The following is a 288,358-nucleotide window of genomic DNA, read 5'->3' as shown; positions in this document are numbered from 1 at the left end:
ATGCCAAAGAAGAACATATCAGAGGAGCAAACAGAGGAGCAAATGGAGAAAACAGAGCTATCGGAGAGCGTATCGGAGGAGCAAAGAGCAGACAGAGCCATCGGAGGAGAAAACAGAGTGGATCTCAGGAGGAGTCTTATCGGGAGTAATGCATGCCAAAGAGTCTTATCGGGAATAATGTATGTCAGCATAAAGAAGAGCGGAAGAGTTAAAAGGAGCGGAGCTGTATATAATATATGTATATGCGAAATACACTATCGGGCACTATCGGAGCAAAGTATGGCAAAGAATGCCAAAGAATACACTATCGGGAGAAATATAGTGTATATGCATGCAAATACACTATCGGAGGCGCAAACACACACACATATATATAGGCCAAATACACTATCAGAGGCGAAAACATATATATATATAGGCTATATACACTATCGGCGGCAAAAACATATATATATAGGCTATATACAATATCGGCGGCAAAAGCATAGCTATATTGGAATACACTATTGGAGCGGAGAAAGATATATATATCAGCGTATAGAGGTGGGGTATATATATATATCGCCGATATGATATTCGGCGGTTTGGCTATGTGCCACTACCCAAAACCCCCGATTGCGATATATAGGTGCGAACCCAACGAGACATATCTGTCCGGGTGTATAAACAGGTGAAGTCCGCCAAGGGTGTCGAAGCATGGTTTTAAGTGTATTTCATATATGCAAGCCTTAAGCCTCGCCACGTTAAACCATGTGAATTACGACATATATATATATATATATATATATCTAACGGACCTGCTGCACATTATGAAACGTTTTATTGTATATCACATCCGCCTATTGGACCTCGCAAAGTGTCGATTGCGATAAAGCATGTGGACCCATTTAAACATTACAACATGACTTAATTGTATGTCGCATCCACCATATCGCAAGAGCTTAAGGCCTTGGCGCTTCGAAAGCGCCGATTGCGATATATGTTGCGAACCCAATGGTCCAATTGTAACACAGCTCAATACAATGTTGTGTCCAGCAGGGCCATCGGCGATGTTATGGGCTCAACCTATACAGGACCACGATAAGCTGCGACTGCCAATTGCGATTACACTGCGGACCCGATACAGGTATTAATGCGGGCGTAATAAATTTGAAGTCTGCCCTTTAGAGTTTCGGTCGGATTTTCATAATTTTCCTGTGTATTTCAGTAATTGTATTGCGTGGGGTTTTTAGGCCAAAAGGCTTATGATAATGGTTTCGATAGTTCAGGAGGCCTGAACGAAAGCTGATTGCGATTGCGATTGGGACGTGGCATGTCCATTAAACAATAAAGTCCTGTGTATGCCTTTTATCATTGAAAAAAGGGGCTCTGTTACAGTTTTAACATGCAGCAGTTTTTCTCTGGGTATTTGGTCCTCGTCGTTAAATCAATGTGTCCCAGGAGTGTTGGTGAGCACGAAGAGACAGAGGAAGCTACAACGACCGAAAAGCCAGGAAGCTAAAGGGTAAGCCAGCGCAGAGGAAACCGAAAAGCAAAATCAATGAAGAAGAGGGAAGCCAAAGGACAAGCCAGCGCAGAGGGAGCTGAAGCGAGCGTTGAGGAAGCCAAAGAGCCAGCGGAAAGAGGAAACCAACAGTCAGAAGCATCAAGAATGTACAAAACAGGAAAAACAGAGAACAAGGAGTGAGGAAAATTGTTGAAACAATTGGAGGGACAGAGGCAGCGAGAGGGTCCAGCAGAATAGAAAAGGGCCGAAGGACCAACAGGACAGGAGACAGTCGAAGGGGAGAAGTAATCAGCAGAGAAGCAGTCATGCTGAAACATTTACTGTGGCAGTAAGGACAGATGCTTGAACAGAAAGTTGGTTCTTATGCAAAGTTTAGTGCAGCTATAGTGGACTCACTAAAGCTATGTGGAGACATTATCAGAGGTCATCTATTGGAGACTCTATGTTGACAGTATGAAGAGTTGCAAAGGCTCTTCCATAAGAAGACTAGTTGTCATTGATGTTGTAGCATGGAGACTACAATGAAGCTATAAATAGATAGAACCCAAAAGAGAAGAGTTCTGAGAGCATAACATTACTATCAAACATGCCTTGACAAGATTTGGTTGGAACCCTTGGGGTTGGTGCCTCAGAAGTAAGAAGGATTGGAGACCTTGGGGCTGATGCCTCAGAAGTAAGAAGGATTGAAGTCTTTGGGAGTTGGTGCTCCTAAGTCCAAGATTGGTGCCTTGGAGAAATAGAGTTGGAGCTTTGGAGGTTGGAGCCTCACAAAAGTCCAATTTGGTGCTTGGAAACTAATTGCAACCACTTATATATTGTATTTATTTCATTGCACTATTTGTGTTAATAAAAGCATTTATTTCAGCTATCTATTTCTGTGTTCCATATATATATGTTTTGGTGATAAAAAGAACAATTAAAAGAAACATTGATTCACCCCCTTTCTCAGTATTTCTAACATTCTCAACATAAGAATACTTAACTTTCGTATCATTGAGATTACGACTCAAATAATAGATCGGATGTTCAATCCCTTCTTCTTTTTGGACTAAAACCATAGCAATGGTTGTATCTGCGGCGATGAGATACAGGAAATAGTCGTTCTGATAATTAGGGGAATCTATTAATGACGCTCGGATCAGGGTATGTTTGAGAGCATCAAAGGAAGCTTGCACAACCTAGTCCCAATGGAAGGGAATTCCCTTTTTCAAAAGACGAGTGAATCCTTTAGCTATTTCGGCATAGTTGGGAATGAATCTCCTTAAAAAGTTAGCCTTCCCTTGGAGTCTCTATAACTGAAGTAAATTTGAAGGTGGGGGCCGATCAAGAATTTCCTTAACCTTTAAGGGGTCGAGTCGAATTCCTTCTTTAGACACTATGAAACCAAGAAAATGACCAGAACCAACACAAAACACACATTTATGTAGATTGAGTCGAATTTTGTAGCGTTGGCACGGTAAAAAGATCGCTCTCAAATGTTGCAAGTGATCAACCCATTTTCATGAATGAGAAGGTAAGTCATCTAGATACGGTTGAACGATGTGTTTGATTTTGTGGAAGGCATAATTCATTGCCCTTTGAAAAGCACCTCAAGCGTCAACATAGCAGAAGGTGACTGAGTCATATCTTCTACTATCTTATAATTTTGCGTTGCTCGAGCTCGAGGGTTAAATGTAGATTTATGGACAACTCCCTTATGCAGTTTTATTGTTAACTCTGGTGCAATAGGTGGTGGAATGGAGTTATACGAAGTCAAAGTATTAGGTTGATCTGTAACCTAGTTATTCGACGACGACGGTGGATTACCATAATATTTACTTCGTGTAGTCACCAAAACGTCAGTCTTAGGCTTAGTGGCAGATAGCATAAGCACTTGTGAAGTGGAAACATGATATGTAGCAACAAAATGAGTCTTTGGGTTTGGAAAAGTATCTGTCAACACAGCAAATGTACTAGAAGTCTTAAGAAGTTTTGAGACTTCAGAGCGGTGAGGACAGTCTCACGTAAAGTGCTCATCATTACAAATTAAACATGGGTAATGAGGTTTCCTAGCCGGAGAAGAGGAATCAGATGATTTCTCTTGAGGGGGAGAATTTTGTTTCTTTTTGGCTTTCCCCTTTTTCTTGCTTCCAGATTTCTTTTCATTTTTATCTTTGTCAAATGACACAGCATTTATTTTGAAAGCAAGTGTATTATTAGGTGCATTAGAAGTTTGATTTGAAATAGCAAGTGTTTGAATAGATGGTCTACTTTTTGTTTGAGTGCTTGAAGAACCTATCACACCGTCACCGGCATGAGATTCCTTACTGGATGGAGGCGGTGGAACAGTAAAAGTTTGTCTAGGTGCATTTGGAGTCTTATCATAGAGCGTGCCAGACTAGGTGTAAATTAAGTCTAAGTATTGGGCTCGAACAATTACTTTCTCTTCAGTAACAACTCCTCCTTTAGCCACATCCTCGGTGATAGATGGCAATAAGGATTTAATAAGCCACTTAGCTAAAAGCTAATCAAGAACAAAATTTTTTACCATTCGACAACGATGATGCCACTCATGAATATGATCAAAAATGTGAGTAGCAGTGGTCTGTTTAAAGTTGGTCAACAATTCCGTTCCAGTTTCATATCTGATGGGTAACTGGAAGTGGGTTAAAAATGTAGTGGCTAAGGATGTGAATTTGTCAAATGAAGCTCGTGGTAATTCAATATACCACTTTGCAGTCGGACCAGTGAGTGTTCGCTGGAAAAGATGTAGTCTTACTGAATCATCATTTAGGGAGTTGGATGAACACCATAAATGAAAATTCATAACATGATTGGATGGATCTTCTCTAGGGTTTCCATTGAACTTAGGAATATCAAAAGGCAATTTATGTGGAATCACCGGCCACCAAGGTGCATAAAGAATGGGATCATTGGTAAGTCGATTTAAATCTGGTAATTCAAATGTTCCGACAAAAGGTAATTGCCAGTTTATTATATATATTTATGTTTTATATTAACAATAATTACTAAATAATTTAAATAAATAAGTTAATTATCTCCTTAAACTAACCACTATAAGTATTTTATTAACAACCTAATATCATAAATTTAATATGTTTATATATATATATATATATATATATATATATATATATATATATATATATATATATATAATATATATATATATTATATATATATATATATATATATATAATATATATATATATAATTATTAAAATTAATTAATTAATTTTTTAAAAACTAACCATTAAAAATATTTTAGGTTTAATATTAAAAATAATAATAATATTAAATTAATGAATAGTAATTTGACCTGGGTCCGTATGTCAAAATTAGTCATTGGTCGATTTAGTCGTTGGAGTCTTTGCTCAGACTATTTAACATGCTAAGCTGGATCTATTTCTTCAACTTGTCCTGACGATGAACCACACTGGTTGGTTCGAAACGTGTCGACAAAGGTCTTTCCTCATGTGATTTTCGCCGAAGCTCTACTTACAACTATTATGGATCACAGAAGCCTCAATTCAATAAGATGGAATTGCTTTGGAAATAGGCCTTTGCATACCAGCATAAGGAATCTGTTGTTGGTAACCTTGAGAGGGGTAGGTTTGTTGAGAATATCCAGTATAAGGTGGTTTTTGGGCACCAGGATAAATTTGTTGTTGACCACACCTAGCATAGGCTTGTTGACCAAGTCCACGATAAGTTTGGTACTGTTGGAATTGTTGTTGTTGATATTGTGGCTACCACAGTTTTTGATGTAACAGTTTCTTCCCACCAATGTAAGTTTGACCAAGTTGTGAATAAACTAGACCAGTATAAGTCTAATTCATCCCAGTTAATGGTAAATTGGCATGAGGTTTTTGGATTCCAGACACAAACGGTCATTGTAAAATAACCTGAGAAGACTAAGTTTGTAGACCTGAAACTTGAGGGTAAGAGGTTGAAGGACCACCTTGCAAAGTTTGAGATTTAATCAACTGAGCTTGTGACTATGGTAAAGTCTTAACAACATGCATAGTAGGTATGGATGAAACAGGTTGCATTGGTTATGATGGATACATAAGCCTTGGCTAAACGGGCATTGTAGGCTGCCATTGAAAAACAACCATTCCAGAATAAGTTGGACCTAAAGATGACGGTATATTTCCATATGATTTCCCCGCAGAAAATGGAGGATAATAAGATTGGGCATATTGTTCTCCATATGCAGGTAATCCAGGGTAAAGTGGATACATTGGACGGTAACTAGATGGACCAGCTTGATATTGACTCGATGGATCGAACCAAGTAAAATTCTTGTGGATGACATGGGTGAAGACCATGGACTAGAAGAAACACCGTAGTTAGTTCCAAATAATGATTGGTAACCCAGTGGGATGGACGTAACACCATATAGATGTGACACAGGTGTTGTGGTAAATATCGAAGAGGTAGCGACAGTAGATGTTGTCACAACTATAACATATGATACAGTCTGGGATGTTATTTCAGCGATAGTCAAATGACCCAATAAATATCCTAATGAATCTATGGGAGTTTGAAAGTAAACAGGATCAAAAGGAGCAGTTAACTAAGGATAAAAATAAAGCCTTGGTCCAAAACGATTGAGAGTTCTGGATGAAGTTTCTTCTTCAGATTCCTCTTCAATAGCAATCAAACCAGGTGGAAGGATTTCACCGTCAGTTCTGTAATAAATTTCTGGTTTTTTACTCTGCAGTAAAGGAGAAGTCTCAACCGTTACAGATGTCTGAGGATAAAACGGTCGATCATCTTCCAGTACGGGAACAAATTCTGATTGTTCAACTTCAAGATCTAAGTGTTTTGGTAAAATAACAACATGTTCAAGATGAATTTCTTGAACAAATTCTGGTTCAGAAGTAACTTCTGGTTGAACTGTGATAGGTTCAGGATCAACTTCCGGTTGAACAGATTCAAGTTCAAAAGTAATTTCTTGTTGAAAAAATTTGGGTTGAGGATCAAATTCTTGTTGAACAACTTTACTTACCATTTCACTAAGTTTACTTTTAGTGTCCTCAGGTAATTGTAAAGGTTCCAATTCAGTAGCAAATAAACCAATAATAGTAGGAGTAACTGGGATCACAGTACTTACAGGTATAGGTGACTCTAGTAAATCTGATGAAGTACCAAAAGTTTGTGATGTATTGGACTCAATTAAACGAGACCGCTTTTGTCGACTAGGTGTAGCTTTAGGCAGTAAAGGCGGTTTACTCGCTGTCCTCTATGAACGACAAGGTAAAGGTTGATTTTCCTTCACAATTGATGATTGATTTTATTACAAAAGAAATAAACATAAAGAGGGTAATCTAGGCAAAAGGATTACCAAGTAACTATGAACTGAAATATACTTCCTTAATAAACCAAGGATTTAACATACGTGCAGGCAATCTCTCCGAATGTTGTTTTTGGTGTATCACAATATACAAGGCAGCTAACTCAGTTACCTATGGATGGATAGCAACCTAATGTAGTCCTCCCAAATTTACCTGAAAGTACGTGGAGGCCAAATCCGTGTTAGCATTGTATAATGCGAAACTGCACAGTGAGAACATTCCTTTATACTTTTCGTACTATAACACTACCCTATATACCCAAAAGTATGTGGATGAGCTATGATATACTTACGTATGTGGAATGAGGTATCACACTCAGAATGTATTGCAGACCATTAGTGACAACTGCTATGTTTAACGACGTCGGAACACGTCTCTAGCCTAGACCTCTAAATGTTATGCGTTAAGTTACAATGCTCCATTAGGTTAATTGAGATAAATTTTAGTTGATATTGTTTAAAATTTTGTCTTTCAGGTTCACCGTGTGATGTTTCTAAAACTCCTAGAATGCAACTATGATGAGAAACATTCTTTTCATTTGATTTAAACAATGAAAATTGTAACTAAAAGGGATAGAGCAATCAGAATCTTTAAACAAAGAGCATAGAGCACATCTAATGCAACTTTCCCTATACCATACTTACAAGCACACACAAACTTCTAAATGCATTATGCATGTCTTCATTTTCATTCCTTTAATGTTTAGATGAACATAAGGAAACTAAATTCACAAACGATCAATCAATGCTTTTCACAAGAAACGAAGACTTTACGACAGTTTATTTTTCAAAGAAATGAAGACTTTACGACAATTCTTTTTCAAAAAAGACTAATCGATGTAAGCTAACTTTGAAAATGAATTGATAATGATAAAGAAATCTCTTAAGAAACACTAAACAATGAAGGTCAAAGTAGGGGTAAGAGAAGAAATGCAAATTGATTTCAGAGCCATAGAAAACATTGATCTTTCAGCAAACAACATAAGCAAATTTGGAAAAAAACCAAGAAAAAGATGGGTTTTTTGGCTTGACAGGGATTAGCGCAGCCCTGAGTGGGAGACAATGTGCTGTAGAGCACTGTCTCTAAGCTAAGGCTACTCTATAGCGCACTGTGTCAAGACCAACACTACACTAATACCAGAGAGCCCAATCAGGAGACATTTAAGCACACTTTTTGACTAAAAAAAGCTTCAAGATGACTGAAAAGAGATCAATGAATTCAAGTAAAGTCTATTAGGATGTAATATGATAAGGGTAAACTACCAGGAATGATGGTTTTTCCCTAGTGGAGTCACAAATTTGTTATACGAAATTTATACCTATAGATAAGTACATCTTCCATAAGTGGGTAGTTACACTTAGAACAACAAAATTAAATATGTCTAACCTTTTCCTACAATAGATAAAGATAAAGGAACCTACTTGTGATCCTTTGCTTCCTTTGATCTCCTTTGAGTTTCTCCCATCGCTCCCGCTCAAACTAAATTCGCTCAATTAGTACCTGCCAACATAAACAGAAGATGACAACAATCAAAGCATATGATCTATCTACTATAAATAAATGGAATCGATAACATTTGAACATGCATTCATCATAGATGTAGACAAAAGTATTAGAAAAGGAACAAACAACTTTATTGATTGATAGAAGGAGGAGTTACACCCAATGTGGTTTGATCTCGTGTCACTCATCCAGCTTAGTCCAAACCCTCATCACACCAATAGTACATCTATCTAGAAACATAACATTACTTGACAATGATTTCAAGTCTCAAACCAACATTATTTCAGTACAATATCCAAATTCCAACAATTGATCACTATGATGAGTGGTCAATTTATAGGGAAATGCAAGGTGGTTTTGTCATAAATAGGGTATTGAATAGTTTTCCATAATTGGAGTTAATTTACAAGGAGAAAGGGATGAGAGTATAGAGGGTTGAATGATCCTAGCCTATCCAAAAACGAGCTCATAGGATGAGATAAGAGTTGGGCATCTTTCTAGAATGCTCTAGAATCAAGGAATATTCCCATAATACTGTGTCAATTTTTCTCATTCTCGCCCAGCGCAAGTCAAAGTGGGCCTAAGTGCACTGCATTGCAAGTCTGAATGGGCCTACCTACTATAAAGCGTAGTTTCCCTTGACCAAGGCTTCCCTAGTGTTCCTATAATACTAGTGATTACCCCATTACTATTGTAGTTGTATCCATTATTAATATTGTCGTGCCCCTATTGTCTCCATATTGTTATTACTGTGCCCCATAACATTACTTGATAATGATTTCAAGTCTCAAAGCAACAGTATTTCAGTACAATATCCAAATTCCAGCCCCTGATCACTATGATGAGTGGTCAATTTATAGGGAAATGCAAGTGGTTATGTCATAAATAGGGTATTGAATAGTTTTCCATAATTGGAGTTAGTTTCCATGGAGAAATGGATGAGAGGATAGAGGGTTGAATGATCCTAGCTATCCAAAAACGAGCTCATAGGATGAGATAAGAGTTGGACACCTTTCTAGAATGCTCTAGAATCAAGGAATATTCCCATAATCCTATGTCAATTTCGCTCATTCTCGCCCAGCGCAGGTCAAAGTGGACCTAAGTGCACTACAGTGCAGGTCCGAATGGGCCTACCTACTATGTAGCACAATTTCCCCTAACCAAGGTTGTGTTGAGTCCCTATAAAACTAGTGATTAGCCCATTAATATTGTAGTTGCATCCCTTATTAATATTGTTGTGCCCCTATTGTCCCCATATTGTTATTATTGTGTCCCATAGAATCCCTCTATTGTCATTTTTGTGCCTTTATATTATTATTGTTAGGTCGGCTTGGTTATATTGTGACCCCTTATACTCCTATATATAGAAAGGAGGTTTTGTCATTTGAATCATCAAAGAATTGTTCATTTGTGTAATGTAAAGGAGGTTTCCCCCTCGAAGAGGCTGAATTCTAAGGCATTGATCTATCTTTTCTATCCTTTTGTGAGCTGGTTTCATAACATTTGGGATCAGAGCTTTGGATTCTAGGGTTTCGCTGCTCCAAACAAGTCATTGTGGCATTTTCACTATAACTTTTTTCTGCGACATTTCAGATGCTAAAACAAAAACCCATTTGGGTTGAAATCGTTCTAAACCTCGGGTCCGTAATTCAGATATTTTTGCGCTATATTTGCGGAGATATGATATGAGGAAGTTGGCCTTTTTGCAAACTCTCGAATTACATTCCAAACAGGTGACCTGGGGAAAATAGTCATAACTTTTGTTTTGAGCATCAGATTGAAATTTCTTAAGAAGTTACAAAAAGAGGACAGACTATAGTTTCCTATGTATATTTTCAAATCCTAAGGTCAAAACAGTGACACGTGGAACTTCATACAAGTTTGCTCTTCTAAAAATGTATATAATCAGGTAATCTTGGGAGATTGTGTATAACTCTTTCTTGGAGAATCTAAATTCGATCAGGTTGGTGGCATTGGAAATAGGATGTAGAGGGCTACTACAAGTCACAATTTCAGAACTGGAAGATCTGAAACTACAGAGATACATCAAATGCAATATCGAGCTCCTACAAAGTGAAAAAAGGTGTGTAGATTTTTTAACTTTTTGCTTAAGCTTGGTTTGAAAAATTAGTTTGAAGAAATTCAAAGGGCATAGTGAAGCATTATTATCGGTATCTGATGCCCCGAGGAAATAAAATGCAAACACCTAGTAAGCAACCTGAAAGCTCTAGCATGACTCATGAAGAAGAGGAAAAAATGCAACATGATATATCAAAATTACGAGACCAAGTGCAACAAATGTCACTCGCACAAAAAGTAATAAAATCTAAGATGGATGGTTCAAAGAAATATGTAGAAGCTAAAATGAATGACGTGGAAGCTAAGATGGACAATTTGAAGATAGATTTGAAGACAGGCATGGAATATTTGAAGACAGATTTGACAAAGTTTATACAAGAAATGCTTACTAATGGAGAAAGGGTAGTAAAGGAAACTCATGATGAGAACAAAAAAAATGTTAATCATGATTTCATAAACTCTAACATTGGATCGAAGAACCACCAAATTCCAAAAATCGATATGAGGAAGTTTGATGGCAAGGATCCTGCAACATGGATACTACAGATGGAGCAATTTTTCGATCTCCATAATGTGCAGAACACACAAAAGGTATGTATTGCAACTTTATATTTGGAACCAAATTAGTTTTTATGGTATCGATGGCTTTGCTCTCGCAAAAAAATTGTCACTTGGGCAATTTTTACGGAAGAAATGACAGCAAATTATGAGGATACAAAAAGCAACAATTTTTTTAGCCATTTGATAAGTCTCAAACAAAAGGGTTCAATGATGGATCACATTGAGGACTTCCAAAAATTGAACATAAGGGTAAAAGATATTCTAGAGGAGCATAGGATTGATGTGTTCATAGGGTCTTTAAAGGATAATATCCAACATGAGGTTCACCTTTGGGAATCTAATTCATTGGAGAAGGCATTCAAGGTTAGCAAGAAAAATGGAAAGAAAAATTATGGCAACCAGGAAGCCTACCACTCACAACTATAAAGATGGAAGTGTTGTTGCCCCTAGCCTTCCACAACCTATAAGGTTGACACCACAAAAATTGGAAGAAAAAAGAGCAAAAGGGCTTTGTTACAGTTGTGATAGCAAATACACTAAAGGTCATAAGTGTGCTGAGAAAAAATTATTCTACATAGATTGTGAAGAGGAGGAGAAAAGGAAAAAGAAATGTCAAAAGAAGAGGATATACTCCAGGAACAGACCCTAGATAAAGAAGTAATGAATCCAACCATATCTTGTAATGCATTGGGTGGAATTACCACTCCTCAAACTATCAAGATAGAAGGACATATCAAGAAGAAAAAGGTAATAGTGTTGATTGATTCAGGAGGTACCCACAATTTTATTCATTTTAAGATAGCAAAAGAATTGAATTGCTTCCTATATCCAGCACCAGAGTGTCAAGTGATGGTTGCAAGTGGAGGAACCATAAATTGCTCTGGAAAGTGCCATAATATCAAGCTATCCATGGAATAATATGTATTGAATAGCCCAATGCTTTCCATTCCAATGGGAGGTGCTGATGTTGTACTAGGAGTCCAATGGCTACAATCCTTGGGTACAATAGCTTTTAATTTTCAAGGACTTTTCATGAAATTTTCTGCGGAAGGAAAGGAAGTTGAATTAAGGGGTATTTCCGAGAAACCAAGAAAGATAATTATCTCTAACAGTATGAAAAAGCTTCAAAAAAAGGAACAACGAGGTGTAATTGCACAATTATGTTCGCTAGATGTTTCCACATCGAAATAATCTATTTCTCCATATCTCTAAAAAGCCTTGGACAATCATTCCAAGGTATTTGAGACTCCCAAAGGTCTCCCACCTATTTCTGATCATGATCATGCCATTCATTTGATTCTAGGAAGTGTTCCTCCAAACATCAGGCCGTACAGATATCCCTATGCCCAAAAGAGTGAAATTGAACATATGGTTGCAGAAATGCTAGAGGCTGGTATAATTCAACCTAGTCAAAGTTCTTTCTCTGCTTCAGTAGTATTGGTGCACAAGAAGGATGGATCATGGTGCATGTGTCCGGATTATAGGGAGCTCAACAAGCTCACTATTAAAGATAAGTTTCCCATTCCTGTCATTGATGAATTATGGATGAATTGCATGGATCAATTTACTTCACCAAGTTGGATCTTCGTTCAGGATATCATCAAATCAGAATAAAGACTGAAGACATTCTGAAAATAGAATTTAGAACTCATGAGGGTCATTATGAATTTTTGGTCATTCCTTTTGGCCTTACCAATGCACCTTCAACATTTCAAGGTTTGATGAATTCCATTTTCAAACCCTTCCTTAGAAAATTTGTGTTAGTATTTTTTGATGATATACTAATCTACAACAAGTAGTGGAAGGATCATGTTAAACATGTTGATATGGTGCTACAAATATTGGAGAAGAAACAATTATATGCAAAAAGATCCAAATGTTTCTTTGGAGTACAAGAAGTGGAATATCTGGGTCATATTGTATCTCATGAAGGAGTTAAGGTAGACCTTAGCAAAATTAAATCCATTAAGGAATGGAAAATCCCCACATCCATAAAACATATGCGAGGATTTCTCGGGTTGACAGGGTATTATCATAAGTTTGTTAAGAATTATGGGAGAATAGCAGCACCTCTAACAACATTATTGAAGAAAGATGCATTTTCATGGACTCTAGAAGCAACAAAGGCCTTCGAACATCTTAAAGAGGCAATGTGCCAAGCACCAGTCTTAGCTACACTAGACTTCATAAAAACCTTTATTGTGGAATGTGATGCTTCAAGAAATGGAATTGGTGTTGTTTTAATGCAAGATGAAAGACTCGTTGCTTTTGAAAGTCGTCCAATCAAGGGAAAGTTTTTACACAAAGCTATTTATGAGAAGGAAATATTGGCAATACTACATGCACTTAAGAAATGGCGACCCTACCTAATGGGAAGACACTTCAAGGTAAAAACGGATCATGATAGCCTTAAATACTTTTTAGAACAAAGATTATCCTTTGAAGAGCAAAAAAATGGGTCACAAAGATGTTGGGTTATGACTTTGAAATCATCTACAAAAAATAGAAGAAAAATGTTGTGGTAGATGCACTCTCAAGAAAGGATGAGGATGTGGAAGCATTGTTGTGAGCCATTTTTATTATCCAACTAGATTGGATAAATGAAGCAAGGGAGGAACGGAAGAATGACGAAGAATTGTGGGCACTTATTCAAAAGTTACAACAAGATTCCAGTACATCTGATACATTTAGCTCGAAAAATTATTCGTTATGGTAGAAAGATTGTTTATACCTCTGTAAGAATTCCCAACTCAAACAAAATATTCTTATGGAATTGCACACTTCTCCCTTAGGAGGGCACTCAGGATTTTTAAAAACTTACCACAAGGTTAAGAAGGAATTTTTTTGGGATGGCCTTAAATCAGATATTCAAAAGTTTGTGGCGAAATGTTTGGTTTGCCAACAAAATAAAGTTGAAACAATTAAGACCCCAAGTCTATTAAAACATTTATCCATTCCAAGCCAACGTTAGGAGGAGGTTTCAATGGATTTTATCACAGGTTTACCAAGTCTGAGGGAAAGAGTGTCATCATGGTGGTAGTTTTCAAACTTACCAAGTATGCACACTTTTGTGCATTATCACATCCATTTAAATCTAGTACAGTTTCTACTGCATTTATGGAAACAATTCAAAAGCTACATGGAAACCCAAAGATTATTGTAAGTGACAGAGATCCCATTTTCACTGGAAATTTTTGGACAGAATTATTTTCTTGTCTTGGTACTCAGTTAACTCATAGCTCATCTTATCATCCTCAATTTGATGGACAAACTAAGATAGTAAACAAATGTTTGGAAGGATATCTTCGTTTCTTTGTATCTGATAAACGGACACAATGGGTCAAATGGTTGCTTCTAGCTGAATGGTGGTATAACACTTCCTACCATACTACAACAAAAATGACCCCATTTATGGCACTTTATGGATATCAGCCACCATCCATCACATCATTTTTAAGAGAAAATTCTAAGGTTCAAGCAGTGGAACATCACATCGAGCATCAACAACAAGTTCTCCAACTCTTAAAGGATAACCTCATGTTGGCGCAAAATAGAATGAAACAACAGGTAGATCAACATCGCAACAAAAGAATTTTTGATGTAGGTGACTGGGTATTCCTACGGCTACAACCATATAAACAAATGTCCCTCAAGCAAGCTAAGAAGGATAATAAATTATCACCAAAGTATTATGGTCCATGCAAGGTGTTGCAAAAGATTGTTACTATGGCATAAAAATTGGAGCTTCCTGCAGCTTCTCGAGTGCACCCAGTTTTCCATGTTTCATGCTTAAAGAAGATTATAGGCGACAAGCTCCCAGTTCAAAAAATATTTCCAGAACTTGACGAGGAAGGAAAAATTATATTGGAGCCGGAAGCAGTCACAAAAACAAGAACTTGACAGCTACGAAATCGATCAATTTCGGAGCATCTCATCAAGTGGAAGAACTTATCCACTGAAGATGCCAAATGGGAGGACGAGAATTTTATACAAAAGAATCCAGAACTACTCAAGCGTTAAGGACAACACTTTTTTTTAACGATAGGGGCATGTTAGGTCCCTATAATACTAGTGATTACCCCGTTACTATTGTAGTTGTATCCCTTATTAATATTGTTGTGCCCCTATTGTCCCCATATTGTTATTATTGTGCCCCATAGAATCCCTCTATTGTTATTTTTGTGCCTTTATATTATTATTGTTAGGTCGACTTGGTTATATTGTGACCCCTTAGACTCCTATATATAGAAGGAGGTTTTGTCATTTGAATCATCGAAGAATTGTTCATTTGTGTAATGTAAAGGAGGTTTCCCCCTCGAAGAGGCTAAATTCTAAGGCGTTGATCTATATTTTCTATCTTTTTGTGAGCTGGTTTCATAACATAATTGGAGTTAGTTTCCATGGAGAAAGGGTTGAGAGGATAGAGGGTTGAATGATCCTAGCCTATCCAAATACGAGCACATTGGATGAGATAAGAGTTGGGCATCTTTCTAGAATGCTCTAGAATCAAGGAATATTCCCATAATCCTATGTCAATTTCGCTCATTCTCGCCCAGCGCAGGTCAAAGTGGGCCTAAGTGCACTGCAGTGCAGGTCTGAATGGGCCTACCTACTATGCAGCGCAGTTTCCCCTGACCAAGGTTGCGCTAGTGCCTTAAGGAGGCATTTCTGCAGGGTTTCACACTAGGAAACTTTCATGGATGAAAGCATTCAATTTGATGACTTGTCTAGGGCATGTAGAAACTGAATTAGGGTTTGATGAGCCCTAATAATACTGATTTGATCGTTGGGAGTAATGTGCCCAAATAGACCTGTAACACTTTCACACGCCCAACTCTTGATGTCTCCTCAAGCACACTTTCTAATATAAGCTAAGCACACTTCATAGTGAAAATGTTGCACACTCTTTTTCACCACTCTTTGTGAAGCCCTTGCTAAAAATGATTACGCGGTCCTTGGCAATAGTGATTTCACAACCCTTTCCAACAATTATTGTGCAATTCCCAGTAACAGTGTAAGGGCATCCTTTATAGATATTCAGTGTGCACTCCTTGTTGACAGTAAGAGCATACTTCTTCAAGTCAACATTGTTACACCTCTTAGTGGAAGTGAAATCACTCTTGACTCTTAATTTCCCAACACCCATTGAGCACAATCAAGAATCCTAGCCCTAATTGCATGTTTTATCTCCCTATATAAAGAGTCTAGCCCATAGCGCATCTCACATTCATCTTTCGCTTTTGAGCTTTGATCACGAGGATAATTCTCTCACTCATGGTTACAAGTGTGAGGTCATCTGGGTGAGCTTCTCATGTGTTTCTTTTTCTTCCTTTAATCTTCTCATGTTCCGCTTTTGCTTGCTTTCCCATATCTTTTTAATCTTATCTTGGCACACTTTCTAGAGGAATCTCTAGTGCACTCTCTTGCACTAGTTGTTGTTATCTTTCATACGAATGTGTGATAGGCATCTCCCATGACACTGATTTCATTCAATGCTTGTGTCATAAAGGCTTGCATCTTAACTATTGCATTTGGAGCTAAGTTTTGTTTTGTTATAATTTCAATGTATACATGTTGGTTTTGGTTATTGTGCATATTATTTTCATAAGCTTGATTTTTAATATGTGTGTGATCATGTTCAGGATCTTTTTGAATTCTCTTACTCTCTCTCTCACCCTACTGATCTAACATTTTTTCAACTTTGGATTTCTTCCTTGTCCTCGCATCATGTGCAAGTTATGAACACCTTTAATCTACATCCAATTGATGAGCACATTATGCACTTCCAAGCCTCAACTATGAGCCTCTTGCTGCGTACACTTTCCCTCTACGGCCTTCTTAAGGACAACTCCCTTCACATTTCACATTAAGCATCCTTAGAGCATAATCACTCAACCATTACTTCTTACACTTTTCCAAAGCCTTGATCAACCCTACCTTTTGTTTCATATTGATCAATCATAGTTGACAGTTAGTTATCCTTTTATCCCCTTCCAGTTGCAACCTACACAATACTAAGGCCTCCCTCCCTTCATTGTGCATTTAGAATTCCTAGGGGCATAGTGACCCAACTTCTTGTTACTTACACTTCCCCTCTATGCAATGTCTTAATTAGTCTTGCCTTCATTATGCATTTCATGCTCCCATTGAACAACAGGGTCATATATTATCCCTTGCAGTGGAAACCTGTGAAATACCTAAAGTCTCCTCCTCAATAATTGTGCATTTATCATCCTCAGTAATAAAGCATGTCACCCTTGCCTCCTAGACCTGCTTACTCCGAAAATCATTTCCTCTCTCTCTTTACATTGTGAAATGTGCATTTCCAATTCATGGACCTCAATCCCCTACCTCCACACTCTACGCTCAACACCCAATAAGGACCCCCTCTCAATCCTTGAACATTGTCCCATCACAATTAGTGTTAGGTCCCTATACTACTCGTGTATACCCTTATTGTTATCAGTGCAACCCCCTTACTGTATGTTGTGCCCATGTAGTCCCCATATTATTATTATCGTGCCCCATAGAAGCCCATTATTTTTATTGTTTTTCCCTTACAATATTATTGTTATGTAGGCTCTGATTATATTTTGACCCCTTAGGCTCATATATATAGAAAGGAGGTTTTGTCATTTATATCATCCAAGAAATGGTCATTTGTATAATGTAAAGGAGGTTTCTCACTCAAATAGGATAATTTTGAAGTCGTTTATCTATCTATTCTTCTATTTTGTGAGTTGGTTTCATAACATTTGCTATCAAAGTTTTGGATTCTATGGTTTCGCTGCTAAAAATAGACCATCGTGGAATTTGTGCTATAAATTTTCTTCTACAAAGTTTCAAAAGCTGAAATTTTTATCACGAGGATCTGAAATCCTAATGAAATTCGTGTAAAAATTTCAATTCTTGGTTCGTTATATTTTCTGATATATGATCCAATGAAGTTATGGTTTCGGCATGATCCAAAATTAAGTCTCAAATAGGTGACCTTGGGAAAATCATCATATCTTCCTCTACGAGCATTAGATATAAATTTCATAAAAAGTGGCCGAAGGAGAAAAAACTTTAGTATCATGTGTACCATTTTCAAAGTCGAAGGTTGAAATAGTGACACCTGACACTCTATACAAGCTCGCTCTACTGAACCGATCTATTATTAGGTCATTGTGGGATATTGGAAATAACTTTACCTTGAAGAATCCAAATTTTGTCTGAATTGTGGAATTGGAAAGAAGACTCAGAGGGCTACCAGAGGACCGAATTTCAGACCTTGGAGATTTGAATTTCTAGAGATACAACGTATTCAACATAGAGCTCCTACAAATCAAGACAAATATGTGTATTTTTTTGGTAATTTGCATAAGTTTTCTTTGAAAAATAAGTTTGAAATAATTTGAGGGGAATAGTGAATCATAAATTTCATTGTCTGATTTGAAAATGACTCAAAGAAATAAAATGGAAACACCTAGTAAGAAACCATAAAGCTCTACTATGACTCATGAAGAAGAGGAAGAAATACAACGTGATATATCAAAAGTATGAGTCCAAGTGCAACAAATTTCACTCGCACAAAGAGTAACCAAAAATGAAATGGAAGAAAAGATGGAAACTAATATGGATGGCTTGAATAATGGTTTAAAATAGTACATGGAAGTATTTAAAGATGGCATGGAAGAAAAAATGTAAGGCAATATGGAATATTTGAAGAATGGTTTAAAAGCAGACATGGAAGGTTTGAAGGAAGGCTTGACAAAGTTGCTACAAGAAATGTTTCCTAATGGCGAAAAGGTATTAGATGAAACTCATGATGAGAACTAAAGGAATGTTAATCATGATTTCATAGACGCTAACCTTGGATTGAAGACCCACCATATTCCAAATATCGATATGAGGAAGTTTGATGGTAAGGATCCGATAACATGTATACTACAAATGGAGTAATATTTTGATCTCCATAATGTGCAACGCACACAAAAGGTATGCATTGCATATTTATACTTAGAATCAAATCAAATTGTATGGTACCAATGGCTTTGTTCTCGTAAACATTTTTCACTTGGTTAATTTTTATGGAGGAAATGATAGCACATTATGATGATACAAAGAGCAACACCTTCTTTAGCCAATTGATAAATCTCAAACAAAAGGGTTCAATGGAAGAGCACATTGAGGAGTTCCAAAAATTGAATATTAGGGTAAATGATATTTTAGATGAGCATAGGATTGATGTATTCATAGGTACTTTAAAGGATAACATCCAACATGATGTTCACCTTTTGGAACCTGATTCATTGGACAAGTCATTCAGGGTGGCTAGAAAAGTGGAAAGAAAAATTATGGAAACAAGGAAGTTTACCACTCAAAACTATAAATATGGAAGTGTTGTTGCTCCTAGCCTTCCACAACCCACAAGTTTGGCACCACAACAATTGAAGGAAAAAATAGCAAAAGGGATTTGTTACAGTTGTGATAGAAAATACACTAAAGGTCACAAGTGTGCTAAGAAGAAATTATTTTACATAGATTGTAAAGAGGAGGAAGAAAAGGATCAAGAAATGTCCAAAGAAGAGGATATACACCAGGAACCAACCTCAGAGAAAGAAGAAATGAATTTGACCATATCTTGTAATGCATTGGCAGGAATTACCACTCCTCAGACTCTTAAGATAGAAGGACATATCAAGAAGAAAAAGTTAATAGTATTGATTGATTCGGGTGTTGGGTTGTGGAATTGGTATGCTTCTTCCCTTTGTTTATTTAGTTAACAATTAGTTTTCATGTTCTTTAAGTTCATATTGTAATAATTTGGAAGTTAGAAGCTCTAGAAAGTAGCTAATGGTATCTTAATATTCTACCTTGCCAATGAGTCAATTTGAATACTTAAGATATCATGAATTCACAATTTGGGTCAATTTATGTACAGGAAATATTTTATGGATGATTGTTTTTCCCTTAGATTATTGAAGAGAAACCAAATTGTGGAAGAATGGTTGGGCTAATCATGACATGTTGATCAAAAATTTGTGCCTGTGTGCATGGGATAGTCAAAGAGAGGATACAATATGTTAGCTCAGAAATATGATGGAGATTTTATAGTTTAATTAAGCAATCATCATAATATTCCGATTCTCAGGATAGCTATACTATTCTAGCATTAGAAATACATTGTAATATATAAATTCAATTAAACTCCAGTAAAGACTGATGATTTTGATTATTCTCACTAATTGTCAAAGCTGACTAAACAACAAATTGTCTTAAGGTTTTTACACACCTTTTTGTAATTCTCTTTTGATATCAATGAAAGCTTAGATGGTTCACTTTTAATCCAGTGCATTGAATTTTTTCCAAGACGGTTAACTTCTAGACACTTGGGCCCAGTCCTGGAACGATCACTGTCTTCTTTATATCATTATTTTGTATTGCTTGTTGCTTGAATGATTTGTTGTTCCTTCTATGAATTCTCAGATTTACGATTCAGTTGCGTGAACGCTCAAATTTACTATTCATTTAGGTGAATCCTCATATTTTACTATTCAGTCGTTTTCATATTCATACTTACTTCTTAATTGAGTGAATTTACATTTTCCATGATTTAAAGTTAACATTTACAAGTATTTAGAGCACTTAGTGATTAGAGAGAATTTCCTTTAAAAAAGTATTATACTTTATTCTTGAGTTTCGCAGTGGAGTGGGGATTGTTGGTTTTATAGAATTTAATACCTTTTTATGATTTCCATGGAAACCGTGGAAATTTAGTCACAAAATCACTACAAATTATCATACATCACAATAGGAAAATATCTCATATTAACATGTGAAAATGCCAACCAAGTTATGACTTCCACACACCACATGGTCATAGATTGCGCTGAACCAAATCTCTCTTTCATCCAATCACCCTCATGCCATATTCTAAACATGAATGTGGGATCTCATGGGTTAAACTAAAAAAAAACAAACCAAGGCTTCCAAAGGCCAAACCACCTCAACCATCAACCAAAGTGATTTCACCTATACAGCCCATAAATCACTAACATCAACCATATCAATCTCCACCCAAGTTGTCCAGGGCTCCAGGAACTAGTAACTCAACCCACCAAGGGCTCCAAATCATTTGTCCCAACCGAAGCTACAAGAACTAGTAACTCAACCCACCAAGGGCTCCAAAGCGTTTGTCCCAACCTACGGCTCTAGGAACTAGTAACTCAACCCAAATTGTTCCAAGGCTTCCAGAGTGTTTGTTCGAACCCACAACCATAGGGAACCTAAGAACCAATCAAAAAAAAAAGTGGGAAACCCACAACACCATGGATATTCAGGAAACAGAAAGGCAAGGATGAAACCACTATTAATCCAAGCAAATATCCATGCCAATTACAACACATAACCAAGGAATCACTTGCATATACCATGCATCCATAAATCAGCAAGGAATTCACACATGCAACCTGTTACCTGCAAATTATACCTGATGTAGTTTTTGATCCAACTGTTCCCTTGCACTCCCTTTATTTCCTTTGTTTTCCTTCTCCAATCCAAGTGAATACTATAGTGATCCAAGCATGATCCAAGAATTCTCTAAGAGTGCAAGAGTATGAAAGAATGAGAGAATGAAATGAGAGAGCCAAAAAATGAACTGACAAAATCTAGAACGAGCAAAATCTACGAATTAATTCTCTGATGCCTGTTATTATTCATGTTTCATTTTCCTTAATTTTTCCTCTAATTTCCCTTGCATGCAAACTGGTGTCTCTTCACCTTCATTTCTCCTATTTTCATAATTAAATGTCAATTATTGTCTCTTTTCCTTTGTCAATATCTTTGTCAATTTCCATAGTCATTAATAATCCACAAGTGATCCCCACTAAAGTGTTTTTCCCAACATTCATCTTGAAATATGTGTCTCGTGACCTTCGTCTTATTTTATTTACATCGAAAATCAACCAGGGGTGGTTAGAGGAGCAATTTAAATACCAAATTCCATTGTATGTCTTTAAGTTTTAAAGTCTCAAATGTGAGAGGATGGCTCCATGATGTTCAAGAAGGTCAAAGTTATCCAATGACACGATGATGCAAAAGGAGCCCATGTAGCTACTATTACTATGATCTCCAATAGAGAAAAAAAAACAGTTGATGTTGGGCACATCTCCCTAGTTGATAGGGAGCTTGGATATATTCCTTTTGTGTGTGGAATAATGTTTATATCCTCCCTAGTTGAGAGTGAGTGATGGTGGATATGATTCTATACTGCATGTGTCATGCACTAGGTCAAAACTAATAGTCGTATGTTTAGTGAAGGCCATGAGGAGAGCATGGGGACCGAAGGATTGAGTAAGCATATAATACTGGTACTCCTTAAGGATAAATGTTCCTAGAAGTTTGACATTGGTGATGAAAAAATTTCACTAATATGTAAACCATAAGATTGAGGCATCGACCAGATCATAATGATGAGTTGTTGTACTTTAGGCTAATTAGCTTGTGTGATGTACTTAGGGTTGGTATATTGACAGCTACCCTAGATGATATCTAGATCCCTGTTAGGGTTGGTGTCTTGGTAGGTAATCTAGATGACACCTAGATCCCTATTGAGTTGGTGTATTGGCAGGTGTCCTAGATGACACCTGGATCCTTGTTGGGTTGGTGTCTTGGAAGGTAACCTAGATGAAACCTAGTTCCCTATTGTGTTGGCACCTTAGCAGGTAGCCTAGATGGTACTAGATCCCTTAATGGGTTGATACCTTGGAAGTTATCCTAGACGGTATCAAGATCTCTAGCATTATATATGTTGATTTTGATACTCTTATTAGAACATTTCAACTTGAGGTCATCCTTGTACTGGTTGTGCAATGTAACTAGTTTTGGTCTTCATAATTGTACCATTATGTATTTATGTAGAAAGAAAAAGAAGAAAAAAAAATCAAAGCATGGGCTTCATGCTCAAAAAAAAAATATTATTATTTTTAGATAAAGCATGTTCTTCATGCTTCTAGGATTTGTGAGTCAAAGAGTCAAATTCCTATTTGGATCTATTGTAAAGAAAAAGAGAAAATCATTTCTAATATGTAATTTTGAGTCAAATCCCCTCTAGATGCCAAGTCAGCGTACATGACAAGTTGGCTCTAACCCAATGGACATGTTTGTTCACACCATTCTAGATAGTATAAATAGAAGATGATATCAGCTCATCTGGACACACACTTGGATATTTTTTGGTCTGAAAATTCGAAAAATAAGAAAGATGAAGTGGAGGGACGAATTCTAAAATGAAAAAAGAGTTTCTTCTTGAGATAAGATATATGGAAATTCTTCCTTGTTACTTCTCTTGTTGTTGATATCTTGATGATGAATTTTTTGAGCAAAAAGGAAGGTTTAACTTGGCATCTAGAGGTGGAAGTTATTTTTTGGTCATAGGTCTTGGATGTCTCACCTTGATCTGATTTATAAGAAGAAATTTTGACTAGGTTTTCCCCTAGGAAAAGGGTTTTGCCCGAGCTGAGAGCCTATATTATATGTTTTTTTTTATTTTGTGATCTTCATGTTTATGCTATAGTAATTGTTTGATGAAATAAATCAAAATAAATATTAATAGGAATCTAACTAATTCACAATCAGTTACTATGAAGGAGAAATCTAATGTAAAATGGATAAGCCTCTCAATTTCTGAACATGGTATCAAAGTTAAGGTTTGCTTATGGAGGCTTGAACATCACATTGTTGTTGGCATCTTTGTAGAAGATCATCATCTTAATTTTTAAACATCGAAAGGGAGGGAAGACTTGTAGCAAAAAAAAAAATCTCTACGATAACCCTAGAATATGATCTTGTGAATAAACTCAATTTTGACATTAAGGCTAACCCAGTAATTTTGCTAAAGTTGAAACAATGACTCGCTTTCTCTAAAAGTTGTATTTAACTAAGGTTTGTGTTGCCTTCTAAGGAATCACACTCTCGTATATATTACAAGATTAATTATAATTTATGGATCTGGCATCACAATGTCACGGTGACATTAGTTATATTCTTATCTCATCACATGACAAAGTTGTTATGTCTTGCTAGAATTCCTAATGGCTCGGATCCTTCGTTCTATATTATAATGTGGTTTAGACCTACCTAGTTATCTGTGGAATTTCCATGATTTGATATTTCCTGTGGTTACGAATAACATGAAGAAAATCCTACTATCTCGTATATCGCTATGGAAGGATTATGGTTCACATCCATAAACTTTTTAGCTCGAGAGAGTTGTATAACTCGAAATGACTTGTGATGACTTGAAAGCACCTCATGGCTCGATTATCTATTTTCTTGAGGATCTTTTTTTTCTTGCCCGCATTCAGTTACAGGAGACTAGGCTATACTCTGTGATTAAATCCTCATCATCTGTGAACTCGTATTCATGTTCTATGATGACTCTCGCATTCTCTTATTGATCCATTAACTAAGGATCACATTTGATATAGCTCGCTCATTACAAGGTTCGACATCCTCTCGGCATCATTGAAACAAATTAAATAACTCATTTTATTTGTTCGCATTGAATAATTCAATGGTATCACATATTTGTAACCTGATACATACATTAATATTGCACCTATCTATGGCATCATGGTTGAGCCTGCATTTTGATGCCTAAAACCATCCAAATTTTCCTCCCTTACACCTATTTTTTCCTTGAAATTCCATAATTATTCCTCTAAGTACACCTTGAGCTATGCTTTGTTGACCTTCTAGTGTACATGAGGTATAAATACTTTTTAATCATAGTTTTATGATTTATTAGTAGCTAGAATAATTATTTTGTTGCTTTAAGTATCTAATTGGACTATGATGAATTTTATTAGACAATGATCTCAGTGATGACCAACCTCCATCAAATACTCTAGCTAGCAGCATTCTTGTATCACATAGTCGTTGTCAGTTACCTACACTCATTCGTTGTCTGGTACGTACAACACAAATCGCTTCTGGTACCTGCACCACAAATCGCTCGTCTGCTATCTGTAACAGAGCACTGGAACATTCTGGTACCATGACTGTTGGAGATCCCGTACCTGCACTGATCAAATTAAGCATGCGGTTTTCACTCAGACATATTCTTATATATTTTAAGTGATATGTTAATAGTGTAATGATATGTTTTTATTTTTATGAAACCATGGACATAAAGACCAAGAAAACCTTCTCGAAGATATGCAGTCGATCTCTTTGCATCTCAGGATGTTTCCCTATTTAAATAGGGCCTCAAGATGGTGAAGGAGATGATCTGAGGGTAGTTGATTGAGTAATAGAAATAAAGATTTCATGTTGTGTTTGTGTATGTAATATTTAGTTATGTTGTTAAATATTTTCAAGAACAATTTGTAATTTCAATTTTCGAAGGCTAATGCAAATATATTTGTTATGATATTGTGTATTTTATCTTAGTAGTCTATAACTTCTTATAAGCCGCCAGTGGGTCTTGGAAAGGGCCCACCAATTTCATCCCAGTAAGCTTCTTATCTTTTTATTTTGTAGTTAGCATTTCATTCAGTAATCGGGTGCTCTAAGTTGTAGTTTTCTTTAATTTCTGTAGAAATTTAATCAATTATTTACTCTGTTTTGCAAAAAATTTCCTTGCTCATAGGTCTAGCTATGTGTGGTTTGAGATTATAGGTTGAAGGATCGATCCAATGCTGCAAGAGTGATTAGATAAGCATAGAAGTGTGAGCTTTTAAGATTGTTAACATTTAAAGTTTTAGTTGTGTGTGTGGAATTCATATGTCTTAGATTTATTTTTCATAATAAAGAGGTTGCTTAATTGATAAGATAGAATTGTGAATTTTATTTTGCGAATTTGAAGGTTGTGTAGATTAAACAGTAGAAGTACAGAGCATGCCCTTATTCATATTTCATTGAACTGTTTCATTTCTGATAGCAAATAAAATTCCCGAACTAGTATTATAGTACACAGTTTCTTGTACCTGTACTAAATAGTTTTTTGTACCTGTACTTCATGATTTCATGTACTTGTACTTCATGATTTCATGTACCTGTACTAAATGATTTACGATACCAATAGAAACTACAGTAGTTAATGCGTGAAAGTGTCTCCATTATCAGTAATGATTGGATTTCTTTTAAATTTTGAAAATTAAGATTGGTATGAGTTAAGTTACTGCCTTTTCCACTATAGTTGACACTTAGATAGATTACCTATTGCTGGCACATATAGTGTATCAATTCTACTGATTACGATTCCCTGGTTGATAATTTAATTTGTGGCAATATATCATTCATATAATTTCCCCAACATTTATGGCGTCATTTCTGGGGAGCTATAAATGGTAATATGTAATGTTTTGGTGGTTTTTGAGTGATATTAAGGACAACCTAAGGGCGGAGCGAAGATGGTAAGACATAAGTGAAGAGCCACACGTTCACTATGGTGGGGTTTCTCCAAAGTCTGGTTGTCTCTAATTGATTCTCTAGTTTATTTTTCATATGCATAGAATTAAAGGTAGGATCTAAAGCCTCATTTTTCTTCTTTTTTTCTTTGCAAGTGTGTTTTCCTTTAGATTGATTCATGGAAATAAGAGAAGCCTAACTTGGGTCAACAGATAACTTGGTGACAGCATGGTCTTAGTAGCATGGTGGCACTTCGAGTACATGATAAGTTTGCTTTCCTTTGTTCCAAGTGTGTTTTCTTCTTGTTTATTTAGGATTTTTAATAAGAATTATATCCACTAATCTATGAGCATGACAGGGATTAAAAACCAGCAAAGCAATAGTAAAGTATGATCAAGAGTTTAGAAGAACTATCTCAAATTCTAGCAGCAACTGGGATATCTACTTCTCAGAAAGAACAAATCTTAAGAGCAATCAAGAACTTACCTACCTCTCCAGAAGTGATAGAAGAACAACAAATCCATGAATCATAGGAAGATCTTCACCCTTGCAATATTGTTGAAGAAACTAAAGAATCATGGACCACATCCAATGGAGAGCAACCATTAGAACCTGAGATTGAAGAATTTTCGACATGCCTATCTACATATCCTCTAAGCACACAAGAGGATAATCATCTAATGCTAGAAGATCTGCATGGCACGGTAAAGGAGGATATGCCAAATGAGCCAAATAAGGAGGTAAACCAAGAGAATTTTGATTTTGCTAAAAGTTGGTTTCAAGCAATTGTAAGGCCATACCACTCCTTCACTCTTTCTTACTTCTTGACATCATCATTAAAATAGTTGGTTCTTCATACTCAGGTATGCATTGAAGATTATATTCTAAATTTCAGTATAAATATTTTTATCCTATACTTGAGGAGAGCGATTTATTTTTCTCAAGTAGAGTAGGATAATAAATAAATAAATAAATGTTGCATATAGTAGTTAGTTTAGTTATAACATATAGTGCAACATATTTCTCATTTGTTTTCAATAAGTAGGGATGTTAATAGCTAAAAAGTAATTAGTTGAAAATGGGAGATCTATGTTCCCATTGCATATTTATGTTGGGGTCTCTTTCAATTGCATATTTTAATGAGGATTGTCGCACAGTCTTATTTCCAACTGCATCATGGTTCAACTATTACTTTTCTTTCCCACTTATTATTTCTTTTCGGTCAGATATGTTTCTAGTTTTTCTTTTAAATAAAGCACACTATGACTATTATGTTTGGAATTGTAGGTAAAGTTAGAAAGGATTTCATAGCAACATCATCTAGTATTTCATATCAATTGTTTAGTACCATATTTCATCTAACTAGTATCGAGAATTTTGATACCAATTTGTTATTTTGCAAGAAAAAACAAGATTCAAGGATATTGTTCATTTGAGATGATTAAATACTGGAAGAATATTTTCAAAAGTGGAAAAGACATTTTCATTAATAAAATGGAATACTTAGGGGAGTATTTGATGACATCTTTCTTTTTTCCTTAAGTTATTAAAAAGGATGCATTTATGCTTTATCTGTTTTAAGACTGTTATTTTACAAAGATGATATAAGCAATAATTTTCATAAAATTTGAAAAGAATGATAATTCCAAACTATTCATAGCTAATATACCTTTTCTTTATTTCAAATTTCATTTCTCTTATTCATATAGATTTCTTATTATCAATACAAAACAGTTGCTCAAAATATAGTTACCAATGCATACTAAGGGGATTAAAACAAAGTTAAGAGGTCCATATAATGATACCGATGAGAAAGAAACTTTAATACTATAACTATAACACCAAAGCATAATCTTTAAGCATCTTTATTAAGACTTGCAAGAGAGTTGATGAAGTCTTTGTTCATAGTGGAACACTACTTTAAAAGCATGAAAACTATGATTAGTAGGACTTTCGGTGTCTTTTGGTTATTCTTTGGTAACCTCATCCATCTCACATTAAAAATGGCTCATTCATGCTATGTCCTTTGAGTACCTATGAGTACCTTATGCATCCAAGACATTGTGTAGGTAATCAAAGTCACTCTGAAATGTATCATCTTATGCCTTTAAGGGCTTTCTGAAGCCACCCCCCCAACTACCAATTTCAAAAGCAATGTTCATAATCTAAACCTAAAATGGTAGGAAACATGGGACTAGAGCCTTCAGTGTAAAATACGTTTAAGAGGTTAACTCGTCGAGGCTATAGGCGCCTTCTAGCAGCAGGCATTGAACTGTGATACCACTATGAAAACCCATCGGGGCTATGGACGTTCGTGGAAAATGGGGAATTTTGCCTAAAGAAGTTTCAACCAAACCAAGGCTTTTGTCTACATGTATGATGACTACTTTATAGTGATACAATAAAAAGGAAGCATGTGTGGATGAAGTCAAGGGTAAAAAACCAACTCCATAAATTTACTACTAAAGAATGGCCTTAAGGTAACCTTGAGTCCTCTATCATTGGTTTTTCTTACTATATCTAAGATTTAATTGTCCTAAAACTGGGACCTATGATCACAAAGAACTAATAAAACTCAATTGAAAAGCTTATATGTAATACTTGGATGACTATAAGACTTTGGAATTTGGTTTGTAATAACTGATTTTTCATCGGTTCATCATTTGTTGTGATCATAAAAATCATCCTACCTACAAATAAGGAGAGCTCCTTAGATTTATAAAAGTTTTCTTGAGCATAAAATTGTTAAAGATTGATAAAATCATATGTAATGAGTGATTTGAAATTAATTTTATGTTTGGTGTTAGTTCAACATCATTTTAATAAATCTGACATGAATTATTTTTGTTCAGTATTCATTGGATTAGTTTCATTATTTTTCTTTTCAAGTCCCTTTTGTACTAGATCCATCTCAGCAGCCCTCTTGTTATGAAACCAGCTCACAAAAAGATAGAAAAGATAGATCAATGACTTCAAGTTCAGTCTCTTCGAGGGGGAAACGTCCTTTACATTACACGAATGAAAAATTCTTGGATGATACAAATGACAAAACCTCCTATCTATATACAGGAGTCTAAGGGGTCACAATATAATCAAAACCAACATAACAATAATAATATAAGGGCACGACAATAACAATAGTGGGCTTCTATGGGGCACAATAATAACAATATGGGGACAATAAGGGCACAACAATAATAGTAAGGGCTACAATGACAATAGTAATTGGGGAATCACTAGTATTATAGGGACCTAACACCTCCTCATTTCTTCAGTACCTCGCCTTGTTTGAATGAGGACAAGCAAAATCTTAGGCATGGGGGAGTGGTTGTTGGGGTCTTTCAACATCTTTATTTCATTCTCTTCATATTCCTTCAGCATATTAGATTGGCACTCATCAACTTTGGCTCTTCCATATCATTCTAGACTCTTAGCCTTACTCTATCTCACATTCAGCTTCATATAACTTCCAATGCAGTCTACTTCTCATAGGTCTACCAAGGGAAATAGTGACTGATTAGGGAATTCAATTTATCTCCAAGTTGGTCAAAACTATTACAGAGCTTGGGACATGATCAACATATTGTCCTCTTTATGCACCACTTCTGTTGCAGTTTAAAAATATTTTCATACCTCTGTGATTCACATAGTTTGCAGACAACAACAGTTGTTTTGTTATGGTACCTGACAACCAATTCCTGCACCAACAACTTGTAGTACGGGAATAAAAAATAATAAGTATTCCTCTCATCTGCAGTATGAATACATGAGGTCTTAGTTATTTTTGAGTTGGCAGAGGTCAAAACATTCACAGCAAAAGGTCAGAACACTTTGGACATCAGGTGAGATGAGTCCCAAGGAAAATTTTAAGGATGGAAAATTTTCCTGAAGTTTAAAAACATTGGTGAATCTTACTAATCCCTAATATGAAAACCATAAAATGTTTATTGATATATTTGTAAAATTATTCAACTTTATAATGATTTTATATATATTCTCTATATAATGTTGGCGATTTTTAAGGTAAAATAATTTTATATTCTAACATTTGGGCAAATCGTCTTTGATAAAAATTGGAAATTAGTGAATCGTTTTTGTGGAAAAAGCATGGAAAATTAGCCCACTGGGCGAACATTAGCCCCTAAAATTTTCCATCACTGAGATCTCCAATTATGAAAGGACAAGAAAATCCAAGCATCCAGTACTAGTATTGCAAACTGCACATCAAAATAATTTTGTAATCATTCTCTCTGGACTTAATAAAAATATCATCATCAATTAGAAAATGAGTAAACTATATGTATTCTTACTAATTAAGAGTCATTTAAATTATGAATTAAAATGTTTTAATTTCATGTACATTATCCTTACACCTAACTTTGTCTATCATTGACCTACCATGTTTTTCCCTTTTCCTAATTATGATGATGGTTAGTTAATCATTATCTTATCAATCATTTAGAATTATCCACTTCTCCCCTCATGATTGGTTGCACACATTATGAATGAATATGCATATAGTCGTTTGATTACTTTCTACCTTATCACTCATATCTACAGCCTATTACCCTATCACTCCATCAACACTATCTATGGCCCATTACCCTATCACTCTATCAACATTATCTATGGATTATTATCGTATGCCAAAATCGACATATAAAGTATCATTACTCTACATTCTTCTATTTTCCATAATCATTTGACTATAGGAAGTCCTAGATGACACTTGTTTCCTTTTTCTCCTCATGTCGACCATATTTATCAGCCCTTTTTGAAACCACACCCATTGTGTCTATGTCTAGTACCCATTTTCTAGAACTAAACCTCGATTCCATTTCTAAAGCTCTGTTTTGAAGACGGCTATGGGGGTTGACCGGCATGAGCAAGTTTTCCAGCTCTATAAAGAGATGCAAGAATATCAAGCTTGTAAAATCAAATATGAACAAGTTGGATGGATTGTTTTTCTGGAGAAATTCAGTGGGTTCCAGAATGAAGTGTCTCGAGTATTCGCTCAGAATTTTGACGGGAAAACGATCAAGTTGGGAAGCTTTGAGATGGTAGTGGATGAGGACTCAATTTCTGAAGCAACAGGGTTATCCCAAAGTGGAGAGAAATACTTCAAGGGAATGCCATTCGACCAGCAGCTGTGGCAACCATTTCTAGTGACAGATTACTCAATTTTGAATCGATCAAAAGGAATTCCAAGGAGTAGGATTAAGAACAAATTTTGGACCATGATCACCAGTCTGCAAAATTTTCTAACATACAAAGGTAGATATTCCTTCACCTTTTTATATTATCTTATATTATTACTGCATTTCGAAGGAGGCCCTAAAGTCAATTTTCCATTTTTCTTATGGAAAATTTTACAAAAGATGTCAAAAGGGGTTAATTCCATGGTTGAAAAGCCAGAAACCAGTTTATACCATCATGGGCTCATCAAATTGTTAATTGTCCATGAGCTATAGAAGAGAAAGAGAATTTGGAAGAATTTTCTTACTAAATATTTCTTTTCAGTAAACCCTTGTCAAAACTCCAAGGGATATCACCTGAAACCTATGACTAGTGAGGCAGGGGAGAGTAGCAAGAAACCTAGAAAAAGGGACAAAAAGGCAAAGAGTAAAGACTCTGAACAAGGAACTATCACACCTTTTGTCACACCTAATGAGCCTCAAGAGTCAAAAGAGGAGCCCACATTGAAACCAAAGAAGAACCCTAAGAAAAAGGTTAAGACACAGAGGGATATTCCAGTCACCGAAGACAACAGTGCAGAAGTACCTGTGACAGGCATACCAGAGCCCATAGAAGAATAACCTAGTTGCGTGGAGAAAGTACAAACTTTGGTAAAAAGGAATTGGTTAGATAAGAAATGTCTTGAAGAGTCTGTTCCTGAGAATAGTAAACCTCCAAGCACCAACCGAAGAGTTACATGAGGCATGTTGAAGTAGGTCCCCTCTATTAAGGAAACATCAAAGAAGATAGGGGATATCCATGCATCCTCACGAGTATACAATGCTCCCTTTGAAGTCACCAGCGAGACAGAGGAGTTAGTTACAGAAACCCTAAGGGACTTGATAGAAGAACAATTAGCTGCAAAGAAACTCAAAAGACAAGAATCTCAGTCCTCAAGTCTATGTCAACCTCAGGTGAAGGTAAAAAGGCTTCAAAAGGAAATTGAAAAACTAAACCAAGAGGTGTTGAAGTGTAAAATATTGGATGGCCACATCAAGAGAGAGAATTCCCTCCTCAAAGAGCAAAACCAGAAACTGCAAGATGAGAAATTAGAGTTGACTGAGAAGTTGAATAGGGTCCTCCAATTGATCAAATATACCAGAGTTATTAAGAACGAAATTAAGATGGAGACAACTAGGCTAGACCTCTCAGCCTAATCCATTGATATGTAAACCAGACAACGACATAAACAATTTTTCAGTTTTGGATTTTGCAGTTTTGAATGGAGGAATGTTATGCATGCATTTTGATGCATGAAACCATCCAATTTTTCCTCCCTTACACCTATTTTTGCCTTGAAAATCCACAATTATTCCTCTAAGTGCACCTTGAACTATGCTTTGTTGACCTTCTAGTGTACATGAGGTATAAATACTTTTTAATCATAGTTTTATGAGTTCTTATTAGCTGAAATAATTAACTTGTTTCTCTAAGTATCTAATTGGACTATGATGAATTTTATTAGACAAGGATCTCGGTGATGACCAGCCTCCATCAAATACTCCGACTGGAAGCAATCCTTTACCACATAATCGTTGTCTAGTACTTGCACTCATTCATTGTTTGGTACGTACACCACAGATCGTTTCTGGTACCTACATCAGAAATCGCTCATCTTGTACCTATAACAGAGTACTAAAACATTTTGGTACCATGACTTTTGGAGATCATGTACCTGCACTGATCAAATTAAGCATGTGGTTTTTTACTAGGACATCTTCTTATATATTTTAAGTGATATGTTAAGATTGTAATGATATGTTTTTATTTTTATGAAAACATGGACGTAAAGACCAAGAAAGCATTCTCGAAGATATGCATTCAATCTCTTTGCATCTCAGGTTGTTTCTGTATTTAAAGAGGGCTTGAAGATGGAGAAAGGGATCATCTAAGGGTAGTTGATTGAGTAATAGAAACAAAGAGTTCATGTTGTGTATGTGTATGTAATCTTAAGTTATGTTGTTAAATATTTGAAGAATAGTTTGTAATTTCAATTTTCGAAGACTAATGCAAATATAGTTGTTATGATATTGTGTATTTTATCTTAGTAGTCTGTAATTTCTTATAATCTGTCGGTTGGTCTTGGCAAGGGCCCACCAACATCATCCCAGTGAGCTTATTCTTTTTTTATTTTGTAGTTATCATTTCATTCAATAATCGTGTGCTCTAAGTTGTAGTTGTCTTTAATTTCTGTACAAATTTAATCAATTATTTACTCTGTTTTGCAAAAATTTTCCGTACTCATTCTAGTATAAAATTAATTGTTTCTCATAGGTCTAGTTATGTGTGGTTTGAGATCATAGGTTGAAGGATCAATCCAACGCTGCCAGAGTGATTAAATAGGCATAGAAGTGTGATCTTTTAAGATTTTTAACATTTCAAGTTTTAGCTCTGTGTGTGGAATTCATATGTCTTAGATTTATTTTCCATAAGAAAGAGGTTGTTTAATTAATAAGATAGAGTTGTGAATGTTATTTTGCAAATTTCAATACTGTGTAGATTAAAGAATAGTAGTAGATAGCATACCCTTATTCAGATTTCATTGGATTGTTTCATTTCAGATAGCAAACACGATTCCCAAACTAGTATTATAGTACACACTTTCCTGTATTGAATGTTTTTCTATACCTATACTAAATTATTTTCAATACCAGTAGAAACTACAACAGTTAATGTGTGAAAGTGTGTGCATTATTAGTAACGATAGGCTTTCTCTTAAATTTTGAAAATTAAGATTGGTATGAGTTAAGTTAATGTCTTTTCCACTATATTTGACACTCAGATAAATTACTTGTTGCTGGCACATATAGTGTATCAACTCTATTAATTACGATTCCTGGGTTGATAATTTAATTTGTGGTGGTATATCATTCATATCATTGCTCCAACAATCGCAATATTATATGCAAGTGGTAGTGGGTCGTAAATTATGAATATATTGCATTGGTTCAACATTGTGGTATGACTGGCATTGACACGCTTTAACTGTGGCGAAGTAACATCATTTATATACAATGAAAAGGATATATGACCACAACTCGAACCTGTATGAATATTTGTGCACATCACTTAACTATATAATGGGATTGTGCGTTTTTAAGACTCACGTTATTTTTACAACTCGATCTCAATCTTTGAAGCTCGCATTCGTAAATTGTACAGGTTCAGTAGCTCGAATTAATAATCAATGGCATGACATCGTTATGTATCAAAGACATCACAATATTTGGCATAGACCTGTACAGTGACATCATGTGAATATTGTGACATGAAACCTATGAATCAGGACATCATATACTTTGTGGCATCAATGGTATAGCAACACTTAACAGTGACCTTGCAAAGTTGCAGCTCAGAAGTCTGTGACATATGGAAAAGAAAGACTAAGACTACAAATTGCAGATAATGAGAAGTCCATATTGTGGGAAACACCAGTATGAGAAGCTACGATGTTATCTTCATTCCAAATTCATAAACAGAGGATATATCAAGGAAGTCAACCTACTAATAAATTTGACAAAGCAAAAGGAATTGTTATTTTAACATACTACAATAGCTCGTGTCAACATTTCTTGAAAAACTCATTATACTATCCAATGGCTCATTTGGTTTCATTTACAACATTGTTAACAAAGAGAACAATGATCTTGGTTAGAAACAAATTAGAAATATGTCTATGATAGTAACCTTATTACAGAAAGAAACAATAATGGAGAACGGAAGCGACAAGTATCTTGGGATAAATATCAAAGCCAACTAAGAAAGACTCTATTGAAGAACTCTCGAAAACATCAAGGAGCAAGTCAACTTCTAAGGTAAAATTTGTTGGGGGGCGTATAATTACTAAATGGATTTCTTGTTTGTGTAAAATATAAAGGGTCTATAATGTTGTGTTGAATTTTAAGCTTTTGTGGTTATTTCTTGGAAAATTATGACCCAGATTATCCACAGTACTTTATTCATTAGATCGAAGTTTCGAATCCCAAAGGGGATCCATCATCAGGATAGAAAATGAGTACGACATTTCAAACCCCGAAGGGGATCTATCATCAAGATAGAAAATGAGTCTATTACTCATTTTCTATCCTGATGTTGGATCCCCTTTGGGGTTCAAAACATCGATCTAATGAACAAAGTACTATAGATAATCCCGGTCATAATGCTCTATAATGTTGTTAGGGTCTTTAAAAGATTCTTTACTTTTTCATTTTTGATAAGTTTTAAGGACTATATGACTTTTAAGGTTTGTAATCATGTAGGGTTTTTGTACCCTAGATTGAATTAACCTTAGAAGTATAGGATTAAGCTAGAAAACCTTTACCCTAATCAAGTTGTTACCTCTAAAAAAAACCCTACCTTTTGGGATTGAGATCTAGGGTTTATAGATTTTACATTTTTGAAGTTTCTTGGTATCTAGGGTTCGTAATCCCCTGATGGGACTTGAATTTGAAAACCCTAGAATAGTGAAAACCCCAAATTTAATTATGTGTTCCCTCTTATGAAGCCCTAGCTCCTAATTTCTTAGCATTATAGATAGAATCTAGGATATGTGGTAAAACACTAGAGTGAACCTAGGGCTTGAATGTCAGAACCCTAGGTGTAGAAGTTTTCACTCAAAGTAAAAACCCTAATAAGGGATGGCCATGGGATATCTAGGGTTTGTAATCAAAACCTTAGATGCGCACATTTTTAAGTCATAATAACCCTATATTGATAAAATTACCATCATGCACTTGTAAATGTATAGTTTGCTCAGTTGTACTTGTCGATGAAATTGCAGGTACATAATGGAGGCTTTCAAAATTCTGAAAGCAAAGATGAAAGAACAGAAGAAATCAAATCTTGTGTTTGACGATGACTTCATAATATGCATGAGAGAAGAAGGGAGCTACAAAACCTTGATGATATTGATGTTTACGATTGAAAACTGAAGTCAAACTTTTTTGCCATGTGAAGATAAAGCAAAGGAATGATGACTTCAGAGGGAGCTTTTTGAAAGGTTTGTGTATTTTAAGAGAGCAATTTAACTCCCAAGTTTCACTGTATGTCTTTAAGTTTTAAGGTTCCAAGTATGAGAGAATGACTCCATGATGTTCATGAAGGTCAAAATTCTCCAATGACATGGCGATGGAAAAGGAGCCCATGTAGCTACTACTACTATGATCTCCACTGGAAAAACAAAGAAGTTGATGTTCGACACATCTCCCTAGTTGAGTGGGAGCTTGGATATATTCCCTTTGTGTGTAAATGGACATGTATATCCTCCCTAGATGAGAGGGAGTGATGATGGACATGATTTCTACTTCATGTGTCATGCACTAGGCCAGGATTAACAACCATACGTCTAGTGAAGACCACGAGGAGATAATGGGGACCGAAGGATTTGATAAGAATCTAAAACTGGTACCCCTTGAGGATAAATGTTCCTAGAAGTTTGACCTTGGTGATGACAAATCTGTACTAATTTGTATAGCATAAGATTGAGGCTCTAACTAGATCACGATGATGAGTTTTTGTACCTTAGGCTAATTAGCCCATATGACGGTACTTAATGTTGGTATCTTGGCAGGTAGCCTAGATGATACATAAATCCCTGTTAGGGTTGGTGTCTTGGCAGGTAGCCTAGATGACACCTGGATCCCTGTTGACTTGGTGTCTTGGCAAGCAGCCTAGATAACACCTGGATCCTTGTTGAGTTGGTGCCTTGGCAAGTAGCCTAGATAAAAAATGGATCCTTGTTGGGTTGGTGTCTTGGTAGGTAGCCTAAATGACACCTAGATCCCTGTTGTGTTGGTACCTTGGCAGGTAGCCTAGATGGTACCTAGATCCCTTAATGGGTTGATAACTTGGCAGTTATCCTAGATGATATCGATATCACTAGCATTAGATATGTTGATTGTGATACTCTTCTTAGAACATTTCAACTTGAGGTCATCCTTGTACCAGTTGTGCAATTATGAATACCTCCCTAGTTAAGAGGGAGCATTGAAAGATGTAACTAGTTTTGGTCTTCATAATTGTTCCATTATGTATTTTATGTAAAAAACAAAAAAATAAAAATAAAAATTGTTTTTCAAAGCATGGATTTCATGCTGAAAATAATTTTCTTATTATTATTTTTATATCAAGCATGTTCTTCATGTTTCTAGGATTTGTGAGTCAAAGAGTCAAATTCATATTTGGACCTATTGCAAAGAAAAATAGAAAATAATTTTTAATATGTAATTTTGAGTCAAAATCCCCTCTAGATGCTAAGTTGGCATACATGACAAGTCAACCCTGCCCCAATGGACATGTTTGTTCGCACCCTTCTAGAAATTATAAATAGAAGATGATATGAGCTCATTTGGACACACACTTGGATATGTTTTAGTCTGAAATTTTGTAAAAGAAGAAAGATGGAGTGGAGGGACGAAGTCTGCAATGAAAAAAGAGTTTCTTCTTGAGATAAAATTTGGAAATTCAGTCTTGGTACTTCTCTTGTTGTTGGTATCTTGATGATGAAATTGTTGAGCAAAAAGAAAGGTTTTACTTGGCATCTACATGTGGAAGTTCTTATGTGGTCATGGGTCTTGGATGTGTCACTTTGATTTGACTTATAAGAAGATATTTTGACTGGGTTTTCCCCTAGGAAAGGGGTTTTTCCATGGCTGCGAGCCTGTATTATGTGTTCTTTTGATTTTGTGATCTTCATGTTTATGCTATAGTAATTTTTTGATTAAATAAATTAGAGTAAATATTAATGAGAAGCCAACAAATTCACAAGAAGTTCCTATGAAAGAGAAATCTAGTGTAAAATTGATAAGCCTCACAATTTATCAACAATAGACAAGGGAGGCAACTCTCGACAGGGGTCGCTTTGGCCATGGGAGGCTTTGATTTGGCCTTGTGGGAGTTGTATTATAGAGGATTGGGGTCTAGTGGACTTGTAGGATTCCCTCATGTTGCTGCAATTAGGGTGGCAGCATCAACGAGCATAACGAGTGTTGTAACATTGTTCTGCAATTTTACATTTATATGTCAAAAAAAAAGGAAAAAAGAAAAATAAATAAATAAATGAAAAGGGATAATAAAAAATAAAAATAAAAGTAAAAAAAATCGGCGATGCACATTTAAATGTAGTTATCAAATTCGAAAATATTAAATTTGTTGCTAAGTTAAAACTTAGGATAATTGATTTTTATGTTTTTATCGCATTTTATAAAGTTAGGATACGAAAAAATAATATTTTCACATGCAAATAAAGTCTGTGCTGGAAGCAAGGGCTTTGATTCACTCTGCTGAGATCAACGGAAGATGAACCTTTTCGCCCCTCGCACTCCCAACAGTTAACATTCAGGGGGGCGCCAAAAGCGGTCTCGACCCAAATGCTAATGCATACGTGGCAAATGTTGAAGGATTTCAGGGGGTCACCTCCCAATACCACAAACCACTGACACCCCCCCTGAAATATAATCTCTGCTCCCGCTAACGACTATATCCTCCGCCAACCATCTCTCGCCAAGTGTCATTCCCTCCACCACATATCATTCGCTACATAACCGTTACCTCCTACCACTCGACTCTTGCCACTCATCCTACCACATCATCATCCTACCACGTCACCTATCTGTTAGCGTTCAAAATCTCCCGCGATATCTTATGAACGTTACAATATTTATTCCCGCCATATACCCGTTTTTTTAACTAAACCCCCTGTCCAAAGACGTTTGATTGGCCATTATGTGCCTGATTTTCCTAATTATATAAAACCCTGTAATGTCAATTATTAGGTTCCTTTCCTAGATATCTGATTCTACAGAACGAAGAACTCTTTGCCGCCAACTGTCAACGTTCAAAAGAAATTCTAAAGAGAAAGAGAACCAATTTCTCCTCTAGACTCTAACAATCCAGATGCAGAGTTAATTGTTTTTAAAAGAAAGAAGAAAGATCACAAGGCTACTCAAAAATCAGATTGTCCAATTAATCCTTTGTTTAGATCTCAAATAATAACTATTCAGGATGAAACTGTAGATGAAGAAAACATAGAGCAGCCAGCCACAATAATCTTATCAGGGACACGTATTACTCCTTCTACTCAAGTAGAAGAAACAGTACAATCAACTATTGTTGAAGAAAATGTCCAATCTCCAGTATCCACCAATTCACAGGTTTCTACTCAGTAAAGTATCTTTCCAGATACAGGGAAATAAAGTTTAAGAAAGAAGCATTGGACGCTTCTACTTACTTTGAGTTTTGGAAACAAATAACAAGGACTCATCATAGACTACTTTTTGCATTTGATGAAGAGAAAGGACAGTTCTAGATGTCTTTCATGGAACCACTAGTGCCAGCTCCCAAGAGTGTTGAAGACTATAAAGCCTCCATATTTTCCATTGACACTAAGAAAATACATGAAATAGATCAGATTGATCTACATAGGCAGACAGGGGAGCTCCTCTTTTCATCACTCACCAACTCAACCATGATTGTTTCTAAGTTACAGTCATCCTTAATTAATATGAACTCTCAATTAAAGATTGAAAATTTGTCCTCATTTGCAAAGGATAATAGAATCAAATCTCTAGAGGATTTGGTCATAAAGCTAGGACATGATCCTAAAGATGTTAAAGCAACAGAAGAGTTAATCAAGAATAAAGAAGCAGATATTCAGGCATTGAGAAAACAACTAAAGCTACCCTCCATAGAGCATCCTCAAGCTAAAGAGGTTGCAAATATAGAGCTGGAAAAAGAGAAACTTTTTACTATAGTAGTGGAGCAAAATGCATAGATACAGAAGATGGAGCAGGATATGGAACATTGTTGAAAGAAAAACAACAATGGGAAGCAGCAGGAGTATCTACATCAGCTGCAGGTACAAAGGCAAAAACTTCAGTGAGGACTACAGTTTCAGAGTCCACATAAGAGCTTACTAGAGCTCTGGATGAATTGTCAACTGTTCAGTTAGAAAAGGATATATTATCAGTAAAATTGGATAAGATGGAGGAAAATAAACTCAAAACTGACAATGCATATTTGTGAGAATTGCAAAAAAATTATAGACTTATGCAGCAAGTGCAGAAATATGAAGATCAATCCTTTGTAATCCAAATGTTAGCTGAGGCTAAAAACAGTATTTGGCAGAATATAAATGCCAATATAATAGATATGTGGCCTTCCATACAAATTATTTTTGAACAGGAGAAAATTGTACATAGAGTCAAGGCAGCCATAGAAAACACAAAGGTGGATTTGGAACACAGGCCAGAGGAAGCACAAAAGATCATCAAGCAACTGAATTCCAAAACCAATGAGGAACTTGAAGACCTCAATATTCTAGAAAGAACAACAATAGTCATGGAGGTCAAGAGGGTCTTGATAAAGAAGAATTTGATGATACCATTAGAAAACAAATGCAAGGATCTTGAATTGCATATCAAGAGATTCAACAGGAGATTCACTGTGTTGCAAGAGAAGGCCTTCCCTACACTTAGAAATTCTAATGGAAATTTTATCCCATTAGAAAACTATCAAGAGCAGATGTGTAACATAGGTGATGATGCTTCCAAATTTGCAAAATCCAAAGGTGTTATTAGTGGTGAAGCTTTCATATAGGGAATCCAATTTGATTTGAATATCCAGCACGAAGTCCACCATTTTGTAAATAAATATATTTTTTACACTTACACTGAAGTGGATGAAAGATTCAGGAATATGGTTGGATTTTCTATCCCAAGTGAAAAATGGTGGGATCGGCTACTAGAATTAGTCGAATGAAGTGTAAATGCAGTTCATGATTTTCAGTATGAAAGGAACAACATTTCCAGCAAAGCAGCAATAGTACCACCATATTATCAGATAGCCTCAACAATGCAGGATTTTCTAGCAGATTTTCCTATTTTTCCTCTATATTTAGAAATATTTGTGTTTGTTAAAACATATATTATTTTGTAAACTTATTTTAGTTTGGAATCTGATCTCAGATGTAATATTTTCTATAAGTACTTAGAAATAAGACTTAGAAAGGGTTGAACCCTTGGGATAAGCTATCGAGCAGAATTGTATTCATCTGAACTTTTTCTGATATTAATGAAAGGATTTTGAATTTGCCTCAAAGTAGCTTGTGTTCTTGTGAGTTATTCGTTGTTATTTCATTTCATATTGTAAATTTCTGCATATATTTAATTTTGAATGGATAAATCTGGGTAAGATAGGGTTGAGTGTCAACCTGTCTGAAATCCCCTGTGAAGTTATAATATATTAAAGAGACTAGTTTATTCCACTGTTTATATGAGATAATTCCTCTACATCTTAAAAGTATCACTTCTTCATCAATTTAAATATATTTTTGTTGGGTTGTAAACATTGGTCACATGCATATTTTCCATATGGTTAATTAAATACTCTATCTGGATATTTGATAGACCATAGATTCTCTTATTTATACCTTACACGTCTATTTTAAACTAAATTTTTTTCAAGGGGTGGAGAACCAGTCCTTTTATTATATCACTATTAATTAAGATTTAGCACCTGTTTGAATTAGTTTAAAACATTGGTCATCCAAACATTTAAAAAACCAACAAAATAGTTTAGATGCTCAGGCGTAATTCCTAACCTATAATTATCTGCGAAGGTACAACATCAGACTGATGCCGTTGTCGGGGAATGAAATTCTTGAATTATTTTCCCTGGGACAACAATTAAAGCTTACCTTTAGCAGTGAAAAAGGTTAGTAGGTTAAAATCATTCATGTGGCGATTCCACAAAAATATACTGGCTTCACGTAGACACACTAGGTCTCTCTCAAACCCACAACTTTATTCTCCACTATCAAATCTTGAGAGACTGGAAAGAAATGCCTTTGTAAGACAGAGATTAGAAGCCTCTACTTCTGCTTCTGTCATTCATCCATCTGAAATTGTTTCTGAAACTAATCCTTTTAGACATGTTCCAATTCCTCCTGAACTATTAGATCTACCACCAAAAGTGTTAGAACTGCTATCTAAAGGAGTTGATTTGCAGTCAACTCTCGTCGTTTATCAATTATAATCTTACCATATTCCTGAACCTATTTTAGAATCTCCTAGATCAGAAACAGAACTAGGTCTAGATTTACCATAATTAAAGCCTAGTGATTTTATTTCTTAAGTAGTTCACACTTACCCATTTACTTATGTTAGCTTTTAGGATATATTTTTTGTTTACAAATATCCTTTTTTTGATAATGAAGGGAAGTTTTGTCTTGAAGAACAGAAATAAGTTATACAAACACCAAGAAAAATAAAAACTTCTATAAATTCTTCTAGCTTAACTTTACCCCCTACAACTCCCAAAAGCTCAATTCCATCCCCTTCATCGTCTTCATCTTCTCAAAGCTCATCCTCACCTTACTCATCTTCATCTAATCAAATGGTTGGTATTTGACCCATCATTCAGGCTCGTTATGTAGCCTTAGTTATTCCCAATCAATTAAATAATTTCCCAGATGGATATCTGAAGCACTTACCTAGATTCAATGGTGAAACTAATTTGTCTGTTGAAGACCATCTGACATATTTTTTAGACTTTGATGATAACATGAATATGTCTACATGAGATTGTTTGTTCAATCTCTTGAAGGCAATGTTAGGATTTGGTTCAAACAATTACGAGCCAATTCAATCCCTTCTCGGAATGAATTAGTTACTATTTTTAAAAACCAATGGGGTGTTAAAAAGGATCCAGTTTACTATCTAACTGAGTTTGATGACCTTAACAGAAATCTTGGTGAACCTATCACTGATTTTATAAAACGATTTAATAAAATTTACAATAAAATGCCACCAGATTGCAAACCATCAATAGTTGCTGCCAAAGTCAGGTTTTCTAAAGGACTTGCTGATGACTTTGCAATTATGCTTAGGGAAAGAACTTATATAACCCTAGAAGACATGCAGACCAATGCTATTGAGGTTGAGGCATATAGATCAACCTTAGCTAAACTCAAAGAAAACGCTGAAAAAGATGAAAGGAAAATGAAATCTAGGGAGGAAGGAGGTTCTTCTTCTAAAAACAAAATTGATGAAATCACTTCCTTACTTAGAAATATTTCAAATAGGATTTCAAAAATTGAAACATAGCCTAGTCTAGTTGAACAAACATCAAATAGACCTTAGGCTCGGTATAGAAGACCTTTTCAACCCCAGATTTTGCAAAGAACCAACCCTTATCAACAAATTCAACAATCGTCGATGATTGATGATCAAGAACCCGAGGAAAATGGACCATTAGTTACTAATGACATAAATTATTTCGATGATCAATCACAACAGAATGCTATAATTCCAGTTTCCCATGATCAAGCTTTAATCCAAAACCAAGAAACTTCACAGGTTTCTAAATATCAAGCCTTTTCAGAGTTTCTAATAACTGAATTAAACAAAAGGTATGACTTAAGGCCTAGACCAGGCCCTGGTAGCCCATCGAAGAATGTTACAATCAATGAGCCTCCAGTAAAAACTGTTGAAACCAAAACAACTGTAATTCAGCCATTAACTCAAGCCAATGAACATAATACTTTTGAAAAAATTGTCCCAACAGTTTTCAATGTAGAAAAAGAATTAGAGAGAGTCAAAATCCCTATTCCATTGTCTGAACTCTCTAAAAACCCAGGATATAAAAACCAAGTATCAAAGTGGATCCAATCTTCAAGTATAGATGTTGAGGGGGACGTGATCAATTTACAGGATGAAAAACCTTCAGTGGTTTTTGGTCCTAGTTCTGACATGATTGATGAGAACGTTCCTCCCTTCTATCTTACTCCCAAAGTTCATGATTTTCTTCTATATAACTGTATGTTAGACTTAGGGGCCTCTCAAAATTTGATTCCCAAAGAAATCATGGATCAATTGCAATTACAAATTACCAGACCTTACCATCATTTGTATAGTTTTGACTCCAAGAAAGTTCCTTGTCTTGGACTGATAAAAGACCTAGTTGTAACTTTAACACAAATCCCTTTGAAAAGTGTAGTATTAGACATTGTAGTCACGGATATCCCTCCCAAATTTGGAATGATGTTATCAAGATCATGTTGTGCCAAATTAGGGGGAAATTTGCAGATGGTCATATCCTATGCTACTATTCCTGTATATGGGGGTGAACAACTCAAGTTATACAGAGAAGTGAGATTCATTAACAGTGTTTGTAGGCTTGATCAAGCAATAAATTATCTGATTTATGTTGTTGATCAGGATTTTGGATGCTTCACATTGTCATCAAATGATCTCCAAAATTCTCAACTTAGCATTGAACATATTGTGAACAAACTTAAATGTATAAAAAACTTGTGTGTGGAAGTTATACTTTGATGGGGCTTTTTCTAAATATGGGGTTGGAGCAGGAATTGTATTCATCTCACCAGATAAAGAAAACATAACCCAATCCTTTAAGTTAGACTTCGATGTTACTAATAATGTATCAGAATATGAAGCCCTACTTTTAGGCCTTGAGTTGGCTAAAAGTTCGAAAGTTCTAAATTTGAGTGTTTTCAGTGACTCGGAATTAATTGTTAAACAAGTAAGAAATCTATGCCAAGAAAAACATCCTAGGCTTAGATCTTACTGAAATGAGGTATGGGATTCCATAGAAAACTATTTCCAAGCTTTCAACATCACATCAATCCCAAGAGATGAGAACATTTATGCAAAATCTTTAGCAGTTTATGCAAGATCCTTTAAAACTCATGATCCAAAGCAACTCCAATATCAAATTCAAGCAAAATATAGGCCTTCAATCACTGATAATCTTAAACACTAGCAATTTTTTGAAGATGATGAAAAATTGAAGAGTTTCCTGCAGGCAATTGATGATTTTTCAGCCTTGCAAATTGAGGAAGAACAAATTATTGATCATGAATCAACTCATGAAAATGAATCCTCACAATTGGATAACAAGATAGTTGATCATAATATCCTCCAATTGCCAAGCAACTTCATTCCCAAGGGTCTAATCCCTCTTGAAAGACTTTTTTATCATAATGATGTTTTAAAAACTTCGTTATTAAATACACCACAAGAGGATGTAGAAGATTGTAACATTGGAACTAATGAAGAAATTAAAAATGTGAAAATTTCAGCATCCTTACCCAAGGACATAAAAGACAAGTATATCAATCTTTTGAAACATTATAAAGATGTCTTTGTATGGTCCTATGATGAGCTCAAAACTTATGATACAAATATTATTGAGCATAAGATCCCTTTAAAACCATAAGCCAAACCACTCCAACATAAACTAAGAAGAATAAATCAAATCTTGCTTCCGACTATAGAGAAAGAATTAAATAAATTGTTGGATGCAAAAAATATTGTTCTCTGAGATTTTCTGAATGGATTGCAAATTTAGTTACTGTAAGAAAAAAGAATGGTGAAATTAGAATTTTTGTGGACTTTAGAAATATGAATAAAACATCCTTAAAAGACAATTATCCATTGCCTAAAATGGATCAATTACTGCAAAGAGTTTCAGGTTCTAATAGAATTTCCATGCTAGATGGTTTCTCTAGATATAACCAAATTTTGGGGTACTTTTATGTATGCCAGAATGCCATTTGTTTTAACCAATGAAGGGGCAACATTTCAAAGAGCTATGGATTTAGCGTTTGTTGGAAAAATCAATAAGTTTATTGTTATTTATTTGGATGATCTAACAGTGTTTTTAAACTCTGATGAAAAGCACTTAAAGAACTTGAGAAATGTTTTTGACAGGGGAAAAAAATTCGAAATCTCACTCAACCCAGAGAAATCTATGTTCGCCATTAAAGAGGGGAAGTTACTTGGCCATGTCATCTCAAAAGAAGGAGTGGTAATTGATCCAAAACGAGTTTCAGCCATTGAGGTAATTGGTCTCCCTAGAAATAAAAAGAAATTCAAGTTTTTTTAGGAAAGATTATTTTTCTAAGGATATTTATACCAAACTATGTTGAAATTGTTAAAGATATTACTGACATGTTGAACAAATATCATGATTTTAATGGGAAGTGCATGCTAGATATGAATTTACACAAATCAAAAATGTTATTTCTAAAGCCCCAGTACTAGCCGGTCCTGATTATACAAAAACTTTCAGCATTTTCTCTTTTGCCTCTGATACCACTTTAGCTGTTGTTTTACTGCAAAATAATGATAACCAAGATGAACAGCCAATTGCCTTCTTTAGTAAATTTATGAGAGATGTGGAGCTCAAATATGAAATTATTGAAAACCAAACCTATGTCCTTTTACAACCTTTAAAAGCTTTTAGAACTTATGTCCTTCATTCCCATATTATTGCCTATGTCCCAAACAATGTTGTCAAAACCATTTTGACTCAACCTAATATAGATAGTAGGAGAGGGAGATAGATAGCTAAAATTATTGAATTTGATCTAGACAACAAATCCATTGAGTTGGTAAAAGGACAGGGTTTAGCAAATTTGTTGACTAAATCTAACTGCAAAGTTCTGGGAATAAACACTATCATGCAGGTATCAGGAGAGAAGAATCCACAAGAACCTTCCTCTAGTTTAGGAGAGAAGAATCCACAAGAACCTTACCCTAGTTCAGGAGAGAAGAATCCATAAGAACCTTACCCTATTTCAGGAGAGAAGAATCCACAAGAACCTTCTTCTACAGACTTAGCTCCTCTTCCACTTCACATTGAGGAAAAGTTCCTGTTATCTTAATGGTATGCTGATATTGTAAACTTTCTTCGTGATTTTGAATATCCTCCTGGTTTCACAAAAAATCAATGAAAAGCTCTTAGATTAAAGGCCATGAAGTATTATATTATCAATGCTAACTTGTATTGGAAAGATCCTTTAAATATCTTACTTATATGCCTAACTGAGAGTGAAACAAAAGTAGTTACATATCAGTTTCATGAAGGAATATGTGGGGGTCATTATGCTTGGAGAGCAATAGCACACAATATTTTGAAAGTAGGTTTATATTGGCCAAAGTTGTTTTCACGGGTTGGAGCAAAGGTTAGAAGATGCATTCCATGTTAGATTTTTGTTGGTAAACAAAAATTAACAGCACTCCCCCTTGTATTAGTTTTGATTCAGACACCTTTCCTACAGTGGGGACTAGATTTTATTGGAGAGATACATCCGTCATCCAGCAATCAGCACAGATGGATCTTAACTACCACAGATTAATTTACAAAGTGGGTAGAAGTTGTACCGGTCAAAAATGCTACAAATATTGTTATCGTTAAATTTATTGAGGAAAACACATTATCTAGATTTGGTTGTCCTCAACATATAGTTACAGATAATGCACAAACATTGAGTAGTGTTAAAATGATAGAATTTTGCTAGAAATATCAAATCCTATTGCATTATTCTACTCCATACTACCTTCAAGGGAATGGATTGGCAGAGTCATCCAATAAGAGATTAGTAAAGGTGATCAAAAAAGTACTTGTAGATCATAAGATAAATTGGGACAGTCATCTTAAGAATGCAGTTTGGGCCAACAGAATTTCACCCAAAAGATCAATAAGTAAATCCCCTTTTCAGCTTGTTTATGGCACTAAGGTTATTCTTCCTACACAGTTAACTTTCCCTGTCATGAAATTTTTACAAGAGACAAGTGAAGAACCTAATGATTTTTCTAGAAGAATTAATCAGATTATAGAATTGAATGAAGATAGAGATGAAGTTCAGTACAAGCTTTGTCAATACCAAAACAAGATCAAAACTTTGTTTGATAGGGAAGCCAGAGAAAGAGATTTTAGAGAAGTAGAGTTAGTTTTGAAATGGGATTCCCGAAGAGAAGAAAAGGGAAAATATGGTAAATTTGATGATCTCTGGCTAGGGCCATTCAACATTGCAGAGGTTAAAGGAAACAATACATTCATTCTGCAGAAATTGGAAGGATCATACCCTACATTGTTTGTCAATGGATAGTATCTAAAGCACTGTATTCAGTATTAAAAGTTGATTACAACCATAATCCATTGTACATTTCTGGTTGTATTTACATTTTCGTGGCAAGTGTTATTTTCATAGCAAAGACTCCATAGCTCAAGGAGAAGGCACATGGATCTACATGTTCTCTACATCTCACAAGGAAATGGAGTCCCTAGATGGAGCCGATGTTGTAACATTGTTCTGCAATTTTACATTTCTATGTAAAAAAAAATAAAAGAAAGAAAGGAAAAATGAAAAATAAATAAAGAAAAAGAAAAGAAAGAAAAAATGAAAAGGGATAAAAAAAAATGAAAATATTGAGAAAAAAAAAATGAAATCCCTATAAATCAAATAAAATAAATAAAAATCAATGGTGCACATTTAAATGTCGCTATCAGATTCATAAATATTAAATTTGTTGCTAAATTAAAATTTAGGAGAATTGATTTTAATGTTTTTATCGCATTTTTTAAAGTTAGGATACAACAAAACAATCTTGTCGCATGCAAATAAAGTCTACGTTGGAAGCAACGGCTTTGATTCACTCCACCGAGATCAATGGTAGATGAACCTACCCCCCCCCCCTCCCATGCTCCCGATGGTTAACATGAGGGGGGCCGCCCGAAAAGCGGTCTCTGGCCAAACTGCCAAAGCATATGTGGCGAACGTTGAAGGATTTCATGGGTTCACCTCCCAATACCACAAACCACTAACAACCCCGCCCCTGAAATACCACCTCTTCTCTCACTAACGACAATATCCCCCACCAACTGTCATTCCCTCCATCACATATCTTCTACCGCATAATTGTTACCTCCTACCACGCGACTCTTGCCACTCGTCTTGCCACATCATCATCCTACCACGTCACCTATCCGTTACCGTTTGAAATCTCCCGCGAGATCTTATGAACATTACAACATTTATTCTCACCATATACCCATTTTTGTTAATTAAACCCCTGCTCCAAAGATGTTTGATTTGTCGTTACGCACCCGATTTGCCTGATTATATGAAACCCCGTAATGCAAATTATTAAGTTCCTTTGCTAGCTATCTGATTCTACAGAATGAAGAACTCTCTGCCACCAATTATCAACGTTCAAAAACAATTCTCCCAGCGTACAATCGATAGTTTTCGTGGGTAACTCTACGCTTAAAAGTTCTTCTATTTGAAGCTTTCTTCTATCAGAGTTTTCCTTCCAAATATTCCTAACATTTTCCTTCTGTACCAGATTCTCATCTTCAACAATGTCGAACCGAAAGGGAAAGGGAAAGGCCACAGAGAACAATCCCCTTCTTCCTCGAGTCCCGGATTTTGACAAATCCCCTCTAGTAGACACCCAGCATAAAATCGCAGAAACCATTTCAAAATTTGACCTTTATGAGCTACACAATTGGGCTAAGCAAAATTATCTGGACAAGAGTGATGAATTAAACATCTAGGAATCCTTTCTCCCACAGTTTGTCTTCCCCCATACTCATTTCTTCCCAGAATTCTTTGTCTGGTGTCATTTTAGGTATTTACCTAGTCAAAGGGTCGTCATTTCCCAAAATAATGAAATTATCTTCTCTATTTCTCCTTAAAGCATCTGTCAGGCCCTACAAATCAAATATGAGCCTTCCCATCACCCTTTTTCTGCTGAAATCCTAATGGAATTATATAACAAACTCACTTTCCCTCAGAGAGCCCAGATATTTGAATATTTCCTTCCTGAGAATGTTGAGCTGCCTAGGACTAGTCCCCCATATCCAGCTTCTATCTTTCCTGAGATGTCCAAGCAGGTCATTTCCATGGTAACTCAACTGCTTGGATATTATATTAATCAGTGGGTAGATGAGATAATATTAGGATTTATGTCCACATTTGCAGTTGGTAAACAACCCTCTCTACTTTTCAACTATAGTCATTTTTTATCCAATGAAATCCATGAACAGTTGGTTAATTACAAAGTAGAAGGTTTCTACAAATACCAGTTAGTCCTAGTTTATCTTATGTCATATTACCAAGAATATAAATTCAAATTACCTTTACAGAAAACTGATAGCGAACGTAATCCTTGGTCAGTAATTCACTAGACTTCTCTGGTTAGAAATAACTCAGAGGAGTATTCCTATACCAATTTTGTTGATAAATTCTTGTATGCCTCACTATGTTTGTTAAGAAGTGATGACATTCCCAGGATCTCTCCTGAGATTAAGAAATTACTACAGTTATCAAAGCAAACCAAAGTGGGAGACTTGTATTTATACCAGAACTACACCGAAATCAGAGTCTATGGATCAGAATTGCCTCCATACGGATTGTCAGTTTTTGTACCTATCAAGCTTTTTGGAGTATAGCAAGCAGATGTTAAACATGGATGAAGTGCACTTTGTTGCCAACAAGAAGAAGGCACAGTTTAAACTCAAACCACACTTAGGACCATACATCATTAATACCAGAGTTGTTGCAAAAGAAATAGATGCAATCTTAAGCTAAATTAAGTTCAAGCTCAGCTTCTCCTGGTCATATGATCCTCGGGGTATTATTTCTAAGCTCACATTAAAGAAGAAAAACATCCATTATGCATACACACCAAGGCCTGAGATTGAGAAATATTTCAATCAGGAAGAATGGATAGAAGGTATTTTACAGGAAGCCGAAGAACGACTGGTTACTCAGTCATCCATGCAAATACCCATTTCTAAAGAGAAGGAGAAGAAAAGAGAAAGAGAACCAATGTCTCCTACAGACTCTGACAATCCAGATGCAGAGTTCATTGTTTTTAAAAGAAATAAGAAAGATCACAAGACTACTCAAAAATCAGATTCTCTAATTAATCCTCTGTTTAGATCTCAAATAATAACTATTCGGGATGAAACTGCAGATGAAGAAAACACAAAGTGGCCAGCCACAGTAATCTTATCAAGGACACCTATTACTCCTACTCAAGTAGAAGAAACGATACAATCAACTACTGCTGAATAAAATTTCCAATCTCCAGTCTCCACCAGTTCACAGGTTTCTACTCAGCAAAGTATCTTTTCCAGATGCAAGGAAATAAAGTTGAAGAATGAAGCACTCAAGGCTTCTACTTACTCTGAGTTTTGGAAACAAACAACAATGAATCAGCATAGACTACTTTCTACATTTGATGCATAGAAAGGACAGTTCCAGATGGCTTTCATGGACTAGTGCCAGCTTGTTATCGGAATAATACACCCTAGGGTATGGGTTGAGCACCCCAACAAAGCAGAGGGCATACACCAACAAGAAGCAAACAAATAAGTGGCCTTAATACTTAAACTATTGAAGTAGGAAGAAGAATTATTACCCGAAGGTCTTATGTTTGAGGTCATTCCCGTAGGGTCCAAACCCTCTGCTTCCTCCAATGCTTCAAAACTTGCAACTCATTCAAGAAAATCATATACACCAGCAGTAGTTGAAAGCATGTTCATGATATAAGTGTTAGATCATATAAGCATATAAGTATAAAACATGAAATCATACATCAGTTAGATTAAAACATGAATTAAATAATTAAGATCTTAACATCAGGAACAAGACATGGCTTCTTTATTGATGACTGCAAAAGAATGTGGAAGAATACAACCTGATTCATCCATGGCTCCAAGTGAAACCTTCCTCCAGATCTGTCCAGCCCAAGCCTCAACAATCCTCTTTCAAACACATACACATGGATTCCATATAAAGGAGATGGACATCACAATGAGGAAACAGGGGTTTCCTATAGCTGGGAGTGCAAGAGGCACAAGGATAAATCAGACTTGATCAGGGACAAGTTGGATATAATATCAATATCCTATCTTTCTCTCCCTTACGCCTTTCCCATGAGGTGTATTTATATGACCTCAAAAAAGTTTTTTCAATTGGGAAACAGTTAGGCCACGAGATCCTGTAGGTAGGCTTCCTGTGTAACCTATAAACCCCACCCAAAAAATAGGGATTTTATATTTTTTCACATTTTAAATCATATACGCGTTTTGGGTATAGGTGAACCCACGTTTGCACACGCTTTTTGCATGGAAGAGTCGCATATGGAATTTAAAATAATATTTTTTAATATTTGGACGAAGTATGAAGGGAAAGAGTTGCCAAAGTCGATGACTGAGGGCATCAAGTATACAAAGGTCGTAAATGATGCTATAACATAGCTCCCAGGAGTGTTGAAGACTATAAAGCCTCCATCTTTTCCATTGACACTAAGAAAATACATGAAATAGATCATATTGATCTACATAAGTAGACAGGGGAGCTCATCTTTTCATCACTCACCAGCTCAGCTATGATTGTTTCTATGTTACAATCATCCTTAAATAATATGAACTCTCAATTAAAGATTAAAAAAATGTCCTCATTTGCAAAGGATAATAGAATCAAATCTCTAGAGGATTTGGTCATAAAGCTATGACATGATCCTAAAGATGTTAAAGTAGCAAAAGAGTTAATCAAGAATAAAGAAGCAAATATCCATGCATTGAGAAAAAAAGTAAATTTTCCCTCCACAAAGCATCCTCAAGCTAAAGAGGTTACAAATATAGAGTTGGAAAAAGAGAAACTTTTTACAATAGTAGTGGAGCAGAAATTATCATTAAAATTGACCAAGATGGAGGAAAATAAACTCAAAACTGACAATGCATATTTGTCAGAATTGCAGAAAAATTATGGACTCATGCAGCAAGTGCAAAAATATGAAGATCAATCCTTTGTAATCCAAATGTTAGCTTAAGCTAAAAACAGTATTTCGCAGAATATAAATGCTAATATAACAGATATGCAGCCTTCCATACAAATTATTTTTGAACAGGAGGAACTTGTACATAGAATCAAGGAAGCCATAGAAAACGCAAAGGTGGATATGGAACACAGGCCAGAGGAAGCAAAAAATATCATCAAGCTACTGAATTCCAAAACCAACAAGGAAATTGAAGACCTCAATATTCTAGACAATACAACAACATTCATGGCGGTCAAGAGGGTCATGACAAAGAAGAATCAGATGATACAATTAGAAAACAAATGCAAGGATATTGAATTGCATATCAAGATATTCAACAGGAGGTTCACTGTGTTGCAGGAGAAGGGCTTGCCTACACTCAGAAATTATAATGGTAAATTGATCCCATTAGAAAACTATCAAGAACAATTGTGTAACATAGGTGTTGATGCCTCCAAATTTTCAAAATCCAAAGGTGTTATCAGTGGTGAAGCCTTCATACATGGAATCCAATTTGATTTGAATATCCAATGCAAAGTGTGCCACATTTTTGTAAATAAATCTACTTTTGACACTTACACTGACGTGGATGAAAGATTCAGGAATATGGTTGGATTTTCTATCCCAAGTGAAGAAAGGTGGGACAGGCTACTAGAATTGGTCGAATGAAGTGTAAATGCAGTTCAGGATTTTCAGTATGAAAGGAACAGCATTTCCAATAAAGCAACAACAGTTGTCTCTAGATTCCTACATAGCCTCAACAGCACAGCATTTTCCAGTAAATTTTCTTATTTTTCCTCTATATTTAGAAATATCTGAGTTTGTTAAAACAGATATTATTTTGTAAACATATTTTAGTTTGGAATTATCTTCGAAGGTACAACATCAAACTGGCGCCATTGTCGGGGAACAAAATTCTTAAATTATTTTCCCTGGGAAAACGATTAAAGCTTACCTTTTAATGGTGAATAAAAGGTTAGTAGGTTAAAATCATTCACCTAGCAATTCCAAAAAAATAAATTGGCTTCACGTAGACACACTAGGTCTCTCTCAGACCCACAACTTTATTCTCCACTATCAAATCTTGAGAGATTGGTAAGAATTGCCTCTGCAAGACAAAGACTAGAAGCCTCTACTTCTGCTTCTGTAATTCATCCATCTGAAATTGTTTCTGAAACTGATCCTTTTAGACATGTTCCAATTCCTCCTGAACTATCAGATCTACCACAAAAAGTGTTAGAATTTTTATCTAAAGGAGTTGATTTTCAGTCAGCTCTCGTTTTTTATCAATTAGAATCTTACCAGATTCCTTAACCTCTTTCAGAATCTCCTAAATCAGAAACAGAACTAGGTCTAGATTTACCAGAATTAAAGCCTAGTGATTTTATTTCTTCAGTAGTTCACACTTACCCATCTACTTCTGTTAGCTTTGAGGACAGCTTTTCTATTTACACAGATCCTTTGTTTGATAATGAAGGAAATTTTGGTCATGAAGAACAGAAATTAGTTATACAAACACCAAGAAAAATAAAAACTTCCATAAATTCTTCTAGCTTATCTTCACCCCCTACAACTCTCAAAAGCTCAACTTCATCCCCTTCATCATCATCATCATCTTCTTAAAGCTCATCCTCATCTTCCTCATCTTCATCTAATCAAATGGTTGGTATTCGACCCATCATTCAGGCTCGTTATGCAGCCTTAGTTATTCCCAATCCGTTAAATAATTTCCCAGATGGATATCTGAAGCACTTACCTAGATTCAATGGTGAAACCGATTTTTCTGCTGAAGACCATCTGGAAATTTTTTTAGACTTTGTTGATAACATGAATATGTATACATGAGATTGTTTATTGAATCTCTTGAAGGAAATGTTAGGATTCGGTTCAGAAAATTACGAGCCAATTCAATTCCTTCTTGGAATGAATTAGTTGATATTTTTAAAAACCAATGGGGCGTTAAAAAGGATCCAGTTTACTATCTAACTGAGTTTGATGACCTTAAAAGAAACCCTAGTGAACCTGTGGCTAATTTTATTAAACGTTTTAATAAAATTTACAATAAGATGCCACCAGATTGTAAACCACCAATAGTTGCTGCCAAAGTTAGGTTTTCTAAAGGATTTGATGATGACTTTGCAGTTATGCTTAGGGAAAGAATTTTTGTAACCCTAACAGACATGCAGACCAAAGCTATTGAGGTTGAGGAAAATGGATTAGCCTCAGCTAAACTCAAAGCAAAGGATAAAAAAGATGAAAAGAAAATGAAAGCTAGGGAAGAAGCAGATTCTTCTAAAAACAAAATTGAGGATCACAAAATTGATGAAATCACTTCCTTACTTAGAAATATTTCAAATAGGATTTCAAAAATTGAAACAAAACCTAGAGTAGTTCAACAAGCATCAAATAGACCTCATGCTTAGTATAAAAGACCTTTTCAACCCCAGATTTTGCAAAGACCCGACCCTGATCAACAAATTCAACCACTATTGATGATTGATGATCAAGAACCCGAAGAAATTGGACAATTAGTTACTAATGACATAAATTATTTCAATGATCAATCACAACAGAATGTTATAATTACAGTTTCTCATGATCAAGCTTTAATCCAAAATCAAAAAACTTCACAGGTTTCTAAATATCAAGCCTTTTCAGAGTTTGTACTAGTTGAATTAAACAAAAGGTATGACTTAAGGCCTAGACCAGGCCCTGATAGACGAGGCAAGAATGTTATAATCAATGAGCCTCCAGTAAAAATTGTTGAAACCAAAACAATTGTAATTCAGCCATTAACTCAAGCCAATGAACATAATACCTTTGAAAAAATTGTCCCAACAGTTTTAAATGTAGAAAAAGAATTAGAGAGATTCAAAATCCCTATTCCACTGCTTGAACTATCTAAAAACCCAGGATATAAAAACCAAGTATCAAAGTGGATCCAATCTTCAAGTATCGATGTTGAGGGGGACGTGATCAGTTTACAGGATCAAAAACCTTCGATGGTTTTTGGTCCTAGTTCTGACATGGTTGATGAGAGCGGTCCTCCCTTCTATCTTACTCTCAAAGTTCATCATTTTCTTCTATACAACTGTATGTTAGACTCAAGGGCCTCTGACAATTTGATTCCCAAACTAATTATAGATCAATTGAAATTACAAATTACCAGACCTTACCATGATTTGTTTACTTTTGACTCCAAGAAAGTTTCTTGTCTTGCACTAATAAAAGACCTAGTTGTAACTTTAGCACAAATCCCTGTAAAAAGTGTAGTACTAGACATTGTAGTCACAGATATCCCTCCCAAATTTGGAATGTTGTTATCAAGATCATGTTGTGCCAAATTAGGGGGAAATTTGTAGATGGACATGTCCTATGCTACTATTCCTGTATATGGGGGTGAACACCTTAGGTTATATAGAGAGGTAAGATTCATTAACACTGTTTGTAGGGTTGATCAAGAAATAAATCATCTGATTTATGTTGTTGATCAAGATTTTGGATGCTTCACATTGTCATCAAATGATCTCCAAAATTCTCAACTTAGCATTGAACATATTGTGAACAAACCTAAATGTATAAAAACTGATGTGTGGAAGTTATACTTTGATGGGGCTTTTTCTAAAGATGGGGTTGGAGTAGGAATTGTATTAATTTCTCCAGATAAAGAAAACATAACCCAATCCTTTAAGTTAGACTTTGATGTTACTAATAATGTAGCAGAATATGAAGCCCTACTTTTAGGCCTTGAGTTGGCTAAAAGTCTGAAAGTTCTAAATTTGAGTGTTTTCAGTGACTCTGAATTAATTGTCAAACAAGTAAGAAATTTATGCCAAGTAAAACATATTCGGCTTAGATCTTACTGAAATGAGGTATGGGATTCCATATAAAACTATTTCCAAGCTTTCAACGTCACCTCAATCCCAAGAAATGAGAACATTTTAGCAAACTCTTTAGTAGTTTCTGCAAGCTCCTTTAAAACTCTTGATCTAATGCAACTCCAATATCAAATTCAGGTAAAATATAGACCTTCAATCCCTCATAATATTAAGCACTAACAAGTATTTGAAAGTGATGAACAATTGAAGAATTTCCTGTGGGCAATTAATGATTTTTCAACCTTTCAAATTGAGGAAGAACAAATTATTGATCATGAATCAACTCACAAAAATGGATCCTCACAATTGGATAACAAGATAGTTAATCATAATATCCTCGAATTGCTAAGTAACTACATTCCCAAGGGTCTATTCCCTCTTGAAAGACCTTTTTATCATAATGATGTTTTAAAAACTTCGTTATTAAATACACCACAAGAGGATGTAGAAGACTGTAACATTGGAACTAATGAAGAAATGAAAAATGTGAAAATTTCTGCATCCTTACCCAAGGACATAAAAGACAAGTATATCAACCTTTTGAAAAATTATAAAGATGTCTTTGCATGGTCCTATGATGAGCTCAAAACTTATGACACAAATATTATTGAGCATAAGATCCCTTTAAAACCAGAAGCCAAACCATTCCAACATAAATTAAGAAGAATAAATCCAATCTTGCTTCCAACAATAGAGAAAGAATTAAAGGAATTGCTGGATGCAAAAATTATTGTTCCTCTGAGATTTTCTGAATAGATTGCAAATTTAGTTCCTGTAAGAAAAAAGAATGGTGAAATTAGACTTTGTGTGGACTTTAGAAATCTGAATAAATCATCCTTAAAAGACAATTATCCATTGCCTAAAATGGATCAATTACTGCAAAGAGTTTCAGGTTCTAATAGAATTTCCATGCTAGATGGTTTCTCTAGATATAACCAAATTTTGGTAGCTCTAGAAGACAGAGAGAAAACAGCATTCACCACTCCCTGGGGTACTTTTATGTATGCCAGAATGCCATTTGGTTTGACCAATGCAGGGGCAACATTTAAAAGAGTTATGGATTTATCTTTTGTTGGAAAAACCAATAAGTTTATTGTTATTTATCTAGATGATCTAACTGTGTTTTCAAACTCTGATGAAAATCACTTAAAGCACTTGAGAAAGGTTTTTGACAGGTGCAGAAAATTCAGAATCTCACTCAACCCAAAGAAATCTTTGTTCGCCATTAAAGAAGGGAATTTACTTGGACACATCATCTCAAAAGGAGTGGTAATCAATCCAAAATGAGTTTCAGCCATTGAGGTAATTGGTCTCCCTATAAATAAAAAAGAGATTCAAGTTTTTTTAGGAAAGATTAATTTTCTAAGTTGATTTATAACAAACTATGTTGAAATTGCTAAAGATATCACTGTCATGTTAAACAAAGATCATGATTTTAAATGGACAGTGTATGCTAGATATGGATTTACACAAATCAAAAAGGATATTTCTGAAGCCCCGGTACTAGTCACCCTGATTATACAAAAACTTTCAACATTTTCTCTTTTGCCTTTAATACCACTTTAATTGTTGTTTTACTGCAAAAGAATGGTAACCAAGATGAATAGCCAATTGCCTTCTTTAGTAAAGTTATGAGAGATGCAAAGCTCAAATATGACATTATTGGAAAACAAGCCTATGCCCTTGTACAACCTCTAAAAGTTGTCAGAACTTATGTCCTCCATTCCCATATTATTTCCTATGTCCCAAACAATGTTGTCAAAACCATTTTGACTCAACCTGATACAGATGGTAGGAGAGGGAGATGGATAGCTAAAATTCTTGAATTTGACCTAGACATCAAATCCACTAAGCTGGTAAAAGGACAGGGTTTAGCCAAGTTGTTGGTTGAATCTAACTGCAAAGTTCTGGGAATAAACACTATCATACAGGGATCAGGAGAGAAGAATCCACAAGAACCTTCCTGTAATTTAGGAGAGAAGAATCCATAAGAACTTTCGTCTTCTACAGAATCACCTCCTCTTCCACTTCACATTGAGGAAAAGTTCATGTTATGTGAATGGTATGTTGATATTGTAACTTTCTTCGTGATTTTGAATGTCCTCCTGGTTTCACAAAAAATCAATGTAGATTTCTTATATTAAAGGCTATGAATTATTGTATTATCAATGATAACTTGTATTGGAAGGATCCTTTAAATAACTTACTTCTATGTCTAACTGAGAGTGAAACAGAAAGAGTTATAGATCAGATTCATGAAGGAATATGTGGGGGTCATTATGCTTGGAGAGCAACAACACACAAGATTTTGAGAGCAGGTTTCTATTGGCCAAAGTTGTTTTCATAGGTTAGAGAAAAGGTCAGAAGTTGCATTCCATGTCAATTTTTTGTTGGTAAACGAGATTAGCAGCACTCCTCCTTGTTCTAGTTTTGATTCAGACACCTTTCCTACAATGGGGACTAGATCTTATTGGAGAGATACATCCAGCATCTAACAATCAGCATAGATGGATCTTAACTGCCACGGATTACTTTACAAAGTGGGTAGAATCTATCTCGGTCAAAAATGCTATAGATATTGTTGTCATTAAATTTATTGAGGAAAACATATTATCTAGATTTGGTTGTCCTCAACAGATAGTTACAGATAATGCACAAGCATTTAGTAGTGTTAAAATAATAGAATTTTGCAGAAATATCAGATCTTATTGCATGATTGTACTTCATACTACCCTCAAGGGAATGGATTGGCAGCTCTGTTTCAGCACATTGGCAACTCCATAGAAATTTCCTTCTCTTTTGTACTTGCATCATTTCTATTCTAGATAAAAGAGAGTAAAGCAGCCTCATCTTCTCGCTAGGTTTTCTCTCATAAGGGTATCTCAGAGCTTATTAGGACGTTCATTATGGTTTGTGAGTGATGTATTTACCTATTCTTTATTTTTCGCATATTATCTAATTGCATGCATAAAGAAAACATTAATAAGAAATTTGGAATTTAAAAGATCATTCATAGTATAAATTTCAGTTTATTTTAATAGATCTGTTGTGACGGACTATCTAGTGGAATATCCATGACAAGTTATAGATCATATTGGCATCTAAGCAAGTTTATGTGGATATCAGAGGGGAAGTTGTAGGGGATCAAATCAGTTTAACGATAAATTCATAAAACCCCAGCAATGGACGATGAATTTCTTTATGATAACTCTCCAGATCTAGAAAATCAAAGGTTCACATGGTTGAAAACGCGTCGCAGATAAAAATCATAATGTGAACCTACTCATGGTGGCCCTAACCAATAAGCTCGCATTAGAGAAAAACTAAAGTCAAAAATGGACCTCCTAAGGAAAAAGTACAATAAAAATTCACTTTATGAGAACCAATCACATTTTAAAAGATGACATCATCCCCAATGGTTGAGGTGGCATTGCCTGAGTTAAGGTATTTACTTGTCACATTCTCAATGGTAGATAAAAACTCATGGTTAACCATGGTAGTATTCTAAGTACTTTTAAAGTCATAAAGTAAAGTACTCCTATAAAGGTTATTTCACATTTTTTGAATAAAATATTATTATTGTCATTCATATTTTTTTTTAAAACAATGCATATCCCTATACAATCTTCATGTCTTTACATATTTTCCAATAAATATTATATTTGTATATTTTCATATATTTAATTTTAAATTATATATTAATCTCATTTTATCTAATATTACAATTTCAAATTAATTATAAGTTTATATATATATATATATATATATATATGAAATCAATATAAATAAAAATAAAACCTTGTAATTTTAGGATAAATCAAATCTATGAATAATATTATTATAATATTAATAGCAATACAAACATATTAAAATTAAATAAAAATATATATATTAGATTTGTATGATTTAATAATCTAAATGTAATATAAAGTATATTATATTCATTTCTATATTATATATCATTTTTTGTTATGTTATAAATCAAATCAATTCAATATGTAATATAAAATTAATACATAAAATAATACATATTATATTATATGATTTGATTTTCATATAGTATGTTAATTACATGTTATTATATAATTTATTTGTATAATTTAAATAATATAAATTTTAATTAATAGTATGTTACAATTAAGAATTTATGAATTTATATCTATAATTTATTTAAAAATATTTAAGTACAAAGGACAAATGCATTAGTTGTTCAATGATAGTGACTTTTTCATAAAAATCTCATTTTTATTTATAGTGAGATCAATACAATTTTTTTCAATTGAATTTAACCATGGTTACATGGATTGTGGTGCAAAAAGTGAATTGCATATTCATAAATATTATTTTATTGGTTTAACTATTATTTTATTATTTCCTTAGGATGTCCATTTTAGACCTCAAAATTCCCCTAATAAGTTGATAAAAGAAGGCGAGAATTCCAACTCAAAGGTCAAATGTGAGGGAAAACCGAAGAATCGGAAAAGAAAAAAACCATAAGAGTCCAAGAAACCCACAAAGGAATATTATGTTGGCATTATGGCTAATGTGTTGTCCTTGATGGCAACCTACTTAATGAAGATGAATACAAATTGGTACAAATGACATAGAGGCTATGAACAAAGAATTTACAATTCATAGGTGAAGTTTGAGAAAGTATACGTGAATCCTGTGAAGAAGGGTCATGTGCATATGTGGGTCTTGTGAGTCAAAGTCACGTACAGAATCCAAACCATGGTAATTTGGATATCAGGGGTATTTACCATGGTATTGGCCCATAGTAATTGGAATAACAACGGTTATTTGATCCCATCAAATAATACTTACGATATTATCAAGGTATTTACCTGAGGTATTGGCTAAGGCAACTGCTATATAAGGAGATGGATATCAAGGTGTTGGGAGTGAAAGTATATGATGTATCTATGTGTGATTTGATCTGGACGGGTGTGCACTAGGGAGAAAGGAGATGGTTCAGATCTGATAGATCTGAAAATCTTATAAAGACTAATGATAATACTTGCTTGATCTTTTGTGCTTGTAATGTTAGATTTGTAGCTATGATGATGGTTTGACCTAAATATAGTGATGTGTGTCGATATTTGAGTTTAATAGATGATGTGAATTTGCAGCGAAGGTTTGATTCAATAATTCAAGATCTGCGCACCTGTTTGTCTTTGATTTGTCACGTATATACGCAAGTCTGGTTCAGTAAAGTAGCATATAAATTATGTAATAATTTACTCAATATATTGAAATATATGTGTGGGTTTCATGCATGGTAGTTGCATACATACGTTGATACGTTTTATGGAAGTCTTGTATATATCCTAGGGCTTTGCAGTGTAGCTTGATGATGACATTTGATGCGTTTTACTTTATTTGTTGTTGTTTGTCAGTGATGTCTCTATCTTGATTATCTGTTTCTCACAGTGTTGATTGGGTTGAATGTGGAATGGAATATTGATTGAAAATGATGCTACAGTTTGGTGATATGTGATTAGCTCAATGAATGGTTTTGTACTTTATTCAGTGGCTGGTTCAGTGTTACACTAATTCAGTTTGACAGTATTTTCAGTTGTCAATGATTTAAGATCTGTATGCAGGTTTTATGTAGAGGAAGCGTGTATATACGCGGTTTCTATTAAGAACAATCGCGTACGTAATTTGATGTTTATTTGTTCTGGTTGGGTTCCGCATTCAGGGGTTTGATACTTCAGAAATTCAGTTGGTTTACAGTGCTTCAATGATTTCAAATCCAATGTTTCAGTTTGTCATGTTGGTTTGGGTTATTTTTGGTGTGGGTTCAATACGAAAATTTGATGAAAGGTGGTCTACAAATTGTTTGATGATTGTTTGATAGATGGATCTAGTCTAAAATATTATGAAAAGTGATCCACAATGAGCTGAGGGTTACATGTTTCAAAAAGGGTGTAATATCTCTCTTTCGGTAGAAGTCGGTAAATGAGTTTAAGAGGTTGTGGCTCCCATCCAATGGGTGTTGGAGAAATAGTGGAGGTTGTAGCCTCCTACAGGTGGGTGCTTATGTATTGGTAAGAGTCTACATCAATACAAAAATGTAATGAATAAATTCTTTACATAATAAGAAAGAAGATAGAGATAGCGACAGCGATGGTTTTCTCCTGCATTGGGTTTCCACCTAAAATCCTGGTGTTCTATGTGTGTTGCTTATATGTTGTTATTTTTCTATTCTTTACTTCATACTAAAAGCTTATTTTTTTATTGATGCAATGGTTAAAAATGATCATCTGATGGAACACATGAAAAATTAGCATACTAGAAATATGTTGTTTTCATTATCTGAAGTTGTGTACATATGCAGGTTGCTTTAAGAACAGTAATGTCCATAATTCTGTTTATAAAATTGAAAGTTAAAATATTGATTCACCCCCCAACCCTCAATATTTTTCTCAACAATTGGAATCAGAGCAGGTCCCTCAAAAGAAGCTTGATCGCTTAAAGGGATATCTATCAATATGGGCAGTCAAGAGGGAGTATATTCTATCAGGCCACATTTATTTAATGGAACTAACGTTGTATTTCGGAAAATCAGAATGAGAGCATATTTGCAAGCACTAGGATTTTACATATGGGCAATTGTAGAACGTGGATATCAATACTCGACCTCCATTCCCACAAATGATGCAGGGAAGAAACAATATGATATCAATGAAAATGTTGTAAATTTTATCTTGGGAAATTTGGCTGAATTTGAGTTTGTGAAATTCATGCAGTTGAATGCCACAAATACAATATGGGACAAGCTTATTCAAAGCTATGAAAGCGAAACTAAGATAAAAAGTTCTAAGCTTCAAACTTATAGAATTCAGTGTGAGATTTTTAGAATGCATGATGATGAGAATATTGCAAGATTTTTCCTGAGAAGATGATATTGTTAACTCAATGAAAAATCTTAGTGACGAAATAAAGGATACCACTGTTGTTGAAAATATTTTGAGATCACTAACCCCAAAGTTCGATTCCAAAGTCTCTGCCATTGAAGAAATGCATGATTTGAAGAATCTCACTATTGAACATGATGCCAGCCTAAGCCGACAATATCCACATTATGCAAATAAAATTGCATGTCACTGGTCCCAAGCCTTAATCATTTAGTCCATGGTGAAAACCTTCACAAATACAGGTTTAAGGCCCCTTAATTAAATCTCATGCAGAATGATTTAATAACTAACCACAGTCTGACCCTTAATTAATCCTTTTGAGTGGAACCTTATAACTCAACCCTTCAACCTTCATAACAACTTTGGTTAACTTTTATTACCTGCTCCTATCAACCCAAACCATGTCTAGGACTTTAGTTAAACCGACTTACCCCAAGGTACATTTAATTCCTTTATTTCTATTATAACTCTAGTATAATAGAAATACACATAACTTTACCTTTCCGTCGATCCACAATCTTTGCACATTTTCTGGCGCTCACCTTTATCGTGTTCAATCTCCACCGTTGATTTCACTCCATCAGATCAACGGATGTCGCGTTGTATCGCCACTTAAACCCATTCATCTGTCGGAACTCAAATGAACTTAACCTACGTTGATAACATATCGAGCCCGCTTATTTTTCCAAGCCTTATCGACTTCAATCTCTGTCGTTGATCTCACCCTTCAATCCGATGGTTGATGATTCACCCGATCAACAAAACTAATCGGCAATCCTCCACTATTTGATCAAGGCACACTTGATCCAACGGTCAGCAACGATATCGGACAGGGATCTTGCGCGATGTTTACCCACCCTTACGAAGCCGATAAGGAATATAAATCCTTGATCTATAAATGTTTGGGTCCGTTTTTGAAATTAAAGTTCGATCACTTTATGACCCGATATTCGTTGGATATAAGAGACCATCAAATCTACGGCTTGCGGGTCTTCAACTAGCACATAGATTAAAAACGGCTTAACCCCCGCAGTTGACTATGACCTAAGAGTTTGAATATGAGATCGACGGCTAGGAGTGAGTTTGGGGCTTCAGCCACGATCAAGAGATCCGTACACTCCTACTCCCCACAGTTGTTGATCACCGTAGATTTGTCGATCTAACGATCCAGATCTATTCCTCCGCCATTAATATCTATCGATATAAACGATCTGACGGCTCTTGTGCACATTTACTTCCTTCCTTTGTGCCTTTACTTTCTTCGCCTTTACGTGGTTTCTCAAATTTCTCTATGGTTTCAAGTTCCTCCAGGGTTTCTCATCTTCGATTATTCTGCAACACAACTCCCTCTTGATTTAACTCCGCATACTCATAACACATTCGCTCTTGAATCTCGACTGTGATCCTTCGAATGGATTCAAGCGATCCAATACGATCCTTCATATCACTTCTTCTCTGTGTTCTACTCGAACTCCACCTGCAACCTCTGTTACACAGAATTTACTCTAGTTCACACACAGATTATAACTAAATTACTCCATACACACACATAAACTCAGAATCGAGTTGTTTGTATTAATAAACAGGTATTTACACAAGAACTCTCTCCTTGGCCTGATCTTCAATATCAGTGGCCTCTGTTTTCCTAACTGCACGTAGGCTTACAATCAAACCTCTAATTCACAACCTCTAACTATCTAACTTGACTAACTTGACTAGCTTTTCCTCTACCTTTTTGGCTTACATTTATACAAAAGGATTCTATAATCGATTCTTGGTTTAGATCCATAAAATTTTCAACGAAATCCTAAAATCTCATCTTTATCCCTAAGGACCCTTTTTAATCCACAAATCATGAAACCAACTCCTAATCTAATATTTACAACTGATTCTCAAATCTCTCAGCTATCCTAAGTTTCTCATGTTCTCCAACATCCGAGAACATTTACAAATATGCCTCACAATACTTAATTAATTCATATTCTCATTAAAATCACTCAAAATCCTAAGTAATTACATTAATTTTAACACTTAGGAAACCAACTTCCTTAAAACACAAGGCCCCCCTATGTCTACTAAAATACAATGATTCTTTTGAGTTGAATACTCCTGCATCAGACTCCCAAAGTAGAAAACATTCATGATCTCTGATCATGTGTCTTCATATGTTGATAGAAAACCTCCAGGGTCCCAAACTTTAGTTTGTAGTTGTCTGAATGCTCTGCACCTTTGCTGTTGTTGTATGTCTGTTGTCTTCTGTTTCATCTTCCTCTTCTTGTCAATCAGGTTCAAGTTCTAATTGATCATGCTTCCTGCTTCTGTCAATCTCCTCCATATGGATTGTTTCATCATGAACTGCCATAATTCTTGAATCTCTATTTCCAGCACATCCTTGGGTTGTTGTTGTTGTTCACTAACTCTTCAAACTGTTGTTCTTCTCTTTGAAGTTGTCGAATTCTTACTCTTACCCTTAAATTTTCTCCTATGCTTACTTTTTCTCTCATTTTTACTACCTCCCTTTCATCCTTACCCTCTTTCATGATTATCTCTTTCTGCATTGAATCCTGACTTTCCAGCATTCTCTTCAGCAGTTGAACATCTCTGTCCAATGGATTAAATTCTTCCACAGAATCCTCTTCTACCGTCTTTTCTTGACTACTCATCTGTGCCAAATTTCCTCCAGCATCTACAACTAAACCTGCACTCAAAAAACAATTATTAAAATCAAAAACATAAGGCCTCAGTGTCTCTTCTTCCTTTGGCAACAATTCAGTATGCTGCTCTGATTTATCCTCTTCTATCATCACATCAGTATGCTGATTCAACCTCTTTAAAGAATTCTCTAAAGTACTCTCAAGACTATCAGTTAGTCTCCCCTCCACATCATCTGCTCTAATGATGTCTTTCTGCTCTTGTCCACTGTAGTGAACTCCTTCCTCTACAATCACACTATCATACTCTGAATTTCCCAGTAAATACTCCAGCAATTCAATTTCTCTGTGACACTTCATAAGTATTTCATCATTACTTGTGATTCCTGCATTTATACAGAAATTATCAATTTGAAAATTACAAGGTTCAACAGTCCGTTGCTTCACATATCAGTTCTTCAGACTGAATTTCATCTCCTTTCACAAGAAATTTTTCCTGTGTTGTCACAGCTTCAAACATCAATGTATTACTAAATTCTTTCTGCTGCAATAATTCACTGCTTTTCTCATTCAAGAGACATTCTCCATCATTCTTTACTTCAGAATTTTTATCTTCTTAAAGACACTCTTCCATACTTTTGACAGCGTCAAAATATTGCTCATCCTCTACAAAACCTGTAATCACATCAAAATTACTAGATTCAACAATATAAGGGTTTACATTCTCCTGTTGGCCTGCATTTGTCCAACAATTCAAAAAATCATCAATAATTCCTTCTTCTTCACTCAAAACTTTACTCTCCTCTACTTCACAAATGGAAACTTTCATTTCCAACTCAGCTTCTCTAAGTTTTTCCGTCAGCCACTTTACTTGCTTCTGTTGTAGCCTTCTCTGCAACTTAGACCACTTCACTGGCTTCTTCTTTAATACCCAACCTAGTCTTTGGTTTTCCTCAAGTATCATCCTTAATACATTGAGTTGTTATTTCATCTCAACAATCTTTTTGTCAATTTCCTCTTGACTCATTCTCTTACCATTTGCCTTGGCATCCTCCTTCACTTTTCTTCTGTTGTGGTTTTCTTCAGAACCTCTACTATGACTATCAATAGTCATTTTCTCCTTCTCTATCTTCATGAGCTCCTTAATCACTTACTATGAGCTACATTAAAGCCTCTGCAACAATAAGTCCTCCCTGTTGCCACTTACCTCACCAAGCTTTCCTCTGTACTTGGTCTTTTGGCAAGCACTTGGTTCTCTATCTCTGGAACCTCTTTTGAGCACTTCTCTCTACTCCTTCTAAGCTTCAATTCATCTGCATCTTCTAAGAACACAATTGTCCTCTTGTATTTCAATCACAATGAAATACTTGGTTCTGGCCACCTCTTCTTTCACTTAGAACGTATTGTCAGCTTCCTTCATTACTTAGAAATTCTACCCACATCCTCTGTGGAATTGCCTTTGTGAGCTACAACAATACCTCTGCAGTAACAAGTCTCCTTCTTGTTACATATGCCTCACTAAGCTTCTCTCCTCTGAGCTTAGTCTTTTGACATCTCTCTAGTTCTCTCCTCAGGAACCAATTAAGCACTCCTTGCTCTAGGTTGTTGCAATCTTCTCACCTTCTTATGTTGCTATTTGTGCATCAATATAAAGACCACACACTCTCCAATCTTCAAATCAAATTAAAATAAAAGCATATCATCTCACCTTCAAGATCTCTGCATGATCTTGTTCTACCATTCACCTGCAATTTGAATGGGTTTTCCTCTGTTTACTTGCATCTGCAAGTTCTGCTACACATTATCTCTGTGTGCCTATTGTTTGTCAGATAAAAATTTGATCCCCCTTGCCTGCTTTCATCACCATTCACCTGTATACACACCTTCAAAACATAATTCTGTTCTAAATTTTCTCAAAGAAATTTTCACACAGAATTTTTGTGTTGTTCTGATACCAAACTTTTCAACCACAATTCTGCTCTGATACCAAATTGATGCCAGCCTAAGCCGACAATATCCACATTATGCAAATAAAATTCCATGTCACTGGTCCCAGGCGTTAATCACCTGGTCCATGGTGAAAACCTTCACAAATAAAGGTTTAAGGCCCCTTATTTAAATCTCATGCGGAACGATTTAATAACTAACCACAGTCTGACCATTAATTAATCATTTTGAGTGGAAACTTATAACTCAACCTTTCAACCTTCATAACAACTTTGGTTAATTTGTATTACCCACTCCTATCAACCCAAACCATGTCTAGGACTTTGGTTAAACCAACTTAACCCAAGGTACATTTAATTCCTTTATTTCTATTATAACTCTAGTATAATAGAAATATACATAACTTTACCTTTCCGCCGATCCATAGCCTATGCACATTTTCGGACGCTCACCTTTATCGTGTTCAATCTCCACCGTTCATTTCACTACATCAGATCAACAGTTGCCACGTCGTATCGCCACTTAAACCCATTCATCCGTCGGAACTCAAATGAACTTAACCTGCGTTGATAACATATCGGGTCCGTTTTTTTTCCAAGCCTTATCGGCTTCAATCTCCGTCGTTGATCTCACCCTTCAATCTGACGGCTGATGATTCACCCGATCAACAAAACTAATCGGCGATCCTCCACCGTTTGATCAAGGCAAACTTGATCCAACGGTCAGCAGCGATATTGGACGGGGATCTTGCACGACGTTTACCCACCCTTATGAAGCCGATAAGGAATATAAATCCTTGATCTATAAATGTTCGGGTCCATTTTTGAAATTAAAGTTCGATCACTTTATGACCTGATATTCGTTGGATATAACAGGCCATCAAATCTACGGCTTGCGGGTCTTCAACTAGCACACGGATTAAAAATGGCTTAACCCCCGCAGTTGATTGTGACCTAAGAGTTTGAATATGAGATCAATGGCTAGGAGTGTGTGCGGGGCTTCAGCCACGATCAAGAGATACGTACACTCCTACTCCCCGCAGTTGCTGATCACCGTCGATCTAACAGATCTGTTGATCTAACGATCCAGATCTATTCCTCCGCCATTCTTCTTCTGTCATTAATATCTGTCGATCTAAACGATCTGACGGCTCCTATGCACGTTTACTTCCTTCTTTCATGCCTTTACTTTCTTCGCCTTTACGTGGTTTCTCAAAGTTCTCTGTGGTTTCAGGTTCCTCTAGGGTTTCTCGTCTTTGATTGTTCTGCAACACAACTCCCTCTTGATTTAACTCCGCGTACTCATAACACAGTCACTCCTAAATCTTGATTGTGATCCTTCGAATGGATTCAAGCGATCCAATACGATCCTTCATATCACTTCTTCTCTGTGTTCTACTCGAACTCCACCTGCAACCTCTGTTAAACATAATTTACGCTAGTTCACACACAGATTATAACTAAATTACTCCATACACACACATAAACTCATAATTGAGTTGTTTGTATTATTAAACAGATGTTTACAAAGGAACTCTCTCCTTGGCCTGATCTTCAGTATCAGTGGTCTTTGTTTTCCTAACTACCCGTAGGCTTACAATCAAACCTCTAATTCACAACCTCTAACTATCTAACTTGACTAACTTTTCCTCTGCCTTTTTGGCTTACATTTATACAAAAGGATTCTATAACCAATTCCTGGTTTAGATCCATAAACTTTTCAATAAAATCCTAAAATCTCATCTTTATCCCTAAGGATCCTCTTTAATCCACAAATCATGAAACTAACTCCTAATCTAAGATTTACAACTGATTCTCAAATCTCTCAACTATCCTAAATCTCTCATGTTCTCCAACATTCGAGAACATTTACAAATATGCCTCACAATACTTAATTAATTCCTATTCTCACTAAAATCACTCAAAAACCTAAGTAATTACATTAATTTTAACATTTCGGAAACCAACTTCCTTAAAACACAAGACCCCGCTATGTCTACTAAAATACAATGATTCTTCTGACCTGAATACCCCTGCATCAGAACAACTCCATGGGATCTTGACGGTTTTTGAGATGAGAAAAGGGGGTACATTAGGTATTAGGGAAGCAGCATTCAAATCCACAAACAAAGGGAAATAACAGGAAGAACCTAAAGAGAAAGGTTACATTTCAGATGAAGAAGAAGCGAATTTTGTGAAGAACATTCAAGTAGGTTCTGGCAAGTTCACAGGTAAGCTTCATTTTAAATGTTTTACCTATTGAAGAGTAGGTCACTATGCTGCTAAGTGTCCCTATAAAGAAAATCATGGAAAAGGAAATAATGTTTCAAAGAATAATGTTAAAAGAGGTTTTATTAGCAAGCAAAGTTTTTATACTCGTGAAGATAGTGAATGTTCTTCCAATAATGAGGATGATGAATCAGATCAAGATTATCAATTACTTATGGCATTCGATGTTAGGTCCCTATACTACCAGTGTAACCCCTTATTGTTATTAGTACAACCCAATTATTATATTGTTGTGCCCATGTACTCCCCATATTGTTATTATTGTGCCCTTACATTATTATTTTTATGTCGGCTCTAATTATATTATGACCCCTTAGATTCCTATATATAGAAAGGAGGTATTTTCATTTGAATCATCTAAGAATTTTTTATTTGTGTAATGTAAAGGAGGTTTCCCCCTCGAAGAGTCTTATTTCTAAGGCGTTGATCTATCCTTCCTATCTTTTTATGCGCTGGTTTCATAACATTTGGTATCAGAGCTTTGGATTCTAGGGTTTCGTTGCTTCAAACTGGTCATTGTGCAATTTTCGCTATAACTTTTTTTCTGCGACGTTTCAAAAGCTAAAAAAAAAAACCATTTGAGAATAAATTTCAGATTTTGTCTCGCTATATTTTCGGCGATATGAGCTAAGGAAGTTAGGGTTTGTGCAAGCTCCAAAATTTCACCTAAAACAAGTCATCGTGGAAGTTTCGCTATAACTTGTGCACTACGAAGTTTCAAAAGCTAAAAAAAAACCCATTTGAGAAGAAAGTGGTCTGAAACTCGGGTCCGAATTTAAAATCTTGTTTCGCTATATTTTTGGATATATGATCCGAGGAAGTTAGGGTTTTTGTAGACTCCCAAATTACATCTTAAACAAGTGACCTTGGGAAAACTGTCATAACTTTCTCTCTGAGCATCAGATTGAAATTTCTTAAGTTACAGAAAGAGGACAAACTGTAGTTTCATGCTTATATTTTTCAGATCCGAAGGTCAAAACAGTGACACGTGGAACTTCATACAAGTTCGCTCTTCTAAAAAGGTATATAATCAGGTCATCTTGGGAGATTGTGCATAACTCTTTCTTGGAGAATCCAATTTCGATCATACTGGTGCCATTGGAAAGAGGACGTAGAGAGCTACTACAGGTCACGATTTCAAAACTGGAAAATCTGAAATTACAGAGTTACAGTTGTTTCAATATCGAGCTCATAAAATCAAGAAAAGGCAATATGAGGAAGTTTGATGGCAAGGATCCGATAAATTGGATACTACAGATGGAGCAATATTTTGATCTACATGAGGTCCAACTATTACAAAAGGTACGTATTGCATCTTCATATTTAGAACCAGATCAATTCTTATGGTATAAAGGGTTGTGTTCTCGTAAAGCACTTATCACTTGGTCAATTTTCACGGAAAAAATGATAGCACATTATGAGGATACAAAGAGTAACACCTTCTTTAGCCAATTGATAAATCTCAAACAAAAGGGTTCAATGACAGAGCACATTGAGGATCTCAAAAAATTGAATATAAGGGTAAATGATATTCCAAAGAAGAAAATGATTGATGTCTTCATAGGGACTTTAAAGGATAACATTCAACATGAGGTTCGTCTTCTAGAACCTGATTCATTGGAGAAGAAATTCAAGTTGGCAAGAAAAATTGAAAGCGGAATTATGAATACAAGGAATCCTACCACTCACAACTACAAATATGGAAGTGTTTTTTCTTCTAGCCTTCCACAACCTACAAGTTTTACACAACAACAATCCGAAGAAAAAAAGAGAAAAAGAACTTTTTTACATTTGTGATAGCAAATACACTAAAGGTCATAAGTGTGCTGAGAAGAAATTATTTTACATAGATTGTGAAGAGGAGGAAGAAAATGATCAAGAAACATGAAAAGAAGAGGATATACACTAGGAACCAACCCCAGAGAAAGAATAAATGAATCTGAACATATTTTGTAAAGCAATGGAAAGAATTACCACTCCTCAAACTCTCAAGGTTGAAGGACATATCAAGAAGAAAAAGGTTCAAGAAGTGAAAGATCACATTGAAAAAGAAGAAATGAATCCGACCATATCTTGTAATGCATTGGCCAGAATTACCACTCCTCAAACTATAAAGATAGAAGAACATATCAAGAAGAAAAAGGTAATAGTGTTGATTGATTCGGGCAGTACACATAATTTTATTCATTGTAAGATAACCAAGGAATTGAATTGCTTCCTATATCCAGCACCAGAATGTCAAGTGATGGTTGCAAGTGGGGGAACCATAAATTTCTCTGGAAAGTGCCATAATATCAAGTTATCCATGGGAGAATATGTATGGAATAGCCCAATGCTTTCCATTCCAATGGGTGGTATTGAAGTTGTACTAGGAGTCCAATGGCTACAATCCCTGGGTACAATAGTTTTTAATTTTCAAGAACTTTTCATGAAATTTTCTTTGGAAGGAAAGGAAGTTGAATTAAGGGGTATCACAGGGAAACCAGGAAATATAATCAGCTCTAACATACTAACAAAGCTTCTAGAGAAAGAATAATGAGGCGTAATTGCACAATTATGTTCGCTCAAGGTTCCCACATCGAAATCATCTATTTCCCCAGATCTCCAAAAAGTCTTGGAAAATCATTCCAAGGTACTGGAGACTCCCAAAGGCCTCCCACCTATTCGTGATCATGATCATTCTATTCATTTCATTCTAGGAAGTGTTCCTCCAAACATCAGGCCTTACAAATATCCCTATGCCCAAAAGAGTGAAATTGAACATATGGTTGAAGGAATGCTAGAGGCTAATATAATTCAACCTAATCAAAGTTCTTTCTCTACTCCACTAGTATTGATGCACAAGAAGGATGACTCATGGCACGTGTCTGGATTATAGGGAGCTCAACAAGCTCACTATTAAAGATAAATTTTCCATTCCTATAATTGATGAATTATTGGATCAATTTCATGGATCAATTTACTTCACCAAGTTGGATCTTCGTTCAGGATATCATCAAATCAGAATGAAGACTGAAGACATTCTGAAAACAGCATTTAGAACTCATGATGGTCATTATGAATTTTTGAGCATGCCTTTTGGCCTTACCAATGCACCTTTACATTTCAAGGTTTGATGAATTCCATTTTCAAACCCTTCCTTAGAAAATTTGTGCTAGTATTTTTTGATGATATACTAATCTACAGCAAGTCTTGGAAAGATCATGTTCAACATGTTGACATGGTGCTCAAACTATTGGAGGAGAAACAATTATATGCAAAAATCTCCAAAGGTTTCTTTGGAGTACAAGAGGTGGAATATCTGGGTCATATTGTATCTCATGAAGGTGTTAAGGTAGACCCTAACAAAATTAAATCCATTAAGGAATGGAAAATCCCCACATCCATAAAGCATCTGCGAGGATTTCTCGGGTTGACAGAGTATTATCGCAAGTTTGTTAAGAATTATGGGAGAATAGAAGCACATCTAACAACATTATTGAAGAAAGATGCATTTTCATGGACTCCAGAAGCAACAAAGGCCTTCGAACATCTGAAAGAGGCAATGTGCCAAGCACTGGTCTTAGCTACACCAGACTTCACAAAAACCTTTATTATGGAATTTGATGCTTCAGGAAATGGAATTGGTGTTGTTTTAATGCAAGATGAAAGACCCATTGCTTTTGAAAGTCATCCAATCAAAGGAAAGTATTTACACAAAGCTATTTATGAGAAGGAAATGTTGGCAATACTACATGCACTTAAGAAATGGGGACCCTACCTAATGGGAAGACACTTCAAGTTAAAAACAGATCATGATAATCTTAAATACTTTTTAGAACAAATATTATCCTCTGGAGAGCAACAAAAATGGGTCACAAAGATGTTGGGTTATGACTTTGAAATCATCTAAAAAAATGGAATCAAAATGTTATGGCAGATACACTCTCAAGAAATGATGAGGATGTGGAAGCATTGTTTTTTTCTATTTCTATTATCCAACCAGATTGGATAAACGAAGCAAGGGATGAATGGAAGAAGGACAAAGAAGTGTGGCCACTCATTCAAAAGTTGCAGAAGATCCCAGTTCAAACAATATTGCCAGAACTTGACGAGGAAGGAAAAATCATATTGGAGACTGGAGCAGTCACGGAAACAACAACCCAAAAGCTATGAAATCGATCAATTTTAGAGTATCTCATCAAGTGGAAGAACTTACTCACTGAAGATTCCACATGGGAGGACAAGAATTTTATACATAAGCATCAAGAACTACTTTTTGAAGAAAGGGGGCATGTTAGGTCCCTATACTACTAGTGTAACCCCTTATTGTTATTAGTACAACCCACTTATTATATTTTTGTGCCCATGTACTCCCCATATTGTTATTATTGTTCCCCATAGAAGCCCACTATTGTTATTATTGTGCCCTTACATTATTATTTTTATGTTGGCTCTGATTATATTATGACCCCTTAGACTCCTATATATAGAAAAGAGGTCTTGTCATTTGAATCATCTAAGAATTGTTCATTTGTGTAATGTAAAGGAGGTTGCCCCCTCGAAGAAGCTTATTTCTAAGGTGTTGATCTATCTTTTCTATCTTTTTGTGAGCTAGTTTCATAAAATTTGAAGACCAATGTGTAAATAAGTCTGATGATGATGAATTTATGGACGTTCTAGAAAACACCCCTGTTGAAGAATTAATTAAGCAAAAGATATGTCTAGAAGAGGCTAAATTAATAAAAGAAACTTTGAAGAAACAAGTCCAAGAAAGGGAGAAGCATTGTGAAACTTTAGAACTTGAAATTGTAGATCTAAGAAATGAACTTGAGAAAATGAAAGCTCTAAATCTTAGATTTGGTAAAGGATCTGAAACTTTAGAAGAAATCATTAAAGCTCGGCATTCTCCTCTAATCAAGACAGGTTTTGCATACGATCCAAAACAAAAGGGTGAAACATCATAACCAATAAAATATCTTGAAATTGGTACAAAAAGCTACGTCAATGCAGGAAAAGGAAGTAATCATCAGAATTACAAGGTTGAGCAAAAGAATGAAGGGTCAAACCATTCTCAAGAAAAATTGTCTTTCCATGAACAAAGGGAAAGTTATTCAAAAAGGTATTACACTCTTAGATACTCTTACTTCAATGGTCAATGTTTCACTTGTCACAACTTTGGTCACAAAGCAGTTCATTGTGTTGCTTATAAAATGATTATGACTAGAGAAGAAAGGAAACAACATAATGGAAACAGGAAAAAGAAGTCTTCTTATATTGCTTTCCCTCCTCTTCAAAATGAATTTGAATGTTCTATTCACAATAACTTGGGTCAGGAAGAAACAAAATGTATAAGCATGATGAATCATCTTATCAACATAAGCAGAAGATAGAGCCTCCTGTTAGGATATTCCGCACATAGGAAATAGCTAAGTATATCTTGGTCTAGTGTAGAGTTAGGTAAAGTGTGTTTCTTTACTATGTACTTTTGTAACTTACAATCCAACGGTCACGATATGTAGTGATCCAACGGTTCATTCTCTCCTCGGTATTACCGACACTTGATCTGTGGCTTAACACCCGATTGGTCCATGATCTCTATTTAAAGAGCATGGAGGGTCATTTGTAGGGTAACCATTCATGAGAAAAGCTTATGTAAATTTTCATTCTTTTATTAATAAATTGTCTGAAATGGCCGCGTTGGCTCAAGCCGTGGACTGTCTCCCTCTTTGAGGGTTTTAACCATGTGAAGAATGCTGGTGTATTGATTTGTGATCTATTTGTGAGTTGTGTCCTTTGGTGTTCTGTCTGAGGAACTTACCTTGTAAATTCCTACAGCTCCCAAGGCATGGAAAAAGAAAATTACTTCTTTTGAAAATTTTGGTCTAACATTGTATGCAAGAGATTAAGAGAATCTACGGTACATTGACAGCAGGTGTTCAAAGCATATGACAAGTGACAGAGATAAGTTTGTTTATTTTAATGAAATTAAGAAAGAAAAGAATGTAACCTTTGGTAATAACTCAATGTTGCAATTAAAGGGAAAGGATCTATGCTTTAAAAAAAAAAAGATCAAGGCTAAGAATCTATTAATTGTTGATGGACTAAGACATAACTTATTGAGTGTTAATCAAATGTGTGATCAAGGGAATGAAGTTATTTTCAAAACAAAGAATTGTGTGGTAAGAAATTTGGATATAGGTAAGATCATAATAAAGGGAACTAAAACTCTAGGCAATGTTTATATCCTAGAAGGCGACAAAGAGCATTGTTTTTTAAGCAAATCTGAAGAAAATTGGTTTTGGCACAAAAGGTTGGGGCACCTCATCTTTTCTCAATTAAACAAATCAAGTAAGATAGGAGCAGTTCGTGATTTTCCCAACATTTCTCCACCTGAGAATAGCATTTGCAAATCATGTCATTTTGGTAAGAAATCCAAAGTTTAGTTTAAAGCTAAAGAAGGTACTTCTAGTAAACCCCTTGAACTTGTTCACACAGATTCATGTGAACCTATGAGAAAGAAGTCTCATCGTGGTGAACAATACTTCATATTATTTATCAACAGCTTTACAAGAATGTGTTGGGTTGGTTTAAAGTATAAAGATAAGGCATTTGAAAATTTTAAAATATTCAAAGCTTTGGTAGAAAATGAAATGGATCTAAAAATCAAATGTCTTAGATTTGATAGAGGAGGAGAGTTTATATTAGATGAATTTTCAACTTTTGTGAACAGCATGGCATCAAAAGATAGTTTTCCATAGCTAAAACTCCTCAACAAAATGGAGTGGGAGAAAGAACGAATAGAACAGTTCAACAAATGGCACATGTCATGCTTGATGAGTCAGGAACACCTCACACCTTTCAGGGAGAAGTAGTACATACATCAGTGGATATACTTAACAAAGCCCATGTTCGAGTAAACAATGATAAATCTCCATATGAAATATGGTTTGGTAAGGTTGCAAGTATCAAACACTTAATAATTTTCGGAAGCAAATGCTTTATAAAGAAAAATGATGATAAGCTCGGAAAATTTGAATCTAGAGTTGATGAAAGAATCCTCCATAGATTCTCATCTAGAAGAAAAGGACATAAATGTTACAATAAAATTCTTTAAAAGATTGTTGAAAGTATAGATGTTGTGATTGATGAAGCATCCACATGTACCAAAAAGGAAGCACAAGCAGATGATGAACCTCTCCCTACTCAAATCCAAGAAGTTGTAGGAGAAGAAGAAAGAGAAACATCAGAAGAAGGAAATGAAAATATAGGTATGTCAAAAAAGACTCCATCAAGGTATGTTCAGAAAAATCATCCTGAATCTCAAATTCTAGGTGATAAGGAAGCAAGAATACAAACTAGAAGAACTTTTGTTGGAACATCTAGTCACTTAGCCTTATTATCCACAATTAAACCTCAAAATGTGAATCAAGCAAGCAAAGATGAATTTTGAGTTAAGGTTATGCATGAAGAAATTGATCAAATAGAAAATAACCATACATGGGAATTGGTACCAAGGCCTCATGATAAAAATGTAATTGGGACAAAGTGGGTGTTCAAGAACAAACTAAATGAAAATGGAGAAGTAATTTGAAACAAAGCAAGACTTGTTTGCAAAGGGTATGCTTAACAGGAAGGGAAAGACTTTGAAGAAACATTTTCACCTGTAGCTCGACTAGAAGCCAGAAAAATGTTTCTTGCATTTTCCAGCTTTTGTAACTTTAAAGTATATCAAATGGATGTTAAATATGCATTTTTAAATGGGGACCTAGAAGAAGAAGTTTATATTGAACAACCTGAAGGATTCATACTTGGAAATGATAAAAATCCTATTTGCAAACTTAAGAAGGCATTATATAGGTTAAAACAGGCTCCTCATGCATGGTATTCTCGTCTTGACATGTATCTTCAACAACAAGGATTCAAGAAAGGATCTGCAAACAGTGATTTATATATCAAACTCGACAAAGACAAACTTTTGGTAATATTGGTCTACATTGATGACATCATATTCGGAAGCAATATTGAATCTATGAGCCAAGGGTTTGCTTCAGCTATTCAACAGGAATTTGAAATGTCCTTACTTGGTGAGCTAATATACTTTCTTGGTCTTCAAATTCATCAAATTAAAGATAGTATTTTTCTATCTCAAACCAAGTATCTCAAGAAGATTATGAAGAAGTATGGGATGGAAGACTGTAAACCAGTGTTCACTCTAATGGAAACAGGATGCAATCTCAGTCAAAATTGACTCTCCTGTAGTTAATCAACCTGAATACAGATCTATGATTGGCAGCTTGTTTTATCTTACTGGTACAAGACCAAACATTATACATGTTGTTGGTATAGTTGGACAATTCCAAGAAAATCCCAAGGAAACTCATCTCAAAGTAGTTAAGAGGATCTGCAAGGCACTCAAGACTTTGGACTATGGTATCCTCAAAACTTTGACTTTTCACTTCGTGCTTACACAGATGCAGACTAGGCAGGTAATGTTGATGATCGCAAAAGCACTAGTGGAGGAGCATTCTATTTGGAACCTCGCTTAGTTTCTTGGTTCAGTAAGAAACAAAGCTTTATCGCCTTATCAACTGCTGAAGCAGAATATGTTGTTCTTGCATCTTGTTGTACCCAACTTCTATGGATGATCCAAACTTTGCAGGACATTCAAGTCACTTGTCATCAACATGTACCTATTCTATGTGACAACACTAGTGCCATAAGTATCTCTAAAAATCATTTCATGCACTCCAAAACGAAGCACATTCCCATCAAATACCATTTTCTTAGAGAGCAAGTAGTTGAACAAAAAGTTAAATTGGAGTATGTTCCTTCAAAGGAACAAATTGCAGATATATTTACCAAGCCTCTTCCACGTGATTCCTTTGAATATCTCAGACATAAATTAAGAATGATTCCTACCTCTTCACTCAGTTTACGCTAACAGGTGTGTCATGTTCAGGGGGACTTGTGACTGTAAACTCCTATAGTTTACTTTCTCTGCGTGAATGGTAAGACAGTCGCGTATATACGTGGTTTTTGAGTTATACAGTCATGTATGCATCTCAGTAATGGAAAAAGGAGCGACGCAAATTCAGGGGTAGGTTCCTATATGACTTCATCATTTCATTATTGGTATTTTGGTTCTAACATTAGTTTGTTGCAGTGAGTTGGTTCAGGGGGAGCATTTGCTATAGTTCATTGTTAGCATTATGATTTGTTGAGCTTTTGCTAGTTGCATGATACATTTATGATGAGTACATATCATTATTGATATATGGTTGTTACTGTTGTAGCTACTGAAGTTTCTCTGAAGATGTTAATGATGTTGGTTGTTTGCACATATACTATTGTTGATGCCTATGGTCTCTGATATTATTTCTACATTGTCATTACTCATTAGGGGAATTTTGAGATCTAAAATGGGCCTCCTAAGGAAATTATAAAACAATAGTGGAAATAATAAAATAATATTAGATTACGTCATCAAATTTTAGAGGGAAAAAAGAAAAAACTATTTTTTCAACTCATATTTTCAACTTATCTCCCTATGGATCTACTCAAATTTCGAGCAACAACACTCGTTGGATGCAGAATTTGATTCTTCATCCAAGGAGTACCCATATTTCATACTTTCGATGGTCCCCACTTTACGAAAGTGAAAAATACATGAAAAATGTGATTACAATCACGTTTTTTCATGTATTTTTCGTGTAGCAAGGTCCATCAAAAGTATGCAACATGGGAACTCCTTGGATGTTGAATTAAATTTTGCATCCAATGAGTACCCCTGCTCGAAATTTGAGTAAAATTTGAGGGATATAAGTTGAAAATACGAGTTGAAAAAAGTAGTTTTATTATTTTACTATTTTTTAATCTTTTGATTTTTTTACTCCAAAAATGGTGAATCATCCCTTATGGTTGACATCATCAACTTGAATGCTATTGGTTCTTATAAAGTTTATTTTGGTTGTACATTTTTCTTAGAAGGCCCATTTTAGACCTCAAAATTCCCCTAATGATGATGATGAGGATGTGCGTACTATTGATGTCGCTGCAATCATGTAAAGCTCATGAAAAGACCATGTTGTAAATCATTGTAAAATTCAATCATGTGCGGGCTATTGGGATCAAGTCATGTTATGTGTATAATCCCATTATGTTGGGACATCGATATAAAATTTTGGTCCAATATGTAAAACCCATATGTTGGGTAATTGATGTCATCATGAGGGCATAGTGTCGTTGGTCAAAAGGAAGGTCATTTTTGGTCGAGTCATAAAGTCTTGTACTATATTGAATGTATTTAGAAGTCTTAGAATATGCTCAAGGGGAGCATGGTCAATATGCAGATTTCATGATTCAGATTCAACAGGTCATACCTACAACATTAAGCCTGGGTCAGCGCTTTTCCCTTAATGTCAAAGGGGGAGAGAAGTTTTTTGTTTGGAGAGAGATATTTGGAAAGAAGTCGTGATGTTTGTAGGTATGTTTACAAGGGTGTTTGCAGATATTTACATATGGTGACCAAACACCAAAGTGGTTGTCATCAAGTCCAAAGGTGGAGATTCTTGGCATTATGGCTAACGTGTTGTCCTTAATGAAACCTACTTAATAAATATGAATGCAGATTGGTACAAATGCTACAAAGGATATGAGTAGAGAATTGACAGTTCAGAGGTGAATTTTGGAGAAAGCATATGCAAATCCTATGAAGAAGGGTCGCATACATACATGGGTCCTATGAGTCAAAGTTGCGTACAGAATCCGAACCATGGTAATCTGGATACCAGGGGTCTTTACCATGGTATTGGCCTATAGTAATTGGAGCGACAACAATTATTTGATCTCATCAAAGAATACTAATGATATTACCAAGGTATTTACCTGAGGTATTGGCTAAGGAAAATACTATATAAGGAGATGGAGATCAAGGTGTTGGGAGTGCAAGTATATGATCTATCTATGTGTGATTTGATCTAGAACGAGTGTGCACCAAGGAGCAAGGAGATGGTTCAGATCTGATAGATCTGAAAGTGTTGTGAAGACTAATGATAATACTTGCTTGATCTATTTATGCTTGTAATGTTAGATTTGTAGCTATGATGATGGTTTGACCTAAATATAGTGATGTGTCGAGATTTGGGTTTAACAAATGTTGTGAATTGTAGTGAAGGTTTGATTCAGTAATTCAAGATTTGTACGTTTGTTTGCTTCTGATTTGTCACGTACATACACAGGTTTGGTTCAGTAAAGTAGCGTATAAATTTTGCAATAATTTACTCAATATATTGAAATATATACGCAGGTGTCATGCATGGTAATCACATACATACGCTAATATGTTTTAAGGAAGTCGCTTATATATACTAGGGTTTTGCATTGTGGCTTGATGATGACATTTTATGAGTTCCACTATGTTTGTCGTTGTCTGTCAATGATGTCTCTATTTTGATGATCTGCGTCTGACATTGTTGATTGGGTTGAATGTGGAATGGAATATTGATTGATAATGATGCTACAGTTTGGTGATCTGTGATTAGTTGATTGAATAGTTTAATACTTGATTCAGTGGTTGGTTCAGTATTACAGTAATTCAGTTTGATGGTATTTCCAGTTGTCAGTGATTTAAGATTTGTACACAACTTTTATGTAGGGGAAGCATGTATATACACAGGTTCTAATAAGAACATGTGCATATTTTGATGTTTATTTGTTCTAGTTGGATTCTGCATATAGTGATTTGATTCTTCATAAATCAATTGGTTTATAGTGCTTCAGTGATTTCAGAGTCAGTATTTCAAATTGTCATGTCGGTTTGGGTTATTGTTGGTGTGGGTCCAGTATGAACATTTGATGAAAGGTGGCCTGCAAATTGTTTGATGATTGTTTGACATATGGATCCAGTCTGAAATATCCTGAAAGGTGGTCCACAAGGAGTTGAGGAGTTTTCAGAAAGAAGGTAAGAGCTTTCTTCCGGTAAAGTCGATAAATGAGTTTAGGGGGTTGTGGCTCCCTTCTAGTTCGTGTTGGAGAATGAGTGGAGGTTGTAGCTTGCTGCAGGTGGATTTTTGTGTATTGGTAAGAGTTTGCATCAGTACAAAAACGTAATGAGAAAATTATTTATATAATAAGAAAGAAGACAGAGACAGCAGTGTAGGGACCGGTGGTTTTCTCCCACAATGGGTTTCCACCTAAAATCCTAGTGTTTTGTGCGTGTTGCTTATATGCTGTGATTTTTTTGTTCTTTGTTGCATACTGAAAGGTTATTTATTTACTGATGCAATGGTTAAAAATGATCATCTGATGAAATACGTGAAAAATTAGTATACTAGATATACGTTGTTTTCATTATCTGAAGTCGCGTACATACGCAGGTTACTTTAAGAACAGTAGCGTATAGAATTATGTTTAAAAATTGAAAGTTAAAACATTGATTCATCCCCCACTCCCCCCAATATAGTTCCCAACACATTCAGGTTCAAATGTCGTGAAACATTCACAGTGTTTCTTCCAGATGGAAGGGAAGGTGGACATAAAATCGTATCAAGGAAAGATAGATGTTTCGAAATTAAATCATTGGTTGTCGTAGTTAGAGGATTATTTTAGTGTTCATCATATGGAGGAGGAACATAAAATTTCATTTGCTTGTTTGAAATTAGAGAGCCATGCCTTGACCAGTTGGGAAAGCCACACGGAAACCCTTAGGCTAGAGGGGAATCCTCCAAGAACTAAGTGGAAGGATTTTAAAACTCTCATAAAGTCTAAATTCTACTTTATTGGATATGTAAAGGACCAGTAAATCTGGTGGAATTACTTCGGGTAAAGATAGGGGGCAAAGAATACATGTGTACAACACAGAATTCAATAAAATATAAATAATATTATGTATCTCTCCCAAAAACCCGAATCTACTCATCAAATATTTAGGGGCTCTATACAACCATTTGCAAAAGCAAATGATGATGTTCAAACCCAGAATGGTGGATGAGACTTGAGTATAGAAAGTACTTGGAAAAATAAGTTGAAAGAAAGAATAATCAAGTGGTTCAAAGCAAAAGGAAACCCAGGAGCTTCCATGAAGCCAAAGAAGTGGAAAGGGGGGAAGGACAATAAGACAACAGCCAGAGCACACCAATGCAAATATCCTAGCAACAACTACCACATTAATGGTCATACAAAGGAGAAGTGTTGAAAGTTACATCCAAAGCTCAACTCAAAGCACTAAAAGGACATGATGAAAAAATTCTCATATCCACATATTTGAGTAATCAGGTTGAAAGAAACATGAACGTGGATGACAAGATTGTCTACACATCAACCAAAGTAGCCTTCAGCAACAAGAAGAGAAGAAGATGACCAAATTTTTCCATATAAATTACAGATCGAAAAGGCAAAGATTGATTCTCTATTGAACTCAACTTCATGGGAAAGCTCATGCCAATGAATCTTGTCGACAGACTTGGACTGGAGGTTCACGACTATCCTAGCCCATATCCATTGGGATGGGTCAATAAGGAGGCAAAGATAAAAGTAACCAAATAATGTAAAATTAAATTTGTTATCAATGCTAAATTTATTAATAAAATAGAATTGGATGTTGTTCCATTGTATGTATGTGGAATTATTTTTGGGAGTCTCTATATGTACATGTGAAATGCAATATTCATGCGGAGAACCAACTAGTACTACCTCATCAAGGAAGGAAAATCCTTTATCATCAATGCGCACAAGGGAAAGTCAAAAATTCCACTGGTCAGTGCCAACCAAGCTAAGAAATTGACCAACTCTAGCAAGAAGTATGTTTTATTATTCTTAAAAGAAAAACAATCTATAGAAGAGCCAATAAGAGCAAAGCATCCCTAAAGGGATGCACTAAGTAACAAATGCAACAATTGGAAGAGTTGTCATAGGCATATAGGGGAGTGTTCTAGAAGCCTAAAGGGCTACCACCCAAAAAGGAAGTGAAGCACATGATCCAATTGTTGCCAACCTCTCCATAGTCAAATGTCGAGCTATACAAGAATTTTGTTCTAAAAGCAAGCAAGGTGAAGTAGTTACAATAGTTGTTAGAGCATGGTGTTATTCAACCAAGTATCTCATCATGTGTGTACCCATCATAATTGTGCCAAAGAGGGATGGGACTTGGCGAATGTACATTGATTACAGGGTGTTAAACAAAATTATGCTCAAGAATAGCTACCCCATGCCCAGAATAGATGATCTATTAGACCAGCGACATCAAGCAAAATACATCCCCAAGCTAGATTTAAAATTAGGATATCACCAAATTCGAGTTAGAGAAGAATATACTTGAAAACCACCTTTAAAACCAAACAAGGTTTGTATGAGTGATTAATCATGCCATTTGGTCTATGCAATGCACCAACGACGTTCTTCATAATAGTGAATAATAAACTACACCCAAATCTAGAGTCATTTTTATTGTTTATTTAGATGATACACTGGTATACAATGCTACCTAGGAGGAGCACATCTTAGATTTGATGCAGTTGCTAGAGACATTGAAGAAGCACCAAGTGTTGGCAAATTTTAATAAGTGTGAGTTTACACAGCAGTGTTTGGTGTATTTAGGTTATGTGATTGATGGAGGGGAACTCAAGATAGGTCTTACCAAAATGGAGGGTATTATAAAGTGGTTGGTGCCTAGAAATGTTTTTAAGGTCAAGAGCTTTGTTGCGGTAACATAGTACCTGAGGAAATTCCTATCTTCATTTCCAACAATAGTGGCACCACTCCACTCCATAACGACAATTGGCACAAGTTTCTAGTGGTGTAAGGGTCAGTAGAAGACCTTCAAAGAATTAAAGAAGTAATCAGTCAAGTATTAGTTCTCGTGTTACCAAACTTGCAGCAACCCTTCAAAGTGGAGACAAATGTGAGTGAGTATGATATGGAAGCAGTCTTGATGCAGGGAGGAAGCCCTAGATGTTACCATTTTGAGGTGTTTTATGGTGCGGTTCTCAACTACCCTACCTACGACAATAAGCTCTACACCCTAGTGTAGGTTGTCAAAAATTGGAAACACTATTTGATGGGAAAGAAGACAATTATCCCCACATATCACTAGTCGCTACATTACCTATAAGCCCAAAGTTACAATAAACCAAGCATTACAAGTGGATGGGGTTTTTATAGTATTTCCATTTAGTGATCAAGTATAAGAAGGGCAACAAAAACAAGTTAAATGACGTGATTTTGAGAACATCCACATCAAAAATCATAGCTTTAGGAACTCTTATGCATGTACAGCCTTTCGCCCATGATGCATACAGAGAGACATATACAGAGAATGACGACTTCAGGGAGATGTATCAATAGCTATAGGTCAATAATCGTGGATGATGGTGACAGCGTAGTTGACTACCATCTATATAACATGTTACTCTTCAATATGGACAAGTTATGTGTTCTTAAGGGTGAGTGACTACAATTGATTAAAGAGGCCCACAGCTCCAAGGTTGCAAGGCATTTTGGTTTCGGAAAGCAATTGTAATTTGTAAAGGTATGTGTACTGGCCCAAGATGCAAGAAGATGCAACTAGGGTCATTAGAGGATGTATACTTTGTTGTACTAACAAGCCTAGTAACAGAAAAACATGGCCCATATCATCCCTTACATGTACCCACTCATCTTTGGGAAAGCATTTCCATGGATTTTCTAGGAGGTTTACTAACTACCAGGAAAGGATATGACTACATATTTGTGGTAGTTGACAAGTTCAGCAAGATGTGTGTGTTCATGCCCTATAAAAGACTATCAAGGGGAGAGAAGCGACAAACTTATTCTTTGACCAAGTCTGGGTGCATTTTGGCATACTAGTGAACATCGTATCAAATAGAGACACCGGATTTTTCAATGCATTTTGGACTACGTTGTGGGAGAATACGGACACAAAATTGAAGAAGATGGGAAAACGGAAGTAGTCAACAAGGCTTTTGTACAACTTTTGTGGGTTATAGTCATAAGCATTTGAAGATCTGAAATGAAAATTTGGTCTATAAACAACACTCCTACAACAAAGAAGTTCACACTTCAATTGGTAAGTCACCATTTGAGACTTATTTGGAAATTTGCCACCTTCACCTCTGGATGTAGAGTATGAACAATAAGGAGGAGTGAGAGAGGATATCACAAGGGACGTTTTAAGAGTAGAAAAAATTGTTGAGAAGATCAGGCAAATCCATTTATAGGTATAGGAGACAATGAAGAAGTCATAAGAAAAACACAAGGCCAGGCATGATCAACATAGAATAGAGAATTTGTTCAAAGTGATAGATAGAGTATGGTTATAGTTGAACAAGGAGAGGCTATATGGTCCTAGTAACTAAATCAAGCTTTGTGATATGCTCCTTTTGAGATACTGAAAAAGGTGGCAGACAATGCCTAGAGACTCAATGTACCCACGTACATGTGCAATTACTCAATGGTGAATGTAGAAAATATAATACTCTATGAGCCTTCCTTGTTAGATCAGGAAGAGAAGCAGGTCCTACCTTCCATAGAGGATTTAGCACCAGATGTTCAAGCTAAGTTGATAGAAGGTACAATTTTGCAAAAAATGTCCATAACTACAAGACAGGGGCAACATGCCATTTGGTCAGTTGGAGTTGAAAGGACAACTTCCAAGGAAAGTTAAATGATACTCCAAGGCATCCAAGGCAGGGTTGCGAGGGAGTGCCACCTCCCCCCATGCCCCTACTCCCAATTCGTGCTTCGAGCAGGAGCGACTCTATGGCGGCTCGGGAGCACTCCCGAAGTCACTCTTGTACGCTCCGAGAGCATTTTTTCAGAGGGGGAGAGCTCAGGGAGCGATCGCTCCCAAGCGCTCCCCCTCTAAAAAAACACTCCCGTCTGGCGGGAAAAAAGGCTACGACCGAGAAGGAGGGCGACGCTAGCGGCGGAGAGGAGAGAGGGAAAGGGAGGGAAAGGGGAGAGGAGAGAGGAAAGGGAGGGAGAGGGGGAATAAATAGACACTCTCCCCTCCCATTATTCACTTCAGCCATTAAGAGCTTGAGCAAGAGAGTTTGGAGCAAGAGAGCGCTTGAACTTTGAAGCTTAGAGAGAGGAGCTTGAGGAGCTTGCAAGGGGAGATTGGAGCTTGGGGTTGAAGGCCAAAGAGGTAGGATCTACACTCTAATCTAGCATTTTTTTTATGTTCATTGCTAAATAAATAAATAAATAATTTCTCTATTTCCCCTTCCCATTCCTTCAGATTCAAAACTTCAAATTTCAAACATCATGGTTATATGGCTTGGCATTTTCTTCTTCTTGGTTCTTTTTTTGGTTATTATGGTGTTGGGGCCTAAAAGGAGGAGGGTTGAGCATGAAAAAGAGGAAGAAGCGTGTTATAGTGGATTTGATGAAAACCCTGGAGAGGGGTACCTTGGTGAGGAGGAAGAGAGTGAACATGATTCAGCCCAAAAAACTAAACAAGACCAAACCCCATTTTGGAAATATGTTTCTAGCCCTGAAGCACGGAAAGCTGGTGGAACCACTAAATTTGACTGCCCCCATTGCAACAAAACTTACATAGGTTCATACGCCCGTGCCAAAAAGCACTTCTGTGGGAAAAGAGCATGGGATGAAGATAAAGTAATAGGAATCAAAACTTGTACAAGTGTGTCAGAGACAAATAGAGCCAAATACACAAGGGAAGAGGAAGAAGCCCAATACAAATCTAAAAAATCAAAGGGTTTCCTTGAACCAAGCTCACAATCACATCAACATGCACAAAAAACTCCTTCAGCATCCTCCCATGGCAGTGGATATGGAGGCACAGGGTCACCAAACATCTCTTTAAGGCGTAGAACCATATCAGATTTCCTTGATGAAGGGTGTAGGAATGATGTGGATTCAAAAGTTTACCGATTTCTCTATGCATGTGGAATACCATTCAATGTTCTTCACTCACCTTATTGGCATGAAATGGTTTCTGCCATGAATGATGCCCCTAAAGGATACAAGAGCCCTGGGTATGATAAGGCTAGAACCATTGGACTTGATCATGGAAAAGCAAAAATATCGCATTCTTTGAGTAGAATGACAAATTCTTAGCTTGAGCATGGGGTGTCCATTGTATCTTATGGATGGACAAATGTAAAAGGCAAGCCATTGATAAGTGTTCTTGTTGTGTCTGTTAGTGGTGCCATCTTTCTTTCAGCATATGATTACTCGTACAAGTTCAATGATGCAGGAGCATTCACCCAAGGGAAAATCATTGTAAATAGTAGACATAGGGGGTCATGTATTTTTAGGAAATAGTTTTCCTAAGTCTCAAGTTAATGTAATCTTTCGGCTTAAAGTGATTTAATTAGAGGAAGTTGTAAATGCTCTCAAATAAATGAGAACATGAGTGGTTAATAAAGATAAAGAGTTAAAAGTCAAATATAACTCTTTAAGCAGTTTCATGATTCTAGGAGCGAGAGAGAGTTTTTAGGCATTAAATGGAGAATATAAGTGGACATAGAGGATAGAGTACATCTAGGAGTCGGTTTAGTAGATATAGGAGTCGAACTAGGATCATTTCAACGGAACTGTCTGGCATATATGTAAGCCTACGGGTAGAGTCAAAAGGAGAAAGGCCACTGATATTGAAGAACAGGCCCATGAGGGACAGAGAGTCTCGACATGTATAAATTGTTCATATTTATATAAACAGAAGTCTATTCCGGACTGTGTGAATGTGTGAAATTATCTTGAATGATTGAATTACATATAAATGGTGAATTCGTAGGTTCTGTAACTATGATTGCAGGCAGAATTCTAGTGAAGAACACGCAGAGAGAGGAGATCGATTCAGAAGAATCGTAATGGACCATCGAGTCCAATTGAAGCAGCAAAGCAGAGCTTTGGAGAGACAGTGAAGTTGAGAGTTCGAAGACTTAAGATCAATTTAGAGTGGCACAGCAGAAACAATGAAGGATCGGAACCTTTAGAAGAACCGAACCACAAAGAGAATATTGAAGGAAATGGTGGAAAAAACACAAGTAAAGAGATAGCGAGTAAAGCATCAGCGCTCAGGATCCGTTAGATCTGTGGGATCAACGGCCCAAATCTTATTGCATCGGCAGAAACCATTGGGACGAGGATTGGAATGGGCCTTTGAATAGAGCGATTGTGATATTGCGATTGAGCGACAGCCATCGGATCTGACGTCAGATCGACGGTCCAGATCTGATCGCTCATCGCATATCAGAGAAACCAACGTCTAAGCGACTGTGGAATATTTAAGGGGCGATAGGCCGATAGTGATTAAGCAGTAATTGACAATCGGAGATCGGGCCTTAATATAGTGCCGCACTGTGGAGCGACTAAAGGAAGCGGACCCAATGACAAATATAGTCGCGGGTTTAATGAATTTGAAGTCCGCTATTTGCGTTCGGGTGGAGTTTTCCTTTGTAAACAAAAAGGGTATGAATTAAGCGTCGATAGTGTATTTCCCGATCCTAAAGGGAAATCACATATCGGAAAGTAGAGGATATATATGTATGCGTGACCAAGGAAAAAATGTGAAGGCCGATTGCGATGAGGTTTAACCTCGAGAACCGTGACAAGGTTGTATGGTAGGCGAAAAGGTATGTTTGAAGTTAATTCCTTTGTTAATGGGTTTTATAAGGAAAAGCGTTGATGAAAGGTTTTATGTGTAAATATATACATTAACCAATGTTTAAAAGGGATGGTTGTATATATATGAATTATGGGTTATATAAAGATTCTGAAGGGTTTCTTAAGTCCTGATAAGAAGGATTTAGAAGAAAGACTTTAATCAAAGTCTTATACAAAGACCTAAGGGTTGATATAGTCCTGATAGGAGGTTTAGGCGGGGTGATTGGGTTCCAATATAAAGGAACCAAGATAAAAGGGCCTTAACCATGTAGGAATGAAGATTTGACTCCATTGCAGAGTCAAATACCTAGGACATTTGTGTTTATGCATTTTTATGCATATTGTGGGTATGTGTGGGGGTAACCCTGCACCATTAGTGGTATCAGAGCAGATTTGAATCAGATCAGAATTGAAATCAGAGCGGGGAAAGATTTCTGCGAAAGGGAGTTTGCACACAGAAGAAGGTAATGTGCATAAATTAATGGATTAATGATAGAGAATACAGCAGAAGACTGTAAGGAGAACTTTTGAAGTTCTTGGAAGACTGTAGTAGTTCCAGCAGAGGCTTGGAATAGACAGGAACAGAGGATTTCTTGAAGGAAAGAGAAAGCAAGATTGCTTAATGCAAGTTCTGAAGGAAAGAGGACTTGGAGACAAAACAGAGAACAATCCATGGTGGAATGGTGAAACAAGATCATGTTGAGATCTTGAAGGTGAGGTAATGTGTTCTGTTTTAAATTGAGAATGTGTGTTTTTATACTAATGCACAGGTGGCAGCAAGAGAAGCTATGAGAGGAGAACTAGATGTGTTCTTGAAGACAAAGTAAGGAAAACACTCTAAAGGAAAGTGGCAGTGAACCTGAAGAATCCAACAAGAGATTGGACAGAGAGGACAGCTGAAGTGTTCTCAAGAGAGAATGAGAAATTGTAGAAGCCTAGAAGGAGCAAAGGTGTTGCTCAAGAGGAGGTTCCAGATAGAGGATCGTGCTTACCAAAAGACTAAGTGAGCAGAGCTTAGTAAGGTAAGATTGCAGCCAAGAGGACTAGCTGTTGCAGAGACTTGTTGCAAATGAGTGAGGAGCTCATGAAGTAAGAGGAGAAGAAGATGACTACTGATAGTCATAGCAGAGGTTCAGAGAGAAACCACAGCAGGAGAAAGATGAAGAAAGAGAATGCCAAAGCAAATGGCAAGAGGATGAGTCAAGAGGAAATTGACCAGGAGATTGCAGAGTTAAAAGAACAACTCAATGCATTAAGGAGAATACTTGAAGAAGACCAGAGACTAGGTTGGGTCTTGAGGAAGAAGCCAGTAAAATGGCAAGAAATACAGAGAAGGCTACAGCAAAAGCAAGTGAAGTGGCTAATGGAAAAACTCAAGGAAGTTGAGTTGGAAATGGAAGAGTCCATTTGTGAACCAGAACAAGGAGAAATTCTAGGAGAAAATGAAGATGAAGACTTGAACACTGAAACTTCAAGTGAGGCCAAAGGGTCACATGGTTTTAAATCTGACAGTTTGTGTATGTTTACAGATAAAACATCTAAGGAATGACAATTTGTTGATATTTTCATGAAGAAGAAAGAAGACCAGCAGAATCTAAATTATGTTTTGGAATAAAATGAGATAGATAGGTCTCATATACAATTGGAGAAAGATATCAATCAACCAAGTGAAGAGCTTGAGGAGATTGAAGAGGAGACCATCGAAGAATTTCTTAATCATATGAAGGATTTAGAACAGCAAGGAGATATGATGGTTAACCATCAAGTGAGACCACAGAGTCTTATATTTTTAAAACTGATAATTTGTGTATGATGGCAAATATTGCAAGAGAAAATCAGCCTTTTGAAGATATCTTCAAAGGAGATGAAGATCTAGAAGCAAAAGGTGACAAAGAAAAGTTCTCAGAAGAGAGAATTTGACTCCATACAGAAGAAAAGGTCTATGGATGACTCTAAAGAAGTTGTCATGGAGATGAGGAATCAGTATCTTATTCTGATAAAGAATGAATAAATATTGTCTCAGAGAGGTAATCAAATGAGTTTGATTAATGTTATTGATGGAAAACAAATGCAGGAGAATGTTAATGCAGATGGTGAGACAAGAATAACTCTAGGAGAAGAGTTACAAGGGGACATCAAGGCAAAATGTACTGAAGAAGAAGGACATCTACTAAAAGATGTTAAGGAAGAAGAAGTCTATGCAAAAGACTTAGCTAAGGGAGAAAGGACATCTGATGATCTATCCATAACAAAGGAAGGTATGGAGAACTGTGTGAAATTTCCAAAATCTACTCCAATTGAAATTATTGAGTTATATAGGAAATTAGATTTTCAAAGAAGGGAGTTGGAAAGACAGAGAATGGATGTTCAAGATAGATTGCTGAAAAGGGAAGACAAAAGAATTGTCATGAATGACAGTCATAAGGAAAAGGAGATGGGTATGAGAGTTCAGCAGACTGACACTACCAAGGAAGGAGTTCACTACAGTGGACAAGGGCAGGAAAACATCATTAGGACAGATGGTGTGGAAGAGAGACTAATGGGCAGTCTCATGAGTTCTTTTGAGAATTCAAAACAGCATACTGATGCGCTGACAGAGGGAAAGAAACAGAGCAGCAAACTGAATTGTTGCCAAAGGAAGATAAGGCACAACAGCGTTATGTTTCTTATTTTAACAAGTTTTTTGTGAACGCAGGTTTAGTTGCAGATGCTGGGGAAAATTTGGCACAGATGAGCAGCCAAATGAAGACGAAAGAAGAAAATTCTATAGAAGAATCCAATCAATGGAACAAAGATGTTAAATTGCTGGAGAGAGTGTTGGACAGTCATGGTTCAATCATGAAAGAGGGTAAGGATGATAGGGAGGCAGCAAGCAAAGCAAGAGTCAGCATAGCAAGTAAAGCAAGAGTCAACATAGAAGTCATAGCAAGCAAAGTAGAAGTCAGCAAAGCAACCAAAGCAAAAGTTGGAGCAAGAATAACAAAACAAGAAGAAGAACAACAGATTGAAGAACTAGTGGACAGCAGCAACAACCTGAAACAAAAAGGAGGCAGAAATATGAAGCAGAATATGAATCAGTCCAAAGATGTACTGGAGACAGAGATTGAAGAAATGTGGGAGCTGATGATAAAGCAATCCAAATGGAGGAAAATGGTAGCAGCAGCAAGCAAGATCAATCAGAACTTGAACCTGATTGACAAGAAGAAGAAGATGGAGCAAAAGACAGTAGAAGAACAGCAGCAACAAGCGAACAAAGCATGTGGACAGTTACAGAGCAAAGTGTGGGATCCAAGAAGACTAAGATCAGAAGACACATGATCAGGAGATCATGAATACTTTCTACTTTGGGAGTCTGATGCAAGAGCATTCACCTAAGGGAAAATCATTGTAAATAGTAGACATAGGGGGTCATGTATTTTTAGGAAATAGTTTTCCTAATTCTCAAGTTAATGTAATATTTAGGCTTAAAGCGATTTAATTAGAGGAAGTTGTAAATGCTCTCAAATAAATGAGAACATGAGTGGTTAATAAAGATAAAGAGTTAAAAGTCAAATATAACTCTTTAAGCAGTTTCATGATTCTAAGAGCGAGAGAGAGATTTTAGGCATTAAATAGATAATAAAAGTAGACATAGAGGATAGAGTACATCTAGGAGTCAGTTCAATAGATATAGGAGTCGAACCAGGATCAATTCAACGGAACTGTTTGGCATATATGTAAGCCTACGAGCAAAGTCAAAAGGAAGAAGGCCACTAATATTGAAGAACAGGCCCATGAGAGACAGAGAGTCTCGACATGTATAAATTGTTCATATTTATATAAACAGAAGTCTATTCCGGACTGTGTGAATGCGTGAAATTATCTTGAATGATTGAATTACATATAAATGGTGAATTCATAGGTTTTGTAACTATGATTGTAGGCAGAATTCTGGTGAAGAACACACAGAGAGAGGAGATCGATTCAGAAGAATCGTAATGGACCATCAAGTCCAATTGAAGCAGCAGAGCAAAGCTCTGGAGAGACAGCGAAGTTGAGAGTTCGAAGACTTAAGCTCAATTTAGAGTGGCGCAGCAGAAACAGTGAAGGATCAGAACCTTCAGAAGAACCGAACCACAAAGAGAATATTGAAGGAAATGGTGGAAAAAACACAAGTAAAGAGATAGCGAGGAGTAAAGCATCAGCGCTCAGGAGCCATTAGATCTATGGGATCAACGGCCCAAATCTTATCGCATCGACAAAAACCATTGGGACAAGGACTGGAATGGGCCTTTGAATAGAGCGATTGTGATATTGCGATTGAGCGACAGCCATCGGATCTAACGTCAGATCGACGGTCCAGATCTAATCCCTCATCGCATATCGGAGAAACCAAGGTCTAAGCGATTGTGGAATAGTTAAGGGGCGATACGCCGATAGCGATTAAGCGCTAATCAGCGATCGGAGATATCGTCTAATCAGAGATCGGGCCTTAATATAGTGCCCCACTGTGGAGCGACTAAAGGAAGCGGACCCGACGATAAATATAGTCGCGGGTTTAATGAATTTGAAGTCCGCTATTTGCATTCGGGCGGAGTTTTCCTTTGTAAACGAAAAGGGTATGAATTAAGCGTCGATAGTGTATTTCTGATCCTAAAGGGAAATCACATATCAAAAAGCGGAGGATATATATGTATGTGTGACTAAGGAAAGAATGTGAAGGCCGATTGTGATGAGGTTTAACCTCGGGAACCGTGACAAGGTTGTACGGTAGGCGAAAAGGTATGTCTGAAGTTAATTCCTTTGTTAATGGGTTTTATAAGGAAGAGTGTCGATGAAAGGTTTTATGTGTAAATATATACATTAACCAATGTTTAAAGGGGGATGGTTGTATATATATGAATTATGGGTTATATAAAGGTTCTGAAGGGTTTCTTAAGTCTCGATAAGAAGGATTTAGAAGAAAGACTTTAATCAAAGTCTTATACAAAGACCTAAGGGTTGATATAGTCCCGATAGGAGGTTTAGGCGGGGTGATTGGGTTCCGATATAAAAGAATCAAGATAAAAGGGCCTTAACCATGTAAGAATGAAGATTTGACTCCATTGCAAAGTCAAATACCTGGGACAGTTGTGTTTATGCATTTTTATGCATATTGTGGGTATGTGCGGGGGTGGCCCTGCATCATTCAAGACCAGCATCAACATTGCAAAACCATTACTTGAAACAATTGAATGTATTGGGCCATACAATGTCATCCAAGTAATCACTAATAATGTTGCTAATTGTAAGGCAGCGAGAGCTATTATTGAGGATAAATACCCCAACATATTTTGGTTTGGGTGTTTGGTTCACACAATGAACCTTTTGATGCATGATATTATTAAGAACAAAAACCAATAATACAAATGGATTGGTGATTTGTACAAGAGAGGCAAACAAATGGTAAAATTTATTACAGATCATAGCAATACCCATGGGTTTTTCCGCAATCACTCAAGATTGGAGTTGTTGAAGATTGTGAACACTAGATTTGCTAGCTATTACCTCACCTTCAGGCACCTTTTGAAGGTAAGAGAGTCATTGGCTAGCATGGTATCAAGTCCACACTCGCAAGTATTAAATTAAAGGGCTACAAATGCAGCTGACAAGCAAGGTTTTGAACAGGTGGAGGAGACCACTCTTGATGGTCAGTTTTGGGCACATGTGAGGCACATATTGGAATTCACCAAGGCCATTTATCACATGATTTGTTTTGCAGATACAGATAAACAAGTGATTGGGGAGGTGTATGAGCAGATGGATACAATGTTGGGGCAAATAAAAGATATTGTTCAGAAAGATGATCCCAACATGTATACATTGATTCACAATTGTGCGTACACGGTGGAATAAACTTAATGTTCCACTACATGCCTTGGCATATAACCTTATGCCAAAATACTACTCTCCATCTTGGTTAAGCCAACCTGCACCTGGGGGTGGGGTTAGGGTCAAACCCCATACATATCCAGAGGTATTTACAGAATATATGGAAGCATTAGACAAGTTGGTACCTGACGGGGAGGAGCGTGCTAATATGCGTCTTGAATTAGGCAAATACTTCAATTTCACTAGTTTGTTTGGTTCTTTGCATGCAATGGAAGATAGAGACAGATTTGATGCTCTCACATGGTGGGAAGCATATGTCGGCATGGGAACTTTGCCAAAATTGGAAAAAAATGTTCTCTCACAGGTTGTAAAGACTTCTACTGTAGAGAGGTGTTGGAGCACCTATAGCATCGTACATAATGTGAGAAGAAACAGACTAAATGAAAATCGAGCAAAAAGCTTGGTTTATGTTCACTACAACTTGAGGTTGTTGAGTCATTATTGTGATCAGGCTTATGAGGATCCAACATATAAAATTTGGGACAACCACCCAGAGGACAATAATTTGGAGAATGGCACTATACATTTTGAAGAACTGGAAGCAGAACTTATGAGAGATGAAGATGAAGCAACAACCATGCCACCCCCACCATCTAGTAGCAGTGCTCGAGTTCCAAGTCTTGTTCCTTTGTTGTCGTCGCCTCCATGTACATCCACGCGTGGAGGGCATTTGCCTTCTGGTTCTGGTTGTGGGACTTTATGGGAGGAGACTCCTAGAAGACCACCATGACCTGCTCAAAAGTTAGACATTATTTGTGGCGGCAAGAGGAAGTTGTAGATGATAGAATTACTTGTCTTTTCTAGTTTCTAGTAGTTTTAACTTTTAATAATTGTTGACTCTTTCATATTTATTATGATATTTTTTGTAAACAATACACGACAATTTAAGTTTTGAGTTTGAAGTTGGCAAATATAACTCATTGGGAATGATTTATGAATATGATGCTTCGTGAAAAGATTAAAGTTGTTTCATTTCATGTTAGATATTATTTGTTGTCATGGTTACACTTAGCTTACAAGTACAACTTTGGTGATCAATTATGTTATGAAACTAGCTCACAAAAAAATAGAAAAGATAGATCAACGCCTTAGAAATAAGCCTCTTCGAGGGGGCAACCTCCTTTACATTACACAAATGAACAATTCTTGGATGATACAAATGACAAAACCTCATTTCTATATATAGGAGTCTAAGCAGTCATAATATAACCAAAGGCGACATAAGAATAATAATGTAAGGGCACAATAATAACAATAGTGGGCTTATATGGGGCACAATAATAACAATATGGGGACTACATGGGTACAACAATATAATAAGGGGGTTGTACTAATAACAATAAGGGGTTACACTAGTAGTATAGGGGCCTAACATGCCCCTCCTTCAAAAAGTGTTGCCCTCAACGCTTGAGTAGTTCTTGATGCTTCTATATTAAATTCTTGTCCTCCAATGTGGAATCTTCAGCGGGTAAGTTCTTCCACTTGATGAGATACTCTGAAATTGATCGATTTCGTAGCTTTCGGCTTCTTGCTTCTGTGATTGCTCCAGGGTCCAATATGATTTTTCCTTCCTCTTCAAGTTCTGGCAATATTGTTTGAATTGGGATCTTCTGTAACTTTTGAATGAGTGGCCACACTTCTTCTTCCTTCTTCCATTCATCCCTTACTTCGTTTATCAAATCTGGTTGGATAATAGAAATAGCACAAAACAATGCTTCCACATCCTCATCCTTTCTTGAGAGTGCATCTGCAACAAAATTTTTCTTCCCTTTGATGAGATACTCTGAAATTGATCGATTTCGCAGTTGTCGGGTTCTTGATCCATGGCTTGAAACTTTAATATTGATGAATCATAAGACTCAATATGTTGTATGTTACTAACTTGTGGACGTGGTTGATGAAGATTATAACTTCTAGATGATTCTTGTTATATGGTTCAACCTATGTTTTTTATAACTGATTCATCATTCTACATGTTTTTGTTGACATATCGGCATCAAAATATTATATATATATAAACGCTCCCAAACCGAAAACTTTTGAAAATGTCGCTCCCGCTCCCACTCTCCATTTTCACTCCTGCTCCAAGAAGGTAGAGGAAAAAAATTCTCACCTCATCCTTTAAAAGCTTTTGGGGACCAAAAGTCTCCCAAAATGGGCATCATCCACATTGGACCATTATATTATTTATCATCCATGTCGATGCTTTTGCAGTGGAAAATTTGGAGGAATCAACATACATGGCTGCCAGCAAGTCCCAATTTGGCAAAATGGGGTTTGAAACCTTCTGGAAGCACTTTGAGGCATTAAATGAAGTTCTTTGGGGACCAAAATCTCATTTGTGTTAGACCTCCTGACGTTGGTCTACACACAAAGACCCTTACAACGATGCAAGAAAGAGTATGCAAAAGTTATGCCACCCAAAAACTTCTTGTTTTGTCGACCATGCTTCAAGATTATGCAACGTCATCCCCCGTTACTTCATGGAAAGGGGGCTAGCCACATGAGGACTACGAAGAAGATCTAAAAAGGTTGAGTTGTAACTCATGTTGAAGGTTGAATTGGTCAAATCTAACCCCTAATTAGTTATCAAGTTGTGTTATAATCAAGCCACTATGAGGAAAATAAGTTCCCTCAATTTGCTTTCATTGTGTTCCATAGTAGAATAGAGTAGCTAAGTGTGGATAGAGGGAGTGCATAACAGAGGAGGTTTGTTTTGTGCCATCCTACGAGCCACAAGTGTCAGGAAACTCTATAGAGAATTTCCTCCCATTTGTACTTGCATCATTTGCATCCCAAATAAAAGAGAGCAAAGCAACCTCACCTTCCAACTCAATTTTCTCCCGTAAGGGTCTCCCAAAGCATATTTTGGTGTTCATTCTTATTTGTGAGTGATTGTATTTACTTGTTCTCTATTTTCAGCATATTATCTATTACATACATAAACAACAAAACAATAATAACAAACCTGAAATCTAAAAGAAATTAACCCTTCATGGTATAGATTTCAGAGTATTTTAATAGATTTGTTGTGGCAAATTGTCCAGTTGATTATCCACGAGTTTACAGATCAACCGAACCATGGATAATATTGCACCATTGTCTCCCCTGAGCCAGCCATACTCAAACAACCAACCACCCAATGTAAGAGTGTGGCATCATCCACTCAAGCCAACACTCGATAGTCCATTAAGGTTGTGTATCCGGCAGTAACAGGGATCCACGCACCTTCAATGCACTAATCAACAAAATTGCAATAGCTTGATTAATACACAACTCGCTATATTGTAGATGGTGTCATCCTCCACTAAAGCCAATTATGCAACACCTCATCAATCATCCATCCTATACTCAATAAGACATCCTTGGTCCCCCTAGCCTATGCTCTAGTACACCATCCTAACCATCTCATGGCTGCTACCCACGAGTCAGTCACCAAGGTACCAAAGCATATAGACTTGCTACACAACTTGCCAAGTACGCCCATCATGCCACTTGTCACTTACATCCATAGGGTTGATACATCTACCATGTAGATGACTTTTAATATTTATTTCCTTTATCACTTTCAAAACATAATTTGTTAGAAACACACTTACATCATTCATCAATAGGAAATAAAAATAATAAAATCCCCAGATATCTTCCATGCATATGCATTATTTATTTCAATGACAATTTTTAATCAGTAAAACTAGTTCACGCACTCCATTTGCAGAAGAAAATAGAACACTGACCTGTGCCATGTGGATTTACATCGCCGTTCATAGATAACTGATTATTATTTAGATGAAAAAGTTTGTGAGCCACTCAATTAAGTCATGATGGATGGACTAAGCAAAAAACACTTCGCTTGTATTTGTCTTAAATCAAGTCCTTGCAGAAAATTTTACATATGCACTCTTCTACATGCAGAATCCAGATATACGGTCAGAAAGTATTACAAGATGCTTTCTTAAAATTATCAAGCACCCAGCACCTAGCAAGAGGTGGGATGCCATGTTGCACTGTTCTAGAAAATGCTATCCCTGGCCCAACTTAGCGGCCATGTCAGTCCCATTATTTCACAGGAAGAAACACCACATTCCTTGTAAGGGATTTAACTGTTGGAGGCGGAATATCACCACCCTCTCTTGAACAACCAATCAAGCCCTCCGTGGTGTAGATATACCATTAATGATGTGCATTAAATATATAAAAAGCTTTTCCCATGGTTTGCATCATTGCTGGAGCCCATTCTTTAAACAGTACAAGGAGTTACTCGTTGAAAATAAAAGATGCATGCCAGAGAATCAACACAATTATAGCAACTAAACCCTGCCAAGAAACATTCAAGAATATGTGTACTTGTGCCACTAATTAGTCGTCTTGAAAATTTGAATTTTGTGATTATCTCCTCGTATCTAACCCTACAACGCTTATATTGTTGGTTGTACTGGGTGCTTTGCAGTACATCAACTGCTGTTGTAGAATATTGACAAGTTCATTTAATTCATGTATCTTCTTTTCTTGAGTCAAGATAATCTGAATCACAAACGTACAAATTGAATCATAAGTCACATTTTCCAAAATTAATCGTATCATTAAACTGACATTTTGACAACAGAATGGATCAATTTTTCTGATTTATTCCATGGCATATGTTAGCTTCAAAAAGGCAAAGTAGTTTCCATCCATTGCACTGAGCCTATTTGTGTTATACAAAAATCTATAGATGATTCAAAAAGAGGCTTGACAAAAAAAGAAATTCAAGTGACACTTACTAATACAAGCCAAGTAGTTTGTTACTGAAAGCAAATGTGCATTACCAAACAGAACGGGCAAATCTGTGTCCTTTAAAAGGAGAAATGTCTGTACATTACATGTGCCAAAGGAATAATTAGTTGACTGGTTTAGAAATGGTGATTGTTATAATAGATTGAGCTATATTTCATTTGTCATCATATGTCAAATAGTCATGGCTTGCTCTAATAACTTTCATTAGTATTATTTACTCACTATAATAATCCCATTTTTGCCCACACAGTTATTTATTTATTTATAATTATCGTATTTATTTAGAAATTTATACAAGCATTTCCTACTTGAGATGCTTCAACCCGAAAGGATAGCTATAGATGATGTTTTTTCTTGCATTTAACAAAAAAACTTGAAAGGGTAAGCCCAACAAGGATAATGAACTATTGATAATAAAAGGTTAGGTTAATGTATAATCGAGAAGGAAAAACATGCAAAGAAGATTCCCCTTAAGTAACGGGATGATTTCCTCTTCCATCTCTTTGAATAGTGGTATAAATATACAAAAAGATTCCTCCTTGATTAGCGAATAGTGATGAAAAAAATAATTTCTTTTTTAAAGCACGGAGATCTATCTTTCAATTCCTTCCAAATTCTCATTATCTTATGATCTTCCACATAGTTTTTGAAGGTGTTAACCGTGATTCATTAGCTGGCTAAGTTGGATAGACTTCCTTAATATTTGGTTAACAGTTAACAATTGACATGAAGCAACAAGATGGCACTGGCAGCATTATACGTGTTTCTTCTGCCCAACAATTGGACCTAGTCAACTGACTATCTAACAGCTAAAGATTCACTGTCTTAGATTACAACAAACCTGAAGTAACAGCAATCCCCTGATTTACAAGTTAAATGCACACTAAAGTTGTCGTGAATCAATATAAATCACTTTGTATAAATCAATGTTGCGATAATCACAATCAGGATTAAATCAGCAAGGGTCCAGAAAAAGAAAAAGTCGTAAAAATCGGGATAAATCGGTAAAAATTGGCAAAAAAGTGCAAAATAAAAACAAAAAACATGATTTTGGGGGGTCAAACTCGATTTTTTCATTTTGAAAAAGTCGCCGATTTAATCATTTCAAGGAAAAACTTCGCGATTAAATCGTGATTTTCGCAACACAAAATGAAATTTATGGAAGCATTGTAACAAAGCCTTGCCTTCTATTATTCTGCAAGCATTATTTCTAAATGGAATAACGTCTGTCAAACAATGTTTATCTACAAAACAATGTGTGTCATCATATCCTTGGTCGAGAAGTTATTAAAGCCTAATGTGATTAAAGTCAAACCAAGGAGGCTGCTTGCATGTTCCATATGCTAGGTCTGAAGCAGAATCTACTATCAGTCAACAAGATCACAGACATTAGGTTTATTATGAAGTTTCATAGTAAGTATTTTGCCTGATGAACGTGCCTCAACCTATCGACAAGTCCCAATCAGTGTTTTAAAAACCGGCCGGCTCGAACAAGAAACCGGTCAAACCGACCAGTTCATAGGCTGACCAGGTCAAACCGGTACAAAAACCGGTTTTATACCTCCTCTTCACCTGAAATTCATAAAAATAGGTCCTAACCGGCTGGTTTAGGATGGAACCAGCCAGTTTATGGTCAAACCGGCCAATTCTGTCCTAAACTGGTCGGTTCACTACTAAGGCCGCAGCGGACCCACACGGCGTCAATTAGGAAGTTTCCTGGATGTTTTGGAGGGAAAGTAAGTGTTGTTTGCCTCCAAAAACACCCTCTCCAACCCTTTAAAAGGAGCTCACCCCCCTCACTTGCCTCACACATCTCATTTGGAGTTTTTGTGAATTTGATTGGGAGCTTGGAGAGTGTTGAGTTTTTGTTGTAGTGGAACAACAGAGGGTTTGAGCTAAATAGTAGTCATCATGCCTCCAAAAGCCAAGGATACTGCATGGGCTCATTGTGATATGATTGATGGCAAAATGATCTGCAAATATTGCCAAAAAACTATTGAAGGAAAGGGTATTAACAGGTTCAAGCAATACTTGGTTGGGATAGGAGGCCAAGTAAAGCCATGTGGAGCACCAAATGAAGTAATAGGGCATATTAGGGCAGAATACCTTCAGAAGTTTGAGACTCAAGTCACTGAACCAATAGAGAAGTTTGTGACTCAAGCAGTTACAAAGTTTGTGAGTCAAGACTCAACCAACTGAGTTTGATCATGATGAGAAGTTTCAAGTGATAATGCTGATCACTAATGGCATATACGTAGACTTGTAGCAGGCTAGTGGCCCCATAGTTTGTAAGCTTTGTTTTTAACTCTAGAGGCCATTTAGAGCTCATTGATTATATATTTTGTTGCTGATATGTATTGCACTTGGTGCCATTTTGATATATTCACCTTTGCATGGTATATATATAAGCAAACTTTGCATATTTTGTGTCTATTGGTTTGGAATCATGGTTTTAAATCTTAAAAATATTTTTTTCATTAAAAATAATTATTTCATGTGTTTTTTTAAATCGGTTCATTGAGATCTAACCAATCCAGGTTTGACTGGCTCTGGTTTGAAACGCGGTTTATTAGCTGGGCCAGTCCGGTCACTGGTTCCGGTTTTTAAAACTACCTTCAAGGCTTCAAGTCCCTTTCATTCCATACATTCAAGTCCCATAAAAGAGTCAACACATTCACGCACATTAAGAAATACGTCTGAACAAAATACCCACCCTTGCTTGACTGATGAGGCACTATCTCTTCCTGATCACCCAGTCAAAAAGAAATGAAAGCACCCACCAATGTTATCAGAACAGGTCAGAACCAGCCGGTCTAACCAATGGGAGGGAAAAACCGATTCGGACCAGTGAACCGGACTGTTTTTGGCTGGTTCAGTACCAAACTGGCTTTTTTCAATGAACCAGCCGGTTCAGTTTTCATTGAACTAGCGAGTTCAGTACTGAACTGGCCTGCCCTGTACAATGTTATCAAGGACCCTTTGAATGCATTTTTTTTACGTAATGATTTATGACTGGGAAGCCTAGTTTTTTACCATAACTACTAGTGCCTAGTATTCAAGCCTATAGGCCTAATATTTCTATGCAATTCATGGTAATGTTAAATTCTTAAAAACAAGAAAAATGTCATTTTTACTTAAATTTTTAACATTACCATGAATTGACTCAAGATGTTTGAGAGTGGTTCCGACCTCATTGGATTTCATATCGAGAAAACAAAATTTTAGATCCCACTCAATGTCCAGCAGAGTTACAGTTTTTTAGGATTTCAGGATTGAGTGATTGCAATGTTTCCATTGTATGGAACTAGCATTTAATCAAGAGCACCAATCCCTCTATGTACCTTGATGTTAGTGGCATTGATTGTTGAACTCCATTGTCATGATCCTACTAAAAATGTACTTTTGAATTGACATACTAAGCATTTTCTATCTCATTTTAATGCTTAGAGGGTGATATTTATGACAAATATCCCAATATAGACAAAGATTTTGATGATATGTAAGTATTTGTTATAGCATGATTTTTTTTGGATGTTAGAGGCCATCTAGGGCATGTTTGTTGATGTATTTTCGATTCAGATGTAGATTACACTCGGTATTATTTTGTTATGTGCACCCTTACGTGCTATATAAACGAGAACTTTTGTTTAGCTGTGTATAAATGGTTTGGATTCACATGGATGAACATGAATATATACGTTTTTCTTTAAAATTTGAATATTTATGTGCTTTTGGTTGACCAGTTTTTTGGTATAGTTTTTTCACCGGCTCTGACCAGTTTTTTGGTCCAGTTTTTTCACCGACTTTGACCGGATCCAGGTCCAGTTTTGATAACATTGGCACCCACACAACAAAGATCCTATATATATTCTTTGGTTAAGTGTTCACTCCTCGACACATTCTTTCCTTCTCGTTTGTTTGCTTGAAAAATCACATGAAGCAATGGAGAGCCCCCCTTTCTCTCTTTCATGGACACATGAAGGTACAGAAAAAGAAGAAAGAGCACATGGTTAAAGGAGTGTGTGTCATGCATTCTACAAGTTGTGTTGCCCATCAATGATATTTGCAAACATTGCTGAAGACTCAAACTTTGAAGTCAACATCAAGGTTGAGGTTGGATTGATAAATCCAAGGCCAATGTCAACAGAAGAGAAAGTAGTAGCCAATGTGGTGAAAGTAGGGGTCACCATCATCACCTACTGACATTGACAACCTAGACCTCTGTTGTTTCAAGAGATTTAGGAAATGTGTTGGAAGGAGACGATCAGATGAATGAGTAGCAGTACCCTTGATGCAAACTCAAAATTGAGGTATTGCGAGAGTTGTTTGCAGGGAAAGTAGCATGGGAATACTTTTGATTCCTTTTATTAATGAGCGAAAACGGCATTAACAAAAAGTGGTGCAAAAAGGAGGAAGTATATATTTTGTTGCTTTCTCTAAAGAATAATTCCAAGGCCATGGAAATTTTAAGGAGTCCATGGCTTGAGTCAAAAAGTAGATAAGCTTAACATTGAAAGTTTTGAGTGCTAGTGATGGGGAATCTTGTTCAAACAAGTTTGAATTATTCTATAAGAAAGAAAGCATTTTTTGAAGTCAGTGCCATACAAACCACAACAAAATGTTGCAAAGAGGAAAAACAAGATTGTAGGAAAAAGGCTAGGGTGCATGTTGCCACAAGAAGGCTTCGATGACTAGTTTTGTAGTAGTTGTGCCAGGAGCAAGGTACCTCAGCAAGCAATCACTGACAACAAACCTTAAAGGAACCACCCTAGAAGAAGCTTGGCTAGGTAAGAAAACATTTGTGGCTCATCTAAAAGTGTTTAGATGTAATCCATACATGTTGGTCTTGTTATCCCTCCTTTAGCAAGGGTACATATATGCACAGATTCATTTTTGGCGGTGCCATTGTAAGCCCAAGGAATGCAAGTGTAAGGCCTTGCAAAAGCCTTGTGGGTTGATGATTATGTGAGTGTGTGTCCTAAATCCATAATGGTGGACAGTTATGGCCTATCCTCTTAGCTTCATCTTCATGGTGCTTGGTTTTATGATATTGTTAACATTCCCTTCAATGGGCAGTAACTCCCTGCCTTGATGGGCATTCTTATGTCTTGGGGTGGTATGCAGGCATTATGGAGGTGGACCTATTAGGACTCATGACTTATGGGAACTCAATGTCAAGCCCTATAAAGGTGATGGCTTATTGTACTTTCCCTTTCATTTTCCATTTAATCCTAGTGCACCTATTTGTTCCCCACTAGATTGTCTTATTGACTTTATAGGCATTCCTTGGAATTGGTATCATCCTCTTGTCACAGTGCTTCAACATGGTAGTTTTACATTTTCCAACAGTTCCCAGTTCTTCGGGTAGCTTACAAAACCCAACACAGGTTCTTGGGGTCAAAAGTCAACAAAGGCTTAGATTACTCAACAAAATTCCCTCTTGCCATGCCACATGCAATTTTTCAAAAATGATGAACCGGAATGAAGTTATGCTCAGTCAAAGGGGATCGTCCTACTTTTTTGGCATGTGTGGACTTTTGAGAAGCTTTTGAAAGTCAAATCTTGGTCAAATGGGTCAAGTGAGCAATCAAAAGGCATCTACAAATTGCTTGCAAGAAAATCCATATTCCAAATTTTCATATCAATGAGGGCATTCGATATCTACAGTTGGCATCACTTTTCTAGGGGGTCAACCATACGTGTTGAGGCCAGGACAGCTTTCCAAGCTATTTCAAAGAAACCTTGGACAAGGTCATGGGTGGGAAAAGTCAAGTTAAAGTGAGAGACAAGTTATCAAAGAAACTAGAAAACGTATATCTTTCAAGCATATGAACCAAGTTGACTTCATCACAAGGAACAATGAGTCTTCTAATGCAAGACATTAAAGGTTTGAAGGCAAATAAAGGAACATTGAACCTGAAGTGGACAAAATGTAGTCGTTAAAGTTTGAGTGAGCCTCTTCTCCAAGAAAAGAACCTTTCTTCAAGTCAAATCACCCCCCTCTTATGTTTGACTTTAGCTTTTGGAGTTTTATGACCTATTCTTGAGCTTGGAAAGTCATTCCCATGCTTCATGGAAGTGCCTTAAATTGTGGTATGGATATGGGCCTTCCTTTAAGGCATATTTGAAGGATATTAAGCATTATTTGAACTTTTATTGGAGTTGTTTTTTAGGGTGCCACCCCTTTGGAGAATTTTGTCACCTCCTTTGAGGGTTTTAAGCAATGTAAAAGACATTTTATTTTTGACTTAGTCTCAAAGTATATTGTGGATGACAAGTCACCCTTTATGGGGAGCAAAAGGAGGATAGATGTTGAGAGTTCTATAAATTTAGAGCTCTCCCTCCTCAGCAAACAATGTTGTGAAAAATGTCAAAAATCGTAAAGGCAGAAATATTTTCTTATATTGATAATTACTTGAAAAGCCTTTGTGTTCTTATTAACTTTCTTATGTTCTTTTATATTTGTTTCATCAAGCAATCATCAAATCAAAAGCATAAAGATCAGGGTCACCAGATATAGGCTCTCAGTCAAGGCTAAAACCCCACTCTAGGGGAACAAGTCAAACTCTTCCACTAGCAATATTCAAGATGAAATAAACCAAGACCCTAGACCAAAGACCTTCCTCCCCCACCAAGTTAACCTTCCAATGTGATTCTGCAACTTTCAATAGTCTCTTCTTGTCCAACAACAACAATCCAGAGATTTTGGCCCCAACGACTCCAAAATTTCGGCCTCCCAGCAACAGCAAAATTTTGGCATCCTGCAACACTCCAGAGCTTCGTCTGTGTGGGATAGGAGAGAGAAATTTCGACTTTCTTGACCTTGAAAGAAACTTCCTTCTTATTCGCTAGCCTTTTCCTCTTTGGACCTTGAATTTTGCACTTTTCCAGCTTCCTATAACTGCGGATCGAACTTATTGATTTATGCTCCAAATGAGGTCTTGTTGTTGCCTTATATAGGTGTTTCTACCCCTTAGTTAGGCCAACTTGTCCTTTGAGGCCGACTTGGTGGAGGAGGCCTAGAAGACCTAAAATACAGCGAAATAAATTTATTTCTTGATTGATAAAGCCCAAGAAGGGTCTATTACATCATGACATGAACAAGAACACTTGACATAAACCCTAGAAGCTCGCAATGGAGGCTTTGACCTATAAACAGTTGACCCGAGCATGAAACCCGAGCATTAATAAGTCAATTTCTCAATAATATAAAATTATTTTTCTTTCTTTTGATAAATAAATTACATCATGACTCAAATACAATTATGAAGACCGACACTAGTTACATTCTTCAACACTCCCTCTTAACTAGGGAGGTATTCATAATTACATATATACAGAGGTACATGGAAGATCTCAAAATGATATGCTCTATGAAGAGTCATAGCACACTTAGTGTTGCGGACTAGATACCTGACCACGGTATTCTATCCAGGCGGGACTAAGATGGACTCGCAAACTTTCAGCCACTCTAGGTACCATCAGGCTTACTAGCTCTACCATCAACCCCGAGATCTAGGTGCGTGTCCAAGGTTGGAGCTCCATGACCAATGCCACTCTCCCTCTTCGAGATCTAGACATCAACACATAGGTAGACTAGATGTCCTCCCAAGCATCTTGACATAAGATGCTTCATCTCTCTCAATTAACTAAACCAAATATATCCATCAATTCAAACATGCTTCAAACATTTAATCTTTAATGGAGAGATCTTGCACAATCACAACCCCAACTAGTAATAAACTTTCAAATGTATACAAGTAAACACAAAACTTTGGGGTCCACAATTATTTTGATGTTGCTTATAAACAAATCTTGGCAGAAGCTTTCTTCTTTCCAATTCTTCGGTAGCACCAAATATAGCCTCAGTACTTTTCTAGACTTTTGTAGATTTATTTGTACTACTTTCATTCATTCTCCAACTTCATTCTTTCTTCAAGGTATTATCATGTGCCCTCCCTCTTAACTACGGAGATATACCCTTTTCTTTCATCCAAGTTGCCTCTCAATTTGGGGAGATCAATCAGCTTCATTCATCGGAGAAACTTCAACCTTTCAATACTTCATGGTCTTATGATCAACTTCATCGTCATCATTCGTATGGTTTCCTTTTATTTATCATGCATAATAATACTAGCAGATCATCTTACTTGTGAAGATATTCAACATCCTGAAGATTACATACCTGTAAATCTTCAACAGCAAGTACAATCGAGTATAAGTATACAGAAGCATGAAGTCAACTATATCAAAATCATATCAATATAATGGAAGCATCAAGACATTCAATTTCTAGACATTAGATACCTTAACCTAGTTGGGTTCATAATCAGCAAAGGTTACATCCTTTTATACTTTAGACTTTAACAACTTGCTAGGATTTGTTAGAAACCCTAGACTTCATTTCTGAAACACAAAGCCTTAGATATCAGCTAGTCAATCAAATAATAATTCAATCACAGTCTTATGCATCTAGGACTTCAATATTACTATCAGAATGATAGACTCTACTAGAATTTATTGCAAACCCTAGATTTTCATCATTATATCAACAATATCATCATGTCCTAAAATATCAATCTCTACTAGGGTTTTGTTCAATACCCTAGATCAACAATACTAGCATATGCATATCTAGGGTTTCATCAACTTATCAAAACTTACTTCGGTACACCCTAGACACAAACATCAATACATCAAAGTTAGATATACAACACTTTTAATCAAGCTAGGGTTTTGATTATATGGAAGAATACACCCCTAGAGTTTCATTCCTAGGACCAAGGGTCTTGCTTATAGATATACAACACTTTTAATCAAGCTATGGTTTCGATTATATGGAAGAATACACCCCTAGAGTTTCATTCCTAGGACCAAGGGTCTTGCTTATAGACCCTAATTCACCAAATCCTAATAATCTAGGGTTTCGACTTATGAGCAGCAAACCCTAACTTATCAGAATCTTGTCGATCTAAGGTTTCAGTTTATAACAAGGATAACAACAGCAAACCTTAAAAGACTGGGACTTTGCCACAACATTACCAAAACCCTAAACTTTAAAAGAATGGAATTTTCTTTATTGGTTCTTTACTAACAACCCTAAGAGGACTAGGCTTTCAACGCCATTGTTAACATACCCTAAGCAAGGATAGAATTTCATTGTACAAACCCTAAGTAGACTAAGGTTTCATCAACATGCCCTTAGCATCAAGAGGCTAGGGTTTTACAGTGAACCCTAAAGGTTAGGGTTTTATAAGAATAATCAAAATGATAATATAACGAGGGTGGATTCAATCTAATGATTAATCACCCTAATAAGAATCTTATAAGATTCAAAATCCTAGACATAACGATGTCAGTGATGTAAACCAAATTTTAAAACAAAAAAAATATACCTTTTACATGAAGAGAACTTTATAACAAAGCTTATATTCTAAGACATACCTCTGAGTTGTTCCTTAACAAACCTTGTAGGATAACATTTCTTAAAGCGCTTCATTTGCAACAGAACGAACTTCATACTTCAAGTTGATCCTTTGAAGGCCATGACCCTTGTGTAATCTGTAGTTTTTCTTTACCAAGGAAAATATAAAAAGGTTATTAGCATATGATACAAACAAATCTTGATATGGGAGGGAAACCAAACAAAAAAGAGGAGACAAGAAAGAAGATACTTATCTTTGGTAAATTGGTGAGGGCTCCCTCTTAATCCAATCTTGAGGGATACCTACAAATTAGAAAATAATTCAAAAAAAAAAATCTAACTAGACATGTTAGACCTACAAACTTTAGAAATCAAAACATGAATGAAGCAAATAGATCTTTGACTTCAGATTCTTCATTCTTGCTTCTCTTTGGTGGGGCTTCATTAATAATGTTCGCTTTATCTCTTTCTCTCTTCTTGTTCCTTGGGTTCTCAAGACACTGGTTTTTGTAGTGACCCATCTTGTGACAATTATATCATTCAACTTTGGATAGGTCAACTTTCTTCCTTGGTCCTTTGAACTTCTTGAAGGTTCCTTTATTTTTGTGATGAGCAGAATAGACATTAGAGGTGTTTTCTTCTTCATCATCCTTTTTGTTGTTTACTAGTAGTATTTTGGCTTCTTCTTGACTGCAAGCATTCCACATTTGTTCGAATGGAGTATCCTTCCAGCTATTAATTCTTGATGCAAAGTTACTCCAAGATTTTGGTAGTCCTAAAAGAGCAGCAATTACAAGCTCCTTTTTTGGTACAACTTCATCTATTGCTTGCAGTTCATCTCTGATTCTAGATATCCTTATGAAGTAGGATGATACAAAATCGTCTTTTGTCATCCTTACAGTTCTTAATTCATTCTTGAGGCTTGTATTTGACCAATGATCTTAATAGTGAATAATTTTGAAAGGGCTTCATACATTTCCTTAGCAGAGTCTATGTTGGATATGTATGGAATTAAGTTGTCCTTTACTCCATCTACTATAAGATTCATGGCCAATATTTCGATTCCTATGAACTTCTCATTTCCTGCATCATCTGTAGGCTATTTGATTTTTCCTTAAACAAGATCCAAGACTTTATGCTTAGCGAGGATAAGATCTATCCTCTTTTTCCATGCCCTGTAGTTGGAGGCTCCTTCTAGCTTGTTTTTTCGCTTCATTGAAGTTGACATAGTTCCTGTAGGTAATAGGTTTCTTTTCTTAAATAATCCCTTTCATTTGATGACCTTTCTTTGATCCCCTTCTCTTTAGTAGATCTACAAGTTGCCTTTTTCTTCCTTCTTCACCTTACCTTTGATACCATATTAGAAAATCATAAACGCAGAAAGAGTTTCTTATATTGATAATTACTTGAGAAGTTTTTGTGTTCTTATTAACTTTATTATGTTCTTTTATCTTTGTTTCATCCAGTGTTTTACAACTCGGACTCGGACTCGGACTCGGCCGAGGATCGACTCCGACTCGGACTCCGACTCGGTAAGCACTCGGCCGGCTCGATTTCAATGACTCGGTCGTTGTAAAAAATACATTAAATATTTATTTTTTTTATAAAAAAACATAATTTTAAATATTTTAAACATAATTTTAAAGATTTTCATTCAAGTTTCCAAACACACAACATTATAATATACATGGAAGACAACATATGATCAAAGTAGGCTCATGAACCAATCCATTATATCAAAATGGTACGGTGGTACCCAATGGCAATAGTAAATACATAGTCAACTGTAGTCTGTCATACATGATCAAAGACTCAAGAGTCAAAACAAAATACAAATAACCAAGGAGGCTAGTAGCTACTGCCAGAGGAGCCAAGATCATCTCGACCAATCTCTGGATCATCATCATCAGAGTCAGACAAGGGGCCCCATGGCTCCTCCTCATCATCATCGTCTCCAACTGCAACTGTAGAAGTGGTGCCAGTACCACTAGGCTGTGCAGCAGATGCAAGCTGAGATAGAGTACAAATGCGGCTGCGCTTCTGTCGTGGCTGAGCAGAGGAAGGCGAAGCACCTACAACTGGAGTCCTACTAGCTGGCTGTGAGACTGAGGCTGGTGGATCGGGATCTGCATTCAACTGAACAGGCTGCAGTGCATGTTCAACATCAAGTTGATCAATCTCAAGATCCTCATCAGGATCAAACTCTGGTAGACGACTCTCCACTACCCAATCTGATGTTGGATCAATGTCTTCCAACACAATGGGATCTGAATCAGGTCTTTTGTTCAGCAATTGGTTCCGTCTGAGCCGAAGGTTGTATTGGACAAAAACTAAATCATTCAACCGTTTTTGCTCCAAACGGTTTCTCTTCTTTGTGTGAATCCTCTCAAAGACAGACCAATTGCGCTCACACCCAGATGCACTGCAAGTTTGACTCAAAATACGAATTGCAAACCTTTGCAATTCAGGGCACTGGCCACCAAAGGCCTCCCACCATTGTGCTGCAAAAAACATAGGAGTGTAATGAATTATGAGTTAGATGAAGGCTGAAGCTCAACAAAATTACAAATTATATCTAACTTTCAAATTATAAATGATTTAACAAACTTTAATAAAAAAAGTAAAACCATTAAGAAATTGAAAATTGAAATTTTTGTTTACCTGGCTCATCTGCTTCTCTTGCAATCTTTGCTAGGTTCTTCCCAAAGGTACTTGTTGCATTGCTGAAGGATGTGACCTGCTGATGTATCAGCAGCTGATCAGACTCCGATGGGACCATGCGCTCAATGCAATCAACCAGTCCATCTCTGACCTCCCCCCTCAAAGCTCCTGACTCCTTAGCTTTATAATGATACCGTGGGTTCAAAAAATACCCAGCTGCATGTATAGGGCGATGGAGTTGATTGTTCCATCTTTCATCAATGATTGCCCAAATGGGCCCATACTTTGCCACTCTATCCTTGTATGCTGTCTTTATTTGCTCCTTTGCTTGATCCATAGCCTCATAAATGAAGCCCATAGCCAACCTTTCCCCATCCACCAACCGCAACACCTTAACTAGTGGCTCAGCAAGCTTCACAATCTCTGCTGCCTTTCTCCAAAAAGTTTCATCATGGACTTTCCTTTTCAATTCTCTGCCTTCTGGTTTGTTAGACCAACTGCTTTGATTCCAATCATCACTGGAAAACATCTTTTGCAAGTTTCTATGTTGGGAAAGCATAGATTGCAATGTCAAAAAATGTGTAGCAAATCTAGTGATGGCAGGCCTAATAATATCCTTGCCTCCAGTGTGTTTCCTCATGAGACTCAAAACCAGTGTATGATTGTAGATCAATTTTGTTATGCTTTTGGCATTATCTACAGTGTTTCTGACCCAATCTAATTTTCCAATATCCTCAAGCATGAGGTCTATGCAATGTGCAGCGCATGGGGTCCAAAAGATGGTCTTGTGTTTTTCCTCTAACAGTCTACCAGCAAGAACATAGTTAGAGGCATTGTCTGTGATGATTTGAACAACATTAGCCACCCCCACATCCTCAATAACCTCATCCAATAGCTGAAACAACAAGTGGCCATCTTTTACCTTATCAGATGCATCAACTGATTTTAAAAACATGGTTCCCTGTGGGCAGAAGACAAGAAAGTTTATGATGGTACGGTTTCTTTGATCAGTCCATCCATCTGACATGATGGTACACCCTGTTCTTGCCCATGATTCCTTGAAATCTTGCAAATACTCATTAATTGATTTAATTTCTTTCTGCAAACGAAACCCCCTTAGCTCTTGCATAGTAGGGCCTTTGAAGCCTTTTCCAGCAGCATGTATGGCCTCAAACATAGGCTCATAATATGGTGAACGAGCAACATTAAAGGGGATATCAGCATCATACCACCATCTAGCTATGTAGTCACAAGCAGTCTCCCTCAATTCTTTCTTCCAATGGTCATCTAAAGTGAGCTGAGCAAGACCTTTACTAATACTAACTTCAGGACCATGTGCATCTGATGGAGAGGAGCCTGAGTGAGTGAAAAAACTTTTGATAGTCCCATCACCCTTCATTCTACCCTTTCCCTTATCTTGAACAGAAGCAAATGAGGGAGGAACATAACGGAAAGGGTTTGATGCATCAGTTTGAGGGATAGAGGAAGAACCCTCAAACTCATAGTGGGGGTTGGCAGCCATCATTCTTTGTATCTCCCTCTTCCTCCCAATTTCAGCCTGTATCTCTTTTTGCCTAGTCTTTTCTTCTTTAAATTTTTCAAAGCTTTCCAGCAAATTCTTTCTAATCTCCCCAATTTGATCAGAGGGACATGCAGTAATATTGCCTTTAATCCCTGCCAAGTGTTGTTTCAACCTATGAATCCCCCCAGGACCTGACTTAATTTTCCTATGGCAAAACTTGCAACACATCTCACTATCAACCATTTCAACATATGCCCAACCAGGATCTTTTGCTCTAGGTGCCATTTTTTGACTAGGAAAACAATCTGAAAATGAAAAAAAAAAAAAAAAAAAAAAATTGATTCAATGTTCATTTATTTGACTAAAAACACTCTCTAAGTTATCTTGATATGCACCTAAAATTTACTAAGTAAAAACAGATTTATAGAGGTGGAAAAAAATACCTCCAGGCACAAACTGCCTCCTCAAGCTTGCTCCAAGAATCAGCTCCTCAATGCTGCTCCAAATGGCTGCCCAAGAAGCTCCTCACTCTAGCTACAATGTTCCTCCAAGACTCCTCACTGCTGCTCCAAAACAAGCTCAAGAACTGCTCACTAACTCTCAAAGAAGACTCTCACTCAAATGCATAAGACTGTTGTGAGTGAAATGAGAGCATTTGGCTGTCTTAAATAGAGTTTGGGAGGGGGAAATGGACCCCAAAAGCATTTAACAATATTCCATTACCCTTTGGAATCCACAAACCCTACTTAACTTTACCAAATATCAGCAAAAAAATGAATATTTTTTATAAAAACCGCTGCCCAGCCGTCCTTTCCATGACTCGGCCGAGTCAATACGAACCCGGCCGGGTTGACCGAGTCATAGCTGACTCGGTCAGCCGAGCCGGGTCATGGGCCGGGTCATTGAGCTGGCTATTGAAACGGTCCGAAACGGCCGTTTCGGTTTCAACTCGGCCGTTTCGTAAAACACTGGTTTCATCAAACAATCATCAAATCAGAAACATAAATATCAGGGACACTAGATATAGGCTCTCAGCCATGGCTAAAACCCCACTCTAGGGTAAAACCCATTCAAACTCTTTCACTAGCAATATTCAAGATGAGATAGACCAAGCCCTTAGACCTTCCTCCTCCACCAAGTCAACCTTCCAATGTGATTTTGCAACTTTCAATAGTCTCTTCTTATCCAACAGCAATAGCCTAGCAATAATCCATAAATTTGGGCCCCAATTACTGCAGAATTTCAACCTCAGCTACTCCAAGTCAAGGTTACTTAGGAAGCGGGAATGGGGAGCGACATTTTCCAAAGCTCCCGATTTGGGAGCGAATCGAGAGCGTATTTTTATATATTTTGATGCATATATGTCAACAAAAGCATGCAAAATGATGAATTAGTTATAAAAAGCATAAAAACATGGATTAAACCATATAACATCAATTATCTAGTAGTTACAATCTTCATCAACAACAGGTCCACAATTTACAGTTTTGATTTATATAGCATGTAAGGGTGAACATAACTAAAATAGCATAGAGTGCAATCCATCTCTGAACCGAAAATACATCAAAAAACAGGCTCTAGATGGCCTTTGCATCCAAACAAATCATACTACAACAAATACCTACATATCATCAAAATCATTGCCTATCTTGGGATCTTTGCCATTAATATCACCCTCTAAGCATTAACATAAGATAGAAAAAACATACCATGTCAAGTCAAGATTTTGTTTGAGTGATGGGTACATTTTTACTAGGGTCATGATAGAGGAGTTCGACAACCAATGTCACTAACATCAAGGTACATAGAGGGATCGATGCTCTTGATTAAATACGAGTTCCATACCCTAGTACATGACAAAATCCAATGGAAACATTGCAATACTCCCAATCCTAAAATTCTGAAAAAGTGATAAGTCTGCTGGATTTTGAGTGAGACTTGAAAATCTACTTTCTCCATATGAAATCCAATGAGGTCGGAACCACTCTCAAACATCCTGAGTCATTTCATGGTAATGTTAAAAATTTAAGTAAAAGTATGGAAATGAAAGATAAAGGAGAATGTCACTTTTACTTTAAGAATTTAACATTACCATGAATCACATATCAATAATACGGCCATAAGCTTGATCATTAGGCTGCCCCACTCAAAAATTCTTGTACCTTTGAAAAAACTTGTGTTTGGAATGTTCTTGCAATAAAAATTTGCAAAAAATGTCACAGAGCGAAAAATTTTTTAGGGAGTGCACTTCGGGAGCGGGTTCGACAGGGGGAAGTCGCTCCCCCGCAACCATGCTCCAGGTACTCCAGAATTTCAGCCTCCTGCAACACTCCAAAACTTCGCACGTGTGGGATAGGAGAGAGAAATTTCAACTTTCTTGACCTTGAAAGAGACTTTCTTCTTCTTCGCTAACCTTTTCATCTTTTGCCCTTGAATTTCGCATTTTTCTAGCATCCTGCAACTTCAGATTGAACTTGTTGATTTATGCTCCAAATGAGGTCGAGTTGTTGCATTTATATAGGTGTTTTTGCCCCTGAGTTAGGTTGACTTGTCCTTCTTTGAGGCCAACTTTGATCTGAATTGGATCATTATATTGTTTGTCATCCATCTCGATGCATTTGGAGTGGAAAAAATGGAGGAATCATCTCACAGGACCGTTTTTACCGGTGGGACCTAGTTTGGCGAAATGGGGTCTAGAACCTTCTGGGAGTGTTTTGAGGCATCAAACGACGTTTTTTGGGGTAAAACTTTGTCACTTAAGCACTGCCCCTTTTCATGCTATTCTACACACAAAAAGATTTCAAACGGTGCAAGAATCACGTCAATCGGAGCCCGTATGAAAAAGTTATGCCACTCAGAAGTTGACCTTCCTATTTTCACACCTATAGTTCGGGAGGATGCCACGTCAACCCTCATTATTCATGGAAAAGGGGCTAGTCACATGTTTGTGATGTAAAAGACTCTAGAAGAGTCTATTTTGTAACTCTAGTTAAGAGTTGATATAGTCAAACTTAACCACTAGTAGGCTATCGGGCTGTGTTATAACCGGGCCACTAGGAGGAAGAGGCATTCCATTCTTTCGAGAGCATTTGTTCCATAGATGAGCAAAGATAGCCAGGAGAGATAAGAGGTTAGGCACACAGAGGATTTGTGCATTGTAGCAGCCCACGGGCCACAGACATTACTTCTTTGTATCTGCAGCCATATTTCCAGACAAAGAGAGAGTGAAGCAGCCTCACCTTCCAGCTGGGTTTTCTCCCTAAAGGGTTTCCCAGAGAGCATATCTTGTGTATTATGTGTGTGTGAAACTATTTTGTCGTTCTCTACTTTCTTGCTTGATTTATTTTTACATGCATGCACTAATTACAGTTAATTTTACAGATCTAGAAATCAAATAAAATTGTAATAGTGTAGAATCTCATATTTTTAATATAATATTATCAGATCTATTGTGACGAACTGTCCAGTGGAATATCCACAACAGTTTATGGATCATTTGGTATCAGAGCAGGTTTCTTTGGGTATTTTGTGGAGATTGCAAGGATCTAGATCGGTGAGGCCGAAAATCGTAAAACCCTAATCATGGGCGACGAATCTGTAAACGAACCTCGTGATCCTACAGAGGTGAGGTTTTCGCGGCTCGAAGAACAAGTCGCGGATATAAACCACAATGTAAACCTCCTCATGGCGGCCCTAAGCAATAAGTTGGGGATATTTGGAGAAGAAGGGGGTTTGAATGCAGAGGACAAATCAAAAGGGGGATCGGGAGATCAGGAAGACGCAGATAACCAGCCAAAGAAAGAACCCGGAAAAGATCAACCCAGTTCGAGTGTCGTGAACCAATCCTTGTTTAAAGTGGAAGCAAAAGTCAATATCAAGCCATACCACGGCAAGATCGACGCTCTGAAGCTGAACCACTGGTTGCAACAACTGGAAGTTTATTTCAGTGTCCATCAGATCGAGGAAGGGCAAAAGATCTCATTCACGCGGCTGAAATTGGAGGGCCATGCACTGACTTGGTGGGAGAGCCACACGGAAACCCTGAGGTTGGAGGGAGAACCTCCAGTGACTAAGTGGGAGGATTTCAAAACCCTCATTAAGTCACAGTTTTATCCCATTGGGTACGTGGAAGACCAGTGGATCCGATGGCATTACTTCAGGCAAAAGTCAGGCCAAAGTGTGCAGGAGTACACCACAGAATTCAGAAAGATGGCTATAATGTTGGGTATCTCTCCAAAGAACCCAGATGTACTCCTCAAGTATTTGGGGGGTCTGCACCACCATCTGCGTGAGCAAGTGATGTTGTTCAAGCCCAAAACGGTGGACGAGGCTTGTGTACAGGCACAGTACCTGGAGAACATAGGCTTGAAAAGAGCGCAATCAAGTGGATTGAAGCAGAAGGAGCAACAAGAAACTTCTAAGGAGTGGAAGAAGAAGCAAAAAGGGGGAAAAGATAAAAATACGGCTGCTACAGCACACCATTGCAAAGATCCTAGCAACCACTGCAACATTGATGGACATACAGAGGAGTGTTGGAAGTTGCATCCAAAGCTAAACCCGAAGAACAAGAAGAAAGATAATAAGAGGAAGAATCTCATGGCCACTGATTCGAGCAACCAAGTTGAAAGTAGCTCAAACGTGGATGAGAAGATCATCTATACATCAATACAGAAGAAGGTGAATCTGAGTACCCTTCAGCCACAGGGAGAGAAAGAAATGACCAAACTCTTCCATGTAAAGATACAAGTCAAGAAGACGAAGATTGATGCTCCGTTTGACTCAGGATCGCAGGCAAATCTCATTGCAACAGATCTAGTCAAGAAGTTAGGGCTGGAAGTTCGTGATCATCCAAACCCATATCCACTGGGATAGGTACATAAGGATGTAGAGCTGAAGGTAAGAAAACAGTGTAAAATTAGATTTGCTATCAGTGTTAATTTTATTGATGAAGTAGATCTGGATGTGATTCCCCTTGATGTATGTGGAATCATGTTTGGGATTCCATACATGTACATGCGTGATGCAATATTCATGAGAGCTAACCAGTACCGGCTCATTAAGGATGGAAAATCATTCATCATCAACACGCACAAAGGCAAGTCGAAAATTTCACTGGTAAGTGCCAACCAAGCCAAGAAATTGATCAGTTCCAGCAAGAAGTATGTTTTATTGTTTTTAAGACAAAATCAATCTATAGAGTCAATAAGAGGCAAGGCATCCCTAGAGGGGTGTACTAAGAAACAAAAACAGCAATTGGAGGAGTTGTTACAGGCATACAAGGACGTGTTCCGAGAGCCTAAAGGGTTACCCCCTAAGAGAGAAGTGGAGCATGAGATCCAGCTATTGCCAGACTCCCCATTGCCAAATATTGGGCTGTACAGGAAGTCTGTTATAGAAGTAAGTGAGGTGAAGAAACAGTTGCAACAGCTGCTGGAACAGGGTGTCATTCGACCGAGTACATCACCATGTGGGTCACCCATCATCATTGTGCCAAAGAAGGATGGGACTTGGCGGATGTGTATAGATTACAGGGCGTTGAATAAAATCACGCTCAAGAATAGATACCCCTTGTCCAGGATAGACAATCTACTAGATCAGTTGTAGAAAGCAAAGTATTTCACCAAGTTAGACTTGAAGTCTGAATATCACCAGGTTCGTGTCAAAGAAGAATATACATGGAAGACCGCCTTCAAAACCAGGCAAGGTTTGTATGAGTGGTTAGTTATGCCATTTGGCCTATGTAATGCACCAGCTACATTTATGAGATTAATGAATGATGTACTGCGCCCTTTTATAGATTCATTTGTTATTGTCTATTTGGATGATATACTGGTATATAGTGCTACCTGGGAGGAGCATATTTCACATTTGACGCAGGTGTTGGAAACATTGAAGAAGCACCAGCTGCTAGCAAATCTCAAGAAGTGCGAGTTTGCGCAGCAATCCTTGGTGTATTTGGGATATGTGATTGGTGGAGGAGAATTGAAGATAGATCCTTCCAAGATGGAGGCCATCATGAAATGGCCGGTGCCTACTAATGTTACTGAGGTTAGGAGTTTCATTGGGGCAGCACAGTACCTGAGGAAATTCATAGCCTCGTTTTCAGCGGTAGCAGCACTACTCCACGCCATAACAGCAAGTGGCAAGAGTTTCTAGTGGGGAAAAGGTCAGCAAAAGGCTTTCAATGAGTTAAAGAAGAAGATCAGTGAAGCACCAGTTCTGGCATTACCAAACTTGCAGCGGCCCTTTGAAGTGGAGACAGATGCGAGTGGGTATGCTATGGGAGTTGTCTTGATGCAGGGAGGAAGGCCTGTATGTTACCATTCTGAAGTTTTTCATGGGGCAGTGCTTAACTACCCTACCTACGATAAGGAGCTCTACACCATGGTGCAAGCTGTGAAGAAGTGGAAACACTATCTGATGGGAAAGGAGACAATAATCCACACAGATCACCAACCGTTACAGTACTTGCAAGCCTAGAGTAAGCTACAACAGACCAGGCATTACAAGTGGATGTGGCTTTTACAGCAGTTTCATTTGGTGATCAAGTATAAGAAGGGCAGCACAAACAAGTTGGCCAATATGCTTTCAAGGCCACCCATATCAAAGATTACATCTTTGGGGACTCATATGCACATGGAGCCATTCACCCTTGATGCATACATGGAATCATATTCAGAAGATGACGACTTCAAGGAGGTGTATCAGCAATTACAGAGTCAGAGTCATGTGCACGATGGCGACAGCACCCTTGACTACCATCTCCGGGATGGGTTACTCTACAGGATGGATAAGTTATGTGTTCCTAAAGGTGAGCGTTTGTAGCGGATTAGAGAGGCTCACACCTCCAAGGCTGCAAGGCACTTTGGGATAGGGAAGACCATGGCTAACTTGCAGAGGTATGTGTATTGGCCCAAGATGCAAGAGCAGCTAGCTAGGTTCATAAGAGGATGTATGCTTTGTTGTACCAGCAAACCTAGCAACAGGAAACAGGGTTTGTATCATCCCTTACCTGTACCTACTCGTCCTTGGGAAAGCATTTCCATGGACTTTATGGGAGGTTTACCGACAACCACGAAGGAACATGTCTCCCTGTTTGTGGTAGTTGACAAGTTCAGCAAAATGTGTGTTCTGATGCCATGTAAAAAGACCATCAGCGGACAAGAAGAAGCAAATTTGTTCTTTGGACAGGTCTGGGTACACTTTGGGATACCAAGCAGCATCATTTTAGACAGGGATACAAGATTTCTCAGTGCATTCTGGACTACATTGTGGGAGAAGATGGAAATGAAGTTAAAGAGATCTACAACATTCCATCCACAAACAAATGGGCAGACTGAAGTAGTAATAGGACTTTGGTGCAATTTTTGAGGCGTTACAACCAGAAGCATCCGAAGACTTGGGATGAAAATCTGGGATATGTACAACATTCTTATAATAGAGCAGTCCACACTTCTACAGGAAAGTCCCCATTTGAGACTTGTTTTGGATGTTTTGGATATCTTCCACCTTCACCTTTGGATATTGCATATGGACAACAAGGAGGAGGGAAGATCTTACAGGAGATGCTTTGAGGGCTAAAATTTTTATAGAGAAGATCAAGCAGATCCATCTACAAGTACAGGAAACACTACAAAAGTCACAGGTGAAGTATAAGGCCAGGCATGATCAGCACAGAACAGAGAAATCATTCAAGGTGAGAGACAGAGTATGGCTACAGTTGAACAAGGAGAGGCTACAGGGGCCTAGTAAGAAAATCAAGGCTCTAAGTTATGGTCCCTTTGAGATACTGAAAAAGGTGGGTGATAATGCCTATCGACTCAGTTTACCACCATATATGTGCATTTACTCAGTTGTAAATGTGGAGAATTTGAAACTCTATGAGCCTTCCATTCTAGATCAGGAAGAGGAACAGGTGCTACCTTCTGTGGAGGATTTGGCACCAGACTCTCAAGCAGAGTTGACAGAAGATATAGTTTTGTAGAAGAGGTCCAGAAATACAAGACAAGGGCAACAAGACCTTTGGCAGATTGGGTTGAAGGGACAACTTCCAGGCAAAGCTAAATGGTACACCAGAGAGAAGGTGAAGGAAAAATATCGTCACCTCATTCAGTAAAAGCTTTTGGGGACCAGAAGCCTCCCAAAATGGGGAGGTGTGATCCGAATTGGATCATTATATTGTTTGTCATCCATCTCGATGCATTTGGAGTAGAAAAAGCAGAGGAATCAGCGCATGGGACCATTTTTACAGCCGGGACCTAGTTTGGCGAAACGGGGTCTGGAACCTTCCGGGAGCGTTGAGGCATCAAACGATGTTTTTTGGGGTAAAACTGTGATGCATAAGCGCAACACTTTTTCATGTTATTCTACACATAGAAAGCTTTCCAACAGCGCAATAATCGTGTCAATCGGAGTCTGAATGCAAAAGTTATGCCACTCAAAAGTTACCTTCCTATTTTCACACCTAGAGTTTGGGAGGATGCCACGCCAACCCCATTATTCATGGAAAAGGGGCTAGTCATGTGTTTATGATGTAAAAGACTCTAGAAGAGACTATTTTGTAACTCTAGATAAGAGTTGATGTAGTCAAACTTAACCACTAGTAGGCTATCGAGCTGTGTTATAACCAGGCCACTAGAAGAAAGAGGCATTCCATTTTCTTTCAAGAGCATTTGTTCCATAGATGAGCAAAAATAGCCAGGAGAGATAAGAGGTAGAGCGCACAGAGAGGATTTGTGCACTGTAGCAACCCACAGGCCACAAACATTACTTCTTTGTATCTGCAACCATATTTCTAGACAGAGAAAGAGAGCGAAGCGACCTCACCTTCCAGCTAGGTTTTCTCCTGAAAGGGTTTCCCAGAGAGCATATCTTGTGTATTATGTGTGTGAACCTATTTTGTCGTTCTCTACTTTTCTGCTTGATTTATTTTTACATGCATGCACTAATTACAGTTAATTTTACAGATCTATAAATCAAATAAAACTGTAATAGTGTAGAATATCAAATTTTTAATATAATATTATCAGATCTGTTGTGACACATGGTCCAGTGGAATATCCACGGCAGTTTACGGATCAAACTTGGTGGAGGAGGCTTAGAAGACCTAAAATACAACAAAGTAAATTTATTTCTTGATTGATAAAGCCCAAAAAGGGTCTATTACATCATGACATGAACAAGGACACTTGACATAAACCCTAGAAGCCTGCAATGGAGGCTTTCACATATAAACAATTGACCCAAGCATGAAACCCATGCTTTAACAAGTCAATTTATCATAAATAAAATTTTGTTTTTCTCTCTTTTGATAATTACATTACATCGTGACTCGAATACAATTATGAAGACCGACACTAGTTACATTCTTCAACAAAAAATGTGTGATCATTAATGCCATAACAAGAACTTTATTTGCTGCAAACATATTGTTTACAATTTGGGGATTGGTTTTTCTATTCTCTCTCTTCTTGGCTCTTGTAAAGACTATTATGCTTTCATGAGATATTTTGCAGGTCTTGGTCTAAATTATACAAAGTTATTGAATTGGTCCACTAAGGAGCTACATAGTCACGTGGAGAAGGAATGGAACTTAAGACGCTAGGCCTCACCTTCTTCTTCTTGAACTAGGGTTATCAAAATCTTATTTTTGTACAAGCCCTTATTGGGGATTCCTCCTCAAAGGATCAGATCTCTCCTAGCTTCATAGTTAATCCATTGGTTAGAGGTACTCCACAAAGGGAATCACTCATAATTGAATCTGAGCATCAAAAAATGTCTTAGAAAAGAGTGGGGGCGACTAGTGCAAGCACTCCAAACTCACTACTTCTCCAAATAATAAAGAGTTGATTTAGGGAGGATTATAATCACAATCTAGAACCGAAAGAGGTGATTAGAAGGGCACAAGGAAAGCCTCATCTTCACCTCATCAAATTTTAAAATTGAAAATCTTTTTTCAAAATTCCTTGTCTATTATTATTTAAAAATTAAAAAATAATAAAAACAAAGAAAATTTCAATGGCTTGTGCTTACATTTTCATCATTTAGCTACCTTTGGCACTTTGATTTTGCTACAAAGACTTATCTAATTGGCCCAAGAAAGGTATAATGGCTTGTTATGTACAAAAAAAGCTAAATTTCATCAAAATAAGTTGTTGTCCAAGATTTGCAGGTCTACAACAGCAAATTACAACCACCTGTAACAAGTAAGACAAGCTCTTTTCAAGGGGATTTGGCATCCAAAGGTATATACCTTTAATCTTCTTCATTTTTCTTACTTCCAAAACCTATTTAATCATTATGTGAAGTAGAAAATCCATCCCAACTTCCCAAGCTTGCTGGGATAAAAAATCTACAAAAAATCCTAAGTTTCCATAAACATTGCCCTAGCCTCCCATATACGTCGTTTGGCTTTTTAGATCCTAGAATGGGTACAAAACTGCTTTGAAACATCCTAAATACGTTTCAACCCCGTTTCAGTTTTTCAAAAACGGCTAGTCAAGAACTTGAAATGTTTCGAAGAGGTTTTTTGGGAAAACAATATGTTTCGTAAAAAAGTTGATACGTATAACTGTGTTTGGAAACAAATCCGACAAAAATGAAATACGTTTCACAATTTGGAAACAGATCCTTGCTTTAATTATTCGGATCCCTTAATTTGCTAACAAGAACAGATTTTAACTTTAGGTTAATTTTTTTATGTTTATGTTTTACATTTCGTTTCCACCGTCGAGCCGCTGAGACTGCCGAGTGCGCCATTGCTCATTGTTGTCACTGAGACTCCCTAGTGCGCCATTGCTCATTGTTGTCACTGAGACTCCCTAGTGCGCCATTGCGCATTGTTGCTGTTGTGACCCGTCACCACTGCCTGCCACTTGGAGTTGGAGCCTGGAGGCGTCGTTACAATCGCCTGTCGCTTGGAGGAGCCATCACCACCGCTTGCCGCATGGAGTAGCCATCACCACCACCTGTCGCCTGGAGTTGGAGCCTGGAGGATTGTCACCACCGCCTACCCCCTGGAGTTGGAGCCTGGAGGAGATGACACCGAGTAGGAGGAGCTGACAAATAGCACTTGGGTTCTCGAAGTATTTGTAAATTGTGAGTGCCCTGTCCGTCATGCGTTGGAGACTATCTGTCATTAGTCACCGCCGCTAGTTGGAGGTGTCGACGCCCAAGTGAGTTAAAATATACATCAATCTATAGACCATTATTAAATTGTGAGCAGGATTGTAATTTGTAGGTGTGTTTAGTGCTTAAAGTACGGGTTCCTCTTAGAGAAATCACACTTTTGATAATTGATTATGACCAGTATTAGGACCAAAGTAACCTCAACAAACCAGCATTGAAGTACAATTGTAATAAACTATCTCTTATGGCATTAGGAGCACATTCAAATCTATTATTAAATCTTTAAGAGCGACAAGTATGAGCATGAAATTTGAATATTTGAGAAAGAATATTTATTTTAGATCTGAAGTGTGAGAAACCAAATCTTCTAATCACAGAAATAGTCCACTGTCCGGCTAGATAAATGAACAAAACATTCAAGGAATAGGTACCCAGAGCCTTAGAAGGAAATGAAAATATCATTAAATTATCCTACATGCAAGTGGTGTTGAGGTTTTTATAATTTGTTATCAGGCACAAATTTATGCTTATGAATCTGCCATAGGAAAATGTCGCAACTTTCATAAAAAAGAATGTTGTCAACAATAAATGATAGTATATAATCACCCCAAGGAAAAGTGTTAGCACAGGTCTAGACTCTAAACAAATAGTTAATAAATTACCCACTTAATGTGTTTGCCTAAAGGCTAAACCTTTTTTATTGTGAATTTACACCAGTCATTAAACATTTCATCTGGAATAAGACTATAGTCTCAAAGCAATCCCCACAAGTTATTTCTCAGTTGATTAAAATTCTCCATTTAAATTTTAAACTTGACACAAATTCTTCAACAGTTATAAATTATTGTGTGCTAAAGCCTAAATGTGAATCTTCTATGTAGAATTGTAGATTGATTATCCAACTACTTTTTATTATAAGTTTGTTTAATATTTTCTTTAATGTGTTTTGATAATAATTGTTCTTTAAACTTTTTCAAGGCTTGTTTTGAAATACATAAAACATATTTGTCAATTTTATTTTGCAATTTCATTTACATCCTCATCATCATGGCAACTTCAAGTTCATCCATTTCCACAGTAACCACTTTGGAAACATGTAACTATTGTTGGGAAGATCCAAGGAGGGGAATTATTGGCATGGGTTAGTGAGTGTAAAAAGGAGTATAAGGGATCATACATTCGGGTTAAAGCATATTTACTTGGGTTAAAAGGAAATGGGGTTCAAATATGCCTTAGCCCAACTAAAGAGAATGGGACAAATAGAAATGGTTTGAGGCAAAACCTGCAAAATATCAGAAAGAACAAGATGAGGCAGATGCTAAAGCAAATGAGGCAAATTTCACCTTTCAATTCAAACAACCAACAAGGTTGGGAGCGTCTTCATCAAAGTGGTTCAAAGTGGTTTAATTTGGGACCGCTTGGAAGGAGTTTTAATAATGATCCTCAAGAGACGACAGATGCAACGATGGGTCAATGCATTTATGCAAATGGCCTTCCCTTTAACCTTGTGTGATCTCCTTACTAGGCAAAGATGATAAAAGCAGTGAATGAAGCCCCAAAAGGGTACAAGAGCCCTAGATATAAGAAGATCCGCACTACAATGTTGTGTTGAGAAGTTAGATTTGGAGGCTAAATTCGGCCACATTCGTAATTCATGGAGCATGCTCAGAGCCCAAAGGGGGCAATGTTTTTGAAGGCAGATGATTGTGAAGTGTAGCTGAAAGATTCCCAATTCATTGCTGACATATTGATTGAAGCAATTGAAATGGTGGGGCCAAAAAATGTTGTCCAGGTAATAACTAACAATGCATCGGTGTGTAGATCAGCAGACCTAATTATTTAAGGCAAATATCAGCACATCTTTTGGACCCCTTGTGTTGTACATTTCTTGAACCTCATGTTGAGCAAGATGGGGAAGCAAATTGAGTGGATTCAAGTTATTTTGAGGAGGCAAAAGAAATTCAAGCCTTTATCACAAACCACTACATATCCCAAGGCATATACTTTAAAGTTTATTTCATAAATTCTAAATGACTAACCACTCCAAAACAAGGCTGCGTGGAGGCTTGAGGCGCTGCCATATGCCCAGAACAGCAGCATAGTGAAGCAGCACTTTACTTTGCTTAGGCTGCAATTAAATGAGGCAATTTGTGTGGGTTTATAAGGCTTGTTGCAATGTGCACATGCCCTAACCAAGAACAGTAGTACAACAGTGTTGCAGCAGCAATTGTGTCATGTGTTGGGTCAAAGTTTTGACCAGTTTGGAACAGTTTATTGAGCAGCCTGTGGGAGCCAAGTTGGAGGCTTGATTGGGTGATCGAGAGCCTCCATAGGTGCAGATCTTGCAGTGATTCGATTGGGTGCCATTGATCTGGTGGAGGGCAACGTGTTGGCTACCCAAAGTAGCCCTAGACAAGCAATATTGAAGTGACAAAGAGAGCTGAAGATTGGGTGAAGTTTGGAGCCTTATGAGTAGCTCTTTGATGAACGAAAGAGGCTAATAGAAGGCAGATTGGAGCTCAGGTATTGGCCAGCCTAGAGGGCAGATTGGATCAACCCATGTACATGCACAAGAAGTGACTTGCAGTAGTGTTAGGTGGCAGCCCTCCTGGAGTCTCTATGTGTTGTCCTTTGAAGGACTAAGGGGCAGCTAGAGAGCAGTACGGAAGCGAAGGATCGACAGGACAAGATTCGACATAGAGTCTATGCAACATGTTTGTCATTGTATCTTGTATACCATAGACTGTTGTACTATTCAGATTTGATTTAATATAACGAAGATTGGGTTGTACAATATTTGTTAAAAATTGCGTATACTTGTGCATATGTGATTTACTGCTTTATATTTTCCGTTGTACAAAGTAGTCCCTATTAAGATTCTTGGTTTGGTAGTGTTGAATATTTTGAGATTCTAACCTAGACCCAAGATCGTGAAAATTCAATATGGAATCAGAGCATGTCTGAGCTACTTTGAAAGTCAGTGAATCAGAGTTGTGCACAGCGAAGTACAACTTAAGAGGGAGTTGGTCACATTGTAGGTGACAATGTCGAAGTTGCAGGCTGGTATCCGGTATGAGGACAAGTTGGAGGGGTTGTCCAACTATAGTCCATGGAAGGAAAGGATCAAGTTGGTCTTGCAGGTCAACAGGATCTAGGAGTTCGCCGAGAAAGCCATCAAGAAGCCAACTGACCCGAAGGAGCTAGAAGTGTACGAGGATTTGGATACGAGGGCGAGATTGATCATCCTTGATGGTGTGAAGGATGCCCTAATACCTCATTTGTCCGGGAAGAACACCGCACATGAGATGTGGATGGCTCTTCAGAATTTGTTCCAGAATAAGAACAAGAACCAGGTATTGGTATTGGAGGATAAGTTGAAGTCCACCAAGATGATAAAGGGTGAAGGCGTGACTTCGTATCTAACGAGATTGTCTCAGGTCAAAGATGAGCTTGTTGTCGTCAATGTGACTATTTCAGATGGAGATATGGTGAGGATTGCCTTGAAAGGGTTCACTGAGGAATGGAAGCCCTTCATCAAAGGGATTGTTTCCAAAGAGAAATTGCTAGACTGGAATAGGTTGTGGGATGACTTCATTCAGGAAGAGTTGCAAGACGAGGATCTTCATCCAAAGAAGAAGACTTTCAATGATGACATGGCACTTGCAGCGTGAATGAAGGGTAAGCAGAAGGACTTGAGTAAGGTCAAGTGTTTCAACTGTGGCAAGATGGGTCACTTTTCGTCGAGATGTCCGATGAATAAGAAGCGAGATGACGAGAAGAAGAAAGGAAAGTAGGTCGCCAGTGTTGCCACTTTTGCTGAGATAGATGATCTTCCCAGGAGGAGGACTTTGCTATGATTTCTCATTTCACTCAGGGTACTATTGATGAGGATGGATGGTTAGTGGACAGAGATGCGACGAAACATATGATAGGGTCACATGAGGTTCTTGAGACTCTAGTTGAATGGGACTCGAAATTGCTCATGGCGTTGAGCGACAAGAATCAGGAGGAGATCTGAGGATCGGGAGTTGTGCCATTCAAGATGGAGACAGTACGAGTGATGCGGGTCCAAGATGTATTGTTTGTACCAGGACTCTGGTATAGTGTGATTTATGTCTCAATGATCGAGAAGAAGGGGTTTGAGGTCTAGTTCCAAGATGGGAAGGCAAGACTTAGACCTAGAGGCTCTAGCTCCACTGGTATCGTGCTTGGAGTTAGAGAGCATGGTCTATATAGGTTGACGGGTAAGCCTATGGGTCATAAGAAGCAGGTGGAGCAGGTGAAGGTTCCAGAGAAGCAGGCTTCAGAGGAGCAGGGATAGGTTCCTGAGAAGAAGGTCCAGGTTCCTGAGAAGAAGGTCCAGGTTCCTGAGACTCGGAGGGATTCGAGTTCGAGAGGGAGCTTGCAGGTTCAGAAGGAGACTTTGCAGCCCAAGAAGAGCGAGTGATCAGTGGGGAACAAGAGTGCTCCTACAACTGCCAAGAAGGAATCATGGAAGGATTGGAAAGCGACACATGAAAAGAAGAAGTAGGGTGCTTCCAGTAGTGACAGTGACACTTCCGAGAGAGGCGTAGTTCACAGAACAGGGATTGTTGCAATTGTGAGCGCCAAGAGTTGGGCAAGTGTTGCGAGTAGTGATGATGATGATGAGTTACTTCATAGTCTTGGAAGTACCTCCCTCGCTAAGAGGGAGTGTTAAAAATTGAGTAGCTTAGAAGCTACTCCAAGCCCTAGGGTTCAGGGATTGGAGGACAAAGCGCCACAAGAGTCACTTGTGGGCTTGGAACCCAAGGTATGGGGTTTTGCACCCATCAGGATTTGGGCCAAAACCATGAGCACATTTCGACATGTGATGGATGAGGATGATAGCTCTCGGCAAGACGAATCTAACGCAACGAGAATCATCCGATTCTGAGTTGTAGAAATGGAGATATGAATTTTTGAAGGTCATGAGTGGGGTTGCACCCTAAGTGTCAAGGTCGGCTTGTGTCAAATAAGCCTCTTGACAAGTTGGACAGCCCAAGAATGACGTTGGAGGAGCCCTTCTATTGGTGTATAAATAGAAGGTGTTGGAGGACACTTTAGGCATCCATTGTGCAACACATAACTTGAAGACAAGCTCGTTGAAGAGATAGATCCCTATTTTGGCTGCAGCTAGGAGGAAGGAACAGCGAGGGTAGAGGGATTATCTTTAGGGCTTGTTCAAGGTGACCGAGGTGTTGTTGGAGGCCGAGGAGCTTGGCAAGAAGGCCGAGCTAGCTGTAGGTGCATGCGGGTTTGTTTGAGGGTCAAACAAAAGCAAGGCAAGGCTATTTTGGAGGGTTGTTAGGGTATCCCAGAGGACTGTGGCAGGCCGCAGGCCTAACCACTCCTAAACAGGGCTGCATGGAGGCTTGAGGGGCTGCCATATGCCCAGAACAGCAGCATATGGAGCCAACACTTTACCTTGCCTAGGATGCAGCTAAAAGGAGGTTGTTTGTGTGGGTTTATAAGGGTTGTTGCAGCATGCACATGCCCTAACCAAGAGCAGCAATACAACAATGTTGCAGCAGCAATTGTGTTGTGTGTTGGGTCAAAGTTTTGACTAGTTTGGATCAATTTATTGAGCAGCCTGTGGGAGCCAAGTTTGAGGCTTGATTGGGTGATCGAGAGCCTCCATAGGTGCAGATCTAGCAGTGATTGGATTGGGTGCCATTGGTCTAGTGGAGGGCAGCGTGTTGGCTACACAAAGTAGCCCTAGACAGGCAATCTTGAAGTGACGAAGAGAGATGAAGATTGGGTGAAGTTTGGAGCCTTAAGAGTAGCTCTTTTATGGACGAAAGAGACTACTAGAAGGCAGATTGGAGCTCAGGTATTGGCCAGCCTAGAGAGCAAATTGGATCAGCCCGTGTACATGCAGCGGAAGTGACTTGCAGCAATGTTAGGTGGCAGCCCTCCTGGAGTCTCTATGTGTTGTCCTTTGAAGGACTAACGGACAGCTAGAGAGCAGTATGTTAGCGAAGGACGGGCAGGACAAGATACGACATAGAGTTTGCGTAGCATGTTTGTCATTGTATCTTGTATACCATAGATTGTTGTATTATTCAGATTTGGTTTAATATAATGAAGATTGGGTAGTACATTATTGTACAATATTTGTTAAAAATTGTATATACTTGTGCATATGTGACTTATTGCTTTATATTTTTTGTAGTGCAAAGTAGTTCTTGTTGAAATTCTTGGTTTGGTAGCGTCAGAGATTTTAAGATTCTAACCTAGACCCCAGATTGTGGAAATTTAACAATCAGTTATTGTCATATGATAATGGTTAATGTGATTGCTAATGGATTAATGGAATTAGTAATGGGCTAATGGATTAACGAAGTGACTGACCTAAGCAAAGAAGATGTGAACTCAAAAATTAACATGGTATCAAATCTAAGTGAGGTCAAGCCCAAGCAAGAGGAGGAATGCAATCACAAGAGATGTTGTCAAGTTTCCCTGAAGTCAAGATAAAGCAATGGACTGCTAATGCATTTGAAGTATCTTGTTACAAGCCCTAGAAAACATGAGAGGTCTCGAAAAATAATGCAAGTCTGGGTATATGCAAGAGTTGGGCTAAATAGCTCATGAAGGCCATTAATCAAATCTGAAGATGCTAAAGTCCTTCAACAACTAAGCTACCTATCATGATAAGAAGTCTATGAAGAGTTTTTCTTTAAGAATGCATTGATCTGACGCACTCTTCTGCGAATTAATTTCTAAGGTATTGCGCCCCATGTAGCAACAAATCTATTGTGGAAGATTGGCATTTTTCTCTTGTTTTCTGTTTAGGTCACTCGCTGAAGGAGCAAATTGTCTAAGGCTACTTGGCCTCAGCCAAGGTCATTTGTGGCACAATTTTGTCATTTTTGTTGGGCTTAGGGTTGTGCTGGTTGTGGGATCTGAACCTTTGATTGACCACCAGTGGAGGATTCTCGGCCCTGTGGTAGGGCAGTAATCTAGGCAGAGTATTCGCACTATTCTATGGTTTATGGCATGCATCAAGGTTGCAAACGCTTGAGACTAGTGCGGCTCCTTTTGACAAGACTTCGGCCCTCTAGGAGGCCTGTGGTAATTCAAGGCATATAAAGAACCGTGGACTAAACCTATAGTGTTAAGTTTTGTGACCTGATTGGAGAGGGTTTCACTGTGTTATTCTTCAAAGTGAAAGCATTTGTAATTGAGCCACAGTCGCCTTGAGCCGAGTCATTAAGTTCCCCGTCTACGCTAAGGAATTTAATGTGGATCAATTCATGGCATCTTTGTACATTACTTTGAAGGCTTGATTCTAAGTATAAACAAGGTATTTCTGCCCTCTGTCTGAAGCAATTCTGGAGGACTTCTTTGCACAAGTAGAATTGAAGGGTATTTTGCTTCTACTACTCTTGACAGTGCATCCTTGTTATCAATTTGTTATTCTTATTGTTCTGAAGAAAGTTAAATGCCCTAATCTGAAGAAAAAATCGGCAATTGTGTGGACTTTGATACATTGTGGTCACAGGACTATGAGGCCCTAAAAGGTGACTTTATTTATAGCTAGAAGGGTGGTATCCTATCAGTCATCTTGAGGAGGACTTGTCCTGGAATTAGAGGCACAACATTATAAAGGACAGTTCTAAGGCCCTCCATAATTTAAGGAAGCCAAGATCTTGTAATCATATGTTTGCAATGTATGAATTGTAGCCTTAAAAAGACAATCAGTGGGCATCTTATGTCATCCATATCAATAAAATCAAGGAACCCTATTATGTTCCCTCATAAGAAACCTTTTCTTTTGATTTTTTAGGGTTTGTAGATTCTAGGGTATGATTGATGAGGATGTTTTGAATTCCATCCTCCATTAGTGTATGAAAACCCTAGATCGTATCTCATGTTTTATAATCACATATTGTGCTTGGTAGTTCTTGTGTATAACTATTGAAGGTGCCTCATGAAGAAAGCATTGGAAGAAGGATGTGCATGGAAGATCCTATGTCTTGGCAAGCACGATGAATAGAGGGAACTGTGAGGACCTTGATTTTGGCATCTTGATTGGATCATCAGGCATTGTGATGCGTTGTGCCAGGATATTATGAAGGATGGTCTTATGAATATGAATGCCTCGATGCGAAGCACCCCTCCTCATCACGGATTGGGTGATTTAATGTGTTGGTTGCAGTCATCTAGAGATGAAGGATAATGCAATTGTTTTGGAAGAACCTGATGGGAGGATTTCTTCACTCTGCTTGAAGAAAGACCAAGATGATTCTTCAAAGTTTACTCTCTGCTCTAAAGAAATCTTCCTAGAAGTTTGTTGTTGCAGTTGCCTCGTGGAAAGTCTCATCCCTTGCATGAGAAGCAGGTGATTGAAAGCTAGATGATCATGTGAAGCAAGGCTTCAGAGGGAGCTATAAAATCTTTGGCAGTATGACCTGATGACTCTTCTTGCCCAATGTTTATTGATGAAGGCAAGTCATGGTAGCTGATTATGATTATGATGACTCTGATGATGCCTTGATATATCCATGTTACTTGAGAGGTTGCATGGAAGCTGCATGATTATGATTGATGACTTTGGCACATGGACCTAAGGGTCTATAGTAGGAAAAGGGACAGGTTACAAGTGGCTTGATGATTATGTTTTGGCAAGGTCACTTTCCCTATATTCAGAGGGAGTTATGGACAAGCCATGTTGATTGGATTGTAAAGATGCAGCTATTGATGATGTCTGATTGATGACCCTCTCATTTATCAATGTAAGAGGGAGTTGACTTTTAAAGTCAAGATGGAAGACCTAGCCTTGATGCACTATTCCTTGCACTTAAAGGTCTGATGAGATGGAGAACTTGTTGGTCTGCACATGTATATCTTCTAGGATCCCTGATGTTCTTGATAAACACCCCATCAGTCACATGCCTTGCTGTGAAGATTTCGAGGCGATCTATGGATGAGCCTCATATATTGGATAGTTGTTTATTGAGATATCTTTGTGATTCGATTATCTATAATTTGTGGTACACTGTTGGAATCTATGATTCCATGAATATTTTGATGTTGGTTCGGTTGGCACTTGGTAGTGTGATGGATGGAAAGAGCATATCTCGTGTTATATCTCTTGATTTGACTGCTCTGGAAGCACTATTGAGGCTGAATGTATATAGTAGCAAGTATGGCTTATTATGAAGCTAGTTGGTTGAGGAAGCTCTTTAGTGAGCCATTTGAGCATGTGTTGGTAACCACCATTGTATATTGCGATATTCTTGAGTGGGATTCATTTTTCAAAGAATCCATGTTCCACGAAAGCTCTAAGTATTGGGTACCGCTTTATCTTGATATGGTACATTAGATAGATACCAAGCTCCATCATTATTGGTTGGATGAGCAAATTATTGTCATCCTTACATAGCCTCTTGGTAAGGTCAAGATTATCCTTCCTCGGAGAGCGGCTGGGAGTCATGGATAGACCCTACTATGAGGGTCATGATTGAACATTGAGCTCTGGGAGCTCCTGGGGTACTTCTTGGAGCTATGTGAGACCATAGGGTGAGTGGTTCACCTTCTCCTGTAGGTACGTTGTGTAGAGGGTGAGTGGTTCACCATCCCCTATGATACTCCATGATATATGAGAGCATAGGGTGAGTGGTTCACCTTCCCTTATAGTTGATGACATATGCATAGGATGAGTGGTTCACCTTTTCCTATGGCATATGAGTAGGATCAGTGGTTCACCTTCTCCTACGCATACCCAAGTGAGAAATGCATATAGGGATCTGTCAATTGTCAAATGTGGACATGTCGATGGGACATGGTTCATCCTTTCCCCACATGTAGGTTGCTCATTCCCTATGATCAATGGTTGACATGTCGGTGGGACGTGGTTCTTCCTTTCCCCACGTGTAGTATCCTTTCTATGATTGTTGGTTAGCATGCATGTAGGACGTGGTTCATCCTTTCCCTACTCTCGGTGGTTTGCATGTGCGTAGGATGTGGTTTATCCTTTCCCTACGATGGTTGTGACATGTGACTGTAGGATGTGGTTTATCCTTTCCCTACATGTGGTTGTGAGCAGGATGTGATTTATTCTTTCCCTATTGTTGCCCCAACATCATCCTACCCATGTAGTCTGGGACACATGGGAAGTACCTCTCATCTGGCCAATGAGTTGGGAAAAGTGGTTAGGGACCATAGCACTACCGATGGATGCATTGTGTATTGTGTACTCCTATGTCTAGGATGCATGGTGTTCAACAACTTGATTTGGGATCAAATCCGATTAGGGCCCTGCACTGACTTTTGTTAGTGAAGAGTGGCAAGGTCTTATGACTCACTCTCGATCAATTCTTCTTCATTATTACATCATTGTTTAGCAAAGTTGAGATGAGATGCAAAGATGGTTCATGATTACAGAATGGCATGACGATGGATGGATTGGCAGGTGGAATTCTCCCTAGTTGAGAGGGAGTGTTAAAATTGGCAACTAGGGCCAAATTCTACTTTGGAAAGCTCATTTGATGGAAATGATTATTGCATTCAATTCCTCTTTTCGAGAGGACCAAAATTGACCTAAAGATCATCAAAATCTGGACAACCAGAAATGTGTTTTTTAATTTACGCCCACACATGTGCAAATTGTCAAGGTCAACCACATCTTCATGTAGGCTCATGAAGCCCAAGAGACATGTCACTTCACCCTCAACGATTTGTATAAATAAGAGAGACCTCCAACCTCATTTGGCACTTCACTCACTCACACAATCATCTCTCTCCTTCTCTGATTGGTTTGTACAACTTATTGGGTGTCTCTTTTCCTCACACGTGTGGCACCGAAAGGAAGAATTACAGGGCCAAAATTTCAAATAATGTTTGCAAGTTTGACCATCATTGACCAGGGATGGTTTGACCTCTTTGGACTGCGATTTCTGTGCCAGAATTTCATTTTTGGTAGGCCGCATCTATTGGGACATGAACTGAGGAATTTTGTTGACTTTGACTGCAGACCAATCACAAGGTTGATGGCAGACCTGACCACATAGTTTACTGTAGAGTTTGACCAAGTTTGACCATTGTTTTCATATCTATTTTGGGTTGTCTTTGACCACCTTTGAAGGCTAAGTTTGACTAGGTATGACCAAGTTGCATTGAGGACAGTTCGCTGCTACTTTAACCTGTTGTCTACTTTTTGGTTAGGGCAGATTTTGATTGTTGTTGACTGCAGATTTGACAGGGCAGTTTTGATTCAATTTGGCAAGTCAGTTTTGACTTTTGTTCTTTGCTGAACATTTTGATATAATAATAAGAAGAATTGATCAAAGGGTTTTCCCCATGTTAGGGTTTTTCCCTGGCATTCGCCAAATCTGGTGTCCTCTTGTCTTGGCTTGTCTTTTGCATTTATGTTTGATGTTCTTTCATCAATTACTGTCATATGATAATGGGTAATGTGATTGCTAATGGATTAATGGAATTAATCAAGGGCTAATGGATTAATGAAGTAACTAACCAAAGCAAAGAACATGTTAACTCAAAAATTAACAAACATTGAATGTTAGGTCTCATATGACTTTGTTTGATGAGGAGGCACCAATAGTTGCATATTCAAGTGGACATGGCAGCAATGTTCCCACTTCTGGAGAGGATGTGGTTCTTAGTGAGATGAATGTCAATAAAGACATATTTGATTATATGTAAATGTAATTTATGATAAAGTTTTAAACTTTCGAACAATGACAATGTTTATGCTGAAGTGGTGACTTTAAACTTTTTTGAACAATGACAATGTTTATGCTGAATTGATGATGATGATTTGTTTATGGTATATGTTGAATTGATGATGATGATAATTGATTATGTACTTTTAAATATAGAATCTAGATTCTAGATTCTAAAAGATGAATGGTAATATGAAATTCTTGTATATATATATATGTGTGTGTGTGTGTCGTTTCCTTGTCATACGGTGTACCGTATCCAATTTTTTGGGAAATTTGTCGTATATGTTTCAAACCCCGTATTTGTATCCATTTCAATGCAACTTAGTAAAAATCTAGGTATTTTAACCTAATGGGGATTTCATCCCAAAATTGAGTAGTATTTTCCAGATTTGAGTATCTCTTGGAATACTCAGTATTTTGAGGTGCTAGTAGGCTCATCAGAAAACTATTTCAATGTACTAACACTTCTAACCCATCACCATACTGTATTTGCACATTTTTAGGTTTGTGGGTGGCTTTGAAGTGGGCCCTAGCTTGCTGGTTTCTGCATTTTTCTACAAAATTACAGATTTGCAGGTCCAGAACAGCAAGTGAAAGAGCTATTTCCAGCCATGTACCAAGGACAAGTTGAAGTATGTAACTAGGTTCGGTCTTCGTAAATATGAAATGCACTCTTGATTCTTGTATATTGTAAAAGGAAAGAAAATTTGTTATTATTATTTTTGTAGCATGGGTTTCATGCTCAAGGTCAATTTCTTTGTAGGTCAAGCACCCATTGAGTGCTTCTAGGGTTTGTCATTGAGTTAAGAAGTCAATTGAGTCATTGTCATATGTAAAAGAACCTTTTGGACATCTTGTATCATGTCAAGAAAATTATTGTAGGTCAAGAAATGTCAAAAGAAAATACACCCTCCAAGACAAGTCGGCCTACAAGCAGCCATTCAACCATCATGAGAAGCCTATATATAAGGAAACTTCGACCTCATTTGGGAGACATCTATCAAGCTCACAAGAAGTTCAATCAAGGTAAGAAAAAGACCAAAAAGGAGAGCGAAAAAGAGGAGAAGAACCAATTCAAGCGAAGGAGGAGAAGGACAAAATCACCATCCTTTCCCACACACGTGAAACTAGGGTTTCTATGAAATAAGCCAAAAATTATAGTCAAGAAATTGCAGCTCAGAATTTGAGAAGTTGCAGGTCTAAGTTTGAGAAGTTGCAGCAGTTTAGGAACAATTTGACTAAGGTTGACTTAGTGAAGGACAAGCTCATCGAAGGAGACGCTGAGTTGGTCATGGAGGGGTCTTTGACAAGAGTCTTAGGTGTTGGAATCATTTCAAGATTCTGTAAGGAGAAGAATTCTTGTGGGTTTTCCTCTCAAGAGGAGAGGTTTTGGCCCTGGCTTATAGCCTATATCTTGTGTCCTCTTGTCTCATTGTTTTTCATTGTTTGGTAGTTGCTTGATGATATAGAACACAACAACAATAAAGTGAAAGAAGAAGTTAATATCAAGTACATCAAGTTAAGTAAAAGAACATCACAAGCAGTTATCAAAGTAAAAGAAATCACCTAACCAAGCTGCCCCTAGATTTCTCAACATGGATTCTGAGCTAAGGTGACTACAACAAGGAAAGGCAGCTTGAAGATCATCCAATTGAAGAAGGATACATAAGGGTCGAGCACAAGGAGAGCTAAAGGCATCAAAATCACTATCCATCATATCACAAGGATCACATCATCTCAACCCTTGGAAGAAGAAGAAGACCTTAAAGACCCTACCTCCATTCAAAGAAGGACTCTACACTTGAAGTATTCTTTGAAGTATTCTTGGAAAACTCCACAATCTATATTATCATTCAAAGGAAGCAAGAAGAAGCAACCAAGGCCATCTCTCTCACATTGAAGAAAGAAGCACATTTCTAGCATCTTTTAAGGACATCTCCCTTGTCTTGAAGAAGTATTAAAGAAGGAAGATTATCAAGAAAGCAATCATAATCAAAAGGGCATTTTCAATTGTCAACAACTAAGGGATAGTGGAAGTCAACATCATCAAGGAAACTACTGGAAGACATCATCAAGGAAGCATCTTCAATTGTCAACATCATCAAGAAGGCATCAAGTTGAAGATATCATCATCAAGGAGCATCTTCACTTGACAAGTAAGTATTCTATATTTTATGTCTCAATCTATAATGACTTCTTTCTGCAAGGAGAGTAACAAACTTGTTCGGTCATCAAATTACCTTGCATGGAAGAAGAGGATAGATTTGATCCTCATAGAGAATGAAGTTATTGAATATGTCAAGAGATCAATCACCAAACCCCCACAAGATCAAGCTCAAGCACTATCAAAATATATGAAGGGGGAAATTAAGGATCAAAGAATCCTCATAGAATCAATCAAAGATTCTCTCATCCCACATGCAGCCAAGTTGGATACATCAAAAGAGATCTATGATAAATTGGTAGAATTATTCTCTGTAAACATTGTTGGAGAAATAATCTCTTAGAACTGAAATATACAAGATGAAGATATCTAAAGAAGGAGTAGCTCCAGATCTTATGAAAGTATCTCAAATAAGAGATCAACTACAAGAGCTAGAAGTTATGTCTAATCGAGAAATGATCACTATCGTACTCAATGCACTACTAAATGAATGGGGCAACTTTGTATCAAGTGTCTATGGAAAGAAGGAAGCCACTCCATTCAGTGAACTTTGGTCATTATGTAAGATTGAAGAGACTAGGTTAAATGCAAAGAGTGATGTTGGATCAAGTGACCAAACTCAAGCATATGCAGCTATGGCTAGAAAGAATGGGAAGTTTGGAAAGTTTGATCCTCGAAAAAGGAAGAAAATTGACATGTCCAAAATTCAATGCTATGAATGTAATGAACATGGGCATTTCAAAAGGAATTGTCCTAAACTCGAGAAGGACAGAACGAAGAGAAAGGAAAGAAATGAAGCCCGTGTCACTGAAGAAGTAGACGAACAAGAAAAGAAGAAGACAAAGGAAGTAAAAGACCTCTAATATGATTGAAGATAGTAATCATGATGAAAAACATTGTAGGTATGATAGGATGCATCATATTAGAAGCATGAAGTTTATATGGATGAAGCAGTCATAGTACATGATAGAAAGGGAATAGCTCATGAAATCATCATAGAAGCATGGAAAGAAAGCCAAAGTAGAAGTTGATATGGTTGAAGCTTTCTCCATGGCACATGGCATCTCCATTAGAAGCATAGAAGAATTATTGAAGCAAGTAATTTGTATGATTGAAAGAAAGTCATCTAGCAAGATAAGAAATCATCACACCTCATTATTAGAAGGAAGCACTTGCAAAATGAGGAGCATCAAGATCCTCCATCGAAATTTGTACTAGAAGATTCACCTCCACTTAGAAGAAGCAAGTGTAACATAGATGGTCAACATTCCACCTAATATGGAATCCACAGTTTATAAGTATAATGGTATGGTGACAAAGATATGCAACATGACAAGATAGTTGAAGAATCTTCATCTTCAAGCAAGGAAAGGAAGTTGCTAGAAGAAAATCTCAATGACCACATGAAGGAAGAGGTATGTATATATTTGGTAATAGATCAATAAAGTCATGTCATCACAGGGTTGCAGATAGAATGGTTGAATACTCTATCTCATAAGCATGATGAAGAAAAGGAGAAAGTTTTCCATTAGAATGATGCATGAAGGCATGTAGACAATGTGCCTTGAAACTCTTCTACATATTAACATGACGAAATCAACATAATATGACCTCATAAAGAATATGAGGTGGTTGGCAACTATGTTTCTTATGATGAAGGAACTATGTATTAGAATATCATGGGGAAGCAATGTGTGTAGAAGATGAAAGAAGAGTTTGTGAGAAGATGCATTTATAGTCACGTAAGATAAGATAAGTAATCAACATCTGATATCAAGAAGGATTAGCTATGACATCTCCATGAAGAAGGTATGAAGACCCTCATATGTATGCTGGAAAAGGAGAATCTTGGTAATGAATGTCTTGGAGATGGATTCATACATGTGCAAGATGTTGATGTTGCCAGAAGCTAATATCATGATGAAAGCGCCATCATAAAAAGGTATATTTGATTTTATGTTCACTTTTACTTTTGAAAACATTTGGTTGGGTTGAAACAAGGCTACCGAAAGAGAGTTGTAGAAAGTTACCTACAACTAGTACTCATAGAATGGATGGAAGATCCTGAAGGAAACATGACTTGGAAGAGATAGTTGCATGAATGATATCCAGATGTGAACTAGAAGATCACTTTCCAATGAGAAGGATGACATGACTATTGGTTCAACACTATGGCTCATTGAAGGGAAGTGATGGAGAAGATGGTCAACACCCTACGAAGAAATTCTGAAAGAAGATGGCTTCATCATGACAAAGTTGAAGTTCATGACATGATGATGTGGAAAGGAGGAGATCTACAAGCAGTTGTTAGACCATGATCTCCACCAAAGAGTAAACAGTTGTTGTTGGAAGCAAGTCCCTAGTTAAGAGGGAGCTTGGGTATATTCCTTTTATAGGAATGAGTCGATCCGCCCTAGTTGAGAGGGAGAGACAGACATACCATTCTTGTCTTCATGTCTTGAAGAAAGAATGGAGGATTGGGTAAGCATTTAAATTCTGATACTCTTTGAGGATGTGGTAGGGCATCCAACAGGTAATAGTAGTCGAGGAGGAAATTCCTTGAGGATGTGTTAATCCAAGACAGGAATAGTCCTAGAAGGACATACCTTGTGAACATCTAGATGGGGTATGTGTCTTTTGAGAGACAATGATGGTGTCTATAAATCATTAGTTTCCCCAACATTGTGCTCTAATCTTGTGCAGAAATAGAGTTGTTAGTCAAGGCCTTGCTATGTGACAATGCTAGTTGGTATGATGAGATGCACTGATATAAGTTGATAAGATAGCTTATGAGATGGATTACCAATCCAACTCTTCTTATGAGAATATCCAAGTACCTTGTATGTATTATGAATACCACCCTAGTTAAGAGGGAGTGTTGAAGTATGTAACTAGATTCAGTCTTCATAAATATGAAATGTACTCTTTGATTCTTGTATATTGTAAAAAGAAAGAAAAATTATTATTATTATTTTTGTAGCAGGGTTTTCATGCTCAAGGTCAATTTCTTTGTAGGTCAAGCATCCATTGAGTGCTTCTAGGGTTTGCCATTGAGTCAAGAAGTCAATTGAGTGATTTTCATATGTAAAAGACCCTTTTGCGCATCTTGTATCATGTCAAGAAAATTATTGTAAGTCAAGAACTGTCAAAGGACACCCTCCAAGACAAGTGGGCCTGCAAGCAGTGATTCGACCATCACGAGAAGCCTATATATAAGGAGACTTCAACCTCATTTGGGAGACATCTATCAAACTCACAAGAAGTTCGATCAAGGTAAGAAAAAAACCAAAAAGAAGAGCGAAAAAGAGAAGAAATCAATGTTTTGGATCTATTTTTGGGCTACTATATCCCACACGTGCGAAGAGATCTAGGGCATCTTTTGTTGCAAAAATTACAGTCATCAAAGAAGTCGAAATCAAGCGTCAAGAAGGTCAATTTTGCAAGCCGAATTTCCAAGGAGAAAGAACCAATTCAAGCGAAGGAGAGAGGACATAATCACCATCTTTTCCCACACGTGTGAAACTAGGGTTTCTGCAGAAGAGGTTGAAAATTATAGTCAAGAAATTGCAAGTCTGAATTTGAGAAGTTGCAGGTTTAAGTTTGAGAAGTTGCAGCAATTTTGGAATAGTTTGACTAAGGTTGACTTAGTGAAGGACAAGCTCATCGAAGTAGAAGTTGACTTGGTCATGGAGGGGTCTTTGATAAGAGTCATAGATCTTGGAATTTGTTATTTGAAGATTCTATAAGAAGGAGAAGAAATCTTGTGGGTTTTCCTCTCAAGAGGAGAGGTTTTGGCCCTGGCTTATAGCCTATATCTTGTGCCTCTTGTCTCATTGTTTTTCATAGTTTGGTAGTTGTTTGATGATATAGAACACAATAATAATCAAGTGAAAGAAGAAGCCAATATCAAGTACATCAAGTTAAGTACAAGAACATCACAAGCAGTTATCAAAGTAAGAGAAATCATCTAATCTAGCTGCCCCTAGATTTCTCAATAGGACATAATCACTAGTAATCATTTCCAAGTTTGTAAGGGTTGTTCTTTTTTCAAGGTGTATTCATCATTTTACCGAGTGTTCTAATTGTTGGTCTGCATTTCTGCAGGCAAATATCATTTTCAAATTCGCAATCATCTAAACTAACTCCTAGACCCCATCACCCAAAAGAGATCCATAGGCTTTAGTCTACTAATATTGTAGAGTGTTGTTTGTTTGTGAAGGGAAGCCTCTCATAGCATTTTAGGAGTTGGCAGAAAGATGGGGTACTCGTGTCAAGGTGACAGTGGACACTTGTCCTCCATGGTGTTGCTCTAGCGTCTTTCCGAACCTTGCAAGACTACTAATTTGTGTGGCAACAAGTCCCCAAGCTGAGGAGCTAGTAGTTCAACAAAAACATGAAGAGACGTATTTTTGTTGGATATGCCAGTGGGATAAAAAGCTACAAGATGTGTGACCTTGAAATTGGAATGTTACGACTCAATATAAAGGTAGAGAAATTTCGGTCAAGTGCACTTAAACGTATGTTAAAACTTGTGAACAATCTGACTTGCTAACAATTTGATGATCTTCCACAACTAGCAACCACCTGAACAATTTTCTTATGTTGCATTGTCAGCGTCAACATATGAACAAAGGATATTGCAAGATGCTTTGGACTATTAGGAGTCATGAAACTAGGTAGATATTGTGAAGGAGGAACTCCAAGTGTTAAAGAAAAACCATATATGATCACTAGTACGGCATCTTGAAGAACCAAACTCATTGATTGCATGTGTGTATTTAAAAAGCATACACAAAGTGGCACTGTTGAGAAGTTTGAAGCCCACCTTGTCGTGGAAGGTTATATTCAAGTTGAAGGAATAGAATATTATGACGCAATTTCCATGTTGCAATAATGAATTCAGTAAAGGTTTATGTTGGCATCTACAACAGTATGTGACCTTGAAGTCGGTTGAAGAAAATTGAAGAGATCCAAATGGAACAACCTACAGGATTCAAGGTTGAAGAAATAATAAATCAGAAGACAAACACATTCAACGCATAGAACACAAGATATACGCAGGAAACCCCAACTCCAGGAAAAACCTACAACTTTGTGTGTCTTTTATTATCTTCAGCAAGAGGGATTTTCTTCAGAAAATTTACAGCAACAGAGAACTTCCCTTTCACGGCAAAAAAACAATTGATCAAGCCCCCAGATAGCTCGATTTACCTTCTGCACAATGGATCACGGTAGGCTCCAACTCCTATCCAAACCAGTGTTTTTAAAACCGAAACCAGTGACCAGACTGGTCCACCTAATGAACCGGTTTACCGACCGAAACCAGTCTAACTGGAACTAGTTTGGTCTAAACGAACCGGTTTTAAAAAAATACATTAAATAATTAATTTTTAATGAAACAAAACTATTTTTAAGATGTAAAACCATGATTCCAAGCCAATAGAGACAAAATATGCAAAGTTTGCTCATTTATATACCATGTAAAGGTGAATATATCAAAATGGCACCGAGTGCAATACATATCATCGACAAAATAGCAAAATACATAAGCAATGAGGCTCTAAATGGCCTATAAAGTCCAGAAACAACTTAAAGGGTAAGTTCATTTGGTCAATTTATTTTCTTATTTCGATGTTTTAAAAGGGCATTCCTTTTGTTTAAGTCATGTATTGGAGGGTAAAATGGGCAAGGAGAGCAGAAATTCCTTGAACATGCGCCAAGGCTCCTTGGATGTATGGGAGATTTTCTGTTCCACAAATTCTACGTTCCAAGGTGTCAACCACCTCCTAACTTTTCAAGTTGCACCATGAACAAAGAGTTGTGAAGACATATTTCCTTTCTTTGTTGGAGACCAGAGTAGCATCCTGTGTAAATTTGTTAGTGGGATGTATCATCTCAGCTCTCCATTAAACATTGTATTTTAATTTTAGTGTAGTGCTATATATCATATTGTGCATTGTTTATGTGGATTAAAATCAACAGGTGGCTATGATATTGATGATTAGGTGGCATTTTGTTTCTTCAAAAGGTGTCAGATTGTATATATTTCAAGTAAGAATTCTGCTAGGGAAGTGTTTAGCAAAGTCTGTGAGGAAAGATTGAGAGCCCTTGAAGACCAATGACTGTAGTTTGCTTGTTTCTGTGCACTCAAACAATTACTCCATGTACAGAAGAATATCAAGTATCTTAAAATACAAAGCAACCAGCGTATGTTGGAATTGATTGCTCCTGTTGTTTCATTATCAGAGGAAGATTCTGTTATCACTTCTAACGCATCAGAATTAGCTCATCTTAATCCACTCTCTCACAGAGAATTCAGTCATCAACTTCCTTGGAAATTGAGACATAAAGCTTTATATCAGTCACTTAAAAATAAAAATTTAATTGACGGTGGGCGTGCCTCTAACCGGCCGGTTTAGGACGAAACCGGCCGGTTTGCTAAAAACCGGCCGGTTCTGTCCTAAACCGGCCGGTTAGGACTGGTTTATTGCAAAAAAAGGCGAAATGGGTGACCTGACCAGGTTTTTTGGCCGGTTTCGACCGGTGGGCTTGCTAACCGGCCGGTTAGACCGGTAACCGGTTAGCAAGACCGGTTTTGAATACTATGGTCCAAACAAGTCCACGAGAAGCTTCCTTAACTAAATAGCTTCGCACCCTACCAAATTGGCAGCCAATAATCGGCATCAACTAAGCTCAATGCAAATGATCTCTACTTCCAGCTAAACCAAGAAACAGTTGTTGATCCAACACTAAATGTGCATCCCGATGTGCTCATCCTATCTGTGGAGATCCCTATCCAATCTGCATCTGTGAAACCCTCAAGCCTCGTCTCATCAACTTGTCTATACCACAATTCATACTTTATTGTCCCAATGAGATATCGCAATACGTGCTTGGCAGCCACCCAATGCGCTCTGGTAGGCTTGACCATAAATTGGCTCAAACAGTTAATTGCAAAACATATGTCTGGCCATGTGTTTACCAAATACATTGGTGACCCAATCAACTACCAGTAAAGTGAGGGATCCACTCACTCAAATCTAGATAAATCGACCTTCCTCTAGTTGGTGACTAGAGGCATGGTCATGGGCCTACAGTCTTGCATAGGAATCTCCTTAGAATCTTCAAAGAGTACTTTCCCTGCCCCAAGAAGATCTAATCATCACCCTGCCATACCTCCAACCCAAGGGAATAATGCATCCTTCATCTCAAACTCACCTGCAAGATCTCTCTTGCACTCCAAGATGAACTTATATGTGCCTGCCAAAATCAGATCGTCCACATATAACACCAGAATAAGCGAATAACAACAATGTAATAGAGGTTGGGATCTGCTTCACTCTTGGTGAGGCCCAATCCCTAAAGGTAATTGTCTACCTGAGCATACCATGCCCATGGAGCCTGTTTCAGCCCATATAAGGCTCTTTTGAGTCATGTGAGTATCCCTGCAACATGTCTTGAACCCCTCTGGTTGCTCAATATAAATCTCCTCCTCAACAATCCCATTGGGTAACATTGTGTTAACATCCATTTGGTGGATCCTCCACCCCATGTGCGCTACAATAGTTGCAAAAGCCCTGACAGACAAATATTAGGTCATTGGGGCAAAGGTCTCGTCATAATCGATCCCCTCTACCTGCGAAAACCCCTTCGCCACAAATCTTGCCTTGTATTTTTCAATGCTCCCATCAACCCCATGCTTGATTTTATAGACCCAGAGAGAGCCCACCAGTGATTTTCCCTCTGGCCTCGGCACCACGTCCTAGACATCATTCTTCATGATGGAGGCATACTCCACCACCATGGCATCTCTCCACACCTATTAGGTGGTTGCCTCCTAATAACTATAAGGCTCAACATCCAACAACTAGATCGTAAGTGCCATATACCTTGTGTACCTTTGTGGTTGTCTGCTCTATCTAAATGATCCATTGTATAGAAGGTAAATCGAGCTAACTGGGAGGTTGATCAATTGTTTTCTTGTCTGAAAAGGAAGTTCTCCCTTGTTGTAAATTTTCTGAACAAAAACCCTCTCGCTGAAGATAATAAAAGACACACAAAGTTGCAGGTTTTTCCTGGAGTTGGGGTTTCTTGCGCTTCTTCGATTTGTTGATCTATCCATCTGACTCTCCTTCTCTCCCTATGTTGGGAGTCACTGCCTAAGTGGGTTCTACTCTCTCTTCAAATTGTGTGTCCCACTCATCCTTATATTGCTCTGTTTGCCCATCAACATGTACACCTATAGTTTGAGGTGTTGGTTGAGCTTCCTGCTTGGAAGCTTGTTGCTCCTCCTGCACTATAATCTTCTCACACTCTAAGGACTTGCTCAAAGCCTTTCACTCCTCAAACTTCACATCTCTCCTAATCACTATCTTCCTAAGTGCTGATATATATAGTTTGTACGCTTTGGATGTCTCATTGTAGCCCACAAAGATGCCCTTCTCTATTGTGGGCTCCAACTTCTTCCTTTTCTATGTTCGTATTTGGCAGTACACCAAGCTATCGAATATCCAACAACATGATACATCCGGTTTCTTCCTAGTAAAAGTCTCCTCTAGTGTAACTTGCCCCAACACTCTGTGTGGGCTCTAGTTCTGCAAGAAAATTGTTGTATTGCATGCCTCAGCCCAAAGAAACTTGGGCAACCCCTAGTCATGCAACATGGATTTGGCAGCACCAACAATGGCTCTATTCTTGCACTCTGCCACCTCGTGTAGCTAAGGATTATATGGTGTAGTCAGCTCCCTCCTAATTCCCTCCTTGGAACCCAACTCTTTGAATGCATTTGAGGGGTACTCCCCACAATTATTAGACCTTAGCACGTTGATTTTCTTGTCAATCTGGATCTCAGCCAAGGCCTTATACTCCATAAACTTCGAGAAGACCTCATTCTTATTTGTCATGAAAAATATGCAGGTCTTTCTCGAGTGATCATCTATGAAGGTGACATGTACCCACAAATAGATATTGTAGAGAAAGGACCACAAACATCTTAATGAACAAGGTCCAAGATACCCTTGGCCTTGTTATCTTTTTTGGGGATAGAGGTTTTGGCATACTTGCCAAGTGTGCAACCCTTGCACACCTCATGCCAATCCACGCTACATTTTCGCTATCTCCTTAAGAATCTTCAGCGCACTATGGTGCAAATGTCCCATGCGCCTATGCCACAATCCTCCAAGTTTGTTGCCCAAGTCACTACTCCTTCTACTGGTTAACGTTGCAGTTGTCTCAAACTGCAGTCTGTATAGGCTCTTGTACCTAACCCTAATCTATGTAGCCAGTGTGGAGTCTAAGGGTTTTTTAAAATCCCTACCTTGTCTAAAGGTCACCTCGTACCCCTTATCCTCCAATGCTAAACTGAAACAAGGTTCTTATTGAGCCCAGGTACATAAAGGACATCTTTGAGTTATAAAGGGTTTACAAACTCCCTCTCAAATCAAATTGTACCAATACCCTCGACCTGTTACTTTCCATCATCTCCCATCTCAACGTCGAACTACATGTCCCTTTCTGATAGTTTGTTGAAACGCTTTTTATTTCCTGTCATATGACAGGACGCACTGTTATCCACATAACATAAACTAGTACCAATGAGCTTGACACACAAGCAATGAGTGAAAACTCCTCCTCAAAATGAGAAAATAACTCATTTATCTCTGCAAAGGGTGCTACTTGGTCATTCTTGGACCCTTTCTTCTTGTTATCACATTTAGTAACATAATGCCCAAACTGGTGGAACAAAAAGCACTTGATCTTGTTGAGATCCATTTTCTTCTTCTCGCCCTTCAAGCTCGGCTCTTTTATCCCTTAGATCTGCCCACTTTGCTGGCTAGGGAAAAAATTTCTTCATCTTCTTCAATCTTAACACGAGACCTAGCTTGTCTGCGAAAATCCTCTTGGATGCAATCACCCCATAATCGCTCCCAATCTAGAAGCTTTTCTCTGGCACAAATCCCATCTATGAAGGCTTGCCATGCCATGGTGAAACCAATAGAGCAAAATTCACCAGATCTCTATCTGGAATTGTCTTGCCCACTAGCCAACTCCTCCTTTACTTGGGAAAACTTGGTGAGGTAAGACACCACAAAATCTGACTTGGTCATTTTAATATTCCTGAGCTTATCCTTCAATACCAACTTTTTGGCCTCACTCGAACCCTGATAGAGACCAATGATGGTTGTCCACATGGCTTTGGTTGTCTTCTTCCCAGTCAAGTGAGGAATAATGTGGTCTTTGACTCCCTCCAAGATGATTCTTCTTGCCTTGGCATCCTTCTTGTTATGTTGAGCCAACTACTAAGGGTCAGTGGGTGCAGCTAGGACATTATCAACAAACTCCCATACCCCTTGCTCCTCCAGCACCACTATTATCCTTTCACGCCACGAACAGAAGTTGGATGCACCATTGAATCTATCTTCAAATCTGAGACCCTAATACGCCATACTACCAAATCACACTACCCATAAACAATGTGCATGGCCCAAAAACCCTAACGACCAAATCAATCTGATAAACTCACTCCCTATGAATCACAAAACCTACTCCCTCAAGATAAAAATGTGTTTGATCTTCAATCAAAGGGTTTGCCCTAATACCATGTTATATTTCCTTAGAACCTAGTAAGTGATTTGCATTTGTAAGTGTAAAACTAGAAATGCAAACTATTGCACTGGAAAAATAAATTGCAAATACATTAAGTTTTCTAACTTAGCATGCACAGTGGAAATAATAAATTAGAAGGCAAACACATTCAACACATATAACACAAGATGTACCAAGGAAACCCTAACTCTAGGAAAAACCTGCAACTTTGTGCGTCTTTTATTATCTTCAGCAAGAGGGTTTGTCTTTAGAAAAATTACAACAAGGGAGAACTTTCCTATCACAACAGGAAAACATTTGATCAGCCCCCCAGATAGCTCAATCTACCTTCTGCACACTTGACCTGCTAAAAGACCACACAAATCTACCTATCTGCATAAATGTGCAAGTGCAAATCTCTTCTCCCTACGCACACGTGCGAACTAGAGACTGTGCAATTGTTGTCTGACTTGAGGCAATTTGGCCCTCACTCAATCTCTTCCTCCTGGATGTTGAAACACTGAGATTTGTTGAACCCTGGTCTTTTCCTCTCGCTGATTTGACACACTGCTTGTGCTCAACTGACTTACTATTTACTCGCTCTATCTCCTCTTATAATTTCAACCTCAACCCTATCATCTCTCTCAATGGCTGAGATTAAATCATGAAGAAGGGCTAAGATTAATCATAATTTAACTTAGGAATTTTTAATTTTTCCCAAGTCCAACTTTAGAAAATAGTTAAATAAATTAATATTCTACTAAAGTGGTTGTCTTCTGGGTCCCTCTATTAGCCTTAGCACCTAGGCAAGCAAAACCCTTACTTCTCTACTCCAATCAACATTGAGATTATTTCCCTTAATTCAATGTCATCTTGTTAATTAGCAACAATGAATGGACAATCAACTCAACAAAACTTCAATGATCATCTTAATTTGAGACAAAAGATTTTAGTGTTGTCCAATACTACCTAGAAATTGAAATCCAGCGAAAGAAGATAAGGAAGAAAACATTCTTAGGTGAGAAAGTATATAGAGACAATGTTGAAAAGGTCTGGAATTGAGGATTGTGAACAGAACAAGATCCTTGTTACCACACAAACTAGCACCTTTAGCTTAATGTCTCCAAAAAAAGGGTGTATTAGCCATGTCGAACTAGTAGGTTGGCCATTGTCACCTCACCAACTCTTCTTTGCACTTTAGGCTAGGATAAATGGAATACTAGCCAAGGGGGGTTCCCTTATGGGTTACTAGGCTCAATGTGTATGTGTATGCAGTGGGAGTATAAGAAGGTTTGGCAACATAAATGAAATGGAAAAATGGAAAATGAAATTTAGATGGTTGGGGAGTAGTGGATAAAAGGGAGACCAGTGCCTCAATTGTTTGGGCAATGCAATTATGTGAGTAATCTTAGAGGGTCGCTCTAAAGGAAGATTAGGTGATAGTAGAAAATCACTTGATATGCACAACTACGCACCTAACTTGGTTGCTTAATCCACAAGAGTGATGTTGGAGAGGGTCTACAAAAGATGCACGACTCAGAGCAAATTGCAAAAGTGGCTCCAACCAAAGCCTATTTACAAACACACCCAATCAAGTGATATAGAATGTGTAATGTTTTCGTCTTGAGGTCAAGTATACAGAAGGAAGATAACATGGAGGAAACCATTACCCTAGTCCTCTCCAATATAGCACATTTGCTCCTTTATGGCCCTTGATTTGTGTTTGTCATCGTTACACTTGCAAATAAATTCACAATGTAGCACATAGAACTAATTGCCACACATTAGAAATTACCTATACATCACTCTATTTTTTAGACAAAATAAAGATAAAGACACTCCAACAGCTTAGAGCTTCTTTTATTTGCACTAGAAATTCCCAAGTGGAAAAAATGAACAAACTTTTATATATGTTTTACTAAACTCACCCTTACAATAATGGCAAATTAGATCAAGAGACCATAGAAAAGTTCTTGGGTATAGAGTCCCATATGATTGTAATGCCGCATGTCTCCTTCTTCCATCCTTATCTTCATACAAAGGCAAAATCTAGGTGCCATTTGTCCTCATATACAAACATATTAATAAAAAGTTTGGTCAAAATAGGTAGGGTGAATCTCCAAGAGGTGTTCATGGACGCAAAGTGTAAAACTCCATCATGAAGGCGATTTTGTAGAAATAACCACCTCCAAACAATAATATTATTTGAGGAGGGCGAAATTCTAAGAAAATGGGCGGTTTTCTATGACGCTTCATTTATGAGGGTGCTCTTCAAGACATGTATGTCAATGTCAAGTGTGATGCTTGAGTGCTCTTTCTAGAAGCCATTTGACCAAGAAAACTCTAAAATAATCCTTTAGCAAGTGATCTTGGGGTACTTGTGCCTTGTGGACCACTTTGACTAAAAAAAACACATAGAATTGTTGTTTTGTGTTCACATTTAGACCCTAACCATGCATAAATTGCCCTAGAAGATAGAGAATGAGTGCACCCTAGAAGAATTTGAATTTGTGCCCACTTTAACCAAGTCAAACTTGAAATTCTCATCCTAGAACGGGTTCCCTTAACACTAGTGCAAATGGGTCTTCATCAATTCTATTTGATCTCCTTGAAAATTGTGCAAATGTGCACCCTTTGACCAAGTTAAACATCACTAGTCACTTCACATGTATGCAATGTGCGAATAAGGTTATGCAAGAAGTGGGTGCGTCCAGACAGTGGAGCACACCACCTACGGATGTGTGCATGAGTGGATGAGGTAGATGGATGGGATGGAAGGTTAAAACCCTAAGGGCGCATGAGTATTAATCTTCCCAAGTCAACTCAAGGCTCAACTAACTCCTCAAACCTTGTGTTAACCCAATGGTTATGGATAAAGCATGAATGGGGTTTAGCACTTGTGATCAAAGTTGAATTGAGGCTAGTCGAATTGGCTTATTATCATATGTGTTTTGCCACAACATATATGCCAATGGCAGTTACTAGTCTCATGTGTACCACACAAACTTTAAGTTATAATCCCTAGTGACCAATTAACAAGCAAAACTAATGGAAAATGGCCTCAAAAAAGGCTTAGAACAATGAAGTAGTAATACACCAATATTAGGCACAGCTTAATGTTTAGAATTTTAAATTTTAATTAAAATATCCTAAAACAGTTAGGTGTGTATTCACACTAGGAAAAGTCTAAATATGACATTTTATGGGGTTAAAATAGTTTAAAACTTAGGGAATTATAATAAAAAAAATACCATGCACCTTCTAGGAAATGGAGTGGAGTGAAATGTAGGTGTGATTGGGTATTTTACCTAGAAAAAAGGAATGTGATGTAATGCACAAATCATCTAGGTAAATAGTGAGAAGCGGTGAAAATGTATGTGAGTAGTGGATTTTACTTGGGAAAAAGTCATATTATGCTTGCAATAGACAATTTTCCTAGGTAAAATTATGGAAATGGCATGAATATGAATGGGACTATGTAAATGCATCATCATATTAGAGGCTAACATCACAAAACTAGGTGAAGTGACTAGGATGTGACCCCCATGATGATGATCTATGAAGACAAAGATATGCCACTAAAGCAACCTCCACCAACATTCCAACCTTTGGAAAGCTATAATGATCCCATCAATTTGTACAAGATCATGTTTACCACTCACGTCAATATGAGGGCTAACAATCCCAAAAGGACTTCATGCTATGGCTCAAAGTATATTAGAAGGCCTGGCAAGCTATTAAGGATCACCTTTCTTGGAGGTTGCTTCACTTCATTTAGGCCTTTCAATCAATCATTATTGCATTTGGTGGTCTCCCTTGCTGCAATATGAATGCAATTTTGCCAAAATCTGCTTGGTTCCCAACTAAATAGTTGTTCAAGAAAGGTATTGTCAAAGTAGGGGATCTCTTTGATGATTTAACGCATTGCCCAAGGCCAAGGCTACTTTGAAAGCAAAATTTTGACTTTCTAGATCAGACAAGCCTATAATCGAGGGGTTCTAGAAATCGGTCACTAATTACACTTTTGTCAAGTTGGAAGTGCCCCAATCCAACTTTGTTTCAAGATATTGGAAGTGGAACTACTCTAAAGTCTTCATGAAGCATAAACCAACCAACAAGTATTGGTGTCTTAGCCCTAAGTTGATCCTAGATGCCAAGTTAAACAAGCTTTAGAGATTGTCCTCTGACGAGTCTCCCTAGTTGTTTGGTTTCATTCACTCCTGCAATCCTTTATTGCACCTAAGAAGGTTGCATTTCCTTGGTCCTTGCTTCTAGGAAGAGTTTTTCTTGTCTAAAGCCTATAGTATGTGGGAATGTCACAACTCAAGTGCCCTCTTTGCCACAAACATGAAACTATTAAGCCAATGTTCTAGTTTTCTCCTTGTTGCCACAAAATCTAGCAGGCCTTGGAGAGGGGCACCCTACAAGGCTAATACTAGACCAAGTGACAACAATGGGGTGATGGTCCACTATCACCACAGCCAAAACCCCATGCTCTTTATGGATTTTCATGAATGGGATGAGTCCTAGTATGAGGTCACCTATGATAGATATTCTAAGTGCAAATGTATATGATGACCACTAAGCTTCTAAGGGAAAATCTCAACCTAAGTGCAAGGTTCCAATCACCAAATGAAGGCAAATCGCTTTTCCAAGAGTGGCCAAATCTATGAGGCACAAGACCTGGGGCTTGATTAGTAGGTTAAGTGTTGGGATGGCCAAAGGTCTAAGGCAAGGAGAAAGGGATTTCCAACAATGATTTTCAACAAGACAAAGACACATAAAACCCTCAAATAGCTCCTAAATTGAAACAACACCAAACTAGGGTTTACCTAGGGCAAACAACTAGGGCAAGAAAATTTATGGATAAAATTGAAGTGAATGCCTACTAGGAAGGTTGATTTTGATGCAACCAATTATGCCCTTGGCATTTAGAATCTCCAATCCCAAAAATCTTCCTTGCTTAGAAATTCACACCAAGCCCTAGCTTGGACATTTAGCCTTGGAAGGGGGCAAATTAGGTTAAGAGGTAAGCGAGACGTTTTTAAACTCGGTCGGTTCAACTCAGACTCGACCTAGTCAACTGGTCAGAGCCCCCTTTTGGTTTGACTCAGCCTTTAACTCAGATTGAGGGTCAGTCCGGCACTAAACCGGCCGAGTTGGACCCCGACTCCGCCGGTCTGGTATCGAATCGGCCGAGTTGGACCCTAACTCGGCCAGTTCGGTACTAGACTAGTCAGACCAATCAAGCCTGACTTGAACCAGACCAGTGCGGGCACAGCAAAAAAAGATGGGCCTGCGTGTTCAAAAGTGTAACTAGGTTCGACCTTCATAATGATATATGTAATCATGATTTTATGTATTTGATGTAAAGAGAAAAATGAATTTATTATTGTCATTCTTGATGCATGGGTTTCATGCTCAAGGTTATTTTTTTTATAGGTCAAAGCACCCATTGAGTGCTTCTAGGGCTTGTCAACAAGTCAATTGAGTCATTGTCATGTATGGAAGACCCATTTGGGCATCATGTATAAATTCAAAGGAATTATTGTAAGTCGAAATATGTCAAATACCTCCTCCAAGACAAGTCAACCTTCAAGGAGAGATGTCAACCTACAAGAAGGGATAAGTCTGCTTAGAGACAGGGTTATTTGACCACCAAAAGAAGACTATAAATAAGAAGCACTCAGCCTCATTTGAAGAGATTGACTCAAGCAATCAAGTTCGATCAAAAAGGGATAAAAAGACTTAAGAATGGAGCAAAGAATAAGGAGAAGCAAGGGCACTAAAATCTGATGTTTTTGGGCCAGAATTCCTTCCACACATGCGAAAGATTAGGGCATCAATATGTTCCAGATAAACCGAATTGCAATCACCACAAGAAATCAATTTTTGAGGTAATATCAATCTAGTATACAAAACGAATTGTTGGAGAAAGAACTATTGCCCAAGAGAAGGAGAAAAGAGACCATTTCTATCATATTTCTGACACGCGTGCGATTTAGGGTTGTTGCAGGAGGGCCGAGAATCACAGTCAAAAAGTACAGGTCTGAAATTGAGGTCGAAGAGAAAGCAAGCAGTTGTTGGAAGGCTAGTTTGTCTAACATTGACTTTGTGGAAGAGAAGCTCATCAAAAAGAGGTTTGACTTGGTCTTGGAGAGGTCTTGGTCAAGGCTCATAGGTCCTGGAATTAGTCATTTGAAGTTCTATAAGAAGAGAAGGGTTCTTGTGGGTTTTCCTCTTGAGAGGAGAGGTTTTGGCCCTGGCTGATAGGCTATATCTTGTGTCCTCTTGTCTATTCGATCTTCATAGTTTTGTAGTTGTTTGATGATAAAAACATAATAATAATCAAGTCAAAGAAGAAGCTAATTAAGTTAAGTAAAAATACATCACAAGCAATTATCAAAGTAAGAGAAATCACCTTATCTAATGCCCCTAGATTTCTCAACTTGGTATCAGAGCTAAGGTGACAAGACAAGGAAAGGCAGCTTGAAGAAGATCATCTAAAAAGCATCAAGAAGGACTACCCATCTCATCACAAGGATCATATAATCTAAAAGCAACAACACTTTGAAGAAGGAGAAGACCTCAAAGACCCTATCTCCATTCTAGAAAGACTCTATATCTAAAGCATTCTTGGAAAGCTCACACATTCTACAATCATCATCTAAAGAAAGCACACCTCATCATCAAAGGAATCAAGGTCATCTTCCTCACATTGAAGAAAGAATCTCATTTCTAGCATCTTTGAAGAAGGGCATCTCCCTTGAAAAAGTATTATTGTCATCTTTGAAGAAGGGAGACATCATTAAAAGCAACCATTATCAACAAGGCATCTTCAATAGTCAACATCATCCAAGAGACATCAAATTGAAAATATTATCATTAAAGGGGGCATATTCACTTGACAAGTAAGTATCTTTATATTTATGTCTAAATCTACTATTAAAATGACTTCATTCTACAAGGAAAGCAATAAACTAGTTGGGTCATCAAATTTCCTTTCATGGAAGAAGAGGATAGATTTGATCCTCATAGAGAATGAAGTTATTGGACATGTTAAGGGTTCAATCTCCAAACCCTCACAAGAGGAAGCTCTATCACTATCAAAGTATATGAAAGTGGAAATAAGGGCTCAAAGAATCCTCATAGAATCAATCAAGGATTCCCCCATCCCTTATGTAGCAAAATTGGAGAAATCGAAAGAATCTATGATAAGTTGGTAGAATTGTTTTCTATAAGTACTGTTGGAGAAGTTATATCTTTGAGAACCGAGTTAAGCAAGATGAAGGTATCAAAAGAAGAAGGGATAGCCTCATATCTTATGAGTGTTAGATAATGTAACTATGTTCGGTCTTCATTAATGTACTTGAGTCATCATGTAATGTACTTGTCAAAATAATAAAGAAAAGAATTTTTATTATTATTATTGACTTGTTAAAACATGGGTTTCATGCTTGGGTCACCTTGTTTTAGTTCAACATCCCCATTGAGGACTTCTAGGATTTATTTTGTCTATAGAGTTATTGTACATTTAAAGAGACCCTTCATAGGCTTTTGAATCATGTAAAAAGGTCAAGTATAGAGTCAAATATGAATTATGTAACCTCCACACCATGTCGGCCCAGAAAAAGATCAAGTCGGCCTAAGGACCCTATTCGACCCCACAAGAAGCCTATAAAAGGAAGCTCAACGAATTCATTTGGAGCATCATTCTCACTCAAGTTCGAATTCTCTTGTAGCTGGGAAGAAGTGTGAAAAACTCTTGTTATTGGGCTGGAACAGGGGTCCGAGTTTGCTATGATGAGAGCCGAGGAGGTTGGATATTAGGCTGAGTTCCTAAGGGGACGAAACGTTGTTTATTGCAAATTGTTTGGGCACTGTTTTGGAGGTCGGTGCTATAGGGATGTTGTTGTGCTAGGCTGCAGGCCATAGCACACAACTAGGGTTGCGTAGGAGGTGTTTAAGGGTAGATATCCATCCTGGATTGCAGCATGGCTAAGAAGGAGGTGATAAAGGGTGTACCGCATCCCTTAAAGGGAATGTTCGTTGACTGTGTAGTGGATTTAGCACTGCAGCAAGTGCCCTAACCAGGACTGACACAAACAGCGAAGTGCAAACATATGTGCAGCAGTGTTTTGGAGGAGAGTTGGGTCATGCATTGACCAGATTGGATCAATTTGACTTGCAGTGTGTGGGAGCCAATTTGGAGACTTGTTTGAGTGACCATAAGCCTTGATCGGTGCAGATTCCACAGTGATTGGATTAGGTGCCATTGATATGATTGGAGGGCAATATGTTGGCTACCCAAAGTAGCCCTAGAGTAGCATACAAGAAGGACGTTGTTTGGTGCGTGATTGGGTGAAGTTTGTAGCCTTATGAGTAGCTCTTTGATGGATGAAAGAGGCTACTAGAAGGCAGAATGGAGCTCGGGAATTAGGCCCACCCAGAGAGCATATTTATGAGCCTGTGTACACGCAATAGAAGTGACATGCAGCTGTGTTCGGAGGCAGCCCTCCTGGAGTCTCGATGTGTTGTCCTTTGAAGGACTAAGTGGCAGCTAGTGAGCAATACAGAAGCGAGGAACCAGCAGGACAAGATGTGACATAGAAGCAGCAACAAAGTTTGGCATTGTATCTTGTATACCATAAATTGTTGTATTATTCAGATTTAGTTTAATATAACAAAGATTGGGTTGTACATAATTGTACAATATTTGTTAAAAATTGTGTATACTTGTGTACATGTGATTTACTGCTTTATATTTTGCGCTGCGCAAAGTAGTTCTTGTTGAGATTCTTGGTTTGGTAGCGTCAGAGATTTTAAGATTCTAACCTAGACCCAAGATCGCGAAAATTCAACAAGATCAATCCAACCTTGCTGTAGAAGGAGACTAAAAGAAAGTCAAGCCCAAAGAACCCGACATTAGGGACTTACCTTATTAAGTCCCTTGCTTATATATCTTATTTTAGATGTTTTAGAATGTATAGGCTTTTTGGAAAAGACATTTTTGTATTGTTTTTATAAGTTTGTAGGTATCCCTCAAGCTTTAGAGGGAGCCCCCAACAATTCCCAAAGATAAATATCTCATGTTTTTCAGTTTTGGGTTCATGTACTCATTTAGTTTTGATTACATTAAATACTAATCACCTTTCTCCCTCTATTGTCTTGATTAGGGAAAACATCTACAAGAAGGAGGATCTCTCAAGATAAGGTTAGTCAAGAAACAAAGGGATGCTTTAATACATTGATTGAAAGGATTATTCATTTGATGACCTATTACTAACTTTGTTATGACTAGCTATATTGAATCATAGTGATTCTTATTTGGGTGATTCATCTCTTGATAAATCTACCCACCCCACTCATATTCTTAACTGATTTTGTAGAACCGTAGACAAGTTCTAGAAAACCCTAACCGAAGGGTATGCTAATGTGAATGTTTGAAACCCTAAGCTGATTAGGGATATTGTGAAATGTTGTTTGAAGTTTTTATTAAGGATGTCATGTTTGGGATTTTGGTATGATCAGGAAAAACTAACCTGTTAGGGTTGAATGATAAGGTCTAAAATCCAGAACCTTTGAAGTTTTGGCAAAGTTGGTTTTTGCTATGTTTCTACATTGAAACCCTAGCTCATTAGGGTTTGGTGGAATGTGTGAGCAATAACCTTATACTGTCTTAGAAATGTTTTTGGTTTGGATGTGTTTGTCTGATCAAACCCTAGTGTAATCTATTGAAAATAGCAACAAGAAATGCTAAAAATAGCAATGCTAAAGATAGCATTTCAGGATATTCCAATTTTAATTTGTCCTTGAATTAAATTGAGAATTAAAATTTGAATTTAGTCTCACCAGCTGTTTGAAAAATAATTAATTAATTCATCCTGAGTTAATTAGTTGGAAAAATTCAAACATGAAGTCTTTGTGAAGTCATACAACAGTTATCCCTTTGATTGAGGAAATTATCCCTTAATTAAGGAGATAAGGATGTGTTGTATTTGAGTTGTAATTAGTTAGCTCAGTTAACTGAGTTAAGTCCAGTTAAATTAGTTCCAAATAGCTTGAGGAACTAATTGTGAATTCAGTCAGTTAATGCATGCATGCATGAAACTAGTGTACTCCAGATAACTGAATATTCTCTCATAAATAACTCATGCATGTCAGTTCAGACAAAGACCCAGTTGAGATTAAAGACAAGGACATTGTACTATCAGTTTGAGGAATTTTCCTATAAAGGAAACTCATCCATGCAGAAGGAATAAGGTTCCTTGAGGATTGCACAGTTTTACAGGGTCTGAGATCAATGTGAGTGATCAGTGTTACACTTGGTAACAGTAAGATCACCCAGGAGAAACAGCGCAAGGAAATAGGAGCCTGGAGGGCAGAGGAGAAGGCTTGTGAGAAGCTTTGATTGCCTATGAGCATCCAGGAGGATTGTATTGAGAGCTGGCTAGCTGTGAGAGTTAAAGCTTTGTGTAATTCTGATGTATCTCCACCTTGTATGATAATACAGATAACGGGGTTTTTAACTGAGGCTTTCCCCAGAGTAATCAATGAATGAATTGAATTGATTTACATGAGCAAAATGAAGCTCAATAAGTAATACAGAGATATTTACAGTAATAGAAACATCAAGTTTCTATTAGGAAATAGAAACAACCAGTTTCATCTAAGAAACTGCTAAAAAGATAAAAATAGCAACAGCTACTAAGAATGAGCATTAAACACTGAATAGTATTATTCTAATACCCTCCCTTAATGCTCAATCTATTTACAACACCAATAGACCCTCTGAATTTTACAAACTTATCAGGACCAAGAGGCTTGGTGAAGATGTCTGCGGGCTGCTCCGTTGTGGGAACATATCGCAACTGAACGGATCCGTCTTCAACAAGCTGGCGAATGTAGTGGCAATGGGTTTCCACATGCTTTGTTCGTTCATGAAAGACTGGATTCTTGGCAAGTTTGAGCACTCCCTGATTATCACAAAACAAGGGAGTAGGACCTGTCTGGGAAACATGCATATCCGCAAGCATACGTCGAAGCCAAACTGCCTCACAAGATGCCTTAACTGCTCCCCGATACTCTGCTTCTATTGAGGAGAGAGCCACTGCCTGCTGCTTCTTACTAGTCCAGGTGACAACACCGGATCCTAGATTAAACACATACCCAGCTGTAGATTTGCGGTCATCAACCGAACCGGCCCAGTCAAAATCTGTGTAACCACTGAGTATAGGATCGGAACTTTGAGTGTATAGGAGTCCATAATCAGGAGTGCCACGCACATATCGTAGCACACGCTTTGCTGCTATCCAATGATCAGCCTTAGGAGCTGACATGAAGCGGGAAATGTAGCTCAATGCAAAACTGATGTCAGGTCTAGTGGCAGTAAGGTAGATGAGGCTACCCACTAATTGCCTGAATAAAGTTTCATCCACAAGGGGGAGGATGACTAAGCTAAAAGTTTGAGCCCTGGTTCCATAGGAGTCGTGGCCGGTTTGCAATCCTGCATTCTGAACTTGTCCACAAGATTTTTGGCATACATGGACTGAGAGAGAAAGATGTTGTTCTCAGTTTGCCAGACTTCAACCCCCAAACAGTAATGAAGAAGTCCCAAGTCTATCATATCAAAGGTGCTGCATAAATCTTGTTTGATCCCATGGATCAAATGTGCAGAACTGCCAGTAATGATAAGGTCATCCACATAGACAACCACAAACAAAATATCATCACCAGTATGCTTGATATACAGGTTTGCATCAGATGGGCTCCGCTGAAAGCCATGATCTGTCAGGTACTGATCAATTTTCATGTACCAAGCCCGAGGAGCTTGTTTCAATCCATAGAGTGCTTTAACTAATCTACACACTTTCTGTTCTTGACCGGCAACCTTGAATCCTGGAGGCTGCGTCATGTAGACTTCTTCCTGTAAGTCACCATTTAGGAAAGCACTCTTTACATCCATCTGATGAACTTTCCAATTGAACTGAGCTGTTAGGGCAAGGACAAGCCGTATGGTACTCATCTTGGCTGTAGGAGCAAAGGTCTCCTCATAGTCGATGCCTTCCTTCTGTGAGAACCCTCGAGCCACAAGACGAGCTTTATACTTGTCTAGGGTTCCGTCAGCTTTGTATTTCACTTTATACACCCATTTGCAGCTGATGGGATTTTTCCCTACAGGAAGATCAGAAAGGGTCCACGTGTGATTCTTCTGAAGACTCTGGAATTCAACTTCCATAGCCTGTTCCCACTCAGATGTACCCTTAGCCTCTGAATAGGTTTGAGGCTCAAAAATATTGTGTAGGTTAGCCATAAGAGCAAAATTTACTGTAGACTGTTGTTTGCTCTTATGTCTAGAAGTTCTACCTTCAAGGAGCTCATTATCCCGGAGATCACCAATGGTTTTAGCCCACCATTTAGGCCGAAGAGTAGAGGAACCAATATCAGGAGGAGGTGGAGAAGGCTCAAGAACAATAGGAGCAGCAAGAGGAGGGTTATTTTCCGGAGGAAGCTCAGGTAGTGTATTATCAAATACTGATGTTGCATCATCCCTCCCATCAGGTGGACCTACCGGAAGAAGAACACTGTGAGGCTGATCCTCAGAACACTGCTCAGAAGGAGAAGACTGAAAGAATCCTCTGTCTTCATCAAATACTACATCCCGACTGAAGCTAAGACGACCAGTGGCTATATCTATCAGCCTATAGGCCTTGTGATGATCACTGTACCCGGTCATCATGAGTTTCTAGCTTTTGGAATCCAACTTAGAGCGCTTAGCAGCTGGAATCCAAACATATGCAACTGAGCCAAATACTTTGAGGTGACTGATCTTAGGCTTACGGCCAGACCAAACCTCTTCGGGAGTCTTCCCCTTAACAGCCTGAGTAGGTGATCGGTTAAGAAGATAGACAGCAGTAAATACTGCTTCAGCCCAGAATTTGTTCGGAACACTCCTGTGTTGTAACATGGAACGAGCCATTTCAACAACCGTACGGTTGCAGCGTTCGACAACACTGTTCTGCTGAGGAGTGTAGGGTGTAGTTAACTGGCGTTTGATGCCATGAGTATCACAGAAGTTGGAAAAAGCAGAAGAACAAAATTCCCCCCCGTTATCTATCCTAAGAGTCATGATATTAAAGCCAGACTCTTTTTCAACTAAGGTTTTAAACTTTTGAAAGTTACTAAATGCATCAGATTTATATTTTACAAAATACACCCACATCTTTCTACTAAAATCATCTACAATAAGAAAAAAATATTTGCAAGCAGTAATAGAAGATGAATTCATAGGACCACAAATATCAGCATGAATTAACTGGAGTACCTTAGATGCGCGCCAAGATTCTCCATCCTTGAATGAAGACCGATGTTGCTTGCCAGCTTGACAGGCGCCGCATACTCCCAACTGCTGAGTCTGAATATCAGGTAACCCTGACACAAGTCCCTCCCGAGAGAGCTGAGAGAGATACTGCATGTTTAGATGCCCATATCGTTGATGCCACAGAGCACTGATTGGAGAAACACGAGCTGCTAGAGCCACTTCTGGAGAATCACTAGTGTCAAGAAGCCTGTATAGACCATGATCCTCTAGGCCAACAACAATTGTAAGACTAGTTTCCCTGTCGATAATGGAGCACGTGTGCGCACTGAACACTACATCAAGCTGAGGAGAGCTCCTCATAATTTGGCTGACAGACAACAGATTAATTTCCATACAAGGAACATAGTACACATTCAGGAAGATGAGTGCGTGCCCACCAGACTGGATCTGAATTGTACCTTTGCCAACCACTGAATACCACAGAATCACTGAAAGGTGAGAAGTCAATAAACCAGTCACGCCTGTGAGAGAAATGGCGTGATGCACCAGAGTCAATGTACCAGGCAGAAGATGGGACATGATCTGAAGACCTTTTAGCCATAAAGGCGTAAAAGGTGGATTCTGTTTGCTTGGAATGTTCTGCAACATTCGTTGTCTGATGGGACCCTCCCTGTTTCTTCTGTTCAGAAGCAATCCTCTGTCGGCAATCTTTCTTCATGTGGCCGAACTTGTGACAATAATTACACTGCACACTTTTCTTCCTAGTAGGATCAAAACGCTGAGAAGAACCTTTCTGCTGAAAGGACTAAGAGGACTGATATTTGGCAACAAAAGCATTTTCTGAGGAGGCTGTTGAAGCACCACTATCAAACTGTTGTTTCCAACGATCTTGCTGAAGGAGTTTGGTGCATAACTCTAGAAACTTCAGATCAACATTTGTGGTGGTAATGTTGAGTGTTTCTATTAAGTGTTCATAAGATTTCGGTAGACTTTTCAGAGTGATGACTACCATATCTTCTTCCTCCATGGTCCGACCAATGGCATCGAGTTGATCTCAAATGTCTTTAATCCTGTTAAGATGTTCCTGTAAAGACATATGTTCGTCCATCATGATGGATAACAACTGATTCTTGAGAAAGAAAGCTCTGCTCTTGTCGAATGTCTCATGCAATTCCTTCAAATGTTGCCAGATTTTGGCCGTTGTCTTGCCGGAAGGAATTTGCGGTAACTGATCATCAGTCACAAAGAGTTTGAGAAGCATAACAGCCTCTCGATTTTGATCATCAAATTTATCTTGATCGGTACCAGCTGTACCGGGACGGAGCTCTTTGCCCAAAACGAGCTGATCAAGACGCCTGTATTCAAAAATGGTCAACATTCTCTGTTTCTAGATGTTATAATTGGTGCCATTAAAGCACTGATTGCCTTCCAGCATCAGATTGGTTAGCGAGGCCATTTGCACATTTCCCAAGACAAGGAAAACAACAAAGAAGTCTGGCACGTATTTCAATGCAGATGCCGGTTGAACTGGAGAAAATCTGATAATAGGTGCAATATAAAATAGAACCAGAAATCGTAATATTAATGGGCAGATGATAGCCTACACAGAAGGTATGCTTGGATCTCAGCTTTAGAAAGGTGAAAGTTGCTTTATACGCACATCATAAAGAGGATAAATGCATGTGTTTTAGCTCACTGTATCACGCCAAAAAACAGTCACGTAAAAAAAAATCCACGGCCCCTCCTTGATTAGATGCCACTGAAACTTTGAATTACTGGATGACTGTAAATTCGAAAAACAGAGTCAATTTCAGATTTTGATGCAGATTTGAAATGCATTAAATCTAAATCCGGTCAAAGGGCCACAAATGTTGCTTGTGATGACTTGTGTTGGCTACTGGGCGTCATTCGCCATTGTGATGCAAAGATGTTCGCAACAGTGGTCAAATAGTTTTGTGAAGATTCAGATCTTTTGCGTGACTTGTGCTATGCGGATCCAAAGAAAAAAAAATTCCATGCTTAAATAAATCACAGAAATGTCATATGCAACCGTCATACAATCCAATGATCTCACCTTCGTGTGCGGAGTTTCTTTGACGCATGGAAATTTTATATGCAGTCGTCATACAGTCCAACGATCTCACCTTCATGCGCGGAGTTTCTTTAACGCGTGGAAATTTTATATGCAGCTGTCTGGAAATCACGTGCCAGGAAACCTCACACGCAGCCGCCGTTATGGAGCACCCTGTGGATTCGTTGTCCACACCAGATTTAATGGACCGGATAGCAGAGGAGTCGGCGTCGAGGGTATTGAGCAGAAAGTGAACGAGTTAATGAACCGGAGCATAGCTTCTGCACACTCGGTCCTGGCTTTGATTCTCGGGTATAAGGATGCGAGATTTTTTGCAGGAATCTGGTCACTCCCAGCAATGCTCGATTCTATCCGTCGCCGACATTGCTTCCGCAGTCCACGCAAAAAGACTTCACCAGCGGCAAAGGAAAATGCCTCCAGCTCGAGCAGAGACAGAGAGTATCACTAGGACGAGAAGTGCCTCGCTGAACACCAGGCTACGAGCTCTCGAATAGGGCCATGGCGCAGACACGTAGCAAGAAGTTGAGTCCCAATACAACTAAGGAACAAGCAGGGTAATAGTGAAACCCCAAACAGAACCTGTCCTCGACTCAAGAATCGCTCTCAAGTTTGAACAGCGTCAACCAGTGTGAAAACAAACACTCAGATGCAGACCCCTAGAAAGCAGTTTTGAAATGAAACACAGAATTTTTCACACACTGAAAAATTGTTTCGAAAAACTAACTTAGCTCCGATACCATAATCAATGAATGAATTGAATTGATTTACATGAGCAAAATTAAGCTCAATAAGTAATACAGAGATATTTACAATAATAGAAACATCAAGTTTCTATTAGGAAATAGAAACAACCAGTTTCATCTAAGAAACTGCTAAAAAGATAAAAATAGCAACAGCGACTAAGAATGAGCATTAAACACTGAATAGTATTATTCTAATACAGAGTATTCTTCTGTGTTTCATGTGTATTGATTATTCTTCTCTGTTATATGTGTTCTATTTGATCTTGCTCAAATAGATTAAGCTTCCGCAAGTTTGATGGTAGAAGTAGATTAAGTATTTTGCTTTAGTACATTGCATAATTCGATTAATCTACAGTGAGAATTTCTACATGGTATCAGCGCAAAGGTTATCAGAGCTGTGAACAACATATTGAGAAGGGAAAAGTTTGAAGTTTGAAGTTCTTGATTGCAGGTACAAAATCGATTTCTTATCACATCTCAAAATTCACCAATGGCGGTCAATGGCTTAAGACTCGAGTATGCCCTGGATGGCAGCTCGAATTACATAGCATGGAAGGATCTCATGGAAGCGATATTAAAAGACAATGGTTTGAAGGACTTCATTGATCAAGAAATCCCCAAGCCAGCAGCAGCTAATGCCCAAGAATTGGCAGAATGGAAGAAATGTGTGGCGAGAGCGAGTAGGATTCTTCTAAAGGGAGTTAGAGACCATATTGTCTCGAGTCTCCATGGGAAGGAGACTTTGTTTTCAATGTGGAAGACATTGAAGGACCTATATCAGAATAGTAGCGACCTGAGGACGCTGGCACTCAAGGACAAGCTTCGGAAAATCGAGTGTGAAAAGGGCGACACTATTTCTACATATCTAAACAAGCTCACCACCTGCAGAGATGAGCAGAGATGAGCTTGGAAGTGTAGGAATAACGACAACCGATGATGATATGGTGAGTCTTGCTCTCCTCGGTCTTCCTAAGCGCTGGCATAACTACCAGGACTCAGTGAATGGAAGAGAGAAACTGCCAGATTGGGAACGACCGTTGTCGGATCTCATGCAGGAGGAGATCAGGAGGAGCACACGAGATGGTTCTTCATCCAAGAAGGATGAAGAAAATCAAGCCTTAGCGAGTAAGGCAAGGAAAGGGAAGGAGAAGGATTCTCATCCAAATCGAATTCTTCTCATGGAGGGCAGAAGGGTGACAAATCTAAAGTGAGATGCTTTAATTGTCATGAGATGGGTCATTATGCGACTAATTGGCCATCAAAGAAGTCCAAGAAGGGATCCTCGGAAGGATCTGAAGGTGAGGCATTGGCCTCTCAGTTCGAGATGGACTTCACCCTCATCGCATGCATGGTGTCTTCGATGATGGGTTGTGGTTGGTTTCTTGACAGTGGAGCCTCATTCCACATGACCGGCGATAAAAGTTTATTCAGTACCTTGGAGGAGAAAGACCTCAAGATACTCATAGAGATGGGTGACGATGAAAGGTATAGTGTTTCAGGAGAAGGCACGGTTACTTTTCAAAGGGAGCATGGAGCTTCTATCACCTTGACAGATGTGAAGTATGTGCCTAGACTGAAGAAGAACTTGGTATCGATCGCGATGTTGGAGGACAAAGGCTACGATGTTGTCTTCAGTAAGGGAAAGGTTTTCCTTAGACACATCACCACGAGATAGGTGAAACAAATCGGTTCACGAGTACAAAACCTGTATGCTCTTGAGGTTCAAGATGCATGCAAAGCCTTGAGGAGCAAGGCCAATGTTAGAGACTTGGTGGTTGAGAGGGAGAGTAAATTACCTCTCAACATGCAGCACCAAAAGAAGTCTCAGACAATTGTGGAGGAGCCACAATTGAAGAAGTCAGCAGAGGGATCACATGCAGCCATACCTCCAGGTGTGAGGTGGGGCGATGTGAAGTGATAGTCCCATGAAGGCTAAAATAGGGGCAGGATCCTTGAGGTACCCAGCCTCTTTGATTAGACCTTGCTACGGGAGCCCCGACGAGGAGTAGCAGGACTGGCTGAGTGGGTAGAGACAAATGCGGATGGAGCGGCAGAGGGAGCTTCAGCATCAGAGGGTGTTTCTAGCCCAACAGGGAGGTCAGTTGGGAGATCAGTTACTTACTTCTCAGTAACTGAGTTGCAATGCAGCAATGGGAAACACGATGCAACATGATGAGAGGAGGTGCAATGTGGATGCAGTGCTGGGAGAAAGGACCAGCACTAGCACGGATGCAACAGGATGAATTAGTGTGATTGATGCAGTCAGAGATCAAAGTGACAAAGGCTCTGAAGAGCACAGAGGTGCAGAGTTTTCAGTCGACAAAGGCAATAGCAGTTAGAGACTTTGATGGCAGAGGCATCATACTGATTCAGGTTGGATATTTTTTGTTTCTAGAGTTGTTGGAGCTACAACACTAGAGAGAAGTGTTGCATGCAGAACATTCCAAACGTTCAGGATCGGGATCGAGTTGAATTCCTTTCTTGTTGAGAGGGAGTGTTGAAAATAGCAACAAGAAATGCTAAAAATAGCATTGTTAAAGATAGCATTTCAAGATATTCCAATTTTAATTTGTCCTTGAATTAAATTGAGAATTAAAATTCAAATTTAGTCTCACCAATTGTTTGAAAAATAATTAATTAATTCATCCTGAGTTAATTAGTTGGAGAAATTCAAACATGAAGTCATTGTGAAGTCATGCAACAGTTATCCCTTTGATTAAGGAAGTTATCCCTTAATTAAGGAGATAAGGATGAGTTGTATTTGAGTTGTAATTAGTTAGCTCAGTTAACTGAGTTAAGTCCAGTTAAATTAGTTCCAAACAGTTTGAGGAATTAATTGTGAGTTCGATCAATTAATGCATGCATGCATGAAACTAGTGTACTCCAGATAACTGAATATTCTCTCATAAATAACTCATGCATGTCAGTTCAAAGAAAAACCCGGTTGATATTAAAGACAGGGACATTGTACTATCAGTTGAAGAAATTTTCCTATAAAGGAAACTCATCCATGCAGAAGGAATAAGGTTCTTTGAGGATTGCGCAGTTTTACAAGGTGAGTGATCAGTGTTACACTTGGTAATAGTAGGATCACCTAGGAGAAACAGCGCAAGGAAATAGGAGCTTGGAGGGCAGAGAAGAAGGCTTGTGAGAAGCTTTGATTTCATGTGAGCATCCAGGAGCATTGTACTAAGAGCTGGCTAGCTGTGAGAGCTAAAGCTTTGTGTAGTTATGATGTATTTCCACCTTGTATGATAATACAGATAGCAAGGTTTTTAGCTGAGGCTTTCCCTAGAGTATTCTTATGTGTTCCATGTGTATTGATTCTTCTTCTCTGTTATATGTGTTCTGTTTGATCTTGCTCAAATTGATTAAGCTTCCGCAAGTTTGATGGTAGAAGTAGATTAAGTATTTTGCTTTAATACATTGCATAATCAGATTAATCTACAGTGAGAATTTCTACATAATCAAGATTGTTGTGTATCTAATTCTTATTTGATATCATCTATGAAGTTGCGTTTGACTAACACAAGATATGAAATGTCTTTACATGTTGATGAAATCTAAGCATATATAGATATGTCCTTTGATTCAATCCCTAGCTTGGTCTAGGTCAGATGTATTGACCATTCCATGTCAACTACCCCATAGTTGTACATTTTTTCGCGCATGGATTTCCATCATGTCCGAGCACACAAAGGATCCACAGATTCCTATTATCAGCGATATGTACATTGGAGTTTTTGTAAACCCATTCTGCATTTTGTAATGTAAATGATCCTAGTAAAACAAATGTATGTAACAACCTAGGTAAATTTATTTTTCTAATGATGATTTCCATCCTATGAGGTTTTTCGTCTCACTGATTCATGTGTGTTTCTAAACACGGATGATCGACAGAATTTTTCCTTCCATCCTCACCCAAAGCTAGGGCGGATTTTGTCATTAGGATCTTAAATGAGTCCTAATGTTATTTATCGAGTCTCGGTAAAAGTGACTTGGGAATAATTCTAGCTATTTGGTTAGATTATTTTATTACAAGTCACTTAGTCTACTAGATCATATTTTGTGTCGCAAAAATGGGTAAATGTTGAGGGTCTAATAATGAACGAGTGTTCCCCCTTCATGGGTTAGAAATATAATATTTCATGTAAATAATATCTTAGCTATAATGCTAAAATATTAGAGGATTGGAAAAATTAATAATCCCCTCATGAGTCAATTAATTAAATTTTCTGGCTAAAATAAATTAAAATGCTAAAGCCATAAATTTAATTAATTTAGGTCCTAGGAAAAATTAAATCCTCCAACATTTAAAATTCGTGGGTTTTAAAGTTTTTTATTTTTGGAGGTCCCTAGCCAAGGGAATATTGAAAATTTCAAGATATTTTGGACCCTTGGACCTTAGTAGTTAAGTCAAAGTCAATTTTTTGAGGCAATTAACTCAAAATAATAATTTTCGAGTTAATTAAAAAAAAAAAAAAAGTGAAATTCGAATTTCCTCAAAAAGTAACTCAATTTCAACGATGATGATTAAAAGATCATTTGATCTTCATCGCTGGTAGAGATTGTTTTGACGGGGATCAAGCCATCTAGCTGTTGGAAAATTTATCTATAAATTAGAGGTCTCTCTCCATTATTTGGATCCGATTTTTCAATTGTGTACTTGCTCTAAGAAAGCTCTTGAAACTTTTTTCAGGTTAATAAAACGCAAAAACTTTGGGGTTTCAAACCGTGGTGTTCCTCCTTGAGACTTATGTGGTAATATTGCTCTCAATACTCCACTGCTTTTATTTGTAAAAGTTGAATAATAGCCTTTGAGGATTGATCTGTGCACAGGTATCTTGCACAGATTTCTGGGTTTTTAAAATATCATTTTGATTTGATAGAAGTAGCAGGTATCTCTATTTCTTGATGATTTTATGATCATTTTGAATCTCTATTAATCTAATAATCAAATCTAAGTGTGCAGAAGTTATCCTTCGGGATTTGGGCGTTTGGAAAAGTCCTCAGCTGGACCAACTGACTCTCAGATTACATAATCTAAAGAGCCCATTGTTTTTTAATTTCTGAAGTTATTTTACAAAATATTTTACTTGCAGGGTTTTTCTTGGGCTTGTGCCTCTTTAAAGTTTCCAGTTTATTTATAAATTTGTGCAAAATTGTTTATAATAGAGGGCTTTGATCTGTAGATCTGCTAGATCTGTAGAATATTATTGTATATTTGTAAATATTAAATTTTTAATTCATTGGGGTTTTGGGTATTCCATATTTTTTGTATATACATGTTTTGGGGTTTTCTATCTTTTGTTTGTGCATGAACAGATCTAAAGATTGAAGGCGGTGTTTTGTGGATTCTGGAGACAGAGCTAGGCCCCGGAGGACATCTCCATTTTATGTGCAGGCTAAAGAAAGATTCCAGGAAGATCGTGGGCAAATTATTTTTAGGGCCTTGAGGCGCTGCGCTGACCATCTCTAGCCCCCTGCTTCTTGGCCTCCCTTTCTTTCTTCTCGACCTCCATTCTCTCTTAGCCTCTCCTTTTCCTTCTCGACCTGCTCTTTCCCCCATATGCCCTCCTCCTTTGGCCTCCTCCCTGTTTCTCGGCCTCCCCTCTTCATTCTCGACCTCCCTCCTCCTTTCTCCCTTGGCTCCTCCATTCTCCCCTTTCTCCCATTCTCAGCCTGCTCTTTCTCCCTCACGACAGTGCCTTTCTTCTCAACCTCCTTATCCCTCCTTCCTCTCTTCGCAGCTCCTCCTCACTCCATCCTCTCCCCCGCTGCCTCTCAACTCTCGGCGTCCCTCCAACTTTCGGCCTCCATTCCCTATCTCCCTTACGGCCTCTCTTTCTCTTTCTCGACCCCTCCTTCTCCTTCTCGGCCTACTCTTTCTCCCATATGGCCTCCCTGTTTCTTGGCCTCCCCTCTTCATTCTCAGCCTCCCTCCTCCTTTCTCCCCTTGCTCCTTTGTTCTCCCCTTTCTCCCATTCTCGACCTCCCTTTCCTCTAGCCCTGCTCTTTCTCCCTCACGGCAACCCCTTTCTTTTCGGCCTCCTTATCCCTCCTTCCTCTCTTCACATCTCCTCCTCACTCCATTCTCTCCCCCACTGCCTCTCAACTCTCAGCCTCCCTCCAACTTTCGACCTCCATTCCCTATCTCCCTTACGGCCTCCTCTTCCCTTCTTTTCGGCCTCCCCTCTTGGCCTTCCCTCTTCTCACCCCCAATCCTCTCTTCTTTCACGCCCTATCACCATAATTTTGTCACTAAATTTTTCCTAAAAATTCCCAAAAAAATTTAACAAATTTTTGAGCAAAAAAAAAAAGATTCAAAAAATTTTATGAGTTGAGGATCTTCAGTGACTCGGGCAGCTTATCTCCAAGTATCTTCAAGCCCCTAAGGGCTGACTAGTGCACATCCTCTAAACCCTTGCTCCATTTCATTTATCTGATTGAAGGCAAAACTAATGTTGGCATAGAATTTCAGTTAACTGAAGTTTAGCAACAAATGTAGTTTGCATCTTTTACTGCAATACATTTCAAAAATAAAATTATTTTCAGAAACTTTTGCATGCTAATTGACAAATTTCTGAATATTATTTCACTGTTTTTTTTCAGTAATAAATTTATGAATTCTAAGATCAAATGCATCACTAGATTGGAATAGTTAAACTCAGAAACTTTCTAAATTATTAATTATCAGTTTGTCATTGGAAGTTTTTGTTGTTACACATAGAAAAAATCTGAATCTTGCATAGTAATAGGACCCCTGGGTTTAAAAAAATGGTTGGCATTGTCATTTGTTTTATGAGCAGAATACTAGACCGATATTTCATTGAATGTGATATGAGTTTAAACACTTAATTTAATTTCTGAAGTACATTTGTTTTTACATGCTCATGCAAGTAGGACTAATCTAGTTTTACTTGTGAATCTAATGATCTTCAATTGAGTACCTCATACAAATGGATTTCTGAATTTAAAGTGTTTTATTTCCAGCATTTTACATTGGTTTCCTATTGTATATTTCAGTAATTATTTGTGCGTCACATCACTAGTATAAGTATTTGTTTTCACATTAAGATCTTTTTTTTGAGCCTTAAGTTAAAAAACACTCAAGACATATTTCAGAAATAATTATAGGACCTCCTTTCACAATCACATCATTTCACTTTTGCGTACTAGATAGTACTTGCACATTAAAATCTTACTTCCAAGCATAAGCTTGGTTGATAGAAACATTAAGGGATCAAGCTTAGAACAGGCATTTAACTAGAATTAACCAAGTACCTGCATTTCACATAGCTTTAAGTTTTGTATTTGCATATAAGATAGTTGAATCATTAAGCAACAGTACTTGGACTTTATTTCCTTCGCAATATAGTTGACTCCACAAGGCACTGGTGTCATTTTCTTCAAATCAAATTGAATCCTTCAAAATCTTGCACAATCTAAACAAGTATTGGTTGCTTAGTTGTGTCTCCTGAACTGAATGGTTCCCAACTAGTTTTCATTCATTTCCATTTCCATAGGGTCTACTGTCTAACCCCCTTAGTCTGCGATTGGGAAACAACTCAAACGGAGAGATTGGGGATCAATGTGACAGCCCCCGATCTGAGCCTTTATCGTGGTGCCTAGACATTTTGTGCGACAACAAGATGTATTAATGTTATTGGACATATGATATGCTTATGTATGGTTATGAATTCCTAGATATGTGCCTTGACCTAGTTATTGATGGTCATAAGTCATAGGATTCAATGGAAATCCTTGTCTGAGATTCTAGGATGATGATATTTGGAAATCTAGGGTTTTATAGCTAACCCTATTGAAGTTAAATTGTCTAGTATGTGTAGTATAATAATCTGAAATCTATTTAAATGATTGTTGGAAAATGAAAATTTAGGTTTTTGCAGTTAAATCCTTGTCGTAACTTTTTCAAGTGTGAAATGTAACAATCTAAGATCTATGTATTGTTGAGATTGTGAAAATGGAATTCTAAGGTCTTGGAGTTGAACCTTAGTCAAAGAAAAATCTTTGAAAGATGATGGTTCGAGATTTGTGTAAAATTGTTGAAATTGTGAAAATAAAATTCCAGGGTTTTGGAATTGAACCTTAGTCGAAATAGAAATCTCTGATGAATGCTGGTAATATGATAATTTGAGATTTGTGAAAGATTATTGAAATTTGAGTTTTTGGTTTTGATTGATGGTTGATTGAAAATCTAGGGTTTGCAACTAACCCTAATGATAGTTGATCATGCTAGTCACTGATTGATGGTTGATTCAAAATCTAGGGGTTGGAACTAACCCTAGTGGAAGCTGGTCTAGTTAATGACTAAGCAGCAATTGACTTGATTGAGTCTTTGTATGAAATATTGGATTTGTGTGAATCCCTAGCGAGAAGTCTAACATATGAATTTTGAAAGGTTGTTAGACGCTTTGTAGATCTATATATTTGTGTGAATTGGTTCTAGGGTTTGCTATATGTTGAAGGAAGATATGTCATATATTTGGAAGTGATATTGAAACTCTAGATGGAATAAAAGTTGATCTGAAATAGTCTAGGGTTTATGACTAAGTCCCTAGCAAGATGATGAAGAGTATATGTCTCTTGTTTGTAATTGAGTTTGGGTATCTGATTTGTATAAAGTTGAAATGCTTCCGTGATTTTGATATAGCTAACATCATGCTTCTATAGACTTGGTTGTACTCGCTATTTAAGTTGTGCAAGTATACAATCTTCAACTTGGTGACGATGCTCAATGTGACAAGCATGATGAGGATAATGATAGCTCTAATGAAATGGTTGGAAGCCACGAAGGATTCTCCGATGTCGAAAAGAAGAAGCTGATCTCCTTGAAGTAAGAGGAAACTTGAATCCCCCTAAGATTAAGAGGGAGTCCGGATGAAGAGGTGCTTCCTGGTTGAGAGGGAAGGCATAGCTTGGTGTTAAATTGAAGAATGAATTTCGGAGGATATGGTATTGCATGAGAAGTAGGAAAGGAAAGCATATGATTGGGAAATCTTTTGTCAAAAATTCGGTTAATGGTCCTACTATGAAAAGATGAGAAGCAACATCAAGTTGTCTGAAATACCCCAGAGGTTTGTATTTGATTATGTACATGTGAAAGTATATTATTGATTGGGGTTGTGTTTGTACAGGTGAATCTCTCGAAGGATTTGATAGCATGTTAGTTACCAATCAGTTTGATTGGGAGAGATTGGTCATTCTTGATCTGTTGGATCAAGGGGTGTTGAGGCTTTGTGAGTGAAGCATTGCCTGGGAAGACATCTAGCTAGCATTTTGTGTTGATGTCTGGGTCCCGAAGTTGGAAAGGTGGTGTTGATTAATGAGCTTTGTTTTGGATACACACCTAGATTTTGGGTTGATGGTTAGCAAGTAAGCCTGAGGGTACCTAAAGGGGCTGAAATCTTGAGTCCATCTTAGTCCCACCTAGATAGATTGCCTTGGTCAGGAATCTAGTCCATGGCATTGCAGTGCCTAAACTGTTGAGTGACTATTTGGATAGATTTCCCTGGTCAGGAATCTAGTCCATGGCATTGCGGTGCCTAAAGTTCTTCATGGTTCATATAGTTTGAGATTTTCCATTGTATTTGTACATTATGAATACCTCCCTAGTTAAGAGGGAGTGTTAGAAAATGTAACTATGTTCAGTCTTCATTAATGTACTTGAGTCATCATGTAATGTACTTGTCAAAAGAATAAAGAAAAGAATTTTTATTATTATTATTGTGACTTATTAAAGCATGGGTTTCATGCTTGGGTCACCTTGTTTTAGGTCAAAGTCCCCATTGAGGACTTCTAGGATTTATTCTGAGTCTATAGAGTTATTGTACATTTAAAGAGACCCTTCTTGGGCTTTTGAATCATGTAAAAAGGTTAAGTATTGAGTCAAATATGAATTATGTAACCTCCACACCATGTTGGCCTAGAAGAAGATCAAGTCGGCCTAAGGACCCTATTCGACCCCACAAGAAGCCTATAAAAGGAAGCTCATCGAATTCATTTGGAGCATCATTCTCACTCAAGTTCGAATTCTCTTGTAGCTGGGAAGAAGTGTGAAAATCTCTTGTTGTTGGGCAGAAGTGCAAAGTTCTCTTGTAGTTGGGAAAAGGTGCAAACACTGTTGCTGGGAAGTCGAAGTGAATGCGAGTTTGGGGAAGTCTAAGGAGACAAGCAAAATCAAAATTTTAGTGTCTCTCTCTCTCTCTCTCTGTTTCATGTCCTGGATTGGGAGATCGAAGTCTTCCAAGTTTCACTGTTGCCAGAAGCTGCCAATTGCCGTAAGTTGCTACATAGTCGAAGTTGCTGGGAAGAGGTCGAAATTCTAGGAGGTTGACTTGGTGTGGAGGGAAGGTCTGGTCTTGGTCTAGGGTGAAGAGTCTCAAAGAATACTATTGAAAGGAAGAATTATCTTGACTAGGTTTTCCCCTCGAGGGGGGGTTTTGCCCTGGCATGTGCCTACAACAAGTGTCTCTTGTTTTATGTGCTGCTGCTTTTGGTAATTGTTTGATGAACTAAATAAAGAAGATATAAAGAATCATAATAATAAAAACATCACAAGTAAATATCAAGATCAAGAATATCTTTACTGCCTTTCTAATTTTCTAACAGTGAGGGTGTCATAAATAAGAAATCAACTACAAGAATTAGGAGAAATAATGTACGTTAAGGAAATGATCACCATTGTGCTCAATGCACTACCTGATGAATGGAGCAACTTTGTATCAAGTATCTATGGAAAGAAGGAAGCCACTCCATTCAAAGAACTTTGGAAATTATGTAAGATTGAAGAAACGAAGTTGAAGGCAAAAAACGATGATGGATCAAATGAACAAGTTCAAGCATATGTTTCCATGGTGAGGAGAAAAATAAAGTTTGGGAAGTATAGTCCTTAGAAAAAGAAGAAGATCGATATGTCAAAGATACAATGCAATGAGTGTAATGAATAAGGCACTTTAAAAGGAATTGTCCTAAACTTAAGAAGGACAACAAGAAGAGAAATGAAAGAAATGAAGCCTATGTTACCGAAGAAGTGGAAGAATCTAAAAAGAAGAAATTGAAGGAGGAGGAAGTGAAAGATATCTATTATGACTGAGATAATCTCCTTCACTTAGTTCTTTTCAGTTATAAATGAGTATAGGAAGCATCACAAGTATGACAGGGTGCATTATAGCAAGATAAAGATGATATCATCGTAGAAGCTTGGAATGATAGTTGAAGTATGTTGAAGAATCTAGGGCAATGAAGGTAATGAGATTCTTCTTGCCATGATAACTATTTGTGAGGTATTTTTAACTTCTTCTTCTTAGCACAATCTTCACTTGTTATTATTAGAGTGTATCTTCTTATATTCATCAAATAGTTACCAAAAACAAGGAGACAAGAACACATGATGTTGGCTTTCTACTAGGGCCAAAACCTCTCACTCTTTGAGAGGAAAACCCGCACAAAATTCTTCTTATAGGGATTCCAATTAACGAATACCAAGACCATGACCCTTGAACTATTAGGCCACTCCGAGACCAATACACCAATCCTCTTCTTTGTCACTGCTCAAATCATCATCTTTGCTGCACCACTAAGGCCATCACTATTGCACCACCGAGATCTTCATTACTACTGCAACACCAAGGCCATCACTACTGCTCTACTAATATCTTCATCAAGATCATGACCTTGAAGATCATGATTACCATTGTCTAGAAGGCATGCCGACACAGAGTGTCATTGTTGGATAACCGAGATCATTCATCACACCGATGCCTAGTATGCCGAGAGTGTATTACTGAGATCCTTCTCCTTACACTAATGCCTAGACTTTGACTATGTTTAGTATATCGAGATCTTCATCATTATGGCTACACTATGGACAGAGATCACCAAGACTGCACCAAGGTATCTGAATACTGTACCATAGACAAACTTCCGAAATTTCATCATTGTGGCATCTGAGACCCTTTTCCTGTAACAGTCCTCTGAAACTTCATGAGGCCCCGAGATTTTTGTCACTGTAATTACTCACTATAATTACCTCGAAGTAGCAGAGATATCCGAGATTCTTGAGCCTCACTGTACCCATCCACAATACAGTGGAATCTAAGTTTCGGTACTTTCTATGGTGACCCTTGCCACATATATATAGTGGTCTGCCTCTACATTTGAGCCAACATGACAGAGTGAACCAATGTGTCTCCTTATTTTTGCCGACATCACTGTTTTAATTCAATTTGTAGGCCGACATGAAGAAGAGGATTGTGCTTGTCATTTGGAGGGCTACTTGACATTGTTTATGACTCAAATACATGCCTAAGAAGGGTTCTTTATGACATTGACTCTTTGACCTTTAAAGATAAATCCTAAGGCTCTCAATGGGAGCCAACTATACATAAAATTCTTGCTCATGAAACCCATGCAATAAGGCATACAAAAATATTTTTGTTCTCTTTATTACATCATTTACATCAGTCATAATTACATGTCATTATGAAGACTGAACCTAGTTACACTTTCTTCAACAAAGTAGAAGTCTACATGGTTGTAGCAGTCATCATGATAGAAAGAAAGTAGCTCATGACATCTCCATTAGAAGCATATCAAGACAACCATAGTAGCAGTATCTATGGTTGGAGGAAAGTCATCTAGCAAGATAAAAGATAAAGAAATCATCATACATCATCATCATTAGGAAGGAGCATTTGCAGGATGAGGATAATCAAGATCCTCCATTGGAATCTTCATTAGAAGGTTCACCTCTACTAAGAAGAAGCAAGTGTCTCGCTGATAGTCTACAGTCCACCTTGTGTGGGATCCACTAGTAAGGTATGATGACAAAGATGTGCAGCATGTTGAGTTGGTTGAAGTATTTTCATCTTCAAGCAAAAAAAAGGACGCTGCTAGAAGGAAGTCTAGATGACCAAAAGAAGGAAAAGGCATGTATATATTTGATAAAGTCATGTCATCATATAGTTGCAGATAGCTTGGTCGAATTTCTCTATCTCGTGAGCATGATCGAAGAAGAAGAATCTCTTCCATTAGGAAAGTGCATAAAGACATGTAGACTATATGCCTTGAACTCTTATACATATTGACAAGATGAAATCAACATAATATGACTTCATATGGAATATGAGGTGGTTGACAATCATGGTTCCTATGTTGAAAGAATCATGTAAAGAAGATACTGAGGAAAGCAATATGTGAAGAAAGGAAGAAGAGTTTGTGAGCGATGCAACTATAGTCACATAAGATAAGTGATCAACATTTGATAACTAGAAGATTTAGCTATGACATCTCCATGGAAGAAGAAGGTATGAAGACCCTGATAAAGTCTGAAAAATAAGGAGACCCTCGATAGTGAATGCCTCTGAGATGGAGTCATACATGTGCAGGATGTTAATGTTGCAAGAGGTTGATGTCATGACAAGAAGCCATCATAAAAACGTAATTTTGATTTGACGTTCATTTTAAAAACATCTGGTTGGGTTGAAACAAGGCTACCAAAAGAGAGTTGTAGATGTTACCTACAACTACTACTCATGTGATTGGATGGAAGATCCTGAAAGAAACATGACTTGGAAGAGGTAGTTGTATGAAGAAAAGCCAGATGTGAACTAGAAGATCACTTTCTGATAAAGAGAAGGATGACATGACTATTGGTTCAACACTATGGTTCATTGAAGGAAAGTGATGAAGAAGATGGTCGATGCCCTACTAAGAAGATCAGGAAGATGAAGGCTATATGATGACGAAGTTGAAGTTCATGACATCAGAAAGAGGAGCCCTATAAGCAGTTGATAGTACCATGATCTCCACCAAAGAGCAGATAGTTTTTGTTGGAAACAAGTCTCGAGTTAAGAAGGAGCTTAGGCAAGTCCCTAGGTAAGAGGGAGTTCTAGTATATTCCTTTAATAGGAATGAGTATATCCCCCCTAGTTGAGAGGGAGAGATAGACACATCATTCTAGTCTTCATGTTATAAACAAAGAATGGAGGATTGGGTAAGCATCTAAGATTGATTCTCATACTCTTTGAGGATGTGGTAGGGCATCCAATAGGCAAGAGTAGTCGAAGAGGAAATTCCTTAAGGATGCGTTATTTCAAGACAGGAATTGTCCCAAAACAACATACCCTTTGAACACCCAAGTGGGGTATGTGCCTTGAGAGACAATGATGATGGTGTCTATTAGTCATTTGTCTCACCAGCATTGCGCTCTGATTCTGTGGAGAGATAAAGTTGTTAGTCAAGGCCTTGCTATGTGACAATGTTGGTTGGTATAATGAGATGCAGTGGTATAAGCTGAGAAAGTAGCTTATGAGATGGCTTACCAATCTGACTCTTCTTTTGAGAATGCTTCAATATGAGAATGCCCAAGTACCTTGTATGGATTATGAATACCTAACTAGTTAAGAGGGAATGTTGAAAAGTGTAACTAGGTTCAGTGTTCATAATGACACATGTAATGATGATTTTATGTATTTGATGTAAACAGGAAAATAAATTTATTATTGTCATTCTTGATGCATGGGTTTCATGCTCAAGGTTATTTTATTTATAGGTCAAAGCACCCATTGAGTGCTTCTAGGGCTTGTCAACAAGTCAATTTAGTCATTGTCATGTATGGAAGTCACATTTGGGCATCATGCATAGAGTCAAAAGAATTATAGTAAGTCAAAATATGTCAAAGACCTCCTCCAAGACAAGTCAACCTTCAAGGAAAGATGCCAACCTACAAGAAGGGATAAGTCGGCTTCCAAACAGGGCTATTCAACCACCAAAAGAAGACTATAAATAAGAAGCACTCAGCCTCATTTGAAGAGACTAACTCAAGCAATCAAGTTCGATCAAAAAGGGATAAAAAGACTTAAGAAGGGAGCGAAGAATAAGGAGAAGCAAGGACACCAAAATCTGATGTTTTTGGGCCACAATTCCTTCCACACGTGCAAAAGATCAAGGCATCAATCTGTTCGAGATAGACTAAATTGCAGTCACTACAAGAAATCAAGTTTTGAGGTAATATTAGTCTAGTATACAAGCCGAATTGTTGGAGAGAGAATTGTTGCCCAAGCGAAGGAGAAAAGACCATTCCTACCATATTCCTGTCACACGTGTGAGTTAGGGTTGTTGCAGGAGGGTCAAGAATCACAGTCAAAAAGTACAGGTCTGAAATTGAGGTTGAAGAGAAAGAAAGCAGTTGTTGGAAGGCTAGTTTGACAACATTTACTTTGTGGAAGAGAAGCTCATAAAGGAGAGGTTTGACTTGGTCTTAGAGGGGTCTTGGTCAAGGGACATAGGTCTTGGAATTCGTCATTTGAAGTTCTCAAGAGGAGAGGTTTTGGCCCTGGCTGATAGCCTATATCTTGTGTCCTCTTGTCTATATGATCTTCATAGTTTGGTAGTTGTTTGATGATAAAAACATAATAATAATCAAGTGAAAGAAGAAGTTAATTAAGTTAAGTAAAAATACATCACAAGCAGTTATCCAAGTAAGAGAAATCACCTCATATGTTGCCCCTATATTTCTCAACACTGCGGACCCCAAAATTTCTTTTTTTGTTTTTTTAAAACCTTAGCCCCTCTACCCCTCTCCCACTCCTATAAAGATAACCCAACCCCATCATAATTCCTCATTGCTATCTCATTGCATTTGCGTGAGCATTTGTGAGGAGTTTGTGAGCAATTGGAGTTGGTTTTTGGAACAGCGTTGAGGAGGATACAGGTATCCTTTTTTACTTCTCAAATTTGCCCCCGTTTTTATTTTTATTTTCAGATCTGGAAATTGAAATGAGTAAATTTTCTACAAAAAATTAAGAGTTGTTTTCTTTTCTTTTAATTTTCAGACTTTTTCCCTTTCATTTCCAATTCCAATTATCAGAGAATGGCTCCTAGAGTGAAATACGTTGCTTCAGCATATGTTGAGATGATCGATAATCAAATGTATTGCAAATTTTGTCATAAAAAAATTAAGGTAGGTGGGGGAGCATTCACACAACACTTGGACGGCATTAGAGGCCAAATTGTCCCATGTGCAACACCATCAGAGCAGATTGGAGAAATTAGAAAGGAGTTGCTAGAAAAAATTGAGAAGTTGGATGAAAACAAAATTAGGCAAAAAGAAATAGAGGCTGAAATAGCGAGGAAGAGGAGTCTAAAACGAATGATGGCGGCCAACACCAATTTTGATTATGAGGCCTCTTCATCTATCCCTTGTACGGATGCATCCAACCTCCTTTGCTTTGTTCCTCCCTCTTTGGAGTCTATTCAAGATGAGGGTAATGGTAAAATGAAGGGTGGTATTAAAAGTTATTTCTTACCCTCTTCTCCCTCTGATAGTGCACATGGTCCTCATGCTCATCGAAGTCAAATCCAACCTACTTTAGATGACCACTGGAAGAAGGAATGTAGAAAAACTATTTGTGAATACATAGCCAGATGGTGGTATGATGTTGATATCCCCTTTAATGTTGCACATTCACTGTATTATGAACCTATGTTTGATGCCATCATTGCTAGTGGTAAGGGATTCAAAGGCTCTAGTATGCATGAATTAAGGGGATCTCTTTTGCATAAAGAGGTTATGTCCATTAATGAATATTTGAAAGCTTTCAAAAGCTCATGGGTGAAAACAAGATGTACCATCATGTCAGATGGATGGACTGATTGTTGGTAAATAATTGTCATTGATGGAAAATATGTCGGTTGAACTCTCCTATACTACACCATCACTGCACTACTTTCATGATGACTTGACTCCGATAACGAAGCCACATTGTCCTAATCCTCTTCTGCACTAAATAACTCGAAGGCAAAGACAAAGAAAAATATTTTTCACCACCTTAAAGGCATCTCTTCTTAATATGTTCCATGCCATCTAAAAGAGGATTTTTTTCCTCTTTCCAATGAGCCCTTTACTCACTTCCAAACTCCCGGTGAATAGTGAGAAAATGAATTTTTAAGTCAAAATTTATATATTTACTTATGAGCCGACCTATACATTGGGGTACTCATGTCGGCCTGTTTGTAAAGACATGTCTCTTCATTTACCATTACAAAAACACTATATATTAGGCATTCGAATTCATTATTCAGTCATTAGTTCAATCATCAACGAAGATCAGAGGCAGCCGCAGGTTCACATCTCATGAACTTTTCAGGAAGAGAAAGAAAGGCTATATCTCAGTGACTAAAGAAATTGTTCCTTGACCTCCTTCAAGACTGCTTCTCAGCCCTCTTCAGGACTGTTTCTCGAGCCTCCAACAGAATTGCCTCTCGACCTTCTTCAGGACTGTCTATTTCTCGGCCTGCTTCAGAATTAACTCTCGGCCTCCTACAGGACCATCTCTCTGTCTCCTACAGAACTAACTCTCAATCTCCTACATGTCTATCTCTTGGCAGTGATTGTTATGATAAGAAAGGTGGATTGAAGGTTCTATAATCTCAGCTCCATAGCGCAAATCACTTTCTATACTTGAAGTGTGGTGCCTATACGCTTGAAGTGTGTCCACAACTCCATTTTGAGCAGCTTCTTATACACAGTGGAACTCGGATTTTTGTGAACAGTCAGTTGATTAAGTGAAGCCCAAAATTGAAGACAACACAGTGAGAGCTGAAGAAGAGCACATTGACACAGTACAGCGAGGTGATTCAGCAGCAGAGTCTTTGGAGCTGATTGTACAGTGAAGAATTTGTCAAAGACATTCAAGTAAGTATTATTCTTATTCTCTCTCAAAAAGACAAAAGGATTGGTGTCCTAGGGGTTGGTGCCCCTAAACACAAGGTAGGAGCCTTGAAAGGAATAGGGTCGAAGCCCTAGAGGTCGGAGCCTCATTAAAAGTCCAAGTTGGTGCTTGGCTACAGGTTGGTGCCTGGAACATTGAAGGGTCGGTGCCCTCAACAATTATTGTATTCAGTTATTTATACTTAATAAAATTATTATTCTACATTTCTTTGATTAAATTGTGAAGAATCTAACTGGTAAAAATAACAATTGAAAAGAAATATTGATTCACCCCCCTCTCAGTATTTCCAACACTGATCAAACGAACTATACCATCATAAATTTTCTTATCTTTTACCCACAAGGAACCATGTTTCTAAAATCAATTGATGCATCTGATAAGGGGAAAGATGCACACTTGTTGTTTCAGCTTTTGGATGAGGTTGTTGAACAAGTCGGGATGGCTAATGTTGTTCAGATCATCACAGATAATGCTTCTAACTATGTTCTTGTTGGTAAAATGTTAGTGGAAAAACACAAAACCATTTTTTGCACCCCATGTGTTGCACATTGCATAGATCTCATACTCGAGGATATTGGTAAAATAGATTGGATCAAGAACATTATAGAGCATGCCAAAAGCATAACAAAGTATATCTACAATCATTCATGGGTTTTGAACCTGACGAGAAAACACACAAGGGGCAAGGATCTTATTAGGCCTGCCATCACTAGATTTGCAACTCAATTTTTGACATTACAAACTATGTTTTCCATATAAAAACTTGCAAAAGGTGTTTTTTAGTGATGAATAATGGAATGGATGTCAATGGGCCTGCAAACAAGATGGAAAAGACGTAAGAAAGTAACTCAATGATGACACATTTTGGAAAAAGGCAACAAAGATTGTGAAAATTGTTGAGCCACTAGTTAAGGTGTTGCAGTTGGTGAATGGGGAAAGATTGGTTATGGGTTTCATTTATGAGGCTATGGATCAAGAAAAGGAGCAAATAAGGGCAGCATACAAGGATAGAGTGGCTAAGTATGGGCCTATTTGGGAGATCATTGATCAAAGATGGAGCAATCAACTCCATAGCCCTATACATGCAACTGGGTATTTCTTGAACTCAAGGTATCATTATAAAGCTCAGCTAGGAGAAGATTTGACTAGAGAAGTGAAAGATGGATTGTATGAGTGCCTTGAGCACATGGTCCCTAATAAGAGTGAGCAGCTGGAGATACACCGACAGATCACTAGTTTCAATAGAGCCATAGGTACCTTCAGCAAAAACCTAACAAGGATTGCAAGCGAAGCAGATGAGTCAGGTAAACAATTTCAATTTTCAAGTTCTTATTTTGTTAAATTGTTTATAATTTGAAAATTGGATATAATTTGTTGAACTAACTCATTACACAACTATGTTTTTTGCAACACACTAGTGGGAGGCATTTGGTAATCAGTGTCCTCAATTGCAAAAGTTTGCAATCCGAATATTGACTCAAACTTGCAATGCTTCTAATAGCGCAATTGGTCTATCTTTGAGAGGATTCACACGAAGAAGAGAAACTATTTAGAACAAAAATGGTTAAATGATCTAGTCTTAGTCCAATATAACCTCCAGCTAAGACATAACCAAACGCTAAACAAAAGCCCTGATACAGATCCCATTGGGTTGGAATATATTGATCCAACCTCAAATTGGGTAGTGGAGAGTCAACCAACAGAGTTTGACCCTGACGAGGATAGTGATCTTGATGTTGATATCGACTTGGATGCATTAGGGGTTGATCAGTTAGATGCAGATCCACTAGTACCATCCCCAAGTCCTCTAGTTGCACGCACTTCCTTTACTCAATTGCAACGCAAGCGCATAGCTCGTCCATCTCAACGTGCAACGAGTGCTAGTGCTACTACTTCTACAATTGCAGTTGGAGATCTTGATGAAGAGGAGGAGGAGCCGTGGGTTTCCCCGTCTGACTCTGATTCAGAATACGAGCTAGATGATGTTGCCTCTAGCAATAGTGATCATTGATCATATTGATCAATGAGATAGTATTTTGTATTAGTGACTTGTAGTCCTGCAGTTGCATTGTTTTGTTGTAGAGGCCATTTAGAGCCTCCTTGGTTATGTGTTTTTGTTCTGATCTCTGTATATTACATGTATTGGACAATGCACTAGGTGCCATTTCGATGTAACAGATATATTCATGAGCATACTTTGATCATATGTTGTCTTACCTCTATTACTCTTACTCTAATGATTTGAGTTTGGAAACATGAATGAAAATCTTAAAAAATATGTCTTTTGTTAAAAAAAAATATATTTAATGTACTTTTTACAAAGACCGAGTCATCGAAATTAACTTGTTCGAGTCGATTCTGAGTCGGAGTTGACCCTAGACCGGTTCCACGTCCGAGTTTTAAAACATTGGGTAAAAGAGATAAAATCTATGGATGAAAAGTGAGTTTGATCACCAACAAGGTAGGTCAGTGCCTTATTCCTTGGGAGGATGGAGTCTAGGAGTTGATTGGATGGCTGAAATTTGCTAAGGAGGAAGGATAATTGATGCCCTAACATCAAAATCCTAGATATTACCTATGTAATGGATAAGGATTTTTATGGCAGAGATAATCAAAGTTCACCTCTAGAATTATTATTCACATGTTATTCATGAGTAATGAATGCAATAATGATATCTAGATTCTATCCAATAGATTTTCAATAAATTAGGGCACAATAGAAAAGCATAGATTCAATATATTCCGTACATTAGACATAAAGAAGAAATTTATCCAACAAATGCTCACTTACAAGATAACATGCATGAAATTCCATCCATTGATCCAAGATAATAGTTCTAAAGACAAACAAATTAGCTCCAAATATCAAAATGCATTCACAGATCCAATGTTCTCCACAAGAAAAAGAGGTTGAAATCCTGAAGAGGCTAAAATACTCAAGTACAAGTGATGATGAGAAACAAACGATTCCTCTCCTCTATTTATATGAGGAGAACTAATGTCCCTTTTAGCCTAAAAACCCCTAAAATAATAAATTATGTCACAATGATGAGTTAGGTAACAAGTCGACCTACTAGCTTAGATGAAAACATAAAAATTTGCCCACGCATGTGAGTCGTAGGGCAATAATTGTTGACATCATCCATGCATTAGCCATTGCAGGGCATACGTTGAGGCCTCAAGGTGCCAAGAGTGGTGTAGAAGCCCTCTAAAATCATCCTTTGAGAGTTGGCCCTTAGATCTCTGTCAAACTCCCTCTATGGACCCCTAATTTCATCTTGGGGCACAAAAGTGGTCTCATGGCTCTCCAAATGGCCATAGTGCCTGTCTCTGCTCCAATGTTGAGAGCTTCCAAGGGGTCCTTTGAGAGTTGGCCCTTAGATCTCTGTCAAACTCCCTCTATGGACCCCTAATTTCATCTTGGGGCACAAAAGTGGTCTCATGGCTCTCCAAATGGCCATAGTGCCTGTCTCTGCTCCAATGTTGAGAGCTTCCAAGGTGGTGTTATCCCTCCCATGTCTTAAGGGATGAGAACATCTTCATTTGGACCCTCGATCAGTGATCATCCTTCACAAAGTGCTAAGGCCAATTGGGGGCATGTTGGGTCTAGGTGCATCATCCCAAAAGTCATCAAATGTAGGGAAAAGTGCCAAGATGACATGGGCGTTGAAGATATCCAAGGATGTGTGATGCTCTACTGCTGCTCGAAGTCCCATGGACCTCAACGCTCCACCTGTGGGTATCAATATGTTTCTATGGAAGCCTGGGCCCCAGTTAAGTTGCCCAAGTCATCGTTGTGGAACCACCTAACAATCACATCACAAAGTTTAGAAAACAACAAATCGTTAGGTACAATAATCAGTTTTGCATCTAAGTGGACCAAGCTTGAATGTAAAGGGCTATCTGACACTTCAAACAAGACTTCCCTTCCAAAATTATGTCTTCGAACTTGCAATGTTGTTACCTCACTAGGTATAAGTGGCTAAAGGACAACCCTATTAGGTGTTTCCAACCCCTAAGGAGAAGTGACATTTCCTCAATCCACCCTTCAATCAATAGGTGTCATGTGAACAATTATGGCAAGAGCGGGGAGAAGACTTCATGGCCAAGTGCCATGGTCAAAGGGACCAGCATGATGGGGATCCACATCCAGAGTGTATAGATTTGAGGAGGGAGCAATCGTGGAAGCATGTTTTACGAACCTGACCTTTGTTTTACCACCCCTGACCTTTGTTTTACCACCCCTTTGTTGAAAAGTGTAACTAGGTTCGGTCTTCATAATGACATGTAAATATGATTTTACGTAATGAGATGTAAATAAGAAAAATGAAACTATTTTATTGACTTGCTTCATGGGTTTCATGAGCAAGGATTTTTTTTTAGTAAAGACTCCCATTGAGAGTCTTTAGGATTTATTTGTCATCTAGTCATAAAATGTAAGATTCATTGTCATGTAATGAAGTCATGTTACACTTTGTAAAAGGTCATCTTGTCTATGTAAAAGTATCCTCCAAGAACTTGTCACCTAACCTCTTCAAGTCAGCCTACAACGATGAAGGAATATGCTAGAACAAGTCGGCCTAATCTCCAGTTGTCAAGTCGGCCTAAAGACCCAGTGAAGACGTGTATAAATAGCCTAACTTGGCCTCATTTGTAGACACAATTCAGACAAGCAACTCGACTTGAAGAAGTGCGAAGAAAGGGTGAAAGGCAGTAGTACGAAGAAGGAAGAGAATAGAAGTGCGAAGAAGGGAGAGAAAGGATTCGTCTGGGTAATGTGAAGTTAGGGTTTCTTCTGGGCCAGTGAAAGTAACTTTCTTCTAGGGCAGCGAAGTATCTTCTGGGCAGTGCGAAGTTAGGGCAGCAAAGATTCTTCTGGGATCTGCAAAGTAGGGTTTCTTCTAAGATAGCATAGGAAGGAATCTTTTGGGGCAGCAAAAGAAAGACTCTTTTGGGTAATCAAAGTAGAGACTGAGTTTCTCTATAGAAGTCCTAGAGACCGAGATTCTCTAGGGAAGTTGTGAAGGTGCAGTGGAAAAGGATGGAGATCGAGTTTCTCTAGAAGGAGCCGAAAAGGAGCAGTTCTAGATCAAGAAGAAAGGCGAAGGAAGAAAGAGGCAGAGCATCAAGGATGGTGACAAGATTCTTGAGAGGATACTAGAGTCAAGGGTCTGTGTCAAGGTCTTGGTACTTATCAATTGAAGATCTAGAAGAAGAATTTTGCTCGGGTTTTCCTCTCAAGAGGTGAGAGGTTTTGGCGCTGGCTGAAGAAGCCTACATATTGTGTCACTTGTCTTTTATGCATATTGGTAATTGTCTTGATGAAAGAGCACATTAATAAGCTAACGAAGAAAAGACTATAAGATTAAGAAATAAAAGGGCATCACAAGCAATTATCAAGAAGAGAAATTGTTAACTCTGAATGCCCTCGATTTATCAACACCCTCTTGTGGGCCTTTTATTTTTTCTTGATTTTTCTTTGTATAAATGTTTGTAGCTCAAAGGGTTAGAGATTGCTTTGTATTATGTATGGCAATTGTATTACCCCTCAATGATGAGGTTGTTCATTTCCCATCAGTGTTGAGACATGCAAGGGTTCCTTTCATGATGTATAGGAGCAATATGGTGCTCAAGAACCGGGTGATGGCCATAAGGGGCGAGGTAGAGCTTAATCTAGGCTTTTTCCCACGTGTTAATGTGTATGTTCTGACCATATTTTGCATTTTAACATTCTTTCTTTTATTTTGCTTATGGCCAATATATGTTTTTTCCTTTTCTTTTAGATTCATCAACCTCCCAATGCCAAGTTCCACACCCTACCCATGTATGAGGATGTGTGGGTGCCAAATCCTAAAGAACCAATGGTCAATCGTACTCGAAGAATGGAGGTGGAATATAGGGCTTGTAATATAAGATGGAAAGTGGTAAGTATGGAATCGACATAGATGGAACACGCTATCTTGATCAAGGCTTCCCAGTTAGTGCCCTCCCATACCTATTACGCCATTAGGGGAGGTCCCCCTGGACTAGGATAGAACATTAATCCCCCATTTAAGGTGAGGTAACAAGATCACGATTGAAACCCCTCCTCCTTCCAAGTCACCTCATAATCCATGTCAAACGCCCAAATACAAACAAGCATGAGCACCTGATTGTAAAATGAATAAAGTACCTTTTGACTAGAAGCCCACCTTCGTTCATGTGCTCCTGCGAGAAGGGTGAGAAGTCATATGACTGATGCAGGTGATGGAGATGAATAGTAGCACGTAATCAACTGCCAATGACTATTAGGGGCCGTTGGCTAGCTGACTAGAGGATAAAATAATTCTCCTATGGGGTCACCCACATTTGGTGGGTAATAGTGCTTATGTTAATTCAAGGTCAGAATGGGCCTCAAACCTATGTGATCAACTTCTCCCTAGGTTTGTAACTTAGAAATCTACTCACTTTAGCACTAAGATCTCTTGCGCAATGGAGTTTCGAATAGCATGGACACTTGATAGAATAGAGCTCCTACTTTTATATGGAAAAAGGAAAAATGAATGGATTCTCAAGGGTGCACATTTTGATAGATTCACCAAGTATGTTGGAACTCTAATGTATGCCAACTTGCACTATAAATCCAGATGCAAGATGGAAAGGTGGAGTTGGAGCTAGCACATCTCCAATGGCTTAGGGAACACTAGGTAATGGAGCCATGCACAATGAGGGGGGGTTCCCATAAAGGCACATTTTCCTCCTAGATCATCCTATTCAGGCTAGTTTGGCATCAAGGAACACCATAGAGCAATGCACCTAGTTCAAGAATGCAATGAATGTTAGAGCTAAAGCCAAGAGCTCCATAGTGGCCTACTGCCTCCTCGTCTAGAGATGATAAGTTACATATGCTAGACTTAGGTAGCTCAATGGAAAAGCTTCCTAAGTAGCAAGAAGAAAATGGGTGTCTCCTTTCCCCACATGTTAACAAACCACCATTTAGTGGGTGAGGTCTGAACCCAAATTATCTGAATCCTCCTTTGGATCTAGGATAAGAAGTTGTTGTTTAGTGTTTATGTCTATTATTTATTGTAGCTAGTTGACCACCTTATGTGGTTTTGGCCTAAGTGGCATGAAACGTTGAAACGTTCAGAAGTTTTCGAAATGGGTACAACCCTAAACGTGACCCCCGGAAAATGGAAACATCGGTCAAAACACTAGCCAAAATGTCATGTGTGTGATTATGCAGCTCCCCTACATCCAGCAGGAATTGAACCTACGAGTTTGCCAATTATGATTTGGGCGCTTTAACCATTCAACCATGGATGTTGGAAAAAGATCATCAATGAGTTAATAAAACATTATCTTGCAAGAAAAGAAAGAATGAGACACATAAATGAAGTTTCAGAAGGAAAACCAAGCCTATACTAACTCTAGTAGATGATTACATGATGCAAAAATGCAAAATTAGTCTTTATAGATGAGGTTTTACATCAAAGGCTCCAAAATCAGCCTTTATACATGAGGCTATACGTGCTAAAACTAAAATAGAACATGAGCTAAAGACAATTATTGGCTACATTAACATATCATTAATCATAAAAAACCTCATCCTCAACAAAAATAGAACAAGATGCTTGTTTTGCAGAACATGCAACTCTAACAGTACTTCCACTTGCAGTTCCATTTGCATCACCACTAGCACTAATATCAAGAGCGGAAAGAGAGAGCTCTAATTTTGAACATTCTACTTCCACATCTCAGTCTTTATGAGGTCTACTTGTATATTATTCACCCCTACGAGACATAAGGCGTAGGTTTGAATGAACATATACAAAATCATCAGCATTTTGTGATCCCAACTTGTTGTGCTTCACAGAGTGAATGAAACCATAAGTGCTCCACTTAGGTTATATTGATGAAGAGCTTGCCACTTGTGATAGAATATGAGTGGCAAGATTTTGCAAATAAACACCATTTGCCCCATGACAAGTCCACCACTTAATTGAGTTCATGGTCCTCCTCTCATCCAAAGCTGATATGTTTGCAAAATCCTCTAATCCAGCAGCAAAACAAGCAAATTCCTCCCTTACATCAGCTAGTAAAGAAGCTAGAAACAACCTTTGAAAGGCTTTCTTCACTCCATTGGCCACCTCTGTGTCCTTATGTGGGGCCTTCCACTTCCCATTATCTTCAACAATGAATTCTTCATCATAAAATTTTAGATTCAAAGCATGTGCCAAAGTGTGCAATGGAGTGTTGAAGCCATTCCACCTCGTAACAATGATGGACCTCACTTGCTCAATAAAATCAAAATCCACAAAAAAAAGAGTGGGAGCCTCTTGTGTAATAATTTCCACAGTTTTTGTTGAATTGGAGTAGAGAAGTATAGGTTTTGCTTGTCTAAGTGCTAATACTAGCAAAAGAACCTAGAAGACTACCACTTTAGCATAATATTAATTTATTGAACTATTTCCTAAAGTTAAACTTAGGAAAAATTAAAAAACCCTAAGTTAACTTTGGATTTAATCTCAAACATTGATCACAATTTAATCTCAGCCATTGAGAGGGAGATTAGGGTTGACATCAAAATTATAAGAGAAGATGGAATGAATTAGTGGCAAGTCAGTTGAGCACGATCAATGTGTGTTAGATCAGCAAAGGAAGAGTTGAGGGTTTCAGAAGATCGCAATTATACAAGATTAGAGAAGAATTTGAGTGAGGGACGAGCTCTTACAACCCTAGCGCAATCATACCATTTGCATGTGTGCACAGGAGAGATGATTTGCACTCGTGCGTGTGCACAGTTTAGCTGATATGCACTAGGATTTTGCAGATCTAGTGGGAAGGCAGGGGGTCAATTCATCTTGGAGGATTGATCAATTGTTCTTGTGATAAAAGGAAAGTTTCTCCCTTGTTGTAATTCCCAGAAGAAAAATCATTTACTGAAGAAAATAATAAAGACACACAACATTGCAGGTTTCTCCAAAGTTAGGGTTTCCTAGGTATATCTTGTGTTCTTGTTGTCTTCCAAATTATTTTCCATTGTGCATGTTAAGTTAGAAAACTCAGTCTATTTGTGATTTAAGTTTCCTGGATATCAATTATGTGTGTTTATCGATTTTTACACTGAGAAAATTGCAAATCAATTTATTGGGTTTTAAGAAAATCTAACAGTTTTCTCAACCATGGTATCCATGTCATCATAAACCTCTCTTAGGAAAGGTTTCTCTGTGTTTGCATCTCGAAGAAGATCAAATGCAAGTAATGTGAACTTGAGCACGAAACCAATCTTGCTCCACTAATATTCATCAATCAACACCCTCCTCACCATACTTCCCTTCTTTGAAGTTGCTTGTCTACACTCAGCCCAAGTTGAACCCACCACCATACTTATTAATGTAGTTTTAACTTCAACAAGGCAGCGGAACATGATGAACTTTGAGGCATACCTTGTCTCAACAACTTTGAGCAACTCCAATTTCTAGTATTATCGATATATTGCATGAGATTGGTGGTGGTTGGTGATGAATTTTATAATCTCCCTAGCCTATCCTGTGAGCTCCTTAATCCATTCTATTTTGTCTCAATCTCTTCTAAAATCATATTCAAATTGTGGATAATACAAGGAGTCCAAAATATGTGATTGTATCTACTCTCAACAACTAAGCCTATAGCTTTGCAAATAGGTGGACAATACAAGGAGTCCAAAATATGTGATTGTATCTACTCTCAACAACTAAGCCTGTAGCTTTGCAAATAGGTGCATTATCTGCGATAACTTGCACCACATTTTTTGGCCCTGCTTATTTAATAGCAGCAATTAAAATTTCAATACTATCCTTTACCTCACCCAAAAAATCTTCTACTTTGATGAACATCGCTCCTTTTGGTGATGATGCAATGACACTAATCAAAGGCCTACATCTTGTATCAGTCTAGCCATTTGAGGTAATGGAAGACCTTGTGCTACCCCATGAGTTACGAATTGGTTTCAGAACATCAACAAGAAGTTGCCACTTTTTCTTCAACAAAACTGTTCTGTGTTTTTCATAGTTTGGCCCCCTGTAACCTTAAGGAGTTGTGTTAATCGCTCTTACCAAATCCTACCAATATGGAGATCAAACCACATTAAAAGTGATGCCACAAGCAAATATGGCCCTTGCCACTCTTCAGACACCTTCTTCTCTCCCTTGTTTATCAAGCAATTTCAACAATCTACTGCCTTTTGTTAGTTTTGTAGCTCAAGAGGTACTTCCACATGGGATGTGCCTAGCATGTGGAAGTGACCCTTAATATTCCCTCCCTAGCCACTTAACCGTATAAAGTGAGTTTATAAAGTTAGAAAGCGTAAATAAAAATTATTTGATTACTAAAAGTGACTTTAAAAAGTTTGAGTGGCTTAAGTGATTTTAGAAAGTGGCTTTTTCTAAAAGTGACTTAAGTCATCTCAATGAGAGATTAAATCACCACTGTCGATCTTGAGATGGTAAAATTTATTTTTTTAGTAATTAATGAGTTTATAAAAGGAGAAAAGGAAGAGGAAGAGGCACACTTTTCAAGAGAGAAAGAAGGAAAACGAGGGTTGAGGAGAAAAAGAGAAGGAGAAGAAAGGAAGGGCACAAATTCCAAGGTAGCTAGCAACAAGAGAAGGGCATGTTTCTTAAGGAAGCTTGCAACAGGGAAAGGGCATGATTTTCTAAGATATTTTCAGCCATTAATGCAGGTCGTACAATGTTGCATTTTCCTTAGTATCCCAGATCTAGTCTATGTCTAGTCACAATCATAAACACATTGAAATACACAACTACAAGCACTTTGCACAGGGGATACAAGACAACTAGGGCTTGAGGTCAACTCCTTATGACCCTCATTCTGCCCAAAAGAACAATGACAAAAGTGACCAACTTACTTGTTGAAGATGCCCTTACAAAACAATCGTTTCAGTCCTCCTTTGTTGTAGGAATTTACAGGGTAAGTTCCTCAGACAGAACACCAAAAGGACACCGTTCACAACCAGATCGCAGATCAATACACCAGTATTTTGACGTGGTTAAAACCCTCAAAGTGGGAAACAGTCCACGGCCTGAGCCAACGCGGCCACTTCAGGCAATTTATTAATAAAAGAATGAAAATTTACATATGTTTCTCTCATGCACGGATTACCCTACAAATGACCCTCCATGCGCTTTAAATAGAATTCATGGACCAATCGGGTGTCAAGCCACGGATCAAGTGTCGGTAATACCGAGGAGAGAATGAACCGTCGGATCACTACATATCGTGACTGTCGGATTGTAAGTTACAAAATGTACAACGGTAAAGAAACACACTTTACCTAACTCTATACTAGACCAAGTTGTACTTAACTATTTCCTATGTGTCAGAATATCCTAACATTTGTCACTGTTGCTCGGTTGTCCTTTGCCTCAAATCTCATAGAGAAATACCTCCATTAACTTCTTTGCATATCAGTTGCTCACAGGGTATTTACTCCTTCAAATACCTTGCATATATCAACTCCAAATCAACTCATATCCTCTCAATGAATAAGCCCTTCTAGATCGCTATATATTATCCCTTAAACCATCACTGTCCACCCCTCCTTGATGAACAGACTTCAATAGTCACACTCAACAATCATTCTCCACAGAATTCAACCCACACTGGCCTCTCCCTTAGGCTGAGACACCTCAGCGCATACTCCTCAAGGTCCCGAGGCCTCTCGACCTATATTCTCCTTTCAACGACCTAGAATAACCAACCTGTGACCTATGCTAAGTGATTGTCCAACATTCTGGGGTCTTTCGTCCTATTTGAAACAGAATTTAGGGCTTCCCCGTGATCCAAACAAAACTAAGGCTCGCCTCTTCAAACATTGAACAAAACCTTATGATGACACCTTCTAGCCTCCACGTCTGGCTAACAGATATTCATCCTCCCTAGGGCACAATCCAAAGACAAAAAACAACCCATAAACTTCCTCTTCTTCTGGTTGTGGCTTCCTTGAGGATCTACGACTCTCTTTCTTAGGTTTGTATTCACACGAGAATGATTTGCTATGATGTGTATGACCTCTCCTATCTCTTATATTTATACTTCTCTAATTAGTGACGTAGGAGCCCTTCACTCTATTAAGGGTGTCCTCTTACAATAATCAGAATAAACAATTATTTACTTTGGGTCTTTGGCCCACAACATTGGGTCAAAATCCCACCAGCTTGGGTACTTTGCCCAACCAAGTCCTTTTGGTGGGTCCAATCCTCACAAGTCTAGTCAAGTACCTTAGACTTGTGGGAGTACCTCCCAAGCTACACTTTTCAACACTCCCTCTTATCAAGGGAGGTACTTCCATTCTTCGAAAGTAACTCATCAGGAACACAATCCCAATCTCTGGTGTCCATCACTGCAACATACCCTGAAGAATGAACAACACATTCCTCGGAAGTGTCCCTGCTACCAAAAGCCTCTCGCTTCTTCTTCTCCTGATATGCCTTCAAGCCATTCCACGTTTCCTTCTTACCAGTTGTAGAAGTCTTCTTACTCCCCCACTAACCATGTGCTCTTCTTGGGTTGTGGATTCTCCCTCTGAACCTACAAACTCTCACTCAAACTCGACTCCCTCTGAGTCTCAGGAACCTGCTTCTTCCCTTGATCTATAGGCGTGTATAAACCACTCTCCCTAACTCTAGTGATTGCTCCAATAGAGTTAGAACCTCTGGGTTTGAGTATCGCCTTCCCATCTCGGAATATCACCTCAAACCCCTTCGCCTCGATCATTGAAACAAACAACATGCTGCACTTGAGCTCTGGTACCCACAGTACATCCTAGACTTGTAGTAGCCCTCCTGACTCCATCCTGATTGGCACCATAGCTGACCCTCTGATAGTCTTCTAACCCTTATTGCCAACCTCCACATGCAATTTAGAGTCACATTCAGTTAGAGTCTCAAAAACTTCATGCAATCTTGTCATATGCTTCGACGCACCATTATCAATGAACCATGCACCTTCATTAATGGTGCCCTCAAAGAAATGAGAGACTACAGTGAGTTCCTCCTCGAACCTTCTTGAGAAGCCATCCTGCTCAGTTGAAGATGTAGCAGCCATTGCTATCTCCTTCTTCTTCTCATTATCTTCTTTCATCCGACGCGAACACTTACCTGCATAATGACCATGCTCGCCACATGTGTAGCATTTCACCTTACTCAAGTCCTTCTTCTCTTTGCCCTTATCCTTCCTACAAGAGCCACGTTCTCTCCATCAAACTTCTTCTTATGAAGATTCTCGTCCTACAATTCCCCTTGGAAGAAGTCATCCCATAACCTATTCCAATCTGGCAGCTTATCTCGAGCTACAATGCCTTTGATAAATGGCTTCCATTCCTCGATGAAGCCCTTCAAGGCAACTCTCACTAACTTAGAATCCAAAATGTTATCTCCAATGGCAACTAGCTCATCACAAACTTGAGAAATCCTCATCAGATACGAAGCCACACCCTCACCATCCAACATCTTGGTGTTCTTAAGCTTCTCTCTCAATACCAACAATCGGTTCTCGTTCTTATTCCAGAACAAGTCCTGAAGAGCCTTCCACATCTCACTGCAGTGTTCTTCCTAGTTAAACGAGGTACCAAGTGATCCTTTACACCATCTAAGATGATCTACTTAGCCTGCGCATCGAACTCTTCATATACTTCCAACTCCTTTGGATCTGTTGGTTTATGAATCTCCCTGACAGCAAACTCCATATCTTGTTCACCAACAAGACTAGCCTGATCCTTTCCTTCCAAGGACTATAGTTGGACAATCCATCCAACCTACCCTCATACCTCAGACTAGTAACAAACTTTGCCATGTTGATAGTCCTTCAACAACAATCAACCAGCTCCCACTTAGATTGTTCCCTGTGCACACTCTGATTCAATTGTCCCTTCAAAGTAGCTCTAATTCCATGTTTACTTTTCCTTTGTATCTCAGATCTGGTCTATGTCTAGTCACGATCATAAACACACTGAAATACATAACTACAAGCACTTTGCACAGCATAAATGTAACAAAAGTGAATCAGCACACAAAATGTAATTGACCCAAAACTTGTTTTTATTAGTCCTTTAATAAAACATAAAACAAATGTAGGGCTCCTGTACCAGGGATCATGGCCCTTACAAAGCCCTAATACAAGACAACTAGGGCTTGAGGTCAACTTCTTTTGACTCTCAATCTACCCAAAAGAACAATGACAAAAATGACCACCTTACTTGTTGAAGATGCCCTTACACAATAGTCCTTTCAGTCCTCTTTTGTCACTGACACCTGGTGGTCCTTTGCCTCAAATCTCACATAGAAATACCTCCATTAACTTCTTTGCATATCAGTTGCTCATAGAGTATTTACTCCTTTAAATACTTTGCATATATCAGCTCCAAATCAACTTAGCTTCTCACAGTGAATAAGCCCTTCAAGATCATTCTATATTAGCCCTTAAAGCAGCACTGTCCACTCCTCCTTGATGAACAAACTTCAACAGTCACACTCAGCAATCATTCTCCATAAAATTCAACCCACGTTGGCCTCTTCCCTAGTATGAGACACCTCGGCACATACTCCTCAAGGTCTTGAGGCCTCTCAATGTGTATTCTCCTTCCTGCAGCCTAGTATAACTAGCTTGTGGCCTATGCTAGGGGGTTGTCCAACATTCTAAGGCCTTTCAGCCTATTTGAAATAGAATCTAGGGCTTTGGCCCCCCTGATCCAAACAGAACTAAGGCTCAGCCTCTTCAAACAATGAATAGAACCTTATGATGACACCTAGCCTCCACGTCTAGCTAACAGATATTTGTCCTCCCTAGGGCACAATCAAAAGATGGAAAACAAACCATAAACTTCCTCTTCTTTTGGCTACGGCTTCCTTGAGAATCTGTGGCTCTCTTTATTAGCTATGTATTCACACAAAAATGATTTGCTATGATGCGCATGACCTCTCCTAGGTCTCTTATATTTATACTTCTCTAATTAGTGGCTTGGGAACCCTATAAGCAATAATTAACTTTGGGTCATTAGCCCACAACATTGGGTCCAAAGCCCACTAGCTTGGACACTTTGCCTAACCAAGTCCTTTCGGTGGCTCAAATCCTCACAAGTCAAGTACCGGAGACTTGTGGGAGCACCTCCCAAGCTAGACTTTTCAACATACAGCAATAAATCTGGCACAAAATTTCGAATCAGGGCACGAATTTCAAAGAGAAATATTGTTGTTTTGTACAGGAAAAAATGGCACAAAAATCGAGACAGCAAGGGCACTGTTTTTTGGTGCATTTAGTATAGTCCGTACAGCAGAGGCACTGATTTCTAAATAGTGTTTGGCACAGTTTTTGAGAGAATCTTGGGCACAATTTTTTAGATAAGTACAGTCGATTTTTGCTAGAAATTAATTGTTGTAAACTCATAAATTTCTCTGTGAGCATTTTAATAAAAAAATTCCTCCTCTATTGGTTTTCCCTTTGGGGTTTTTAGAAGGGCTTTTTCCAAAAATCTCAAATATCAATTTTTGTGGGTTTTTACTATTATCTTCAGCATTTCAATTTCAGATTTAGTCTTCAAAGTTTCTACTCATAAAAATCAGATTGCATGTGTTTGGGTTAAAATACATTATTATTGAAGTTTTTATTTGGTATACATGCGGCCAAACATATGTTTTGCAGTTAACTCTTTGAGTCTGTTTATGGTCAAGCCTACCAGAGTGTATTCAGTTGCTCCCAAGCACGTATTAAGATATCTCAGGGGAGTAGTAGAGTACAGATTGTGGTATAGACAGGTTGATGGAGTGAAGCTTGAGGGCTTCACTGATGCAGATTGGCCAGGGAGCTCCACAGACAGGAAGAGCACATCAGGATACAAATTCAGTGTTGGATCAGTAGTTATTTCTTCGTCTAGTTGGAAGCAGAGATCAGTTGCATTGAGCTCAACTAAGGCCGAGTACATGGCTACCAATTTGGCAGAGTGCTAAGCTATTCGGTTGAGGAAACTTCTCATGGGCTTGCTTGGGAAAGAGTTGGAGTCCACCATGATCCACTATGACAATCATAGTTGCATCAAGCTCTCTGAAAATCCATTGTTTCGTGGTCACGCAAGCCACATTGACATATGTTATCATCACATCAGGGATATTGTTCAGAGAGGTATAGTTACACTCCAGTGCGTACCAACAGAGGAGTAAACAGCAAACATTCGGACCAAGGCATTGCCAAAGAACAGATTTCTTTACCTCAAAGAGAATTTGGGTGTAGTGCATAACACCTTCCTCTCTAAGAGGGAGTGTTGATTGGAGTAGAGAAGTAAGAGTTTTGCTTGCCTAGGTGTTAAGGCTAGCAGAGGGACCCACAAGACAACCACTTTAGCAAAATATTAATTTATTTAACTATTTCCTTTGGACTTGGGAAAAATTTAAAAATCCTAAGTTAACTTACGATTTAATCTCAACTCTTCATCAAAATCTAATCCCAATCATTGAGAATGAAGGAGGGGCTCGAATCAAAATTATAAGAGGAGATAGAGTGAGTAAGTGGCCAAATCAAAGAGCACAGAAAGGATGTGATTGGCTCAGCAAGAGAAGTTAGGGTTTTTAGCAGTTATCAAGCAGATCAGCAATCAAGAGGCAAGAAGGAAAGGGCCGGAAAGGGCTGAATATCCTTTAGCCTAACTCAGAACCAGCGTGGTCGTACAATGCACATTTGTGCGTAGAAGAGCAGATCTATGCAGCTGTAGATTAGCACGTGTGTGTAGGGGTTGTCTTCCCTTTTGTTCAAATCAATTATTGAGTGGAGTTTGTTGTAGAAGGGAAATATTCACTTGCTAAATAAATTTCTTGAGTTTATCATTTGTTGAGCTAATAGAAAACACACAATTTGCAGGATTTCCCCAGAGTTCGGGATTCCTAGGGGTATCTTGTGTTCGATGTGTTGAAAGTGTTTGTTTTCATATTTATTATTGATTTCCGATGTGCATGCCAAGTTAGAAAACCCAATGTCTTTGCAATTTAAGTTTCTGAAACAACTATTTAGTATTGTTTGTATTTCTAGATTTACAATTAGAAAATTGTGAATCAGTCACTGGGTTTTAAGGAAATCTAACGCAGTGGAAAGTGAGAATGGCAATTGTTCTCAAGGAGAACAAGTTGTGTAACTTCATTAGCACTGTTGTGCTTGTACCCGCATCAAATCCTATTGCTCTAGATGTTCATGAGGTGAAGGAAGCGAGGGCACAGAGGATTATCTTGGATGGTGTGAGAGACCACCTCATTCCACATTTGGCTGAGAAACAAACAGCCAAGGAAATGTGGGATGCACTTAAAAAAAATTATGAGGCAAAGAACGAGAACAGGAAAATGGCCCTTAAGGACAAGCTCCATAATACTAGGATGGTCAAAGGAGAGAGTGTGGCCTCTTATATCACCAGAGTTGCTCAGGTGAAAGATGAGATTGGCAATAGTTGGAGAGGTCATTTCAAACTCAGAGTTGGTGTGTATAGCTTTGAAGGGCTTCACCAAGGAGTGGGATGTTTTCGTGAAGTGTGTGGTGGGTAGAGAGCATCTTTCAAATTGGAGCAATTTGTGGGATGACTTTACTCAAGAAGAGATCCAAGAGTGTTCTATGAGTAGAGATCAAGTGAAAACAGATGGTGGTGATAAAGAGAATGTGGCCCTTGGTGCAAAAGGTAAAGGTAAGAGGAGTGGGGGATCCACTTCTGAAAAAGACATGACCAAAGTCAAGTGCTTCCATGCCACAAGTTTGGTCACTATGCAGGCTAATATCAAAATAAGAAGAAAGCTAAGAAGGAGAATGAGGAATAGGCAGTTGGTTCAACTAAGGTTACTGAGTTAGTAGAGAGGATTGAGAAGGAGTTTTCCTTGGTATCTCATCTTTCAAGAGCAGTGTCGCTGAGTGTGAGAACACTAGAGTTTGGTTTGTGGATAATGGGGCATCGCGCCAAATGACAGGGGCTAGAGTTATGTTCCTGAGTATGACTATATGATAGGTATCGACTTAGACATGTGTGTTGACAGTGGGGTGCACACCATAATATGCAATGAGGGGGACTAGATATGTGAGATTCCAGTTGGAGTCATGAGGATATGAAGGGTGACCTTGTGCTTTTTGTACTAGAGTTGAAAGCAAATCTCCTCTTTGTGGCAGCTCTGGAGGATAACAGATATGTTGTTCTATTTTGTAATGGACAGGTGGTGATTTATTCAATGGGAGAGAGTATAGATGCAGCACGAGTTATTGGTATCCGTGTGGACAAGATGTACAAGCTAGCATGTCATCCTATGGATGATGAGTTTGGATGAATCTCATGTTCAGTGATAGTGCTAGAGGCAGCTGGAGGAAAGGATTCTTCTAGCTTGATCAGGAGACCGTCATGGTTCAAGATCACAGAGGAGGATGCTCAGGGTGGGATCACCGGCCCAAACCCTCCTGCAAAGTACCTTGCAAAATGAAAGCTCAGAATCCAAACACGGTCGATTCTCCTCCACAGTTTGTGAACTTGGAGACCAAGGGCTAGCGTACTTGTAGATCTCTATTCAAACATAAAAGATGAAATGTTAGATCATGAGAGATCTGGATCTACCGGTGTAGATATAAACCCAACACCTAAGGCAAGATACATGTACCAATAGATGTTCCATCTTGCAGCAAACGAAATAACAATTTATGAAGTGCATATAACATAGAGCATGAAAAATTACTAGCACATACCACATATCAGCAAATAGAATAACACCATGAATTGAAACCCCAAAGTCTTTCTATTATGAGAAATACAATCCAACAGAGCAAGGCTCAATACATGCATTACAGATTACATCATCCAAAGATGAGGTGAGGAGCTTGATAGCTTCCTTATATAGAAAATGAGAGAAGAAAACCCCTCCAAGCGGAAATAACGACTAGTTGGCTTGATCTTCGTCAAAATATTCTCATCCGTCGATCTTCTTTTGAAAATAACTTGATCTCCATAGTTGATTTTTTATTTTTGAAAAAAAAAATCAAAATTCTCTTAAAACTCCTTTTTATTAATCCAAAGAATAATATTTTGAACTAATATCCTCAAAAAATTCACTTTGACTTAACCACCAAGGTCAAAGGGGTCAAATTTTCTTAAAAAATCAAATTTTCCCTTGGTGGGGAAATTTTCCCTTGGTGGGGGTCCTTCAAAATTTAATTCTTTTTCGACCCACGAATTTTTGATGATTTTCCACATGGAGAGAATTTAATCTCTCTAATTATTTTTTGACTCAAAATTAATTGATTTTTTCCCTATTTATTTTCTTTTAGTTTTGCCAGAAAAAATAATTAAAAAGATTTAAAGAGGGGATTAATTATTTTTTCCACTCTCAAATATTTTAGTCGTGGTGTTTAACTATGAATAACCATGCACTAAATTATTTTTACATCAAGATATTACAAATTAATTCAACCCTTGGAAGGGGAAATACACATTTAAACATAAACCCAAAAGACATTACCCAATTCTGCGACACAATATAATCTAGTATGAAAAATACATAGACTCGATAAACACTAGGACTCACCTAAGACCTTGTCGAATTCCACCCTAGCTTTGGGCTTATAGCTGGGAAAAATACTTTGTCGATTCTTTGTGTTTAGAAACACACATAATTCGGGGAGGTTAGAAAACTCCCTAGGATGAAACCCTTTGAGAAGAATCATAGGCTTAGTTAAGTTTTATTACATGGCTTAATAGTCATACTAGAATCGTTTACAATAAACTTGCAAAATTTGGGTTTACAATGATGAAATTGGAAGCTGAATGATGATAATAATCGTTGAAAAAAATTGTTCGCTGCTTTATACTGTGCTTCTTGGACTGTTGACAAAGTGTGGTCAACAAGCCGAAGTTCCTATTGTGATTGACAACAAACTGTGGAGAAGATGCACCCAAAATGGCCTCAGTCAACTTTAGAAATGAGTCACAAAAGGAGAGCGGGGCTCTCTACAATTCTCGACCACAAAAGAGGTAGCAAAACTAGAGATAGAAATGGTCCCAAATCACTGTAGCATCGAACCTTTGAAGATAAATCAAACTGTAGTCAAAGTGAACTCTTGTAGTCCTCTTCACATCTGAAATAGAAAGCTGAATTATATTGTAATTGCAGACCAAAAATGAATGAGCTTGTTGTGGTCGAAATGAGGATGCATGAGCTCTAATTTATAGGTGAAATGTGAGGGCTAATTAGCCCTAGTAGGGCAACATGATAGTCTCTTATGGAGCCGACTTGTAGAGCTAATAGAGTCGACTTGTTGGCAATGAACAAATCGTTTTCTTCTTTGTGTGAGTGCAACGAAAAATGTCGATCGAAGCTACAACATATTTCAACACTCCCTTCCACCCCTATTGAGTGAATATTGATTCATGGGATCTCGTTGAAGATTGGTCCATGGGATATGGAGCATAGAAGGCTTGATGCTTGGATTTTTATGAGCTAAAGGTTACATATACTTGTTACTATGGTTTAGTTGTTTATTGTTGGTTATGTTGTGATCAGAATGGAAAGCAGTATCCACCCATGGTATTGAATTATGTAACTCAATAAGGCAGTGGGCACCAAGAATACTATAAATAACGAGCCTCACACCTTGCAAAAGGATAGATTGGTGCTTCAGAATGTAGTTGTAAAAGGGTCGTCTTCTCAATTAATAAAGTTACCTTTTATATTCAGTATGGTTATTTTTTTCCTTTCTTAAAATATTTCTATGAGATGTTGTGTTCCTTGATCGCGAAAGTTTTAGATTTCACGACTCTACAATGGTGACCTTGGCTTGTTTTTCTCACTTTAAGAATTAGCCTTGGCAAGGTCCCTTCTCCAAATGCAAAACGAAGGATTATGAGAAGATCTAGGCAATCCCACTCGAAACCCTTAAAACCCTGATTGCCATGGGGTCATAACCCGCTTGGATACTAGTGATCCGGATCTTGGGAGCTACGATCTAGGAACTATGAATGTTGAGAGAGGAGGGAAGGAACTTATACATCTGCCAAGTAACTAATCACAGAAACATTTTAAAGAAGGGAAAAAAATACCACGCTAAACACAAAAGATAACTGTATTAATTGAGAAGAAGACTCTTTTACAACTACATTTCGAAGCACCAATCTATCTTTTTGCAAGGTGAAGCTCGTTATTTATAGTATTATCGGTGCCTTGTTGAGTTACATCATTCAATACCATGGGTGAATACCATGGGCCAATACCATGAGTGGATACTGCTTTCCATTCGGATTATGTTGAATTACTTACTCAGTTGGTATATGCTTCATGGGTCTATGGCATGCCTCTTTGTGTGGTGTACTTGTTGGATTTTATAGATGTATTATGAAGGTTTTAGATCCAACTTGCATTGTTGTATAAGGTCTTAAAAGAAAAAGAAATAAAAAATGGGTTAAGGTAACACCCTAACATGTTGTTTGTTGAAAATTCAATTGCAAGCATGAATTTCCAATACAAGGTAATTACTTGTGAGGATTCTTATTCTTTTAGCCTTTATTCAATCTTCATCAAGCAATTATACTTTAGCATTTCAATCATTCAAGTACAAGAACAATAGTGCACAAGAGACAAGATACAATTTTACCTGGGAAAACCCACAATGGGGGAAAACCCAGCAATCCTTTCCTTATAGAATCATAGTCAAAGAGAGAGATATCCAAGTCATAGACAAACTGACCAGTATTACAACCAATCACCCAAGTGCCAAGTCAGCCCTTCACCAAAACAACGAAATCTGGCACAAGTTTGTCCACAGGATGCCACATGTTTGTCCACAAGACTGCCCACTAGATGCCATATTTGTGCCCACAGTATTGTCCATAATATGCCACTTGTCTGTTCTCAATAGGGCCGAAATTCAGCCTGTAATCCAGCCTCATAACCTCAGGAAAGGAGTGCCTCATACCTTTGTTTTAGCCTCAGAAACATTGTGCCTCAGATCTTCGATTTGTGCTCTAGACTTCACATCTTTTACAGAGATAAAGTGCCTCAGATTCGTATTAGCCTTAGAAATATTATGCCTCAGATCTTCACTTTTATCAGATGATTGATCGACTATTTGGAGGAGGACTAATAAGATATATATCGTCTTCTATCCATGCGAAAAGGTGCCTTTCTTGGGCAGGCCGACTTAACAGTTGAAGGGTCAACTTGATAGTTGGGGTTTGACCAAAAAGACACATAAAAATTTAATTTGTTTTCCTTGCAAAGGTCATGAATAACATGTCTTTCATAACTTTCTTTTGACTAGAAATAAAGAGCATGAAACCCATGCTTTCAATAAAATTATTTTTTACCAACAATAAATTTACAAATGACAGAAATACATTATGAAGACCAATACTAGTTAAGTTTCAACATTGTTACATTTTTTCATTCATTCATGGATATTAATAAAACTATCTTATCTTATCAACTACACCTTGCAATCACTCCTTGCTTTAGACATTGCTTGTATTGAAATATGTAACTAGGTTCGGTCTTCATAATGACATGTGTAAATCATGATTTTATGTAATTAATGAAAAGAAGAAAAATGAAATTATTTTGTTATGCTTGAGGCATGGGTTTCATGCTCAAGGAATTTTATTTTGTAGATCAAGCTCCCATTGTGAGCTATTAGGTTTGGTTATTAAGTCATAAAGTCTAGTAAGCCAATGTCATGTATTGAAGACCCACTTCGGCATGTTACATTGTAAAAAGAGAATTTGTTTGTCATTAACCCTCCACAACCTTGTCACAAGCACTCCTTCAAGTCGGCCCTCACAAGAAGATGGAAATCATTCTAGAAGAGCATGTCAGCCTACTCACTTGCACAAGTCCTATTTCATGGGCAAATCACTATATATAGAGAGAGGACTCGGCCTCTCTTGAGTAACCATTCAATCAAGTATCTGAAACAATATATCAAGTGCGAGAAACATAAGAGAAGTAGCCTACCATCAAGCGAAGAAAGGAGGATAAAAATCTGAAATAATTTAGATCTGTTTTGGGGGCAAATACCTTTCACATGTGCGAGGGAGTATAATGTCATCTACTACAGAAGAACCTAAGGTTATTACAGTCATCTTAGAAGTCGAATCAAGGAAGAAAACAAGACATCCATCAAGTCGAATTGCAGGAGAAGGTCATACTATCCAAGCGAAGGAAATCAAGGGATCAAATCATTGTCTATCCCTTACACATGTTGCAACTAGGGTTTCTGAAGAGGTCGAGAGTTGCAGGCCTGTGGTAATAGGCCAAAATCTAAAGAGAAGTTGAGATCCTTGGTGGAACAATCAGTTTGACTAGCATTGACTCAAGGAAGAAGAATTGCTTTAAGGAAGCCTTGTGACTTGGTCTTGGAGAGGTTAGTAGGTCAAGGGTCTTGGTCTTGGAATTCACTTGAAGATTCTATAAGAAGAAGAATTCGTTTGGGTTTTCCTCTCAAGTTGGAGAGGTTTTGGCCCTGGCTAATAGCCTACATTTTGTGTCCCTTGTCTCATGGTTATTTATAATTTGGTAGTTGTTTGATTGTAAAAAACATTAACATAATCAAGAGAAAGAAAGAAGCTAATAAAAGACTTAGTAAAAGTTCCATCACAAGCAGTTATCATTCAAGAGAAATCACCTCATCCCTATGCCCTAGATTTCTCAACATGGTATCAGAGCTAAGGTGACAAATCAAGGAAGGGCAACTCAATAGGGGACACTCAAGCATTCAAGGACCGAAGTTCTAAAAGGGCATCAAAGCATCTAGAAGATCATCTCATCCTCAAGGCATCTTGAAGACAAGGTCTACATCATCTTCTTAGAAGTGTCAAAACCATAGATCGATCAAAGAAGAAGTCTACACTAGAAGTATTCTTGGGATCCTCGCTCAAGTCATCATCAAGGAAAGAGACCACAAAAACCCTACCTCTATTCAAGTTGAAGAAATCTACAAATCAAAGTAACTTGAAGTCTACTCATCCAAGAGAAGCAAGATCAAGGACGTTGTCATCATCATCAAAGAATTCAAGGTGATCTCCCTCTCTTTGGAGTCAAGGATCACTCTTGAAGAAAAGCATCTTCATCAAGAAGAAGTTTTCAATTACCTATATCATCATCAAATTCAAGAAGGCAGCAGGTTGAAGGAGCATCCTCACAAGTAAGTATATTTATGTCTACATCTGAATCTGTCAAAATGTCTTTTTGCAAGGAAAGCAACAAATTGGTTGGGGCTTCAAATTTTCTTGCATGGAAGAAGAGGACAAATCTGAACCTCATAGAAAATGAGGTCATGGAACATGTTAAGGGCTCAATCACTAAACCTCCAAAAGAAGATGCTCAAGCACTTGCAAGGTATATGAAAGGGGAAGTAAGGGCTCAAAGGATTCTCATAGAATCCATCAAGGATCCCCTCATTCCCTATGTATCTAAACTAGAAACATCAAAATAAATATATGACAAACTTGTAGAGTTGTTTTCTATAAGCATTGCAAGAGAAGTAATCTCGTTAAGACAAGAACTCTACAAGATGAGGATATCAAAAGAAGAAGGAATAGCCTCATACTTTATGAGGATATCTAAAATAAGGGACCAACTACAAGATTTGGATGAAATAATGTTTGACAAGGAGATGACTACCATAGTACTAAATGCACTTCCAGAGGAATGGGGTAACTTTACATCAAGCATTTATGGGAAGAAGGAAGCTACTCCATTCAAGGATCTATGGTCACTATGTAAAATAGAAGAAACTAGGTTGAAGGAAAAATTTGATGTAGGATCAAATGAGAAAACTCAAGCATATGTTGCTATAGCAAAGAGAAAAGGGAAGTTTGGGAAACTTGGTCCTCGGAAAATGACAAAAAAAAAAGAACATGGCAAAGGTTCAATGCTGTGGATGTCAAGAATATGGGCACTACAAGAGAGATTGTCCTAAACTCAAGAAGGACAACAACAAAAGAGGAAGAGAAGAAGCCCATATCACTGAAGAAGTAGAGGAAGCTAAAAAGAAGAAATCCAAGAAAGAGGAAGTAAAAGATCTCTACTATGATTGAGATAGTCTTCCTCACCTAGTTCTTTTCAAGTTTTTGTTGTTCTGTTGTATAGCTATCATGGTAGGAAGTACTAAGAAGCATGATAGGATGCATCATGGCATCATAGAAGCATACGATTGAAAGAAAGAGCTCATGACATGGAAGATAGCTAAAATAGAAGTCTATGGAAACCACCTATAAAAAGATGTAGCTCTTGGTAACCTCATTAGAAGCATAAGTAGCACTTATGGAAAGAAGAAAGTCATCTAGTATAAAAATCTCATCATACATCATTCAAGAGGAGCATTTTTCGAATGAGGATAATCAAGATCCTCCGTTGGAATCTTCACTGGAAGGTTCACCTATTGAAAGGAGCAAGTGTTTTGAGAATTCCACCTTGTATGGGATTCATGGAATAAAGGTATGATGTCATAAGATACGAAGCAGGTCAAGATGATTGGAGCTCTTTCAATCAAGGAAGTTGTTGAAGGAAGTCTAGATGACCTAAAGAAAGAAATGAGGTATGTATGCATATATTTAATTAAGTCATGTCATATGGTTGCAAATATCATGAATGAATGCTCTACCTCGAGAGCATGATCAAAAGAAAAGGATCTCCACCTTTGGAAGGATGCAGGAAGGCATGATTCACACATTGACAAGATGAAATCAACATAATATGTCCTCATATGAAATATGAGGTGGTTGACAAAATTGGAGGAACTATGATTGGAAGTTCCTAGAAAGAAATGTGTGAAGAAAGAAAGGAAGAGATCATGAAAAATGCAACTATGGAGAAGACAATCAACATCCAAGGACTAAAAGATTTGACTATGATATCTCCATGGGAAAGATATGAAGTCTGAAAAAGAAAGAGACCCTTGACATTATATATCTTTTTGGAGATGTGTCAATATGTATGCAGGATGTTGATGCAAACAAGGAGATGTCATGATGAAAGACCATCACAAAGGTAATTTTGATTTAATGTTCATTTTCTATTTTTTGAACAATATCTGGATGGGCTTATGCAGGGCTGCCAAGGGAAGAACTGTGGATGTCTTCTACAACTAATGCTCATGTGGCAGGATGGTCCTTAAGGAAACATGACATGAAGAAGGCAGCAAGGCATGAAGGAAGGCCAGATATGGACTAATGGATCACTTTCCGATGAAAAGAAGGATGACATGACTGACATGATTCATGAATGAAAGTGATGGATGGTATATGCCCTACAAAGAAGTCCCAAAAGATGTAGGTTTCATATTAAAGAAGAAGTTTATGACATCAAAAGAGGTAGCCCTACATGCAACTGGTTGTCCCATGATCCCCACCTAAGAGCTATTGGAAGCAAGTCCCTGGTCAAGAGGGAGCTTGGACAAGTCCCTGATTAAGAGGGAGCTTGGGTACATTCCTTTATGGAATGGGTTAGTCATCCCTGGTTAAGAGGCAGTGACAAATATGGTTCTCTACTTCATGTGTCATACACTAGACCAGGACTAACAACCATAAGTCTTAGTGAAGGCCATGAGGAGAGATAGACACATCATTCTTGTCTTAACTTGGGAAGATAGAATGGAGAATTAGGTAAGCATATGGCATTCGACACTCTTTGAGGATGTGGTAGGGGATCCAAGATAAGAGTAGTCGTAGAGGACCGATATTCTTTGAGGACTAGGAATCCAAGATAAGAATAGTCCTGATGGAGCATACTCTGAGAGAACCCGAGTAGGGTATGTTCCGAGAGAGACAATAATGAGGGTGTCTATAAATCATTGGTCTCGCCAGCATCGTGCTCTGATCTTCTTGTAAAGAGATAGAGTTGTTAGTCAAGGCCTTGCTATGTGACAATGTTGGATGATATGATGCTAAACAGATGGGTTACCAATCTGACTCTTCTTATGAGAAATATTCAGATTGAAAATGTCCAAGTACCTTGCATGGATTATGAATACCTCCCTAGTTAAGAGGGAGTGTTGAAATATGTAACTAAGTTTGGTCTTCATAATGACGTGTAAATCATGATTTTATGTAATTAATGAAAAGAAGAAAAATAAAATTAGTTTGTTATGCTTAAGGCATGGGTTTTGTTGCACTCAATTTGTCAAAGTTCCAAGGAAGTTAAAGGACCAAATTTTCCGAAGGATCAAATCATCTATCAGCAATCTACATGTCATTTGTAAACTAATTCTACAAGTTATGTAATGTAAATGATGCTAGTAAGACCATGAAAGTATGTAACCACCTAAGTAAGCCTATTATTTTGGTGAGAGTTTCACCTAGGAGGTTTTTCATCTCACTGACTAATGTGTGTTTCTAAACACAAATGGTTGGCAGAGTTTTTCCCTCCAACCTCACCCCAAATGTAGAGCGGAATTCTTCGTCAAAGTCTTAAGTGAGTCCTAGTGTTTTAGTCGAGTCTGATGTAAAAGTGATTTGAGAATAATTTAAGCTATTTGGCTAAATTATTTTATTACAAATCACTTGGTCTGCTAGCTCATATTGTGTCGCGAATGGGGTATGTGTTTTAAGGGTCTAAAGAAATGTGTATTCCCCCTTTGAGGGTTGTAAATGAAAATCTTATGTATTAAAGGGTGGAAAAATAATTAAATCCCCTCATGTGTAAATTATTAATATTTCTAGCAAAATAAAATTAAATCCTAAGCCAGAAGATTAATTAATTAGAGTCAAAATTAAAATGTCTTAGGAAAAATAATTCTCCAAGTGGAAAAAATCGTGGGTCTAAAAAGAATCAATTATTAGAGGTCCTCTACTAAGGGAATATTGTATATTTCAAGAAAATTTGGACCCTTGGACCTAAAAGAAGTTCCATCAGCTTTGTATTTTACTTTATACACCCATTTGCAGCCTATGGGCTTTTTTTCGGCAGGAAGATCAGAAAGTGTCCAGGTGTGATTCTTCTGAAGACTCTGGAATTCGGCTTCCATAGCCTGTTCCCACTCAGATGTACCCTTAGCCTCTAAATAGGTTTGAGGCTCAAAAATACTGTGAAGGTTAGCCATAAGAGCCAAATTGACTGTAGACTGTTATCTGTTCTTATGTCTAGAAGTTCTACCTTCAAGGAGCTCATCATCCCAGAGATCACCTATGGTTTTAGCCCACCATTTAGGCCGAAGAGAAGAAGAACCAATATCAGGATTAGAGGAACCAATATCAGGAGGAAGGGAAGAAGTCTCAAGAGCAATAGGAACAGCAAGAGGAGGATTAGCTTCTGGAGGAAGCTCAGATAGAGTAGTATCAAATCCTGATGCTACATCATCCCTCCCATCAGGTGGACTGACTGGGAGAAGAACACTGTGAGGCGGATCCTCAGAACGCTGCTCAGAAGAAGAAGACTGAAAGAATCCTCTGTCTTCATCAAAGACTACATCTCGACTGAAGCTAAGGCGACCAGTGGCTATATCTATCAGCCTATAGGCCTTGTGATGGTCACTGTAACCTGTCATCATGAGTTTCTGACTTTTGGAATCCAACTTAGAGCGCTTGGCAGATGGAATCCAAACATATGCAACTGAGCCAAAAACTTTGAGATGACTGATCTTAGGCTTACGACCAGACCACACTTCTTCAGGAGTCTTCCCTTTAACAGCTTGAGTAGGTGATCGGTTAGGAAGGTAAACAGCAGTAAATACTGCTTCAACCCAGAATTTGTTTGGAACACTCCTGTGTTGTAACATGGAACGAGCCATTTCAACAACCGTGCGGTTGCGACGCTCGACAACACTGTTCTGCTGGGGAGTGTAAGGTGTGGTTAATTGACGTTTGATGCCATGAATATCACAGAAGTTGGCAAAAGCTGAGGAACAAAATTCCCCCCCATTGTCGGTCCTAAGGGTCATGATATTACAACCAGATTCTTTTTCAACTAATGTTTTAAACTTCTGAAAGGTACTAAGAGCATCAGATTTATTTTTTAAAAAATACACCCACATCTTTCTACTGAAGTCATCTACAATAAGTAAAAAATATTTGCAAGCAGTGATAGAAGCTGTATTCATAGGACCACAAATATCAGCATGAAGTAACTGAAGTACCTTGGATGCGCGCCAAGATTCTCCATTGTTGAATGAAGACCGATGTTGCTTTCCCGCTTGACAGGCGCTGCATACCCCCAACTGCTGAGTCTGAATATCAGGTAATCCTGACACAAGTCCCTCCCGAGAGAGCTGAGAGAGATACTGCATATTGAGATGCCCATATCGTTGATGCAATAGAGTGCTGATGGGAGAAACACGTGCTGCTAGAGCCACTTCTGGAAAGTCACCGGTGTCAAGTAGCCTGTATAGACCATGGTCCTCTAGGCCAACAGCAACTGTTAGACTGGTCTCCCTGTCAATGATGGAGCACTTGTGTGCACTGAACATAACATCAAGCTGAGGAGAATTCCTCATAATCTGGCTGACAGATAGCAGATTAATCTCCATACCAGGAACATAGTATACATTAAGAAATATGAGCGTGCGTCCACCAGAATGAATTTGAACTGTACCCCTGCCAGCTACATTGTACTTTTCACCTCCACCAAATACTACTGAATCACTGAAAGGTGAGAAGTCAATAAACCAGTCACGCCTGTGAGAGAAGTGGCGTGATGCACCAGAATCAATGTACCATGCAGAGGAAGGAACATGTTCTGAAGACCTTTTAGCCATAAAGGCGTAAAAGGCAGAATCTGCCTGCTCGGAATGTTCTGCAACATTCGCTGTCTGAGTAGGCCCTCCCTGTTTCTTCTGTTCAGAAGCAATCCTCTGTCGGCAATCTTTCTTCATGTGACCGAACCTGTGACAGTAATTACACTGCACACTTTTCTTCCTGGCAGGATCAAAAGACTGAGGAGAGCCTTTCTGCTGAAAAGAATGAGAGGACTGGTATTTTGCAGCAAATGCATTTTCCGAGGGCACTGATGAAGTACCACTACCAAACTGTTGTTTCCACCTATCTTGCTGCAGAAGTTTGGTACATAAATCTGAAAACTTCAGATCAACATTTGTGGTTGTAATGTTGAGCGTTTCGATGAAGTGTTCATAAGATTTCGGTAGACTTTTCAGAGTAATGACTACCATATCTTCTTCCTCCATGGTCCGACCAATAGCTTCGAGCTGATCTCGAATGTCTTTAATTTTGTTGAGATGTTCCTGTAAAGACATATGTTCATCCATCATGATGGAGAACAACTGATTTTTGAGAAAAAATGCTCTGCTTTTGTCAGATGTCTCATGCAGTTCTTTCAACTGTTGCCAGATTTCGGTAGCGGTCTTGCCAGAAGGGATCTGTGGTAACTGATCATCAGCAACAGAGAGCTTGAGAAGCATAACAGCCTCCCTATTTCGATCATCAAATTTATCTTGATCGGTACCAGCTGTACCGGGACGAGACTCTTTGCCCAAAATGAGCTGATCAAGACGCCTGTATTCAAAAATGGTCAGCATTCTTTGTTTCCAAATGTTATAGTTGATGCCATTAAAGCGTTGATTTCCTTCTAACATCAGATTGGTGAGAGTGGCCATTTTACAGAAGTCTGACACACAACAAAGTGTAGCTGCCTGCTTAAAAATCTTCTTTCAAGATGACTGTAGCAAATCTTAACAAATTCTGTTTTGAACAAAATAGACTTGCATACAAAAAAAAAATCTCAGATCTGTGATAACTGTGATGCTGGTCTGATCCCACTTCAAAAAAATAACTGTGATGCTATTTCTGGTCCCACCGTTTCAAATATAATCACAATATTTTTTAATCCAAATTCTAGTCAAACCCGTCACTATAATCTGGAAAATACGTGGATCTGAAAATACCTTTATGTGGATCTGGAAAATACGTGGATCTGAAAATACGTGGATCTTGAAAATACCTTTATGTGGATCTGGAAAATACGTGGATCTGAAAATACCAAAAATACGTGGATCTGAAAACAAACCCGTGAATCTGTTTGCCGTCACTGTAATGTGTTTGCCGTACCCGTGAATCTGGAAAACCCGTCACGTGATCTGGAGGATCTCTGGAGTATATCGATTTGTTGAAATCGTGAGCCAAAAAAAACGCGAGTAAAAAAAAAAAATTTGACTGTATCAATGTTCTTCAACAGGATTCTGTCGTTCTTCAATGTATCACCGTCACATAAACAAACCTTCACTAGAATCTGAACTTAAAAAAAATGTCGTGTAGTTGGTTATCACGCTAGTCGCACATACTGAACGTAAAAAGAATACGCGGATGTTGAGAAATGAAGCTTCGTGGTCGGAGAAAATGCTGACGAGGATACTCGAAACCTCTGGAAAATGCCGTGGTTCTGTCGAACACGTGAGCGGAAATATTCAAACAAAAACCGTATTAACTTTGATTTCTGCTACCGCTTCCAGCTTTATTCACCAAGTCAATAGCTTGATATGCGTGCGATTCCAGGTATCTTGACAGAAGAAGACTGAGATGCCACGTTCCCGTGGTTATCGTCTCAGCTGTGGATTCACCGTGAAAACGCAGGTTGAAGACGAGGGTTGAATACTGAGAATTCACGGGCTACAAAAATAAACAAGACTTCAAAACAGATAAACTGTTCAACCGATAAATCGACTGCTGTCCCCGGATTCAAAATGCCGGATTTAATTTCAAGAGAATCCCTTTCTGTATCGAGATTGACGACTGTAAGCTTTTATCACAATGAGCAAAGCCGAAGCTAAGACTCAGTGAAGGCTGCCTGGCTTACAGAGGGCTCGACCTTAGAAAGGAATGAAGAGGATAGCTGATCAAGAAATCTACAGACCCTGAGAGCAGTTTCGAAATGAACTACTGAATTTTTCAAACTATGAAAAATTATTTCGAAAATCCCTGTGCTCTGATACCATAAAAGAATATCGAATGAATTAATTCAACAAGAGCAAACAGCTCAATGATAATACAAAGATATTTACAATAATAGAAACATCAGGTTTCTATGTACAAACAGTTTCATCTAAGAAACTGCTAAAAGAATAAAATTAGCAACAGCTAGAAGACTGAGCATTAAATACTAAATAGACATATTCTAATAGGACCTTGGTGGTTAAGTGAAAGTCAATTTTTTTAGGAAATTAGCTCAAAATAATTAATTTTGAGCTAATTAAAAATGATCAAAAGAAAATTTCGAATTTTCCTCAAAAAATATTTATTTCAACGGCTAAGATTAAAAGATGATCAAATATTATTTGAAGGTCAAGATTATTTTGACAAAGAAACTAGCCGTTATTTTTCCACTTGGAGGATTTAGTTATAAATTAGAGAGACAGTTGAGCCTCTAGCCATCAGATTTTTGGCTAGTAAATTGTTGTTGAAGCATTATTGCAAACTATTGTCCCGCTGATAACTATTTTTTCTGCCATAATAAAAACTTGGGGGTGCAACTCGAACTATATTTGTTTATTGATTTGTGGTATGTACTGACCACGGGCTTCCAATGTTGTGCTTATATATGATTATTTTGAGATAATACATATTGTTTGCAGGTACTTCAGTCCTTGGTCTCCAAGTTCACAGACTATGGACAAGGATCATTTTGTTTGGATCCTAAGTATTTGTATGGTGGATTAAACCTTCACTAAGGCTATAGTGTGCATGGAGTTTCTAAAGCATTTTTAGCCATTTATCAAGGAAAAACACCATATAAAATTATTTCTCAAAATTTATTTTAAAACCCTTGTACAATTTGTAAAATAAATTTGTAAATTTAAATTGTAAATTACTTTGCTAATTGGAGTTTTGGGGATTTTAGAATTTTGTATATATTTGGGGTTTGGGTGTTGTATTTTTTTTATTTTTGCAGGTTGGATCAAAGGATCAAGTGGAAGAAGAGCTAGATCTAGGCCCTTGAGGGTAAGATCTAATCTCTTAGAAAATTTGCAGGGCTACCCACAAAAGAATTTTCAAAAAATTGAAGAGTTGAAGCATAAAAAAAAAAATTGGAGCAGGGGTTTCAAGGTTTTCAAGGCTTCTAGCCCCGGTTTTCCCCTCCAAACCTTCAGCGTCCCCCTTTTAGCCTCCAGTGTTTGGGTTTTAGGCCTCCTAGAGACTAGTTGTCAGCCCTAGGGGCTACAGCATCCCCTCCTAGCCATAAAGGCCTTTTTGTCTCCTCCTCGGCCTTCCTCAACCCTCCGTCCTCCTCCGCCGACCCTTCATCCTTCCCTTCGGCCCTCCTCCGCTAGGCCTTCGTCCCCCTCTGTGGCCTTTCCTCCTCTCTCCTCAGCCTCCTTCGTTTGCCCTCTGTCCCCTTCTCCCTTAAGAAGCAGCCCCTAAAGGGCTTGCAACTGCCTCTTTTGAGGCTTTCCCTAGGGTGTCGCAAGCCTTAGGGCCTCAAAACCCTAGGCCGCAGCCCCTCCTAAGCCTAACGGCAACCTCTTTTGGGCTTGTCGTAAGGCCTACTAGGCCTTTTACCCTAGCCACGGGCCTATTGAGTCCTTCTCCCTTCATTTGGGCCTCTCTCTTGCCCTCTCTTGACCCTAAATTGCCATATGCTTATCCCTGAAAAAAAAAAATTGACTGATTGTGGGTGTATTTTGCAGAGAAATTGGCCTAAAACTTGTGTTTCAACTTTCATGTATCAAGTTATTGGATAGAATTTTGCACAAGTTAGGCTAGTAGGCTTCAAGGCCTAGGACCCAAGGGTTTGATCTCCTAACCCTTGTTTCCTCACTATTTTACTTCAGCAAGTGAATTAACTCATAACAGTGATAAAAACATCCTAAATTGGTCTAAAAAATCATTCATAAGTTGCTTGGCATATTAAGGAATAAATTGCATAAGTTGTGCAATTATAGTTTGGCATGAATTTAGAAAATTTGATAACTGATATCTCTGCATAATAAATCTGATATAACAATGGTAAATTGCATTTTTGAAAGGCTAATCCATCCAAATTCTTGAGTTGGCAAAGTTGATTTGGTAATTGGGTTTCTATTCATCACATTGGGCTAGCATATGCACTTTGAATTTGGCATCTAAAGCAAGTTTACTTACTGCTATCATAAATTTCTTTACCGTTGTCATAACAGTCACTTATTGCTCATTAAAAGGTCATTGGAACATAAATTGCATAAGTGCTCTCATAGTTTCACACTCTATTGTTCCTAGTTGTTGGCAATTATATTGTGGAAAAGGCTAACATTGTGTTTCATTGTGAGTTTATATGCTACAAAGTTTGTAATTCACATCTAATAAGTTCACTCTCTAAGCACATTTCAAATCTTTGGTTTAAGTACATAAATTGCTCCTAAGTCTCTCTAATCCAATTGGTATTGAAATAACTTGTTTCATTTGTGCATCTAATTGGTGGTGATCTAAACTACAACTAAGTGTTCTTAACTCAAGATTGGTAAATCATATTGTTTTGAGGAGTATTGGCTAAGAACACTTATTGTCTCTTGTGGATAATGGTCATTGGCTTATCATACTAAATCATTGGTTAATTGTTGCTCTATTGTTTATCAATTGTTGATCTATATATTCTTGAGCAATCGTATCTTGTGGATATATTTATTTCTTGCTGGCACTATTGAGATCTAACACTTGTCTTTTGGCTGAGATTACCTTTTCTAAATATTGTGAAGTACTTAACATCATAATCGGGGTAAAATATAATTAAGTACTTTAAGGAACATTTAAGTAATCTCACCTAAAAGTCTCACTCATAATCTCTTGCACAAGCATACTAGTTTTAGATTGCATTAAAATTTACCTCCTAGCATAAGCTAGGTTGATAGAGATCTAGGGCAACCCTTTTCCAATTAGCTTGAGAGATTCAACTCTTCTTAGTGGTTAACACAGTGACCTTGCAGTCATCAAAGCCACAGTCTCTGCAGCGCCGAAGGCACTGGGTGGGTGGAACACAGGGGGAGGTATCGTTAATCAGGCTGTTGTCTGCTTCCCATTGGCTTCCATTTCACAACTTACTTTGAGGATTGTTTCTCAAAACAGTTAAGGGAGAGGTTCTATTTAGATCAGGCATATAATTAAAAATAACCAAGATCATTGCATCACACATAGACCCTAGGATTTGCATATCATATAGGCTAGTCGATCATTCAAGCAACAGGTGTCCATCCGGTTACTTGGCATTAATTTACATTAAGCAAGAATTGTGACTCCATAAGGCACTGGTCTCATACTTGAAAATCTAATCTAATCATTAATCTTGCTAAAATTTTACCAAGTAGCTAGGCCACTCATCTGTGTCTCCCAAGCAAGTTGGTTCCCAACTTGTTTTCCTTCACCTCATTCCATAGGGACTACCCCCCATAGCCTGTTGTTGGGAGACAGCTAGAACGGAGTGGGCGGGGATCAGAGTGACAGCCCCCGCCCTAAGTGGTTGTCGCGGTGCCTATACAACCCGGCCTCCTCCATTTGCCCTTCATCCCCTTCTCCCTTAAGCCGCAGCCCCTAAAGGACTTGCGTATGCCTCTTTTGAGGCTTTCCCTAGGGTGTCGCAAGCCTTAGGGCCTCAAAACCCTAGGCTGCAGCCCCAATTGGGTCTTTCAGCCCCTCCTAAGCCCAATGGCAGCTTCTTTTGGGCTTGTCGTAAGGCCTACTAGACCTTTTACGCTAGCCGCAGGCCTCTTGAGGCCTTTTCCCTTCATTTTGGCCTCTCTCTTGCCCTCTCTTGACCCTAAATTGCCATATGCTTATCACTAGAAAAAAAATTGACTGATTGTGGGTGTATTTTGCAAAGAAAATTGGCCTAAAACTTGTGTTTCAGGTATCAAGTTATTGGACAAAATTTTGCACAAGTTGGGCTAGTAGGCTTCAAGGCCTAAGGGTTTGATCTCCTAACCCTTGTTTCCTCACTATTTTACTTCAGCAAGTGAATTAACTCATAACAGTGATAAAAACATCCTAAATTGGCCTAAAAAATCATTCATAAGTTACTTGGCATATTAAGGAATAAATTGCATAAGTTGGGCAATCACAGTTTGGCATGAATTTAGAAGATTTGATGAGTGATATATCTGCATAATAAATCTGATTTAACAGTGGTAAATTGCATTTTTGAAAGGCTAATCCATCCAAATTCTTGAGTTGGCAAAGTTGATTTGGTAATTGGGTTTCTATTCTTCACATTGGGCTAGCATATGCACTTTGAATTTGGCATCTAAAGCAAGTTTACTTACTGCTATCATAAATTTCTTTATTGTTCTCATAACAGTCACTTATTGGTCATTAAAAGGTCATTGAAACATAAATTGCATAAGTGCTTTCATAATTTCACACTCTATTGTTCCTAGTTGTTGCCATTGATATTGTGGAAAAGGCTAACATTGTGTTTCATTGTGATTTTATATGCTACAAAGTTTGTAATTCACGTCTACAAAGCTCACTCTCTAAGCACATTTCAAATCTTTGGTTTAAGTACATAAATTGCTCCTAAGTCTCTCTATTCCAATTGGTATTGAAATAACTTGTTTCATTTGTGCATCTAATTGGTGGTGATCTAAACTACAAGTAAGTGTTCTTAACTCGAAATTGGTAAATCATATTGTTTTGAGGAGTATTGGCTAAGAACACTTATTGCCTCTTGTGGATAATGGTCATTGGCTTATCATACTAAATCATTGGTTAATTGTTGCTCTATTGTTTATCAATTGTTGATCTATATATTCTTGAGCAATTGTATCTTGTGGATATATTTATTTCTTGCTGGCACTATTGAAATCTAACACTTGTCTTTTGGCTGAGATTACCTTTTCTAAATATTGTGAAGTACTTAACATCATAATCGGGGTAAAATATAATTAAGCAATTTAGGGAACATTTATGCAATCTCACCTAAAAGTCTCACTCATAATCGCTTGCACAAGCATACTAGTTTTAGATTGCATTAAAATTTGCCTCCTAACATAAGCTAGGTCGATAGAGATCTAGGACAACCCTTTTCCAATTAGCTTGAGAGATTCAACTCTTCTTAGTGGTTAACACAGTGACCTTGCAATCGTCAGAGCCACAGTCTCTGCAGTGCCGAAGGCACTGGGTCGGTGGAACACTGGGGGAGTTATCGTTAGCCAGACCGTTGTCTGCTTCCCGTTGGCTTCCATTTCACAACCTACTCTGAGGACTGTTTCTCAAAACAATTAGGGGAGAGGTTCTATTTAGATTAGGCATATAATTAAAAATAACCAAGATCATTACATCACACATAGACCCTAGGATTTGCATATCATATAGGCTAGTCGATCATTCAAGCAACGGGTGTCCATCTGATTACTTGGCATTAATTTACATTAAGCAAGAATTGTGACTCCATAAGGCACTGGTCTCATACTTGAAAATCTAATCTAATCATTAATCTTGCTAAATTTTTACCAAGTAGCTAGGCCACTCATCCATGTCTCCCAAGCAAATTGGTTTCCAACTTGTTTTCCTTCACCTCATTCCATAGGGACTACCCCCCATAGCCTGTTGTTGGGAGACGGCTAGAACAGAGTAGGCGGGGATCAGAGTGACAGCCCCTGCCCTGAGTGGTTGTCGTGGTGCCTGTACAACCTAGGCTACAACAGGTTTCATGCTGAAGGAATTTTATTTTGTAGATCAAGCTCCCATTGTGAGCTATTAGGTTTGGTTATTAAGTCATAAAGTCTAGTAAGTCAATGTCATGTATTGAAGACCCATTTGGGCATGTTACATATTGTAAAAAGAGAATTTGTTAGAGTCATAACTTTCTTTTGACTAGAAATAAAGAGCACGAAACCCATGCTTTCAATAAAATTCTTTTTTACCAACAAAAATTTACAAATGACAAAAATACATTATGAAGACCGATACTAGTTAAATTTCAACATTGTTACATTTTTTCATTCATTCATGGATATTAATAAAATTATCTTATCTTATCAACTACACCTTGCAATCACTCCTTGCTTTGGACATTACTTGTATTGAAATATGTAACTAGGTTCGGTCTTCATAATGACATGTAAATTATGATTTTATGTAATTAATGAAAAGAAGAAAAATAAAATTATTTTGTTATGCTTGAGGCATGGGTTTCATGCTCAAGGAATTTTATTTTGTAGATCAAGCTCCCATTGTGAGCTATTAGGTTTGGTTATTAAGTCATAAAGTCTAGTAAGTCAATGTCATGTATTGAAGACCCATTTGGGCATGTTACATATTGTAAAAAGAGAATTTGTTTGAGTCATTAACCCTCCAAGACCTTGTCACAAGCACTCCAAGTCGGCCCTCAAAAGAAGATGGAGATCATTCTAGAAGAGCATGTCAGCCTACTCACTTGCACAAGTCGGCCTATTTCATGGGCAGATCACTATATAGAGAGAGAGGACTCGGCCTCTCTTGAGAAACCATTCAATCAAGCATCTGAAACAAGATATCAAGTGCGAGAAACATAAGAGAAGTAGCCTACCATCAAGCGAAGAAAGGAGGATAAAAAGCCGAAATAATTTAGATCTGTTTTTGGGGAAAATACCTTTCACACATGCAAGGGAATATAGTGTCATCTGCTGCAGAAAAAGTTGAGGTTATTACAGTCATCTTAGAAGCTGAATCAAGGAAGAAAACAAGACATCCATCAAGCCGAATTGCAGGAGAAGGTCATACTATCCAAGCAGAGGCAATCAAGGAATGAAATCATTGTCTATCCCTTACATGTGCTGTAACTAGGGTTTATGAAGAGACCGAGAGTTGCAGGGTTGTGGCAGTAGTCCGAAATCTGAAGAGAAGCCGAGATCCTTGATGGAACAATCAGTTTGACTAGTGTTGACTCAAGGAAGAATAAAGAAGCCTTGTGACTTGGTCTTGGAGAGGTTAGTAGGTCAAGGGTCTTGGTCTTGGAATTCACTTGAAGATTCTATAAGAAGAAGAATTCGTTTGGGTTTTCCTCTCAAGTTGGAGAGGTTTTGCCCCTGGCTGATAGCCTACATTTTGTGTCCCTTATCTCATGCTTATTTATGATTTGGTAGCTGTTTGATGATAGAAAACATTAACATAATCAAGAGAAAGAAAGAAGCTAATAAAAGACTAAGTATAAGTTGCATCCCAAGCAGTTATCATTCAAGAGAAATCACCTCATCCCTATGCCCTAGATTTCTCAACGACTTGGAGCATCTTGACAATTTTTCCCTTTCTGCCTTCAAAGTGAGAAAATATCAGTTTCATCAGGTAGGTAAGAACACAGATACAACGTATACATGTATCACTGCTTATACTTGATCTTCAAGCACTTCACACTTATCTGTGTGAGTTGCATTGATTGTTTCCTGACATCTAATAAAAGACTAAGTAAAAGTTGCATCACAAGCAGTTATCATTCAATAGAAATTACCGCATCCCTATGCCCTAGATTTCTCAACAACTTGGAGCATCTTGACAATTTTTCCCTTCCTGCCTTCAAAGTGAGAAAATATCAGTTTCATCAGGTAGGTGAGAACACAGATACAACGTATACATGTATCACTGCTTATACTTGATCTTCAAGCACTTCTCACTTATCTGTGTGAGTTGCATTGATTGTTTCCTGACGTTGGGGCTCATCTTTGCCCATTGTTGGATTTGGATCATTGATCTTGCCATGATTGTGGCCTTCTATTTTCGATCTGTGTCATGTCACGATTGACCAAGTCCATCAATTTTCACTTGACATCCTAATCCTCCACTGTCTGCCACATGCCATTCAGAGGCCCACTACCTCATTGGATCTTAGCAACCATTGTTATGAAACCAATTATAGTCCAAGAAGTAAAAATCAATTGATTACTATATGTTGAATTAGTGTTGAAAGAATTAGCATCGGCGAGGGTCCATAAAACATCTTCTCAGCAACATCAGCAAAAGAATCGGCAAACCACGACAAACATAAAAAATACATATATATTCATTTTTTCAAAATTGGAAAAAAATTCAGAAAAAATAAATAAAAGGAGGAAATCGCTGATGGAAAAAATTGCGATTTTTCCGTGATTTTTTGGGACATCGCTGAAAAATCAGTGATTATATCAAAAACTGTGTTTAATAGTCAACAATGAATAGACATGCCCACTTAGCATATAGAAATATGATCTACATTCTAAGTAATCATTTTCCATCATGTTATAAATATTCATAAATCCACCTGCCTCAATTTTAATCAATACCAAACAATCTGCATTTCTTTGCAGTATGCCTCCAAACGATTCTAATGTGTCATTATAGATCAGTTTAACCCACAAATTCTAAAGGGAAGTCGAGTTATTGTCATATTTCCAGAGCTCTCTTATTGGCCCATAATATTTATCCAATCCATATGAAGCATACATACACAAGTGGCAGTGCAGGCTCTTACTAAGTCTATGAAAAATTGAGACATATCTTGAATAGTGAGATCACCAATGACAATTTTTTCCAAGTGATATATCCCGGAGGAAACCTCTCGGGCACTTACTCTCGTTCCAAGGGATAGTACACAAGGTAGACCGTAGATTCCTCAGGGCACAAGGCCAAGTCAAAAACTCATGAACATATTATATATAGCTCATCAGCAACCAGATCATTAAGAGAAAACATGTCACAGAGTGAGATTTGAAGCCAGGTGCAGAAGGTAACAACTTTTCCTCACAAGCACTTGGGTTACACCCAATTGACAAGATTGCCAATCACATATCACACTGCTATGTCAATTCAGCCATAAACTCTGTAGACCTAGCAAGAGCCATCTCCTCATTTATATCCCCTCATTAGCATTAGTCTAGGTCCAACAAAAGTGAAACAGTATATGCTTCCCTGCGGGGGATGCAAGGCTTCCCTTTCCCTTTGCAGTAAGGTTTCTCTGTTGCTATAAATGTTTTATCGATGACAAAGGGTTGTTAAATGGAACCAGATTTGAAACTGTTCCAAGTGTAAATAGATATTTGCATATGTTTATCTGTACATTTTATTCTGAAATTATGCATTAAGCCTTAAGCCCAGATGCTCAAAATATATGTATGAACATTGTGCCTTATATTTGTTGAATATGTTTTACAGGGATTTGACAGATTTATGGCAGCATCAAGGCGAACACAAATTTAGGTTCTGAATTTATTTCCTTCCAAGTTTGATTTCCAGTTCGACTGATGAAATATTATTTCGAGATATCGTTCCAGGTGGTTTAATTCACCTGGACATTCATCCTCCTATATCTTGATCATTTTGCATACTTTTTCATCTTGTGACAGAGTAGCCATATGCATAATTGGAAAATAAGAGAGTGAAGGCTAATGCTCGGAAGACAATAAATGAACCAGCAAGTCTAACTGAGATCTAATTATAGGCAAATCAAATTTCAATATGTACAGTACATGCAATATATAATGAACAGATTGCGTTAGAGTATCTATTAATGCAAAGGGGCACTATCTATGAAATTGATACTTTACAATTGCAATGGAACCATCAGAGAATTCACCTGCTCCTTGATAAGTTCCTGCTTGTGTGAAATCTGTTGTTGTTTAGAAAGCGCTAGATTTGGCTCTGCCTCATTGACAAACTGTTGATTCCATTCAAATTGAGATGTCAGTATTAGTAGCACTAATACAAATACCAATGCCACAGGTCTCGACATCTTCAGCCTCTAGTTCCACTGTACACCTTGAGACATGAAGGCAAGTGTCAAATAAGCTTACTAGAAAACCCCCTTCTAAATTTGATTCCAAGTGCTTGAACTGTCTCTTATACATCTTCAGCTATGGTTTGAAAAACAACCCCAATGAAACAGGATAGGAACATCATTTCAATTTGAAGAATAGTAGGATCATGCAGTAAACTTAAATGGATGTTCTAGTCACCTTGTAATGGGTCAAAGGCAGTACAACAGTACTAGTTATGGAGAACATGGGAATCAGGATATATACTTGCCCAGGTTTTGCAAGATCCTGGAGTTTTGCTTTGACAAGAATTCTGGAAATGTGTTTTCCAATATGCAATGAAGCATGTACAAAATAGATACAAATATTTAAAAATAATAATAATACACACTTATAGATATTGAAGTTCACAGAACCAGAACAAAAATACCAGTTTCATCTCTCTACTTAATAAAGAATAACTTTTCACACTACACAAAGCAAATATTTAATTTCAAAACAAAACAAAAACAATAGATCTGTTTACAATTAGAATAAACAAGATTCACATAGTGATGTTTTCAAAAATCGAAATGTGTCCAAGTCTATTAAATTGAGGATCAGTTAACTGCACAATAAGTTGAGTTGATTGTGAGTTGGAATTTTCAATGCATGTTTCTATGCAGAGGTTTTAATGTTCTTGATAAAAAGCGAGAAGCCATTATATAATCTCACAAATTGTTCAAGTGCAAATTTTATCAAACACATACCAAATTGGAAATATTTCCTACAAAAATACAGCTAATTACATGAGACAGCGGAAGTTTGGATGGTCCTCAATGTCTAAAAATAGCACATGCACAAGATGCTGTCAAAAGCAACATAGCAGGGGTTCTCTAAAGAGACAGCACCCTCGTTGCTCAATATTTTAAACAATCGTTTAATCATTTTGAAGTGCACACATGTCACTATGTGTGACAAGTTTCTTTATTAGGTGATCGGGTGACCTCCCATTCAATGAAGTATGCCATCATAATTTGGTTCTATCTTTATTTCAGCCTGTACACTCCTTGTTATAAAGGATAAAATATTGATGGGTTCAGTAGAAAGGATAACCCCTATACCCATTTATGAGAATGAAAGGCCATCTAACTCTCAAGCAATTGTTTTACAGTTAAAATCTAAGTTGATAAAGATTGAATACATATTGAAAATGTTTAAACACAAACAACAAAGACAAAATATGTCATAAAACAAAAGTGTGAACTAGAAAGAAAACAAGATAAAGACCCTAATTACCCTTCAGGATACAACCTTAACAGATCCAACCCCAGAAATGTGTCTTCCTTGAATGATGTCTGCTTTCATCCTATGTTTCATTTTTATATAGAAAGATAAAGAGAGAAGATACTTGAACTCTTCTTATCCAGCATTCTGGATAATCAATGAACCCTTGACCTGAATGAACTATATCCTGAAACAACAGCCAATGAAGAATCCCTTCTCGCAAAGATATATAAACATATTTTATTGTCCTCGTTTGCATACATGAAACTGCCGTACCACTTGCCATTTAAAATAACTATGCCATTCATGGTCCAAATCACAGATTTCAAACTTGATAAGTTACACTATTAAACTTTTAAGTTCACTCTAAGCTGTTAACTTGTTAGTCTTTGTTACAGCCTAGACATATCTGTTTGCAGCATTCCACTCTAGTGCTGCATGTTTCGTTGTTTTTACCTTAGCTTTCTCTTCGAGCCTAACATTCCATTACCACTAAAATTATAAGAACACCACCCCCCTCCCGAGTGGAACTTGATTTCTCTGCAGGGTGGCACACAGAAGCCATAGTTACTAGAGTCTGTCAAATCAACCTGGACTTGCAGGTCTGAGTTCATTTGGGTCTCAAAACGGGTCAAGTCAGGTCATGACTTGGAAGTTGGCCTGACTCACTAACTGAGTCAGTTGTAACTTGTTGGCACACAGAAGCCATAGTTACCAGACTCAGTCAAGTCTACCCAGACTTGGCAGTCTGACTTGGTTTGGGTCCCAAAACGGGTCAAGTCAGGCCATGTCTTGGCCTGACTCACTAACTGAGTCAGTCAACAACTCTGACTCAGGAGTCTGCCCAGTCAACTCCTGAGCTTGCTGAGTCAACTCCCAAGTTTTGCCAAGTAAACTATGGCGTCTTGCTGAGTCCTAAGTCAACTCCCGAGTCTTGCCAAGTCCCAAGTCAACTCTTGACTCTCCAGCCATCCCAAGCCAAATGCTGAAATGAGTCTGGCAGCTTTGGAAAAGGCAAACTAATGAGCATTTATCATTCAACCTCTTCCCCTCAGGTTTTGGGGAAGGTGATTTGGAGAGTACCTTGAATCACCAGGACCACTATGAGCAAAACCGTATGTGGATGAACCACAAATTACAAGCAGATTGACCACGATGATCCAAAAATTCATAAGCAACCAAATAAACACGGAGTTACAAATTTAAAGGAACGAAAGTTCTACCCAAAAGAATTAAGCATCCAGTATGTAGGTTGTTGGCTCCCCTTTTAGATTTGCTTTGGCTGTCTATTTTTGGTTGCCCATTTGACAGGTGGATTAGTGATATATGACCAGAAACGAAAACGAGAAACCAGACGGAATCAAACGAGAAATGGGGCAAAAAGAGTTTATGGAGATAAGAAACATAAACCCACAAATCCATGTAAATTTACCGAGATAAAATTGATTTGGAATGCACTAATGGAGACGCGAGACGGGAATGGAATGAGGAACGACTCTCCTGGTGAAAGATTCTGGCAACATCTTTATTCACCAAAGCCATGGTTGAGAATATGCCAACCTGACAAAATTGGGTATATGTGTCCCAAACTTGACTGCTATCTAAGTCCTCCCTACAGAAAGTGGACAAATGCCTGTTAGCAGATCAACCCTCCCACTTGAGAGTTATTGTAAGGCCTCAATTATGTAGGGAGTAATGCCGCAATATATTTTCTCCATGCTCTCAATTATGTAGGGAGTAATGCCGCAATTTATTTTCTCCATGCTCTCAATTATGTAGGGAGTAATGCCGCAATTTATTCTCTCCATGCTCTCAATTATGTAGGGAGTAATACCGCAATTTATTTTCTCCATGCTCTCATCTGTACCAAAGCATGGTATAAGAGACCGAAGGACGCCCAGGCTTGAGTTTGAATTAAAAAACCATTAGGGTTTAAATCATCAGGGCACCATCAACATTCGTTGAAGAACTCACTGTGGCAAAAATCAAGTTTATCTGATACAACCCAATAGCTATTTCAGGAACACAAACATAAAAGGCTTTCATATAGCCATTAATTCTAGCTACTCGATTTGTTTTGATTCTTTATGTTTTGCAGGAAAGATCCAGGCTTACCTGTTGTTCACCATATCGCTGAGAACTCGTAATTGGGTTAGTCAGGGACCTCAATGTGACTCTATATACCGCAATCTATTTCAATTTTGGCTGCATATTTGAATGTTTGGGATGTTCATAGCGCTGGTGTCGCATGTGTCGATGTTATTGTAGTGGTTTGATGAGAAATGGGTGTGCAGGCGGTTCGGCTGTGATTTAGCAGCAGATTGACGGTAGTTTATGCAAACCCCTAGACTTGGATTATCAATGAATTACTTAATGGACCGTGTTTCTTCTCCTGTTGCTTTTGTAATGCCTCTGATTTCGATTCTTTTGGTATAGACTTTAAAGAAAGGAATGTTTTGGCCTTTCTAAGTTTTTGTAATTTATTAAAAAAAAAAAAAAAAAAATATTGGTGGTTGGGTTTAGTCTAATTACTTAAATACATATGTTTTTAATGCATAAATAGATTTAGTTTTTAAAATTCTCGAAAATTTAAATTTATAATTTTTTGTTGGATAAAATATATTTTAAAAAATGTTAAAAAAATAAAATGTCTATTCTCTTAGGATCAATTTAAATGTATAGTTTAAGTGGGTTTAAATGTATAGTTTAAGTGGGTCTAATAATTAAGAGTATGTTTTTTCCCAACAAATTACATGTTCAAATCTAAAGAGAAATAGTCTATATACATTTTTATAGATTTTGTAGTTAAATCACTTCTTAACAATGGATTTTTTATCCCACGAACAAAGGGTAGTCATACATCAATTTGATATAATAACCTTGAAATTGTAATATTATTAAGTTTTTTAGTCTCTTTGTGGGATGATGGTTGGTTGATTCAATGGGATGTTATCCCCTCCATCTAGTTTCAAATCCCACAAGGAGACATCATGGCCCATCATAGTAAGATTAGAAGGATAGATGTCTCATTGGAGTCTAGGATCCCAACTCTAGTCTCCAAATGTCTCTGGATGTCTCAGTCATAGATTAAACTATAAGTTTCTAATATATGTGGTTTGAGGAATGTTACATATATATGGAGAGATTGCTAATTCCTATCAACTTTTTATAGCCAAAATATATAAATATATGCTTACTCAAACATTTTAAAAATTTATGTAACATTCAATAAAAACTATTTGCAATAAGGAATTATGTTGTCGCATCTTAAAACAAGTGATTGAATTAACAAAACTTTTGATACAAATGTAAAGTAAGAATATAATTTATAGTAGCAAAATTAAAAATATTGTGGATACTATATAGATAATACTTATATGGTAAAAGAAGTTTTAACAATGTGATTTGTAATATTGATATTATATTAAGAAAAGGCATAATCATATCAATCATTAAAAATAATGTATATTTATTTTAATTTTAAATTTATTATGTGTTGAGAGGAATTAAATTTGTGAATGTGTAAAACTTTTTTTTATAGTTTACAAATTTGAGGAAAAGTTTACATTTCAAAAGCTTTAATTCATCTAAATAGATGATATATCTGAAGCGAAGAAGGATATACATGTGTTTACAATCAATAAAGAAAGAACAACTAAATTTTTAACTAGTAGTAATACTCTACTCCACCCAATTTTACAATGCTTTTTGAAGAAGGATAAATTTATATAATAAGGTTCAACATCTTATTTCATATTTCACAACAAAAACACCTTGTCAATTTGGTCATTACCTTCTCTAATATAGACATAAATTGGCACAAGTAGTACCTACATATAAGTTGTTGAAAGATCGTTCTAATTGTTTATTGAAACCAAAGTTCTACACACACATATATAAAACCTAGTGAGTTAGTTCAATCGGTTGAGAGTTGTGAATAACAAGTAGGAGAATTTGGGATAAGTCTCCCACTTCTCTATATGTATGTAGTTCTCACTCTATGTCCCTGTCAAGTAAGATATAATAGTTTACACAACCCACTTTATACTAGCTTCCATCCTCAGAATGAGGGGAAGTGCATAGGGGTTTCATTAGGATGTATTCTCCAAGGTAAAAAAAAATATGTATACGTGTGTTTGTGTGTGGCTTTAAGTCTTCTTCTTCTTCTTTTTGGCTTGACCCATGGGGAATTTGAACCTTTAATCTGATAGTTTACATAATACTTCATAACAATGTGATTGCCAATTGCATTGCCCCCATGGATTTTTGAGACTTTAAATTAAAATCATCATTTTATATTTTCTATTTACCTATTATTTTAAAATTTTGTAATGTGTCACTTGTCAACTCCATACCTCCTTCAAACTAATTGCAAAATGTACTTCTCAATAAAATAATTGTTTGACTTAACCAAGCTTGTGATACAAGTAATGTCTTGTAAAATAACCTTTCTTTTATAAGTACCATGCACATTAATTTTTTACATCTTTATTCTATTTTACATGCTTTCTCTAAAAAAAATGTAATATTGAAAGCCACTATCATTAAAAGGCAAGGCTCTTTAAAGGCATTAAAGTCTTTGTTGAAACAATTATCTCTCACTTGCTCTTTCTCGATGATGTGTTGATTTTTGGAGAAAGCTCTCTTAATGAATGGACTGTTGACAAGATGATCATCTTAATCTTCTGTTTGGCTACACGAATGGAGGTTAATTTAGAAAATCGTATTTCCTTGCTCATGGGATTTGAGGATTTGATCGTATAAAGTGTTTTGAGCTTATGGCCCTTTAAGATGGAATACTTGGACCTTGGCTTCAAGTATCTGGGGTTCTAGCTCAAACCTAATAATTATAGGAAAGAGGATTGACTTTGGATTGTTAAGAAGGTGGAGAATAAAATCAGTTGTTGGTGTTATAGGTGGCTATCACTTGGAGGAAGGTTGGTGTTAGCCAAATTTGTGTTGGAGAGCATTCTTGTTTTTTGGATGAGCTCGATAAAGATCCCTTCATATGTGATCAACATTATCAGGAAAAAAATGTTCCATTTTCTCCAGTTAGGAAAAGTTGAAAAAAAACAAAATTCATTAAGTTGGTTGGGAATCCCTTTCCAAACCTAAAGATAAGGGGGGTTGGGGTCTTAAAAACTTGATCTAGTTTGGGAAATCCCTCGCAACTAAGAGTCTATGGGGTGTTTTAACATGTAAGGGCCTCTAGATTTATGTCACTAAAGCTAAATATATTAAAAAGCAAGAATTGCACGAATGGGTTTGCAATTCGATTGCAGCAGAGACTCCCCCTTCCTCTTCCGGGTCCATAGTTTGGAAAATCCTTATGAACTCCTTCCATTGGATATATAAATTTCTCACTTGGAAAGTTGGCAATGGTTGCTTGATTCGCCTCAACAAAGACCCTTTCATTGGAGGGGAACAACAATGTTTCCTTTCTGCATCTATGATCTCTTTCCTATATTCCAAAGGTATATTTATGCTTGTGCAAGCCTTCAGTTCATTTCCCTTTGATGTTTCAAGTGGTCACTCACTTTCCTCTACAGAATTAAGTATGCAGGGAAAAATCGTTGATGAATGGGATTGATTTGTCCTTAACCTCCATCTTAATGGTATAAGTCTTTCCTGGGAGAAGGATAGACTCATTTGGGAATTCAACGAAGGGTGTTACAATTAAATTCGCTTATGCAGTTATTGCCTCAACCAATTGTTAGTTGGACGCTCATTGGTGGTATTCCTTAATCTGACAATGGAATATTCCCTCTAAATTAAAAACCTTTATGTGGCTCGTCCTGAAGAACAAGATACGAACGTGGGATAATTTGCAAAAGAGGGGCTTCATATGCCCTAACATATGTGCCTTATGCAAACAAGATGAGGAATATTTTGATCATCTCTTTCTCAGGTGTGAAGTGGCAAAATCTTTGTGGTCTTATGTGCTGGATTCTCTTAGTATCAGGTCAAATGATTATTTCAATTCCTTTGCAAATTGTCTTCATTGTTGGCACCAAAACATGCATGAATCCCATTATATTCCTATTTTTATTACCTAAAAAATCCAGGGGATTAGGAATAAGATGATCGCTAAGAACATTAAACCTAATATAATGTTTGTTGATACAAAAGTCATCGCCTTCTGGAGGGAGACACCCCCCCCAAGCCTAAAGTCAATGATGAAAGGAAGCTCATAAGTCTGAATGACAACTTACAGTACCCCACAGCTTTTTGTGACACGGCTCAACAGGGTAAGTGTGCAGGCAGTTTTATCATCATTCTGGACAACAAGCATGTTATTAAAGCGAAAATGGGATTTGGATTGGGCACAAACACGAAAGATGAATTCATGGCAGCTTGGGTAGTAATGGAAATGGAAAAATCATTAAATATTTCCAATATAATGACTAGGGGTGACTCCAAAATTATCATTGACTAGTTGTCGGGCAAATCAAATTTGCAGGTCCTAGATCTTTCATACTGGAAAGCCAAAGTAGAAGACCTCCACAATTGGTTCCAATCCATTTATTTTTCACACATAGATAGAAAGTTCAACATGCAGGTCGACCAACTGTTAAAAAAAAGGGTATTTTTTTGCAAGCCAGAACCATCCATATAGAAGAATTTTATGATGAAGAAAGCTCTCAAGTCAGGTTGTACCAATTGTTTTGATTCGCTTTATAGGTTGTTCCTTGTTGGTCTTCTAAGACAACTAGTTTTTTTTTTTTTTTTTTTTTTTTTTTTTTTCTAATGTGGTCGATTTGGATACCAATTAACTGATGTTTTGCTTTTAGATGTCATATTATGCTCTTAATCTGATGTCATACTTAGGTTATCGTTTTGAGCTAAGTTGGATTGATCTTGTTACTCTTTCCATCTAATTTAAGATGACGATTTTGCAAAAAAAGGGGGTTTTGTAAATGTCTTTGATTGAATCTAATGAATAACAAAATATTATTTCTGAAAATAAATAAATAAATAAATAAAAATAAAAATACATACACATAAACTTGCGTCAAACTTCATAAAAAGTTTATATATATATATATATAGATATATATTTCATATAAGGAATTTATATGTTTTAGTCTTCAAAGAATTGTTCAAACTCAACAACAAAGATGGAAGTTATTACAATAAGGCTTGTCATGTCACTTGCAAAATTGACCTTGAATAGATAGGGTAACAATGATTCCTCCCAAGATTAACCTGAAGTAGTTAGCCCTGATCCTGCGTCCCTCCGCCTCCTGCGAGCTGGATCGTTGTGTTTTCATTTCCCCAGGTTGCGGGTTCAGTGGCAATCACCTGGTACCTGGCCGCAATTGGCTAGGTTTGGATCTGCTTCATGGAGGATCCGAACCCCCCTCATGGGCCTTCCTCCCCCCCCCCCTCCATCTGCCGCTGAGGCCTTCAAAGCTTTGCTGGCTTCTCTGCCCAAGAAGAAAGCCGTGGAAGCCACCAAATTCGTGAAAAGACTGGAGGACATTCCCGAGATCACTCTACCTCCTGAAGGGCCGATTCAAGTAGCCTTGTCGCTGGCAGATCGTGCACTGGTCGGGCAATTTACAGGTCTCTGGCCCTCCCCAAAAACAACAGAGAGCTGGGTAGCTAGAAACTGGGCTCCCCTGATCAAGAATAAGGTAACGTCTTACTTCCTCGGAAGAGGATACTTCCTATTCGAGTTCTTAGATAAAGAAGATAAGGATCTAATCTTCAGAAACGGCCCGTACTTCATGGGACCTCAAGGGCTATATCTGAATAAATGGACACCGGATTTCGATCCGGCGGTAGACGTGCCATCAGCAGTCCCGGTTCGGGTAAGGCTCCCCAACCTCCCGGTCCATTGCTGGAACTGGGATTCTTTGAAGCACATTGGAAACACCCTTGGGAAATTCATAAACAAGGCCAACAGCAAGGACCAGTACGACTGCGCCAGAATCTGCGTGGAGGTTGATCTGGAGGTCGGACTACCAGAAGCCATTAAAATAAGGGTTGGTCCCTGGACGCATGTACAGAAATTGGACTACGAGCAGCTACCATTCAAATGTCGGAGGTGTCAAGTATATGGACACTTCGCTAGAGATTGCTCGTCGAAAGGGGTAGAGGAAAAAGGGAAAGAAGAAGGATGGAACCAGGCTAAAAGATCCAAAACGGCGCACAGGAAAACTGCAAGTACTAATCCCACAGCCACTCAACCGGGCCCTGCTCAGCACACACCCTTAGAGAGCCAAGGAAATAAATTTGAGATCCTGGGATCTGAAACCATGACCACCCAGGAAACCGAAGTTGAGAAAGAAGTCTCCCCGCTCAAATCTAAAAGCGAACTAGAGAGAGCTAAAGGGAAGGCATCGGAAGACGAGGAGGAAACCCAAGTGTCCGAGCACTTAGAGGAAGAAGGGGAAATAGGAGAGTCCCAGTCCACCCCCAGAAGGTCTATAAGAGGTCGAATGTCATCCAAAGAAAAAAGGGAGCAAGAAACATACAAGGAAAAGCTCCAGGGCAGCCAACCAACGCTAGAAAAACTTCTAGCTAAAACCCCGAAGACGAAGAAGAATCATACTCTAAGCTCCAAAGGAGCTCACCACAGCAAAAGTAAATGATGAAGATAGTCTCCTGGAATTGTAGGGGAATGGGTTCCAAAGCTAAAGAAGAAGCAATGAATAGCCTAATAAGGCTAGAAGCCCCAGACATTCTCCTCATCCAGGAGACAAAGCTGGAGGAGACAGCCTTCCTCCAAGCAAGCAACAAGTTTTCGAAAAAAGATGGAGCGCATGCAACCTCCACCCGTGGAGCATCTGGAGGACTTAGATCACTCTGGAATTCAAATAAGTTCTCCCTCATCTCTGAATCCCTGAATACTCATTGGATTCTTTTAAAGTTGCAACATCTAGAAACTAAGGAAATTATTAGTCTGGTCAATGTATATGCCCCTAACAATGCAGGTGAAAAGCAAACATGTTGGGACTCCATCAAAGGCCTGGCAGAGCAGGAAAATCTGGAAAACATCATCATAGTCGGGGACCTCAACCTTACCCTCCTTTCGTCGGAAAAAAGAGGAGGCAGTATAGTCAGAGATCCGGCAAGAGAAACAGTAGAAGACCTCATGCAAAGTTGGGACCTAATAGATATCAAACCAACTGTCGGCAAATACACATGGACAAACAAGAGGGTTGGGCCGGGGCATATAGCAGCAAGATTGGACAGATTCCTAGTGCAAAGCTCCTTTCTTCTCCTTGGTCTAGAAGCCAGATCGCGTATCCTCCACAACAGCATATCAGATCATAAACCCATCAACCTTGAACAAATGACTACTAAGGATTTGGGACCTATACCCTTCAAATTCAGCCCCTTATGGATCAAAGAAAAAGACTTTATGGAAAAAATCAGAGAGTGCTGGAAGAAGCCAGTCAATGGATCGGCTTTTTTTGTATGGGAGGAAAAACTCAGAAGAGTCAAAATCATGCTAAAAGCTTGGGCCAAAACCCTACCAAATCCGGCAGAGGAAAGGGGAAAAATCCAAAATGAGCTAGAAATACAGCATCTGCACTTTGAAACAACAGAAATTACTAAGGCTGATTTAGAAAAGGAGGCCAAGCTTCAGCAAAGTCTCCATAAAGCCTGTTTGGCAGAGGAAGAATTCTGGAGGCTCAAATCTGGAGACAGAAATTCCTCATTCTTCCATAAGCAAGCCCAAGCCAAGAAAGGCCGCAACTCCATCAGCGAGATAAAGGAAGCCAATCAAGTGCTGAAAGATTTTACCAGCATAAAAAAGGCAGCAACAGCGCACTTTGAGCAGTTGTACAAAGAAGATGCTGGTGCCAATGTCAACGCTGCCTGGTTGGATGTTGTTCCTCCCATGATCTCCCCCAAAATGAACAAGTCTCTAGAAGAAAAAATCACACTAAAGGAAGTTAAAGAAGCCCTGCTCTCAATGGACCCGGACAAAGCTCCAGGTCCTGATGGTTTCACGCCCAGGTTCCTCCAGGTTTGTTGGCAGATTATAGAAAAATACCTATTTAAAATGATACAGAAATGATCCGGATTTAGACAGGAACGCAACAAATTACAAAGATAACCATAAATACAGAGATGAGATAACCATAAATACTGAGATGCAGCGGAAATAATACTTCATTTCATTACTGTAAAATACTGAAATATGCTTACAAACAGAAATGGAAAGAAACCAGCTAGGGTGATGGTAGCTTATCTCTAAGAAGAGATGTGGCGGCTACATGCCTCTGAACTGTTCTGAACTGTGTTACAATGAGGCTCGAAGGCCTATTTATTGTTGAGAAACAATGGAAAACCCTTCACATCCCGAAATCTAACCCTAGAAGATGAAACGCCAAATTTTGGGCCCCGTTTGGGTAAATTGGTACATCAATTTCCCGGGGTCGTAACTTTGGCATACGATCTCCATTTGACACGTACGATAGCTCGTTAGAAATATCTATCCGAGTACTACCACTTTGGGAGGCAACATGGGTCCATGGACCCATGTTGTCCCAGATTCCCAAAAAATGTCGTTTAGGGCCTCAAAACGGCTCCAGAAGTTCAGGACCCGAAAAAACTGCTAAAAATAGTAAACTGTGCTACAATTTAGGAAACTAAAAAGACTAAAAGGGACAATTGTGGGGGTCCAAATGGGATAGGTGGGTGGCCACCAACATCCACCTGGATCATTCCTCCCCCCTTAGGAAGCAATGGTCCCCATTGCGTTGAGTTCCTCCCTGACATGAGGAAGCTTCTGCTGAGATAGGTCTCTGGTGAGCTGTTCTGCAACCTCTGCTGTGACCAGAAATGGTGGGAAGCATGGTTGGCGATGGTCCACATTGAGCACTCAGTGCAAGCGAAGGAATGGAGGAATGTTGTGCTTCAAAGAATTATTTCCCATAGCCTTGGTACTGGTGTAAGGACCATGTCGGAGTGGTCGGAGCTTTTGATGGGCTCTTGTAAGGCGTTCTTGCTGCAGATGTAACCAAACTTTGTTGCCCACCTTAAACTTGTGTGGTATCTCTATGGGTGAGGAGAAGTTGTTCCTGTGTTCTGTCATGACCGTATCCCTTTGCTGCTGCTGCTGCATGGAGGAACCCTTTGCAGGGGTCATGGAGGTAGCAACGATCTTCCCCTTACTTTGGGATTGAACAAGACAGATAAATTTCCTGGTCTGTGAGATGAGCTTGCTGCCATTCTCAGCAGTGATCAAAGATGTGGCAGTAGGTGGGGCTACCTCTGGTATCCTGTATAATGAATTACTCAAAGAAATAATGACAGCACGAGGCCTTGACTCATACACAGCATGTCGCCTCCACAAGTATGGCTGGCCTAATAATACATCACAAACATCCAGAGGTGTAACATCACACAATACCTCGTCTGTGAAGGGCTTGATGCTGTATGGAAGGCGGCACTGCTGGTGAACTTTCAGATCTCGTCCTTCGTGAAGCCACCCGATACTGTACGGCTGCGGGTGTGGTGTAGTCGGTAGGCCCAACTGCTTCACAACCTCTGCTGAAATGAGGTTCTTTTGGCTACCACTGTCGACAATGAATTGTAGCAGTGAACCCTTCACCCACATATGTGAGTGGAAAAGGCGCTCCCCCTCTTCTGGATCTGTAGGTTCATTCTTCTGGATCTTGGCAGTGGCAACAGTGGCGCTGGGATCCCCGTGTCAGGTTCTGGCTCAGAACATGCCTCTGATTCGGAAGCCTTCAACTCGGCCACCAGCGACTGCTTGGTCCGACACTCACTTGTGTTATGAGTGGGACTCTTGTGGAACTCACACCACTTCCTTGTGTTCTTCTTCGGCTTCATGGTGTTGTTCTTTTCTTGCGGCTTCGACGGGTTGTCTTGGGTCACCCCGCCTTGGCTTTGTCCTTTGGGCTTCGGATTTGCATATCCAAATTCTCGCTTCTTCTGTTTGAACTTTTGCTTGATTTTGACAGCGTATCGGTATGCTGTGCCGAGTGAGGAAATGTTTAAGAACCCCATCTCTTCCTGGATGTATCTGTGTAGGCAGCTGCGGTATTTGAGTACCAGATGCAGCTCAGAATCTTTGACACCCAACTGTGTGCGAAGGGTATGAAAAATGTTTGTGAACTCCGACACATCTTGGTCTCGTCCCTGCCGCAGTGTGGTCCATTTGATGTATTTGTCCTCATAGCTTCCGACAGGGTAGTACTGCTCCTTGATGGCATCCCGGAAGTCATTCCAAGTGGGTGCGGCTGAAAATAGTGAGCCTGTACTTTCATCCTTCTGCTCGCAGTAGGTTTCCCACTAGTCCTTGACGTGTGGGGCTGCTTTGAGAAGAGCGAAAACAATCTTTTCTCGATTTGAAAATTCATGAACAGAAAAATACCCATCTAGCAGATTTAACCATTTATCTATGGCATCTGCGTCTATTTGACCTCGAAGATGGGGATTTCAAAATTAACTTGTACCTTAAACGGTGTGGCATTTCCAGAGTCGCTGTTGGAAGCCGATGCGTCGCCTCTGGGTAGCCGCTGAAGGATCTGCGCAAAGCTATCCATCATCGCATTCCTTTGCCGCTCGAGCGCTTCTTCGAGCAAGATTTTGATAGGATCTCCTGCCCCCTCGTTTTTCTTCTCATCCGCCATGGGAGGCCGTCAGGATTTGCGAGGTTGGTCTTGCAAAGGTTCGCCCAGTTCAAGCCCTAACTCCTTATATCCCGACCTCGTTGGGGACATGCAAAGAAAAACAGAGAAAAAGCAGACCACTCTGATACCACTGATCCGGATTTAGACAGGAACGCAACAAATTACAGAGATAACCATAAATACAGAGATGAGATAACCATAAATACTGAGATGCAGCGGAAATAATACTTCATTTCATTACTGTAAAATATTGAAATATGCTTACAAAAAGAAATGGAAAGAAACCAGCTAGGGCGATGGTAGCTTATCTCTAAGAAGAGATGTGGCGGCTACATGCCTCTGAACTGTTCTGAACTGTGTTACAATGAGGCTCGAAGGCCTATTTATTGTTGAGAAACAATGAAAAACCCTTCACATCCCGAAATCTAACCCTAGAAGATGAAACGCCAAATTGTGGGCCCCGTTTGGGTAAATTGGTACATCAATTTCCCGGGGTCGTAACTTTGGCATACGATCTCCGTTTGACGCGTATGATAGCTCGTTAGAAAGATCTATCCCAAAAAAACGTCGTTTAGGGCCTCAAAACGGCTTCGGAAGTTCAGGACCCGAAAAACTGCTAAAAATAGTAAATTGTGCTACAATTTAGGAAACTGAAAAGACTAAAAGGGACAATTGTGGGGGTCCAAATGGGATAGGTGGGTGGCCACCAACATCCACCTGGATCAAGAAATCTCAGGATTGTCAAAAGATAGGTGGCAGTACAAACTTAACCTTTCTCGCTCTCATCCCCAAAGAGAAGGGAGCAAATACATTCAGCAGATTTCGCCCCATTTCTCTGTGTAATATTGGATATAAAGTCATAACTAAAGTGATAGCCAATAGGCTGAAAAGGATCCTCCCCAAAATCATCCCCGATAATCAAGGCGGTTTTATCCAAGGCAGGCAATTGGTGGACAACTTTGTGCTGGTCCAAGAGGCGATCCACTCCAGCCTCCACCGCAAGGAGAAAGGTATGGTTATCAAACTCGATCTTGCAAATGCTTTTGACCGAGTTAGACACAGTTTTTTGTTTGATGTTATGCAAAAAATGGGGTTCGGCCCAAGCTTTATCAAATGGGTTAGAGCCTGCATATCGGAGCCATGGATTTCCCCCCTGGTAAATGGAAGGGCAGCTGACTTCTTCAAAGCCTCTAGAGGATTGAGACAGGGGTGCCCCCTGTCCCCTCTTCTTTTTGTACTTCAAGCCTATGTTCTCAACTTCTATCTTCAATGCAAACAACAGGATCATGAGCTAGCTGGACTATGCATAGCTAGAGGGGCCAAAAACATCAATCACGCGCTTTTTGCGGATGACACCATTTTACTGGGGGCAGCAACAATGCATTCAGTGTCCAAGTTCAAAGAAGTCCTGGATGAATACTGTAAGATTTCAGGTAGCGCTCTAAATGACTCCAAATGTCACATATACAGCTGGAACATTCCCGTCTCTACTGCAAGATATATTGCTCGCTGCCTGGGATTTGCAATCTCGGTTTCATGGTCATCGTTCAAGTACTTGGGCTTACCCATCTTTCACTCAAGGGCATTGGGCAAGGACTGGCTGCCTCTGTTAGATAAATTTAAACAAAATCTTCAGGCTTGGGGGTCCTCCTAGATAAATTTAGCATGGAAGGCGGTTCTCATAAAATCCGTCCTCAACAGTTTACCTCTTTTCACTTTCTCAGTCCTTTTGGCACCCGCAGGAATTATAAATAAGATGGAGGAGTTAATCAAAACATTTTTATGGAAGGGAGGGAAGCAAAACGAGAAAAGATTTTCGCTGATAAATTGGGAGACTGTCTCCAGATCATTCCAGGAGGGAGGTTTGAAATTAAAAGACCTCAAAGCACAGAACGTTGCCATGGGCGCCAAAGTAATTTGGAGGATCATTGCTCCAAATCCTGGCTGGGTTCAAATTGCATTATGGAGAAAATATTACAGAGGACCAAGAATGCGGTGTTTAGACCAGCCCAAGAATAAATTCAATACTCCATTCAGTAAATTCCTATTCAAAACCAGCTCTCTGATCCGTGACAACGCCTTCTGGGTTCCAGGTAATGGAAAATGCATTCAAATATGGAACGACAACATCCTTAATAAACCTGCTCTGGCTGAAGTCCTGTGCAAGCCTGAGTTACAGCGTTGGATGACAGAATCGAATTTAATAACGCTGTGGGATCTGTCGACTTGGGAGGAGAACACGTGGGCCGGTTGGAAGAAACTCGCGGTTCCTAATCATCTCTGCCCAGACCTCAACGATCTATACACGCACTTGCATGGGCTAGCTCCCACATTAAAAAACAATCATGATGTGAGAGGCTAGGGCGTTAAGCGTTCAAGTTACTCTGTTTCTCAGGGCTATGTTAAATTCCTAAAGAAGCCTCATGTGCCACCCAATCCAGCTCCCTGGAACGGTATATGGAAAACTCCTTCAATTCCAAAGGTGGACCACTTCTACTCGCTCCTTTGCCACCAGAAAATATTGACTGAAGACAGGCTGCAGATAAGGGGCTTTCATGGGCCGTCTAGATGCTCCTTATGCAAGGAAAATTCTGAAACTGCCCTCCATATCATGATTGATTGCAGATTCGTTTCCTCTGTCTGGCAGGAGCTCCTAGCCCCGTGGAAATACAAGTTCAACTTCCCCTCTTCAGTCCCTGAACTATTTGCAAATTGGATGAACAATTACCCCGGTCACCCTCCAAAAAATAAAACAGTCAGATTTGCATGGAGCGCTTTGCCAAAATTTGTCAGCTGGCAAGTATGGCTGGAGAGGAACCGAAGGATCTTTAGAAATAAAGAGCAGGATTTCAGGTTGGTGGTCAATGCAGCAAAAGGACAGCTTGCAGAGTGGCTGGAAGACAAAGGGGATGATGCCAATTTAAGCCAACAGGACATAGAGCTTGGTTTGGCTCTTAACTTCAAATTCCCAAAAATAACCAGTTCTCCCCCTCCCCCCAAGGACTGGCAAATTAGGAAAAATGAACAAGAATTCCAATCCTGGCTGTCCAACCAAACTCTACCATCGCTCTTCTTTGACGGGGCTGCTAAAGGGAACCCAGGTATTGCGGGAGCCGGAGGTATCATTTTAAATCCAGGAGGAGTTGTTGTCCACCGATTTGCCTGGGGATTAGGCCACTCTACAAGCATACAAGCAGAAGCGATGGCACTTTACCAAGGATCCAAATTCCTCAAAGAGCTGGGCTATAAGGAGGCAAATGTATTTGGAGACTCCCAGGTAATTATCCAAGCGCTGGCAAACAATTCCATCTCAACGGATCTACAACTTGCAAGATTAATCTCAAGGATCAAAGGCTTGACAAAAACTATGAATCTGAATTTTTTTCATATCTTGAGATCAAACAACAGTGAAGCAGATAGCGAGGCAAATAAGGCAGCCTTGATGGACATTGGCTCCCTCCTCAGAGATAATACAGCCCTTTGGGACCCAATACCCTAAAGTGAAATGTTTTTCTGACTCCTTCTTCACCAGTTTGTATGTATCTTCCATCTGGGGAAATTAGCAGCAGAAGCACACTTTTCTAAGTGTAAAAAGAAGAATCTGATTAGAGTAGAGCGCAGGATTTGCTGGCTGAAAAGCCAAACAGAAAATACGCCAGCCTTTTGTAACCGATTTCATGGCTTCAGGCTGCCCAGTCAATGAAAGATCATATCCATTTCTATTAAAAAAAACAATGATTCCTCCCATATCCGTGAAAAAAGACTATACGATTACAGACAATTTGATGAAAAAAAACAATCATTCCTTTCAAACACCTAAAAAACCATATATATAAAAGAAAATTTCTTTAATTTTTTATTTAATAGAAAAGTTATGTAATAATTATTCTTTATGATTAATATGAATGGATAGAAACCTACAAACTTGTAAATTTATATAAAATTGTAATATTAATTAATTATATATGTGTACATCCATGTGTAAGAAAAGAATATTTTACATTTTTATTTAATTTAAGAGTTATGTAATAGTTATTCTCTTTAATTAAAAAAACTTGTTAGGAAATGACACCTTGTTTATTCATTTAATAAATATTTGACAAGTTTAAAGATGGGTATATTTAATTTAATTAAAAAAACTTGTTAGGAAATGATAAATTATTTATTAGTTTAATAAATATTTCACAAGTTTAATGATGGGTATATTTAATTTAATTTAGTTATGGGATATAAGTTGAAATGTGTAATAGGTTTAATTTGTTATTGTAATTAGTGTTTACTTTAATGTGTTGTTGATACTTTATAAATGAGTCACAATCATTGCAATTAAGTTAATGTATGTGAATATGTGCCATAGATATTATTGGCTTGTTTCTAGAATTGTTATATTACTTGAGAATCACATTCTCAAGCTAGAGAAGACAAAATTCATAAATTAGAACTCTAGAACCCCTAGGCCTGCCTTTGACATCAACTTATAGAGAAATTTTATCATCGCCTTCTTTGGGAACCGAGCATTTAGCCATGGGAGACATAGAGACATTTAGTAGCCTAGATTAGTCATTGAATTCGTGGAAATGAAGAAAACCTCAACCATAATGTTTTGTCAAAATACTAGAAGATATCCCTCACCTAGATCTTTCATCTCTGGAGCTAAGAAAAACATCCTTCGTCCTTTATGAGAGGGCTTTGGATGGAAAATTTACAAGCCTCTAACCCGGTCCAAAAGTTATTGAAGCATGGGTGGTAGAGCATTAGTCCTCCAACTTTAATGATGAGTAACCGTATTTTCTTATGGTCATGGATATTATATTTTTCTTTTCTAAAACAAGGGAGAAGGAGACGTGATTTTCAAGTCTATGTCATACTTCATGGGTATTCAAGGGAATGTATCTCTCCCCATGGACCCTTGACTTTAACCTTGAAAATGAGAATACAATAGCTCTAGTGTGGGTCAGATTACCTCACCTTCCATTAGTTTTTTAGGATGATGACTCGCTGACAAAAAACTAGAAACAAGCTCAATTGCTATATAGATAAAATACAATTCAAAGGAATCTATATTTTTGTGCAATAATATGCATAGAGGTGGCTTTGGAGAATGCGCTCCCAAAAGCTTTGCAAATCAACCTAGATGGGTGGAGCCACTGTCAAGTTCTAGATTACAGGAATGTTCCATTCAAGTGCATGATTTGTCATGGTCATTGACGTTTTGCTAAAAACCAGGAAGAGCGACCTTCTTCAAAGTAATACTTAAGCAAGAAAATCGAGTTTAAGATAGTTCCAAGCAAGTAAAGGAATTTTTAGTGAAAGGAGTCATCTCAACCAAAGCCATCATAAGAAGATCCACCTTCAATAAGCAACAACAAGTTTGAACTTCTTGGGAATTTCAATGAAACAACAAGTCTAGAAAACACAAAAAAGAGGATAAAAAAGAATAAGTAGGATTAGGCCAACTTGACAATGATTTATACTTGTCCCCTGATGATTTAAGGGCCAATGACCAAAAAAAGAGAGAAGGAATTAGAAGCAAAAGAGGAAAATGAAGAAGATGTAGAAGATTTAAAAGAAGAAGAAGAAGAAGCAAGTGAATAAAAGGGGGGATTAGGAAACAAAAAGGACCATAAAGTAAAACTAGAAGTGTGGGCTCACTTAGAGTTCACCAAATCCTTTTCTTTTCCTTAAGCCCTTAAAAGAAAGCCCCAAATCCCTCCCTTCCCATCATAAGGAAAACTAAAGCTAATCAAGATTGAAATGTATATGAAGTAGAAACAAATGTTCAATTGGGACATTAGGCAATAGTAGCTTTCCCTCAATTAGAAGAGGCATCACAGAATGCTATGAGATAAAAATGTTTTGTTTTTGTATTTTCTTTTGTAACCAATTAGAATTTATCTATTTACTTAGAAAATTGGCATAAACAACCCTTGTAGGAAAAATCATCTTATGTCGCCACTAGTTTATGAAGGCAAGAAGGAAATATACAAAATGCCTAAGCTCGTAGAAAACTCTAAGAATGAGCACCATGCAATTTGATTCTAATTTTTTTTATAATACAAATTTTGTCGTGGTTAAAAAAATAAAAATAAATATGGTGTTTATTTTTTCCATATATACTTCTATATAATAATAAATAAATTGGTATAAGAATTTAAATATTTGATTGTTATTTTTTAATTAAAGTATGATTTTTTTTAGATAAAGAAGGAAGAGAATATTTTAAAATTATATAAATTATTCAAAAATATCATATTATATATCCAATATTTTATTATTTATTTATTTATTATATATTTATATAAAATTTATCGTAAAGAAGAAAAAAAAGATATATTTAATTGGATTATTAAACAGAGTATTTTTATTCTTCTTACTCTTAAAGAATATATTTTTGTTGTAATTTCAAACTTAGTTAGGGTTTACCCCAAATACCATTCTCAAAATGAGAAGAAATATTTGAGAGTTTCACACACACAAGGCATATATTAAATCTAAAAAAATGCATTAAAATCTGATTACAATTATTATAAAAACCTGATGTTATTTTCCACATCTAGATTTTATTTTTCTCACTTTTAATAAATATATATTATAATGACTTTAAACTTTAATTCTAGTTTAATTTTATCTCTTAAAAATGTGATATTTATTATTTCAAAATAAAAAGTAAACAAAACTTAAAAAACAATATTACAACAAGTCTAATATGCATGTTGTTGCTTATTACCTATTTCTTATGTAAAAAGTAGTTATATGATTATAGAGTTTGGATCTCAATCAATGTTCTAGTATAAAGTTATCATAATGGTTAACGGTCTCTTATTCAACATATGAACATTATCTATATTCTTAAAAGTTAGTGAAGTTCATTGGACATGGAAAGTATGGCTTTACAATGATAAGAAACCCATAATTTCTACATTGGAGTGCACAATTAATTACATTTTAAATTTTGCAATTTTTAGAATGTATACACACCTTACATGAAGAGAAAGTATATATGAGACATGTGCTTCCTTAAGAAAAAACATGTGTACTTAGTAAACTCTCTTTAGAATTGAATTGAGTGGAGCAAGCATACTAGACTAGATATATCTTAGCCAATACAATTAGTAATGGTCAATTATGACCAAATAATGTTATAATAGTTGTTGATGATCAACCCTATAAGCAATACGCTCACTAATTAATCAATGGAGTTTGATCTAGAAGTAGGCTCGGGTTTTAAAAATCATATATATACCAAAATATATATATATATATGATCTAGTTTGTTGTTGAGTATTTATTTGTTGTGTTTTTTAGTCAACCTCATCTTAAGGAGAACCTTGATGTGCCTCACTTATCAATTTAGAGAATTGAAGAAATATAGAAAAATTATATATAACATGATATTTTTGGAAAGCCACTATATTTATTTTTTAATTAAAATAAACATTGTATTGCAACATTTTTTAAATGTTTCTAAATAACTCCTACTTTTAACTAAAAAACTAATTCTACCATCAAAATTACAAAATTGTAATATTAAAAATTCTAAATTAAAAAGTGCTTTTATACCTATTTAATTCAAAATTATTTATTCATAAATACAATAAACCCTTATAAAAAAATACATATTTATAAATATCAATTTAAATACACCTTAACATTATATTCAATATAATAATTACAATAAATATATTAATTCATTTTAAAAATATTTAAACTATACAATTTCCATTTATAATTTATAATTTCATTAATATAATAATTAAATTAATATTAAAAATACATATAACATTATTAAAATAAATTAATTTAAAATTAAAAAAAAAAAAATGCAAACACCACTATTAAAATAAATTAACTTTAAAAAAAATACTTAAATAACATACTAAAATCAAATGAATTGTATATTTATGAGGCTCAAAGAAAATTTATGCTCTAAGAATTATTTTAGGACCATAAAAAAAAGCCATGCACACTACTTGATAAGTACTTTCATCTTATTAGTTCATTTACATGAATTAGTTAATGGAGATATGGTCAAGTAGGAAAGAAATATTAATTAAAAAGATAAAAAAAATTTACCTTCTAAAGTGATTAATATTATTGATAATAAATTTAGTTTTCATTTTATTTTTAATTAAAAATAAATTTAAGTACAACTTAACATTACATTCAACATAATAATTATAATAAATATATTAATTCATTTTAAAATATTTAAGCTATACAATTTTCATTTATAATTTATAATTCCATTAATATAATGATTAAATTAATATTAAAAATACATATAGCATTATTAAAATAAATTAAATTTAAAAACAAATACATAACGCAATTAAAAATAATACTTAACTAATATACTAAAATCAAATGAATTGTATATTTCTGAGGCTCAAAGAAAAATTATGCTCTAAGAATTATTTTACGACTATAAAAAAGCCATGCACACCACTTAGATAAGTATTTTCATGTTATTAGTTCATTTAGATGAATTAGTTAATGGAGATATGGTCAAGTAAGAAAGAAATATTAATTAAAAAATAAAAAATTTACCTTCTAAAGTGATTAGTGTTATTGATAATAAATTTAGTTTTCATTTTATTTTTAATTAAAAATTATTTTTAAAGGTGATTTAATAATTATTTATTTTATATATTTATTATATTTGTTGTCACATGATATCGCACATATTTAGTTTTTCATTGATTTGCTATTAGTTTTTTTACTAAAAAAAAATCTATCCAAAATTTAACATTATGAAATAAAATTTATTTCTATTTATCTCAAATATGATTAGTTAAAATGTCACCCCTTTTTCCTAGATGCGAGTGGTAGATGAGCATTTAAGTCAGGCGTGCCGCCGGACATGCAGGTGGCGGAACCATATGGTGACCTGCACTTTCCCTTGTGGGAACTTAATGCAGACCACTGTCTCTCGACCGACGCCATCATTGCATTGGAAGGATCGAGACATCCCCTGCCATAACAGAACCATGGAGCCATACCCTCTGTAATTTCCCCTTCGACCTCTGAGCTGCGCTTGCCACCCTGCAACCGCAGAACCTAGCCTTCGTACCACTACGGGTAGACGTTGTAGACTCCTCTGCTGCATCGACCTGGGCAATGGTCTACACTTCTCTCAGTCCCTCCATTGTGCCCTGCAAATTGAGGTCTCGGCCCCTATCTCTGGCCCGGACTTGAATTCACCTGTTCAACTCAATTTTCCTCCCGCTGCTCTTACACCACTCCCTGCTCCTCTGGCTCATTCCTCGTTGCGGCTTCAAACCCAGAGAATCATGAGGCAACGCCATCGCATGCGAAGTAGGCGAGGTGGCAGTCGTGGTAATGTCATTCGGCCCCCTTCTTCGCCTCCATCTGCTACTACTTCCCCTTCAGCCTCCCCGACTCCCAGCCCTTCCTCTTCCCACTTCCAGGGGAGATATCTGGATACTCGCAGCGGCCGAGGTCGTGCTGGCTCCCGTGAGGCTCAGAGCACCGGTGGAACCACCCAGCACACGGATTTCTCTGCTACATCCCAGTAGGCTCAATTCAAGTTCCTCTGTTCCATGGACCAGCCGATAATCATCACCACGGTCACGGTGAACTTTCGGGAAGTCCCTGGCTCATGCGTAGTTCCCGAACACAGCCAAGAGACGAACCAAGCCTCTCCTTCGATTGTCAATATCCAGGGGGAGCCAAGCTCCAGCCGCCCGCCGATAGAAATGGACAATCCGTCCAGCAGCAGATAGAAGACTCCAGGAGGCAACGCCACCCGCAAAGACAAAGGAATACAGGTGGACGAACATGAGCCTCAGGACACTGCAGGTGGCAGACAGGCAGCGGAAACGAACTCTGAAGATTATGGCTGGTGTCCGATCATGGAAGAAAAGTTGTCATCCTAAGACACCTGGCAGCTGCATGCTACAGGTCACATGTCCTGTTTGGGATCTGAGTTTTGTTTTTTCAGTTTTACAATGGTTAATACTGGCTAGTGTTTTTGAATTCTACAGTGGTCAATTTTGGCAGTTCTTTCTGAATTTTACAGTTTTTTTGTCAGTAAATTTTGAGTTTTGGAACTGTTGCCCCTGCATGGGCAGAATGAATCAAATTCTATCTCGTTCTCGGACTGGTTTCCCCATCTGGGGCAGTCTAGTCTTCAAGACATTCTGTTTAAAATGGTCATATGGTTGACCTAGTCCCGTAGAGGTCGGTACCTCACTGTACATTATTTTTTTATCAATAGATTATTTTTACTTAGAAAAAAAAAATGTCTCCCCTCCTATTAAGTAATAATAATAAGAATTGACTTTTGTGTACTCTACTATTAATTACTATGTATAATAAATATAAATAATTTTAAAAATAATATTATATATTAATTACTATATACCATAAACACAAATGGCTTGTAATTAAATTCAAAAATTTCATTTTTTGTGCAAAGTATTGAATAGACAATTTTTATGGGTTTTATTTTTTAATTTACAAAAAAATAATTTGAAAAATAAATATAAAAATAAGATGTGTACAATTATTTGTGGAACGCTAGTTATGTGGCGTTGTTAATTAATATTTGTGAGATGCTTATGTAAAGAAGAATAGTCAAAAAAATTGGATTAAGGTGACAAAAAAATAGAAAATGTTTATTTTAATGCAGGAAAAGATATATTATTACAAATAAATGTACAAAGTGGAATAGTGGTTGAGTAATTATAAAAATTTGATAATATTTTTTTAATTAAATTGTGATTTTTTTAAGTGGTAAGTTTTTATGCTTTAAATTTTTTTAATATATAAATAAATTTAATATTTTTATGGTAAAGGTATTTTTCACTGTGGGCTTTGGATGTCCAAAGATTGTTCACTCCAGCCAATGAGAAAGCTTAATTTTCATCATCCTCATCCAAATGAATATTTGACACGTGGAAAAAGTTCGTCGAGGGTTCGCGTACTTACTGACCGGAAATGTTGATTGTTCAATGTGCTCAAATGAACAACTACTACTTGCAATTGACTCATTGGACATATGCTCTGCATAAGAAAACGATCTTGGTTAGCTAATCTTGGTTAACCTGCCCCTAATTTAGGATTTCTTGGGGGGCTACTCATCACACAGTGAAGTCGTTGTGGTCGTCACAGGAAGGCAGACAGAAAATTCAGACAAGTCTTTACGCGGTGTTGAAGGGTATCGTCTCACTAACTTGGTCTTTCTAGATTTGAGGAATTGCTTGGGTGTCATCATATGACAATAATCACTAGATTTGTTATTCAATTTGATGAACGAAATTTCTAAGGAAAATAGAAAATGATATGCAGATTCGAGATTTTTTTTTTTTTCAGAGGGAAAATCAACATATGACCGAGTCAAGCAGATTTTTACAACATATGGCCGAAGCCAACAAATTTTTACAGCATATGGCAGAAGCCAGCAAAATTTCAGAATATTTACGGCATAGCCTTAACAAATCGTCCATAAAGCCAAAGCCAGCAAATGACCAAAGCGCAGTCCACAGAAACACTGCCGCAGGAATCAATCCCGGCTGGGGGAGCGAAAGCCATCCGCCCCAGCCGTCTAATCATGTACGTCGCGAGGGTTTAGCAATGTTGGGTTGGGTTTTTCTGCATCTAAGCAAAAAAAAGTTAAGAATTCGGGATGATGCTTGTGCTCTTAATATAAAATGCCCCAGAAGATTTTCCTTGGCCGAATTAAGGAGGGCTACAAATGATTTCTCTGAGACACATGTCATCAGGATGTACTCAGATGGCAAGGTATATTGCTAAGTAATACACAGTTGAATTGCAAACATGGTTATTATGAGCTTTGTTCTAAGTATTTGATATGCATAGTTGAATTATGGAGGAAGAGGTTCTCTTACTCCACTGGAATGAATTTGCAGGTGTACAAGGCAATGTTGGATAATGGCCAAATGGTGGCTATCAAAAGGGTTGAACAAGGGTGGAAGGGCTCATGTGAGGCCCGATTCACAACAGAGGTTGAGTTACTGTCTCGACTTCGGCATAACAACCTGTTGGATCTCATCGGTTTTTGCATCAAGAGAGGAGAATGGATACTTGTTTCCGACTACATCCAAAATGGAAGTCTTCAAAACATCCTCTTTGGTAGAACTAGATCCCATTGTACATTTAGTAACTAGATCTTATTTGCAAATTGGGTTTTATTATTGTAAATTTATTCAGATTGTAGATTTTGATTTTAAGAATATTTTGGAAATAGGAAATGGCTTGTCAATCCCATTCCAAAATGTTCCCAAAATCTACCATCTAATTAAATTCAACACTACTACTCATATATAGTGTTTTTTATTTGATGTAATTCAAACCTCAGGTAACACAGAAATTCAACTGGACTGGAGAAGTAGAGTTGGTATAGCCTTACAGTCTGCTCGGGCATTATGCAAATCGCACAACGATGCAAATCCACGTGTAATACACAGAGACATCAGACCTGCTAACATATTAGTAGACGAAAATCTCATTGCTAAGGTCACAAATCTTGGTCTTGCCAAAATCTTACCTGGAGAACCCAACGATGGCGACAACCATGTCTCAACTGAAATTGCAGGGACACCGGTAATCACTCAAAACTCCAAGCAAGCAATACTTTTGTTAGTGTTAGTATTCTCCTACATATATTTTTTCAACAAGCACATGTATGATCGAATAGATTCAAAATGCATATACCTGTTGCACCGTGCAGGGCTACTTGGATCCAAAATACTTGAGTAGGGGGAAGCTCAGCGTGAAGAGCGATGTGTAAATTACAGGGACACCGATAATCACTCAATACTCCAAGCAAGCAATACTTATGTTAGTGTTGGTATTCTCCTACATATATTTTTTCAACGAGCACATGTATGATCGAATATATTCAAAATGCATATACCTGGTGCACCGTGCAGGGCTACTTGGATCCAGAATACTTGAGTACGGGAAGCTCAGCGTGAAGAGTGATGTGTATAGTTTGAAGAGTGATGTGTATAGTTTGGGTATTGTATTGCTACAGCTCATCCATTCTTGACATGGAAATGGAGACGGAGACAGAGAGGGGAGGCTTTTCCCAGTCCAACTCACCACCGAGACCAGACAACTCTTATAATGTTACAAATGAATTTAGTTTCATTTAAGATGATATTAGCGATAAGTCTATTGAGGAAGATAGAGGTAGCTATGAGGAAGAGGAAGAGGAAGATAGAGGTAGCTGGGAGGAAGAACGGAGATGATTGCAATGATTTATTTGGGCAGGTGTAAAAAATGGAGCTCGAAGTTGATGAATTTTTTTTAAAGGGTTATAGTTAATAAAAAAAAGAAGATCTTTCACTTAAAATGCCATGTTTATTTACTCATTAAATATCATTTTCCAAATACCTATAACAATATCAACCCTCCTAACTTGTTAACTCATTGAAATTATGGAAGTGTAGTAAAGCTTTTATCCAAACATTTTTAGTATAGAAGTAACATTTTAAGAAAACCAATTAAATTTTCACATTTTTCTTAAGGTATGATAAACCAAAGTTGACCTCAATAGATAGTAACAACATCATCATCACCATTATTTATTAAAGTGAAATAAATAATAAACATTTTTCCAAAGGTGAGAAAAATATCACTTGACCTTCAATATACTAGGATAGGTGTTTAATAACATATGGACATATGGATTATAAGCATATTGGTTTACACAATACTACAAAGAGAAGTCCAAGCATTAATGCATCTTGAATCTTGTTCTTCATTATGTTAGTTTGGTTTACAAAATTCTAATAGACATGGGGACCATTGTTATGCATGTGTGAGGTTATTGGTTTATTTGCATGAGGAAATCTATGAGCATGGAAAGATGACACTCACTATTTAGAGTCAAAATTAAGGAGATTTGGTTACGATGATGACCATTTTTCTTCAATGTCCAAGGTAAAGGGTAAAAGAATTGAGTAAATGACCCTCGAAGGCAAAACCCTAAGAAGAATGCCAATCAAAATGTCTAAGAGCACAATGAACTTAATTCTTAAAATTAGTAAAAAGAAAAATTGACCATGTTGATGACTAGGGTTTGCAACTCTTGGCACTTTGAATAGTGCAAGTCATCAACCTCACTACCAATAACTCTCACCTAGTAAATGTAAAATTTTCCAAGAACGCCTGAAGAAGGCAGTTGGGAAGCAATCTTACACATCATATCCAAAGAGTTGGCTTATCATTTGAATCCACATCCACTCCTATTATCCTCACATGCATGATTCTCTTATACTCTTGTGAAATGTCATGAAAAGTGGAATGAGGCCCTCCCAATGCCATTGAAACCCTAAACCTTTAAGCAAATCCAATAGCCATATCTACTTTAAATTCCCCTAGAGACTTTGATAACATCGAATCCAATAGATGTGGCCATGAAAACCTTAACACCATTGACATGTGTATTCCTCACGAAATAAAAGGAATCCTAGACCTACCCTTAAGTTCCATGATACTGTACTATAACGCCATAGCCATCCATGGAATTACTATAATCAAAATCCTTCAAAACAACCTTCGGGACCTTCATATCAAGGGCACCTAATAGAATTGACATGGCTTATGCTACAATAGTCCTTTCATTGAGAAGAGAAATGTTGGACATGGGAAAGTTGATGGGATCTATAATCATTGTTTGGAAACTCAATAGTGGCTCCAACCTCCCCTAGGCAATCCCTGCCTAGTCAATTTTTTGTCTAGCTCTTTGAAGTTTTCCTTTGAGTTGTGTTGACTCGACTAGTGAAAGAAACAATGTGAAAACTAATCCATTTTGTCTTCACAGTTTTCCCTACCCAACATCACAACATAATAAACCAACAATTCCCTCAATACTCAAAGAATTAATTAAGGAATTGTATAAATTTTGTGGTCATTTAGTTATTTACTTATGTAATTTTCCATAAGTCATCTTACTCCAGGCATAACCAAATGTTGCAATGGAAAATTTCCATCACTAAGTAAGAAACCAATGAAGAAGAAGGTTACTCTTTGTAATCATAGTCCCAAATACAATCATCTAAATAGCTCATTTGAAATCCTCCTTTTCTCTACATTAACTATGTCTCAGTTCATACAATATGATTAGTGGATTCCTTCCCATTGCTTTCATTTCACGCTAATAAGTTCACTCAACATTGCAACTATCAACTCAATTGTTGACGTTGTTGGTGTTGTTAGATCAACTTCTCCTACATCCATCATATGCCAACATTATGGCTTACAAAATCCCAAAAAAACTCTCGCCTTCTATGACATGTTAGGTTGCATCATTGATGTCACCTTATGGGGCGTGCAATGCCATGCTGAAGGGGATGGAATTTCTGACCTTGGCACCTCACAATACACTCGTTCCTTCTAATCAAAGGGGATCATGTCATCGAGTTAAATGGAAGGACTATTGGAACTATCCTCACTACTTTCCTTCTTATAAACCTAGATATTGTTGAAACACATCAGTTCCAACAATGGTTTCAGGAAAGAGGTTTGATGCAGGAGCATGAGGCTTGAAGGCAAAAGGCTTCGAACTTATTCCAAAAATACAAAAAAAAATTACAAGCAAAGGAGTGGGACCCTTTAGCTGTCAGTTCACAAGCTTTCTAGATAGGATTTGAGCTAGGATTTAGGGATTCAGTGATTTTGTAATTAATTTATGTAGTTTTGATTCGATTGAGATTCTCAAGGAGAACATTGACCAGATTAGATATTGTTAAGATTAGGCAAATTTGATCCAGTGTTTAAGGATCTGATTGTTAGGATGAAATAGTATTTATGAAAGTTATGAATGATTGTAAAGGGATTTTTATTGATTCGGCTTGTTTTGGCCATATCTGTTTAAGTTGCAGAAATTAAATCTTTGTGCATTTTTGTGTATAATTGGTCAATCTCGGGGGTGTTGCATCCCTCCGTAGTGTCTTTGTGTATTATTGAATTTCCAGTTAGCCCTGAGAATTTAGAGTTCTGTGTGATCGCATTTAATCTCTTTTCGCCGTGTATTAGCAAATGCAAGGTTTGGAAGTGTACGGATTCCTTGATTGGGGTTGAAGCGCTGTACTCATTCCTAACCATTGATTTCATTTTCAACGCCTTGTGTCACAGTCAACAGCGGGGGTTGGCCCTGTTATTAAACCATGTGTTAATAGAAGTCCTGCGAGACGTAGGATCTAATGGCCACTGTTATCCGATGGATATCGAGCTTTAAAATGAGCGGACGTTAAACTAAGTACTGGACCCGAAATTTTATAGACCAAGGGTTTATAAACCTCATCGGCTCCGTGAGAGCGGATAAACATCGCGCAGATTCCCGTGTGATATCACTGCCGACCGTTGGATCACTAATGACTGCTGACCATTGGATTAATCTCACATCACATCGTATGAGTGAATGGACCTTGGCTTGAAGGAATTGTGAAATGCGACGTGCAATACGAGGATCATCGATCAATATCGCATCGCATCATTCATGAGTAAATGAACCTTGCCCTGATGAACTTGTGATTACGATGTGTGATGTTTTAAGGACATGTAAGGCACTTGTTGTTGCGGCTAAATTACGCAGTTATGCTAATTTAACAGAATATATAACTTTGGAGGTAGATGACTGACACTCCGTAGGAAATCTAAGAAGAAATTCCACCTGAACTTGAAGAAATTGTTTCCAGATTTGAATGGTTGTCCATTACGCCTGCACCCAGGCCACCAAGGTTCCAATGCATCCTTGCCTTCACTGAGTCGAAAATACATAAGTGTCTTTAACTGGCCCCTCAAAACAAAAATAATCGATAAACCTGTTGCAATGTCCCGCTCCAAGAAATCTCCATGGATTGTCGTCTGTGCTACTACTACAACAATTAAGATGGAATATTTTTACTTCCTTGCATGCCCCCTTCGCATTGATGGGATGAAATGCATGGAAAAGGTTGTCCAACAATCCAAAAACATGTGGCATTGCATGAAATGCAATGGTACCTTCCTTGAATGTGACAATTGCTATGTAGTCCATCTTGAATTGCATGACCATACTAGCCATTTAGAAAATGCTATTGCTTTTGATGATATTGCAACTAAACTCTTGGCTACAACAACAAAAGACTTTTTCCTCCTTTCAAGCGAGTTAGAAACCATCATAAACATCTCCACCAAGATCAAATGTCATCATTTATTTTTCACCCTTTCTATTAAAATAGACACTTTCAACATCATTGAACACCTCCTTCCAACCCTTGCGCACTTTCATTTATGTTCAGAATTTATTTCATGCCTTTTAAAAAAACCCCAAAGAAATTGAACTCCTCTATTGTGTACCTTCTACCTGCAAGGATTGCCATTGTTCTAGGGCATTTATGTTAGTGTAACTTTCTTTTTAAATTTAAACTCATGCTACATTCTTTAGAGGATATATAGAAACTCAAATTTTGATTATATTTCATTATCTATATATTTTGTTTGATTATTCCTTTTCACATTTCCTTATTTCAGCGTTTCTTTACACCTCTCACTAACGAGGTGGAGGAATTGCCCGGACAACCAAAAGTGGCTAGAATCCGGGCAATGTTTTTTCAAAAAATCTTGTAGAAGTAGTGTTTGAATCGTGTTTTTGATAGTGGAAATGGATTCAGCACCATTAAAAACATCTAAGACACCTAAAATTTTGAAATTTAACAATTATACCTTAGATTTACAAAAATCCTTGCCAATTTTCTCTAAATATAACTGGAATTTCCATAACTTTCAAAACAACTCCTCCACCTCATTAGACTACGGGATTACTGGTTATGAAGTCCACTAGCTCGAAGTAAAAGTTTATATGTGTCATTTTCTAGCTCACCGCCTCAATCTTTAAAATTTTATCTGCTCGTCTTTACCTGGCCAACCTGTTATGTCATAGCAAAAAATATTTAGTATTCCCTCATATATCGATCCAACCGATGTCAAGATCTGGGACCAAAGATTTAGACGAAAGATATCGTTTGCAATTAATTAAAATAAATATATTAAACAGAGCATTGTTATGTAGATTAATCCGTTTTAATAAGTCGAAGAGTAAGTTTTAATTATGGTACGACACCGCATTTCCATTTAATTTAGATATTGCAAAAGTGAATATGAAATTAAAATAATATAGAGGGTAAATATTAAACACTGGGTAATTAATTAATGGTGTTAGTTTAAATTAACCGTTGAGAAATTTGATAATTTTTTTTAATTATATTTAGAAGTCTATAAAAATTTTTATTTCTAGTATTATAACCAAAGAAAAAAATAAATTTAATATTAAAATTTTCAAAAAATCTAATCAATTTTAGAAATTGTTTAAAAAATTTAAGGGCCAATTTTTAACCATAAACTAAATACAATATAACCTGCTTGTTGACATATATAAAAATATTAAATTTAACGTGCTTGTTGTTCATAACGCAAGTGGTGATCAATGAAGAGTACGATTCATTGACTTCCAATAATGAGATATCATTGCCTCTCATAATAATGAGATATCATTGCCTCTCATAATGAAAGAATAAATTAATAAGTGGAGATTTTTTTTAATAGAATAATTATTAATTAATGAAATTACAACTTATATAAAATTTATATTGAATTGTTAGAAAAACGTTTAGTTGGTTTAAAATTAATTTATTTAAAAAAATAAAAAAATTGAATTGTTTTTATATTTAAAAAATTAGATTTAAGTTTGGATTTATGTTAATATGTGTATTTATGTGTAAATTATTAAATATTTGTAATTTGAGTGGTTGAAAAAAATAGTTATCTTTTTTATTCGAGTTTAAAATTTTCACTTTCTATGTTTGCTTTTTTTGTGAGTTAATTGTTGATTATTGACTTAGTCGCATTCACGAGGGATTTAGTTTATGGCAAGTACCATCCTAAAAAAAAATGTGAAGTATATGATGGGCTTTCATAGAAAATGCTATATGTATGTATGGGAGAGAGAATACTTTAATTTCTTTCATTAAATTTCTTTTTTAACATTTTTAAATTTGTTATTTTACATTTTGATTTATAGCTTAAAAATTCTCCTTCATATTGGTCTTTTTTCTATTTTTTTTAAGGTCATATAGAGTTGACTTATGTTGCAAGTTATGTCATTGTTAGGCATATACATTACAGGGCTTCATATATTAGACTAAAAATTGCAGCTTCTTTATTTGTTTGCAATAAGCTAGCTAGCTTTGCTTATGAGTTATGATGATAATTATGTCTTTTAAACCAACTTTATCTTTATGTCCTAAAAATAGGAGAGTGAAAAAAGAAAGTTAAAATCCTAAAATTATTCATTTAAGTAATTATTTCAATCCCTAAATAGGGTGATGAATATAGGGGGGGAAGGAGGAAGTCGCCACTGCCCCACCAAATAGGCGGGGACATGGCACCACGCCCCTGGCAAGTGTACACAAAGCAACCAAGCTATAATATACAACGACTTCACTCCCATGCCATAACGATGAGGACCGACAAGAAGAAGCCTAACACATGTGAAGGCAAAGGTGGCCATAATGAGGAGTGTGGAGAATTTAATTAGCCTGTGAGGTGCGTCAACCCAAAATGTTGGGGCAATTGCATATTTAAATTTACAAGATCTGTTGATAGAGCCTTGGCATGAGAATGTCAATGGTAAGGAGGAACTTAATTAGACAAGAAATGGAAGACAACTAAGGTTTAGCGCCCAATGAGGGGCAAAGTTGTGGGAGACTTGTCTAGTGGTGGCATTGGAGGTGGAAATTGCTGGACCTTTCAACAATGATGGACAAGTGCCCACAAGCATGCAAAGCAAGTTTCCAAATCTGATCTTGAAGAAGGTAAAAGTCATTCTAATTTTTGTTCATTGCAGTAGGAATCTAAGGAGGAATGTTGATTTTTTTGTAGCATCAAGAGGTATTCCAGTACCCCAAGGGGCCTCTTAAGTCAGCCTAAAAAAATTATGGAAATTAAAATAAAATAAATTTTATTTTTGGTTTCATGTAGGCTCAAAAGGGACAAGTCGCCCCAACATGAAAGGGTGTTTCCCTTGGGGTAAATGCACCCATTCGACACAACTTTGAAACCATGTTGAGTTTTTATACAATCATACTCAATAGAAATAAATCTTTTTATTTGATAATTACTTTCTAATGATTTTTAATCAATTTATCTTGTGCCAAATATATCATTAAGCAACTATACACAGATAATCTCACTAGTAATGCAGTGAAATAATAAGATGAAAAATAGACAACCATGCATAATAGAGACAACAAATTTTCCCTATACTTCGGAGAAAACTCGACAACTCTTTTTCATGGAGAAATTGTTCTTTAGCAAGTTTTACAATAAATTGTCTAGAAATTTGTGCCAAAAACCAAGTCCAATCAATCACTCATTATCGTCTATCTTTTATAGAAGACACTCATGGGAGTAGAAAAAGGATGAAGTGGTTGAAGTTTGGACTTGGTTTTTGGCACAAATTTCTAGACAATTTACTATAAAACTTGTTAGAAAATTTATTGTAAAACTTGTCGAAGAACAATTTCTCTTAGAAAAAGGGTTGTTGGGTTTTCTCTCGAGTTTGGGTTTCTCAGGGAAATTTTGTTGTCTCTATTATGCATGGTTATCTCTATTTTATCTTATTGTTTCAATGCATTACTATTAATATGTTTTGTATATAATTGCTTAATGCTATATATGGAATAGGATAAGTAGGAATTTATAGGGTAAGTTCCTCAGACAGAACACCAAAGGACACCGCTCACAAACAGATCACAGATCAATACACCAATATTCTTGACATGGTTAAAACCCTCAAAGAGGGAAATAGTCCACGGCCTGAGCCAACGTGGCCACTTCATGTAATTTATTAATAAAAGAATGAAAATTTACATAAGCTTATCTCATGAAAGGTTACACTACAAATGACCCTCCATGCTCTTTAAATAGTGATCATGGACCAATTGAGTGTTAAGCCATGGATCAAGTGTCGATAATACCAAGGAGAGAATGAATCGTTGGATCAATTCATGTCTAGAACATATCGTGACCGTCAGATTGTAAGTTACAAAAGTACATAGTAAAGAAACACACTTTACCTAACTCTACCCTAGACCAAGTTATGCTTAACTATTTCCTATGTGTCGGAATATCCTAATATCCCCCCTTAAGAACAACTTGGGATAGGATTGAAGAATGTGCAAATATGATACAATAGGATAAGGATGGAGGCATTAGAGCCTACCCCCCCTTAGTGACAACTTCCTGAACTCCAACCATAAATCGAAGTTTAGTAAACTTCACCTCTGTGAGAGCCTTTGTAAAGATATCTACAACTTGATCATCTGTTGAACAATATTTCACTTCAAGAACATGGTCATGAATGAGCTTTTTGATGAAGTGCATGTGCAGTTCAATGTGTTTGCTGCGCTAATGTTGGACTGGCTCTTTGCATAGTTGAATGACACTTTGATTATCACACCAAAGTGTAGTCGGATGTTGCTGCTGAAAGCCAAACTCTGACAGGATTTGATGAAGCCACAGGGCTTCCTTACTAGCTTCTACGGCGCCACGATACTCTGTTTCTGCTGAAGAAAGAGAAACCACACTTTGTTTCTTGCAAGCCCATGTAATAGGTCCTGAACGAAGAGTGAACACATAACCTGTAGTAGACTTATGATCATCAAGGTCACCAACCCAATCAGAATCAGTGAAACCAACTAATAGAGGAGATGCTTCTACATTATAATGAATCCCATAATGAACTGTACCTTGAACATAATGAAGTATTCTTTTAGCTGCTTTCCAATGACTTTCATGTGGGTTTTGCATAAACCGAGCAATAAGGCCAACAACAAAGGAAAGGTTAGGACGAGTATGGGTCAAATACAAAAGTTTTCCTACAAGTTAACGGTATAAGGTAGCATCAACTTCAGGGGAAGTACAAGTGACTGAAAGTTTGGCTCCAGACTAAAAGGGAGAAGGGGTTGGCTTACAGTCTTCCATGTGAAAATGGCATAGAAGATCACAGGCATACTTGGACTGAGAAAGGGAAATACCTTCCTTGGATTGCAAGACTTGAAGACCAAGAAAATAATGCAAGTGTCCTAAGTCTGTCATTTCAAACTTCTTTTTAAGGCTGGACTTCACATGGTTTATAAGGTTGGGATCACTACTAGTAAGGATAAGATCATCAACATAAAGAACAAGAATGGTAAGAGACTTGCCCACTTTCTTGGTGTAGACAGTATTGTCAGAATGACACCTAGAAAAGCCAGTTTCTAAAAGAATGCTATCCATTTTGGCATACCAAGCCTGAGGGGCTTGCTTGAGACCATAAAGGGATTTCTTGAGGTGACATACAAGGTTGGAGTCTGTTCGTATAAAGCCAGTAGGTTGTTCCATATAGATTTCTTCATGCAAGTCCCCATGCAAGAAGGTAAATTTAACATCCATCTGATGGATTTCCCATTTGAAAGAGACATCAAGGGAAAGAACAAGGTGGATAGAGTTCATTTTGGAAACATGGGAGAAGGTTTCAGTATAGTCAATGCCTTCAACTTGTGAAAAACCCTTAGCAACAAGACGAGCTTTATGTTTATCAACTTTTCCCTCTGGTCCATACTTGGTTCTGTAAACCCATTTGCATCTAACAAGTTTTTGTCCCTTTGGAAGAGGAACAAGATCTCATGTATCATTTGCCAATAATGAACGATATTATTCATTCATAGCTGCGTCCCAATCTGGATGGCCTGAAGCTTCTGCAAAGGTGTCAAAATCATAATTCGTTGAAGCTTGAGACAGTAAAGAAGAGGCTCTATCGAACTGAGAACATGTACGTCGCTGATCTGTAGGATCACCGGCAAGAGCACCTGCTGCATCCCGAGTAGCACGGACCCATTTTGGAAGATGAGGAGCTAAAGGAGGACCCTGAGAAGGTGGGGGAGGATTGTCATCCTCGCTATCATCATCTGAAGAAGAAATATTTTTAGAAGTAGAAGGGATAGAAAGAGGTGGCACATCCGCCGAACTAGGCTCGTAGGCCGATATTTTTTCAGCAAACTTTACATCTCTTCTAATGATAACATTTTTGAACTTAAGTGCAATAAGTGTATATCCTTTGACATCTTCAGAATATCCAACAAAAATACATTTTTCACTCTTAGTTTCTAAAGCTTTATGTTTCTCATCTGGAATATGGGTCCATGCTTCACTTCCAAAAACATGAAAGTGACTTATATCTGGTTTAATTGAGCTCCATGCTTCTTCTGGAGTGATATTCTTTAAAACATTAGTAGGAGTGCAATTTACTATGTAATTTGCACAGTTAATTGCTTCGGCCCAAAAATTAAGACTAAGTCCTTTAGATTGAAGCATACAATTAGCCATTTCCTTTAAGGTGTGATTCTTCCTTTTAGCTACACCATTTTGTTGTGGAGTATATGGAACAATATGTTGCATTTGAATTCCATTCTCAGTGCAAAAGTTGATGAATTTGTTGTTAACATATTCTCCGCCATTATCGGATCTTAGCTTAAGAATTTGATGTCCAGATTGTTTTTCAATGAAGGCCTTAAAGTCCAAGAACATGTTAAAGACTTCACTCTTGAGTTTTAAGAAGTATACCCAAGTGCTTCTGGAGAAATCGTCAATGAAAGTTATGAAATACTTGTAGCCAGAGAATGAAACAACTGGAAGTGGACCACATAAATTACTATGCACAAACTGTAAAGGGGCTGAGACATGCCAAGAAGCACGTTTTTCAAAACTATCTCAATGATATTTTCCGAGTACACATCCAGAACAAACACCATCTCTGCAAGATACCATTGGAAGACCTGCCACCATATTTTATTTACATAGCTTCTGAAGGGAGCGATAGTTTAAGTGACCAAATCACTCATGCCAAAGTTTGCTCACTTCATCATTATGAGCAACAAATACCGAGAGAAGATTTGATGACCCAAAGTTGTTAAACTTATACAACCTTGTAGAATCATCAGCAATGCCAGTAGCTAAAATCTGTCTAGGATCTCTTAGGTCCTTAATTACAACATCGTGAGGTGAAAATTCAACGATTTTACCTTTACTTGAATGAGTTATCTGATATACAGATAGAAGGTTACAGGATAAGGTTGGAACACATAATACATCATTAAATTGACCATTGTCTAGATGAACAGTTCCAACCCCTACAACACTAAAAGATCTATCATCACCAACATATATATTTTTGGTGTTACAATCATTTAAAGAAGAAAACATGGCTTTGTTTTTGGCCATGTGATAAGAAGCTCCAGAATCAATGAGCCACTCATGAAAATGGGAAGAAGAAGATACATTTAGTGCCTAACCAGGCCGAGATGTTTGACAAGCACATGCAGAAAGCGCTATTCCTGAAGATGAAGTTGAAGAGTGCTCTAAATGGATGTTATTCTTCTCCATTGCTACTTCCAAGGCTTCCATCTTCTTAAAGCATTTGGATTCTAAGTGGCCATCTCGACTACAAAAGTGGCAATGTCTATTAGTCTTCTTCCCTTTGTTTTTATTTGCCTTAAAATATTGTTGAAATGATTTTTCATTTTGAGACTAAAATTGCTTAGGACCCTTGTTTGGTTTAGGACCATTCTTTTTAGGATACTGCTTCTTAGGATTCTTTGAATTTGGTTGTTGTTGGGCGGCTAAGACTTTCTTAGAAGAGTTTCCAAGATTAAGAAGACCAAGATATAAGAGTTTTTCTTGTTCTCTTATTAAAGAATCACAAAAGGCATCAAAAGAGGGGGACTTGTAGTCTTGTCCTTGAGAAATAAAGGCTTCTCTAGTAGAATGGAAGGTGGAAACAAACACAGAGTAGGCTAGTCCCAACTTAGTAAGAATGGAATAGATAAGGCTACCATCTTCTTTCTTAACCTTAACACCTTCCAAGAGAAGTCTAAGGGTCTTGAACTTGGACAAAAAATCTTCAACGAAAGAAAAATTATTGGGGTCCAATGTAAGCAACTCATTTTCAAGTTGATGGGATCTAATTTCATTTTTAATTCCAAAAACTTTAGTGAGTTGTTTCATTGCTTCATTAGGAGTATCAAGTTCTGCAATATGGAATCTAAGGTCTAGAGAAATAGACATCCCTATCAACCCACGTGTTTGATCTTGCCTATTTTCCCATTTGGCTGCCTTATCTTCATCTTGAGGTTTGGTTTTTTGGCCTGAGGCTATTCTGTAAAGAACTTTACTTCTAAGTAAATCCACAATTTAGGACCACCATTGGAAGTAGTTGGTGCTGTCAAGAATAACTTGGCATGGAATTTCCATTTTAACAGAAACTGAAGCTATAGATGTTGAAATTAAGTGTTCTAATGGAAAGATCTCAAAAAATTAGGCTGATTAAAAAAACGGCTTTCGGATGAAGAAGTTATGGCTTTTTGAAGAAAAGTCGTTGAAGATGTCGACGAAGTGCGTGAATGTGCAGAAATGAATGATAATGTTATATTTAAAAAAACTCTCCCCCCTGCGCCCCCCTCCCCCTTTCCAAACTTAATCTAATTAGCTCACTTAAAAAAAAATGATTTTATGTGACTCACTTTTATAGATAAGCGAAAATCACTTTTATAATGGTATTTTATGAACTACCCACTAAATTGTAACTTAAATAAAAGATAAAGAGACTTTTTAGAATTATAAGTGATTCACATTTTATAATGGGTGAGAACACTTTTACATAAAGTAACTTTAAAACATAAGTTGCATGTGCTTTTTGAAAAAGTAACTCAATAAAAAGAAAGACTTGAACTAAAAACCTCTATTCTCATAAAGTAACTTTGGACCAAGTGAGCTAGTTTAAAAGGTTAGTAATTTTTGGAAAAGAGGAAAGTCTTTTTTTTTTTTTTTTTCACTGAAGCTTTGGGGTGCGTGCTTACTTGAAAAACTCTTTTTTTTGCTTACAAAACAAAACCCACAAAACCCAACACGGACATGCAAAAAAAAAAAAACAAACCTTACGGCTTGAAGTTAGCTTTAGCCAGAAACTAAATATTTTCCTCAATGTTTCTGATTTTCCGATATCACACTAAGGCGCGACGGAAAAGAGCATACACATGAAAAAAATCATTCCTTTCTGTTTCTGATTTGCCCAGATCGCACAGAATCACGGGGCAAAGAGCAGACGCAGAAATGAAAGCTATAGATCCGGTAATAAAAAACAGAGAGCTGAATAAACCAAAATAAACAGAGAGATGAATAGCTAGAACTGCAAATAAAGACTGTATACCTCCAGATCTTAAAATGACGTAGCCAACGCTACTGGAAACCTTTTAGCATGAGACGAAAGGGGTTCCTCACTAGAACATATGCTCCTAACACAATAGAGCAGTCCTCTCGGCCCGAAAGCAGACAGAAACAATGGATCTAGGAAACGACAGTCGGATGCAGTTGTACCGGTTTCAGATTTGGATCACCAACGGATGCGACCCTCAAATAGCTCTGATACCATGTAGGAATTTATAGGGTAAGTTCCTCAGAAAAACACCAAAGGAAACCGCTCACAAACAGATCACAGATCAATACACCAATATTCTTGACGTGGTTAAAACCCTCAAAGAGGGAAACAGTCCATGACTTGAGCCAACGCGGCCACTTCAGGCAATTTATTAATAAAAGGATGAAAATTGACATAAGATTCTCTCATGAACGGTTACCCTACAAATGACCCTCCATTCTATTTAAATAAAGATCATGGACCAATCAGGTGTTAAGCCACAGATCAAATGTTGGTAATACCAAGGAGAGAATGAACCGTCGGATCACTTCATGTCTAGAACATATCGTGACCGTCGAATTTTAAGTTACAAAAGTACATAGTAAAGAAACACACTTTACTTAACTCTACACTAGACCAAGTTATACTTAACAATTTCCTATGTGTCCGAATATCCTAATAAGATAAATTGATTTAAAATCATTATAAATTAATTTTCAAATTAGAAGATTAGTTTCTATTGTGTATTATTATAGAAAATTCAACATGGTTTCAAAGTTGCGTTAAGAGAACAAGCCTAAGGAAGTTGCAATCTACAAGGAAAATCGAAGTTTGTGATAGAAGTCTCTGTGTGAGGGTCGTTGTTGTTTGAGGTTGAGAGCGGGTCAGATTCTGCTCATGAAGGTTGTGGATTGTTAGACATATTAGAAGGATAAGGTTGAGAAAATAAGAACTTTATTTGTTTGTGTTATGCACAGGGGTCACATCCTCTCTTATATTTCATAAATGAAAGCATTCACAATGATTACAATTATGATGTAATCAATGTTTCATTGTTTCTATTGTTCGATTGTGACATGGTCTTAGCAAATATCAGCTGAGAATAACCATCTTGCCAATGGACCATAAATGCACGGGGGCTATATATGCCCACTGTTGGATTTTGGCAAGCCAATTATCTAATGGTGGGCATATACATCCCCTGTGCATTTATGGCCCATGGGTAGGCTGGTTATTTGTTGCTGCAAGTATCTATGTTCAAGGAGCTTGTTGTGATTGGAAATTTGATTACAATATCTATGGACGCGTAAGCAAAAAGAGGGAGCACAAGTTTTCTAGTTGGCAATCACAATTTAGAGTTCATAATTATTTTCCCCATTTTGATTCATTTTTTTGAGAGCAGGGAACTCTCGCCTTACTATTCTATTGTTATGAGACTTGCGATCCCTTGGTTCATAATTTTTTGTCGTGATTACAATTTAAGACTGCACACATGGGGGTAAAAAATTTGAAGTATGTTATGGTTTCAAAGCTTGATGGGGTTGAAATTTAGTCTAGCTATACATCGTGAAGGATGGAAAAAGGTGAGTTTAACACTTGGTTTTAGATGAGGTCAAGTCTGCACATGACTTCTTCATAGTCAAGACATTCACACCACAAAAGATTCAAGAGGTTAATGTGGAAACACATGGTTGGAAGGATCACTCATGTGTAGGGTCACCACTGTAATTGATGGTTGATAAATGTTTTGATGAATTTACATGCGTTCTGTTGAGTTTGTTTATATTTAGAAAGGTGAGCTATAAATGGTCCAATTTTTTGAAGTATTTAGATATGAACCCAACATATCGTGGATTGATAATAAGCAATTTTTAAATTATAATCTCGTAAGCATCATGGAACACTGGTTTGGCCTTTTGGTATGCTGAGAAGAGTGAACTTGTGAAAAGTGCCTTTGCCTCTCTCTCTCTCTCTCTCTCTCTCTCTCTCTCTATATATATATATATATATATATATATATATATATATCTATATATATATATATATATATATATATATATATATATATATATATATATCTATATATATATATATATATATATATCTATATATATATATATATATAAATGCAACACAAAGTCGAAGTCTTGTGTATAATGCACCATATGTAGCAAAGGTTGTATACAATTCAGTTTCAACAATGAATGACATATCAAAACCAATATAATGACATTATATGAATCCTATAGCTTATTGATGTGCTCCTAGAAAGGAGTAAAGTGTAGAGCATTTAATTTCATGTATGGTTTATGAAGTTTTTTCCCTAGGGAAAAATCGCAAATTTCATTAAGATTATGAAAATTACATGTTGTAGATGCTTCAAGAAGTATATGAAAAAGAGGGTGGTTATTGCCACAATCTGAAAAAATGTCAAACATCCACCCCAGGATGGGAGACTAATAAGTTAAATACAAATTTACATGTATGAAAAAAAGATATACATGGATAGTCTGATAAAGATATAAACACTATCAGAACACATAATCATAAAAAATCAGGGCTTGGCTGCCCCAACATGTTGTTGATCATCATATGGTCTATGAAAATACTAGTAGTGTTTGTGCCTTGTCTACTCCTGGATCATCCAATGCCCTGGAGGCTGGAGCGCAACCTCCTTGGATAGTCTGCCAGAAATCTAGTTGCACTCCTTGTAGATGTGATGACAAGTGATAGAGTCAAAATGTGATTTCAGTAGCAAAGTCTCATCCAATATATTCCAGAGTGTGTGCATGTGACAAACATATTGTTGATTAAACCAATTTATGTTGAGTTTAGAATCGCCAAAAATCTAAGTGTCTACATCCCTTCTCAAGTGCAAATTGTAACAAATGTCAGAGGGTAATAAGCTCGACATAATTGTTTGTTCCTTCTCCCAGACCCATTTGTATTTTGAAAAAATGATTGTCAGTGAGATGAAGGAGCACTCCCCCTCCACAACCATTCTGCTGAGATGATCCATCAAAATATGCCCATGGTAAGTTTCTATCAATAGTTTCTGCAATAATAGTGCGAGGTGGATGTGGGTGATCATCCTCCAGAATACTGTTATAAATTGAGATAAGATGAGTTGAAGCTTGTATCCATTGAGGAGCGATGCCCTTGAATATGAGCTTGTTTCTATGCAACCATATGCACCAACAGATCAGGAGGGGGAGGTTCCTAATTTTGATGGGAAGCGCGACAAACCACCACGATTGCCAAGCCTCCAAGATATTTGTACCTTGCCATCTGTTGGATAAGTGTAATGATGAAAGAACATGATTCCAGAAAGATGTGGTGATAGTGCAATGAAGAAAAATATGTTCAATTGATTCTGCAACCTGTCGACAGAGGATGCACCAGGTTGGTCCTTGGAATGAGCGCCTCTGTAAGTTATCCCCAGTGGGAGCTTTATTACGAAGGATACACCACATGAATAACTTTTCTCTAGGAGGTGCCTTCAACTTCCAGAGTGCGCGCCACCACCAGTCAATAACAGGGGGCTTATGATCAGAGAAAATTATGGGATAACCTTCCTTTGGAGAATAGGAACCATGTTGTGCATGTACCCAAATGAGCTCATCCTCACCATCTGTGATTCAAACATGTGATTCAGAGAGAGTGTTAGTGTAGGAGTGCCATTCATTACGCCAGTTATCTGGAATTCCTAATTGATCAACAGATTTCCAGGCCTGAGAGAAATAGTGGAGTTGTCTAGATCAACAATGTGGGCAAGGCGAGAGATACTTGAGTTCGAGAGAAAATGTATGAGCTCTGGGGGAAGATGAAATGCGTTCCCACATCCATACCAATGTGGACCAAGTTTCCAGTTCCAATCCTCCAGGCCAGTCCATCACGAATGTAAGATATAGAGTTCAAAACAACTCGCCAGATAGTTGATATGTTAGATCTGTTCCATGAAGGGCGCCTGATCCAATCAAGGAGGTGGAGTGGACTAATATATTTCTGTATGACTACCTTGGTCCATAAATTCTTTGTAGTGAGAACTTGCTATCCCATATTGGCAGCTAGTGCTTTTGCAAATGCATCAAGGTTTTTCATACCCCATCCTCCCCATTTCTTAGGAAGGGCGATGTGATCCCATATGACCCAAGCATAAGTATGTCCTTCTTGTTTCCCCTTCCATAAGAATCTACAACACAACTGTTGAATTCTAGACAAAATGCCCCTTGGAATCCAAGCCAAGGACATCCAGTACACCAGTGTTGCTTCCAGAACATATTTAATAAGAGTGAGGCGACCTGCCCTAGATAACCATCTATGGTTCCAGATATCTAGTCTCTTTTCAATCTTATCCACGAACCATATACAATCAGCTATTTTGTAGTGTAAGGGCTTGAGTCATGGAAGGTTTGAGTCGGCTCATCTCTAAGGAAAGAAGACTGCGCAAACTACAGGGTATTAAAATTACCAATAAATGCAACACATGATCTAGTTAATGAAGGTTATAGGGAAACCCGGGTGAGTCAAGAGAATATTCAAATATAGCGAGCTAGTACGATCAAAAGCCTTTGCTAAGTCAATCTTAAGGTTCATGCCTTTTAGCCTCTTGATCTTGATAGAATGAAGAACCTCTTGTGCAGTTCCAACAACTTCATGGATCTGAAGATGATTAAGGAAGGTAAATTATTCCGAAGATATGTGGTCAGATAAAATAGGCTTTAGCTAGTTTGTAATGATTTTAGCAATATGCCTTTAATGAAGGTTATAGGGAAACCTGGGTGAGTCAAGAGAATATTCAAATATAGCGAGCTAGTACGATCAAAAGCCTTTGCTAAGTCAATCTTAAGGTTCATGCCTTTTAGCCTCTTGATCTTGATAGAATGAAGAACCTCTTGTGCAGTTCCAACAACTTCATGGATCTGATGATGATTAAGGAAGGTAAATTATTCCGAAGAGATGTGGTCAGATAAAATAGGCTTTAGCTAGTTTGCAATGATTTTAGCAATGATTGTGTATATGTAATTGCAGAGAGAGATAGGCCTAAAGTCATTGAAGGTCTGAGGGGAGTCAAATTTGGGAATAAGGGCGATGAAGGTCGAGTTAAAAGCATCATATGTATGGCCACTAACCCGAAATTATTCAATGACCTAAAGCAGATCATTTCCTAACACTTCAAAGAATGCTAGATAAAATTAAAGTGGCCAACCATCCGACCTAGGGCTCTTGCCTTTCTTGAACCATTTAAGAGTACCTTCCAATTCTCCCATAGATACAAGCTTGATGAGATCCTCTGCAGCTTCCTGATAAAAAAATATAGGGAACAATCTAGCTACTTTGATAATCTTAGCAAGAGTAGCTTCTTGAGGTGCCTTAAAGAGCTGACTGAAATGTGATGTACTGAGGTTGGCCAATTGGTTGAAGGATTGTAACCGATGACCAATATCATTCTCCAAGTGCCAAATCATATTGATGGCACGATGACCATTTGAAAATTGATGGTAAAACTTAGTGTTGTCATCCCCAGATTGTAACCATATGGCTCGACTCCTAAGTCTCCAAGTTTCTTCTCTGTCCTTAAGAATTCTGGTCCTCTCTGCTTCAAGGTTTGTGAGGTGTTCTTTAGCTTCAACAGAATCAAACCCCCTTCCATCCACTTCTTCCAAATTAGATAGCTCTTGTTCAATATTGTTGAGAATGAGATCGTCCCTCACCCTTTTTACTCTCGCCCATTCAATTGTTTTGCACTTAAGGCAAAGAATATTTTTAGCAAAACATTTAGTGTGAGACTGACCAGGAGCATGGGGAAGAGATTTCCAATAATCAGAGATCATTTTGGTGTATTCCTCATCCTTGAGCTAGGTCGAATTAAACTTAAAATGGGATTTTTGCTTCTGAGCTATGCCTACAATCTCAAGGTAGATAGGAGAGTGGTCTGATAATCCTCCTAATCCCACCCATCCCTTGTACAAGGAGAGATTTCCAAGAAGAGCTTCTTTTATGAGGAAACGATCGAATCTTTTGGCAAGCATAACTTCTCCAATTCTTTTGTTTCGCCAGGTAGGGTGTGGCTGAGCCATATGGATATCAATGAGGTGGTGATCTTCCAATAAGAGGCTAATGGAATCAGAAAGTGGATCAACCTGTGCATTATGTCCCAAATATTCCACATGTCCAATGGAGAAATTGAGATCTCCCCCCAAGATGATGTTGTCTACTTGCATATAAGATGAATTGAGAAGTTTTTCCTAATATGAAACCCGGTTAATACAGAGACCATAAACATTAATCAATCTCAGACCCCTCCCAACTTCTGAAGAAAATATGTCAGCCCCAATTAAGCCATCACCTCCCCAAATATTAAGCAGCTTGACTACCCTAGGATTGTAACCAAAAGAAATACCACCAGATCATCCACGGACATCTAATGCATGAAAATTCCATCCAGATACTAGGGCTTCTAGGGAAGGGATAATCTAGTCAATAAGTCTTAGGGTTTCTTGAAGGAAAATGATGTCCACCCTCTCAAGTTCGAGGAGTCTCCGGAAGGCTAGTTTTTTGGCAGGACTAGCCAGCCCGCGACAATTAAAAGAGAGCCACTTCATGGAGAACTTGAGGGAAGGGTGGTCTTAGCTCTAAGGACCCTATCAATGGAGAGTTGTCTACCCTCGGATACATCCAGACCAGCTTGGTGGATAACCTTGGACATATAAGAATGTTTGCCCCTGGTAGATTTGGATGGTTTTGGAGGGGGAACAATACCAAGTCCGCAAAAATCATCAGATGATGATTTGACCAAGGAGCGAAGGAGATATGGATGGCTCAGATGAGAATCATTAGATGTCTTAGATGAGGGAGCTACAAGCGGGGCATCAGGGATAGCAGGGAGGGTATCAGAGAAGGTGGGCGGAGGGGATACAAAGGGGCAAAATAGAGGGGGGTGAACATATGCAGATGATAAGATGCAATGAGATAATGATTTAGTAAGATGAGAATCAGAAATAGAGGGACGAAAATGAGGGAGAGGAGAGGAAAGATTACCCGGAGTGAGGCCTGCAAATGCCACGCAGGATTTGGTGATGCGAGGAGAGAGAGGTTGAACAGGTTCCGAGCACGATCCATGCGACCAAGCTTTTTCTTTTGGAGGACGACCGACAACTTTAGCAGGTCACTTGTCCTGAGATCCAGCTAGTATACCTGTTGTAATATAATCAGGCTAAGGATCAGATACAGAGTTGGAGGTAAGAAGTGGACATTCCTTATACAAGTTTCCAACCTTATGACATCGACGACACCTAAAAGGCACTCCTTCATAATTGATCCAGGTGGATCTTCAGATCGCACAGAATCACGGGGCAAAGAGCAGATGCAGAAATGAAAGCTATAGATCCGGTAATAAAAAACAGAGAGCTGAATAAACCAAAATAAACAGAGAGATGAATAGCTAGAACTGCAAATAAAGACTGTATACCTCCAGATCTTAAAATGACGTAGCCAACGCTACCGGAAACCTTTTAGCATGAGACGAAAGGGGTTCCTCACTAGAACATATGCTCCTAACACAATAGAGCAGTCCTCTCGGCCCGAAAGCAGACAGAAACAATGGATCTAGGAAACGACAGTCGGATGCAGTTGTACCGGTTTCAGATTTGGATCACCGACGGATGCGACCCTCAAATAGCTCTGATACCATGTAGGAATTTATAGGGTAAGTTCCTCAGAAAAACACCAAAGGAAACCGCTCACAAACAGATCACAGATCAATACACCAATATTCTTGACGTGGTTAAAACCCTCAAAGAGGGAAACAGTCCATGACTTGAGCCAACGCGGCCACTTCAGGCAATTTATTAATAAAAGGATGAAAATTGACATAAGATTCTCTCATGAACGGTTACCCTACAAATGACCCTCCATTCTATTTAAATAAAGATCATGGACCAATCAGGTGTTAAGCCACAGATCAAATGTTGGTAATACCAAGGAGAGAATGAACCGTCGGATCACTTCATGTCTAGAACATATCGTGACCGTCGAATTTTAAGTTACAAAAGTACATAGTAAAGAAACACACTTTACTTAACTCTACACTAGACCAAGTTATACTTAACAATTTCCTATGTGTCCGAATATCCTAATAAGATAAATTGATTTAAAATCATTATAAATTAATTTTCAAATTAGAAGATTAGTTTCTATTGTGTATTATTATAGAAAATTCAACATGGTTTCAAAGTTGCGTTAAGAGAACAAGCCTAAGGAAGTTGCAATCTACAAGGAAAATCGAAGTTTGTGATAGAAGTCTCTGTGTGAGGGTCGTTGTTGTTTGAGGTTGAGAGCGGGTCAGATTCTGCTCATGAAGGTTGTGGATTGTTAGACATATTAGAAGGATAAGGTTGAGAAAATAAGAACTTTATTTGTTTGTGTTATGCACAGGGGTCACATCCTCTCTTATATTTCATAAATGAAAGCATTCACAATGATTACAATTATGATGTAATCAATGTTTCATTGTTTCTATTGTTCGATTGTGACATGGTCTTAGCAAATATCAGCTGAGAATAACCATCTTGCCAATGGGCCATAAATGCACGGGGGCTATATATGCCCACTGTTGGATTTTGGCAAGCCAATTATCTAATGGTGGGCATATACATCCCCTGTGCATTTATGGCCCATGGGTAGGCTGGTTATTTGTTGCTGCAAGTATCTATGTTCAAGGAGCTTGTTGTGATTGGAAATTTGATTACAATATCTATGGACGCGTAAGCAAAAAGAGGGAGCACAAGTTTTCTAGTTGGCAATCACAATTTAGAGTTCATAATTATTTTCCCCATTTTGATTCATTTTTTTGAGAGCAGGGAACTCTCGCCTTACTATTCTATTGTTATGAGACTTGCGATCCCTTGGTTCATAATTTTTTGTCGTGATTACAATTTAAGACTGCACACATGGGGGTAAAAAATTTGAAGTATGTTATGGTTTCAAAGCTTGATGGGGTTGAAATTTAGTCTAGCTATACATCGTGAAGGATGGAAAAAGGTGAGTTTAACACTTGGTTTTAGATGAGGTCAAGTCTGCACATGACTTCTTCATAGTCAAGACATTCACACCACAAAAGATTCAAGAGGTTAATGTGGAAACACATGGTTGGAAGGATCACTCATGTGTAGGGTCACCACTGTAATTGATGGTTGATAAATGTTTTGATGAATTTACATGCGTTCTGTTGAGTTTGTTTATATTTAGAAAGGTGAGCTATAAATGGTCCAATTTTTTGAAGTATTTAGATATGAACCCAACATATCGTGGATTGATAATAAGCAATTTTTAAATTATAATCTCGTAAGCATCATGGAACACTGGTTTGGCCTTTTGGTATGCTGAGAAGAGTGAACTTGTGAAAAGTGCCTTTGCCTCTCTCTCTCTCTCTCTCTCTCTCTCTCTCTCTCTCTCTCTCTCTATATATATATATATATATATATATATATATCTATATATATATATATATATATATATATATAAATGCAACACAAAGTCGAAGTCTTGTGTATAATGCACCATATGTAGCAAAGGTTGTATACAATTCAGTTTCAACAATGAATGACATATCAAAACCAATATAATGACATTATATGAATCCTATAGCTTATTGATGTGCTCCTAGAAAGGAGTAAAGTGTAGAGCATTTAATTTCATGTATGGTTTATGAAGTTTTTTCCCTAGGGAAAAATCACAATTTTCATTAAGATGTTGAAAATTACATGTTGTAGATGCTTCAAGAAGTATATGAAAAAGAGGGTGGTTATTGCCACAATCTGAAAAAATGTCAAACATCCACCCCAGGATGGGAGACTAATAAGTTAAATACAAATTTACATGTATGAAAAAAAGATATACATGGATAGTCTGATAAAGATATAAACACTATCAGAACACATAATCATAAAAAATCAGGGCTTGGCTGCCCCAACATGTTGTTGATCATCATATGGTCTATGAAAATACTAGTAGTGTTTGTGCCTTGTCTGCTCCTGGATCATCCAATGCCCTGGAGGCTGGAGCGCAACCTCCTTGGATAGTCTGCCAGAAATCTAGTTGCACTCCTTGTAGATGTGATGACAAGTGATAGAGTCAAAATGTGATTTCAGTAGCAAAGTCTCATCCAATATATTCCAGAGTGTGTGCATGTGACAAACATATTGTTGATTAAACCAATTTATGTTGAGTTTAGAATCGCCAAAAATCTAAGTGTCTACATCCCTTCTCAAGTGCAAATTGTAACAAATGTCAGAGGGTAATAAGCTCGACATAATTGTTTGTTCTTTCTCCCAGACCCATTTGTATTTTGAAAAAATGATTGTCAGTGAGATGAAGGAGCACCCCCCCTCCACAACCATTATGCTGAGTTGATCCATCAAAATATGCCCATGGTAAGCTTCTATCAATAGTTTATGCAATAATAGTGCGAGGTGGATGTGGGTGATCATCCTCCAGAATACTGTTATAAATTGAGATAAGATGAGTTGAATCTTGTATCCGTTGAGGAGTGATGCCCTTGAATATGAGCTTGTTTCTATGCAACCATATGCACCGACAAATCAGGAGGGGGAGGTTCCTAATTTTGATGGGAAGCGCGACAAACCACCACGATCGCCAAGCCTCCAAGATATTTGTACCTTGCCATCTTTTGGATAAGTGTAATGATTAAAGAACATGATTCCAAACAGATGTGGTGATAATACAATGAAGAAAAATATGTTAAATTGATTCTGCAACCTTTCGACAGAGGATGCACCAGGTTGGTCCTTGCAATGAGCGCCTTTCTAAGTTATCCCCAGTGGGAGCTTTATTATGAAGGATACACCACATGAATAACTATACTCTAGGAGGTGCCTTCAACTTCCAGAGTGCACGCCACCACCAGTCAATAACAGGGGGCTTATGATCATAGACAATTATGGGATAACCTTCCTTTAGAGAATAGGAACCATGTTGTGCATGTACCCAAATGAGCTCATCCTCACCATATGTGATTCAAACATGTGATTCAGAGAGAGTGTTAATGTAGGAGTGCCATTGATTACGCCAGTTATCTGGAATTCCTAATTGATTAACAGATTTCCAGGCCTAAGAGAAATAGTGGAGTTGTTTAGATCAACAATGTGGGTAAGGCAAGAGATACTTGAGTTCGAGAGAAAATGTATGAGCTCTGGGGGAAGATGAAATGCGTTCCCACATCCATACCAATGTGAACCAAGTTTCCAGTTCCAATCCTCCAGGCCATTCCATTACGAATGTAAGATATAGAGTTCAACACAACTCGCCAGATAGTTGATATGTTAGATATGTTCCATGAAGGGCGCCTGAACCAATCAAGGAGGTGGAGTGGACAAATATATATCTGTATGACTACCTTGGTCCATAAATTATTTGAAGTGAGAACTTGCTACCACATATTGGCAGCTAGTGCTTTTGCAAATGCATCAAGGTTTTTCATACCCCATCCTCCCCATTTCTTAGGAAGGGCGATGTGATCCCATATGACCCAAGCATAAGTATGCCCTTCTTGTTTCCCCTTCCATAAGAATCTACAACACAACTGTTGAATTCTAGACAAAATGCCCCTTGGAATACAAGCCAAGGACATCCAGTACACCAGTGTTGCTTCCAGAACATATTTAATAAGAGTGAGGCGACCTGCCCTAGATAACCATCTATGGTTCCAGATATCTAGTCTCTTTTCAATCTTATCCACGAACCATATACAATCAGCTATTTTGTAGTGTAAGGGCTTGAGTCATGGAAGGTTTGAGTCGGCTCATCTATAAGGAAAGAAGACTGCGCAAACTACAGGGTATTAAAATTACCAATAAATGCAACACATGATCTAGTTAATGAAGGTTATAGGGAAACCCGGGTGAGTCAAGAGAATATTCAAATATAGCGAGCTAGTACGATCAAAAGCCTTTGCTAAGTCAATCTTAAGGTTCATGCCTTTTAGCCTCTTGATCTTGATAGAATGAAGAACCTCTTGTGCAGTTCCAACAACTTCATGGATCTGAAGATGATTAAGGAAGGTAAATTATTCCGAAGATATGTGGTCAGATAAAATAGGCTTTAGCTAGTTTGTAATGATTTTAGCAATATGCCTTTAATGAAGGTTATAGGGAAACCCGGGTGAGTCAAGAGAATATTCAAATATAGCGAGCTAGTACGATCAAAAGCCTTTGCTAAGTCAATCTTAAGGTTCATGCCTTTTAGCCTCTTGATCTTGATAGAATGAAGAACCTCTTGTGCAGTTCCAACAACTTCATGGATCTGATGATGATTAAGGAAGGTAAATTATTCCGAAGAGATGTGGTCAGATAAAATAGGCTTTAGCTAGTTTGTGTATATGTAATTGCAGAGAGAGATAGGCCTAAAGTCATTGAAGATCTGAGGGGAGTCAAATTTGGGAATAAGGGCGACGAAGGTCGAGTTAAAAGCATCATATGTATGGCCACTAACCCGAAATTATTCAATGACCTAAAGCAGATCATTTCCTAACACTTCAAAGAATGCTAGATAAAATTAAAGTGGCCAACCATCCGACCTAGGGCTCTTGCCTTTCTTGAACCATTTAAGAGTACCTTCCAATTCTCCCATAGATACTAGCTTGATGATATCCTCTACAGCTTCCTGATAAAAAAATATAGGGAAAAATCTAGCTACTTTGATAATCTCAACAAGAGTAGCTTCGTGAGGTGCCTTAAAGAGCTGACTGAAATGTGATGTACTGAGGGTGGCCAATTGATTGAAAGATTGTACCCGATGACTAGTATCATTCTCTGAGTGCCCAATCATATTGATGGCACGATGACCATTTGAAAATTGATGGTACAACTTAGTGTTGTCATCCCCAGATTGTAACCATATGGCTCGACTCCTAAGTCTCCAAGTTTCTTCTCTGTCCTTAAGAATTCTAGTCCTCTCTGCTTCAAGGTTCATGAGGTGTTCTTTAGCTTCAACAGAATGAAACCCCCTTCCATCCACTTCTTCCAAATTAGATAGCTCTTGTTCAATATTGTTGAGAATGAGATCGTCCCTCACCCTTTTTACTCTCGCCCATTCAATTGTTTTGCACTTAAGGCAAAGAATATTTTTAGCAAAACATTCAGTGTGAGACTGACCAGGAGCATGGGGAAGAGATTTCCAATAATCAGAGACCATTTTGGTGTATTCCTCATCCTTGAGCCAGGTCGAATTAAACTTAAATGGGGCTTTTGGCTTCTGAGCTATGCCTGCAATCTCAAGGTAGATAGGAGAGTGGTCTGATAATCCTCCCGATCCCACCCATTGCCTGTACAAGGAGAGACTTCCAAGAAGAGCTTCTTTTATGAGGAAACGATCTAGTCTTCTGGCAAGCAAAGCATCTCCAATTCTTTTGTTTCGCCAGGTAGGGTGTGGCCGAGCCATAGGGATATCAATGAGGTGGTGATCTTCCAATAGGAGGCTAATGGAATCAAAAAGTGGATCAACCTGTGCATTATGTCCCCAAGATTCCACATGTCCAATGGAGAAATTGAGATCTCCCCCCAAGATGATGTTGTCCACTTGCATATAAGAAGAATTGAGAATTTTTTCCCAATATGCAACCCGGTTAATACAGGGACCATAAACATTAATCAATCTCAAATCCCTCCCAAGATCTGAAGAAAATATGTCAGCCCCAATTAAGCCATCACCTCCCCAAATATTAAGCAGCTTGACTACCCTAGGATTGTAACCAAAAGAAATACCACCAGATCATCCACGGACATCTAATGCATGAAAATTCCATCCAGATACTAGGGCTTCTAGGGAAGGGATAATCTAGTCAATAAGTCTTAGGGTTTCTTGAAGGAAAATGATGTCCACCCTCTTAAGTTCGAGGAGCCTCCGAAAGGCTAGTTTTTTGGTAGGACTAGCCAGCCCGTGACAATTAAATGAGAGCCACTTCATGGAGAACTTGAGGGAAGGGTGGTCTTGGCTCTGAGGGCCCTGTCAATGGAGAGTTGTCTACGCTCGGCTACATCAAAATCAGCTTGGTGGATAACCTTGGACATATAAGAATGTTTGCCCCTCGTAGATTTGGATAGTTTTGGAGGGGGAACAATACCAAGGCCGAAACAATCATCAGATGATGATTTGACCAAGGAGCGAAGGAGATAAGGATGGCTCAGGTGAGAACCATTAGATGTCTTAGATGAGGGAGCAACAAGCGGGGCATGAGGGATAACAGGGAGGGTATCAGAAAAGGTGGGCGGAGGGGATACAAAGGGGCAAAATAGAGGGGGGTGAACCTATGCAAATGATACAATGCAATGAGATAATGATCTAGTAATATGAGAATCAGAAAAAAGGGAGGAAAATGAGGGAGGGGAGAGGAAAGATTACCCGGAGAGAGGCCTGCAAATGCCACGCAGGATTTGGTGATGCGAGGAGAGAGAGGTTGAACAGGTTCCGAGCACGATCCATGCGACCAAGCTTTTTCTTTTGGAGGACGACCGACAACTTTAGCAGGCCACTTGTCCTGAGATCCAGCTAGTATACCTGTTGTAATATAATCAGGCTAAGGATCAGATACATAGTTGGAGGTAAGAAGTGGACATTCCTTATACAAGTTTCCAACCTTATGACATCGACGACACCTAAAAGGCACTCCTTCATAATTGATCCAGGTGGATCTTCAGATCGCACAGAATCACGGGGCAAAGAGCAGACGCAGAAATGAAAGCTATAGATCCGGTAATAAAAAACAGAGAGCTGAATAAACCAAAATAAACAGAGAGATGAATAGCTAGAACTGCAAATAAAGACTGTATACCTCCAGATCTTAAAATGACGTAGCCAACGCTACCGGAAACCTTTTAGCATGAGACGAAAGGGGTTCCTCACTAGAACATATGCTCCTAACACAATAGAGCAGTCCTCTCGGCCCAAAAGCAGACAGAAACAATGGATCTAGGAAACGACAGTCGGATGCAGTTGTACCGGTTTCAGATTTGGATCACCGACGGATGCGACCCTCAAATAGCTCTGATACCATGTAGGAATTTATAGGGTAAGTTCCTCAGAAAAACACCAAAGGAAACCGCTCACAAACAGATCACAGATCAATACACCAATATTCTTGACGTGGTTAAAACCCTCAAAGAGGGAAACAGTCCATGACTTGAGCCAACGCGGCCACTTCAGGCAATTTATTAATAAAAGAATGAAAATTGACATAAGATTCTCTCATGAACGGTTACCCTACAAATGACCCTCCATTCTATTTAAATAAAGATCATGGACCAATCAGGTGTTAAGCCACAGATCAAATGTTGGTAATACCAAGGAGAGAATGAACCGTCGGATCACTTCATGTCTAGAACATATCGTGACCGTCGAATTTTAAGTTACAAAAGTACATAGTAAAGAAACACACTTTACTTAACTCTACACTAGACCAAGTTATACTTAACAATTTCCTATGTGTCCGAATATCCTAATAAGATAAATTGATTTAAAATCATTATAAATTAATTTTCAAATTAGAAGATTAGTTTCTATTGTGTATTATTATAGAAAATTCAACATGGTTTCAAAGTTGCGTTAAGAGAACAAGCCTAAGGAAGTTGCAATCTACAAGGAAAATCGAAGTTTGTGATAGAAGTCTCTGTGTGAGGGTCGTTGTTGTTTGAGGTTGAGAGCGGGTCAGATTCTGCTCATGAAGGTTGTGGATTGTTAGACATATTAGAAGGATAAGGTTGAGAAAATAAGAACTTTATTTGTTTGTGTTATGCACAGGGGTCACATCCTCTCTTATATTTCATAAATGAAAGCATTCACAATGATTACAATTATGATGTAATCAATGTTTCATTGTTTCTATTGTTCGATTGTGACATGGTCTTAGCAAATATCAGCTGAGAATAACCATCTTGCCAATGGGCCATAAATGCACGGGGGCTATATATGCCCACTGTTGGATTTTGGCAAGCCAATTATCTAATGGTGGGCATATACATCCCCTGTGCATTTATGGCCCATGGGTAGGCTGGTTATTTGTTGCTGCAAGTATCTATGTTCAAGGAGCTTGTTGTGATTGGAAATTTGATTACAATATCTATGGACGCGTAAGCAAAAAGAGGGAGCACAAGTTTTCTAGTTGGCAATCACAATTTAGAGTTCATAATTATTTTCCCCATTTTGATTCATTTTTTTGAGAGCAGGGAACTCTCGCCTTACTATTCTATTGTTATGAGACTTGCGATCCCTTGGTTCATAATTTTTTGTCGTGATTACAATTTAAGACTGCACACATGGGGGTAAAAAATTTGAAGTATGTTATGGTTTCAAAGCTTGATGGGGTTGAAATTTAGTCTAGCTATACATCGTGAAGGATGGAAAAAGGTGAGTTTAACACTTGGTTTTAGATGAGGTCAAGTCTGCACATGACTTCTTCATAGTCAAGACATTCACACCACAAAAGATTCAAGAGGTTAATGTGGAAACACATGGTTGGAAGGATCACTCATGTGTAGGGTCACCACTGTAATTGATGGTTGATAAATGTTTTGATGAATTTACATGCGTTCTGTTGAGTTTGTTTATATTTAGAAAGGTGAGCTATAAATGGTCCAATTTTTTGAAGTATTTAGATATGAACCCAACATATCGTGGATTGATAATAAGCAATTTTTAAATTATAATCTCGTAAGCATCATGGAACACTGGTTTGGCCTTTTGGTATGCTGAGAAGAGTGAACTTGTGAAAAGTGCCTTTGCCTCTCTCTCTCTCTCTCTCTCTCTCTCTCTCTCTCTCTCTCTCTCTCTCTCTCTATATATATATATATATATATATATATATATATAGATATCTATATATATATATATATATATATAAATGCAACACAAAGTCGAAGTCTTGTGTATAATGCACCATATGTAGCAAAGGTTGTATACAATTCAGTTTCAACAATGAATGACATATCAAAACCAATATAATGACATTATATGAATCCTATAGCTTATTGATGTGCTCCTAGAAAGGAGTAAAGTGTAGAGCATTTAATTTCATGTATGGTTTATGAAGTTTTTTCCCTAGGGAAAAATCACAATTTTCATTAAGATGTTGAAAATTACATGTTGTAGATGCTTCAAGAAGTATATGAAAAAGAGGGTGGTTATTGCCACAATCTGAAAAAATGTCAAACATCCACCCCAGGATGGGAGACTAATAAGTTAAATACAAATTTACATGTATGAAAAAAAGATATACATGGATAGTCTGATAAAGATATAAACACTATCAGAACACATAATCATAAAAAATCAGGGCTTGGCTGCCCCAACATGTTGTTGATCATCATATGGTCTATGAAAATACTAGTAGTGTTTGTGCCTTGTCTGCTCCTGGATCATCCAATGCCCTGGAGGCTGGAGCGCAACCTCCTTGGATAGTCTGCCAGAAATCTAGTTGCACTCCTTGTAGATGTGATGACAAGTGATAGAGTCAAAATGTGATTTCAGTAGCAAAGTCTCATCCAATATATTCCAGAGTGTGTGCATGTGACAAACATATTGTTGATTAAACCAATTTATGTTGAGTTTAGAATCGCCAAAAATCTAAGTGTCTACATCCCTTCTCAAGTGCAAATTGTAACAAATGTCAGAGGGTAATAAGCTCGACATAATTGTTTGTTCTTTCTCCCAGACCCATTTGTAATCATAAACAGTAAGATCAGAACCATAATGATAGTCGTTTATTAATGAATAATCAACAGAGAAAGATACAACCAAGGTTCTGACGTTGGACCTCTCCTCTGGCTGGGCGAGCAGCTATGTATGTCTTGCAATAGACCTTCTCTCTCTCAGACTTCAGGAAACATAACCTCCCTATGCTTCAAGACTCTTACTATCACTCAAGACAAGCGTTATCACAACTAGCATTACTCCAAAACTAGCTTGTCAAATGCATGAGGACAGACTTTTATAGATGGAGAAGGGGAGGAAGATATAATGCATCAGGACACCCATTATGGATTGGCATTATCTCCAAAAAGCCGCTGTGGATAGATGTCAAGGATAGATGATGACTCTCGACATCTAGAAGATGAGCTTTATCCTCAAAAGACTTCATGACTTGAAGGGAAAAAACATCTAGGCGCGCGTTTGTCAAAAATCTTTACCAAACTTGGTTGGCACGGGTGTTGTTCTAAGACAGAGTGCCAATGGTCGCACCCTCTTTTGAGAATCTCATTGATTGGCGCGGGTAGTACATTGTGGACCCGCGCTAATGGAAAAAGAGCACTTTTTAGGGATATTTTGCAGGAGGTGTCTTCAGGGAACATGAAGTACATACTTAGGGGAACATAATGCAAGTGTTTTTAGGTTATGTCACTGCTCACAGGTCCCGGAATGAGTCCTCCAAAGTACGGGAAAGGGGTAACAGGGACGGTGACCAATGGTGACAAATTACTGTGTAACAGATGCCTCCTAAAGCATGAGGCCCGAGAGAGAGAGAGGGCTGAAATGCTTTACAAGAACACATGTAGCTGCCGCCGAGAATCTGCATTGAGAGATACAACTGATAGGTCAAGTACATGAAATATGTGGTATGGTTGCAGCCATCCATAAGAGAGTACATAATAATCTAGATCCATAGTATGGACGCAGCCATCTGGTTAGGATCAATGAATCGACTCAGGTATGGTCGCAACCATCTAGTGAATGAGTCATTTACCAAGAATCACGCCTGGATCACAACAGACAAAATCCAGGGTCTTGCGCTCCATCTCGACCCGAACAAAAGTACAAGTTCAAGCATGCGAATATATGAGCTGAAGTCGAACATGCATGAATGTCGTCTGATTACCAGTCAATATTGAAAACTGTAAACAGACGCGAGAGGTACCACCAATAATGACAATGGCCCTCAAGGTACTACAGGTACAATCTACGGCGTGCGAATTAGTGATCTGACATCGAACACTCGTTGAATCATTCGATCGGAGGCCAATAATGAAAACCTCACGTCGAACATGAAGAACTTGCCATTGAGGCATGCAGACTCCAAGGCACCGGAAGGGAGTCTCTAGATCAACTTCCTGGATAATGAGCTGAAGTCGACAGGAAGTGACCTTGATTGAAGGTGGGCCATAATGTTTCCCACATCATCGACACGAGACAAAGAGATAATGTTGTGAATCAAGATTATGTGAGCTATCAGAGGGAGGTTGTTTCTTTTCAGAGGTCAACTTCTTTTGAACATATCGGCGGCATGACAGTGGAAATTGGCAGTATTTGACATCAATGGATCAGAGGTCATGGTGACGAGGCAATGAGCAGATGAGAGGTCAAATAGGATTACCCAAATCCACGGAGGCAAGTGAAAAATGAGATGAGATATCCCCACCCAGACACGAAAGCAGACAAGTGCGATGTTCAAGAGCGACATACTGCCGACACGACAATAATTATGGTTCCTTTTTCCCCCCGCCATTTCTGGCGAGTACCCGAATTATTTTTAACAAGCTTGATGGGGATAACATATGCTTGTGGTGCGTCATTTCGACAAAATCCGATGTCATCAGGTTTTAACGAGTCTGACAAAGGAAGAACTCGGCGTCTTTTCATGTTTAGAGAGTTTGAAAAGACAGCAAAAAAGGAAACTCCAGGGGTGTCCTTTTTCATAAAGTTGTGTCTCTCGAGCTCGAAAAATTATAAAACAATGCTCGAAAGAACCGCCCGACCATTACGGTCGAGGAGTACTTTTCATAAATAGTGATTTCGACCTCAAAAAGTAAAAAAGCGATCAAAACCACGTCGTTTCGTAACCACTAACGAGTCTGAAACGACAAAAACCCGGTAATCTTTTTATGTTTAAACGGTCGACAAAAAGAACTTAAAACGAGCGCCCCTTATTAACGTTTAACGAGTCAAGAGGAGTAACTCGGCAATCTTTTCCTCTTTAAACGGTCAGAAAAGAGCTGAAAGCGGACCTTAAAGTAACCTTTTCACATGTTTTACCGAGCTTGAAAAAGTATAAAAAAGGAGCTCGTTTCGTCGCTTGAGTTGCACCAACCCCTGTCATCATACCAAAAACAGCGTAAAACCCATTTTGGCATAAATATATTCAAAAATACCCCAAAAAATAATATTTTAAAGGCATTTTAGGTCAAAAAATGCTATAAAATAGTGAAATGGTAAAAAGCAAATTTACTTTTTACTTTTCACCTTGTGAGTATACCATTGGAGGGTTTTGGGTGCAAACTTCAACCGTTGATCGTGATCAATCCAGGAGAGCAATCGAGCCGCCGTGTGAAGCAGGTAAGAGGCCTTGTCCTTAGCTTCATTTTCATTCCATTTTTTCAGTTTTTCATCCATAGATGGATCCCCTGCAAGAGGTTTTGCAAAAATTAGGGTTGCGCCATTGGCGTGGGTTTCCCGCTCGGGATCGCGCCAATGGGATTATTTTCCTAAAGGGGGCGCGACATTGGCGCGACCTAATTTTCCCATGGATTTAACCGTTAATTTTGCAATTTTTCTTTAATTTTGGTTTCACCAGTGATCTAATGATGATATTTTCGACTTTATGGTTGCAGGGATTCGTCAAAATGGCTGTAGAATGGAGAGAAAGAGAGCATGATGCCATAGATGCCATGGCATTAGAGGATGAAGCCTGCATGGATGCTTTGAGGGACTGCGGCTTAAAGAAATTTTTCCTCACCTCCTATTTGCGTGCACAACCGGAGCTGCTACGATTCATCGTGGATGCTTGGGACACAGAGGATCAGGTATTCCGCCTGAAAGATCAGACATTGGAGCTGGATGTTTCCGATGTCTATTTTATCACTGGATTATCGCGGAGAGGTGCACGACCCATCTTGACTGGAAGTAGGCCTTCCGGGGAAAAGATGGGGGAGGTGATGGAACGGGTTTGTCCTGGGGCACAGTTTGGATCAAACAGTGCCAAGGTAGATATTATCACAGTCCCAGACCTAGTGCTACGAGTGATACTGTTCACTATCACACGGACGGCTGGGGTACAGGCGCCCCACGAGGCCAGCAAGAATCATTTACTGCTGGCAACCGAGTGTCTCCACCCTACGCTGTTTGATTGGGCCACGACAGTGACTACAAACATCAAGAGGCAGCTTACGAAGTGTAAGCGTGATGGCAACAAACAGTTCGGGTATGGATCCATTGTGGTATCCTTCTTCTTGGAGTGACTGCCGATATTCCAGATTCAGGGAGGTATAGTGGCAGATCCAGTGCCACGGGAGCCGAGGTTGACTCGATGGGCAGCACTCATGCCCAGAGGAGGAGGGGGCCAGCAGATGGCCTGGAGGCCCGAGTTCTTCATATGGCTCCGTCACCAGATGATCGTTATAGAGGACTGGCCCTATGCGGGCACTGATTTTACTGGAGACCCAGATCTCCCATTGCCTGCGGGAGAAGACTGGGATGAGGAGCTTGGTAAGAACTCTTTGTGTTTTTGATGTTTTTTATGTATTTAAGTTTTTTTTTTTTTTTGTAATACATGCCTGTCTCTGACAACAGCTATATATATGTATGCAGATGTTGGTGCAGAGCGACCAGCTGATTTGTCTCACATAGCACGAAGGGCACAACCTGCAGCCGACCCTCAGGTAGAGGGTGGTGCAGGTGATGAGCTAGTACAGAACCTTGAGGCACTCACTCGAGGGATTCCAGACTATGCCAGATTGGCAGATGTGCCCTTCGCATACCAGAGGCACACAGTGGGAGTACCTACTCGCGTCCATCGTCTGCTGAGATGTTTGGTGCGAGCGGTGACATGCTATCATGAGCATCACCGTGATTAGACGCCTAGGTTTCATTTTTGCATATTTTTGAGAGACATGTTGTCTGCGGCCATATGAGATTCGGACATGTATTATTTTTTGGATTATGTAATGCGCGTGGCGCAAACATTATGACACACATGTATATATATACATATGCCTATGGTTTATTATTGTGTTTTCATGTGCTTGCTTGTATAATGTTTTGGTTACAAATTACGCAAATGTCTATCTAATACATGATTGGCCAATGCATCAGATAATGTGTTTAATTGTCGTGGAATATGCTGATATGTGATAAAATCAAAGTTCCTTTCTAACAATCTCACACGTAAATACAACCTTAGAATGCGATGGTCTCTGACAGAATATTGCCCGTTTGG

General features: G+C 37.8%; 2 protein-coding genes and 1 pseudogene across 6 annotated transcripts; 1 reads left to right on the top strand and 2 right to left on the bottom strand.

The window, feature by feature from the left end:
* Positions 1–100,307: 100,307 nt before the first annotated feature.
* LOC149199487 (uncharacterized) lies at positions 100,308–229,693 on the bottom strand. 5 transcript variants are annotated; one of them, XM_089402463.1, is made up of 4 exons: positions 229,378–229,693; positions 225,819–226,000; positions 101,242–101,329; positions 100,308–101,002 (listed from the first exon to the last, which is right to left on the bottom strand). In XM_089402463.1, exons 2-4 carry the CDS (start codon positions 225,972–225,974, stop codon positions 100,971–100,973), a joined length of 276 nt encoding a protein of 91 aa, XP_089258589.1. In that variant the 5' UTR covers positions 225,975–226,000; positions 229,378–229,693; the 3' UTR covers positions 100,308–100,970. The 5 variants fall into 5 exon arrangements, with proteins under 5 accessions (XP_089258589.1, XP_089258586.1, XP_089258588.1 ...); XM_089402460.1 differs by lacking the exon at positions 101,242–101,329 and adding an exon at positions 226,264–226,309 and having other exon boundaries at positions 229,378–229,689; XM_089402462.1 differs by lacking the exon at positions 101,242–101,329 and having other exon boundaries at positions 225,819–225,992; positions 229,378–229,689.
* Positions 229,694–249,677: 19,984 nt separating this feature from the next.
* On the top strand, positions 249,678–252,651 carry LOC149199486 (leucine-rich repeat receptor protein kinase HPCA1-like; annotated as a pseudogene).
* Positions 252,652–278,715: 26,064 nt separating this feature from the next.
* LOC149199485 (uncharacterized) lies at positions 278,716–279,600 on the bottom strand. Its single transcript, XM_089400587.1, has one exon. The coding sequence runs from the start codon at positions 279,598–279,600 to the stop codon at positions 278,716–278,718; it is 885 nt and encodes a 294-aa protein (XP_089256713.1).
* Between the last annotated feature and the right edge of the window lie 8,758 nt (positions 279,601–288,358).

Source organism: Pinus tabuliformis, chromosome 2_1, assembly GCF_031772625.1.
Source record: "Pinus tabuliformis cultivar Carrire ecotype Pingquan chromosome 2_1, CPIR1, whole genome shotgun sequence".
NCBI lineage: Eukaryota > Viridiplantae > Streptophyta > Pinopsida > Pinales > Pinaceae > Pinus > Pinus tabuliformis.
This window is presented reverse-complemented; position numbering and strand designations above follow the sequence as displayed.

Coding starts and splice junctions, on each gene's coding strand:
- LOC149199487 (XM_089402460.1), bottom strand. CDS start 225,974: ATGTCGAGACCTGTGGCATTGGTATTTGTATTAGTGCTACTAATACTG. Junction 101,003..225,818: donor AGGAACTTATCAAGGAGCAG/GTGAATTCTCTG, acceptor TTTGTGATTCAG/ATTATCTTGACTCAAGAAAA.
- LOC149199485 (XM_089400587.1), bottom strand. CDS start 279,600: ATGGCTCGGCCACACCCTACCTGGCGAAACAAAAGAATTGGAGATGCT.